Below are 288,358 nucleotides of genomic sequence, written 5' to 3'. Positions count from 1 at the left end.
TGTCCCGGGTCGAGTTTTCTGAGTGTTGTCGGAGCTGCACCCATCCAGGCAAGTGGAGAGTATTCCATCATACTCCTGACTTGTGCCTTGTAGATGGTGGACAGGATTTGGGGAGTCAGGAGGTGTGTTACTTGCCGCAGGATTCCTAGCCTCTGACCTGCTCTTGTAGCCACGGTATTTATATGGCTACTCCAGTTCAGTTTCTGGTCAATGGTAGGCCCCAGGATGTTTATAGTGGGGGATTCAGCGATCGTTATCCCACTGAATGTCAAGGGGAGATGGTTAGATTCTCTCTTGTTGGAGGTGGTCATTGCCTGGCACTTGTGTGGCGCGAATGTTACTTGCCACTTATCAGCCCAAGCCTGGATATTGTCCAGGTCTTGCTGCATTTCTACACGGACTGCTTCAGTATCTGAGGAGTCGCGAATGGTGCTGAACATTGTGCAATCATCAGCGAACATCCCCACTTCTGACCTTATGATTGAAGGAAGGTCATTGATAAAGCAGCTGAAGATGGTTGGGCCCAGAACACTACCCTAAGGAACTCCTGCAGTGATGTCCTGGAGCTCAGATGACTGACCTCCAACAACCACAGCCAACTTCCTTTGCGCTAGGTATGACTCCAACCAGCAGAGAGTTTTCCCCCTGATTCCCATTGACTCAAGTTTTTTAGGGCCCCTTGATGCTATACTTGGTCAAATACTGCTTTGATGTCAAGGGCAGTCACTCTTACCTCACCTCTTGAGTTCAACTCTTTTGTGCATGTTTGAACCAAGGCTGTAATGAGGTCTGAAGCTGAGTGGTCCTGGCGGAACCCAAGCAGAGCATCACTGAGTAGTTTATTACTAAGCAAGTGCCGCTTGATGGCACTGTCAACGACACCTTCCATCACTTTACTGATGATCGAGAGTGGACTGATGGGGCTGGAATTTACATCGGGGGGATGGGAGCTGGCCACCGACGTAAAAGTCGGTGGCGAACCTGCTTCTGCCCGGCCGGGGGATCCATCCCGTATTTTACGGGTCCCTGTGCTTTAATTGTTCTGAGGTGGACCTTCCACCCACTTGAGGGAGCAAGTCCTGCCTAATTGAGCTGCCGGCCAATCATTGGGCCAGCAACTCTTATTCCCTGCAGCGCCACCGGGAGAGGTGGCTACTGCTGGGACTGCAGCCCAGCTGAGGACATGGAGCCAGGACGACAGGTATGTTAGGGTTACCTCACCAGGCTAATCGGTCATGCCCCGGCAAGGCAATGATGATCATTTGGGGGGAAAGGGGGGAGGGGGCGTCTCAGGTTCTTGGGGTGGATGGGGAAGCGAGGGCGGCCCTCAATCGGAGGAGGCTTTTCATGTCTCCCGGACGCTCACTTGCCATGGGTAAAATTCCCGTGGAGGTGGGCGTAGGCCCTTAAGTGGCAGTTAAGTGGCCACTTAAGGGCCTTGATTGGCCTGGGGGGGGCGTTCCATTTCTTGCCCTCCCGGTGAGGATGAGGTCAAGTATATTTTTCTCTCTTATTGGTTCCCTCACCACCTGCCACAGTTTCAGTCTAGCAGCTATGTCTATGTCCCTTAGGACTTGGCCAGCTCGGTCAGTAGTGGGGCTACTGAACCACTCTTGATGATGGACATTGAAGTCCCCCACCCAGAGTACATTCTGCACCCTTGCCACTTGATGCCATGAGACTTCATGGAGTCATTGTGAATTTTGGTGTACAACCATGTACATTTTTATGAGGGAACATTTTCGTGCCTAGATTATGAAGTCACAAAGAAAATAGTAACCAGAATCGTGTTTTTTTCAAAAAAATGTTACTTTTAAGCAACACCCCAACCTTAAAATTCTCATCCTTGTTTTCAGATCCCTCCATGGCCTCACCCCTCCCTATCTCTGTAACTTACTCCAGCCCTACAACCCTCTGAAGTATCAGCAAATCTCCAATTCTGGCCTTTTGCACATCCCCGATGCCTAGGCCCTACGCTCTGGAATTCATCCCCAAAGCTCACCACCTCTCTACGTCTCTCTCCTCCTTTAAAACCCTTCTTAAAACCTTTGTCCAAGCTTTTGGACATCTGCCCTAATAGCTCCTTATGTAGCTCAGTGTCGAAACTTGCTTGATAATCGCTCCCTTGGGACATTTTACCACATTAAAGGTGCTGTATAAATTCCAGTTGTTGTTGTTGTTAGACCATTGAGACGACGCTGGAATTAACTTTAAAGTTACACAAATAAATTGAACAGTTATCATAAACACAGTGCAAGTTTCCAAGTGAAAGACTTGATTTTTCAGGTGAGGTGGTGTTATTTGGTTTTGTTTAAACAGAGAAAATTATATAAACTGATCAAACCTTGACTGTTGGAGTAAAATTAATTGCGTGACGAAGGCTGTGATGAACAATCTGTGCCACTCGCGTTCTCATTCCTTTCTCATGAATAAAGTAGGAATTAGTGTTTTTCAGTTAATCTAAATCAAAAGAATCAACTTGTCACATATTGCACAGATAATGCAATCAAGGGAAGACAGTAACAAAGGCTTTGTGTGTGTGACACTTCCTATAGTGGAACTTTGTTGTCCTTCAAGAACTTACACTCTCACTTTTAGACAACAAATTCTCATTAACACCCTGCATTCCTCTACTCAGAGTTATTCAAAGCACCACTCAAATCCGTAATGAGATTGGAGCTGAATGCCCATGATTGCCTCATAAGGAGTGCAGCAGTGAAACCCCTGGGCCCCTGACTTGCTGCCTATTAAAAGCCGGAGCATTGGAAGAAAGCGAGCTGACAAAGATTGTCAATCTCCACTGCCCCGAAACCCTTGGTTCACAGGGATGACAATGGCAACCCCCCTCCCTCTGAGTACAATACATCAATCTGTCTCTCCTACCAGCAGATCCCCCCCCGCCAACCCCCCACCCCCACCCCTAACCCTTTGTGAAGGATGCAGGTGCCTGTCCTGGTACCCGTGGCAGCTTCCTGCAAACTTAACCATAGGGAAGCAGGATCTGCTGACAATAGAGCACTGTGGGTAGATGGTGGTGGGTGCTGAGGGAATGAAAAGCAGCTGGGGAAAGGGTATGAGGAGGCAGAGGCGATTTTGAAAGGCTTCCATTGAGAGTGCAGCATTTCTCGGCAATAATTAACCTCTTAAACATTGGATTCTGCTCAGGAAACGCAACAACTGAAATAACAGAACGAGCCAAAAGCTTTGCTTTTCAAGTGTGCAAAGAATCCACATCTTTCAGTGCACAACACAGAAAGCATCTTTGTTATTATATACATTAAGCTTTGCGTCTTTATAAGTGAAACTAAACAATATTTTATTTATGTTTTGCATAAGAGTGTCAATAACCCTTTCATCAGCTGTTGGATACTGCACTTGTAACGCTCCTTACTAGACAACAGCAACAAAGATGCAGAAAGCCTCCAATTTTAAGTATTGGTGTCAAACATACAAACATACGAATTAGGAGCAGAAATAGGCCATTCGGCCCCTTGAGCCTGCTCTGCCATTCAATAAGATCATGGCTGATCTGTTTGTGTTTTGAATTCCACACTCCCATCTACCCCCGATAACCCTTTATTCCCTTGCCTAACCAGAATCTACCTACCTCCGCCTTAAAAATAGTCAATGACCCCGCTTCCACCACCTTCTGAGGCAGAAAGTTGCAAAGAAAGACTTGCATTGATATAGCACCTTCTACAACCGCAAGATGCCTCAAAGCACTTTACATTCAATTAAGTAATTTTGAGGTCTCGTCACTGTTGCTATTTAGGAAACACAGCAGCAAATTTATACGCAAAAAAGTTCCAGATCATCTATTTTTTTAGTGAAGCTACTTGAGGGTTAATTATTATTCAGGACAACTTGTCTGCAAAACAGTGGCCATGAGATCTTTTAAGTCCACATGAAAAGATAGATGGGCCTTGGTTTAACATCTCATCCAAAAGGGAGCAGATCCACCAACACAACGCTCCCTCAGCATTGCACTGCTGGCTGAGATTTTGTTCCGAGGTCTACGGAGTGAGACCTAAACTCACAGCCTTGTGACCGAGAGGCAGGAGTGCTACCCACCAAACCACAGCTGACCAGTGAGCTCCTGAAGCACATGCCCTTAACAACTCATGACCTGAAGTACATTTATATGGCCTAAAACAAGAATTTAGCATTGATTCCTGAAAATTACAATGATATTTCTTTTGTTAAACCCTTGAGCTAATATCAGTGAGAGTGAAAACATACATCCTTTTTGTGAGAGTGTAGGATAATTTGTGGTCTGTGGTTATACGTCATTCTTAAACCCACAAGCTGTTAAATGCGTGTGTGTCAGTACATAGTTGTTCATTGATGCTCAGAGTCTTCCTGCATTTTATCGCACCTTGGCTGTAATTTTATTTTCATCGGATAGGAGCCATCCACTGACTGAAAAGTCGGTGGCGATCCCGCCTCTGCCTTGCCTGGGGCATTTTACGGTCCTCAGGCCCTTAATTGGTCAGAGGCGGGACTTCTACCTCATTGAGGCAGGAAGTCTCGCCTAATGGAGCTGCTGGACAATCAGCGGGCTGGCAGCTCTTAGTCCCAGCAGCGTCACCGGGAGCGGTGGCCACTGCTGGGACTGCAACCCAGCTTCAACAAGAAGAGGAAGGACAACCTGGGAAAAGGTAAGTTTTTGTGGCCTCGCCGGAGGTGATCAGTTGGGCCCCAGCGAGGCAAGAGTGGTCGATTGTGGGAATGGGGGGGCATATTGGGCATTGGGGGTGGTTGGGGCATCAGGGGCGGCCCTCCGTCAGGCACAGGGCACCTGATCATGACAGCACCCCCTCACCCCCCCACCCCCCACCAGGCCATCAGAAAGCTGCCTGCTTTTGTCAGGTGGCTTTTCCAAGACTGGGCCGCCCGACTGGCCAAGGGTAAAATCCCCATGGCATCGTGTGGAGGCCCTTAAGTGGAAAAAAATCTACTTTTATACGTCTCAAAAGCAGTTATGTGAAAATCAGGATGTCCCAAAGAGGTTCACAGCCAATGAATTATTTTTGAAGTGCAGTCACTGTCGTAATTTAAGAAAGGTTGCAGCAAATTTGTACACAGCAAACTCACACAAACTATAATGAGATAAATGATCGGGTAATGGTTTTGGTGGTCGAGGGATAAATGACGGCCGGGATGCTAAGAACAGTCCCCTATTCAAATAGTGACCTGGGATCTTTTATATCCCCTTGAGAGAAAGACTTGCATTTATATAGCATCTTTCACAATGTCCCAAAATGCTTTACAGCCAAAAATTGCTTTTGAAGTGAAGCCTTTGTTGTAAAAAGAGGGCAGATGGGGCCTCAGTTTATCAGCCGTCTGAAAGACAGCACCTCTGACAGTGCAGCACTCCTTCAGTATTGTAGTGGGAGCATCAGCCTAGTTTGGGACTTGAACCCAGAACCTTCTGACTCTAAGTTTCAGATTTTATTCCAGCAATGGGGGTCTTGGCAGCTGGACAGAAGGTGGGGGAAGACCCCGCCTCGGCCCTCCGTTGAACCCCAATTGCAATTTCACAGGAGGCAGCCAATTAACGGCTCATTGTTGGGACCACCAGACAAGTTCCTGCCTCTAGAGCTGCCGGTCCATCAAAGGCCACTGCGGGTATTGCAGGAGGCCTGTGCTACCAAAGATGGAGGAGACCCTAGACAGAGGTAAGTGGGGTCATTGGAGCCTGCCAACGGGGTGGGGGGTAGTTGGAGGGTGTAGGGGTCTTGCTGGAGGTGCAGCCATCGCTGCTGGGGGTGGGGGTGTGGCCTTCAGGGGCCATGAATTGCCCCCAAAGGAGGGACTCCCCCCCCCCCCCGAGCTCGGTGGGGGGCATCTCCACACAGCAACATACGCCTCCATCTTCCATAAAATTGAAGTGGGCAGAAGGAGACCCTTACCTGGCCAATAATTAGCCACTTAAGGGCCTCAAGTGGCCTGGGGTGGGAAGACCACCCTCGGCCTTCCCCAGTACAGACAAAATGGCAGGGGGCCTGGGCAAGGTCTCGCACAGCACCCCTTACCATTTTTCTTTTGCCCCTCTGCCTCCATTCCCGTCTCCAAGGGCTGGATAAAACCCTGCCCTAAATGTTGCTTCTGAGCCGAGGCATTTGAGGAAACGATAAAACTTACTTTCCTAACTTGCCCATTGATGCAACTGCCAGGCATTGTGTTTGTGCAGACAGACATTTTAAAGATTGCAGCAGCATAGAATTCTGACCTTGCTCAAAGAAAATTCTTTCGTTTCCAATTAATTAAATTCCACCAGGATTGTCAGTCACTGCGGAAAAATCTATAGCACATATTTTTATTGACCTTGTACCAACATTACCAACATTGATGTTCCAGGTGCTTGGCCTCAATTGTGATGTGGTGCCTTTGCAGTGCAAAGCAGACTTTGTTATATTGCTTAAAGAATGTTGTCCAGAAAGTGAAGCCATTACAAGGTCTTTTAAATCTTTGCTAATGCCATAAATTTCTACGAAAATGTTCAGCTTGTAAGAAAAAAACGATTTACATCCTGAGTCAGTTCCTCACTTGTCAATGGCCATTATTTTTCTTTTCTCCAAAGTGTAGAGCAACATTTTCTTAACAAACGAAAATAAGAAAGCATTGCATTTCTATCACAACTTTCACAACCTCAGGCCATCCCAAACCGTTAGGTTGAGCTCCATACCAAAAACCAATCGGTGATTAAATAGAATCATAGAATGGTTACAGCACAGAAGGAAGCCATTCGCCTCGAGATGTCTGTGCCAGCTCATTGCAAGAGCAGCTCACCTAGTCCCACTCCCCTGCCTTTTCTCTGTAGCCCTGCAATTTTTTTCTCTTCAGATAACAATCCAATTCCCTCTTGAATGCCTTGATTAAATCTGCCTCCAACACACTCTCAGGCAGTGCATTCCAGATCCTAACCGTACGCAGTGTGAAAAAGTTTTTCCTCGTGTCACCATTGCTTCATTTGCCAATTACCTTAAATCCGTGCCCTCTTGTTCTCGATCCTTCCACCACTGGAAACAGTTTTTTCCTATCTCCTCTGTCCAGACCCCTCATGATTTTGAACACCTCTATCAGATCTCATCTCAATCTTCTCTAAGGAAAACAGTCCCAACTTCTGCAATCTATCCTTGCAACTGAAGTTCCTCATCCCTGAAACCATTCTTATTTATTTATTTAGAGATACAACACTAAAACAGGCCCTTCAGCCCACCAAGTCTGTGCCAACCATCAACCACCCATTTATACTAATCCTACATTAATCCCATTACTCTCTCATCCCCACCTTCCCCTACCACATACCTATACCAGGGGCAATTTATAATGGCCAATTTACCTATCAACCTGCAAGTCTTTGGCTGTGGGAGGAAACCGGAGCACCCGGTGAAAACCCACACGGTCACAGGGAAAACTTGCAAACTCCACACAGGCAGTACCCAGAATCGAACCCGGGTCGCTGGAGCTGTGAGGCTGCAGTGCTAACCACTGTGCCACCCCATGAATCATTTCTGCAATCTGTCTAATCTTTCCTAATGTGTGGCACCCAGAACTGGACATAAACCTCCAGCTGAGGCTTAACCAGTGTTTTATACAAGTTTGACAAAACTTCCTTGCTCTTGTACTCTATGCCTCTATTAATGAAGCCGAGGATACTGTATGTTCTAGTAACTGCTCTCTCAACCTGTCCTGCCACCTTCAATGGTTTATGCATATATATACCCAGGTCCTTCCACGCCTGCACCCCCTTTAGAATTGTACCCTTTATTCTATATTATCTCTCCGCGTTCTTCCTACCAAAATGAATCACTTCACATTTCTCTGCATTAAATTTCATTGGCCACTTGTCCGCCCATTCCACCAACTGTCTATGTCCTTTTGAAGTTCTACACTATCCTCCTCACAGTTCATAATGTTTCCAAGTTTCATATCATCCACAAATTTTGAAATTGTGCCCTGCACGCCAAGGTCATTATTATAAATTAGGACAAGCAAGAGTCCGAACACCGACCCTTGGAGAACTCCACTCCAAATCTTCCTCCAGCCTGAAAAATATCCAGTAACCACTACTCTCTGTTTCCTCAGCCAATTTCGTATCCAAGTTGCTACTGTCCTTTTTATTCCATGAGTTATAACTTTGCTCACAAGTCTGTTGTGCGACACTTTATCAAATGCTTTTTGGAAGTCCATGTACACCACATCAACAGCATTAGCCTCATCAACCTTCTCTGTTACCTCTTCAAAAAACTTCAGCAAGTTAGTGATTTTCCCTTCACAAATCCGTGCTGGCTTTTCCTAATTAACCTGCAATTGCCCAAGTGACGATTAATTTTGTCTCAAATTATCATTTCTAGAAGCTTCCCCAGCACTGAGGTTGAGTGACTGGTTTGTAGTTGCTGGGTTTATCTTCACACACTTTTTTGAACAAGGGTGTTACATTTACAATTCTCCAGTCCTCTGGAACCACCCCTGAATTTAAGGAAGACTGGAAAATTATGGCCAGTGCCTCTGCAATTTCCACTCTCACTTTCCTCAGTATCCTTGGATGCATCTCATCTGGTCCTGTGCCTTATCAACTTTAAGTACAGACAATCTTATCCAATACCTCCTCCTCATCAATTTTAAATTTTTCTAGTGCCTGAATTACCTTCTCTTTCACCATGACCTGTGCAACATCTTCTTCCTTGGTAAAGACAGATGCAAAGTATCCATTTAATACCTCAGCCATGCGCCCTGCCTTCATGTGTAAATCCTTTTTTTGGTCTCTAATCAGCCCCACTCTTCCTTTTGCCACCCTTTTAGAATTTATATGCCTATAGAAGACTTTTGAATTCCCTTTAATGTTAGCTGCCAGTCTCTTTTCATACTCTCTCTTTTATTTGCTTCTTCATTTCCCCTCTGAACCTTCTGTAGAAACGGGCCATCGCTTAAATCATGGTCAATATGATCAAATGCCAATTTAATCCTACATTTAAAAGATACCCAGGTGCTAAACTTCATTTCTAATAAACTTTGTACCAGTTCTATCTGATTGTTTTTCCAGTTTCTAGTGGGCAGTGGATGTGATCGTTTTAAATTAAAACAAGGAGCACAAGTGGATTATTGAAGATTCCGTAGGGGACTATTGTGTAAGATTCCAAGCTGCACTATTGCATTCAATTAATCACAAAATGTTATGTGATAGCATCACCTATAGGTACTTTGTTAAAATTATTTTTTTCCTGTAACAAATGGAGCTCATTTTGCACAGCAGATGTGTTTCCAATGTGAAGTAAAGTGTAGACTTCAAGATGTGGAATAAATGAATGGTCGAAACTCCATGGTTGCAATTAACTTTGCTGTCCCATAAATGGCCAACTCAGATTATCTCCAGGCAAGCACAAGCCTGCCATGAGGGGTCTGAGAAGAGCACAGGCAGTATGTTCAACTGATGCCACTCATGCTAGGCTAAGAAAGAGGCCATGAATGCAAAAATGTGTAAAAGTTGATGAGCTTTGCTCACATTATTGAATTACTCCACACAAATAACATCTCATAGGGAGAAGTACAATTGCAGACTCGAATGCCTCGCTTATTTGCCCTCAATATACATAAACACTGAAATGCTATTCCATCTTCTTGGGATACACTGCACTAGGTTTACAGTGTAGAAGGAGGCCTTTCCATTATTAGTGTTCAGCTGTGGCTCAGTGGTAGCACTCTAGCCTTTTACTCAGAAGGCTGTGGGTTTAAGTCCCACCCCTGGGAATTGAGTATAAAATCTAGGCTGATATTCTGATGTGGTACAGAGGAAGTGCTACAGTGTCAGAAGTACTGTCTTTCAGATGCAATGTTAAAATGAGGCTTTGTCTGTCCTCTCAAGTGGATGTAAGAGATCTTATCGTACCAGTTGGAGGAAAATTGGGAGAAATTCTCCACCATGTCCTTCTAACTATTTAGCCCTCAACCAATGTCACTAAACCAGATTATTTGGTCATTATCACATTGCTGTTTGTGGGATCTTGCTGTGTGCAAATTAGCTGTTGTGTTCCTACATTACAACAGTGGCTACAAAAAGTACTTGATTGGCTGTAAATCACTTTGGGACATTCTGAGGTTGTGATAGGTCCTCTTCCGTACATTAAGATAGCCAATCAGTTTCTTCTAGCTGATCTGTCTTTATCAAATATGCCCAATTTCACGGTCCTACTTAAAAACTCGAGAGCAGTGAATAGTTCAAGTTATCCATTTGTGCAGATCAAATTGATTTGGATTTGCTGGCTTAATCTGAATGAGATCTTCCTCAGTATTTACATGGCACTTTTCCCTTTGAGGACTACGTACTTCAAGAGGTACCAAATCCCAGTTCATCCATGTGTTATATTGTACAGTGGGGCAGGAAATTAATGAGGACATGGATCAGGCTTGATTAAATGAACTGATTTTAGTTATTCTGATCTCCAGACAATCTGAAACCTACACAAAGAAGTGAGCACATTTGCTGTATAGTAATAGTGCTGTTACCACCAGGTGAGCAATGTGTCTCGGGGTCTCTTGCTGTCTTCACCTGGTCTTATTGTAATAGGGTTTAATTTTAAACACACTGTGTATTGAGCTCCCCCTTTGTGAATCCTTGTTCACAATTTTCCAATTATAAAGCAAAGAAATGGGCTTTCTTTGGTTTAAAGAAGAAAGATGAAATTTATTAAACCTTAAACTTAAACCCTAATACAGTTCATGCCTACAGATATATGACGTGCTCATGCTAGCATGACATGCAAAATAAACATGCAAAATAGGAACAGAAAAGAGCAGAAGAAAAGATAAGTAGAACAATTTGAGGTAATATCTTGTTACTGTTTCTGAAGCTCATTGTAGTCCTTGATTGAAGACATGGTCTTGCATTTCATTGGGGCCCAGTAGTCTTCTTGAAGCCTTGTTCACGTGGGAAATCTTTCTCTCTTTTAGTTTCATGTGTTTTCACAAGATTCAGTTCCGTGCGAAGAGATGAAGATAGGCAGGAAAGGAGATGTTCTCAGTCTATGAGCACACGGCGTTCTCTTTGTTGGGAGTTTCAAATTCAAAAAGCTCCCAGGGTGCTCAGCAGGTTAATCATGTGACTAGCTCCTTATATGGAACAGTCTCTTCAACAACCTTTGTTGGAAGTTCAAATCCAAAAGCTCCAGCCAGCTAGACATGTGAATAGAACTAGTTTGACCATTTCTGTGTATTGGAGAAACTGCAGAGTCCCCTTTATTTCAACATTGTCTGATACTATGCAAATGTCCTTTCAGTCAGAGATTGCAATTTTTAAGTTTTAATGTTCATGTGGCGAAATAATGTGTGCCTCAATCTTGGCAGGTGGGGTTTGCCTGACAGTGTACTTAGCAACTGTGTACCATTTGAATCATAGCCAACCCACACAGAAGAGTGTCTGCAGAGTCTCATCGACAGGTTTGCGGCTGCCTGCAATGAATTTGGCCTAACCATCAGCCTCAGGAAAACGAACATCATGGGACAGGACGTCAGAAATGCTCCATCCATCAATATTGGCGACCACGCTCTGGAAGTGGTTCAAGAGTTCACCTACCTAGGCTCAACTATCACCAGTAGCCTGTCTCTCGATGCAGAAATCAACAAGCGCATGGGAAAGGCTTCCACTGCTATGTCCAGACTGGCCAAGAGAGTGTGGGAAAATGGCGCACTGACACGGAACACAAAAGTCCAAGTGTATCAAGCCTGTGTCCTCAGTACCTTGCTGTATGGCAGCAAGGCCTGGACAACATATGTCAACCAAGAGCGTCATCTCAACTCATTCCATCTTTGCTGCCTCCGGAGAATCCTTGGCATCAGGTGGCAGGACCGTATCTCCAACGCAGAAGTCCTCGAGGCGGCCAATATCCCCAGCATATCCCTACTGAGCCAATGGCAATTGAGATGGCTTGGCCATGTAAGCCACATGGAAGATTGCAGGATCCCCAAAGACGCATTGTACAGCGAGCTCGTCACTGGTATCAGACCCACCGGCCGTCCATCTCTCCGCTTTAAAGACGTCTGCAAACGTGACATGAAGTCCTGTGACATTGACCACAAGTCATGGGAGTCAGTTGCCAGTGATCGCCAGAGCTGGCGGGCAGCAATAAAGGCATGGCAAGTCGAAGAGACTTAGCAGTTGGCAGGAAAAAAGACAGAAGCACAAGGAGAGAGCCAACTGTGTAACAGCCCCGACAACCAATTTTATCTGCAGTGCCTGTAGAAGAATCTGTCACTCTAGAATTGGCCTTTATAGCCACTCCAGGCGCTGCTTCACAAACCACTGACCACCTCTAGGTGCTTACCCATTGTCTCTCGAGACAAGGAGGCCAAAGAATGTTGTGTCCAAAAGGGGAACACAACATCATATTTATAGTTACGTTTCCAAGTGATTTGAAACATCTGATCTTTTATTTTTTTCATTCTGGAGATATGGGTAGCATTAGCAAGGCCAGCATTTATTGCCCATCCTGAATCCCCCTTGAGAAGGTGGTGGTGAACTGTCTTCTTGAACCGCTGCAGTCCATGTGGTGTAGGTACACCCACAGTACTGTTAGGGAGGGAGTTGCAGGATTTTGACCCAATGACAGTGAAGGAACAGTGATATAGTTCCAAGTCAGGATGGTGTGTGGTTTGGAGGGGAACTTGAAGGTGATGTTGTTCCCAAGTACCTGCAGCTCTTGTCCTTCTAGTTGGTAGAGATTGCAGGTTTGGGAGATGCTGCTGAAGGAGGAGTCTTGCGGAGTAGCTGCAGTGCATCCTGTAAATATTACACAACTGCTACGCTGCTGATCTCCTCAATTGCATTGGAGAATCGGTGTCATGTGGCTGACATCAGTCTGCCTTCTACCCAGGAACACATTATCCACTAACAATCTTTGAAAACTGAACCTCCCCTTTAAGAGCTGTCAACTGTGTTTAAATGACACAGGACGGCCAGACCTCCCGCCCTCTCCCACAGCAAGCTGCCTACACGCAGCATGATTAATGCTGGTAGCTCGGATGTTTTATTTCAATGAGGTCCTAACCCCCTCCACCACCCCCCAAAACCTTCTTGCACTCATATCAAATAAAGGGGATGATTCCCAGTTAATACAGTGGACAGAGGACTCTATATAATCCGTATTGTATACCTGGGAAGTGGTGTTCCACAAGGATCAAACACATGATTTCTAAATTTGCAGATGATACCAAATTGCAGGGGTTGGGGGCGGCGGGGGTGTGTGACGGGGGTTGGGGGGGGTGGGGGGTGGGGTGTGGTGGGGGGGGGGGGCGCGGGGGTGTGACGGGGGTGGTGGGTGAATTGTTAACACTGAGGAGGACGGCAACAAATTACCAGAAGATATTCACAAACTTGCAGAATGGACATACAATTGTCAAATGAATTGCAACAAAAATAAATTTTGGCAAGAAAAATAAGAAAGTTGCATAACTTGGACAATAAGAATCTAAATAGGGTAGAGGAGCAAAGGGATCTGGGAGTACAAATATGCAAATCACTAAAAGCAGCAACACATGGTAACAAAACCGTAAAAAAGCAAACCAAGAACCAAGGTTTTTTTCTATAGATTTAGAATTGCAAAGTATAAAAGTTATGCTAAACTTGAATTAAACCTTGGTCAGACCACACCTGGAGTACTGCGTACAATTCCGGTTGCCACAATATAATAAAGCTATAGAGGCGTTGGAGAGGGTGCAAGTAAGATTTACAAGGATGATGCCAGTAACACAGGGTTACACTAATCAAGAGAGGATGAACGAGCTGGGAAGGTTTCTGAAAGGTTTTGATTGAGTTGACACAGAGAGAATGTTTCCCACTTGTGGGGAAGAGAACAATAAATAGGAGCAGGAGTAGGCCATTCAGCCCTTCGAACCCGCTCCGCCATTCAAAGACATCATGGCTGATCTTCTACTTCAACACCATTTTCCTGCACTATCCCTGTAACCCTTGATGTTATTAATATGTAGAAATCTATCCATCTCTGTCTTGAACGTACTCAACGACTGAGCCTCCACAGCCCTCTAGGACAGAGAATTCCAAAGAGTCACCACCCTCTGAATGAAGAAATTCTTCCTCATCTCAGTCCTAAATGACCCTTATTCTGAGACTGCGTTCCCTGGTTCTGAACTCCCCAGTCAGGGAAACATCTTTCCTGCATCAAACCTGTACCCTATAAGAATTTTATGTGTTTGAATGAAATCATCTCTCATTCTTTTCAACTCCAGAGAATAAAATTTAATCTTTCCCCAAAGAATAATCCCTCCATTCCAGGAAATAGCAAATCTAGAGATCATTAATATACAATCGTCACCAAGAAATCAAATAGGGAATTCAGAAGAAATTTCTTCACCCAAACAGTGACGAGAATGTGGAACTCACTACCACAGGGAGTGGTTGAGGTGAATAGAGTAGATGCATTTAAGCGAAAGCTAGATAAGCATATGAGGGAGAAGGGAATAGTGGATTATACTGATAGAGTTAAATGAGGAAAGATGGAAGGAGGCTCAAGTGGAGTGTAAACACTGGCATGGACTGGTCTGGCTGAATGTGTATTGCTGGTGTCATGCAGGCCCCCACCTGCCAAGAATGAGGCACATTATTATCGCCACATGAACATTAAATTTTTTGTTGCTGGGAAGAAGAGAAGGCCTGTTACAAGGGGTTGCCAGGTTCCTGGCTGGAAAGACATTTTTGTATATTAACAGACAGTGTTTGTAGACAAAGGACCATTCCCTGACCCACCCAATATACAAAGGCAGAAGTGGTTATACTAGTCACATGATTACCCTGCTGGCCAGCTTGGGGAGTTTTAAATTGTACAGACAGTGTTTCAACTGGCAAAAAGCTCTTTGCTCCTGGATTGAAAAGATCTCTCCTGGCTGGCTCGCCGTGGCCTCCCCTGTCTGCTCCCATCTCTTTCTCATAGAACTGAAACCCACTGAAGCCACATGAACCCCAAGAGAGAAAAGTCTCCTACAGTGAACAAGGTTTAAGAAGAATACTGGGCCCCAACAAAAAGCAAGATCTACCGACAATAGGACCCTACAGTGAGCTCGAAGAACCGTAACAACAACACTTCAGATATTGCCTCAACCCTTTCCACTTTAATTTTCTTCTGCTCTTTTCTGTCTATTTGCATGTATGTATCACATATGCATGCTAGCATGGGCGCGTTGTGTATCCATAGGCATCAACCGAATTAGAGTTTAAGCTTAAGTTTAATAAAATTTCACCTTTCTTCTTTAAACCTAAGAAAGCCTGTTCGTGCTCGTTTCTTTACCTTATAATTGGAAAGTGGTCAATAAGGATTCACAAAGGGGGAGCTAAAAACACAGTGTGTTTAAAAATAAAACCCTGTTACAGTAAGACCAGGTGAAGGCTGAAAGGGAACCCTAGACCTCTTTCTCACCTGTTCAAAACACTGTGCATTCTGTGTAATCCTATCCAATATATAAGGTAATTTTCAAGTTTGTAAACAGTGCACATGATTTTAAGAGTACAATCCCATCAAATTCTGTTGAACCTGGAGGGATTTCAACATCATCTACGATGTTTTGTTACTCTTCAATTAATTGAACAACTTTGAAATTTCTGGTTAGTTTCTGTTACTTGAGTCACTTGTTCCTATTCTACAACAGCAATGACACCTGTAAAGTAGTATGATGTTCCAAGAAACTTCATAGGAATGTTTTCAAACAGGATTGGACACTGAGCCACATAATGAGATATAGAATCGTAGAATGGTTATAGCACGGAAGGAGACCATTCGGCCCGTCGTGTCCATGTCAGCTCTCGGCAAGAGCCACTCAGCTAGTCCCACTCTGCCGCTTTTTCCCCATAGCCCTACAAACCTTTTCTCTTCAGGTGCTTATCCAATTCTCTTTGGAAGCCATGATTGAATCTGCCTCCACCAAACTCTTAGGCAGTGCATTCCAGATCCTAACCACTAGCTGCGTAAAAAAGCTTTTCCTCATGTCACCTCTGGTTCTTTTGCCATTCACCTTAAATCAGTATCCTTTGGTTCTGGATCCTACAGCCAATGGAATGGAGACAGTTTATCTCTATCTACTCTGTCCAAACCCCTCATGATTTTGAACACCTCTATCAAAGCTCCTCTCAACCTTCTCTTGTTTAACAAGAACAACCTCAGCTTCTCCAATCTATCCATGTAACTGAAGTCCCTCATCCCTGGAACCATTCCCATAAATCTTTTCTGGACCCTCTCTAGTGCCCGCACACCCTTCCTTAAGTGTGGTGTCTAGAATTGAATATAATATTCCAGTTGAGGCCAAACCAGTGTTTTTATAAAGGATCCTGTATGTCTTTTAACCAGTTTCTCAATCTGCTCTGTCACCTTCAATGATTTTGTGCACATATACCCCCAGGTCTCTGTTTCTGCACACCCTTCAGAATTGTATCCTTTAGTTTATATTGCCTCCCCTTGTTTTTCTGCCAAAACGTAACACTTCACACTTCTCTGCATTAAATTTAATCTGCTACATGTCCACCCATTCCACCAGCCTGTCTATGTCCTCTTGAATCTATCACTATCCTCCTCACAGTTCACAATACTTCCAAGCTTTGTGTCATCATCAAATTTTGAAATTGTGCCCTGTATACCCAAATCAAAGTCATTAATATATATCAAGAAAAGAAGGGGTCCTAACACTGACCCCTGGGGAAGCCCACTATATACCTTCCTCCAGTGTGAGAAACAACTATTTACCATTACTCTCTGTTTCCTGTCACTCAGCCAATTCCGTATCCATGCTGCCACTATCCCTTTTATTCCATGGGCTTCAACTTTGTTGGGAAGCCTGTTTTGTGGCACTTTATCAAAAGCCTTTTGGAAGTCCATGTATACCACATCAACCGCATTACCTTCAACAACCCTCTCTGTTACATCATCAAAAAACTGAATTATACATATAAATATGCATTATGATTTGCCTTTTACAAATCCGAGCTGGCTTTCCTTAAATAATCCACATTTATCCAGTGATCGTTAATCTTGTTCCAGATCATCATTTCTAAAAGCTTTCTCACCGCGAGATTTAACTGACTGGTCATTGCTGGGATTATCCTTACACCTTTTTTGAACAGGGTGCAACTTTTGCATTTCCCCAGTGTTTTGGCACCACCCATGTATCTAAGGAGAATTGGAAGATTATGGCCAATGCCTCTGCAATTTTCACACTTACTTCCCTCAGTATCCTTGGAGGCATCTGGTCCAGTCCTGGTGACTTATAGAGTCATGAAGTCATTTACGGCACAGAAGGAGGTAATTCGATCCATCGAGTCCATGCCATTAAATACAGCCAACCTTTCTAATACCTCCTCTTTATCAATTTTTAATCTATCCAGTATCTCAACTACCTCCTCTTTCACTACGACTTAGGTAGCATCTTCAACCCTTGGTAAAGACAGATGCAAAGTACTCATTTAGTATCTCAGCCATGCCCCCTGTGCATAAATCCTTTTTTGGTCCCTAATTGGTCCCACTCCTCCTTTTACCACCCTTTTACTATTTATATGCCTACAGAAGACTTTTTATATTCAGCCTGGTTCTCAATTGTATCATCAACCTGACATCTGTCAAACACACACTTCTTTTTCTTCATCTTGCTCTGTCTATCTCTTTAATCATCTAGGGTGATCTGGCTTTGGTTGCCCTGTCTTTCCCCCTCATGGGAATGTACCTTGACTATACCCGAACTATTTCATCTTTAAAAGCAGCCCATTGTTCAATTCGTTGCACCACGGTTGGCTCTGCTGCACAGGGAAGGAGTAAAAAGTGTGGGAATGCAATAGTTCTAGGAGATTCAATAGTAAGGGGAATAGATAGGCGTTTCTGTGGCCGCAAAAGAGACTCAAGGATGGTATGTTGCCTTCCTGGTGCTAGGGTCAAGGATGTCTCAGAGCGGTTACAGGACATTCTGAAGGGGGAGGGTGAACAGCCAGTGGTCGTGGTACACATTGGTACAAACAGCATAGGTAAAAAAAAGGATGAAGTCCTAAAAGCAGAATATAGGGAGTTAAGAAGTAAGTTGAAAAGTAGGATCTCAAAGGTAGTGATCTCAGGATTACTACCAGTGCCACGTGCTAGTCAGAGTAGAAATAGCAGGATATATCGATGAATATGTGGCTGAAGAGATGGTGTGAGGGGGAGGGTTTTAGATTCCTGGGCATTGGGACAGGTTCTGGGGGAGGTGGGACCAGTCCAAACTGGACGGGTTACACCTGGGCAGGACCGGGACTGATGTCCTAGGGGGACTATTTGCTAGAATGGTTGGGGAGGATTTAAACTAAAATGGCAGGCGGACGGGAACCTTTGCAAGGAGTCAGAGGAGGGGGGATCAAAGACAAGAACAAAAGACAGTAAGGGGAATAAGAAAAGTGATAGGCAGAGAAATCAAGGACCAGAATCAAACAGGGCCACAGTGAAAAATAGTGGGAAGAGGACAAGTAATGTTAAAAAGCCAAGTCTTAAGGCTTTGTGCCTTAACACGCGGAGCATTTGCAATAAAGTGGATGAATTAATCGTGCAAATAGATGTAAACAGGTATGATATAGTCGGGATTAGGGAGACATGGCTGCAAGGCGAACAGGGACGGGAAATGAACATCCAGGGATATTCAGTATTTAGGAGGACAGACAAAAAGCAAAAGGCGGTGGAGTTGCATTGCTGGTTAAAGAGGAAATCAACGCAATAGTGAGGAAAGATATTAGCTCTGACGATGTGGAATCTGTATGGGTAGAGCTGAGAAACACGAAGGGGCGAAAAATGTTAGAGGGGGTTGTATATAGACCCCCAAACTGTAGTGGTGATGTTGGGAATGGCATTAAACAGGAAATTAGAGATGCATGCGATAAAGGAACATCTGTAATTATGGGTGAATTTAATCTGCATATAGATTGGGCAAATCAAATTAGTCACAATACCATAGAGGAGGAATTCTTGGAGTGTATACAGGATGGTTTTCTGGACCAATACGTTGATGAACCAACTAGAGAACAGGCCATCCTAGACTGGGTATTGTGTAATGAGAGAGGAATAATTGACAATCTAGTGGTGCGAGATCCCTTGGGGATGAGCGACCATAATATGATAGAATTCTTCATCAAGATGGAGAGTGACGTAGTTGATTCTGAGACTAGGGTCCTGAATCTTAGTAAAGGAATCTATGAAGGTATGAGGCGCGAGTTGGCTATGACGGATTGGGAAACGTTACTTAAAGGGATGACGGTGGAAAGGCAATGGGAAACATTTAAACAGCGCATGGATGAACTGCAACAATTGTTTATCCCTGTCTGGTGCAAAAGTAAAACAGGAACGGTAGCCAAGCCATGGCTTACAAGGGAAATTAGAGATAGCATTTGATCCAAGGAAGAAGCATATAAATTTGCCAGGAAAAACAACGGACCTGAGAATTGGTAGCAATTTAGAATTCAGCAAAGGAGGACCAAGGGATTGATTAAGAAGGGGAAAATAGAGTACGAGAGCAAGCTTGCGGGGAACATAAAAACTGACTGTAAACGTTTTTATAGGTATGTGAAGAGAAGAAGATTAGTGAAGACAAATGTAGGTCCCTTACAGCCAGAAACAGGGGCATTTATTATGGGGAATAAAGAAATGGCTGACCAACTAAATGCATACTTTGGTTCTGTCTTCACAAAGGAGGACACAAATATCACACCAGAAATGTTGGGAACACAGGGCTTAGTGAGAAAGAGGAATTGAAAGAAATCAATATTAGTAGAGAAATGGTGTTGGGGAAATTGATGGGATTGAAGGCCGATAGATCCCCAGGGCCTGATGGTCTGCATCCCAGAGTACTTAAGGAAGTGGTCCTAGAAATAGTGGATGCATTGGTGGTCATCTTCCAAGATTCTATAGACTCTGGAACAGTTCCTACAGATTGGAGGGTAGCTAATGTAACCCCACTATTTAAAAAGGGAGGTAGAGAGAAAACAGGGAATTATAGACCAGTCAGCCTGACGTCGGTAGTGGGGAAAATTCTTCAGTCCATTATCAAAGATTTTATAGCAGAGCACTTAGAGAACAGGGGTAGAATCGGATAGAGTCAGCATGGATTTACGAAAGGGAAATCATGCTTGAGAAATCTACTGGAATTCTTCGAGGATGTAACTAGTAGAGTTGATGAGGGGGATCCAGTGGATGTGGTTTAATTGGACTTTCAGAAGGCTTTCGACAAAGTCCCACATAAGAGATTAGCATGTAAAATTAAAGTGCATGGGATCGGGGGTAGTGTATTGCGATGGATAGAAAATTAGTTGGCGGACAGGAAACACAGAGTAGGAATAAATGGGTCTTTTTCCGAATGGCAGGCAGTGACAAGTGGGGTACCGCAGGGATTGGTTCTAGGACCCCAGTTATTCACAATATATATTAATGATTTAGATGATAAATGACAACCATTTGCTGGTTCATTCCTCAGGGCAATGCCTTGACTGATCAGAGTCAAGCTGCCTGGTTTAAATTTCAAACAAGGCTTGGCAGTTAACTGTCAGTCACCATAAACTGGCACATTCTCCATGACAACACCTCTACCAGAGTCCACTTGCCAACTAATTAGTACTCTCTTCTCAAACAGTATAAATTTGTTGCTTCCCTTACATTGTGAATTGTCCTGATGAGTGCAAGACGAAAAGCTTCGACAAAATGTATCTATTTTCAGCAATACTCAATTTTATTTTATAGGTAGGTTAACTTAAGTTAATTCAATCAATTAATAAATTTGGAATAGAAAGCATGAAACTATTGGATCGTCGTAAAAACCCTTCTGGTTCACTAATGTCCTTTAGGGAAGGAAATCTGCCATCCTAACTGGTCTGGCCTATATGTGTCTCCAGATCCACAGCAATGTGGTTGACTCTTAACTGCCCTCTGTAATGGCCTAGCAAGCCACTCAGTTGTATCAAATCTCTACAGAAATGTCAAATAAGAAAAAAAAATGACAGACCACCTGGCATCGACCTTGGCACTGGAAATAACAATGGCACACCCTGCTCAGTTGACCCTACAAAGTCCTCCTCACTAACACCTGGGGACTTGTGCCAAAATTGGGAGAGCTGTCTCACCGACTTGTCAAGCAACAGCCTGACATGGTCATGCTCACCAAATCATACCTAATAGCCAATGTCCCAGACTCCTCCCTCACCATCCCTGGGTCCTCTCCCACCGGCAGGCCAGACCCACCCGAGGTGGCGGCACAGTGGTATACAGTCAGGAGGGAGTAGCTCTAGGAGTCCTCAACATTGATTCCAGACCTCATGAAGTCTCATGGCGTCCGGTCAAATATGGGCAAGGAAACCTTTTGCTGATTACCGCCTACCACCCTCCTTCAGCGGATGAATCAGCACTCTTCCATGTTGAACACCGCTTGGAAGAAGCACTGAGGGTAGCAAGAGAACAGAATGTATTCCGGGTGGGTGATTTCAGTGTCCATCACCAAGAGTGGCTCGGTAGCATCACTACTGGCTGAGTCCTGAAGGAAATAGCTGCCAGTGAGAGAACCAACAAGAGGGAAAAACCTACTCGACCTCGCCCTCACCAATCTATCCATTGCAGATGTATCTATCCATGACCCGTGACCTCTACCACTTAGAAGGACAAGGACAGCAGAGCATGGGAACACCAGCTGCTGCAAGTTCCCCTCCAAGTCACACACATTCCTGACTTGGAACTGTATCGCCATTCCTTCACTCTCACTGGGCCATAATCCTCGAACTCCCTTCCCAATGGCACTGTGGGTGTAACTGCACTCCAAGGACTGCAGTTCACTACTACCTTCTTAAGGGCAATTAGGGATGGACAATACTGCTGGCCTAACTAAATATGCTAAAATCCGATGAACGAACAAAAAAATAGTTTTACCTGTTATCTTTTTATCTATATATCTCAGATGTGAGCTTAATGAAAAATTAGGAACCCTTTTAATGTTACTATCCCCTTTTATTTAATTTTAAATTTATCCTCCAGATCTGATTAATTAAACACTGATTGTAATTATGATAAATCATACAATATACAAGGTATAGAATATGTTAGACTTTATGTATTTCATTAAATTGGCTTACTTTTAGATTTTATACTAATTAATTGATCTAATTTACTTTAAAAGTTGATTAAATTAAATTAAACTAAATATTTACGTGTCGACTACAGTTCCTCACACCCTGTTTCCTACAAGGATTTTATCCCATTCTCCCAGTTTCTCCGTCTCCGACGCATCAGTTCTGATGATGCAACCTTCCACAACAGCTCTTCTGATATGTCTTCCTTTTTCCTCAACCGAGGATGCCCCCTCACTGTAGTTGACAGGGCGCTCAACCGTGTCCAACCCATTTCCCACACTTCTGCCCTCACCCCTTCCCCTCCTTCCCAGAACCGTGACAGGGTTCCCCATGTCCTCACTTTCCACCTCACCAGCCTCCACATCTTCAGCCATTTCCGCCACCTCCAGGGTGAAGCCACCACCAAACACATCTTCCCTTCCCCTCTCCTGTCAGCATTCCGAAGGGATCGTTCCCTCTGCGACACCCTGGTCCACTCCTCCATCACCCCGACACCTTGTCCCCTTTCCACGGCACCTTCCCATGCAATCGCAGGAGGTGTAATACCTGCCCTTTTACGTCCTCTCTCCTCAACATCCAAGGCCCCAAACACTCCTTCCAGGTAAAGCAGCGATTTACTTGTACTTCTTTCAATGTAGTATACTGTATTTGCTGCTCATAATGTGGTCTTCTGTACACTGGGGAGACCAAACGCAGATTTGGTGACCACTTTGCGGAACACCTCTGCTCAGTCTGAAAACATGACCCCGAGCTTCCACTGGCTTGCCATTTCAACACCCCCCACCCCCTGCTCTCATGCCCACATTTCTGTCCTTGGCCTGCTGCAGTGTTCCAGTGAACATCAACGCCAGCTCGAGGAGCAGCACCTGATATTTCAATTAGGAACTCTACAGCCCATTATTCTGCCATTAACATTCTCTCTGAACTAATGCTTTGTCTTTCACCATAAACATTAACACATTCTTTGCCTTTGTCCCATGACCGCTTTGTGATTTAATCTCTCCTGCCCTCTCCCCTATCACACACTCCTTTTGTTCTCTTCCCCACCAACACCATCCCAACCCCCCCCCCTCACTTGCTTAAAACCTAATTCTTTTCTAACCTTTGCTAACTCTGATGAAAGGTCACAGACCTGAAATGTTAACTCTGCTTCTTTCTCCACAGATGCTGCCTGACCTGCTGAGTATTTCCAGCACTTTCTGTTATTGGCTGGAATTCTTCATTGGGTGGGAGGCCCCGTCCACCAGCCGAAAAGTCAGTGGCGAGCCCGCCTCCGCTGGGCCCGGGGAGCCAGACCAGGATTTTTCACTCCCCAGACCTTTAATTGGTCTTGGGCATGACTTACACCTCCTTGAGGCAGGAAGTCCTGCCTAATGGAACTGCCAGCCAATCAGCGGGCAAGCATCTCTTAGTCCCAGCAGCACCACCGGGAGTAGTGGCCACTGCTGGGACTGCACGCAGCCATTGGAAGAAGATGAAGGACTGCCCTGGAGAAAAGGTAGGTTTTTAGGGCCTCTATGGGGACAACCGGTCAGGCCCCGGCGAGGCAAGGGGGGGTCGGTTTGCAGGATGGGGGGAGTGTTGTGTGTTGGGTTGGTTAGGGCTTCAGCGGCTGCACTCAGTGGGGCACAAGGTGCCTGATCAGGAGGCCTCCACCCCAGCCTGCAAGCAGGCCACCTGGTTTCATCGGCTAGCTTTTTGAGGCCTCAGCCGCACACCAGCCAAAGGTAAAATACCCGTGGCGGCGGGTGGAGGCCCTTAAGTGCCAGTTAATTGGCCACTTAAAGGCCTTGATTGGCCTGAGGAGGGCGGGCCATTTCTTGTTGCTGCTGCCCTGCGTAAATTAGCTGTGAAACATGGGCGACTTACAGCTACCAGGAAAAGAAGCTCAATAATTTCCATCTCCGCTGTGTGCAGCGAATTATAGGTTGTTATGAGGGTTTAATTTTTTTTGTTAAAACTTGCGAATTTATATTTTAAAACTGAAAAGAATTTCATAGAAGCTGAACTTTGTGTTTTTTTTTGAAGGAAGGTCACCAGAAGGTTTGGACTGAGAGTAGAACTATAAACAGCTGCTGGAAGACATTCGCTTTCAAATAAAAACCCAGCAGGGTTGTTTTGGTTTGGAGAGATGTTTGAAGAGGAGTGACAGGCCAAGATTTATAGAGATCATGAGAATGGACCTCTGAAAACGTTTCAGTTTCAATTTGAACTGTTAAAAAAAGGCCAGTTGGTTTTGGCCTAAGACAGAGGAAGTTTGCTTTTGACCTGCCAGGAGACTACCAGCACATCTTTCTCTTGAAAAGGAATCCTGCATCAAGAGTGTTCCTATTTCCTCCTGTATTTGAAGAAAGCCTGCATGATTCAAGAACTTGCATGACAAATGTGTGGAACTGAAACCTTTGTTGCTGCATTTCTGCTTTAAGACCTGACTGAAGACTTCTGTAGCTGCATCTCTTGGGAAGCCTACCAAAAATTGATCATCAACATCACCTGGAAAGAATTGGTCCAGGAAGATCCCATTGACAGCTGCATATTCGCCTGTGGGACACCTTCCGGACACAAAGGACATCTTTCCATACCTTCTTTTCAGCCTACGAGTTTTTTTATTCCTTCTATTTTTTGTAACAGCTGTAAACAAAAATCCCTTTTCTTTTTTTCCAGGTTAAGTGGTTGTGTATGTACGTGCGTGTCTGTGTCGGCGAGGATAAATTTTGGGGTTTTAATATTTCAATTTGTGTGTATGTTTTACTTTCTAATTGGTTCAGACTTGGTTTATAATAAATGGATAATTTTGCTGGTTATTAAAGAAACCTGGTTGGTGTGCTTTATTCTAGGGAAAAATAGAATATATGATTGACTGTTTCGGTAAGTGGGAAAATTTAAATATATGTTATGACCTGTGGAGAATTGAGACTGAATTAACAGTGCGCTCCTCCTGCCTCGGAAATAACAGGGTATATCCTGGTAGGACAAAATCACAAATGCGGCAGTCCTCTCAAAGAGAGAGCTCCCCAGTGTGTTGGCACTAATCAAACAGAGGCGGCTTCGGTGGATCTGACACGTCCGCAGGATGGAAGATGGTCACGTACCCAAGGACCTTCTGTATGGTGAGGTAGCTGAGACCAGACAACCATGGGGCACCCAAAGCTCCACTTCAAGGATGCTTGCAAGCGTGACATGAAGGTCCTAAATGTCGACTATCGCACTGGCGAAAGAGGAAAATGGCGACACATCCTGTGGACTGGTGTGCATTACCACGACGACCAGTTGCTACAGCAGCTTGGCAACAGGCGCCAATGTCAAAAACAACAACTCACAGCGTCACTTGGTCGCTTCACGTGCGGCACTTGTGGCAGAACCTGCCTCTCAAGGATTGGCCTTCACAGCCATCAACAAAGGTGCACCAAGGAAAAACACCCCAGTTAAATGGATTGCTTTCTGCGCGTCCATCATCTTTTGTACTTGGAAGGATGCCAAGCAAACCAACCAGTCCGCAAACCAATATAGGTAAATGAGCACAGGGTGAATGGAACTCTAAGCAAATATTTTTATAAGTAGATATAATGTTAAATCTTATAGTGATACAGCACTGAAACAGGTCCTTCAGCCCACCGAGTCTGTGCTGACCAACAACCACCCATTTATACTAATCCTACATTAATTCCATATTCCCAACCACGTCCCCATCATACAAGCTTCTCAGCATCAACTCAAGACATCTGGTTTTGATGCATTTACATTGAAATGAATTGACACTTGCATTTTTGTACATAAATTACAAAATAAAATTATAAATACAGAAAAATATAAAACAATGTTGGAAAAAGCACTTGTGTATACAAAAAACTGACATTATACAGACTAATTGTTGTCAATTTCTTACTGTACAAAAATAAAATTATTCACTAGGGGCAATTTACAATGACTAATTTATCTATCAACCCGCAAGTCTTTGGCTGTGGGAGGAAACTGGAGCACCAGGCAGAAACCCATGCGGTCACAGGAAGAACTTGCAAACTCCTCACAGGCAGCACCTAGAACTGAACCCGGGTCGCTGGAGCTGTGAGGCTGCAGTGCTAACCAATGCACCATTGTGCCGCCCAATAAATCTGTAAAATCAAAAAGCAACAAGCTATTTTGAGAATACGCTAGAAGTCTTTATTGCTGTTAATCTAATAATGCCGGTCGAATATGATTCATTGATGGCTGGTTGGGTTGTCACTCTCAGACATCTCTGCATATTCAGAACAGAATGACCTGTTTCTATGAATCAAAGCTTCCATTTCTGACAGCTGTTTTCATTGCACAAAATAAATATAGCCAGTTTGTGTTTGTCATTAGGTGGATTGATCGTTGTGATCCGATGGATTCTCCAGAGTTGTTGCTAATGTCTGTGCTACCTCCAGCAGTCTTATGCGCAGATGTACTTTGTGCATGCAATTGGGCAAAAAGCCCCATGTTACTACGATGATTCGTTGTCTAATCACCTTTACAGGAAGACTAGTGTCACACCAATGTGCTTTTAACTCTGCTTCCCTGCAGGCTTGTAGGGAAGCATTTTAATGGCCCGCTGTGTGACAAAGATTCTCTCCTGTCCTTTCTTCATGTCCTATAGAGGCTTTGAAAATCAATGTAGCCTGATAGCTTAAGAAAAATTAAGGTGCCAAATTCTACATTACAGAATTTTACAGCACAGAATGAGGCCATTCAGCCCATCATGCCTGTGCTGGTACTTTGCAAGATCTATCCAATTAGTCCCACTCCCACTGATCTTTCCCCAATGCCCTGAAAAATTTCTCTTTGCTGTATGAGAGTGCAGTGGGAAGGAGCAAGAGCGGGTTGGGGCTTAAAGAGCCTAGGAGAGGGCAAGACTTCACTGTGAGAGTGGCGAGAAGGTCAGAGTGGAGAAGGACATAAAGAGCCCAGGAGAGAGCAAGAGTTCACTGCGAGAGCAGCAGGAAATAGTGAGAGCAGAGCAGGTCATAAAGAGCCCAGGAGAGAGTGAGCACTGAGAGCTGCGGGAAGGCGCGAGAGCACAGCAGCACTAGCTGCAGCTGCTGCCACCAGTCTACAGGTTCAGAGCTCACGTTCGGAAAGAAAAATTGAGGTATGACATCACAGGGAAGCAGGTAGGTGATTGGCTGGTGCGTATTTCCTACTATTCTTATCTAAACTAGGGAATTAACTTGTGTGTTTAATGTTTTTTTGAAAAGTAAGGTTTATTATTACCAGTAAGGTGTATTAAGTATCAGTAGGGTTTATCAGTATTAATGTTCATTAGCATTAGTAAGGTTTATTAGCAGTAGTAAGGTTTATTAATAGTAACAAGGTTTATTAGCAGTAGCAATGTTTATTACCCAACAGGTAGAGAAATGACAGAGCTGCTCCAACCTCTGGAGTGCACATCCTGTGCTATGTGGGAACCCCAAGACACTTCTCGTGTCCTGGATAACCATATGTGCATGAAGTGTCATCAGTTGCAGCAGCTTGAGCTTGGGTTTCAGAACTTGAGCAACAGTTGGCATCACTATGGTAGATCAATGAGGTTGAGAGCTTTGTTGATAGCACATTTATAGATGTGGTTACCCCGCAGCTTAAGAGTATACTGGAAGAGAGGGAATGTGTGACCGTCAGACAATCAAGAAGAAACAGGCAGGTAGTGCAGGAGACCCCTGAGTGTATCTCACTCTCCAACCAGTATTCAGTTCTGAATACTGAGGAAAGTGATGGTTCATCTAGGGAGTGCAGCCAGTGCCAAGGCCATGTTACCACAGCTGGCACAGCTGCACAGGGGGCGCAAAGAATAGTGGAAGAGCAGTAGTGATAGGAGATTCAATAGTTAGGGGAACAGACAGGTGTTTCTGCGGCTGCAGACATTTATCCAAGATGGTGTGTTGCCTCCCTGGTGCCAGGGTCAAGGATGTCATGAAGGATTGCAGAGCACCCTGCAGGGGGAGGGTGAACAGCCAGCAGTCGTGGTCCACATTGGTACCAACGACATAGGTAGAAAGAGGGATGTAGTCCTGCAGGAACAGTTTAGTGAGCTAGGTAAGAAATTAGCAAGCAGAACCTCAAAAGTAGTAATCTCTGGATTACTCCCAGCAGCAAGCGCAAGTGAGTATAGAAATAGGAGGATAGTGCAGATGAATACGTGGCTGGAAAGATGGTGCAGGAGGGAGGGCATTAGATTCCTGGGACACTGGGACCAGTTCTGGAGAAGCTGGGATCTGTACAGGCCAGATGGTTTGCACCTGAACAGAGCTGGGACAAATTTCCTTGTTGTGCGATTTTCTCGTGCTATTGGGAAGGGTTTAAATTAACTTGGCAGCAGTGTGGGAAGCAGGAGGAAATGTCAGAGAGAAATATCAAGGTGCACAGAATACTGGGAGAGACAGATAGCACTAGAGTAGGGAATAGTAAGTTAATAGGTGGGGTCAGAGTAAGGGAGAAGTCTAAAAAAGCCTAAATCAGGCATAATGTGCATGTATGTGAATGCATGGAGTGTTGTTAATAAGATTGGTGAGTTACAGGCGCAGATTGACATGTTGAAATATAATGTTGTGTCTATAACAGAGACCTGGCTCAAAGAAGGGCAGGACTGGGTATTAAATATTCCTGGATACAAGGTGTTCAGGAAAGATAAAAAAGGAAGAAAAGGGAGGAGGGGTGGCATTGATTAAGGAGAACATTTCAGTGCTGGAGAGAGAGGATATCCCTGAAGGGTCAAGGACGGAATCTATCTGGCTAGAGCTAAGAAACAAAAAAGGTGCAATTACACTGCAAAGTGTAGTCTATAGGCCACCAACAACTGCAACGGATGAAGAGGAACACATTTTCAAGGAAATTATAGAGACACAAGAATTATAGAGTGGTTATAATGGGGGTCTTTAATTATCCAAATATAGACTGGGATAGTAGTAGTTTAAAGGGCAGAAAGGGGCAGGAGTTCCTAGAGTCTGTTCAAGAAAGTTTTCAACAGCAGTATGTTTCCAATCCAACGAGAAATGAGGCACTGCTAGACCTGGTTCATGGGAATGTGGTGGGCCACGTGGATCAAGTATCAGTAGGGCAACAATTAGGGTACAGTGATCATTGTATCATCAGGTTTAGGTTGGTTATGGGAAAGGACAACGAACAATCTAGAGTAAGAATAATTAACTGGAGGAAAGCCAACTTCAGTGGAGTAAGAATGGATCTGGGCCAAATAAATTGAAATCAAATGTTGGCAGGAAAAACAGTAGATAAACAATGGGCTACCTTCAAAAAAGACATAGTTTGGGCACAGTCAAAGTATATTCCATTGAAGGGCAAAGTTAGGGCAAAAGATATAGAGATGAAGATGAAGAAGAAAAAGTGTGCTTATGACAGATGTCAAGTAGATAATACAATAGAGAACCAGGCTGAATATAGAAGATTCAAAGGCAAAGTGAAAAAGCAAATAAGAGAAGCAAAGAGAGAGTATGAAAAGAGACTGGCAGCTAACATAAAAGGGAATCAATCCCAAAGTCTTCTATAAGCATATATAGTAAAAGGTTGGGAAAAGGTGGTGCAGGGCCAATTAGGGACCAAAAGGGGGAGCATGGAGCAGGGAGAATAGCTGAGGTATTAAATGAATACTTTGCATCTGTCTTTACCAAGGAAGAAGATGCCACCCACACCACAGTGAAAGAGGAGAGAGGGCTTCAGATTCCTGGGACATTGGGACCAGTTCTGGAGAAGGTGGGACCTATACAGTTCAGACAGTTTGCACCTGAACAGAGCTGGGACAAATTTCCTTGTGGGGTGATTTGCTAGTGCTATTGGGGAGGGTTTAAACTAGCTTGGCAGGGTTGCAGGAACCAGGAGGAAATATCAGAGAGGGATATAAAGGTGCATAGAAAACTGCGAGAGATAGCTAGCACTAGAGTAGGGAATAGTAAGTTATTAGGTGGGGTCAGAGTAAGGGAGAAGTCTAATAAAGTCTAAATCAGGCTTACTGTGCATGTACTTGAATGCGTGGAGTGTTGTTAATAAGATTGCTGAGTTACGGTGCAGATTGGCATGTTGAAATATAATGTTGTGTCTATAACCGAGACCTGATCTATAACAAGGACCATTAATACACTAGAAGGATTTAAAATTGATAAGGAGGAGGTATTAGATAGGCTGTCTACACTTAAAGTTAATAAAGCACCAGGGCTGTAAGGAGGATAGTATAGAACTTCAAAAGGATATAGACAAGTTGGTGGAATGGGTGAACAGGTGGCAGATGAAGTTCAGTGTGGAAAAATGTGAAGTGATTCATGTTGGTAGGAAGAACATGGAGAGACAATATAACTTAAAGGATACAACTCTAAAGGGGGTGCAAGAGCAGAGGGACCTGGGGGTATATGTGCATAAATCATTGAAGGTAGCAGGTCGGGTTGAGAGAGAGGTTAACAAAGCATACAGTATCCTAGGCTTTATTAATAGGGGCATAGAGTATAAGTGCAAGGAAGTTATGTTGAACTTGTATAAGACACTAGTTCGGCTTCATTGGAATATTGCGCCCAGTTCTGTGCGCTGCACTTTAGGAAAGATGTGAAGTCATTGAAGAGAGTACAGAAAAGATTCATGAGAATGCTTCCAGGGATGAGGAACTTCAGTTATGAAGATAGATTGGAGAAGTTAGGACCGTTTTCCTTGAAGAGAAGGCTGAGAGGAGATTTGATAGAGGTGTTCAAAATCAGAGTGGATAGGGAGAGACTGTTCCCACTCATGAAAGGATCAAGAATGAGAGGGCACAGATTTAAAGTGATTGGCACACGAGGAAAAGCTTCTTCATGCAGAGAGTGGTTAGGATCTGGAATGCGCTGCCTGAGATTGTGGTGGAGGCAGGTACAAGTAAGGCATTCAAAAGGGAATTAGACTGTTATCTGAAAAGGAAGAATGGGCAGGGCTATGGGGAGAAGGTGGGGGAATGGCATTAGCTGACTTGTTCATTCAGACAGCCAGTCCAGACACGATGGGCCAAATGGCCTCCTTCTGCACTGTAACAATTCTGTGATTCTGTGATATGTATCCAATTCTTTAAATGCTAACATCATGGGCTCATGTCTCAGGTATTTGCAACTTAACAAAAACTGCTCTAAAGCAAGAAAAAACTGTTTACATGGGTATCTGTTTTTTTGTAGAAAAACTAACGTCATTTATGATAATACAGCTTCTATGTTTGATTTTTTAATTTTCTCTTGGGATGTGGGCATTGCTGGCAAGGCCAGTGTTTATTGCCCATCCCTACTTGCCCTGAAATGGTAGTGGTGAATCCTGCCCTAGAACTGCTTGAGTCCCTGTGGTGAAGGTGGTATTACAATTGTACTAGGCTGAGAGCTCCAGGGTACTGCCAATGAAGGAATGGTGATATATGTCCAAGTTGGATAGTGTGTGACTTGGAAAGGAACTGGGCTCCCACTACATTAAGTTTAGTTTTTCCAGGGGTCCTTGGTGCCATACACAATCGAATATTAACTTGACGTTGAGGGTGGCAACTCGTACTTCTCCTTAAGGAAGAGCCCAGCTCGGGGCATATTGGTAACATTCAGATGCAATTCCCATGATTTTTCATCCATTAAAATATATGATGGAGGGCATGTTTAGCGAGGTGGTCACACCGCAGGTAATGGCTGCACAGGCAGAAAAGGGATGGGTGACCACCAGGCGGAGTAGTAGGTGCAGGCAGGTAAGTGCAGGAGTCCCTTGTGGCCATCCCCCTCTCAAACAGATATACTGCTTTGGATACTGTTGGGGGGGATGACCTCCCAGGGGAAAGCAGCAACAGCCAGGTCCATGGCACCAAGGATGTCACTGCTGCACAGCAGGGGAGAAAAAGGAGTGGAAGAGCTATAGTGATAGGGCATTCTATTGTAAGGAGTACAGATAGACGTTTCTGTGGCCGCAAACGTGACTGCAGGATGGTATGTTGCCTCCCTGGTGCTAGGGTCAAGGATGTCTCGGAGCGGCTGCAGGGCATTCTGAAGGGGGAGGGTGAGCAGCCAGAGGTCGTTGTACACATTGGTACCAACGACATAGGTAGAAAAAGGGATGAGGTCCTGCAACAAGAATTTCGGGAGCTAGGTAGCAGATTAAAAAGCAGGACCTCAAAGGTTGTAATCTCTGGATTACTCCCGGTGCCACGTGCTAGTGAGTTTAGAAATACGAGGATAGAGCAGATGAATGCATGGCTGAGGAGATGGTGCAGGAGGGAGGGCTTTAGTTTCCTGGATCACTGGGTCTGTTTCTGGCAAAGGTGGGACCTGTACAAGTTGGACAGGTTGCACCTGAACTGGAATGGGACCAACATGCTTGCTGGGAGATTTGCTAGTTCTGTTGGGGGGTGGTTTAAACTAATTTGGCAGGGGGATGGGATACAGAGTGGAGGTACAGTAGGGGGTAATATATAACAGAAAGTAAATCTGTCTGGAAGGCAGAGCAAATATAGACCTGGTAAGGCACAAGGGAAAAATGCAAGGCTGGATTGCATCTATTTCAATGCAAGGAGTCTTACCAGTAAGGCAGATGAATTGAGGGCTTTGATTAGTACATGGGATTATGATATTATTGCTATGACAGAGACATGGTTGAGGGTGGGGCAGGATTGGCAGCTCAATATTCCAGGGTATAGAATCTTCAGGCGTGATAGGGGAGGGGATAAAAGGGGAGGTGGCATTGCATTGTTGATCAAGGAATCAATTGCTGCAGTAAGGAGGGATGACATCTTAGAAGGTTCCTCAAATGAGGCCATTTAGATAGAACTTAAAAACAAAAAGGGGACAATCGCTTGGCTGGGAGTGTACTACAGGCCTCCAAACAGTCAGGAAGAGTTAGAGGAGCAGATATGTAGGCAAATCTCTGAGAGGTGTGAAAATAATAGGGTAATAATAGTAGGGGATTTCAACTTCCCCAATATTAACTGGGATAGTCTTAGTGCAAAAGGCTTAAAAGGGGCGGAATTCTTAAAATGCATACAGGAGAGCTTTTTGAGCCAGTATGTAGAAAGTCCTGCAAGAGAAGGGGCAGTACTGGACCTAATCCTAGGGAATGAAGCCGGTCAAGTGGTAGAAGTGTCAGTGGGGGAGCATTTCAGGGATAGTGACCATAACTCTGTAAGATTTAAGGTAGTTATGGAAAAGGACAAAGATGGACCAGAAATAAAGGTATTAAATTGGGGGAAGGCCGATTTCAATATGATAAAACAGCACCTGGCCAAAGTGGACTGGGAGCAGCTACTTGTAGGAAAGTCTACATCAGACCAGTGGGAGTCATTCAAAGAGGAAATAGTGAGAGTTCAGAGCCAACATGTACCCATTAAGGTGAAGGGTAGGACCAACAAGTCCAGGGAACACTGGATATCAAGGGATATAGAGGATTGGATCAGGAAAAAAAAGGAGGCTTATGGTGGATTCAGAGGGCTGAAAACAGCAGAGGCACTAGAGGAGTATAGAAAGTGTAGGGTGGCACTTAAAAAAGTAATTAGGAGAGCGAAGAGGGGGCATGCAAAAACACTGGCAGGCAAGATAAAGGAAAATCCCAAGGCGTTTTATAAGTATATTAAGGGTAAGAGGATAACCAGGAAAGAGTAGGGCCCATTAGGGACCAAAGTGGCAATCTTTGTGTGGAGCCGGAAGACATAGGTGAGGTTTTAAATAATTACTTTTCATTGGTGTTCACTATGGAGAAGGACGATGTAAGTGTAGAGATGAGGGAGGGGGATTGTGATATACTTGAACATATTAACATTGAAAGGGAGGAAATATTATCTGTTTTAGTGGGCTTAAAAGTGGATAAATCCTCAGGCCCAGATGAGATGTATTCCAGGCTGTTATGTGAGGCAAGGGAGGAGATAGCAGGGGCTCTGGAGTGAAGTTTTCAGGGTAGGGGGAGCGGGGAAATCTCTTCCTATTGGTTGCGGGGATGGTGGGAAGGGGCTGAGGGTCAAAGGATATAAAGATCGGGGGGGGGGGGGGGGTGACATTCGGGATCTGAATAAACATTATTTTGGACAGAGAGGGCAATTTATATATAGATTACTCAGTGGGGGTGGGGGGGGGGGTGGCGGTGAGAGAGAGGATTTAAAGTTGCATTAAAATTTTATTTTTATTTCCCAGAGATTGGGGGACCTTTAAAAATTTAAATGTAACTGAAGGGCTTGAAGCCCTTTAAAAATGGCAGGGCGCTGGCCGCCGTTGCCAGGGACGGCTTGCCCGCCCCCTCTACATCATTGGGGGTGGGTGGTCCGCCCCCTCTACATCGCAGTGAGCTATCAAAAGTCATCCCACTGTCTCCGTCAAGAAGTTCAGAGTGGTTTCCATTGTTTAGGGTCTCCACACTTCCCATGATGACCTTACGAAACAAACATTGACCACCCTTAGATTTGTAACCACCCGTTACTGGTTTGTTTGCCAGATTCTCAAACCAGGTGTTTTCATTTGTCTTGCATGAAAAAAAGTCCCATATTAAAATTTAACTCTAGAAAATTAATACAAATCATGAATTAGATTATCATAACTGTATGAACAATAGACCCAATGCATATCTGTTTTTTAATGCTTTTCTTATCAGCTGGACACACAGTGGACCCCATGGTACTGTTGGAAGAACAGAGAGCTCTCCTGGTGCCCTGACCAACATTCTCCCTTAAGCAACACCATCAAAGTTAGATTCATTGATTTGTTCGTGGGACCTTGCTGCCTGCAAATTGGCTGCCATGTTTACCCACACATCAGCAGGTAATCCTTATGGGTTTTTTATTCTTTCACTGGATGTGAGCAAGGCCAGCATTTATTGTCTATCCCTAATTGCCCTTGAGAAGCTGGTGGTGAGCCGTCTTCTTGAACTGCTGCAGTCCATGTGGTGTAGGTTCACCTACAGTGATGTTAGGGAGGGTTCCAGGTTTTTGATCCAGTGACAGTGAAGGAATGGTGATAGGGTTACAAGTCAGAATGGTGCGTGACTTGAAGAGGAACTTGCAGGTGGTGGTGTTCCCATGCATCTGCTGCCCTTGTCCTTTTAGGTGGTTGTGGTTACGGGTTTGGAAGGTGCTGTTGAAGGAGACTTGGTGAGTTGCTGCAGTGCATCTAGATGGTACATGTTGTATGATTGCTGTAAGAACTCAAATGAAATATGTACCAGGACGTAGTCATGTGACTAGAAGCCATAGTCGCTCGGCACTGCAACACCCTGGACAAAGGTTCTGTATATAGTTGGCTCTGTATTGTGTGTATTAGTTTTAGCTGTTAATAAACATTCTAGAGATCTTCAAGAAACTGGAATCCACCTACCTTATTGTGTTGCTTAAAATAACACAAAGAAATGCATGACATGGTGGCAGCGGTGGGATACAGCGGTGATTGCTTGACCACAGGTGAAACGGCAAACAAGATTTAAAAACAGTACCAGAAGTTAGAAGTTCCCATAATACAGAAAACAGAAGAAAATAAGACTTACTTCCTCCACAAATTGTGAGTATATTTGAGTTGGGCACGTTCGGGCAAGCAGCCAGCTGAGTCGGGAGCCCGTGCTGAACAAAGAAAAAGTGCGCCAACATTCAAACAAAGAAAAAAAGTGTGAGCTGTAATTGGGAGCAGCGTCACGCCAGTAGAACAAGTTTAAAACCAAGTTTTAAGTCACAAATAGAAAAGTCATAGTAGGTACAGTACTGAAGGCACACACAGAGCTGAACAAAGTGAAATATAAAGCAGGAAACACAGCAGATACACTGCTGGAGGCACATACGGAGTGTCGTTATAGTAACAGGATTACTGGAACATCTTTGCATATCCATAGTGTCACAACCAAGGTGGGAGTAATGCACTGTTAATTCAGTCCCACTACTCCACAGGTCACAGCATATCAAAAAAGTTTCTCACCTACCAAAGAATAGCCAAATTAAACACTTTATTTGTTCCCCAGAATAAAGCACATCAAAGCAGGTTTCTTTAAACAACAACAACATTGACTATTTATTAGAAAAGAAATAATAAGTCTTAACTACTAATGAGATAAATCTATAGACATGAAAAGCTCCTTAGTTCCTTAGCCCTCATGCACACACACATTGAAAAAAACTGGTTAACCGGGGAAAATTGATTTTGGTTTACAGCTGTTTCTTAGGAACAGAGGGAATAATAAAAAAATGATTGAGTTTATCACGTTCTGGTAGGATGCTTTCAGCTCGGTTCGGTGTCCCAGAGTTGAATAGTCAGATGCCACTAGAAGTCTCTTCAGGCGACGTTAATGAACAATCTTTGATGGGTAGGCGTTCAAGGCAATTTGTCTGCAGCAGGCATCACACAGATCTTTCAGTAAAGGGTGTAGCAGCAGGTCTGCCTGTGTTTTTTAAAGCAGCAGACTAGCAGATTTCAGGATCTCCCAAAACACAGGAGGCAACAGGAACCACTCTGGATGCAAGAAATCTTCAGAGACTGGAGGCAATAGGAATGTGCCACATTTCAAATGCAGGGTTTCTTCTCAAGAGATGAGGGTTCCTTTATAGAGAGAGGTAACACTTTTCTGGGTCTCCCTCTCTTGCTCCAGGCAGGTCAAAGCAAAATATCAAAATGCCTGTTCTTTGTCCAACTCACTGGTTTCTAAAAAGTGTCCAAAGTGAAAAAAACTTCCTGATCCCATCACATGACCAGACACAGACAGACTGTCTCTCAAAGGAGGTCAAAACCCCTTGCTGTTTCCTTGAAACTGCTTGCTTCCCCTATTTTTGCAAACAAAGTCAACATCCAAAATTTCCAGCTATTTGCCGGTGTCCAAGTTTACTAAAAAAAAATCCTCTTTTTCAGTTTTTTAAAACACACAGAAGTCTAAGATTTTTAGTACAAAAATAAAACCTTTTGTAACAATAGTGTTCGAAAAGGCAAAAGAACAGCAGAAGGATGGATATCAAATTTCCCAGCATGAACTGGAAGGCCATTATTATCCTATTCGAGTTGAAACTTTTTAAACAAAGAATGCAGTTATGTTTAGTTTAGTTTAGAGGTACAGCACTGAAACAAGCCCTTCGGCCCACCGAGTCTGTGCCAACCATCAACCACCCATTTATACTAATCCTACACTAATCCCACATTCCTATCACATCCCCACCTGTCCCCATATATTCCCCTACCACCTACCTATACTAGGGGCAATTTATAATGGCCAATTAACCTATCAACCTGCAAGTCTTTGGCATGTGAAAGGAAACCGGAGCACCCGGAGGAAACCCACGCAGACACAGGGAGAACTTGCAAACTCCACACAGGCAGTACCCAGAATCGAACCCGGGTCGCTGGAGCTGTGAGGCTGCGGTGCTAACCACTGCGCCACCGTGCCGCCCCTTCATAGACCAAGCTGTTGCAGAACTGGAGAAGCAGGCTGTGAAAATACTGATTGGAAATGAAGGGTTGTACAGAATTAATAACTCTGGCCTATCTGAAGGGAACCAGAAAGATCCCACAAAGATATGGAAAGTGCTAGAAGATCAGGTAAGACTGAATTTGAGAATTCATTGTCTGAAATTGATGTCCGACACGCAACAGCCACAGGAATCAACAAATCAGTTCATTAGTAGATGCCACAGTAAGGTCAACGAATGTGATTTTTCAGAAACTGAGCTGTCGGAGAGAATAGTGGAGCTGGTGATTGTCTCAACACCTACTGAAGCATTTCAAAATGACCTCTTGGAAAAAAGAAAGGTCACAGCATTGATGCACGGCTAGAAGATGGCAGAAAATATGAAGCCATTGTAGGTGGACAACAGCATCTGCAAGCACCAGGTGCAGCCGACAGTATCGGCATTGTAATCAGATCACAAAAAGCAAGCAAGCTGTGTGGTAAGTGTGGCTTGTCCAACTCACCAGAGAGCTGTCCTGCATTTTAAAATCTGTGCAAGGACACAAGGCTCGCCTATGCAAGAAATCTGGTTCAAAAGGCGCAGCCAGATGTCACAATAGGACAGAAACAAAAGGAAGACAAGCACAGCAGCATGGCAACAGCAGAAAGGAAAGCACCAGAGACCTGCATAAGCGCAAGCCGATGCATGAAGTCCACAGAAAAATAGACGTGAGACAAGACTCAGAGTGAAGCGTTCTCAGCCAGAAGACGAGCAGGTGTTTCACATCGTGAACCTGACACATTGGACAGCATTTTATTAGATCTCCGCCATTCTCGGTGGAGAGCTTCAAAAAGTGCACGGCGCATGAGACATGTACTGTGGAGTCACCGTGATATTTCGTGTGGCGGCTCATTAACATGGAGGGGGTGGAGTGCCTGCCCGCAATGACGTAGAGGGGGCAGGCACTTTGTCCCCGGCTATGGTGTCCAGCACCACTGTGCAGGCGCTGGTGCCATTTTTAAAGGGCTTCAAGTCCTTACTGACAATTTTAATGTTTAATGGTACAGGTTTTGCATCAAAATGAAGTGAAATTTTATGTACACTTCCAATTCCCTCTCCCAACCCCCCATTGAATAAACCATTTATTCTTTGTCCTACCACCCCAAGAAAAGTAAGTATTCACTCACAACCTTTCCCCCCCAGGCATTATTCCCTTTGACCCTCAACCCTTTCCCACCATCCCCACAACCAACCCCCCCCCACCCTGAAAAATTTACACCACCCCCTTCCCCACTAGTGCAGCGGGAGTTCCAGCCACCGGCCAGAATATCGGCGTGGGACGTCCGTCGGGAGAAGGTCGGTGCTTTTTCATGTATTTAAATATTTAGATGAAGGCTCTGCTGCCGAGTGGAGGGGGAGCTGCCCTGAGGCCTCTCAGCCGCAGGTAAAATGCGACCGGGCCTTTCCTCCGTCGAGGCTCGTGGCAGGCCTCTCCCGGAAGTACTTTCTGGGCCCTCTGCCACAACCCTCCGACGTCGGAGGGGCCTATAAAATTCAGCCCATTATGTTGATGAAGTCAAACAGCTGGAAGCTTTTTGCTACTATTAATAGCGTGTGCCCAAAGAAAGTTGGCAAACTCACACTCAGGACTAAGATTGACACAGGAGCTTGTGAAAATATCCGACCAATCCGAATCCTGAACGATATGTACCGGGGTCATTGGAAATTAATGATACAACCAACAACTGCAAAGTTAACTGCATAAAATGGGTCACCCATCCCTTGCAGTGGTACACTAACAATGCAATTCAGCTATGGCAGGTCAGCATGGAAACCACAAATATTTTACCTGATAGACACGAGCGGACCAGCAGTGGCAGGACTACCAGCGAGTAAGGACCTCAACATTGTGACTATCCTCGAGATGGCCAAGGTATCCATTACAGCAGAATTGACCAAGGGTACCTGCATTGAGTCAGTCCAGGACCTACAACAAATGCACCCAGACAGGTTCGACATCATAGAAGATTTCAAAGGTGATGCCATACTGCACCTCAGAGAGGATGCAATTCCGTCAATCGACCCTCCCAGAAAGTGCAGCGTGCACATACAAGAAAAGCTTAAGCCTGAGTTAAATGACATGGAACACAATGGCATCATCTGTCATGTGCATCATCACACAGACTGGTGCAGCTCAATTAAGTGCGCACTAAAGAAGGATGGAGAAATCAGCGTATGTCTAGATCTGAGACATCCAAACATCTCCCTAAAGAGATTCAACAAGATTCCAACACTAGAGGAACTGAATCCCAAGTTCACAGGAAGCAAATTCTTCTCCAAGTTGAATGCTAAACATGGATACTGGTTGGTACACCTAGCTAAGGAATCTCAGGAAGTCACCACCTTCAGAAAACCATTTGGAAGATTCTGCTTCCAGAGACTACCCCTCAGCTGATCTGTCAGTCAAGATCTATTTCAGCAACATATGGACGGAATTATACAAAATGTGCCTGGATGTATATGCATTGCCAATGATTTTGTGGTAATGGGCAAAACCAAAGAACAACATGATTGAAATCTTCACTCACTGATGGCAGTAGCTCGTCGCAAAAGGCTCATTTTTAACAGCAAGAAGTGCCAGGTGAATGTAGGTTAGATCAATTTCTTTGGTTCCATCTACTCAGATTGCAGAATCTGTCCTGACCCAGGCAAAGTCGAACATGTAAGACGTAAGTCTACCCCACAAGACAAGGAAGATCTACAGAGATACAGAGACCCTTCCGATGAAGGGTCACTGACCCGAAACGTTAACTCTGCTTCTCTTTCCACAGATGCTGCCAGACCTGCTGACTGGTTCCAGCATTTCTTGTTTTTATTTCAGATCTACAGAGATGTCTTGGATGTTTCAACTTCTTGGCAACCATATATTCCAAATTTTTCTGACATAAGCATCATCATTGAAACAACTCTTAAAGAAAGATGTACTATTTGTGTGGCAGGAGGACCATCAGCATATGTTTGAGTCTCTCAAACAAGCATTGTCAGCAGAAACCTATACCCTGCAGTGCTACAATCCAAGGAAGAAGACAATCCTGGAAGTTGACTCCTTACAGAAAGGGCTAGGAGTGTGCATCCTGCAGGATGGCAAACCAATTGCATTTGATCCAAAATTTTATCCTCAGCACATTCCAATTACGCAAACATAGAGCGTGAAACACTTGCTCTGGTGCTTGGGATCACAAGGTTCCACACCTACCTGTTCGGTAAGCAGTTCACTGTGGAAACGGACCACAAAGCACTGGAGATGATCTGGTGCAAACCATTGACAAACTCACCACCTCGACTACAGCAACTTTTAGTGTTAGTACAGGGGTACGACTTCGACCTCTGCTACAAATCGGGTACCAAAATGGTCGCCTCGGATATGCTGAGCAGATGCCAAACCCGAACCAGAATGAAGAAGTTCCACTGGATCTACAAGTAAACAGCATGGACATCGAGGTGGAAGATGTGCTCAAAATCAATTTATTGCATTTTGGTCAGCACAAATGTGGCCAACTGCAATCAGAAACAGTCAATGACCCACAACTGAAGGCATTGTGTGTTAATCTGTTAATTGTGTGTCAATTTGATTATATGCAGGTGAAGGGTGAAAACTGGGGTCTTAGTTGAGCATTTATAAGCAGACACTCATTCAGACTGGGGGAGGGTTTTGAGTGAGGAGCTACATGTTTGTAAGCCTTTTATTCTGCACAATAAATGTGAAACTGAGTAAATATAGGCTCCAGCCTTCCATAACAAGCTCTCTGGAATTTAACACTGTGGACAGTCATCTTAGAAGGATGACCTGATATGATAAAAGAGGTGACAGAAACCCTCAGATGCTTCTGGCCTTATAGAGATGAACTCGATATCGAGAGGTACAACCTTCAAAGGAAAACAAGTGACTGTGCCCAAAGCTCTCCGACAGGACATCTTGTCGCAATTTCACCAAGGCCATATGGTTATAGAATGAATGAGACGACTGGCACAAGACACTGTTTATTGAGCAGGGATCAATGGTGGGACATCGAAAGGTTAGTGAGGGTGTGTGAGGCATGCCAGAGCCACCAGCCACAACAACGTAAAAAATCCTCTACAACCGCATGAGATTCTGTCAATCCCTTGGTCCAAAATCGCCACTGATCTATTTTCGTTAATGGAGATGGCTTTATCTTAGTCACTGACCATTTCTCCAAATTTCCAATTGTCAGACAGGTAAAAGACTCGTCAAGTGCTGTTGTCGCAGACACATTGAGTACCATATTCAATCTGGTCGGTGCACCTGACGAAATTATTTCTGAAAATGGGCTACAGTGTATGGGCAGACCTTTCAGGGATATGTGCGCCAAATGGGGCGTAAACCATGTGATGTCCTCACCACATTACCCTAGATCTAACGGTCTTGGTGAGCGAATGGCTCACACAGTTAAAATCACTTATCCTGAAGTGTAGAACAACAAAACATCCTTTTGTGTTGCCATGTTACACCTCAGAGCTACGGATATGGGCTTACCATCACCAGTAGAGATTATGTTTGGAATGCAAGTGAGAAGAATTCTGCCAAGCCACTATCTGTCCAATTTCTCCGAGATGCAGAAGACACTGCTTGAAAGACAAGGGAGAATGAAGATGGTGCATGACCGACATGTAGGGGCGGAACCTCCTCAACTACACGTAGGACAAAAGGTCAGGGTCATAAACCCCACAATGAGAACATGGTTACCTGCAAAGGTATCCAATGTATGCAGTGAGCCTAGGTCTTACAAGGTTACAACATCAAATGGAGCAGCGTTGAGGAGGAACCAAAGCCAATAAAGAGAAGTGTGCAATACTCCAACTGCTGACAGCTGACTCAAAAGAACACACTCCGACGATGAGGGTGTGATGGAACAACAGGAAAACAACCAACACATTGACAACACATCTGCAAACCAAGAACAGCCAAGGATGAAATCTACATCCCCAGAAGTTTATACCATAACAAGATCTGGAAGTGTTGACAAACCACCGAAATGATATATGGACTCTTAAGCTTCTGCACGAGTAAATTTCAAATCTCTATCTTTATACTTCTAAATTTTATAATCTCTATCCCTGTACAATTTTAATACTATCCAATTTCATGTTTCTTTTTTTACTTGTAGCATACGAGACTTATCTTTGGAAAAAAAAAGGGGATGTTGTATGATCACTTTAAGAGTGATATCCCTTTAAGAACTCAGTATGCTAATGAGCTAAGTACCAGCATGTAGTCATGTGACTAGAAGTCATGGTCATTCTGCACAGCAACACCCTGGACAAAGGTGCTGTATATAGTTTGCTCTGTATTGTGTGTATTAGTTTTAGCTGCTAATAAACCTTCTAGAGATCTTCAAGAAACTCGAACCCACGTACCTCATTGTGTTGCTTAAGATCACACAAAGAAACACATGACAGTATACACTGCTGCCACTGTGCACTGGTGGTGGAGGGAATGAATGGTTAATGTGTTGGATGTGCTTTGGCATGTCCTAAGAACATGGTTGGGTGCAATATAAATGCAAAATCTTTCCATTCTTTCAGCTAAAACTTTCTTTGTTAACAGTTGAGCTCATTGAGATGAGAGGTGTCACAGCAGCAGAAACAAACACTTTTCCACTTTAATCACTTAGATTCAAACGTTTCTGGATCAGAGATAGCATAAGTTAGTTGCAAACTAAAAGTCCAACTACAAGATACTTTCTTGGTTTCAATGGCATCAGTTGTTCTCTGAAGCATGTTAGTTTAATGGGAGTTGACTCACATTGCCCTTTATCCCCTACTGCAATAATGTAGCCTGAGGTATAACAATGGAACCCTCTTGTGACCTGAACCAGATATCTGTGCCTTTGGCATGTGTAGTTCTTCAACCCTTCCAAAGGCAGATCCAGCAGACACTCAGTGAGACAAGACTCAATATGAGAGGCTAAGCTGCTTCATTTGCCCATCAGATGAATAGACACAACAAGAGTTATGACTGGATTCACTTATTTCCATCAATACGTCCTTGGAGTAATTCTTAATGAAAATAAAATTCAGGACAGGTGTTAAAAGGGCAGAAACTTAAAATTAGAGCGAGGACATTTAGGAGTGAAATCAGGAAGCACTTCTTAAATAAAGGGTTGTGGAAAACTGGAACTTCATCCCCGAAAGGCTTCATTGGAAGGATGGTATCAATTGAAATTTTAAGGACTTGAGACTTTTGTTGTGTAAAGGTTATCAAGAGATATGGAACAAAGGCACAGATCAGCCATGATTGAGCTGAATGGTGGAATAGGTGCAAGGGGCTGAATGGCCTCCTCCTGTCCCCACGTTTCACTTCCCATTGCAGCATCTGTTTGGTTTCTGAGAATGAGATTGCTGATTTACTAACAAATTGGGCTGAATTATGGGTAGTTTCATACTGTTGGTCCAGATCCATGGAGAACCAAATTATGCTTCGAAACTCATTTAATGTGGGACTTGTGGCACAGCGGGAGTACTTTCACTCCATCTGTCTGCACTGGATTCAAATTCAGCATCTTAAAGGTAAAAGAGTCCTGCACCATCCCAGTTTCCCTAATGTGTAACATAGTGCCATGATATTCCAGCACTTTGTATTATGGAGTGTTGTTTTCCCTTCACATGTTTGACTGGAGTAAATACAGCACCTCCTTAGGTGAGCCTGGGTGAAATCAATATGATTGGAACCACTTTAGATTTTGTAGCACTGCATTTGAAGATTTGCACCTTGTGTACAATGTGCTGAGGGAAAAAAAAGTAACATTGGTAGAAAACTTTAAATTGGGCAACTGCTCTCCTCCAGAAAGGAAGCTGTTGAGTCATCATTTCAGATCAAGGGCTCCCTCTGGTGGAATATTCAGTAACCAGTTTCTAAAAGAAAAAAGCCCTGATTGTAGTTGTTGCACGGAATATGTAATACTTTATAGGACATTACAGGTGAAACGTCACCATCATCACACAGAATTGATGCAAATTATAGCTGGTCTCCCCTCCCCCAGTTTATATTCACAGGGTAGAACCCCGATTTTCTGTTCAGAGTCCACGTGTTAGTAGTACCTGAAGTAGTTCCGAAGAAGGGTCACTGACCCGAAACGTTAACTCTGCTTCTCTTTCCACAGATGCTGCCAGACCTGCTGAGTGATTCCAGCATTTCTTGTTTTTGTTTCAGATTTCCAGCATCCGCAGTATTTTGCTTTTATGTTAGTAGTACCTGTCCTTGGAACAAAACGTTAAACAGACACCCATTTTGGCCTCTCAGGTGAATGTAAAAGCTGCCATTGCATTATTCCAAAGAATTATGGTCCTGCTCAATATTTACCCCTCAACCAACATCTTTAAAAGCCTATCACAGACCTTCCCTTTTGCTATTCTTTCACCCCACCTCCTTTCATTTGCTCAAAATCTATTACATTTCTAACCTTTGCCAGTTTCGAAGAAAGGTCATTGACCTGAAATGCTTCTCTCTCCACAGATGCTGCCTGACCTGCTGAGTATTTCCAGCATTTTCTGTTTTTGTCTCTGGTCATTATCACATGGCCGTTTGTGGGAGTTTGCTGTGTGCAAATTGGCTGCTCGTTTCCATCACTACAACAGTGGCTATACTTCAAAAGTCGTTATTGAGCTGTGAAGTGCTTTGGGATGTCCTGAGATCAGGAACGGTGCTTTTAAAGTGTAAGTCTTTACTGTTTAAGTTGAAATTACCCAGTCAGACACTGGGGTAAAAATTTGTCTTGGGCAGTCAATACAAAACAGGATATATTGCCTTGGTCATCTGTTATAGGCTCTGCCTAAGATTCAGATCTATTGCAGTGAAATGGAATTGCAAATCAGGCAGGACATAAATCAGACAGCTGATATGATTCCGCCTGCTCAGATGTGAGCAGTCCCCCAGAGGTATTCTTACCCCATCATGCTCTCCATCTCCACACCACAACATTGGTGTGGTTTTACTTAACTTTACAGAAGTTTACAAGATTATTGCCGTTGGCACATTAACTTGCACATTGGCATACTTAACAGACAAAAGCTTCAGTACCCACATCCCCTCCCTTGAATGAATAGCCCAGAAGGGAAGTAATGGCCACCTGTGCAGGTCAGGGGTGAACTGGAACACTGAGCTCAGTATGTACCCGTGTACGCTGCTGCCTTTAAAGAACAATCTATAAGAGCAATGCTGCCACCTTGCCCAGCTAGTGCACTGAGCTGATAAAGGAACAGCCTCTACAGGAGGTGCTGCTACCTGAGGGTCCTGGCCCAGGTGAGGTCAATCGAGCACAGGGCGGGACTCCGTTGTATCCAGCGCCCTGACGTCACAATGGGGTTGCCTGGAGACTGTGTCCGTGTCCGCAGATGGCAACATTCAGCAGAACGAAAGGCGCCCAGCCGGCAGCACATGTCCCTGTACAGCGACTCCCCATGCTTATCAGGGCTCTTCTCCTCACCTCCTTCCTGCTAGTCACCGCATCTATCCAGCAGAGACCAAATGCAGAAGCAGGTCAAGGCTCCGCCCGAAGCAGTAAGTGATACTTCCCCCCTTCCTCCCGCAATCCCGACTGAAAACAACAAATCAGCGCCAGTTCCAATGTAAAACCAAATCAAAAAATCACCACTGCAAACTAACAGTAGTGTTTTCATTGTTCCCTGCAGGATCCAAATCTTCGCCTGTCTATAATGAGGAGGATCCGCCCGTCGTGGTCATTGAAGATTACCCAGCATTAAGTGGTAAGGCATTGGAGCAGTGAAGTGCAAGCTAAGAAATGAAACCCAGTACCAACAACAAACAGACTTAAGGACTGATTCCAGATTTCCCTGAAATCTGCACATCTCTCTTGACATGAACATTGGGGGTGGAAACATAACTTGGACACAAATGCAAAACAAGCGACATTGCATCTTTGGAATATTGAAGTATTGATGTCAATAGGACTAAATATCAGATGGGGTGTATGAGGGCAGTAGGTGCCTGGTTTCCATCTCTCACCAATTCAGATTTCCCCACTGATTCCCCCTCCCCCAGCCAGGCACACCTCCCTGTGCCCCTTTTCTTAAAAAAGCTAAGGCTCTCTGGCTTTTCAGTGATGGCCCATACTATGATGGTAGCTATTAATCTTCTGTGACGTCGCCAAGAAAACGACTTTATCGAAAGTCTCTTGGCTTGAAAATGCGGGTGGCCAATTTAGCTAGCGAGTGGAAGCTTAACACCATCCTGTAACATTGCTTAATGCCAAAGGGATCGAGGGAGATGGGGAGAAAGCGGGAAAAGGGTACTGAATTAGACAATCAGCCATGATCTTTTTTGAATGGTGGAGCAGGTCCGAAGGGCCGAATGGCCTACTACTGCTCCTATTTTCTCTGTTTCTTTGTTTCTATGCTCTGTCGACTAATTTAAAATAAATGGTTAATGCCTGTATTGAGATAGCGGACAAAGGGGACTGGTGTTTGAATATTCGTCTGCTAATATCTGCAGTAGTAACATCCAGTTTCTTGTCAGATTTAAATTGTTCTTGGCAAACGTTTTTTGTTGACAAATTCAACAAGATGGTAACAAATTGCATCACTCACATATTCCGTTGTAGTGAATGTCTCTCCTTAACCTTCTGGTTCTGCCTCAATTTAAGGGCTGTCAAATGAACCTCTTAGTTTATTAGGATCTCACCACTGTGCAGGTTGTACAACATCATGATTTTACTCCATATTTTAAAACAGAAGGCCATCCTTCTCAGCTCCCACAAGAAAATATGTACATCAGGTGCCAGAGCTATTCCCATTCCTGGCTGAACACTTGAGCTAAGCCCTGAAGGTATGCAAGCACCTGCCTGATGCTGAGCTGAGTTTTGAACCCTACATCTAATTCTGTTGTTTCCATCCGTCTGTCTTGTGACACTTATACAATCACATCCCCCCCCCCCCCCCCCCACCCCCAGCTTAATTTCTCCAACACTGGCCTCCCAAGCTCTAACCAAACCCAAATTTCAACTTGCCTAACTCTGCTAGTGCTAACCTATACCATAGTAACTCCTACACATCTGTCATCGCTGTTCTCAATTAGCTTATTGCACTCCATTGTCAGTTGCGGCTAGCATTCTTACCTTAAGCAAATTCAGTCCAGTGATTTGAGCAAATAATATAGGCCGACATTCCAGTGCAGTTTTGAGGGAGCTCTAACGCTGTTGGAGGTCTTTCGGATGAGACGTTGAACCAAAGCCCTATTTACCGTCTCAAAGGGTTTCATGGCATATTCAAGTTCTCTGCCATGTCCTGACCAACATTTATTCCACAACCAATACTTAAAAAAAAAGATTATCCTGAGTGTTGATCTCATTGCTGTTTGTGGGAACTTGCTGTGTGTAAATTGGCTGCTGCATTTCCTACATTACAACAGTGATTACACATCAGAAGTATTTAATTGGCTTTAAAACACATACAGTCCTGAGGTTGTGAAATTTGTTCCTTTCTTTCCTTTGTCTTCATAGCTTCATGGCATTGTTCCTGTTACGACCAGGTGAGAAAGGGCTCTAGGGTTCCCTCGCAGCCTTCGCCGAGTCTCACTGTAACAGGGTTTAATTTTAACCAAACCGTTCTTTTTAGCTCCCCCTTAGTGAATCCTTGTTCACTAGCTTCCAATTATAAGGCAAAGAAATGAGCCAAACCGGTTTTCTTAGGTTGATAGAAAAAATGTTGAACTTTATTAAACTTAAACTCTAATTCGGTTAACGCTTACGGATACGCGACGCGCCCATGCAAGCATGCATACATGGTACACACATGCAGGTAGAGACAGAAAAGAACAGAAGAAATAAAGGGGAAAAGTTTGAGGCAATATCTGAAGATGGTTTTGTTTACTGTTCTTCGAGCTCGCTGTAGTCCTTGATTGTAGGTAGGTCTTGCTTTTCATTGCACCCCAGTATTCTTCTTAAACCTTGTTCGATGTAGGAGACTTTTCTCTCTTGTGGTTCATGTGTCCTCAGTGGGTCCAGAGGCTTGTGAGAAAGAGATGGGAGCAGACAGGAGAGGTCTTCTCACTCCAGGAGCAAACAGTCTTTCACAGTTCAAACTCTTTGTACAATTCAGGTTGCCAAGCAGGTTAGTCATGTGACTCGCTGGTCTGACCACATCTGTTTGTGGATCCTTTTGTCTTAGCTGACCCTAGAATGTCTCTTCTTACACATAATACCTGGTGTTCAAAGTCCATTGTGGGTTAAATTGGAGCAGAGAATAGCCCCTTTATCCCTCTTATCACTGTCTGTTAGTATGCAAATGTTTTTTTCCAGCCACAGCTGATCTGCTTAACAAGTTATTTCCTTGCTCCAGCAACAGTTTAAAATCAATGTTCATATGACAAAATACATATGCGTCATTCTTGGCAGGTGGGGGGTCTGCATGACACTCCTTTTATCCATACTATTCTCCAACTCGGTACCAACTCTGCTCAAATTACTATTATTTGTTGTGCATTATCCTCCCTCCTCTGTGCTCTGCCAGTGGTGGCAGGGCTTTGCACACTCATGTCCTTCCACTCTGGAATTCTCTAGTGATGTCACTCCTCCTTGCTTTCACAGTCTTGTAAAGCCTTCTCCAAGCCTTTGGATGCTTTCAGCTTTCCCTTACCTTCTCTGGCTCATATCCTTGATTCCCCTGCAAAGTGCCTTCGAACACTTTATTGGGTGAACATAGGAGCAGGAGTAGGCCATTCAGCCCATCGAGCCTGCCCCGCCATTCAATATGATCATGGCTGATTATCCACTTCAATGCCTTTTCCCCACACTATCCTCATATCCCCTTATATCATTTGAATTTAGAAATCTATCAATCTCTGCTTTAAACATACTCAATGACTGAGCTTCCACAGCCCTCTGGGGTGGAGAATTCCAAAGATTCACAACCCTCTGAATAAAGAAATTTCTCTTCATCTCTGTCCTAAGTGGCTTCCCCCTTATTTTGAAATGGTGTCCCCTGGTTCTAGACTCCCCAACCAAGGGAAACATTTTACCTGCACCTGCCCTGTCTATCCCTTTAAGTTTTGTAGGTTTCAATGAGATCAGCTCTCATTCTTCGAAACTCTAGAGAATACAGGCCCAGTTTCCCTAATCTCTCTTCATTGACAGTCCTGCCATCCCGGGAACAAGTCTGGTGAACCTTCGTTGCACTCCCTCTATGGCAATAATATCCTTCCTAAGGTAGGGTGACCAAAACTGCACACAGTACTCCAGGTGCGGTCTAACCAAGGTTCTATACAATTGAAGCAAGACTTCACTACTCCTGTACTCAAATCCTCTTACAATAAAGGCTAACATACCATTAGTCTTCTTAATCGCTTGCTGCACCTGCATGTTAACTTTCAATGACTTATTGACAAGGACACCCAGGTCCCTTTGTACATCGACACTTTCCAATCTCTTACCTTTTAAGAAATACTCTGCACACCTGTTCCTCCTACCAAAGTGGATAACCTCACATTTTTCCTCATTATATTCCATCTGTCACGTTCTTGCCCACTTGCTAAGTCTTTCCAAATCCTCTTGAAGCCGCATTGCATCTTCCTCACAACACACGTTCCCACCTACTTTTGTGTCATTCATGAACTTGGAAATACTACATTTGGTCCCCACATCCAAATCTAGATCCAAATCCAAATATATATTGTGAACAGCTGGGGCCCAAGTACTGATCCCTGCAATACCCCACTAGTCACAGCCTGCCAATGTGAGAATGGCCAGTTTATTTCTACTCCCTGTTTTTTGCCTCTTAACCAATTCTTAATCCATGCCAGAGTATTACCTCCTATCCCATGTGCTTTAATTTTGCTAACCAACATCCTGTGGGGGACTTTATCAAAGGCCCTCTGAAAATCCAAGTATACCACGTTCACCAACTCCCCTTTATTAATTCTGTTAGTAGCATCCTCAAAACCAACAGGTTCATCAAATATGAGTTCCCATTCATAAATCCATGTTGACCATGCCCAATCCCATTATTATCCAAGTGTCCACTTATCACATCCTTTAGAATAGATTCTAGCATTTTCCCAGCAACTGATGTAAGGCTAACAGGTCTATAATTCCTTGTTTTCTCTCTCCCTCCCTTCTTAAATAGTGGGGTGACATTTGCGACCTTCCAATCTGCAGGAACTGCTCCAGAATCTAAAGAATTTTGGAAGTTGATCACCAATGCATCCACTATCTCCATAGCTACCTCCTTCAACACTCTGGAATGTAGAATATCAACTCCTGGGGACTTGTCAACCTTCAGCCCCATTAATTTCTCCAATACAATCTTCTTACTAATACTAATTTCCTTTAATTCCTCATTCCCCCAAATCCCTTGGATCTCTAATTCTGGTAGATTTCCTGTATCTTCCTCAGTGAAGACAGACACAAAGTAATCATTAGCTTCTCTGTTATTTCTCTATTCCCCATTATAAATTCTCCTGACTCTGCCTGTAATGGACTCACATTTGTCTTAGGCAAACATTGCCTTTTTATATACCTGTAAAGCTTTTACAGTCTGCCTTTATTTTTTTTTGCTAGCTTACATTCATATTCTATTCTCCCTTTCTTTATCAGTTTCTTTATCCTCCTTTGCTGTATTCAAAAATCCTCCCAATCCTCAGGTTTACTACTATTTCTGGCAACTTGAAAGGCCTTTTCTTTTTATCTTATACAATCCTTAACCTCCTTTGTTGTCCACAGTTAACTGCCTTTACTTTTGGGAATTTTGTGCCTTGAAGGAATGTATAGCTGCTGTAAACTATGTAATATTTCTTTAAAGACTATCCATTACTTATGTACTGTCATACCTTTTAATGTATTTTCCCAATTCACCTCAGCCAATTTGCCCCTCATACCTTCATAATTTCCTTTGTTCAAATTTAACACCCTGGCTTCAGATTGAACTACCTCACTTTCAAACATAATGTAAAATTTTATCATATTATGGTCACTCATCCCGAATGGTTCTTTTACAACAAGATTATTAATTAGCCCTTTCTTATTAAATAATATTAGATCTAAAATAGCCTGTTCTCTAGTCGGTTCCTCAACATACTGCTCTAGAAAACCATCCCTAAAACACTCCAGAAACTCTTCCTCCACAGCATTAGTGCTCATCAGGTTTACCCAGTCAAAATGTAGATTGAAGTCACCCATGATTACTCTATTATCCACACTACATGCTTCTCTAATCTCCTGATTATTGCCATGCTCCACACTACCAGTACTGTTTGGTAGCCTATAAACAACTCCTACCAATGTTTGCTGTCCCTTGCTATTTCTTAGCTCCACCCAAGCAGATTCCACATTTTGTTCTTCTGATCTGAGATCCTCCCTTACTAATGTACTGATCCCACCCCTTATTATCAGCACAACACCACCTTCTTTTCCTTTTTGCCTGTCCTTCCTAAATATCGAATATCCTTGAATATTCAGTTCCCAGTCTTGGTCACCCTGTAGCCACATTTCTGCTATGGCAATTAGATCATACCCATTTACCTCTATTTGGGCCTTTAAATCATCTACCTTGTTGTGAATGCTGCGTGCATGCAGGTAGAGCGCCCTTAACCTTGTCTTCTTGACATTCTGCATTCTAAGCCTAGTTGATGCTCACCTTTGATTTGCCTGCCTTATAATGTCACTTGCTACTTTTCTGCCTCCTGTTACCAGCTTTACTTCCTTCCAATTTGGGCTACGCCTCAGGTTCCCATTCCCCTCACAAGCTAGTTTAAACCCTCCCCAACTGCACTAGCAAAGCTCCCTGCGAGGATGTTAGTTCCGGTCCTGTTAAGGTGTAGCCCGTCCATCTTGTACAGGTTCCACCTGCCCCAGAACTGGTCCCAATGCCTCAGAGATCTGAGGCTCTCCTTCCTACACCAATTCTCCCAGCCACGTGTTCAATCGATCAATCCTCCTATTCCTATGCTCACTGGCACTTGGCACTGGGAGTAATCCTGAGATTACTGCTTTGGAGGTCCTGCTTTTTAATTTTCTTCCTAACTCTCTAAAATCTGCTTTCAGGACCTCATCCCTCTTCCTATCTATGTCGTTGGTGCCAATGTAGACCTCTGGCTGTTCACCCTCCCCCAGCAGGATGTCTTGCAGCCACTCTGTGACATTCTTGACCCTGGCACCAGGGAGGCAACACACCATCCTGGAGTCATGTTTACTGCCGCAGAAACGCCTGTCTGATCCCCTGACTACTGAATCCCCTATCACTATTGCTCTTCCTCTCTTCTTCCTCCCCTCCTGTGCAGCTGAGCCACCTGTGGTGCCACAGACTTTGCTCTGGCTGCACTCCCCCAAGGAACCATCGTTCTCACCAGTATCCAAAATCAAAAACCGATTAGCAAGCAAGATAGACTCAGGGGACTCCTGCACTGTCTGCCTGGTTCTCCTAGACTGCCTGGCAGTCACCCATTCCCTCTCTGCCTGTATGCTCCTAACCTGCGGTGTGACCATCTCCCTAAACATGCGATCCACGTAGTCCTCTGCCTCGCGGATGCACAACAGTGACTCCAGCTGCCGCTCGAATTCCGGAACACAGAGCTCAAGCTTCTGCAGCTGGTGACACTTCCTGCAGATGTGTTCATCTAGGGCATGTGGTGTGTCCATGACTTCCCACATACTGCAGGATGTACATTCCACTTGGCCGAGCTGACCTGCCGTAATGTAACTTTAAATTTTTTTATTAGAAGTAAAATAACTTATCAGTTACTCACCAATCAACCTCTTCCCCTGTACCGAAGAGAGAGGCAGCTACTGGAGGCTGAAAAAAGGTTAAAGCAAGAAAGGAACCCCCCCACCAGCAAACTCCCACTTTACACTCTGTGCAGTCAAATTTATTTTCTTCTTAATTTACAGTTCCCCTCCTGACCGAACTCCCTCAATTACCAAACTCCCTTCTTCACACTTTGTGCCCTCCAGCAGCACTCAATGCAGAGAAGCAGCACTGAGAGTCCCCTGAATTTATATTCTGAAAACAATGCTGTATCAGCTCTGCTAGAGCTCAGGAACCAGTTTGAGCTAGCTACCTAAGTAACTAGCGACAGCTGTTCTGAGTGTTAGTATACCCTGTTTAAAACTGCTAGTAAACTAACTTATCTCTTAACAGGGAATTTGAATTAATTGCTAGATGTAAACAAAACAAAAACTAGTCTTGAGAGATTAATCCTTATAATTCACTCACTTACCAAACTCCCTTCTTCACACTCATTGCAGACCTTTTTTTGCAATTTACAGTTCTTAGAAGGCACCTATAAAGTTGCAAGTCGTTCCCATTGCTAAATTTAAAACTCAGTTTTACGCATTGCAAAATGTTGTTATGTTCCAGTCTCGTTCAAAGTGAATAGAGTTATAGAGTCATAGAGTCGTACAACTTTGAAACAGGCCCTTCGGCCCACCGCGTCCATGCCGACCATAATGCCTATCTGTAGTAATCCCACCTGCCTACATTTATTCCATATCCCTCTATGCCTTGCTCATTCAAGTACCTGTCCAGATGCCTCTTAAATGTTGCTACTGTTCCTGTCTCCACCACCTCCTCAGGCAGCTCATTCCAGATACCCACTATTCTTTGTGTGAAAAATTTACCCCTTTGTTCCCCTTTAAACCTCCTCTCCCTCACCTTAATTCTATACCCTCTAGTTTTAGTCACCCCTACCATGGGAAACAGACTCTGGCTATCTACCCTATCTATGCCTCTCATAATTTTATATACCTCTATCATGTCCCCTCTCAGCCTCCTTCACTCCAGGGAAAACAGACCCAGCCTATCCAATCTTTCTTTATAACTCAAGCCCTCCAAACCAGGCAACATCCTTGTGAATCTTTTCTGCACCCTCTCTAGCTTAATCACAACTATCCTGTAGTGCGGCGACCAGAACTGCACACAGTACTCCAAATGCGGCCTAACCAACGTTATGTACAACTGTAACATGACGTCCCAACTCTTGCATTCAGTGCCTCGGCCGATGAAGGCAAGCATGCGATATGCCTTCTTCACCACCTTGTCTACCTGTGTTGCCACTTTCAGGGAACTATGTACTTTCACCCCAAGGTCTCTCTGCTCAACAACACTCCCCAGGGTCCTGCCATTCACTGTATATGTCCTGCCCTGGTTTAACTTCCCAAAATACATCACTTCACACTTCATTTATTCAGAGATACAGCACTGAAACAGGCCCTTCGGCCCACTGAGTCTGTGCCGACCATCAACCATTTTTTATGCTAATCCTACATTAATCCCATATTCCCTACCACATCCCCACAATTCTCCTACCACCTACCTACACTAGGGGCAATTTACAATGGCCAATTTACCTATCAACCTGCAAGTCTTTGGCTGTGGGAGGAAACCAGAGCACCTAGCGGAAGCCCACACGGTCACAGGGAGAACTTACAAACTCCACACAGGCAGTACCCAGAATCGAACCCGGGTTGCTGGAGCTGTGAGGCTGTGGTGCTAGCCACTGCGCCACCCAAACTTGTCTGCGTTAAATTCCATTTGCCACTCCCTTGCCCACTTTCCCAGTTGATCTATATCCTGTTATAACCTTAGACAACCTTCTTCACTGTCCACTATACCACCAATTTTGGTGTCATCTGCAAACTTACTAATCATGCCTCTTACATTCACATCCAAGTCATTAATATATATGACAAACGACAGAGGGCCCAGCACCGATTCCTGCGGCACACCACTGGTCACCGGCCTCCAATCTGAAAAACAACCCTCCACTACCACCCTCTGCCTCCTATCACCAAGCCAATTTTGTATCTAATTTGCTAGCTCACCCTGGATCCCATGTGTTCAAACCTTCTGGACCAGCCTACCATGTGGGACCTTGTCAAAGGCCTTGCTAAAGTCCATGTAGACAATGTCCATCGCCCTGCCCTCGTCAATCCTCTTGGTCTTCTCCTCGAAAAACTCAATCAAATTTGTGAGACATGATTTTCCACGCACAAAGCCATGCTGACTATCCCTAATCTGACCATGCCTTTCAGATGCATATAAATCCTGTCTCTCAGAATCCCTTCCAATAACTTTCCCACCACTGATGTAAGGCTCACCAGCTTGTAGTTCCCTGGTTTATCCCTGCCGCCCTTCTTAAATAAAGGCACAACATTAGCTATCCTCCAGTCTTCCGGTACCTCACCCGTGGCTAACGATGATACAAAAGTCACTGCCAGGGCCCCAGCAATCTCCTCCCTTGCTTCCCATAGCATCCTAGGATACACCTGGTCAGGCCCTGGGGATTTATCCACCTTAATGCGCTTCAAAACCTCCAACACCTCCTGCTTTGTAATGTTGATATGCTCCAGGATATCGGTGTTCCTTCTCTTGAACTCACTAGCTTCCATGACCTTCTCCACGGTAAATACGGACAAGAAATATTCATTTAAGACCTCGCCCATTTCCCGTGGCTCCACACATAGATTGCCACACTGATCTTTAAGGGGACCTACTCTCTCCCTAGCTAGCCTTTTACTCTTAATATACTTATAGAATCTTTTAGGATTCTTCTTTATCTTATCTGCCAGGGAAATCTCATGGCCTCTTTTCGTCCTCCTAATTTCCTTCTTAAGTGTACTCCTACATCTCCTATACTCCTTGAAGGACTCGCTCGATCCCAGCTGCCTATACCTGACATATGCCACCTTCTTTGTCCTGACCAGACCCTCAATATCTCTCATCAACCAAGGTTCCCTAAACTTGCCAGCCTTGCCCTTCCATCTACCAGGAACATGCCAGCCCTGAGCTCTTCCTATCTCACTTTTAAAAGCCTCCCACTTGCCAAATGTCCCTTTACCTGTAAACAGCCTCTCCCATTCAACTTTTGAGAGTTCCTGTCTGATGCCATCGAAATTAGCCTTCCCCCAATTTAGGACTTCAACTTGAGGACCAGTCCTATCCTTTTCCATCCTTTCTTTAGGACCCTCCTAAAAGATGAGTCTTTGGCCAAGCTGTTGATCACCCATACTAAAATTTCCTCCGTTGGCTCAAAGTCCTTTTTCTGTAACACCTCTGTGGGACATCTTTCTATGTTAAAGGTGTTATATATGCAAGTTGTATTGTAGAGAGAGAGAGAGAGAAAGGGCTAGAGAGTGTGAGACAATCAAACACAGAGTTACAGAAAGACAGACACTAATTTTTGTATGTGAGCAATATCAGGGAACTTTGCAGGACTCAATAATTGGTGAATGACTTGGTGGAGCAATCTCAATGGCCGATAATGATCGCTTGCCTCCTTCAGTTCGCAGGTAGGTATCAACTGTGGTCTAGTATTAGCAACTCTCACCTCTGACTCAGAAGATCATGAAAATTAGGGTGTGTTTACTCTTTTTGTTACAAACCACATTACAAAATAACACAATCAAATCCTTTGTAAAGCAAGGTGCAATAAAATGCAGGAAGCCCCGAAGCATCAATGCACAACTATGTGCTGCCACACACACATTTAACAGCTTGTGGGTTTAAGTATGATATATAACGACATACCACAAGTTATCCTACAGTCTGCCAAAAAGGATGTGTGTTTTCACTCTCACTGATTTTAGCTCGCGGGTTTTAACAAAAAAAACTAGCACTGTAATTTTCAGGAATGTATGCTAAATTCTTGTTTCAGACTATAGATTTGTACTTCAGGTGAAAAGCTGTTAAAGGAACGTGCTTCAAGGTAACACTGCTCAGCTGTCAGCTGTGTCTCAGTGGGTTACATTCCTGCCTCTGAGGCAGAAGGTTGTGAGTTCAAGCTTCTCCCCATAGGGCACAAAATCTAGGCTGACATGCAGTGCAATGCTGTGGGAGTATTGCACTGATGTAGATGCTTTCTTTTGGGTGAGACGTTAAGTCGAGGTCCCTTTTTGATTATCTATCTTGAAATCTTCTTTGGTTAATTTAGGGCGGCACAGTGGCGCAGTGGTTAACACCGCAGCCTCACAGCTCCAGGGACCCGGGTTCAATTCTGGGTACTGCCTGTGTGGAGTTTGCAAGTTCTCCCTGTGTCTGCGTGGGTTTCCTCCGGGTGCTCCGGTTTTCTCCCATAGCCAAAGACTTGCAGGTGATGGGTAAATTGGCCATTATAAATTACTGCTAGTGTAGGTAGGTGGTAGGGAATATGGGATTACTGTAGGGTTAGTATAAATGGGTGGTTCTTGGTCAGCACAAACTCGGTGGGCCGAAGGGCCGGTTTCAGTGCTGTGTCTCTAAATAAAAAATAAATAATTTGTCTAAACATATCTGTGAAGCGATTTGGGATGCTTTTCTATTTTAAAGGTACTAGATAAGTGCAAACTGTTATTGTAGGGAGGAAGAGATGTATATTAAAGATCCCAAGGCTTTATTCGAAGAAGAGTAGAGAGTTCTTCCTGGTGTCCTGGCTCATATATATCCCTCAACCAGAACCAAAAACAGACTATCTGGTCATTATTACATTGCTGTTTGTAGGGTCTTCCTGTGCACAAATTGCCTGCCATGTTTCCTACATTACAATAGTGACTACACTTCAAATGTCTTTAATTGGCTGTAAAGTGCTTTGGGATGTCCCGAGGTCAGGTGCAAAAGAAATGCATGTCTTTACTCTTGGCCTCAGTTAGGTCACACTTTCCAGTGGCCGTAATGGCGAGATCACAGAACCTCTCAAAGTTTAGTGGCACTTTGAAGTAACCACCCTTTTTTCGGACTGTTACTTCTGTAACGCTGTCCATGTGCTTGGGATTTTCTTCCTGGATTTTTCTTGTAAGTTTTCCTGCTAATGCCCATCAATAAAATCTCATTAACAAAAGGTTTTATAATTCATTGTAGAGAAGTCCATGTAGGGAATTGATTTGTGTTGATGGTTTAGTCAATTTATCCAATGATGTTAGTGATCCAATGATCTCTTGTGCTACTAATTGCAACTTTGCCTCTAAGCAGTCCAATTCTTTGCCTCTTTGTCGTCAGACAATCTACCCAGAATATTCCCTGGGTTTAATGCCTCAATATCATTCAAAAATGCCACCTTAAGCAGAGTTTTTCATATAGACCAGGCCTACCATTTGCTTTGCCTCTTTTGGGGGGATTGTTTTTGAGGTCTCCTTATTAAAAAACCTCTGCCTATTTCTGTACAAACATATGGAACTTCACAGAATTGTTACAGTGCAAAAGGAGGCCATTTGGCCCATCGTGTCTGCACTGGCTGTCCGAAAGAACAATTCCCTCAGTTCCATTCCCCTGCCTTCTCCCCATACCCTGTACATTCTTCCTTTTCATATAACTGTCTAATTCCCTTTTGAATGCTTCAATTGCGCCTTCACCACGTTCTCAGGCAGAGCATTCCAGACCTTAACCACTCGCTGCATGAAAAGTTTTTCCTCATGTCACTTTTGCTTCTCTTACCAAATACTTTAAATCTGTGCCCTCTCATTCTCGATCCTTTCACGAGTGGGAACAGTTGCTCTCTATCTACTCTATCCAGACCCCTCATGATTTTGAATACCTCTATCAAATCACCTCTCAACCTTCTCTTCTCCAAGGAAAACAATCCTAACTTCTCCAATCTATCGTCATAACTGAAATTCCTCATCCCTGGACCCATTCTCGTGAATCTTTTCTGTACTCTCTCCAATGCCCCAAAGTGTAGCACCAAGAACTGGACGCAATACTCCAGCTAAGGCCGAACTAGTGTCAAAGAATAAAGAACAAAGAACAGTACAGCACAGGAACAGGCCATTCGGCCCTCCAAGCCTGTGCCAATCTTGATGCCTGCCTAAACTAAAACCCTCTGCACTTCCGGCGACCGTATCCCTCTATTCCCATCCTATTCATGTATTTGTCAAGATGCCTCTTAAACGTCGCTATCGTACCTGCTTCCACCACCTCCCCCGGCAACAAGTTCCAAGCACTCACCACCCTCTGTGTAAGAAACGTGCCTCGCACATCCCCTCTAAACTTTGCCCCTCTCACGTTAAACCTATGTCCCCTAGTAACTGACTCTTCCACCCTGGGAAAAAGCTTCTGACTATCCACTCTGTCCACTCATAACTTTGTAAACCTCTATCATGTCGCCCCTCCACCTCCGTCGTTCCAGTGAAAACAATCCGAGTTTATCCAACCTCTCCTCATAGCTAATACCCTCCACACCAGGCAACATCCTGGTAAACCTCTTCTATACCCTCTCCAAAGCCTCCACATCCTTCTGGTAGTGTGGCGACCAGAATTATACGCAATATTCCAAGTGTGGCCTAACTAAGGTTCTGTACAGCTGCAGCATGACTTGCCAATTTTTATACTCAATGCCCCGACCGATGAAGGCAAGCTTGCCGTATGCCTTCTTGACTACCTTATCCACCTGCATTGCCACTTTCAGTGATCTGTGGACCTGTACGCCCAGACCTCTCTGCCTGTCAATACTCCGAAGGGTTCTGCCGTTTACTGTATACTTCCCATCTGTATTAGACCTTCCAAAACGCATTACCTCACATTTGTCCGGATTAAACTCCATCTGCCATTTCTCCGCTCAAGTCTCCAACCGATCTATATCCTGCTGTATCCTCTGACAATCCTCATCACTATCCGCAACTCCACCAACCTTTGTGTCGTCCGCAAACTTACTAATCAGTCCAGCTACATTTTCCTCCAAATCATTTATATCTACTACAAACAGCAAAAGTCCCAGCACTGATCCCTGCGGAACACCACTAGGCACAGCCTTCCATTCAGAAAAGCACCCATCCACTGCTACGCTCTGTCTTCTATGACCGAGCCAGTTCTGTATCCATCTTGCCAGCTCACCTCTGATCCCGTGTGACTTCACCTTTTGTACCAGTCTGTCATGCGGGACCTTGTCAAAGGCTTTACTGAAGTCCATGTAGACAACATCCACTGCCCTTCCTTCATCAATCATCTTCGTCACTTCCTCAAAAATCTCAATCAAGTTAGTGAAACACGACCTCCCCTTCACAAAACCATGCTGCCTCTTGCTAATAAGTTCATTTGTTTCCAAATGGAAGTAAATCCTGTCCTGAAGAATCCTCTCTAATAATTTACCTACCACTGACGTAAGACTCACTGGCCTATAATTTCCTGGATCATCCTTGCTACCCTTCTTAAACAAAGGAACAACATTGGCTATTCTCCAGTCCTCTGGGACCTCACCATTAGCCAATGGGGATACAAAGATTTCTGTCAAGGCCCCAGCAATTTCCTCCCTTGCCTCCCTCAGTAATCTGGGGTACATCCCATCAGGCCCTGGGGACTGATCTACCTTAGTTGCCCAACACCTCCTTCTTTTTGATATCGACATGACCCAGACTATCTACACACCCTTCCCTAGACTCATCATCCACCAAGTCCTTCTCTTTGGTGAATACTGATGCAAAGTACTCATTTGGTACCTCGCCCATTTCCTCTGACTCCACGCATAGATTCTTATACAAGTGTCTGATATTGTCTTATGCAAGTTCAACGTAATTTCTTTGCTCTTGTACTCTATGCCCTTATGAATAAAACCCAGGATACTGTATGCTTTATTGACTGCTCTCTCAACCTGTCCTGCCACCTTCAATGACTTATGCACATATACACCCAGGTCCCTCTGCTCCTGCACCCCTTTAGAATTGTACCTTTCATTCTATATTGTCTCTCCATGTTCTTCCTGGCAAAATGAATCATTTCACATTTCTCTTAATTGAATGTCATCTACCACCTGTTTGCCCATTCCACCAACTTGTCTATGTCTTTTTGAAGTTCTACACTATCCTTCTCACAGTTCACAATGTTTCCAAGTTTCGTATCATCTGCAAACTTTGAAATTGTGCCCCGTACACCAAGGTCTAGGTCATTAATATATATATCAGGAAAAGCAAGGGTACCAACACTGATCCCTGGGGAGCCCCACTACAAACCTTCCTAGAGCCTGTAAAACATCCATTAACCACTACTCTTTGTTTCCTGTCACTCAGCCAATTCTGTATCCATGTTGCTACCGTCCCTTTTATTCCATGAGCTACAGGTTTGCTCACAAGTCTGTTGAGTGGCACTGTATCAAATACCCCATCCTTGCCCAAGAACCCTTTTTGAAAGTTTTGTCATAGCACTCATGTACTTTTAGCTTCTGTGTTGTCTGTCTTGTCTGGGACAGTCATCTGATGAATGATTACCTGAGCTCTTTATGTGAGTCAGGTGTTTTACCGTTTAGTCTGTCCTAACATTCCCTTCCCTTGCCCAAGACTTGGATCTTATTACTCACTTACAGTTTTCCCCGATGAATGTGCAAGTCATGGAACTTGAGCTAAATCACCTGAGAAGTTGCAACAAGATGATATGCAAGGCCCTGACAGTGTTGTTTCGGATATAAAACCTAGACACTCAAATTTCTAAACAATGGTTGGCCATGAGGATAGTTCACAGTGGGCCTTCGTGATACATAAGAAATAGGAGCAGGAGTAGACCACTCAGCCCTTCGAGCCCACTCTACCATTCACTGAGATCATGGCTGATCTTCTACTTCAGTACCATTTTTCTGTTTTATTTTAACCTTATTTCTTTTGTTGCCCTTACCCAGAGTTCTCTAGCTTTGAATGTCCCATCTTTCCTCCTTCTGGGAAGATGCTTGGTTTCTCCCTGTGCTATTTCCATCTCATTTACTGCTTTCTTGGCCAATCTTTGTTTCCAGTTCACCTGTGTTCGATCCCACCTCAAATCACTGGAACTGGCTATCCTGCAGTTGTATTCCTTTGTCCTTTTCTGTAAACCCAATTATATTATGATGCCTAGCTTCATTTCCCAGAAATAGATCCAGCACGGTCTTTTTGCTCATTGGGCTAAAAATATATTGATTAACTGAGTTTTTCACACATTTTAAGAATTTTTCACCCTCCTTGCCCTTGACACTGTTTTGTTCCCAGTCTATATTAGGGTAATCGAACCCTCCTACTATTAATGCTCTGTTTAGCAGGGAATATCTCCTCGGTGTCCTGGCCAATATTTATCCCTCAATCAACACCACAAAAACAGATTATCTGGCCATTACCACATTGCTGTTTTGTTGGAGCTTGCTGTGTACAAATTAGCTCCTGTATTTCCTCCATTACAACAATAACTGCATTTCAAGTAGTATTTCATTGACTGTAGAGTGCTTTGAGATGCCCAGTAGTCATGAAAGGCCCTTTTCTTTCTGTTATTTTTACATCTTGCTGAAATTTGCCTGCAAATTTGCTCCTTTATCTACTTCTCACTATTTGGGATCTATAGTAAACGCCCAGCAAGAGAACAGCTCCTTTTCTGTTCCTTAACACTAACCAATAGATTCAGTCTTTGAACACTTTAGTATATCATCCCTCTATAGAACTAGAATATTACACTTGATCAATACTGGCACCTCCATCCCCTTTTCCATTTTCCTTTCCTATTCCACCTGAATATATGTTTATTCCCATTTCTACCTAAGTCTTCATATTAGTCACTATAACATGTGGCAACACTTGTTTGAAGCTCGTCAACCTTATTTGTAACATACCTTATATTAGCACAGATACAGTCCAAATCCATGCTAGTCTGCTTTGGTTTTTGCCTCCATCTAATTTTTGCTCTTACTACACATTTCTTCATTCTATTGTTATTTATCCACCCTACTTTTCTATGCACCATGTCTCCCTCAATCTGCTGCTTCATCCTGATACCCTCCCCCTCCACCATAGCACTAGTTAATCTGTCTGGTTTGTGTACGTTGCTCCTGCCCCAGAACTGCTTCCAATGTCCCAGGAGTCTGAAGCCCTCCCACCTGCATCACTCTTCCAGCCATTCATTCACCTGCATTTACCTTCTGTTTCTGTACTCATTGATACGTGGCACCGGAAGTAATTCTAAGTTTGCTACTTTGGAGGTGCTGTTCCACAATCATTTTTCCTACCTTTTGAAACTCTTGCTGAAGGAAATCAACCTTTTACCTACCAATGTCAATGGTTCCAACATGGATACGACTTCTACCCGCTCCTCCTTCCCTCGCAGCCTTCCAGTTGTTCGAGGAACTGGACTAAGTCCCATTTTGCTTTGGCGATGGGCTGGGTTTTAAGAGCCCGGTGGCAAGTTCAAAAGTGGCGGCCCGCAGGGACGGGCCACATGCCAAAGAGCTGCTGCGATCTCCCACGCGGCGGCTCATTTAAATAGCCGGGGGGGCCGCCCCCCCCAGTTACATGGAAGGGGTGAGCTGTCCGTCACTGGCAATGGCGTCAGCTTCCTATGTACAGGCGCTGATGCCATTTTGAAAGGGCAGCCAGCTCTGCTGACATATTTAAATTTTTAAGGATACACCTCCCCAAAATTTATCAAATAAATTTCTAACTTCCCTTTCCCACCCCCCCCACAATAACAATTACATTAAGTATTTACCCTTTCCCCCCAAAAAACACTTACCTTTTAAATCTGACCTTCCCCACACCCCCAGACTGCACAAAGTTTAAAGTTCACTCTTTCCCACCATCCCCTACACCCATTACATTTATTTGACCCCGTTTCCCACTCTCCGCACTGAAAATCTTAACTCCGCCCCCCCCACCACCAGTGTCACACCAGCTTTCCCCAGACAGGGAATTGAAGGCGTGGGTGTGCCGGCCGTCACACTGAGGATCACGGCGGGCCATGGAAGATTAAAGGTAAGTTTATGCTAATGTATTCATTTTATCGATTTGAATATGTAGATGCAGGTCCTGTCGCCCAGCAGCGGGCGGGCTGCCATGGAGCCTCTCTGTCGCCGGGAGTATCGGGCTGGGCCCTCCCGACATCAGCCTCCGTGGCGGGCCGCTACCGGACCCATCTTCAGGCCCCCCCCCACCATGGAGCCCGCGTTGTAGGCTCGGTAAAATCCAGCCCGTTGTGTGGTTTGAATCCATTTTGAGGATGACAAAAAGATTTTGAAGTTCTCATCTGGCTCTTGAGTTTAAGTTTGTCGGTCTCTAGCAGTCGCTGATACTTCGAACTGAAATAAGATGCTGAAATTATGGAATCGTACTTGCTTTGACAAATCTCCACATAGTTTCACAGAATTCTGGATTTATGTCTGTTAAAGATGCCTTTTCAAAGGAAGGTTAATGCCATAAAAAAAATCAGATAATAGCTTTGAAAAGTGTGAGCTGCCCCTCTGCGAAATAACAATCATGGAAGTACAATAATTTGTACTTCCTTTGTGCAATCCTCATTTTTCACCATTTGTTCTGTGCCCGATGTTGAAAGATGGAGGAAAAGAATTAAAAATGACTGCAGTGAAGAATTAAGTCTTATAGATGCAGTGAAGAATAATCAATTTGCAATTTTTTCCCTTTTTATAAAATTGCCAAAGTTCATTAATCCGGCTGTAGGGTGTACAATTTTAGTGTTAGATATATAATAAAAATTGTCCAATGGAGGAACAAGAATTCTGAAGATAACAGTGATGGATTCTTGTGCCAAATGTTGATGCATTCTGAGGCTAAAACGGGAGCATTTCTAATGGGTGATTTGATGCAATTCTGTGGATAACACCGAATGCATTTTTAATGCATAATTTGATGCATTCTTATGGAAAACGCTCTAGCGTTCTTGTTGACAACAGTGATGTATAATACTGCTGTATTTCCCATCATCAGCTTCAGGCTAACTGGCCTATTGGTTTCTGGGTTTACTCCTCTCCCTTTTTTTTTTGTACTGGGGTGTAACTTTTTCAGTCATCCAGTCCTCTGACACCACCCCCATATCTAAGGAGGATTGGAAGATTGTGGCCAGAACTGCTGCAATTTCCAACCTGACTTCCCTCCATGGTCGACCTCCCACAATCCACCCTCTGTAAACATGAGGTCATCCAAAATTCTGTTGCTCATGTCCTAACTCGCAGCAATTCCTGTTCATTCATTTTCCCTGTGCTCGCTGACCTACATTTGGCTCCTGTGTGAGCAACACCTTGATTGTAAAATTCTTGTCCTTCAAATTCCTCCATGACCTCGCCCCTCCCCACCTTTGTAATCTCCTCCAGCCCCATAGCCCTCTGAGATAAGTTCCTCCAATTCTGGCCTCTTGAGGATCCCCGATTTTAATTGCTCCACCATTGGAGGCTGTGCCTTCAGCTGCCTAGGCCCTAAGACTCTGGAATTCTCTCCCTAAACCTCTCTGCCTCTCTTTCCTCCTTTAAGACACTGCTTAAAACCTACCTTTTTGACAAAGCTTTTGGTCATCTGTCCTAATATCTCCTTCTGTGACTCGGTTCCATACTTTGTTTTATAATGCTCCTGTGAAGCACCTTGGGATGTTTTATTACATTAAAGGCACTATATAAATCTTCTCCTTCTTCTATTTTTATCCTATACAATATTACTTCTAAACTCTGCTTTGCTGCTACATTGGCAGCATCCTCCTCTCTAGTCAAGGGACAGACACAAACCACCCATATAATACCTCAGCCTTACCCTCTGCCTCGACAGGAAGATCTCCTTTTTGGTCCCCAATTAGCCCCACCCTTCCTTTGACTACTCTTTTACTATTTATATGTTTATGAAATACTTTATATTCGCCACTAATCTATTCTCACCCTTTCTCTTTGTATCTGTCATTTCCTTTTTTAGATCTCCTCTGTAATTTCTGCATTTATTTTGGTTCTCTACTGTATTATCAATCTTACAATTATCATAAGCCTCCTTTTTCTGTTTCATTTTTATATCTATGGGGGAAAATTTGTTCACTAAGCAGCCTTGTATTAATTCCCTAGGGGCAGGCAGCACCCTGGGCTACTACCTGCCTGGCCCATGCGCCATTGCTCATTGATACAATTGAGGAACACCGCACATATAGGAGTCCGCAGTGCTGTCTGCCCCCGGGGAATTAACATAGCCAGCTTAACACCACTTGAAATGGTGGTCTGTGAACAAACTTTTCTCATATATCTTTAAAGAGCTCTAGCTATGGGTGCGCTTCCTTTCCCCATTCGTGGGAATGTGCCTACTCTAGCTGAACCATCTCCTCTTTGAAAGTTTCCCATTATTCATGTTTTTCCGACTAGTTTTTGATTCCAATCCATCTGGGCTTAGATCCCTTTTTAACTCAATTAGATTAGCCCTCCTGCAATTAAGTGTTTTTATGCTTGATTGTTCCTTGTCCTTTTACATAACTATTCTAAACCTGATGATATTATGATCACTGTTCCCAAATGTTCCCCAATGAAACAAACTCCACATGCCCCATTTAATTCCCCCAAACTAGATCCAGCACTATTTCCATTTGTTTTAGGGGCACATATCTAGAAAGTTGTCTTGTACACATTTCAAGAATTCCTCCCCAAATTTCCCCTTTACACTATTACTATCCCAATCTATATTAGGATAATTGAAGTCCCCCATGATCACAATAAATCTTGCATCTCTTTGCAATTATCTGCATTTCTGGCCCTCTATTGCCTTCACACTATTTGGTGGCCTGTAGAATACACCCAGTAGCATAATAACTTCTCTGTTATTCCTCAATTCTGACTGAGTAGATTCTGTCTTGACCCCTCTCCAATATCATCTCTCTCCAGTGCAATAAATAGTCTCTGATTATCTTTCCTGAATACCTGGTAGCCAGGGATATTAAGATTCCAACCCACCCCTTCTTTGAGCCAAGTCTCTGTCATCTCATATCGCATGCGGTGACTTAAGCCTGCAGCTCACCGGCCTTACACTAGGTGCATTTACGCACAGGTACCCCAAACCTATAATAGACTGCCTTGCATTTGCCCATTGTCTGATCCCTCCTATTTCTGAACTATTCTTTACTCTAGTTCTATTTGCATATCCTTGTCCTCTGTACACCTTGTTTCTCCTCCCAAATGTTTCATCAAGGTTTCATCCCTCTGCCAGATTAGTTTAACCCCTCCCCCACAGTACTAGATGACCTCCCCTTTGAGGACATTTGTCTTCCCATTCTTTATGTCTTCTTTATGTTTTGCTCAGTCCGCTAGATTTACACTATTCTTCACACTTTTAATATGCTCTTTCCTTCAGTTGTATATTATCTGTCAGCTCCTTTGTCGACCATGGCTGTTTTATATAGTAAGTAGCACTCCTTCTGCTTAGGGGAACATACTGGTCCTTTCTTTTTAATCACCTCCCACTGTTCCTTTGTAGTTTTACTTGATAACAGTTTGACCAGTTTGCTGTTGCCAGTCTCTGTCTCATCCCATTAAAGTCAGCTTCACCAAAATCTAGAATCTTAATAACTGTGTTAAGTTTCTCCTTTTCCGACCTGACACTGAATTCAATCATATTATGATCACTGTTAGATAAATGTTCCCTTGCTGTTAGATTATTAGCTAAGTCTGACTCATTAATCATTACTAAATCTAGAATGGCCTGCATTCTAAAACATATTTTTCCAGAAAACTATCTTAAATGCACTCGAAATTCACTATCTGATTTGAGCTACTCTGCTCTTCCCGATCTATATGAAAATTAAATTCTCCCATTATACAGCACTGCTTTTGTCCCAAGCCTCTCTAATCAATCTATTCTGCCATTTCATTACTGCTATCAGGAAGCATGTAGACAACTCCCAATACAGTTTCAATCCTCAATTCTAACCATAGAGGGTCCCATTTTAACTCTAAGGGGGGAATTTTATGCTTTGTGGGGAGAGCATTTAATCAGGTGGGATGGTGGCATGGGGGACCCAACCACCTTCCTGTCTCCACCCCAGTTAAGTCCTTGGCGGTAAGGCCCATGGACAACCTTCCCGCCCTGCTGCCAATTGAGGCCCTTAAGTGGGCAATTAATGCCCAATCAAGTGCCTCATCCAACTGCCACCAGAATTAACCCAGCGGCGGACTAGCCTGTCACCACAAGGGGAGCACGCCAAATGAACCCGTGTGGGTTGCTTGCTCCAGGGGTGGGGGAGGGGGGGAGGTCCCTCGTTAAAAGGCACAGTGCTTGATCGAGGGACCTGGCATCGGGAACCAGGAGGCCGCTGAGAGCCACCCCACTGCCCTTGCTGCAGACCCCCCTACAACCCCTCCCCGGCGTCCCCTACCCTGCAAAACCCCTCCCGCTCTGATTTATCTGTGGCCTGGATCTCTCGACTCCGGTGGGTGCTATACCGGTGGTGCTGCTGCTCAGTAAAAGAGCAGTCGGCCTCTGATTGGCTGGCAGGTCTCAGCAGGCGGGACTTCCATCGCCAAAGTCCTTAATCCCGGGGAAGGCCTGCTGCTGTCCACTTAAGTGTACCTAATTGGTATATAATGCGGTGGGCCTTCCCCAGAGGAGCTGACACTGAACTCTCGCCACACATCAACCGGTGGCTGAGACCCCCATCGCCAACGTAAAATCCCCCACACAGTGGGTGAATTTTGAATGATTTAAAAGCTCACCCAGAATCTCCGATGATTGCTTTCCCTTACCTATATCCTCTCTTCCTTATCTGAGGAAGGATGTTCTTGCTATAGAGGGAGTACAGCAAAGGTTTACCAGACTGATTCCTGGGATGGCGGGACTGACGTATGAGGAGAGATTGAGTCGGTTAGGATTATATTCGCTGGAGTTCAGAAGAGTGAGCGAGGATCTCATAGAAACCTATAAGATTCTAACAGGACTTGACAGGGTGGATGCAGGAAGGATGTTCCCGATGGTGTGGGAGTCCAGAACCAGGGGTCATAGTCTAAGGATACGGGGGTAAACCTTTCAGGACTGAGATGAGGAGAAATTTCTTCACCCAGCGAGTGGTGGACCTGTGGAATTCGCTACCACAGAAAGCAGTTGAGGCCAAAACATTGTATGTTTTCACGAAGGAGTTAGATATAGCTGTTGGGATTAAAGGGATCAAAGGATATGGGGGGAAAGTGGGAACAGGTTACTGAGTTGGATGATCAGCCATGATCATAATGAATGGCGGAGCAGGCTCGAAGGGCCGAATGACCTACTCCTGCTCCTATTTTCTATGTTTCTTGCTAATGTTATAACAGTTTCTTAATTCAATAAGTCTACCCCTCCTCATTTTCCAGTTTCCCTGTCCAGGAGTCTGTTGGAATAGTCAAGTATAGAGGTAACAAAGTTATGAATGAGTCTTTCAGCAGCAGATGAGTGGAGACAGGGGTGAAGTCAGGCAATGTTACGGAGGTGGAAATAGACGGTCTTAATGTTGGCAAGAATTTGAGGTCGGAAGTTCATCTCGGGGTCAGATGTGACACTAAGTTTGCTGTGAATTGTATATTTTTCATGTATTTATTACTTTGTGAGCCTTATCTCCATGACTGGATCTTTAAGATAGTCAGGAAAACTAATCAGCTGTCTGAATAATTTTCAAAGAACATTATGAGCGATTTTATTAGTTCCTTTTCTCATCTTGGAGAGGGAGCAGAGAAGATATACTGAATGGGAATGAGGCACTTCAGTTACATGGAAAGACTAGAAAAGCTGGGATTATTTCCAAAAAGAAGGAACGATTCAATAGCAAATCTACAATAAAATCATAAACAACTTAAAGAACAAATGTTGTAAGTACAATTTTAAGACAAAATTGACTTCTAGCACACAAAAGTGCTTTCACAATGATTAACTGAGGACAGTGCTCCACAAAGGAAGCATTTTCACCAACACATAAAAAAAAAACTACATGTTTAAAATAAATGACAAGTGACAGCCAGACTACACAACTCGCAATCTGCCTTCAAATTTGGATCTTGAGATGATTCAATATAGTCACATGCACACAAATTTTAATGTTACATTTTCTAATTATTTATACTGGCTCAAGCATTACTGAATTTCTCTACAGGTTCTCCTGCTGTGCCATTGAATATCCAGTGAGGTTACCAAGGCACAACAGGAAGCTTTTACTACTATTAATATCATGTGCCCAAGAAAGTTGGCAAATACACACTCAGGACTAAGATTGACACGGGAGCTAGTGCAAATATCTGACCAATCTGAATCCTGAAGGATATGTACCAGAGTCATTGGAAATCAATGAGACAACCGACAACTGCCAAGTTATCTGCATACCATCACCATGGTCACCATCCCTTGCACTGGGACACTAAACATGCAATGCAGCTATGGCCAGTCGGCATGGAAACTACAAATATTTTGCCTGGTAGACATGAGCGGACCAGCAGTGGCAGGACTACCAGCATGTAAGGACCTCAACATCATAACTATCCTCGAGGTCACCGAAGTACCAATTACAGCAGAAGTGACAAGCGTGCCCACGTTGAGTCACAGTCGCTCCAGGATCTCAGTGGTTCTGGTTCGGAGAGTATCAGCCTCTTCTCAGAGATGCCACACCAAGAGAATGAAGATCCAAATTCAGATGGTGAAAGTTTCTGTCAACAGGCAGTGTTTCTTTGTGCTCCAGTGACTCAGAAGAAGCGACTGACGTCGTAACCACTGAGAAGCAAATGCTGGCCGTTGGAAGCATTGCCACGGGGAAATCTTCAAGGACCAGAACCCGCTCACAGCATTAAACGATGCAGTCTGGAAATCCAGCAACAGCACAACTATGCTGTGCCTTCACTTCTGCTCTCTAGAGAACCGCCCGCACCACAGCAAGCCAGAATGGACAGGTATCTCCATGAGACCAAGTACTCCTCCCCCAACAAGTTCTCGACCTTGAGCCCCACGCCTTCAGACATGGAGGATGAGGAGAGATGAAGAACATGCAAATCTTAAAAGCCAGCTGGTGTCAATTGCACCCCACCCTAAAACATTCCAGAATTGAATATCTTCTTGTGAATCAAAGAAGGTGTGAAGTAGCCACATCCTGGGCCACTGTATGATCATCATGATCAGAACATCTCCTACCAGGAGGAGAGAATAGCTTTACCATAAAAAAAAAGACAGCCTAAAGAGAGAAACCCAGAGACAAAGCGAGAGAAGCAACATCCAGCTGCTTGTTTTCCAGCAAGTACCCTGCTGTAGAATCCTACATCTGCATTAGACAGCAGTGAACCAGAAATGACCCACCGTCTTCAACTGAACTTTCAATCAAGAGAGAAATATACAATCTGCTCAGGCCTGCAGCCATTGAGAACTTGATTCCCAAGAGAATTCAACAAGTTTATCGTGACCTCCCCTCCCTCCACTCCCGCCACTAAAAAAACACTTTCTTCTCTTCCCTCTCTGTCTGTCTCTTGTGTGCGCGTGTGTGCGCGCGCAAGTGCTGTGAGCGGATGCATTTGTGACAATTTCGGGGTAAGGTGTATTGATCAATAAATAATTTATTTTCTTTTTTTTAAAACTACAAGAAAACCTGTTGCTGTCTGTTTATTTGAAAAATAAAACACCGAGGGGTTAAACCTTAATAACAAAACACTTGCTGCAGTCAGGTGGGGATTTGAACAGTGGGAACCAACCACATCACATCAGGTGGTCGTATAGCTATTAATGTCCCAGTCAACATTAAGATAGTTGAAGTTCCCCATAATCACTACTTGATAGTTGTTGCACTTGTCTGTAATTTAATTGCAAATATGCTCCTCTATATCTTTTCCATTAGTTGGTGGCCTATAGGATATACCCAGTAGTGTAATGGCACTTCTGTTTCTTAACTCTGACGAATAGCTTCTGTCCTTTAACCCCTCCAGGACATCCTCTCTCTCCAGCATTCTAATATTCCCCTTAATTAATACAGCCACCCCTTTCCTTCCTTCCCTATCTTTCCCCAACATCTCGAATCCAAGAATATTTAGTGCCTAGTCCTGCCCCTTTTTGAGCCAGGTCTCCATTATCGCCACAACATCATATTCCCATGTGGCTATTTGTGCCTGCAGCTCACCAACTTTAATTATTCCCATGCTTTGTGTGCACTTTAAACCTAATTTAGTGCTTGTATAATAAAAACAGTAAGTGCTGGAAATACTCAGCAGGTCTGTAGCATCTGTGGAGAGAAAAGCAGAGTTAATGTTTCAGGTTGATGACCTTTCATTCATCCTTGTATTGCCTTTTACTCTAACCCCACCTAATAACCTTACTATTTCTGAGTCTGGTGCCATCTTTTTCCCAATCCTTTGTACACCTTATTGCTCCTTTCTAATGCTACATCCTGGCTCCCACCCCCCCCCCCCCCTGGAAAATTAGTTTAAACCCACTCCAACAGCATTAGAAAACTGCTCAGTTGGGACATTGGTCCTGGCTCTGGTTTATCTGTGACCTGGATGTCCTGTTTGGCCCATACAGGTCCCACTTCCCCCAGAACTGGTCCCAGTGTATCAGGAAACTAAAGCCCTCCCCAGCACCATCTCTCCATCCATGCATTCATCTGCTCTATCCTCCTATTTCTATACTCGCTAACACGTGGCACTGGGAGTATTCTGGAGATTACAACCTTTGAGGTCCTGCTTATCCATCACTTTCCTACCTCATTAAACTCTGCCTTTTTCTACCTATGTCGTTGTTTACCCTGCCCCCTCAGAGTGCCCTGGGAGCACTCAGTGACATCCTTGACCTTGGCACCAGCGAGGCAACAGACCATCCTAGGATCATGTCTGCGGTCGCAGAGCTCCTGTCTGTTCCCTTAACAATTGAATCCCCCCTATCATTATTGCTTTCCTGATCTACCTTCTCCTGTCCTGTACAGCTGAGCTACTCATGGTGCTGTGGATTTGGTTCTGGCAGTTTTCTCAACAGAACCATCACCCTCACTAGGATTCAGAACTGAATACTGCCTAGAGAGTGAGATGGGTTCAGTAGACTCCTGTACTACCTGCCTAGTCTTCCTTAAGTGTCTGGCAGTCACCCAGTCCCTCTCTGCCTGCACACCCTTAAGCTGCGGGGTGATCACCTCCAGAAATATGCTGTCCATGTAGCTCTCAGCCTCACGGATGCACAGCAGTGATGCTAGCTGTTGCTAAATTCTGAAAACCAGACTCGAGCTCCTCCAGCTGATGACATTTCCTGTGGCTGTCCAGGACAAGAAGAGAACAGGATGTGCATGCCACGGGACTGAGGTGGCCTGCCATGCCTCTATTTAATAGCACAGAAATCCCTAATCTCATCACTTGTATGGAAATATAAGTTACAACATGGAAACAGGCCATTCAGACCAACCAGTCTGTGTTGGTGTCCACATGAGCAGATGGTCTTAATCACATTCACTTGTCCAATTCCCATATAGTTTCATCCCTTATCCTCCTCCACCGATCTAATCTAATCTTGAGTAATGACAGAATTTTGTCTCAACAACTAACCCCAGGAATTAATTCCACAGCGTGACAACTCTTTGTGTGAAGTATCTCCTGTCCTCTCTTCTAAGGTTCTTACATTTAATCTTGTACCGATGGCCACTCATTCGTGACTCTGCAAAACTGGGAACAGGCTACCCTGCCCCCTCCTTTCACAATTTTAAACACTTCCATCATTTTTCCCCCTTCGGTTCTAAATGAAAAAAGTTGGGTCAGGTTCAGCCCAGTTCCTAGTTAGTATGAGGCTACACCTTAATTAGTTCTCACTAATTTCACTAGGACCACTGCTTTTTTTTTTGCTGTGTATAAATGACATGGATCTTGCAATACAGAGGAGACTTTCTAAATTTGCCAATTATACCAAAATTGGAGGAGTGGTAAACAGTGATGATACGAACCACCTGCAACAGGACATAGGCTAGCAGAATGGGCAAACAGGTGGCAGATGGAATTTAATACAGACAGGTGTGAGGTGATGTGTTTTGGCAGAAGGGATATGGTGAAGTAATACAGACTTAATGGCACATTTCTAAAGAGTGTGCAGAAACAGAGTGACCTGGTGTACATGTGTGTATTGATAGGTGGGAGGACATATTGAGAGAGTAGTTAGCAAAGCATTTGGGATCTTCGGCTTCATAACTAGAGACATAGAGTTCAAAAGCAGGGAAGTTATGCTGAACCTGTATAAAACTCTGGCTAGACCCCAGCTAGAGTATTGCATCCAGTCTGGTCACCACGCTTTAGGAAGGATGTAAGGGTCCTTGAGAGCGGGCAGAGGAGATTTATTAGAATGGTTCCAGGAATGGGGGACTTTAATTAAAAGGTTAGGTTGGGAAAGATGATTTTCTCTCTCTGGAGCAAAGGAAATTGAGGGGAGATTTGATAGAGGTGTACAAGATTATGACAGGCTTAAATAAGTTAGCCAAGTAGATGGTACATGGACTAGGAAACATAGATTGTAGGTTTTGGGAAAGAGATGCAGGGGGAATGTGAGGAAGAACTTTTTTTATGCAACGAATGGTAATGACCTGGAACTCATTGCCCATGAGGAACAATCAATGAGTTCAAAAGGAAATTGGATGGGCACGGGGATTGAGCGAGGGAGTGGGACTGACTGGATTGCTCTGCAGAGAGCCATCATGGACTTGATGGGCCGAATGGCCTCCTTCTATGCCTAATATAAATGACCCCCATGACTTTAAACTGTCAGTCTTGAGACCACAAAGAGAGCTGGTGAAGAGAATGGGAAACTCAAGCAAGTGCAATAGAGGTACTTGTTTTAGGAACGCTGAAATCATGTTGCATTTTGTCCTCATTTATTTGTAGGGCTTGCATGTGTCTGCTTCACTGCTAATGCCAGCAGCTGCTACACTGCAGCGTTCATTTTTTTGTATCGATGCTGTGAACTATTCATGTACTGTTGCAAATTCCTCTTTGCTGTCGGACTGTTCTGTTCTACCAGCAGTGTAAAGAATCTTGTGCCATCTGGAACCCTTAATGGTCAAAATCCTGGAACTCCCTTCCTAACAGCACTGTGGGTGTACCTACCCCACATGGACTGCAGCGGTTCAAGAAGGCAGCTCACCGCCACCTTCTCAAGGGCAATTAGGGATGGGCAATAAATGCTGGCCTGGCCAGCGACGCCCACATCCCATGAATGAATAAAAAAAAAGCTTGGTCTGTCGGGAAATATATGGAGAGAGAGATTATTAAAATTGAAGAAATTAACGTGTTTGTATATGTGTTTCTAATATTGTTGCTAAGTTAACATTGAAGGTGATTTGTGGAATTTTGTGTTGTCAAAGTCTATTTAATATACAACATATTACACTGGTTTAGAACAATTAGTGAAAGCATAGCCACAATCTTTCCCATCCAAGGAGGCTTTGAAGGTGGGGAAACTGGAAAATTGGAACTCTACTTCGAGTCGCCTCCATGACATCTTCTGGTCTCTGAGCACTTTTCCCGGACATGAGCTCCCAGTGGCAGTGGGTAGCCAATTTAAGGCACTCAAAAGGGCAGTTAAGCCCTATTTTTGGACAGACTTGAAGTTCTGCGAGCAGTGCACAGGTCACTCACTGTGATTGCTCCCTGGAAGATGAGAGGTGGCAGCTTCACAGCAGGAGATCAGAGCCTTGTAATTTCTAAAGGAGCTTTCCGGCAGCAACTGGTGAGGCTGCCCTCTGTCTATATTGCAGCTCTACCATTGAGTGATAAAATGGTGAAGACGGATGCTTCTGGTGGCCATATGTATGTAACGTTTTAGCCGCTGCATGGACGTAAATGGCGGATGTAGTACCTCCCTGCTGCTTCACCAGCCCGGCCCTCAGCAACGCTCTCGCTGTTTCACAGTGGGATTGTCGGCCTCCATTGCAGTGGTCTGCGATGTCTTGCGCTCCTGCCTCAGGAACCTGCCTGCTTTCTGTTATTGGATAGCAAATGCGGAAGCAGCCTGCTAATTGGCCGCTTCCCGGATGATCTTCCCTGCTGGTGGACCACTGACCCGAGCAGAGTCGGGACCAGGAAGTGGTCCCTGCATCCAAAAACCTTATAAGTACAAAGGATTCCACTCATTCATTCATTAGCTTGCTTCTTGTCAGCTGATGACGTTGTTGCTAAATAGAAGTGCAGAGAATATTTTCCACATAGATCTGCGTCAATTCATTGAATCTTACATAGAATTTACAGCACAGAAACAGGCCGTTCAGCACAACTGGTCTGTGCTGGTGTTTATACTCCATACAAGCCTCCTCCCACCCCACTTTATCTCAGCCTATCAACATATACCTCTATTCCTTTCTCACTCATGCCTCATTTGCTTATCTAACTTCATCTCAATGTATCTTTGCTATTCACTTCAACCACACCATGTAGTAGCGGGTTCTACATTGTCACCACTCTCTGAATTCCCTAATGGATTTATTAGTGGCAATCTTATACTTATGGTCCCTAGTTTTGAACTCCCCCAGAAGTGAAAACACTTTCTCTATGTCTACTCTATCAAACTCTTTCAGAATTGTAAAGATCTTTATCAGGTCACCCCTCAGCCTTCTGTTTTTTTTTAGAGAAAAGAGCCCCAGCCTGTTCAGTCTTTCCTGATAGGTATAACCTGTCAGTTCTAGTATATGGGGATTTCACTGTCGTCCAAACGTGAGCTAACCAAATTTCTGTTTTCTCTGTTTTTCAATTCTATTTTTCTAGAACCACCTGTCATTTTAATTCTTTGCCCCACTCTCTCTCTAACCTCTGTCATTGGCCTCCTACATTGTTCCAATGAAGCTGAATGCAAGTTCGAGGAATGGCACCTCATCTTTCAATTAGGTACTTTACAGCTCACTGGACTCAACATTGAATTCAACAGTTTCAGGTTATAACCTCTGCCGCTATATTTTTTGTACAGTAGCTGTTGTGATGATTCTACTATTCCCATTTACAACTCCTCTAGACCCGTCTTTTGTTTCTTTTACTTGTCCCATTACCACCCCCTGTTGCCTTGCACCAACATCCCTTTTTGCAACTTAATACCTCCTGTCTTCCACCCTATCACGGATCTTCCCTTTTGTTCTTGCTTCTCCCCCTTTTCCCTGCTTCTGTACTTGCTTAATACCTGTTGCATCTGTAACTTTTTCCAGTTCCAACAAAAGGCCATTGACATGAAACATTGGCTCTGTTTCTCTCTCCACAGACTCCACCTGGCCAGCATTTTCTCTTTTTATTTCTATCCCTCGAGAAGTGAACCCCTTTTTTAATGGCCTTATTAACCTGTGTCACTACCTTTAGTGATTTGTGTCTGCAGATCCTTTTGCTCCACTACTCTATTTTATTTATTTAGAGATACAGCACTGAAACAGGCCCTTCGGCCCACTGAGTCTGTGCCGACCATCAACCACCCATTTATACTAACCCTACACTGATCCCACATTCCTACCACATCCCCACCTTTCCTATATTCCCCTACCACCTACCTATACTAGGGGCAATTTATAATGGCCAATTTACCTATCAACCTGCAAGTCTTTGGCTGTGGGAGGAAACCGGAGCACCCGGAGGAAACCCACGCGGTTCACAGGGAGAACTTGCAAACTCCGCACAGGCAGTACCCAGAATCGAACCCGGGTCGCTGGAGCTGTGAGGCTGCAGTGCTAACCACTGCGCCACTGTGCCGCCCTTACTATCTTGACTTACTATACAGTGTGTGGTTTCCTTATTCCTTCTACTAAAATGCATCACCTCACACTTATCTGTATTGAAATTCCATTTGCTAATTTTCAGTTTGTTGGACTTTGCTGTGCACAAACCAGCTGCTGTAATTGCCGACATAATAACTGAGTGCACTTCCACAGTAATTCATTGGTTGTGAAGTGTTTTTGGGAGTTTTAGAGGACATATTAAGGCACCATATGGATGCAGATACTTTCAGTTAGTCAATGACAGATGCATACTCAGCACAATGGTGGAATGAATGCATTTGATTTAAATCATTGTGGGGTGTGTGTTGTAACATAGTGTGATTTGTGGCTTAGCCCTTCTTGTGCTTTTATTTGCCAGGGACTTATTATGAGAAAAGCACAGTCTATATCTATATTCTGCAGAGAAGCAAAACTTGTATGTTTTGGTCAATTAATTAACAATTTTGTATATGGATTTATCTACGTATTTCACATTTTATAATAATAAACCTGACCGGCAGCTTCAATAATATTATGACACTATTAAATTTAAGTAAGAGCAGAAAATATAATGTAAAATTGTGATTTTGCTTTTGCCTTCATCCAATATGTTACAACCTTTGGGGGTTGAACTTGCTGCTAGCTCACTTTGTATTAAATTAGTTCCCCTTTCTTCTCCCCTTTATAGCATAATCTCAGGAATGCACAAGTTTGCACATTTGGATGAATGATGCAAGCTAAGGCTCCTGGTTTCGGGAATTGGGTGCAGAAGTTAGCAGGACTGATTTCTTGAGTCATTAAAATTAACCTTTCTGATAAGTTCTTCTTTCTTCTTTTTTCTTTCTTTTGGGCCTCCTTATCTCGAGAGACAATGGATACGCGCCTGGAGGTGGTCAGTGGTTTGTGAAGCAGCGCCTGGAGTGGCTATAAAGGCCAATTCTGGAGTGACAGGCTCTTCCACAGGTGCTGCAGAGAAATTTGTTTGTTGGGGCTGTTGCACAGTTGGCTCTCCCCTTGCGCCTCTGTCTTTTTTCCTGCCAACTACTAAGTCTCTTCGACTCGCCACAATTTAGCCCTGTCTTTATGGCTGCCCGCCAGCTCTGGCGAATGCTGGCAACTGACTCCCACGACTTGTGATCAATGTCACACGATTTCATGTCGCGTTTGCAGACGTCTTTATAACGGAGACATGGACGGCCGGTGGGTCTGATACCAGTGGCGAGCTCTCTGTACAATGTGTCTTTGGGGATCCTGCCATCTTCCATGCGGCTCACATGGCCAAGCCATCTCAAGCGCCGCTGACTCAGTAGTGTGTATAAGCTGGGGATGTTGGCCGCTTCAAGGACTTCTGTGTTGGAGATATAGTCCTGCCACCTGATGCCAAGTATTCTCCGAAGGCAGCGAAGATGGAATGAATTGAGACGTCGCTCTTGGCTGATTTCTGATAAGTACTGTTCCCGCATGAACACTTAATGTGTTTGTACTAAATTCCTCACAGGCCAAATTGGTTTAGCATCTGTGCTAAATGAAATAACATACAGATGCATTTAATCCAAATGCATTAAGCCTTCAGTATCAGCAGAATTGGTCATATGTGGTTCTTTTGCTTTTCTCTGTTTTATTTCTGGTGTAAAACAAGACATATTGCTTTCACAATGTCATCAAACATCAACAGTTCATCCTTGTTTTTGAGGAGATGCAAGCTGGATCAACAGCTGTGAAATGAGCATCGACATTAAGGAATGTTTGGGCAAGGAATGGATATCCAGGTTATTACTTCAGTTAAATACCGAACAGTGGGATTTCCTACAGGCACATTAAACTAATATTTGCACAGTGTAATTTTGAGGATTTTATCTTAGAGAACTGTGCAAACTATACTCCACTGTGTGTAAAGCCTAATTCCAGATTGCTTCCTGAATTCTTTGTCTCTCAGTATCACCAGATCTATTTTGTCTTCTATGTCAGCTGTGGCTCAGTCAGTGGCTGTGTCGCCACTGATTCAGAACGGTCATGGGAAAGTCTATTTTAGGGACTTGAACACATAATCCAGAATGACATTTCAGTGCAGTACTGCACTGTCAGGGGGTGAGATGTTAAAATAAGGCCCTGTTGTGCTCTCAGGTTGACATAAAAGATACCACGGAACTACTCAAAGAAGAGCAGAGGAGTTCTCCCAGTTTCCTAGCCATTATTTATCCCTCAACCAACATCAGTCAAATAGATGATCTGGTCATTTATTTCATTGCTGTTTGTGGGAACTTGTGGTTGCTGCTTCCCCTCGTATTAAAACAGTGACTACACTTCAAAAGCACTTCATTGGCTGTAAAGAGCTTTTGGACGTCCTGAGGGTCTGAAAGGCACTGTATAAATGCAAGTTATTGCTTTCTTATTCAGGTATATTTCTTGATCAGTGGAGTTCAGTTACAAACACTTAGCATGCTTGTGTTATATTCCTGTGCATGTTATTTTTGTTATTTTGGGATGAAAATAATACATAAAAGAATGCAATGAGAGTGGTAAGGATTTGTACTTCAATATTGCTGATCGGAAAATATTTTTTTTATTCATTCGTGGGATGTGGGCGTCGCTGGCCAGGCCAGCATTTATTGCCCATCCACAGTTGACCTTGAGAAGGTGGTGGTGAGCTGCCTTCTTGAACCATTGCAGTCCATGTTGGCTAGGTACACCCACAGTGCTGTGAGGAAGGGAGTTCCAGGATTTTGACAGTGAAGGAACAGTGATATCGTTCCAAGTCAGGATGTTGTGTGGCTTGGAGGGGAACTTGCAGGTGGTGGTGTTCCCATGCATCTGCTGCAGTTGTCCTTCTAGGTGTTCGAGATTGCGGATTTGGAAGGTGCTGTCAAAGGAGCCTTGGTGAGTTGCTTGTCGGCAGCATCCTGTTAGTGGCGAACACCACTAACAGGTGAATGCACATTGTGACTGTTCCAGCTAAACAGAATAAGAGACAGCCATTCACTGGTTCATTCTTCGGGGCAGTGCCTTGACCAATCAGAGTCAAGCTGCCTGGTTTAAATTTCAAACAAAGCTTGGCAGTTAACAGTCAGTCACCATAAACTGGTGCATTCTCCATGGCAATGCCTCTACCAATCAGAGTTCACTTGCCAACCAATCAGTACTCTCTTCTCATACAGTATAAATTTGTTGCTTTCCTTTACATTGACATTGTCCTGATGAGTTTAAGATGAAAAACTTTGACAACATGTCTCTATTTTCAGCAAAATAATAGGTGTGAAGTAACACCTATCAGAATGGACCACATTTAGATGCCAATGTCCCATATCCTGGAACATTGTATGAATCACCCCAGGGGAGAGAGCCCTTAGTCACCTGACCGACACCCTAACCTGACAAGTTTCTACCTTAAAAAGTACCTCTCTAGAGAGGGAGGGGAATAACAACCAGAGAAGGTCTTTTCCAGGCAGAACAGCTGTGAGACAGTTTCAGCTAAGAAGGAGCCCTGCTGATAACATCTTTTAACTGCTGCAGTAGAGAAATTGCAAGGTGACTTTGGAACTCACCATCTGCGAAAGTGAACGAGAATTTCCACCATGAATTTTGGATTGAGACTTAACCAGTGGAGCTTGCAATACTTCATCCTTTTCAAAACAAAGAACATTCATGCCTACACCATTGACAGATTTCCTCCCGAAAAGCTTTGAAAGATTTTCTTAAAACAACGAACTCTTCTCCAACAATTGGACTCTAACTGCATGTTGCCACTCTTCTCTCTATCTTTTCTTGTGCGTGTGTGTCTGTATGCATGAGTCGGTGAGTTTCTGAACATTTTTTGGTTATTGTGTAAAATAAATATTTATCTTTCTTTTTTAACCGACGATAAAACTTGTTATTTGTCTATTTAATTGACCTGAATACACTCAGGGACTAAAACAGTGTTTTTAAAAACACTATCTGCAGTCAGTTGAGAAGTGAAAAGTGCAAATTACCCACACTACTCCCACCTGTCCGTAACAGTGGACTTTAATTATTCTAATATAGACTGAGATAGTAACACTGTAAAGAGCAGAGAGGGGCAAGGGTTTCTAGAGTGTGTTCAGGAACATCTTCTACATCAGTGTGCTTCCATTCAATGAGGAAGGAGGCATTGCTGGATCTGGTTTTGGGGAATGAGGTGGGTCAAGTGGATCAAGTGTCAGTATGGAAACATTTAGCGGACAGTGATCATAGTATTATGAGGTTTCGGTTCACTCTGGAAAAAGACAAGGAGCAATCCAAAGCAAAAATAATTAATTGAGGGAGGGCCAACTCCAGTGGGATGAGAACGGAGGCGCAGATAAATTGGAATCAAAGATTGGCAGGCAAAACTGTAACAGAATGATGGGCTGCCTTTAAAGAAACAAGAATTCAGGTACAGTCAAGGTACATTCCCATGAGAGGGAAAGGTAGGACAAACAAATACAGAGCTTCCTGGATGATGAAAGAGATAGAGAGTAAGATGAAACAGAAAAAGGGTGTATATGATAGATGGCAGGTGGATAATACAAGGAAGAACCAGGCTGAATATACATAGTTCAGAGGGGAAGTCAAAAAACAAATAAGAGAAGCATAAAGAGAGTATGAAAAGAGACTAGCAGCTAAGGGATTCCAAGATTCTTCAACAGGCATATAAATAATAGAAGGGTAGTTAAAGGAAGAGTGGGGCTGATTAGGGACTGCAAACGAGATTTACTCATAGAGGTGAGGGAACAGCTAAGGTACTAAATGAGTACTTTGCATCTTTCTTTACCAAGGAAGAAGATGTTGCCCAAGTCATAGTGAAAGAGAAGGTAGTTGAAACACTGGATGGTAAAATTGATAAAGAGGAGGTATTAAGATAGGCTGGCTGTACTTAAAAGTTGATAAGTCACCAGGACCGGATGAAATGCAACCAAAAATTCTGAGGGAAGCAAGGGTGGAAATTGTGGAGGCACTGGCCATAATTTTACAAACCTCCTTAGATTCAGGGGTCATACCAGAGGACTGGAGAATAGCAAATGTTACACCCTTGCTCAAAAAAGGGTATAAGCATGAGCCCACCAACTCCAGATCAGTCAGTTTAACGCAGTGGTGGAAGCACTTTAAGAAACAATAATTCATGACATTATTAACTTGGACAAATGTAGATTAATTAAGGAAAGCCAACACAGATTTGTTAAGGGAAAATCATGTTTAACTAACTTGACTGAGTTTTTTGATGAGATAACAGAGAGGGTTGATGAGGGTAATGTGGTTGATGTGGACTTCCAAAAGCCATTTGATAAAGTGTCATATAATAGGCTTGTCGGCAAAGTTAGAGCTCATGGAATGAAAGGGATGAAATTGGCTGAGTGACAGGAAACAGAGAGTGGTGGTGAACAGTTGTTATTCAGACTGGAGGAAGGTATACAGTGGGGTTTCCCAGGGAATGGTGTTAGGACCCCTGCTTTTCCTGAGATATATTATGTGATAAACTACAACAGGACATAGACAGGCTGGTGAAATGGGCAGACAAATGGCAGATGAAATTTAATGCAGAGAAATGTGAAGTGATTCATTTTGGTAGGAGGAATGAGGAGAGGCAATATAGCATAAAGAGAACAATTCTAAACTGGCTTCAGCAGCAGAGGAACCTGAGGATCTAAGTGCACAAATCATTGAAAGTTGCAGGGCAGATTGAGAAAGCACGGGATCCTGTGCTTTATAAATAGGGGCATAAAATTCAAAATCAAGGAAGTTACGATAAAACTATATAAAGCACTGGTTCAGCCTCAAGTGGAGTATTGAGCCAGTTCTGGGCACCACACTTTAGGAAGGATGTAAAGACATTAGAGTTGATGCCGAAAAGATTCCCGAGAATGATTCCAGGGATGAGGAATTTCGATTATGTGGATAGGTTGGAGAAGCTGAAGCTGTTCTCCTTAAAGAAGAGAATAAGAGAGATTTGATAGAGGTGTTCAAAATCATGAGGGTTCTGGACAGTGTCATGAAGACCCCCACCTGCCAAGAATGAGGCATATTAATTTCGTCATATGAACATTAATTTTAAATTGTTGCTGGAGTGAAGAGATGACTTGTTTAAAGAGATCACCAGACATTTGGCTGGAGGATATTTGCATACTAAGAGACAGTGCTTGGTGAGACAAAAGAATTTCTCACTGATTCAATTAACAGAGACTGGGCTGGGCAATGGTGATCCACATCTTGTCAGGGTAAGAGATAGCAAGACACCCCTCCCCCCCCACCCCACCGAGAGCTTTGGAATCGACAAACGCAGGAGTGATTAAGCCAGCTGGTCACATGACTAACTGGCTGGTCCAGGCTTTTTGAACTAGACACAGGACAGTTTGAAGTTGGACTGCAGTATTGCAATTGATTTGGAACAAGACAGCCTCTCACCTGGCTGACTCTCTCTCACTTTCTGACAAGCCTCCGGACCCACTGAAGACACGGAAACCTCAAGAGAGGAAAGACTCCTAAACTGAAACAAGTTAAAGCATGCACTGGGCTCCAATGAACAGCAAGACTTACCAGCAACCAAAGACTCAACATCAAACTCAAAGGACCATAAAAGATTCTCGTGAATCTTTGCCTCAAATTTTTCTCCTTTATTCCTTTTACCTTTTCTGTCTCTATCTGCATATGTGTTTATTGTGTATGCATGCTAGCGTGGTCGCGTCGCTTTTCGTGGTCGTTAACCGGATTAGAGTTTAAGGTTAATAAACTTCCACCTTTCTTGTTTAAATCTAAGGAAACCTGTCTGATTTCTTTGCCTTACAATTGGAAAGCAGTGAACCACACTTCACTGAGGGGGAGCGAAAACACGGTGTTTTAAAATTAAGTCCTGTTACGGCTAAACCAGGCAAAGGCTGAGAGGGAACCCCTAGACCCCTGTTTCACTTGGTCGTAACAGAAATTTGGGGGCTAACGTCCTGGAATTCACCCACAGACAAACGAGAAATTGGAAGTGGGAAGTCAAATTGATCCCAATGAAAACGAGAAAAGATTTCAATACAGGTTTTCTTGTGGTTGTGTGTGCTAGAATACTAACATATCTGTGACTGAAGCAAGTAGCTCCCCAAGCCAGGGTGAAGTAACTTGGGATAAGTTAAAAGCACTAACTATGGAGAAGTTGAGGAAAATGGCTGAGCAGTGTGGGATCACTGTACATGGCAAGGCTAGGAAGTCGGAATTTCTAAGACTAGTGGCCAGCCATTTTTCCCTTGAATCTGAAGAAGCAGAAGCAGGGTTAGAAGCAGACCCAGACAGGGTACTGCAAGCAAAGATACAATTGGAACAGAGGAAACTTGAATTAGAAGACAGGGAAAGAGAAAGAGAGAAACAGGAGGGAGAGAAAGAAAGAGCCTTCCAGAAGGAACGTGAAAAAAAGAGAGAGAAAGGAAAGAGAAAGAGCCTTCCAGGAAGAATGCGAAGAGAGAGAGCTGAGGCAACTTGAGTTAACTAGGGGGCAACAGAGTAACCCCAGTGAAAGCATGGCCAATAAGGAGGAGCGTAATTCAGGGCTGGGCACAGAGTTGTTAAAACTTTCCCAACTGATCCCAAAATTCAATGAGGGAAACGTGGAAGCGTTTTTTGTATCTTTTGAAAAACTGACAAGGTAGTTAAGGTTAGGCTTGGACTCTGCTGATACAAAGCAAGTTAGTAGGAAAAGCCCAGGAGGTTTATTCCCTGTTGCCAGATGAAAGTTCATCAGATTATGAACTGAAAAAAAAATGCTATTCTTGGGGCATATGATTTAGTACCAGAAGGCTATCACCAAAAGTTTAGGACCCACAAGAAGCAAGCTAATCAAACTTACCTGGAGTTTGAGAGAAATAAGCAGCTGGCTTTTGACCAGTGGCTAAGGGCTCTTAAAGTACAACTCAGCTATGAAAATCTCAGAGGAGTAATTTTGTTAGAGGAATTTAAAAACTCTCTCCCACTCTCCATAAAGACACATCTAGAGGAACAGAAGGTTCATAGAGCCTGGCAAGCCGCAGTGCTGGCTGATGAATTTGCTCTCATTTATAAGTCGGTTCTCCAGGGGAAATCACCCGCACAGATCTGAAAAGGACAAAAGGTGGGAAGGTGATGGAAGCCCAAGCAGTCCTGGGAGGGAAAGAAAAGCAGGAGGGCCCTCCTCCAGCCAAAAACGAAGGTGCTGTAAGTAGAAATGAGACCTGGAGACCTGTGTGCTTCCATTGTAATAAAGCAGGGCATTTAAGGGCCTGGAAACTAAAGGGAAAACCTGCAGGGTTAATCAGGGCACACCCGCTCAGAAGGAGAAGGGACCCGGATGGAAAGCACAACAGAACAAGCTGTGGCTTTAACTGCAGTAAGAGTCAGATCCAGGAAGCCTACCACTGGAAGTGCAGGAAATTTTAATAGGATTCCTGAAGGTTATCAGGGTTTTGTGTCTGAAGGGAGAGTAACCCCATACCCCTTGAGTGGGGCAAGCAAACCCATAGTAATTCTAAGGAACACAGGGGCCACGAGATCCCTTTTACTGGAAAAAGGCCTGACCTTTCCCCCAGAGAGTGCAGTGAACACCAGAATGGTGGTGAATGGTATTGGAGGGCAGTGTATGCCTGTACCCATACACCGGGTGCACCTGGAGTGCGACCTTGTGTTGGGACCAATGACCGTAGGGATTGTCCATAGTTTGCCTGTGGATGGGGTTGACCTGCTCCTAGGTAACGATCTGGCGGGGACGAAGGTGGTAGTTTCCCCAGTAGTGAAAGAGAGACCACAGGAGATCAGAGAGACGACAGTGGCAGGAGACGGACCCCTGCAGTTTCCCTGAATGTGTGGTGGATCAGGCCATGATCAAACCAGCTCCCCAGAGGAAACTGAATTGGCACTGCAGGCAGATGACCATGAGGACTGTCTGTCCGAGACTTTCTTTGGAAAGTTAGAAGACCCAGGGTATGTGTTAAATAGATCTTCCCTAGCTGTGGCTCAGCGAGCTGACCCAGTATTGAGAGAGTTGGCACAAGCTGCCCAGTCTGAAATTGAAGCAGAGGGAGTCCCTGATTGTTACTACTTAAAGAATGAGGTACTGATGACGAAATGGAGTTCTCCTCACAGACCTGTGAGCAAGGAGTGGACAGTGTTTCACCAGTTAGTGGTGCCTCAGATGTACCGGAGAGAAATATTAAAATTGGCCCATGAGATTACAGTGGCTGTACATGTTGGTACACGAAAAAACAAAGCCCGTATAAGACAGCAATTTGACTGGCCAAAACGCCACAAGGATGTGGTGGAGTACTGTAGGAGTTACCACAGGTGCCAGGTTGAGGAGAAACCCAATGTACAGTGAAGACTGCACCCCAAAGTCCTGTACCAGTGTTAGGAGGACCCTCTAGCAGAGGGCTGGTGAACTGTAAGGGACCCCTGCCGAGAGGGACAGGTAGGCACAAGGCATGCAAAAGGTTAGAAAGGAAAGGGGAAAAGTGACCAAGAGGTCAGGTTAAAGGAAGTCCGGGAGTCCCAAATTGAAACCGCTACAGTCCGGTCTGCCAACCCCAACATGTTAGACCCCCAACCTTCTAAGTAAATGCAGACACTAGAAGCACCCCACCAGAGTTGCTAACAGCATTTACAGGAATCTGCAGAGACAAAGAAAGTCCTCAAGAGGGCAGAGAAACCATGAGGGTGAGGCCTCACCTAGTCGAAGTGCCACGGGGGAGTGCAGCAGAATCTGGACAAATACCTGCAAGCAGGAGTGTCCCAGAGCACAAAGGAAAGATTAGCAAGGAATCTCCCACTGTCAGGAGAAAAGGGAACCAACCATCCCCTAAGGTGAAGTAGAGAGGGATCAGAGTAGAACCGTCCACTGCCGACGCCCATGAGCAGAACTCCCACGGAGGGCTAATTAAATCTAACCCTCCCCCTGCAGACCTCAACAAGAACAAGACACACTAGGCAGTCATGGAAATGTGAAAACTGAAAAACTTCCCCAAAAACCACATGTTTATCGGGATGCCAAAAAGGGAAGTTTAAAGCAGCATTGCTACCAAGAAAAGACAGGCAGTAACAACTGTTACGTTTTCTGAATGAATGAGAGAGATGCATGTGTGTTTTCCTGTACTTATCTTCTCTCTAGTCCCTTTTAATGAAATGCTCTTTTAAAAAAAAAATCGCATTTCAAACTGGGCGTGGAGGTGTCATGAAGACCCCCACCTGCCAAAATATTAATTTTGTCAACTGAACATTAATTTTAAACTCTTGCTGGAATGAAGAGATGACTTGTTTAAAGAGATCACCAGACATTTGGCTGGAGGATATTTACATACTAAGAAACTGTGCTTGGTGAGACAAATGAATTGCTCACTGATTCAATTAACAGAGACTGGGCTGGGCAATGGTGATCCACATCTTGTAGGGGTAAGCAACAGCAAGACACCCCCCCCCCTCCCCCATCGAGAGCTTTGGAATCCACAAACACAGGAGTGATTAAGCTAACCGGCTGGTCCAGGCTTTTTGAATTATACACAGGACAGTTTGAATTCAGACTGCAGATTGTAACTGAACCTGGAACAAGAGAGCCTCTCTCCTGGCTGTCTCTTTCTCGCTTTCTCACAAGCCTATGGACCTACTAAAGACACGTAAACCTCAAGAGAGAGAAGATTCCTACATAGAAACAAGTTAAAACATGCCCCAACAAACAGCAAGACTTGCCGGCAACCAAAGACTCAACATCAAACTCAAAAGACCGTAAATAACTTCCATATATTGCCTCAAACTTTTCCCCTTTATTCCTTCTACTTTTTCTGTCTCTATCTGCATGTGTGTTTATCACATATGCATGCTAGCGTGGGCGCGCCACACATCCGTATTCGTTAACCGGATTAGAGTTTAAGATTAATAAACTTCCACCTTTCTTGTTTAAATCTAAGGAAACCCGTCTGATTTCTTTGCCTGACAATTGGAAAGCAATGAACCAGGATTCAATGAAGGGGAGCTAAAACATGACATTTTAAAAATGAAATCCTGTTACGGTTAAACCAGGCAAAGGCTGAGAGGGAATCCCTAGACCCCTTTCTCACCTGGTCGTAACAGCAGAGTAGATAGGGAAACTGTTCCCATTGGCAGAAGTTGAGAACTAGAGGGCACAAATTAAGGTCAATGGCAAAAGAAGTAACAGCAACAAGAAAGAAAGAAAGACTTGTATTTATATAGTGCCTTTCATGACCACCGGACGTCTGAGGAAAACCTTTCTATGCAGCGAGTATTTAGGATCTGGAATGTACTGCCTGAGAGTCTGGTAGAGGCAGATTCAATTGTGGCTTTCAAAACACCATTCGCGACTCCTCAGATACTGAAGCAGTCCGTGTAAAAATGCAGCAAGACCTAGACAATATCCAGTCTTAGGCTGATAAGTGGCAAGTTACATTCGCGCCACACAAGTGCCAGGCAATGACTATCCCATCTCCCTTTGACATTCAATAGCATTACCATCGCTGAATCCCCCACTATCTCAACATTCTGGGGGTCACCATTGACCAGAAACTGAACTGGAGTAGCCATATAAATGCCATGGCTACAAGAGCAGGTCAGAGGCTAAGAATCCTGCAGCGAGTAACTCACCTCCTGACTCCCCAAAGCCTGTCCACCATCTACAAGTCAGGAGTGTGATGGAATACCCTCCACTTGCCTGGATGGGTGCAGCTCCAACAACACACAAGAAGCTCGACACCATCCAGGACAAAGCAGCCCGCTTGATTGGCATCCCATCTACAACATTCGCTCCCTCCACCACCGACGCACAGTGGCAGCAGTGTGTACCATCTACACAAGATGCACTGCAGCAAGCACCAAGGCTCCTTAGATAGCACCTTCCAAGCCCGTGACCTCTTCCACCTAGAAGGACAAGGGCAGCAAATACATGGGAACACCACCACCTGCAAGTTCCCCTCCAAGTCACACACCATCCTGACTTGGAACTATATCGCCGTTCCTTCACTGTCACTGAGTCAAAGTCCTGGAACTCCCTTCCTAACAGCACTGTGGGTATACCTACTTCACATGGACTGCAGCAGTTCAAAAGGTGGTTCACCACCACCTTCTCAAGGGCAATGAGGGATGGGCAATAAATGCTGTCCTCGCCAGCGATGCCCACATCCCATGAATGAGTTAAAAAAAACCAGAATCGGACAATTAGCCAAAAAGACAAACATTGCAGGGCTACGGAGGAAAGGTGGGGGAGTAGAAGTAGGTGAGTTGCTCTTACAGAGAGTGCCACTATAGATATAATGGGCTGAAACGCCTCCTTCTGTGCTGTAACTATTCTATGTCTTTTAAAATGAGTTTCCAATTGACAGAGCCAGACTTAGAGGAATTTTATTGCAATTTGCAACCCACAAAACATTAGTAATTTATAATAAATCATTATAGAAGCAGATGGTTTTCTTAGCTAAGATATTTTTCATTTGTTCATGCAGAAATACAATCTGAAACTGAATTGATTGAGGAGAAGTCAACACCTCAACAACCAGGTAAACATCCAGCTCAACATCGTTGGGTTTGCTAATTCAACATAAGTTGCAGATCTGCTGTGACTGAACACGATTCAAGTGAATCAGGGTGAGAAGGGAAAGGGAATAACTGGACCAAAGTAACGAGAGAGACAGGTAAGGGGGCAGGGAATAGGAGAGAAAAGGAGGAAAGAAGAGAGGGAAACGGAAGATGGACAGGAAGAGAGGACTTGGGGGATCGTTCTGGAAGTTGTGATGAGGAGAGTGGAAAGGAGACATGGAAGGTTGGTGATGGGGAACGGGATGGGTAAAGGGAAATGGGCAGCAAACTCTCGTTGGTGTGGTGGTGGTGTTGTGTTGAGTTATCTTTCCCTCTGTGAAACCTGATTTCTTTTCAATGAAGAATAGTTTCTTGTATTCCGAGGGTCTGACTTCCTGATTAATGTGGGAAGATGGTGATCAGAACATATACCCTACTACACAGCCCTGAAAATCTATCTGCTCAGTGGGAAGTGGGGGTTGTTTTATTCCTAGCTTTACATGTAACTTTATGTAACAGGTGCTTAACCCTGTAAATACCAAGCAGAGTCCCACCTACAGGAACAAACAGCCACTGCAGGTAATCACTTTTAATGAGGTTTTTTTAATTCATTCCTGGGTTGTGGGCATCGCTGGCAAAGCCAGCATTTATTGTCCATCCCTGATTGTCCTTAAGCAGGTGGTTGTGAGCTGCCACCTTGAACTGCTGCAGTCCATGTTGTGTTGGTGCTCCGATGGTGCTTTTAGGAAAGTAGTGCCAGCATTTTGACCCAGCAACAATGAAGGAACAGCGATATATTTCCAAGTAAGGATGGTGGTGATGTTCCACTGCTGCCCTTGTTCTGGCTGAAGATGGTTGCAAATGCTTTCAGCTTTGTCTTTTACACTTACATGCTGGGCTGTGCAATCATTGAGGATGGGGATGTTTGTGAAGCCAATTCCTCTGGTTAGTTGTTTAATTGTCCATCACCATTTACGACTGGATATGGCAGGACTGCAGAGCTTTGATCAGATCCGTTGGTTATGGGACCACTTTGCTGTGTATGTAGCATGCTGCTTCCACTGTTTAGCATGCATGTGGTCCTGTGTTGTAGCTTCACCAGATTGGCACCTTTTTAGGTATGTGTGGTGCTGCTCCTGGTACATGTCCTCCTACACTCCTCATTGAACCAGGGGTTGGCCCCCTGGCTTGTTGGTAATTGTCAAGTGTGGGATATGACAGGCCGTGAGGTTACGAATTGTGGTTGAATACAATTCTGCTGCTGATCGCCCACAGCACCTCATAGGTGCCTAGTTTTGAGTTGCTAGAGCTGTTGTGTGTATATCCCATTTAGCACGGTGATCATATTACACAACGTGATGGAAGGTGCCCTCAGTGCGAAGACAGGACTTTCTTGCCACAAGGACTGTGCGATGGTACCTCCTATCAATACAGTCATAGACAGATACATCTGCAACAGGTAGATAGATGAGGACAAGGTTAAGTAGGTTTATCCCTCGTGTCAGTTCCCTTACCACATGCTACAGGCCCAGTCTGGAGCTATGTCCTTCAGGACTTGGCCAGCTCCGTCAGTAGTGGTGTTACCTAGCCACTCTTGAAGTTCAGAGTACATTTTGTGCCCTTGCTACCCTCTTCCAACTGGTGTTCTACTTGGAGGAGTACTGATTCATCAGCTGAGAGGAGGCGGTAGGTGGTGATCAGCAGGAGGTTTCCTTGCCCATGTTTGACCTGATGCCATGGAACTTCATGAGGTCCAGAGCCAATATTGAGGACTCCCAGGGCCACTCCCTGCTGCCTGTATACCACTGTGCTGACACCTCTGCATTTGATAAGATGCCACCTAAAAGTTTATTGCACAAGATAAGAGCCCATCTTGTTAGGGGTAATATATTAGCATGAATAGAGCATTGGCTAACAAACAGGAAACAGAGAGTTGGGGTAAATGAGTCATTTTCAGGTTGGCAGACTAGCTAGTGGAGTACCACAGGGATCGTGTTGGAGCCTCAACTAGTTATAATCTATTATTAAGGTCTTGGCTGAAGGAGCCGAGTATATTGTAGCCAAATTTGCTGACAATACAAAGATAGGTGAGAAAACAAGTTTTGAGAAGAACACAAAGAGTCTGCAAAGGGATATAGATAGGTTAGGTGAGTGGGAAAAAATAGACAGATGGCATATAATGTGGTAAAATGTGAGGTTATCTACTTGCTAGGAAGAATAGAAGGGGAAAAATATTATTTAATTGGAGAGAAACTACAGAATGCTGCGGTACAGAGGGATCTGGGCATCCTTGTACATGAATCACATGAAAGTACAGCGAGTAATTAGTAAGGGAAATGGAATGTTGGCCTTTATTGTAAGAGGGATGGAGTATAAAAGTAGGGAAGTCTTGCTACAGCTGTGCAGGGCTTTGGTGAGACCGCACCTAGAGTACTGTGTTCTGTTTTGTTCTCTTATTTAAGGAAGGATATACTTGCATTGGAAGCAGTTCAAAGAAGGTTCACTAGGCTGATTCCTGGGATGAATGGGGTGTCTTATGAAAAAAAGGTTGAGCAGGTTGGGCCTACACTAATTGGAATTTAGAAGACTGAGAGGTGATCTTATTGAAACATATCAGATTCTGACGGGATTCGCCAGGGAAGATGCTGAGGGAGCATAGTTTCAGCATACAGGATCATCCATTTAAGACAGAGATGAGGAAGAATTTCTTCTCTTAGAGGGTCGTGAATCTTTGGAATTCCCTACCTGAGAAAGCAGTGGAGGCTGGGTCATTAAGTATACTCAAGGCTGAATTAGACAGATTTTTGTACTTAGGGGAGTCAAGGGTTATGGGAGGGCAAGCAGGAAAGTGGAGTAAAGGCGAAGATCAGATCAGCCATGATCTTATTGAATGGCAGAGCAGGCTCAAGGGGCCGAATGGCCTACTCCTGCTCCTATATCTTATGTCCTCCTGTGGGTCTCTCCTGCCAGTGGGACAGAACATATCCAGAAATAGTGATGGAGGAGTCTCAGACATCGGCTGTAAGGTATTATCCTGTGAGTATGACTGTGTTAGGCTTGACGGTCTGTGGGATAGCTGTCCCAGTTTTGGCATGTGCCCAGATGTTAGTGAGGAGTTTGCAAGGTATGCATTTGTCATATCTGGGTGGTTTATCCAGTTTCATGCTTAATCGATTTTTCCATAGCAGTTTGATACAACTGAGTGACTTGCTAGGCCATTTCAGAGGGCAGTTAAGAGTCAACCTCATTGCTGTGGGTCTGGAGACACATGTAGGCCAGACCAGGTGAGGCCGGCAGATTTCCTTCTTAATGGGGATTCATGAACCAGATGGGTTTTTATGACCATCTGGTAGTTTCATGGTCATCATTACTGGGACCAACTTTTTATTCCAGACTTATTTAATCAATTGAATTTAAATTTCCCCAGCTGCCCTGGTTGAATTTGAACACTTGTCTCCAGGCTGCTGGATTACTTGTCCAGTAACATTACTACAATGCTACTGTTTCCATTGAAAGTACCGGACCAAAGGAGCCAGATTTTTAAATCGGGGTCAGCGCCTCAGCTGTGTCGCCCTATGATGCTGTTTTCAAATGAAAATGCCTTAATTGGTCAGTAGGAGAGCTTGGTGCCCAATCAGTGGCACCGAGCGTTGCCAGGATGCAGGAGCTGCCTGCCTGGCACCAGCGGCAAAGGCAGGCGGCAGCCATATTGGGGGCTGTCGCTACCTTGTCGAAGAGAGCAGGCAGCTCCTTACAGGGCCAGCAGTGTTGACGAGGATGAAAGGGGCCATGCAGGAAAAATGAACCACGAGTGCAAGAAGGACCATTTAAAAAAAGGTGTGAAGACAAAGACAGATAAACTTTATTTGGCCCTGCGGCAAACCCGACAGCTTTGCGCTTGTGTGGACCAGACTGTTCAGGTTGTTACGACCAGGTGAGAAAGGGGTCTAGGGGTTCCCTCTCAGCCTCTTCCTGGTCTGACCGTAACAGGGTTTAATTTTAATAACACCGTGTTTTTAGCTCCCCCTCGGTGAATCCTTGTTCACTGCTCTCCAGTTGTAAGGCAAAGAAATCAACCAAACAGGTTTTCTTAGATTTAAACAAGAAAGTTGGAAGTTTATTAACCTTAAAACTCTAGTTCGGTTAAAACAACTATGAATACGTGATATGACCACCCTAGCATGCATACGTGATAAACATACATGCAGATAGAGACAGAAAAGTAGAAAGAATAAAGGGGAGAAGTTTGAAGCAATAGCTGGGGTTTATTTACTGTCCTTTGAGTCCGATGTAGAGTCTTTGATTGCAGTTAAATCTTGCCATTTCATTGGGGCCCAGTGGACGCTTTCAAACTTGTTTGGCTGTAGGAGTCTTCTCACTTAAGGTTTCAGTGTCTTCAGTGGATCTGGAAATTCATGAGAGAGAGAGAGAGGGAGCCAGGCAGGAGTTCAGTTGCAGTCTGACTCAAACTGTTCTGTGAGCAGTTCAAAACCAAACCTGGGCCAGTAGGTTAGTCATCTGACTAGTTTTTTTTTTACAAACTCCCCTGCATTTTTTGGATTCTTTTCATCTGAGTAGACACCTGCAGCGGGAGGGGTGGGGGGGAAATGGAATGCTGGCTTGTTGCACATTCAGTATCTGGTGATCAAAATCCGTTTGGGTTAATGAGATCAGGGAGCCGTTCTATTGTCTCTCCAGGCAACTGTCTCTTAGAATGCAAATTTTTCCAGCCACTGCTGATCGCTTCAAACAATTAATCTCTTCAGTCCAGCAGCAGTTTAAAATTAATGCTTCATATGATGGAATTAATATGCCTCATTCATGGCAGGTGGGGTCTTCATGACAAGGTTCACCGAAATAAAAATTAAAAATTCCATTCTGCACCAGGCAGGCCCCTTAACAAGCTCCTTAAAGAGCTGTTATTTGGCAGCGAGCGGTTTCCTCTTCCCTCTCCCACCCCAGTAGCCCTTTGAAAATTTCAAACTGTCCCGGAGTCATTGGGATCCAAAGACGACCTCTGGGACTACACTATTGTCATCACCCCCTACCGGATCCTGAACATGTAGCCTTTTGAAAATCCGGCCCAAAGAGATGAAATGCAATTTAAGAATGGAAAATTGAAACCCACACAACATTTGCAATTTGCAATATATTAAAACAACATTAGATGATTTTGTAAACCGAGGTATTTTTCTTATGTCCATACAGAAATACCAATTGAAGCAGCTGAAATAGAATTGATTGAGGAGGAGCCAGCAACTGTACTATCAGGTAAACATCCAGCTCAAAATCGTTGGGTTTGCTAATTAAACATAAGTTGCAGATTTACTGTGACTGAGAACAATTCAGGTGAAGCAGGGTGAGAAAGCAAAGAAGATAATGAGACCCAAGTGAAGGGCGTTTAATGCAATTTAAGATGGAAAATTGAAACCCACACAACATTTGTAATTTATAATAGATTAAAACAACAGTAGATGATTTTGTAAACCAAGGTACTTTTCTTATGTCCATACAGAAATAGAAGTTGAAGCACCTGAAATAGAATTGATTGAGGAGGAGCCAGCAACTGTACTATCAGGTAAATATTCAGCTCAAAGTCGTCGGGTTTGCTAATTAAACATAAGTTGCTGATTTGCTGTAACTGAGAACAATTCAGGTGCAGCAGGGTGAGAAAGCAAAGAGGATAATTAGACCCAAGTGAAGGAGGTTTAATGCAATTTAAGGTGCAAAGCTGCAAACCACACTATGGGCTGGATTTTTTCGAGCCCCTCGACGTTGGGATCAGTGACGGGGAGGGGGGGGGTGGCGTCAAGAAGGTTGCCCCGGATGAGGCCCGCCACGGACCTTGGCACAGTCCAAGTCACACACCATCCTGACTTGGAACTATATCGCCGTTCCTTCACTGTTGCTGGGTCAAAATCCTGGAACTCCCTTCTTAACAGCACTGTGGGTGTACCTACCCCACATGGACTGCAGTGGTTCAAGAAGGCAGCTCACCACCAGCTTCTCAAGGGCAATTAGGGATGGGCAATAAATGCTGGCATAGCCAGTGACGCCCACATCCCGTGAATGAATTAAAAAAAAGTGTTGCTGGCGGCGGCAAGGCCTTGTGGCAGCCACCCCACTGCTTGGTGACAGATCCGCCATTTAAATATTTAAATAACTTAACTGAATAAATGAGTCTCCCGTTGCCTGCTGAAGTTCTGCTGCGATCTTCACCCCAGCGGCCAACACTGCCGTGCCTGAGGATGCCGGTCCGGGGAAACGAGGGGCAACGCTGGTGAGGAGTGGGGAGGAGGTAAGTTTCTCAGTGTGGGGGGTGGGGGTGGGGAACAGAGTCAAATGAATGTCATGGGTGTAGTGGATGGTGGCAAAGGTTATAGTTTAAGGTTTGTGCAGTTTGTGGAGGGGGGGGGGGAAGGTCATATTGTAAAGGTAAGCATTTTGGGAGAAAAGGGCAAATAATTGATTTAATTGATATTGGGGATGGTGGGAGAAGGGGCAAAAGAAATGTATTTATTTATTTTAATTCAACGTCACTTGAAATATTTAAAAGTCCCAGTAGAGCTGACAGCCCTTTAAAAATGACGTCAGCGCCTACGCTCAGGTAGTTGACCCCATTTCCGGGGACAGACAGCCTGCCCCCTCCACGTGATCGGTGGGGGGCAGCCCACCCCAGCTATTTAAATGAGCCGCCATGCTTGGAATCGCGGTGGCACTTTGGCGTGCGTAGGGCACCATTTTTTTGATAATGGCGGCAGGCTGATAAAATTCAGCCCTACATTTGTAATTTATAATATATTACAACAGTAGATGATTTTGTTAACCAAGGTATTCTTCTTGTGTCCATACAGAAATTGAAGTTGAAGCACCTGAAATAGAATTTATTGAGGAGGAGCCAGCAACTGTAATAGCAGGTAAACATCCAGCTCAAAATCATTGGGTTTGCTAATTAAACATAAGTTGCTGATCTCCTGTGACTGTGAACAATTCAGTTGGAGCAAGGTGAGAAGGCAAAGAACCAAGTGAAGGAAGTTCAATGCAAGTATAGATCGAATGTTGCAACCAACAATACATTTGTAATTTGTAATATATTTCAACAGCAAATGACTTTGTTAACCAATGTATTTTTGTAATATCCATGCAGAAATACCCTTTACAACTCCAGAAGGAGAAGTGATTGAGGAGACGCCAATACCAGGTAAACATCAGGCTCAACGTTGAGTTTGCTAAGTTGCAGATCTGCTGTGACTGAACACGATTCATGTGAAGCAGGGTGACAAGGCAAAGAGAATACTTGGACCCAATTGAAGAGGGGATGAGTAAGGGGGCAGGGAATGAGTGGGCAGGACAGGTGAGAGGGCGAGGGAGGGAAGCTGGACAGGAAGAGATGACTTGGGAAGGGATATGGAAGGTGTGACTCGGAGCTTGGAAGGAGGAACGTAAGTGAAGAAAGGGGAACATGGAAGGCTGGCGAAGGGGGAATGTAAAGGGCATGGGTGGTTAGAGGGAAGGAGGCAGCAAACTCTCTTTGGGGTTTGTGTTGCTCCCTTTTCCCACCATGAGACTGGATTTTCTATTCAGTGAGGCACCGTTTCTCGTATTCCCAGGGTCTGACTTCATGCTGAATTGGTGGAAGTGCTGATCGGAATATGTGCCCTACTTGGCACCCTGAATTTCTGCTCAGTGGGAAGTGGGGTTTACTTTATGCCTAGCGGACAAATATCTGTAAAATATGGGAAGGGGAAAAGGGACGTGGGGCTTCTGAGTTGTTACAAGTGCTTCCATTTTTTGTTAAATTTTGAAGATTTGAAAAAGTGTCCATGGATTTTTTTTTACAGGGGTCACTGAGAAGTCTGGATTGTAAACAGTTACTGGAAGGAACCTGTCTTCAAATAATTACCGAGTACGGGTTGTTTTTGACTTGGGGAAAGATGTTTACGAAGAAGTGACAGGTCAAGATTTATAGGGGTCAGGAGGCTTGACTCTTGTGACATTGGTTTTGGTTTTGCTTTGGGCAGTGAATTGGGATATGGACAATGGTTTGAAAAGGCAGGTGGAGAAAACTTTCCAAGGGAGCAACACCCAGCTCAGTCTGTTCCAGCTCTTTGAAAAAGCCTGCCAGTTTTCCATCTCTTGAGAAGCTGAGAAGCAAGTGTCAGAAACTGCCTGAAACCCCGTTACTGCATTTTCCCTGGAAAACCTGCCCAGACTGATCTTTAACGCCGCCTGACCAGAAATGATTTAGGAAGATCCCAGTGACAGTCGTCTGTACATATTTGGGATGCCAAACCATAAAAAGACCTCTGACAATTTTTCATACCTTTTTTCTTCAATAATTAGCAAGTATTTTGGCCAACGTATTTTTTTTTCTTTTCGTTGTACTAGAGCTCTAAAGAGTAAATCCCTTGTGTGTGTGTGTGTGTGTGTGTGTAAGGTAAAAAGGGAACTTCAATATTTCAATCTGTGTGTTTATGCTTTACTTCATTACTGGTTAAGACTTGTTTTATAATAAACAGATCATTTTGCTGTTTATTAAAGAAACCTGGTTGGTGCGTTTTATTCTGGGATAAAAATAGAGTACATGATAGATCATTTCAAAAAGTGGGGAAAAAATTTAAACATATGTTGTGACCTGTGGAGAAGTGGAACTGAAATAAACAGTGCACTCCTCCTGCCTCGGTCGTGACAGAGTTCAGTCTTTGTGCTTAGAGCGGAGAGCGGTGGGAATTCCAGAATTTCTGGGGGGGATGGGATTTTACAGGGCTGGAAAGAGATGACATTTACGGAATTACAGCTTTCATATTATCAGGAATGGTACATCGGTAGTGGATGTCTGAGTTCCAGTAACGGGTAGTTAAAGTGCCGCTTCTCTTTCCAAAATATTGGAGTTAGCTGAAAGAATGGAAGGGAAAAGCACGTCATTATCTAAAATTTAATGTTATTACACTGGAGCCAAATCTATTCCCACAACACTGTACCATTGATGGACTTTACATCAAAAGTTCTGTATCATGCTCTCAACCTTATGTCATGCAAGCCTCCACCTGCCAAGAATGGGGCACATTGGTTTTGTCATATGAACATTGATTTTTAACTGTTGCTGGAGCAGGGAAATGACTTGTTGAACAGATCAGCTGTGGCTGGAATAAGTATTTGCATACTAACAGATGGTGCTTGTGTAGACAAAGGACCGACCATTCCCTGATGCATTCAACCCACAATGGATGTTTATCACTGCACAGTGAGGGGGTGGGGAAGTGCATTCCAGGACCTGCTGGGGTGATGCAATCCACAGGGGTCAGGACAGGTTGGACCAGCTGGTCACATGACTAACTGGCTGATCCGTGGTTTTTGGAACTAGCCGCAGAGAGTTTGAACAGAAAGACTGTTTGCTCCTGGACTAAGAGGATCTCTCTTGTCTGCTCCCATATCTTTCTCACAAGCCTCTGAATCCACTGATGTCACAAGAACCCTAAGAGAGAAAAGAATCCAACAGCGAACAAGGTTTAAGAAGAATACTAGGCCCCAAAAAAAAGCAAGATCTACGTACAATCAAGGACTCTACAGTGAGCTCGAAGGACCGCAACAAAAACTCTTCAGATATTGCCTCAAACGTTTCCACTTTATTTTTTTCTTCTGCTCTTTTCTGTCTCAATTTGCATGTGTGTATCGTGTATGCATGCTAGCATGGGCACGTCGTGTATCCGTAGGCATTAAGCGAATTAGAGTTTAAGTTTAATAAAATTCAACTTTTCTTCCTCAAACCTAAGAAATCCTGTTTGTCCTGGTTTCTTTGCCTTATAACTGGAAAGCGGTGAACAAGGATTCATGAAGGGGGAGTTAAAAACACAGTGTGTTTAAAAGTAAGCCCTGTTATGGTAAGACCAGGTGAAGACTGACAGGGAACCCTAGACACTTTTCTTACCTGGTCGTAACAGAAATTTGGGGCTTATCTGGGATATTACCCACAGACAAATGGGAGAAATTGGAAGTGGGAAGCCAAATTGTTCCCAAGCAGAAAAGAGCAAGATTTCATTACAGGTTTTCTTGTGGTTGTGTGTGCTTGAATACTAACATGTCTGCAACTGAAGCTAGTAGCTCCCCAAGCCAGGGTGAAGTAACTTGGGATAAGTTAAAAGCACTGTCTGTGGAGGAGTTGAGAAAAATGGCTGAGCAGTGTGGGATCACTGTACGTGGCAAGGCTAGGAAGTCGGAATTCCTAAGACTAGTGGTCAACCATTTTTCCCTTGAATCTGAAGAATCAGAAGCAGTGTTAGAAGCAGACCCAGACAGGGTACTGTGAGCAAAGATACAATTGGAACAAAGGAAACTTGAATTAGCAGACAGGGAAAGAGAAAGAGAGAGACAGAAGAGGAAGAAAGAGAGAATCTTCCAGAAGGAACATGAAGAGAAAGAAAGAGAGAGAGTCAGCAGAAGAAACGAGAGAGAGAAAGAACGTTCCAGAAGGAATGCGAAGAAAGAGATCTGAAATAGCTTGTATTAACTGGGGGGGGGCAACAGAGTAATCCCAGTGAAAGCATGACCAATATGGAGGAGCGTAATTCAGGGCTGGGTACAAAATGGGTAAAACTAGCTCAGCTCATCCCAAAATTCAGTGAGGAAGATATAGAAGAATTTTTTGTGTCCTTTGAGAAACTGGCAAGGCAGCTCAAATGGCCAGCTGATACCTGGTCTCTTTTATTGCAAAGCAAGATAACCAGAAAGGTCCATGAGGTTTATTCCCTGTTGCCAGATGAGAGTTCATCAAATTATGAACTGACCAAAAATGCTATCCTCGAGGCATATGAATTAGTATCCGAAGCCTGTCGCCAAAAGTTTAGGACCCTCAAGAAGCAAGCTAATCAAACGTATCTGGAGCTTGAAGGAAGTAAGCAGCTGGCTTTTGACCAGTGGCTGAGGGCTCTTAAAGTACAGCTCAGCTATGAGAATCTCAGAGAAGTAATTCTGTTAGAGGAATTTAAACACTCTCTCCCAGCCTTCATAAAGAGGAGCAATGGGTTCAGAGAGCCTGGCAAGCAACGGTTCTTGCCGATGAGTTTGCTTTAATTTATAAGTCGGTTTCCCCGGGGAGTACATTTCCTAATCACCCCCACAAATAAAAAAGGACAAAGGGTGGGAAGGTGATAGGAGCCCAAGCAGTCCTGGGAGAAAAAGAAAAGCAGGAGATACAGGGGGCCCTCCTCTAGCCAAAAAGGAAGGTGTGGTGAGCAAGAGTGAGACTCGGAGACCTGTGTGCTTCCATTGTAATAAAGCAGGGCATTTAAAAGCTGACTGCTGGAAACTAAAGGGTAAACCAGCGGGTTAATCAGTGAAGAAGGGAACCTGATGGAAACAACGGAAGAACAAGCTGTGGCTTTAACTGCAGTAAGAGTGAGACCCAGGAAAATTACAGCTGCAAGTGCGGGAAAATTTAATAAGATTCCCGAAAGTTATCAGGGTTTTGTGTCTGAGGGAATGTTAACCCCTCGAGTGGGACAAGCAAGCCCATAATAATTCTCAGGGACACAAGGGCAACCAGATCCTTTTTACTGGGAAAAGACCTGACCTTTTCCCCCAGAGAGTGCAGTGAATACCAGAATGGTGGTGAATGGTAATGGAGGGCAGTGTATGCCTGTACCTGGAGTGCGACCTTGTTTCAGGACCGATGACCGTAGGGATTGTCCGTAGTTTGCCTGTGAACGGGGTTGACCTGCTCCTCGGTAATGATCTGGCGGGGGTGAAGGTGGTAGCCCCCCCCCCCAGTGGTGAAAGAAAGACCGCAGGAGGTCAGAGAGACAGGACAGTGGCAGGAGACGGTCCCCTGCTGTTTCCTTAAATGTGTAATGGATCAGGCCATGATCAATCCAGCTCCCCCCAGAGTAGACTGAATTAGCACTGCAGGCAGATGACCAGGACTGTCTGTCTGAGACTTTCTTTGGAAAGTTCGGAGACCCAAGGAATGAATTAAATGGATTTTCCCTAGGTGAGGCTCAGCGAGCCAATCCAGTATTGCGAGAGTTAGCACAGGCTGCCCAGTCTGAAAGTGAAGCAGAGGGAGTCCCTGATTTCTACTATTTAAAGAATGAGGTACTGATGAGGAAATGGAGTTCTCCTCACAGACCTGAGAGCAAGGAGTGGACAGTAGTTCACCAGTTAGTGGTGCCACAGAGGTACCGGGGAGAAATATTAAGAAGGGCTCATGAGACTACAGTGGCTGTACATGCCGGTATATGAAAGACCAAAGTCCGCATAAGACAGCGGTTGGACTGGCCAAAACTCCACAAAGATGTGGTGGAGTACCACAGGAGTTGCCACATATGCCAGGTTGAGGGGAAACCCCAACCTACAATGAAACCTGCAGCCCTAAGTCCTGTACCGATGTTAGGAGAACCCTCCAGCAGAGGGCTTGTGAACTGGAAGGGACCCCCGCCGAGAGCAAAAGGGGACAGGCAGGCACACGGCTGGCAAATGTTTACAAAGGGCAAAAAGTGACCAAGAGGGCAGGGTTAAAGGAGGTCCAGGAGGAAGCCCGGATGAAAACTCTTACTGTCCGGTTAGCTAACCCCGAGAAATGTGAAGCGTTAGACCCCACTTCCTCCTATGTAAATGCAGACACAAGAAACACCCTACCAGAGTTGCTAATAGCAGTTACAGGAACCTGCAGGGACAAAGAAAGACATCTAGGGGGCAGAGAAACTGAGGATGATTCCTCACAGAGTTGACATGCTGCAGGGGAGTGCAGTAGAGTCTGTACAAATACCTGCAGGCAGGAGTGTCCCCGAGGACAAAGGGGAGATTAGCAACAAATCCTCCCCGACAGTCAGAAAAAAAGCGAAACACCCATCCTTTTGAAGTCAAAAGCCTTTGCATGACTCAGCAAAGCACTGAGAGTCGTTTCACAGTGGAACTGCCCACTACTGACTCTCCTGAAAAAAAAATTCAAACTCGGGGCTAATTAAACCTAACCATCTCCAAGACCCGAGGCAGCCATGGAAATGGACAACCTGAAGAAAAACGTCCCGAAAGAACCACATGTTTATTGGGATGCCAAAAAGGGGGCAATTAAAGCAGCAGTGGCACCAAGAAAAAGACAGGCTTGTAATAAGTTTTAGGATTTAGGAATGAAAGGGAATGAATGAGAGAAATGCATGTTTTTTTTCCTGTATCTTATATTTTCTCTCAACCTTTTTAATGAAATGCATTTTTCTCAAATCGCATTTCATTCCGCTGGGTGTGGAGGTGTCATGCAAGCCCCCACCTGCCAAGAATGAGGCGCATTGGTTTTGTCATATTATCATTGATTTTTAATTGTTGTTGGAGTGAGGAAATGACTTGTTGAACAGATCAGCCGTGGATGGAAAAAACATTTGCATACTAACAGACATTGCTTGTGTAGACAAAGGACCATTCCCTGAGACATTCAACCTACAATGTATGTTGATCACTGGACAGTGAGGGGCTGGGGAAGCGCATTCCAGGGCTTGCTGGGTGATGCAATCCACAGGAGTCAGGACTGGTTGGACCAGCTGGTCACATGATTAACTGGCAGTTCCAGGGTTTCTGGAACTAGCCACAGAGAGTTTGAGCAGAAAGTCTGTTTTCTCCTGGACTGAGAAGATCTCTCTCCTGTCTGCTCCCATCTCTTTCTCACAAGCCTCTGAATCCACTGAAGACACATGAACCCACAAGAGAGAAAAGTCTCCTACCGCAAACAAGGTTTAAGAAGAATACTGGGCCCCAATGAAAAGCAAAATCTACCTACAATCAAGGACTCTACAGTGAGCTCGAAGAACCATAACAAAAACTCTCCAAATATTACCTCAAACTTGTTCGTTTTATTTTTTTCTTCTGCTCTTTTCTATCTCTGTTTGCATGTGTGTATCGTGTATACATGCTAGCATGGGTGCGTCGTGTATCTGTAGGCATTAAGCGAATTAGAGTTTAAGTTTAATAAATTTCAACTTTTATACTTTAAAAGTAAGCAACCGAGTTTGTGTTGGTTTCTCTGCCTTATAATTGGAAAGCAGTGAACAAGGATTCATCAAGAGGGAGTTAAAAACACAGTGTGTTTAAAATTAAACCCTGTTATGGTAAGACCAGATGAAGACTGAGAGGGTCCCCTAGACACCTATCTCACCTGGTCGTAACACTGATAAATACCAAACGCAGTGCACCCTATCAAGAAATGGCCGAAGGCGAAGGCTCCGGGCCCTGACAACATTCTGACAATAGTAGTGAAGTCCTGTGCTCCAGACTTAGCCGCGTCACTAGCCGAGCTGTTTCAGTACTGCAACAACACTGGCATATACCCGGCAATGTGGAAAACTGCCCAGGTATGTCCTGTGTAGAAAAAGCAGGAGAAGTCCAACCCGGCCAATTACCGAACTATCAGTCTACTCCCGATCATCAGCAAAGTGAGGGAAGGGATCATGAGCAGTGCTATCAAGTGGCACTTGCTCAGCAATAACCTGCTCACTGATGTTCAGTGTGGGTTCTGCCAGGGCCACTCAGCTCCTGACCTCATTACAGCCTTGGTCCAAGCATGGACAAAAGAGCTGAATTCCAAAGGTGAGGTGAGAGTGACTGCCCTTGAAATCAAGGCAGCATTTGAGTGAGTATGGCATCAAGGAGCCTGAGCAAAACTGAAGTCAATGGGAATCGGGGGGGAAACTCACCGCTGGTTGGAGTCATACCTAGCGCAAAGGAAGATTGTTGTGGTTGCTGGAGGTCAATCATCTCAGTCCCTGGACACCATTGCAGGAGTTCCTCAGGGTAGTGTCCTAGGCCCAACTATCTTAACTGTTTCATCAATGACCTTCCTTCGATCATAAGGCCAGAAGTGGGGAGGTTCCATGATGATTGCACAATGTTCAGCACCATTTGCGACCCCTTAGCTACTGAAGCAGCCCATGTCCAGATGCAGCAAATCCTGGATAACATCCAGACTTGGGCTGAAAAGTGGCAAGTTACATTCGTGCCATACAGTGAGCAGGCAATGACCATCTCCAACAAGAGAGAATCTAACCATCTCCCCTTGATGTTCAATGGCATTGCCATCACGGAATCCTCTACTATCAACATTCTGGGTGTTACCATTGACCAGAAAATGAGCTGGACCAGTCACATACATGTTGTGGCTGCAAGAGCAGGTCAGAGGCTAGGAATTCTGTGGTGAGTAACTCACCACCTGAGTCCCCAAAGCCTGTCCACCATCGACAAAGCACAAGTCAGGAGTGTGATGGAATACTCTCCACTTGCCTGGATGGGTGCAGCTCCAACAGCACTCAAGAAGCTCGACACCATCCAGGACAAAGCAGCCCACTTGATTAGCACCCCATCCTCAAACATTCACTCCCTCCACCACCGACGCACAGTGGCAGCAGTGTGTACCATCGACAAGATGCACTGCAGCAATGCACCAAGGCTCCCCAGACAGCACCTTCCAAACCCGCGACCTCCACCAACTAGAAGGACAAGGGCAGCAAATACACGGTAACACCACCACCTACAAGTTCCCCTCCAAGTCACACACCATCCTGACTTGGAACTATATCGCCGTTCCTTCACTGTCGCTGGGTCAAATTCCTGGAACTCCCTTCCTAACAGCACTGTGGGTGTACCTACCCCACATGGACTGCAGTGGTTCAAGAAGGCAGCTCACCACCACCTTCTCATGGGCAATGAGGGATGGGCAATAAATGCTGGCCTGGCCAGCGTCGCCCACATCCCATGAATGAATGAAAAAAAAAGATAACTGCACAGATATTGGGATATTGTATAGCCTGGGCTTTCTTTCGCAGTGAGGCATAATTTCTCATATTCCCAGGGCCTGATTTCTGCATAATGTGTGAGGTGTTAATTGCCCCGAATTTCGACTCAGTGGAGATTGTTTTATTTCTTGGGTCAATTATCTGATAAGTTGGGATAGGGAAATTAGGGGGTCTTCCCAATCCAGACTTTGTGCTTAGGGTGGAGAGTGGTGGGAGCTGTGCAATTTCTTTTTGAAATAGGATTTACTGGACTGGAGGAAGATGGTATTTCTCTGCCGAAAAATGTTACCTTCAGGGTATCAGGAATAGTATTTTGAAAATTAATGTTTTTTCATTTGCTCATGGGATATGGGCAAGGATGGCATTTATTGCTTATCTCTGATTGCCTTTGAGAAGGTGGTGGTGAGCAGCTGTACTGTGGGAGGACATCTCAGAGGGGTCATGCAGCGAGGCAATATGGGTGGAGCTCAGGAATAGGAAGGGTGCAGTCACGATGTTGGGGGTTTACTACAGGCCTCCCAACAGCCAGCGGGAGGTAGAGGAGCAGATATGTAGGCAGATTTTGGAAAGATGTAAAGGTAACAGGGTTGTGGTGGTGGGTGATTTTAACTTCCCCTATATTGACTGGGACTCACTTAGTGCTAGGGGCTTGGATGGGGCAGAATTTGTGAGCAGCATCCAGTAGGGCTTCTTGAAACAGTATGTAGATAGTCCAACTAGGGATGGGGCCATTCTGGACCTGGTATTGGGAAATGAGCCCGGCCAGGTGGTCGAAGTTTCAGTGGGGGAGCATTTCGGGAGCAGTGACCATAATTCCATAAGTTTTAAGGTACTTGTGGATAAGGATAAGAGTAGTCCTCGGGTGAAGGTGCTAAATTGGGGGAAGGCTAATTATAACAATATTAGGCAGGAACTGAAGAATTTAGATTGGGGGCGGCTGTTTGAGGGTAAATCAACATCTGACATGTGGGAGTCTTTCAAACGTCAGCTGATTAGAATCCAGGACCAGCATGTTCCTGTGAGGAAGAAAGACAAGTTTGGCAAGTTTCAGGAAGCTTGGATAACACGGGATATTGTGAGCCTAGTCAAAAAGAAAAAGGAAACATTTGTCAGGGCTGGAAGGCGAGGAACAGATGAAGCACTTGAAGAATATAAAGACAGTAGGAAGGAACTTAAGCAAGGAGTTAGGAGGGCTAAAAGGGGTCATGAAAAGTCATTGGCAAACAGGATTAAGGAAAATCCCAAGGCTTTTTATACATATATAAAGAGCAACAGGGTAACCAGGGAAAGGGTTGGCCCACTGAAGGACAGAGAAGGGAATCTATGTGTGGAGCCAGAGGAAATGGGCGAGGTGCTAAATGAGTACTTTGCATCAGTATTCACCAAGGAGGAGGACTTGGTGGATGATGAGCCTAGGGAAGGGAGTGCAGATAGTCTCAGTCATCTCATTATCAAAAAGGAGGAGATGTTGGGTGTCTTGCAAAGCATTAAGGTAGATAAGTCCCCAGGGCCTGATGGGATCTACCCCAGAATACTGAGGGAGGCAAGGGAAGAAATTGCTGGGGCCTTGACAGAAATCTTTGCATCCTCATTGGCTACAGGTAAGGTCCCAGAGGACTGGAGAATAGCCAATGTTGTTCCTTTGTTTAAGAAGGGTGGCAAGGATAATCCAGGAAATTATAGGCTGGTGAGCCTTATGTCAGTGGTAGGGAAACTATTAAAGAGGATTCTTCGGGACAGGATTTACTCCCATTTGGAAACAAACGAACTTATTAGCAAGAGACAGCATGGTTTTGTGAAGGGGAGGTCGTGTCTTACGAATTTGATTGAGTTTTTTGAGGAAGTGACGAAGATGATTGATGAGGGAAGGGCGGTGGATGTTGTCTATATGGACTTTAGTAAAGCCTTTGACAAGGTCCCGCATGGCAGACTGGTGCAAAAGGTGAAGTCACACGGGATCAGAGGTGAGCTGGCAAGATGGATACAGAACTGGCTCAGTCACAGAAGACAGAGGGTAACAGTGGATGGGTGTTTTTCTGAATGGAGGGATGTGACTAGTGATATTCCGCAGGGATCAGTGCTGGGATCTTTGCTGTTTGTAGTATATATAAATGACTTGGTGGAAAATGTAGCTGGTCTGATTAGTAAGTTTGCGGACGACACAAAGGTTGGTGGAGTTGCGGATAATGATGAGGATTGTCAGAGGATACAGCAGGATATAGATCGGTTGGAGACTTGGGCGGAGAAATGGCAGATGGAGTTTAATCCGGGAAAATGCGAGGTAATGCATTTTGGAAGGTCTAATGCAGGTGGGAGGTATACAGTAAATGGCAGAACCCTTATGAGTATTGACAGGCAGAGAGATCTGGGCGTACAGGTCCACAGGTCACTGAAAGTGGCAACGTAGGTGGATAAGGTAGTCAAGAATCAAACGGCATGCTTGCCTTCATCGGTCGGGGCTTAGAGTATAAAAATTGGCAAGTCATGTTGCAGCTGTACAGAACTTTAGTTAGGCCACACTTAGAATATTGCGTGCAATTCTGGTCGCCACACTACCAGAAGGACGTGGAGGCTTTGGAGAGGATACAGACGAGGTTTACCAGGATGTTGCCTGGTCTGGAGGGCATTAGCTTTGAGGAGAGGTTGGATAAACTCGGATTGTTTTCACTGGAACGACGGAGGTGGAGGGGCGACATGATAGAGGTTTACAAAGTTATGAGCGGCATGGACAGAGTGGATAGTCAGAAGCTTTTTCCGAGGGTGGAAGAGTCAGTTACTAGGGGACATAGGTTTAAGGTGCGAGGGGCAAAGTTTAGAGGGAATGAGTGAGGCAAGTTTTTTGCACAGAGGGTGGTAAGTGCCTGGAACTTGCTGCCAGGGGAGGTGGTGGAAGCAGATACGATAGCGACGTTTAAGAGGCATCTTGACAAATATATGAAAAGAAAGGGAATAGAGGGATACGGTCCCCGGAAGTGCAGAAGGTTTTAGTTTCGGCAGGCATCAAGATCGGCGCAGGCTTGGAGGGCCGAATGGCCTGTTCCTGTGCTGTACTGTTCTTTGTTTTGTTCCTTGAATCTTTCTAGTTGATGTAGTGCTGTTACACCCACGGTGCTGTTAGGGAGGGTGTACCAGGCTTTTGACTCATGACAATGGAGGAACAGCAGTATATTTTCAACTCAGTTTGGTGTGTGCCATGAAGGAGGAATGTCTTTGCTGTTTCTGATGGCTAGGTTGATGCTGGGTGGTGTGTCCAGTTTTATTCTTATTCATAATAAATAAAAACAAGAAATGCTGGAAATACTCAGCAGATCTGGCAGCATCTGTGGAGAGAGAAGCAGAGTTAACGTTTCAGGTCAGTGGCCTTCTTCAGAACTGGCAAATATTAGAAATGTTAAAGGTTATAAGCAAGTAAAGCGGGGGTGGGGCAAGAGATAACAAAAGAGAAGGTGTTGATAGGACAAGGTCACAGAATAGCTGACCAGAAGGTCATGGAGCAAAGGCAAACAATATGCTAATGGTGTGTTGAAAGACAAAGCATTGGTACAATTAGGATGTTAAAGGACTGAAAATTGAACAGCAGCAAGTGCAAACATGAAAAAAAACAGTGGGTAAGCAAACTGAACAAACTAAGATGAAATAAAATAAACACAAAAAAAAAGAAAAAATAACTAAAAAATAAACATAAAATAGGGAGCGCGTCATGCTCTGAAATTATTGAACTCTGTTCAGTCCGGGGCAGGCTGTAGTGTGCCTAATCGGTAAATGAGATGCTGTTCCTCGAGCTTGCGTTGATGTTCACTGGAACCCTACAGCAAGCCCAGAATAGAGATGTGGGCATGAGAGCAGGGGGGAGTGTTGAAATGGTAAGCAACCAGAAGTTGGGGCTCCTGCTTGCGGACTGAGCTGAGGTGTTCCGCAAAGCGGTCACCCAGTCTGCGTTTGGTCTCCCCAGTGTAGAGGAGACCACATTGTGAGCAGCGAATACAGTATACTACATGGAAAGAAGTACAAGTAAATCACTGCTTCACCTGAAAGGAGTGTTTGGGGCCTGGGATAGTGAGGAGAGAGGAGGTAAATGGGCAGGTATTACACCTCCTGCGATTGCAGGGGAAGGTGCCATGGGGGACGAGGTGGTGGGGGTAATGGAGGAGTGGACCAGGGTGTCATGGAGGGAACGATCCCTTCGGAATGCTGACTGGGGAAGGGAGGGGAAGATGCGTTTGGTAGTGTCATCACGCTGGAGGTGGCGGAAATGGCAGAGGACGATCCTTTGGATATGGAGACTGATGGGGTGGAAAGTGAGGAAAAGGGGAACCCTGTCACGGTTCTGGGAGGGAGGGGAAGGGGTGAGGGTCGAGGTGCGGGAAATATGCCGGACATTATTCTTATTAGACCTATTCATAGCAGTTTGATGCAACTGAGTGGCTTTGTTGGGCCATTTTGAGGGCAGTTAAGTGTCAACAATTTTGCTGTGGGACTGGAGTCACATGTAGGCCAGACTGGGTAAGAGTAGCAGATTTCCTTCCTAAAGGACATTATTGAGCAACATGGTTCGTTATGACAATCCAGTAGTTTCATGGTTGTCAATAGTGATAGCAGCTTTTTATTTAATTAACTGAATTTAAATTCTCCAGCTGGTGTGGTGAGATTTGAACTCATGTCTCTGAATTACTCGTCCAGTAACACAATAATTTTGCTACCATGCACAGTTTCGGGAAGTTAAAATTACTTTTCCGATATTGGAGTTAGCTGAAAGAATGGGATGAAAATCACATCATTATCTAAAATTTAATGTCTTTACGCTGGAGCCAAATCTACTGCACTATTGATGGACTTTACATCGAATGTTATGTATCAAGCACTCAATTTTGTGTTATGGCCAGGTGTTAAATGGTGTGGGTGGTTCCCACTGTTAAACTCCTAAATGACCGCAGAGAATGTTTTTGTTACTAGGGTTTTAACCCCTTGTGTTTTATTTGTCAAATAAATAGACTACGACAGGTTTTCTTGTAGGTTTGAAACAGAAGGTTATCTTTTTATTGATCAATATTCATTTCTGAAATGGTCACAATTGCATCCGCACACACACACATCTACCCACACACACACACACAAGAAGAGATAGGCAGAGAGGAAAAGGGGTAAGTGGTTTGAAGTGAGGTAGGTTTTCGGGGTTTACGGTGAACCTGTTGAATCTTTTCAGAGGTCAATTTCTCTTTTAAAATTGCAGGCCTGTGCTTTGTAGATTTCTCTGTTAGCTCTGCCTTCAATCGAGAGATGGGGGATGACCTTCAGTTCTCTGCTGCACAAGTTGAAGTGTAGGGCACCTTTTTTGGTTTTTACAGGATTTCTTGCAGCTCTCAGCTAGTCAGGCTTTCAAGATGTTTGTCCTGTTTCTCTCTCTCTCTCTAGGGAGCTACTTTTTAAGGTCAAAATCTTTCACATCTTGCCTCTGTTGGGAGATGTAGATCTCTCACCCTGTAGTGACCAACAATGACCCTGGATGCAGCTACATCACACTTCTTTGTTTCAGAAGAGCCCATTCAATTCAAAAATGTCTCTTGATGAGTTCATGATGGGTGAAATTAGCTTGTAATGTATCCTTTTGTCCTTACCAGATAGTAAGACAGTTTGAATTTACAGGTTTGACCTCCAGTGGCCATGTTGCAGCACATTGACCTTTCCTTTAAAACAATTTTTACAACTCTTCAGTTTGGGTTCTTGTATTTTCAATTGCTGCCCTTCACATGAGTGTAAAACTTGCAATTACCAAACACAGTGCCACCTACAGGTACCACAGAGACTACGGGTAAAATATCAATACTTTCTAGCATGAGTGCCCTATTTCATAATAGCAAAATACTGCAGATGTTGGAAATCTGAAACAAAAACAAGAAGTGCTGGAAAAACTCAGCAGGTCAGGCAGCATTTGTAGAGAGAGAAGCAAAGTTAACGTTTCAGATCTGTGACATTTCATCAGAACAGGCAAAGGTTAGAAAAGAATGAGGTTTTATGCAAGTGAAGGGGAGGAGGGGTGGTGAGGAAGCGAACAAAGGGGAAGGTGTTTGATAGGGCAGCGGCTGATTAAATAACAAAGCTGTCCTGGGGCAAAGGCAAAGCATGTGTTAATACTTGTGATGAAAGACAAAGCATTAGTCCAGAGAGAATAATGAGCAGCTCTGACTACATGAAAAGCAGGCACATGGTTAAAAAATAAAATATTAAAAAAAGGTCAGTCTTGCTCTGAAGTTATTGAACTCATTGTTCAGTCCACAAGGCTGGAGAGTGCCTGATAGAAAGATCAGGTGCTGCTCCTCGAGCTTGTGACAGGGTTCTCCTTGTCCTCACCTTCCACCCCACCAGCCTCCACATCCAGAGGATCATCCTCTGCCATTTCCGCCACCTCCACCGTGATGCCATTATCAAGCGCATCTTCCCCACCCCTGTCAGCATTCCGAAGGGATCATTCCCTCCGCGACACCCTGGTCCACTCTCCATTACCCCTGACACCTCATTCCCTTCCCATTGCACCTTCCCATGCAACCGCAGGAGGTGTAATACCTGCCCTTTTACCTCCTCTCTCCTCACTATCCAAGGGCCCAAACACTCCTTCCAGGTGAAGCAGTGATTTACTTGTACTTCCTTCAATTTGGTATACTGTATTCACTGCTCACAATACGGTCTCCTCTACACAGGGGAGACCAAACGCAGTTTGGGTGACCGCTTTGAACACCTTCGCTCAGTCCGAAAACATGACCCCGAGCTTCTGCTTGCTGGCCATTTCAACACTGCCCCCACCTGTCATGCCAACATTTCTGTCTTTGGCCTGCTGCAATGTTCCAATGAACATCAAAGCAAGCTCGAGGAGCACCACCTGATCTTTCTATTAGGCACTCTACAGCCTTGCGGACTGAACATTGAGTTCAATAACGTCAGAGCAAGACTGACCTTTTTTTAATATTTTATTTTTTAACCATGTGCCTGCTTTTCATGTAGTCAGAGCTGCTCATTATTCCGTTATTAACAGTCTATTTCTGGATTAATGTTTTCTTTCACCACAAGTATTAACGCATGCTTTGCCTTTGTCCCAGGGCAGCTTTGTTATTTAATCACCCTCTGCCCTATCAACCACCTTCCCCTTTGTTCTCTTCCCCCACTCCCTCCCCTTCACTTGCTTAAAACCTAATTCTTTTCTAACCTTTGCCAATTCTGATGAAAGGTCACAGACCTGAAACGTTAACTCTGTTTCTCTCTCCACAGATGCTGCCTGACCTGCTGAGTATTTCCAGCACTTTTTAGTTTTGTGCCCTATTTCAGAGCCTGATTTAGGGAGTTTCAATGCATTTAAGATGGACGGATTCTGCACACAAAGCATTTGTAATTTGTAATAGATTCTTACAAAGGCAGATCATTTTGTTAACTGCAGTATTTTTGTAATGTCCATGCAGAAAAACCCTTTACAACGCCTGAACCAGAAGAGATTACGGAGCAGCCAATACCAGGTAAACCTCCAGCTCAATATCATTGGGTTTAATTGTATTGTCATTTCATTAAATGTAAGTAGCAGATCTGCTGTGAATAAGCACGATTGAGGTGAAGCAGGGTGAGAAGGCAAGGAGGCTAATTGGACCACAGTGAAGAGGCGGAGAATGGGGTCAGCGAGAGGAGAGACCAAGGGGGCCAGGGAAAAGGAAAATTGACAGTGTGATAGGACCTGGGGATACAGGAGGTGGATATAACTATGAGAATAGAAGGTGGAGTGTCGGTGAAGAAGAAGCTTAGTGAAGGGAGAAAGGATAGAGGGAAGCACGTGGAAATCTCTCTTTTGGGTGGTTGTGGTTGTATTGAGTTACCTCAGAGAAACAACCTGGATCAATGGCACAAAAGTAGATAGATCAGCACAGATTGTCTTTTATTCATTCGGAGGATGGGGACACTGCTGGCTAGGCCAGCATTTCTTATCCATCCCAAATTGTCCTTGAGCAAGTGGTGGTGAGCCATCTTCTTGAACCGCTGCAATCCGCTACACCCTTTGGGTGTAGGTACATCAACAGTACTATTAGGAAGGGCTTTCGAGCCAATGATAGTGAAGGGATGGCAATATAGTTCAAAGTCAGGATGGTGTGTGGCTTGGAGGGGAGCTTGCAGGTGGTGGTGTTCCCATGCATCCGCTGCCCTTGTCCTTCTAGGTGGTAGAGGTTGCGGGTTTGGAAGGTGCTGTCAAAGGACCCTTGGAGCGTTGGAGAGTGCATCTTGTATATGGTACACACTGCTGCCATTGTGCGTCGGTGTTGGAAGGAGTGGATGTTGAAGGTGGTGGATGGGGTGCCAATCGAACGGAATGCTTTGTCTTGGATGGTGTCGAGCTTTTTGAGTGTTGTTGGAGCTGCACCCATCCAGGCAAGTGGAGAGTATTCCGTCACACTCCTGACTTGTGCCTTGTAGATGGTGGACAGGCTTTGGGGAGTCAGGAGGTGAGTGACTCGCCGCAGAATTCCCAGCCTTTGACCTGCTCTTGTAGCCACGGTATTTATATGGCTACTGCAGTTCAGTTTCTGGTCAATGGTAACCCCCAGGATGTTGGTAGTAGGGATTCAGCGATGGTAATGCCATTGAACATCAAAGGGAGATGGTTAGATTCTCTTTTGTTGGAGATGGTCATTGCCTGGCACTTGTGTGACGCAAATGTTACTTGCCACTTATCAGACCAAGCCTGGATATTGTCCAGGTCTTGCTGCATCTGGATTTGGGCTTCTTCAGTATCTGAGGAGTTGTGAGTGGTGCTGAACATTGTGCAATCATCAGCGAACATTTTCACTTCTGACCTTATGATGGAGGGAAGGTCATTGATGAAGCAGCTGAAGATGTTTGGGCCTAAGACACTACCCTGAGGAACTCCTGCAGTGATGTCCAGGGACTGAGATGATTGACCTCCAACAACCACAACCATCTTCCTTTGTGCTTGGCAGGACTCCAAGCAATGGACAATTTTCCCCCTGATTCCCATTGACTCCAGTTTTCCTAGGGCTCCTTAATGCCACACTCAGTCTAATGCTGCCTTGGTGTCAAGTGCAGTCACTCTCACCTCGCCTCTGGAGTTCAGCTCTTTTGCCCATGTTTGGACCAAGACTGTTATGAGGTCAAGAGCTGAGTGGCCCGGGCAGAACCCAAACTGAGCATCAGTGAGCAGGTTATTGCTGAGCAAGTGCCACTTGATAGCACTGTCGACGACACCTTCCATCACTTTGCTGATGATCGGGAGTAGACTGATAGGGCGGTATTTGGCTGGGTTGGATTGCTCTTTGTGTACAGGGCATTCCTGGGCAATATTTCACATTGCCGGGTAGATGCCAGTGTCGTAGCTATACTGGAACAGCTTGGCTCGGGGCGCAGCTAGTTCTGGAACACAAGTTTTCCGTACTATTGTCGGAATGTTATCAGGGCTTATAGCCTTTGCAGTATCCAGTGCCTTCAGCCATTTCTTGGTATCACTTGGAGTGAATCGAATTGGCTGAAGACTGGCAGCTTTGATGCTGGGGACCTCAAGAGGAGGCCGAGATGGATCATCCACTCGGCACTTATGGCTGAAGATGGATGCTAATGCTGTAGCCTTGTCTTTTGCGCTGATGTGCTGGGCTCCCCCATCATTGAGGATGGGGATATTCGTGAAGTCTCCTCCTCCTGCCAGTTGTTTAATTGTCCACCGCCATTCATGACTGGATGTGGCAGGGCTGCAGAGCTTAGATCTGATCCATTGGTTGTGGGATCGCTTAGCTCTGTCTATCGCATGCTGCTTCCACTGTATACCAAGCAAGTCAACCTGTGTTGTAGGTTCACCAGGCTGGCACCTAATTTTTAGGTATGCCCGGTGCTGCTCTTGACGTGCCCTCCTGCACACTTCATTGAACCAGGGTTGGTCCCCCGGCTTTATGGTAATGATATAATGGGGAATATGCCAGGCTATGAGGTTACAGCTTGTCAGTTGTGCTGCTGCTGGTGGCCCTGGAAATCTATCCCACTTAGCACGGTGGTAATACCACACAACACGATGGTGGGTATCCTCAATGTGAAGATGGGACTTGGTCTCCACAAGGACTATGCGGTGATCACTCCTACCAATACTGTCATGGACAGATGCATCTGCGACAGGTAGATTGGTGAAAACGAGGTCAAGTAGGTTTTTCCCTCTTGTTGGTTCCCTCACCACATTCCGCAGACCCAGTCTCACAGCTATGTCCTTTAGGACTAGGCCAGCTCGGTCAGTAGTGGTGCTACTGAGCCACTCTTGGCGATGAACATTTAAGTGCCTCACCCAGAGTACATTTTGTGCCCTTGCCACCCTCAGTGCTTCTTCCAATTGGTGTTTAACATGGAGGAGTACTGATTCATCAACTGAGGGGGGGGGGGGGGGGTGGGGTGCGTAGGTGGTAATCAGCAGGAGGTTTCCTTGCCCATGTTTGACCTGATGCCATGAGACTTTTGGTGTCAATGTTGAGGACTCCCAGGGCAACTCTTTCCCAACTGTATACCGCTGTGCCACTACTGCTGGTGGGTCTGTCTTGCCGGTGGGACAGGGCACACCCAGGGATGGTGATGGTGGTGTCTGGGACAGTGTCTGCAAGGTATGATTCCATGAGTATGACTATGTCAGGCTGTTGCTTGACTAGTCTGTGGGACTTCTCTCCCAATTTTGGCACAAATCCCCGGATGTTAATAAGGAGGACTTTGCAGGGTCCATTGGGCTGGGTTTGCCATTGTCATTTCTGGTGCCTTGATCGATGCCTGGTGGTCTGTCGAGTTTCATTCCTCTTCTTAGACCTCATAGCGGTTTGATACAACTGAGTGGCTTGCTAGGCCATTTCAATGTGGTCAACCACATTGCTGTGGGTCTGGAGTCACATGTAGGCCAGAAAAGATAAGGACGACAGATTTCCTTCCCTAAAGGACATTAGTGAACCAGATGGGTTTTTACAACAATTGGCAATGGTTTCATGGTCTAGACTAGCTTTTTAATAGGATATTGTGAACTTGTGTTTTCTTTATAGTGAGGAATAATTTCTCGTATTCCCAGAGCCTGAATTTCAGCTTAATGAGGTGGTGATGAGGAATATGTGTGCCTATTTATTTTTTTGCTCGATGGCAATTGTTTTATTCCTTGGGTCAATTATCTAATAGGTTATCGAGAGTGGAAATTAGTGGGTCTTCTCAATCCAGACTTTGTGCTTAGGGTGGAGAGTCGTGGGAACTGTGGAATTTCTTTTAGAGATAGTAGTTACTTGGCTGGAGGAAGATAGAATTTCTCTGCCGTGAAATGCTGCCTTCTGGGTATGGAAATGGCACTTTGAAAATCAATGTCTTTTTCATTTGTTCATGGGTTATGGAAATCGTTGGCATGACTGGCATTTATTGCCCATCTCTAATTGCCTTTGAGAAGGTGGTGGTGAGCTGCCTCCATGAACCGCTGCAGTTGATGTGATGTAGTTACACTCACAATGCCGTTAGGGATGGTGTTGCTGGATTTTGACCCAATGACAATGGAAAAACAGCAATATATTTCCAACTCAGGATGGTGTGTGCCTCGGACGGGGTCTTCCTTTGCGGTTTCCTGTGCCTAGGTCGTGCTGAGTGGTCTGTCCAGTTTTATTCTTAATCGACCAAGTCAAAGCAGTTTGATGCAACTGAGTGGCTTTTTGGGCCATTTCAGAGAGCAGTTAAGAGTCAACAATTTTGCTGTGGGACTGGAGTCACATGTAGGCCAGACTGGGTAAGAATGGCAGATTTCCTTCCTAAAGGACATTGTTGAGCATCATGGTTCATTATGACAATCCAGTAGTTTCATGGTCGCCAATCGTGATAGTATCTTTTTATTAAATTAACTGAATTTAAATTCTCCAGCTGGTGTGGTGAGATTTGAACTCATATTATATCTGGATTACTCGTCCAGTAACACAACAATTATGCTACCATACACTGTTTTTGGAATTTAAAATGACTTTTCCAATATTGGAGTTAGCTGAAAGAATGGAATGCAAATCACATCATTGTCTAAAATTTAATGCCTTTATATTGGAGCCAAATCTATTGCCACAACACTGCACCATCGATGGACTTTACATCAAATGTTATGTATCAGGCACTCAACCTTGTTAATAGCAAACACAGTGCCACTTACAGGTACCACACTTACTACAGGTAAATATCAATACTTTTAATCTGAGTTTTCCTATTGTTAGACCCTGATTTAGGGAGTTTCAATGCATTTCTGTTGGAAAGATGTTACACACAAAGCATTTGTAATTTGTAATAGATTATTGCAATAGCAGATCATATTGTTAACCGCAGTATATTTGTAATGTCCATGCAGAAAAACCCTGTACAATCTCTGAAGTAGAAGTGATTGAGGAGGAGCCAATATCAGGTAAACATGGTTTGTTTTGCTAAAGAAGCGTAAGTCGCAGATCAGCTGTTACTAAGCACAATTCGGGTGAAGCAAGGTGAGAAGGCAAAGAGAATAATTGGACCAAATTGAAGAGGGGGAAGTGTTGGGGGTAGGAAATGTGAGGGCAGGAGGGTGAGGGAAAAAGATCAATAGGGAGATGGGAGTTGGGGATAGGGGAGGAACGTGTCACTAGGAGTGTGAAAGTGGAAGTGTAAATGGATGAGACAGGACATGGGAGGTTGGTAAAGGGGGAATGGGTAGTGGGAACCATGTGACAATCTTTATTAGAAGGATTGTGTTGAGTTACCTTTGCAAGTGTGAAGTCTGGGTTTCCTTTTCGTTAACAAATAATTTCTCATATTCCCAGGGCCTGAATTCCTGCTTAGTTTGTGAGATGGTGATGAGGAATATATGCCCTGAAATTATACTCTGGTCAGTTACCTGATAAATTGGGGAGGGAGGAATTAGGGGGTTTTCTCAATCCAGGGGTGAAGAGTGGTGGGAACTGTGGAAATGTTTTTAGAGCTGGGATTTACTGGTCGATGGAAGATGGAATTTCTGTGCAGGAAATGCAGCCTTCAGGATGTTAGGAGCGGTATTTTGAAAAGTGATGTTTTTACATTTGTTGATGGGTTGTACACATTGTTGCCAAGCCCACTGTTTATTGCCCATCTGTAATAGTCCTTGAGAAGCTGGTAGTGAGCAGCCTTCTTGAGCTGCTGCATCTACCTGACAATGTGGAAAATTTCCCAAGTATGTCCTGTCCACAAAAATCCAACCTGGCCAATTACTGCCCTATCAGTTTACTCTCGACCATCAGCGAAGTGATAGAAGGAGTTGCCAACAGTGCTCTCAAGCAGCACTTGCTTAGCAATAACCTGCACAGTGACGCTCAGTTTGAGTTCCGCCAGGACCACTCAGCTCCTGACCTCATTACAGCCTTGGTTCAAACATGGACAAAAGAATTGAACTCCAGAGGAGAGGTGAGGTGAGAGTGACTGCCCTTGACATCAAGGCACCATTTGACTGAGCATAGGATCAAGGAGCCCTAGCAAAACATGAGTCAATGGAAATCAGAGGGAAAACTGTCCACTGGTTAGAGTCATACCCAGCACAAAGGAAGCTGGTAGTGGTTGTTGGAGGTCAATCATCTCAATCCCAAGACATCATTGTAGGAGTTCCTCAGGGTAGTAGCCTAGGCCTAAACATCTTCAGCTGCTTCATCAATGACCTTCCCTCCATCATAAGGTCGGAAGTGGGGATGTTCACTGATGATTGCACAGCATTCAGCGACTCCTCAGATACTGAAGCCGCCCGTGTCCAGATGCAGCAAGACCTGGGAAGCTGGGAACCTGGGCAGATGGAAAGAGTGACAGTGTGAGAGCATTTTGGCGGTCGTGATCATCATTCAGTCAGTTTTAACATAATTATGGAAAAGGACAAGGATAGAACAGGAGTTAGAGTTCTCAACTGGGGCAAGGCCAATTTTACCAAACTGAGGAATGATTTAGCGAAAGTGGACTGGAAACAGCTACTTGAAGGTAAATCAGTGTCAGGACAGTGGGAGGCATTCAAAGGGGAGATTCAGGGGGTTCAGAGTAAACGTGTTCCCACAAAGGAAAAGGATGGGATGGCCAAATCTAGAGCCCCATGGATGTCAAAGAGCTTACAGGGTAAGATAAGGCAGAAAAGGGAAGCTTATGTCCAACACCGAGAATTCAATACTACAGAAAGCCGAGAAGAGTATAGAAAGTGGAGGGGTGAAATCAAAAAAGAAATGAGGAGAGCTAAGCGAGGGCAGGAAATAATACTGGCAACCACAATCAAAGTGTACCCAAAGATGTTTTATCAATACATTAGAGGTAAGAGGATAACTAAGGAAAGACCAAAAAGGTAATCTATGTGTAGAGGCAGAAGATATTGTTATTGTTCTTAATGAATACTTTGCCTCTGTCTTCACAAAAGAGGGAGACGATGCAGATATTGTAGTTAAGGAAAAGGGGTATGAAATATTGGAAGTGATAAACATAGGGAGGGGGGAAGTATTGGATTAGCATCCTTGAAAGTTGATAAATCACCAAGGCCGGATAAAATGTACCCCAGGCTGTTAAAGAAACCAGAGAGGAAATAGTGGAAGGTCTGACCATCATTTTCCAGTCCTCTTTGGATACAGGTGTGGTGCCGGGGGATTGGAGGCCTGTTAATGTTGTACCTCTGTTTAAAAAGGGAGATAAGGATAGACTGAATCAATACAGGCCAGTCAGTCTAACCACAGTAGTGGGCAAAATATTGGAATCAATTTTGAGAGACAGAATGAGCTGTCACCTAGAAGGGCACGGCTTAATCAAGGATATTCAGCATGGATTTGTTCAGGAAGATCTTGTCTGACCAACCTGATCGAATTTTTTGAAGAAGTAACAAGGAAAATTGATGAAGGTAGTGCATTGATGTTGTCTACAAGGATTTTTGCAAAGCTTTTGGCAAAGTCCCACATGGCAGACTGGTTAAAAAAAAAAGCCCATGGGATCCAGAGAAATGTAGCAAGGTGGATACAAAATTGGCACAGTGGCAAGAAACAAAGGGTAATTGTTGATGGGTGCTTTTGTAACTGGAAGGCTGCTTCCAGTGACGTTCCATAGTACCGTAAAAAAATTACGGCACAGAAGGCCATTCAGCCCATCATGTCTATGCCATCCACTGGGCTCAGTACTAGGTCCCCTGCTTTTTGTGGTATATATTAACGATTTGGATGTAAATGTAGGGGGCATGATCAAGAGGTTTGCCGACGACACAAAAATTGACCATGTGGTAGATAACGAGGAGGATAGCTATAGGCTGCAGGAAAATATTGATGGACTGGCCATGTGGGCAGAAAAGTTGCAAATGGAATTCAACCAAGAGAAGTGTGATGTGATACATTTGGGGAGTCATTGAGTTATACAGCACAGAAACAGGCCCTTCGGCCCATCGTGTCTGTGCTGGCCATCCAGCACCCAACTATTCTAATCCCATATTCCTGCACTTGGCCCATAGCCTTGTATACTGTGGCGTTTCAAGTGCTCATCTAAATACTTCTTAAATGTTGTGAGGGTTCCTGCCTCTACCACTTCAGGGTGTGCGTTCCAGATTCCAACCACCCGCTGGGTGAAAAAAATTTCCCTCAAATCCCCCTAAATCTCCTTCCCCTCACCTTAAATCTATGCCCCCTGGTTCTTGACCCCTCCGCTAATGGAAAAAGTTTCTTCCTATCTAACCTATTAATGCCCCTCATAATCTTGTAGACCTCAATCATGTCCCCCCTCAGCCTTCTCTGCTCCAAGGAAAACAACCCTAGCCTTTTCAGTTTCTCTTCATATCTGAAATGCTCCAGCTCAGGCAACATCCTGGTGAATCTCCTCTGCACCCTCTCCAGTGCAATCACATCTTTCCTATAATGTGGTGACCAGAACTGTACACAGTACTCCAGCTGTGGCCTAACTAGCGTTTTATACAGCTCCATCATAACCTCCTTGCTGTTATATTCTATGCCTCGGCTAATAAAGGCAAGTATCCCATATGCCTTCCTAACCACCTTATCTACCTGTGCTGCTGCCTTCAGTGATCTGTGGGCAAGTAAACCAAGGTCCCTCTGACCTTTTGTACTTCCTAGGGTCCTACCATCCATTGTATATTCCCTTGCCTTGTTCGTCCTCCCAAAATGCATTACCTCACACTTTTCAGGATTAAATTCCATTTGCCACTGCTCCGTCCATCTTACCAGCTCATCTATATCTCTCTGTAATCTAAGGAGTTCCTCCTCACTATTTACAACACCACCAATTTTCGTGTCATCTGCGAACTTACTGATCATACCTCCTATATTCATGTCTAAATCATTAATGTACACTACAAACAACAAGGGTCCCAGCACCGATCTCTGTGGAACACCGCTGGTCACAGGCTTCCAATTGCAAAAACAGCCCTCGACCATTACCCTCTGCCTCCTGTCACTAAGCCAATTTTGGATCCAGTTTTCCAAATTTCCCAGGATCCCATGGGCTCTTACCTTCTTAACCAAGCTTCAATGCAGGACCTTATCAAAAGCCCTACTGAAATCCGTGTATACGACATCTACTGTTTTACCCTCATCGACATATCTAGTCACCTCCTCGAAAAATTCTATCAAGTTAGTTAGACACGATCTCCCCAGGGAGGTCAAACAAGGCAAAGGAATGCACGATTAATGGGAGAAAACAGAGAGGTATAGAGGAAGTGAGAAACCTTGGAGTGAACGTCCACAGATCCCTGAAGGTAACAGGACAGGTCGATAAGGTGGATATGGAATCCTTTCCTTTATCAGCCGAGGTGTAGAATGCAAGAGCAGGGCGGTTATGCCGGAACTGTATAAATCCGGGTTTTCCAACCTTTTCGTGTGGTGGGCCACATTACAACTTTTGTCTTACATAGGGGGCCGGTAAGATAATTTTGGAAAGATAAAGGCATTAAAATTTATCTTACTATTCATCAAAACAACAACAAATGTATATTTTTGTGAAGCAGCTTTAAATGAGACGACTAATTTATTGACTTACTTTCTCTTCACTATGTTGCACGCTGAATTCGTGAGAAGCCTGGCATTTTTTTGCTTGCACAAGTTGTCAATGTTTGCACACACACTTGTAGTGATACACAGTATTCAGATAGATATTATTCTATCAAGGGTGATCTTGATCACTGCATCTCCCTCTCTGTCTGCCCCTCTCTCTCTCTCTGTCCCTCTCTCTCTGCCCTCTCTCTCTGTCTCCCTTTTTCTCTTTTTCTCTCTGTGTCCCTATTTCTCTCTCTCTCTCTCTCTGTTCCCCCCCCTCCCTTTTTCTCTCTCACTGATTGTTGCAGAGAGCAGGAATGCTCAGCAGATAGTTGAGCAGTATTTTTTAAATCTCAAGTGACTTTCACAGCTAACAGCTGCTGACATCCGGAACGGCTGCTTCCCAACTTCACGCAGGTTCTGCATTTTCCGGCAGGCTTTTAAAAAATCCTGAATCTGTCCGAAGTTGGGAAACCGCTGATCCCGATATCAGCAGCTGTCAGCTATGAAACTGACGTGAGATGTTTTTAAAAAGACCCTCTGCAAGAGGGAAAATTTCTCATCTCCAGTCACAGAGCCCTGGCGAGGATGAGGAACAGCCCCGGGTACAGTTTATGCCCGCGGCCAGATGGAAACCTTTGGCGGGCTGGATCCTGGCCTGTGGACCATATGTTGGAGAACCCTGGTATAAATCATTGGTCGGGCTACAACTTGAATAATATGTGCTGTTCTGGACACCTCATTGCAGAAAGGATGAAATTGTAGTCGAGAGGGTACAGAAGAGATTTACGAGGACTTTGCCAGGACTGGAAAAATGCAGCTATGAGGAAAGATTGAATAGGCTGGAATTGTTCTCCTTGGAACTGGGAAAACTGAGAGGAGATTTTATTGAAATGTACAAAATTGTGAGAAGCCTGGATAGAGTGGATGCGAAGGGCCTATTTACCTTAGCAGAGAGGTCAGTGACTAGGGGGCATAAATGAAAGTGATTGGTAGAAAGACTAGAGGGGAGATGAGGAAAAGATTTTTCACCCAGAGGGTGGTGGGGGTCTGGAACTCACTGCCTGAAAGGGCAGTAGAGGCAGAGACCCTCAACTCATTGAAAAGGTGTCTGGATATGTACCTCAAGTGCTGTAATCTGCAGGGCTATGGACCAAATGCTGGAAGGTGGAATTAGGCTGGGTGCCTCTTTTTTTGGATGGCGCAGACATGATGGGCCAAGTGGCCTCTTTTTGTGCCTTAAACGTTCTACGATTTTTATGGACAACACTCAGGCTTGGGAAGCGAAGTGGCAAGTAACATTCGTGCCACACAAGTGCCAGGCAATGACCATCTCAAGGAAGAGAGAATCCAATCATCTCCCCTTGACATTCAATGGCATTAAGATGACTGAATCAACATCCTGGCGGTCACCATTGACCAGAAACTGAGCTGGATTGGACCAGCCACATAAATGCTGTGCTGGAAGAGCAGGTCAGAGGCTACAAATTCTGCAGCGAGTAACTCACCGACTGTTTCCCCAATGCCTGTCCACCATCTACGAGGCACAAGTCAGGAGTGTGATGGAATACACGCCACTTGCCTGGTTGGGTGGAACGCCAACAACATTCAAGGAGCTCGACACCATCCAGGACAAAGCAGCCTTTTTGATTGGCACCCCACCCACCACCTTCAACATTCACTCCTTTCACACTGACGCACAGTGGCAGCAGTGTGTACCATCTATAAGATGCACTGCAGCAAGTCACCAAGGCTCCCTTAACAGCACCTTCCAAACCTGCGACCTCTCTCACCGAGAAGCAGATGCATGGGAACATCACCACCTTCAGGTTCGTGTCCAAGCCGCACATCATACTGTCGTTCCTTCACTGTCACTGGGTCAAATCCTGGAACTCCCTCCCTAACAGCACTGTTGGTGTACCTACCCCACATGGGCTGCCGCAGTTCAAAAAGGCAGCTCACCACCACCTTCTGAAGGGCAATTAGGGATGGGCAATAAATGCTGGCCTGGCCAGCGATGCCCACATACCACAAACAAATAAAAAAAAAACTGAATTTAAATTCCCCAACTGCCATTGTGGGATTTGAACTCATGTCTCTGAATCATTACTCCAGGCCTCTGGATCACTATTCTAGTAACATAGGCCGGAATTTTTCGCTGGGCGGGAGGACCCGTCCACCAGCCGCAAAGTCAGTGGCGAGCCCGCCTCTGCATGACCTGGGGAGCCAGACCGGCATTTACGCTCCATAGGCCCTTAATTGGTCTTGGGTGGGACTTTCACTTCCTTCCCACCTAATAGAGCTGCCAGCCAATCTACGCCCAGCCACCGCAAGGAAGATGAAGGACGGCCCCAGTTTTTAGGTCCTCGCCGGGAACAATGGGCTGGGCCCCAGCGAGGCAAGGGGGTTCGGTTAGGGGGGATGGGGGTGAATGTTGTACATTGGAAGTTGTTGGGGCTTTGGTGGCGGCCCTCCATTGGGCACAGGGTGCACGATCAGGAGGGCCCCCCACCAGCCCACAAGAAGGCCACCTGGTTTCACCACACAGGCGTTTTGAGGTCTCAGCTGCCCGCCAGCCAATGGTAAAATACCTGTGGCGGCAGGCGGAGTCCCTTAAGTGCCAGTTAATTGGCCTCTTAAGGGCCTAGATTGGCCTGGTGCAGGCAGGCCATTCCTCACCCCCACCCCATGTAAACTTGCAATGGGGGTGGGAGGGAGTCAGAAACAGCACCCCCCGCTTCCCACTCAATTTTATGCTCTCCCCAACCCCTCCCCCACTCCCCCAACCGCCACAAGCCTGCTTGTTTGGGGGGAGTAAAAATACGGCGCTAATCATTATGTTACTGTACTCTATTTCGGGAACACAACATAAGAAATAGGAGCAGGAGTAGGCCATTCAGTCCCTCGTGCCTGCTCCACCATTTAAAATTATCATGGATGATCTGATTGTAGCCATAATTCCAATTTCCTGCCTGCCCCCTATAACCCTTGACTCCCTTATAAATTAAAAATCTGTCTAACTCAGCCCTTAATATATTCGAAGACTCAGCCTCCACTGCTCTCTGGGGAAGAGTATTCCAAAGAATAAGACATTCGGAGAGAAGAAATTCCTCCTCATCTCCATCTTAAAATGGCCACTGCTTATTTTGAAACTGTGCCCCCTAGTTCTAGATTCCCCCACGAGGGGAAACATCCTCTCAGCATCCACCCTTTCAAGCCCCCTCAGAAACTTGTAAGTTTCAAAACGATCACCTCTCATTCTTCTAAGCTCCAATGAGAATAGGTTCAACCTGCTCAGCCTTTCCTCATAAGACACCCCCTTCTTCCCAGTAATCTGCCTCATGAACCTTTTCTGAACTGTCTGCAGTCCAAGGATATCCCTCCTTAAGCAGGGAGACCAAACCTTTACACAGTACTCTGGGTGTGGTCACAGCAGTGCCCTATACAGTGTAGGAAGGCATCCCTACTTTTATACTCCATTCCCCCTTGCAATACATGCAACCGTTCCATTTGTCTTCCTAATTATTTGCTGTACCTGCTGCTAACTGTTTTCTGATTCATGTACAAGTGCAGCTTTCTGCAGTCTCTCTCTATCTAAATAATATTCTGCTTTTCTATTCTTCCTGCCAAAGTGGACAACCTCATATTTTCCCACATTATATGGCATCTGCCAAATTTTTGCCCATTCATTTAACCTATCTATATCTCTTTGCAGACACTTTGTGTCCTCCTCACAACTTGCTTTTCTTCCTATCTTTGTATCGTCCATGAATTTGACTGCAATACACTCGGTCCCTTCATCCAAGTCATTAATGTAGATCGTAAATAGTTGAGGTCCCAGCACTGATCCTTTTGGTACTCCACTAGTTTCAGTTTGCCAACCTGAAAATGACTCATTTATCCTGACCCTCTGTTTCCTGTTAGTTAGCCAATCCTCTATCCATGCTAATATATCACCCCCAAGGCCATGAGCTCCTATCTTGTGTAGTAACCTTTTATGTGGCACCTTATCGAATGCCTTTTGGAAATCCAAATACACTACATGTACTGGTTCCACTTTATCCGCCCTGTTTGTTGCTTCCTGAAAGAACTCGAATAAATTTGTCAAACATAATTTCCCTTTCAGAAAACCATGTTGACTCTGCCTGATTGTATTATGATTTTTTAGATGCCCTGCTACTATAGAGCCATAGAAAAACTAAGGCACAGAAGGAGACCATTCAGCGCATTGTGTCTATGCCAGCTGAAAAAAAACTAGCTGCCCAATCTAATCCCACCTTCCAGCACCTGGTCCAAAGCCTTGCAGGTTACAGCACTTCAGGTGCATGTCCAGGTACCTTTTAAAAGAATTGAGGGTTTCTGCCTCCACCACCATTCCTGGCAGTGAATTCCAGACACTCACCACCCTCTGGGTGAAAAAGTTTTTCCTCATGTTCCCTCTAAAACTTCTACCAGTCACCTTAAATCTGTGTCTGGTAATTGACCTCTCCACTAGGGAAACAGGTCCTTCCTGTCTACTCTATCTAGGCCCCTCATAATTTTGTACACCTCAATGAAGTCACCCCTCACCTCCTCTGTTCTAAGCAAAACAACCCTAGCCGATCCAATCTTCCCTCATAGCTGCAACCTTCGAGCCCTGACAACATTCTTGTAAATCTCCTCTGTACTCTCTCCAGAGCAATTATGTCCTTCCTGTAATGTGGTGACCAGAACTGTACGCAATACTCCAGCTGTGGCCTAAACAGCGTTTTATACAGTTCCAGCATCACATCCCTGCTTTTGTATTCTATACCTCGGCCAATAAAGGAAAGTATTCCATATGCCTTCTTCACCACTCTACCTACCTGTCCTGCCACCTTCAGGAACCTGTGGACAAGCACTCCAAGGTCTCTCACTTCTACCATCTACTTCTACCCATCTCAATATCCTCCTGTTTATTGTGTATTCCCTCGCTTTATTTGCCCTCCCCAAAATGCATTACCTCACATTTCTCTGGATTGAATTCCATTTGCCACTTTTCCGCCCACTCAACCAAACCATTGATATCTTTCAGGAGCTTACAACTATCCTCTTCACTAACTACTACACGGCCAATTTTTGTGTCATCAGCAAACTTCCCAATCATGCCTCCCACATTTAAGCCCAAATCATTAATGTATACCACAAACAGCAAGGGACCCAACACTGAGCTCTGTGAAACGCCACTGGAAACAGATTTTCATTCGCAAAAACATCCGTCGACTATTACCCTTTGTTTCCTGTCACTGAGCCAATTCTGGATCCAACCTGCCACATTCCCCTGTATCCCATGGGCTTTCATTTTACTGACCAGTCTGCCATGTGGGACCTTGTCAAATGCCTTACTAAAATCCATGTAGACCACATCCACTGCACTGCCCTCATCAATCCTCCTTGTTACTTCCTCAAAAAACTCAATTAAGTTAATAAAACGTGACCTTCCCTTAATAAATCCATGTTGACTGTCCCTGATTAATCCATGCCTTTTTACTACATTCCTAATAATGGATTGTAGCATTTTCCCAGTGACAGATATTATACTAACTGGCCTCTCCGGCCTATAGTTTCCTGTTTTCTGTCACCACCCCTTACCCTCCCACCACCCCACTTTCTTGAAGAGTTGTTAGATTTGCAGTTTTCCAATCTGCTGGGACCTTTGTGATTTCCACTGTTCATCTCCCAGCTGATTGCAATCGTTTTTTGTTAAAAAGTGGTGTGTTAACGTCTGAGTGTATTTACGGTCAAATAAACAGACAAATGACAGATTTTCTCGGATGTTAAACCACGGATAACTATTTTTATCCTATTCCGGAAATGGTCGCAACCTCACCCCCACACAAATTCATCCACACACACACATACACACACACATACACACACAAGTCTAGATAGATAGAAAGGAAAGGATAGGATACAGTTTAAAGCCCAAAGTGAGGTAAGTGTTTGTGGTTTATAGTAAACCTGATGAATCTTCTCAGGAGGAAAGTAGTTTAAAAGGTGCAGGCCTGGATGTTTGTAGTCTTCAACTTGTTGTGGTGTTGTGGAATTCTGGTGATTACAACCCTGCACAAAGCTGGTGGTGTGGATTTTGTGACACTTACAGATGGAGAGTCTCAAAGTCACTTTGTGATGTCTCTGCTGTAGTGGCTGTTCCAGTTATTGTTCAGCAGGATTCTTCTTGCTTGGCCGGATCACTTGCACAGGCTCTAGTTGGACTGGCCTTTTGTGGTTTTGGCTTGATCTCCCTCTGGGATATCTTTTTAAGATAAAAATCCATCATATTAGAGTTTCCGCTAGGTGACACATGGTCCTCTCCCCTGGTGTGACCACACCAGGAAACCATATGGAAACCATGGCTATCTATTGATGTCTGAATGGGGACCGTTCTGCTATAATCTTGCTACTCCACCCTTATGCATTTTGGTTTGGGGCTTGAGGCAGTCTGTCTCTAGATCCCTTTGTTAGTTCAATCCTATTGGTCGGAGTCATCAGTATGCAATAGTTATCTTTTCAATTTCAAAGGGGTTCTCTGCAGAGCTAATTCAGACAAGGTGAACGAATTCTATCTTTTCAGACAGGTTTGTTGGTTTCCAGTACAGAAGGGGTCAGGTGACCGCTTTAGCATGTTGGCTCTGGTACAAGTGTCCATGTTCTTGTAGTTTTGTTTAACAGTTAACTTTTTAAATTCACAATTCTTCCATTTCATTGTTTATTTCATCACTGCTCCTTCTGAGCATAATACAATATTCAAGTTACCTGAAAGAATGGATCGAAAAAGTACATTAACTAGAACTCACTGTCTTTACATTGGAGTTGAATACCAAATCTGTTGCCAGTACCATTGTTGGGCTATGAATCTCGCATTACATATCAGACACTTAACTCTGCAAATTCCAAGCACAGTGCCACCTACATCTACAACAGGTACTGCAGGTAAACATGGATAATTTTAAAATAAGTTGTCCCACTGACAGATCCTGACTTCACCGAATCATAGAAATGGTTAGAGCACAAAAAGAGGCCATTCAGCCTGTCGTGGCCATGCCAGCTCTCTGCAACAGCAACTCAGCTAGCCTCAGTACTCCAGCTCTCCCCTGTAGCCCTGTAACTTTTTTCTATTCAGATAATTATCCAATCTCTTTCTGAAAGGCATGGTTGAATTTGCTTCCACCACACTCTCAAGCAGTGCATTCCAGATCCTAACTACTCACTATGTAAAAAAAGTTTTTCCTTTGGTTCTTTTGCCATTTCCTTAATTAAGTGTCCTTTGGCTTCTGGCCCTTTGGCAAATTGGGACAATTTCTCCCAATCTGTTTTGTCCAGATACTCATGATGTTCAGCATGTCTATCAAATCGCCTCTCAGTCTTCTATTCCCCAAGGAGAATAGTCCCAGCTTAAGTCCACTTGATGTCTATCACTATCCTCCTCACAGTTCACAATACTTACAGGTTTTGTGTCATTCACAAATTTTGAAATTGTGCCCTGTATACCCAAGTCGAGCTCATTAATATAGATCAAGAAACGTAGTGGTCCTACTACTGACTGCTGGAGAACCCCACTATATACTCTACTTCAGTCTGAGAAACAACCTTTCACCGCTATTCTCTGCTTCCTGTCACTCAGCCAACTTTGTATCAATGCCACCACTGCCCCTTTCATTCCATGGGCTTTAACTTTACTGACAAGCCTGTTATGTGGCGCTTTGTCAAATGTCTTTTGAAGTCCATGTACACAACATCAACTGCATGACCCTCCTCAACTGTCTTTGTTATCTCATAAAAAAAACTCAATCAAGTTAGTTAAACATGATTTTCCCTTAACAAATTCATGCTGGCTTTCCTTAATTAATCTGCATTTGTCCAAGTGACTGTTAATTTTGTCCTGGATTATCATTTCAAAAAGTTTTTCCACTGTCAAGGATAAACTGACTGACCTGTAGTTGTTAGCCTTATCCTTACACTCTTATTTTTTTGAACATTTGCAATTCTTCAGTCCTCTGTCACCATCCCTGTATCTAGATTATGGCCAGTGCCTCCGCAATTTCCACACGTACTTCCCTCGGTATCCTTGGATGCATCTGATCCAGTCCTGGTGGCATCAATTTTAAATACAGCCAGCCTTTCTAATACATCCTCTTTGTCAAATTTTTAGCCCATCCAGTATCTCAACTACCTCCTCTTTCACTATGACTTTGGCAGCATCTTCTTCCTTGGTAAAGACAGATGCAAAGTACTCATTTAGTACCTCAGCCATGCCCTCTACCTCCATGTGGAAATCCCCTTTTTGGTCCTTAATCAGCCCCATTTTTACTTTCACTACCCGTTTACTATTGATGTGTCTGCAGAAGACTTTTGGATTCCCTTTTATGTTGGCTGTCAGTCTCTCCTCAACTCTCTTTTTGCTGCTCTTAAGTTTCACTTCCCCTCTGAATTTTCTATATTCAGCCTGGTTCTCACTTGTATTATCAACCTGGCATCTGTCACAGACACCCTTTTTCTGCTTCATCTTACTCTCTATCTCTTTCATCTTCCAGGGTGCTCTGGCATTGTTTGTCCTACTTATCCCCCCTCATGGGAATGTACTTCAACTGCGCCTGAACCATGAAAAATTCCAAGAGGCGGACCCACCATCCATGGTTAACTAAAAAAGTTAACGATAGTATCAAACTTAAGGAAAAAACATATAATTATTCAAAGATGGGTGGCAGGTCAGAAGATTAAATAGAATATGGGCAGCATAGTGGCGCAGTGGTTAGCACCGCAGCCTCACAGCTCCAGCGACCCAGGTTCAGTTCTGGGTCCTGTCTGTGCGAAGTTTGCAAGTTCTGCCTGTGATTGTGTAGGTTTCCTCCGGGTGCTCCAGTTTCCTCCCGTAGCCAAAGACTTGTGGGTTGACAGGTAAATTGCCCCTAGTGTCGGTAGGTGGTAGGAGAATTAAGGGAAGGTGGGGATGTGAGAGGGAAATGGGATTAATGTAGGGTTAGTCTCAATGGGTGGTTGATGGTTGGTACAGACTTGGTGGGCCAAAGGGCCTGTTTCAGTGCTCTATGACTCTATAATATGAAAAAAAGCTAAATGATTAATAAGGAGGGAAAAATAAGAGTATGAGAGAAAGCTAGGTAGAAATATTAAAACAGGTGGTAAGAAGAAGGAACATAGAAGCAGGATTAGGCCATTCAGCCCATCGGGCCTGCTCTGCCATTCAATACGATCATGGCTGATCATCCACTTCAAAGCCCTATCCCCATATCTGTTTATGTTATTGGTATTTAGAAATCTGTCAATCTCTGCTTCAAACATACTCAATGACGGAGCTTCCACAGCCCTCTGGGGTAGAGAATTCCAAAGATTCACAACCCTCTGAGGAAAGAAATTTCTCCTCATCTCTGTCCTAAGTGGCTTCCCCCTTATTTTAAAATGGTGTCCCCTGGTTCTAGACTCCCCAACCAGAGAAAAGCATCTTACCTGCATCTGCCCTGTCTATCCCTTTTTGGTATTTTGTAGGTTTCAATGAAATCACCTCTCATTCGTTTTATATATATATATATATATATATATTGTTTTGTGTTTAGAGATACAGCACTGAAACAGGCCCTTTGGCCCACCGAGTCTGTGCTGCCCAACAATCACTCATTTATACAAATCCTGCATTAATCCCATATTCCCTACCACATCCTCACCATTCTCCTACCACCTACCTGCACTAGGGGCAATTTACAATGGCCAATTTACCTATCAACCTGCAAGTCTTTGGCTGTGGGAGGAAACTGGAGCACCCGGCGGAAACCCACGCAGTCACAGGGAGAACTTGCAAACTCCACACAGGCAGTACCCAGAACTGAACGCGGGTCGCTGGAGCTGTGAGGCTGCGGTGTTAACCACTGTGCCGCCCGAATATATATATATATATATATATATGTATAAAAAATATATAAATATAGATAGTTACAAAAGGAATGAGTTAACAAAGTGAGAGTTGATCCTATACAAAGTGAGTGTGGTGAGTTAATAATGGAAAATAAGGAGATGGCAGATGAATTGAACATGTATTTTGCATCGGTCTTCACTATAGAGGATACAAGTAACATCCTAGAAATAGCTGTAATTCAGGAAATGGAAGGGAGGGAGGAACTCCAGAAAATTACAGTCACAGGGAAGTGGTGCTGAGCAAATTGTTGGAGCTGTGGGCTGACAGATCCCCGGGTCCTGATGGACTTCATCCTAGGGTCTTAAAAGAAGTGGCTAGTGAGATAGTTGATGCATTGTTTTAATTTTCCAAAATGCCCTAGATTCAGGGAAGGTTCCATTAGATTAGAAAATAGTAAATGTAACTCTTTTATTCAAAAAGGGAAGGAGACAGAGATCAGGAAACTGCAGGCCAGTTAGCTTAACATCTGTCATAGGGAAAATGTTAAAAGCTATTAAAGACGTTATAGCAAGGCACTTAGAAAAATTCAAGGTAATCAGGCAGAGTCAACTTGATTTTGTGAAAAGGAAATCATGTTTAACCAATTTATTGGAGTTTTTTGAAGAAGTAACATGCTATGGATGAAGGAGAACTGGTGGATGTACTGTACGTAGATTTGCAGAAGGCATTTGATAAGGTGCCACATCAAAGGTTACTGTGGAAAATACAAGCTCATGATGTAGGGGGTAACATATTGGCATTGTTACAACCAGGTGAGGTAGGGGTCTCGGGGTTCCCTCTCAGCCATTGCCTGGTCTAACCGTAACAGGGTTTAATTTTAAAAACACTGTGTTTTTAGCTCCCCCTCAGTGAATCTTTGTTCACTGATTTCCAATTGTAAGGCAAAGAAATTAGACAGGTTTGCTTAGATTTAAATAAGAAAGGTGGAAGTTTATTAATCTTAAACTCTAATTCGGTTAACGACTACGAATACGCGATGCGACCACGCTAGCATGCCTACACGATAAACACATACGCAGATAGAGACAGAAAAAGTAGAAAGAATAAAGGGGAAAAGTTTGAGGTAATATCTGGTAATTATTTACGGTCCTTTGAGTTCAGTGTGGAGTCTTTGGTTGCCAGTAAATCTTGCTGTTTGTTGGGGTCCAGTGCGGGCTTTAACTTGTTTCAATGTAGGAGTCTTTTCTCTCTTGAGGTTTAAGTGACTTCAGTGGGTCTGGAGGTTTGTGAGAAAGGGAGAGAGAGCCAACCATGAGAGAAGCTCTCATGTTCCAGGCTCAGTTACAGTCTGCAGTCTGAACTCAAACTGTCTTGTGTCAAGTTCAAAAAGCCTGGACCAGCCGGTTAGTCATGTGACCAGCTGGCTTAATCACTCCTGCATTTGTGGATTCCAAAGCCCTCAATGGGACAGTGGGGGTGGGGGGTGGGGTGCTGTCTCCTACCCTGCTGACAAGATGTGGATCACCATTGCCCAGCCCAATCTCTGTTAATTGAATCAGTGAGCAATTCTTTTGTCACTCCAATCACTGTCTCTTAGTATCCAAATTCCGTGCAGCCAAATGTCTGCTGATCTCTTTAAACAAGTCATCTCTTCACTCCAGCAACAGTTTAAAATTAATGTTCATATGATGAAATTACTATGCCTCATTTTTGGCAGGTGGGGGTCTTCATGACAGCATGGATAGAAGGAAAAAGAGAATAGGCATAAATGGGTCATTTTCTGGTTGGCAAGATGTAATGAATGAGTGGTGTGCCGTAGGGATCAGTGCTGGGGCCTCAACTTTTTACGATTTATTTAAATGACTTGGATGAAGGGACCGAAGGTATTGTTGCTAAATTTACTGATGACACAAAGATAGGTAGGAAAGTAAATTGTGAAGAGGACATAAGGAGGCTACAAAGGGATATAGATAGGTTGAGTGAGTGGGCAAAGATCTGGCAAATGGAGTATAATGTGGGAAAATGTGAAATTGCCCATTTTGGCAGGAAGAATAAAAAAGAAGCGTATTATCTAAATGGTGAGAGATTGCAGAGCTCTGAGATGCAGAGGGATCTGAGTGTCCTAGTGCATGAATCGCAAAAGGTTAGTTTGTAGGTGCAGCACATAATTAGGAAAGCTAATAGAATGTTATCATTTATTGTGAGTGGAATTGAATACAAAAGTAGGGGGTTATGCTACAGTTATACAGGGCATTGGTGAGACCACATCTGGAGTACTGTGTACAGTACTGGTCTCCTTATTTAAGGAAGGATGTAAATGCGTTGGAAGTAGTTCAGAGAAGGTTTACTCGACTAATATCCGGAAATTGCGGGTCGTCTAATGAGGAAAGGTTGGACAGGCTAGGCTTGTATCTGCTGTAGTTTAGAAGAGCTACAGGCGACTTAATTGAAACACATAAGATCCTGAGGGGTCTTGAGAGGGTGGATGTGGAAAGGATGTTTCCTCTTGTGGGAGAATCTACAATTAGCGGTCACTATTTAAAAATAAAGGGTTCTCCACTTAAGACAGAGACGAGGAGAATTTTTTTCTCTTAAAGATTTGTGAGGCTTTGGAACTCTCTTCTTCAAAAGGTGGTAGAATCAATATTTTTAAGGCAGACATAGATAGATTCTTGATAAGCAAAGGGGTGAAAAGTAATTGGGGGTAGACGGGAATGTGGAGTTGAGGTTACTACCAAATCGGTCATTGTCTTGTTGAATGGTGGAGCAGGCTTGAGTGGCCTACTGCTGCTCCTAATTCATATGTTCGTATGTCCTTTTCAAAGGCAGCCCATTATTTTGTTACAGTTTTGCCTGCCTATCTTTGATTCCAATTTATTTGAACAAAATCCGTTGTCACCCCTCTGAAATTGGCCCTCCTACAATGAATTATTTTTATTCTTCATTGCTCCTTGTCCTTTTCCATATCTAAATGAAGCCTTATGATACAATGATCAGTGCCCCCAAAAGGTTCCCCGACTGACATTTGGTCCACCTTATTCCCCAGAATGTGTTGGACTGGAAGCATGCTGATCTAGAAAATTCTCCTGAACGCACTTCAGAAAGAAGTGTGGACTTAGAGCACTTAGATGAGTTTCAATGCAATTTGAGATGAAAAGTTGCTATTCTAATTTGTAATTTAGAATATATTTTTACAACAGTAGATGATTTTGTTAACTGAGGTATTTTGTAATGTCCATGCAGAACGTTTTGCAATAGAATTGATTGAGGAGAAGCCAACAGCTACAACACAAGGTACACAACCAGCTCAACGTCGTTCTGTTTGCTGTGACTGAGCACAATTCAGGTGAAGCAGGGTGAAAAAGCAACTCGAATAATTGGAATCAAGTAAAGGGGCGGAAAGAGTAAAGTGGCAGGGAATGGGAGGGCAGGGAGGGGGAACTTGAGGAAGGGTTATGGAAGTTGTGACTGGTGGAATAGGGATGGTTGTTGAAGGGGGAATGGAAGGGCATCGGGGTGGTACAGGGAAGAACACAGCAAACTCTCTTTTTGGGGGGTTGTCTTGAGTTTGCTTTCTGTCTTTCAACCCAGGGTTTTCATTTCAGTGAGGAATTGTTTCTTGTATTTCCAGGGTTGGACTTCCCGCTAAGTGGGAGGACATGGTGATCGGAATCTGTACCCTACTCCACAGCCCTGAATTTCTGTTCAGTGTTTTATTCCTAGTGGTCAAATATCGTATTGGCAGGGAGTGGTGGTGGAAGGTGTGGCGGGAAATAGGGGTGGGTTGGCCTGTCAGTCCTAATTTTGTGCTATGTTATGACCGCTCAGGACAAAGCCCCCAGTCAAAATATATGATTCTGATTGTGATGGGAGCAATGCACTGTCAATTCAGTCCCGCTGCTCCACAGGTCGCATCATATTTCTTTAAGCTTTCCACATCAAAGAAAGCAGCAGCCGAAATGAAACAATCTAGTAACCCCCGAATGAAGTGAACCAAACCAGATATCTTTAGATATCAACAAATTAACTATTTATTTTTTAAAAACTAAAATCTTAAACACTACTCAGATAAACCAATATCTAAAGACCTTATAATTCATTTAAAGAATCTAACTCCCGCATTTGCATATATATATATACTCAAATTAACAGTATTTTAGTGTTTAATTAGCTGCCCGAAAAAATAGAAATAACAATAAAGTCTTTGCAGATTACGCTTCCTGATGAATGGTCGTCTGATACAACACAGTCAAAGTCCACTTGCAGTCTTCCAAGGTCCGGTAAATCCTACGATAGAAATTCGGCAGTTCAATTCAGCAGTGAAGTGTTAAACTCTCCTGTCTTTCAGCAATGAACACAGCAGATCAATAATTGGTTATTTTCTTCAAGGAATTAATTTGCCTTGAAGTTTTTAGAACTTTGAGAGAGAAGCTACACAAATTGTCTTAGACAGCTCTCCTTTCTCCCTTCAGTACATGCTGGCACAGTGTGTCTGTCTAACTCGGAACAAAACCAGTTAGTCAGTTTTCAGAATCAAAATGGATACATTGCATGTCCTGTTCTCCCTCTCTGTATGGTTGTAGCTAAGCAACCAGAATGCACTTTTGCTTATAGTCCCTGGAGCTGGCTGCATTAAAGAGGTACTGATCTTTTTCAGCCTTAAAAGCGCACCACAACATTTTCCGAGGAGGTGGTGAGAAATATGGTGGGATTGTTTTTGGGATGAGATTTACTGGGCTGAGTAAGATTGAATTTCTGTCCATGCCAGAAATTACAGCTTTCAGAATATCAGGGAAGGAATTTATGAAGTTGATGTCTGAGTTCCTGTTTTGGTCAGTAAAAATGACATTGTTTTTGTCCAAGATTGGAGAAACCTGAAAGAATGGATTGAAAAAGCACTTTGTTATCTAAAATTTACACTGAAGCTGAATGCCACATTTCACTGGCACAACAAGATTTCACTTTACACTAACTATTATGTATCAGGCACTTAACCCTGTAAATGCCAGATCAATGCAATCAACAGATACAACATACACCGCACTTATAATAAGCATTTTCCCATTGACAGAGCCTGACTTGGGGAGTATCAATACAATTTGAGATGTAAAGTTGCCAACTGCAAAAAATTTGCAATTTATAATAGGTTATTTCAACAAAAGATGAATTTGTTCACTGAGGTATTTTTGTTTTGTCCATGCAGCAATGAACTTTGTAAAATCGAAAAAAAAACCTGTTAAGAAGAAGCCAACACGTAAATCAACACCAGGTAAACATCCAGCTCAACATCGTTGGGTTTGCTAATTGAGGAGAAGGTACAGATCTGCTGTGACTGAGCACAATTTAGGTGAAGCAGAGTGAGAAAGCAAATGGGGATAACACACCCAAGTAAAGAGAGGGAAGGGTGAGGGGAGAGGGAATGGAAGAGCAGGAGTGAAGAGCGAAAAGGGGGAAAAGAAAAATGAAGATGGACAGGGAGTGAGGATTTGAGGTATGGAAGGTGTGACAAGGAGCATGGGAGGATGGAGGGTAGGTGGAAAAGGGGGAACAGGAAAGATGGGGGAAAGGTGAATGGCAAGAACATTGGAGGGTGTGGAAAATCTCTTGGGGGTGGGGATTGTGTTGAGTTACCTTTCCCTTCCTGAAGCTTGCCTGTTCTTTTCAGTGAGGAATAATTTCTCATACTAGCAGGGCTCAGCCTCCTGCTTAATGGGGAGGTGAGGGTGAGGAACATGTGCCTTACTGTGCAGCCTGGAATTTCTCCATGATGGGGGATTGTTATACTCTAGTGGTCAATTATCTGATTTCGGGGGGTAGGTGGGGGGCGATGGTGCAGCTGGTGTTTTTCATTCCAGATTTTGATTTAGGATGGAGTGTGATGGGAATTGTGGAATATTTTTAGGGATAGGATTTACTGGGCTGGAGGAAGATGGTGTTTCTCTGCTGCGAAATGCTGCCTTCGGGGTATCAGGAACAGTAATTTGAAAATTGATGTTGTTTTTCATTTGTTTAAGGTGTATTGGCAATGCTGGGAAAGTCAGCATTTATTGCTGATCTAATTTCCTTTGAGTGAGTAGGTGGTGGTGAGCTGTCTCCTTGAATCTCTCTAGTCCATGTGGTGTTGTTACACCCACAGTGCTGTTAGGGAGGGTGTTCCAGGATTTTGACCCAATGACAATGAAGGAGCAGCAACTCAGGATGGTGTGTACCTTGGAGGGGAAGTGTCTCTTTTGTTCACGGTGCCTAGTTCGATGCTGGGTGGTCTGTCCACTTTGATTCTATTAAACTTATTCATAGCAGTTTGATGCAACTGAATAGCTTGTTGGGCCATTTCAGAGGGCAGTTAAGAATCAACAATTTTGCTATGGAAGTCACATGTAGGCCAGACTGGGTAAGAATGGCAGATTTCCTTCCTAAAGCACATTGTTGAGCAACATGGTTCATTATGACAATCCAGTTGTTTCATGGTCACCAATAGTGATATTAGCTTTTTATTAAATTAACTGAATTTAAATTCTCCAGCTGGTGTGGTGAGATTTGAACTCATATTATATCTGGATTCCGTGTACAGTAACACAACAATTATGCTACCATACACTGTTTTTGGAATTTAAAATGACTTTTCCAATATTGGAGTTAGCTGAAAGAATGGAATGCAAATCACATCATTATCTAAAATTTAATGCCTTTATATTGGAGCCAAATCTATTGCCACAACACTGCACCATCGATGGACTTTACATCAAATGTTATGTATCAGGCACTCAACCTTGTTAATAGCAAACACAGTGTCACCTACAGGTACCACACTTACTACAGGTAAATATCAATACTTTTCATAAGAGTTTTCCCATTGTCACCGAGTCTGATTGAGAGTGTTTGAGTGGATTTAAGATGGAAAGATGCTACAGCCAAAGCATTTGTAATTTGCAATAGGTTATTACTGCGGTAGATCATATTGTTAACCGCAGTATATTTGTAATGTCCATGCAGAAAAATCTTTACAACCTATAATGTAGAAGTGATTGAGGAGAAGTTAATACTAGGTAAACCTCCAGCTCAATATCATTGGCTTTGGTAATTAAACATAAGTCGCAGATCTGCTGTGACTGAGCTTGATTGAGGTGAAGCAGGGTTTTTTTATTAATTCGTTGGATGTGGGTGTCGCTGGCTAGGCCAACAATTATTGCCTATTTCAAATTGCCCTTAAGAAGGTGGTGGTGAGCTGTCTTCTTGAACCGCTGCAGTCCTTGGGGTGTAGGTACACCCACAGTGCTATTAGGGAGTTCCAGGATTTTGACCCAGCGACAGTGAAGTTACAGCGATGTAGTTCCAGATCAGGATGGTGTGTGACTTGGAGGAGAACTTGGAGGTGGTGTTCCCACACATCTGTTGCCCTTGTCCATCTAGGTGGTAGAGGTCATGGGTTTGGAAGGTGCTTTCGAAGGAGCCTTGGTAAGTTGCTGCAGTGCATCTTGTAGATGGTACACACTGCTGCCAATGTGCATCGGTGATGAAGGAAGTGATTGTTGAAGGTGGTGGATGGGATGCCAGTCAAGCAGGCTGCTTTGTCCTGGATGGTGTCAAAGTTCTTGATTGTTGTCGGAGCTGCACTCATCCAGGCAAGTGGAGAGTATTCCATTACATTCCTGACTTGTGCCTTGTAAATGGTGGACAGACATTGGGAGACAGGATTTGAGTTACTTGCTGCAGAATTCCTAGCCCTGATCTGCTCTTGTAGCAGAAGCATTTATGTGGCTGGTCCAGTTCAGTTTCTGGTCAACGGTAACTCCCAGGATGTTGATAGTGGGGGATTCAGCGATGGTAATGCCATTGTACATCAAGGGGAGATGGTTAGATTCTCTCTTGTTGGAGATGGTCATTGCCTGGCACTCGTGTGGCACAAATGTAACTTGCCACTTACCAGCCCAAGCCTGTATGTTGTCCAGGTCTTGCTGCATCTAGACACAGACTGCTTCAGTATCTGAGGAGTCACGAGTGTTGCTGAACATTGTGAAATTATGGGCAAACATCCTCACTTCTGACCTTATGATGAAGGGAAGGTCATTGATGAAGAAGTTGAAGATGGTTGGGACGAGGACTCTACCCTGAGGAACTTCTGCAATGATGTCCTGGAGCTCAGATGATTGATCTCCAACAACCACAACCATCTTCCTTTGTGCTAGATATGACTCCAACCAATGGAAACTTTTCCCCTGATTCCCATTGACTCCAGTTTTGCGAGAGCTCCTTGATGCCATACTCGGTCAAATGCAGCCTTAATGTCAAGAGCAGTCACTCTCACCTCTGGGGTTCAGCTCTTTTATCCAATTTGGACCAAGGCTGTAATGAGGTCTCGGGCTGTGTGGCCCTGGTGGAACCCAAACTGAGCATCAGTGAGCAGGTTATTGCTGAGCAAGTGCCGGTTGATAGCACTGTTGACGATACCTTCCACCACTTTGCTGATGATTGAGAGTAGACTGATAGGGCAGTAATTGGCCGAGTTGGATTTGTCCTGCTTTTTGCATACAGTGCATAACTGGGCAATTTTCCACATTGCCGGATAGATGCCAGTGTTGTAGCTGTACTGGAACAGCTTGGCTAGGGGCGCGGCTAGTTCTGGAGCACAGGTCTTCAGCACTATTGTCGGAATGTTGTCAGGCCCCATAGCCTTTGCAGTATCCAGTGCCTTCAGCCATTTCTTGCTATCATACGGAGTGAATCCAATTGGCTGAAGACTGGCATCTGTGATGCGGGGGAACTAAGGAGGAGGCCGAGATGGATCATCCACTCGGCACTTCTGGATGAACATTATTGCAAGTGATTCAGCCTTATCTCTTGCTGTGATGTGCTGGGCTCCCCCATCAGTGAGGATGGGGATATTTGTGGAGCCTCCTCCTCCTGTCAGTTGTTTAATTGTCCACCACCATTCACGACTGGATGTGGCAGGACTGCAGAGTTTGGATCTGATCTGCTGGTTGTGGGATCGCTTAGCCCTGTCTATCACATGTTGCTTCCGCTGTTTGGCATGCAAGCAGTCCTGTGTTGTAGCTTCACCAGGCTGACACGTCATGGATGCCCAGTTTTCATTTGCTAGATCTGTTTGAAGTCTGTCCCATTTAGCACAGTGGTAGTGCCACACAACACAATGGTGGGTCTCCTCAATGTGAAGAGAGGATTTGGTCTCCACAAGGACCGTGCGGTGGTCACTCCTACCATGCATAGTGCATCTGCGACAGGCAGATTGGTGAGGATGAGGTAAAGTAGGTTCTTCCCTCTTGATGGTTCCCTCACAACCTGCCGCAGGCCGAGTCTAGCAGATATGTCTTTTGGGACTCGACCAACAGTGATGCTCCCGCGTCAGTCTTGGTGATGGAGGAGATTACTGTATTTAGTCAGCATTTAATATTTATAGTAGGAATCTAGCACTAGGGACCATATCGTTAATTATAACAATTTAGTCAGGATTTAATAAGTATTTATTTTTATTTATTAAATAGTGCTAGAAATGACAGTTAGAGGGGTGAAGTGCTTCACCTGTGAGATGTGGGAAGTCCGTGACGCTTCCAGCGTTCCGGACAACTACATCTGCAGGAAGTGTACCCAGTTGCAGCTCCTCACAGACCACATGGATCGGTTGGAGCAACAACTGGATGCACTTAGGAGCATGCAGATGGCAGAAAGTGTCATAGACAGGAGTTTTAGAGAAATGGTTACACCCAAGGTGCAGGCAGATAGATGGGTGACCGCTAGAAGGGGCAGGCAGTCAGTGCAGGAATCCCCTGTGGCTATCCCCCTCTCTAACAAGTATACCGTTTTGGATACTGTTGGGGGGGGATGGGCCTATCAGGGGAAAACAGGAGCAGTCAGAGCAGTGGCACCACGTCTGGCACTGTTGTTCAGCTGGGAGGGACAAAGCGCAGAAGTTACAGGGGACTCTATAGTCAGGGGCACAGATAGGCGCTTCTGTGGACGTGAAAGAGACTCCAGGATGGTATGTTGCCTCCCTGGTGCCAGGGTCAAGGATGTCTCTGAATGGACAGGGGGCATTCTGAAGGGGGAGGGTGAACAGCCAGAGGTTGTGGTACACATCGGTACCAACGACATAGGCAGGAGGAGTGACGAGGTCCTGCAGGAGAGTTTAGAGAGTTAGGTAGAAAGTTAAAAGACAGGACCTCTAGGGTTGTAATCTCGGCATTACTCCCTGTGCCACGTGCCAGTGAGGCTAGAAATAGGAAGATAGTGCAGCTAAACACGTGGCTAAACAGCTGGTGTAGGAGGGAGGGTTTCAGATAGCTGGACCATTGGGCTCTCTTCAGGGACAGATGGGACCTGTACAAGAAGGACAGGTTGCATCTAAACTGGAGGGGCACAAATATCCTGGCTGCAAGGTTTGCTAGCGTCACTCGGGAGGGTTTAAACTAGTGTGGCAGGAGGGTGGGAACCAGAGCAGTACGACAGCTAGTGAAGTAAATGAGGAGGACATAGTAAATAAGGCCAGTAAGACTAAGAGGACGAGCAGGCAGGGAGATGTTGCGGAGAACAGCGGGGACTGGTGGTCTGAAGTGCATTTGTTTCAATGCGAGACGTATAACAGGTAAGGCAGATAAACTGAGAGCTTGGATTAGTACTTGGAACTATGATGTTGTTGCTATTGCAGACACTTGGTTGAGGGAAGGACAGGATTGGCAGCTAAATGTTCCAGGATTTAGAAGCTTCAGGCGGGATAGAGAGGGATGTAAAAGGGGTGGGGGAGTTGCATTACTGGTTAAGGGGAATATCACAGCTGTACTGCGGGAGCACACCTCGGAGGGGTCATGCAGCGAGGTAATATGGGTGGAGCTCAGGAATAGGAAGGGTGCAGTTACGATGTTGGGGGTTTACTACAGGCCTCCCACAGCCAGCGGGAGGTAGAGGAGCAGATATGTAGACAGATTTTGGAAAGATGTAACGGTAACAGGGTTGTAGTGGTGGGGGATTTTAACTTCCCCTATATTGACTGGGACTCACTTAGTGCTAGGGGCTTGGATGGGGCAAAATTTGTAAGGAGCATCCAGGAGGGCTTCTTGAAACAATACGTAGATAGTCCAACTCGGAATGGGGCCGTACTGGACCTGGTATTGGGAAATGAGCCCGGCCAGGTGGTCGAAGTTTCAGCATTTCGGGAACAGTGACCATAATTCCATAAGTTTTAAGGTACTTGTGGATAAGGATAAGAGTAGTCCTCGGGTGAAGGTGCTAAATTGGGGGGTCTAATTATAACAATATTAGGCAGGAACTGAAGAATTTAGATTGGGGGCGGCTGTTTGAGGGTCAATCAACATCTGACATGTGGGAGTCTTTCAAACGTCAGTTAATTAGAATCCAGGACCAGCATGTTCCTGTGAGGAAGAAGGATAAGTTTGGCAAGTTTCGGGAACCTTGGTTAAAGCGGGATATTGTGAGCCTCGTCAAAAAGAAAAAGGAAGCATTTGTCAGGGCTGGAAGGCTAGGAACCAGACGAATCCCTTGAGGAATATAAAGACAGTAGGAAGGAACTTAAGCAAGGAGTCAGGAGGGCCAAAAGGGGTCATGAAAAGTCATTGGCAAACAGGATTAAGGAGAATCCCAAGGCTTTTTATACATATATAAAGAGCAAGAGGGTAACCAGGGAAATGGTTGGCCCACTCAAGGACAGAGGAGGGAATCTATGCGTGGAGCCAGAGGAAATGGGCGAGGTACTAAATGAGTACTTTGCATCAGTATTCACCAAGGAGAAGGACTTGGTGGATGATGAGCCTAGGGAAGGGAGTGTCGATAGTCATCTCATTATCAAAAAGGAGGAGGTGTTGGGTGTCTTGCAAAGCATTAAGGTAGATAAGTCCCCAGGGCCTGATGGGATCTACCCCAGAATACTGAGGGAGGCAAGGGAAGAAATTGCTGGGACCTTGACAGAAATCTTTGCATCCTCATTGGCTACAGGTGAGGTCCCAGAAGACTGGAGAATAGCCAGTGTTGTTCCTTTGTTTAAGAAGGGTAGCAAGGATAATCCAGAAAATTATAGGCTGGTGAGCCTTACGTCAGTGGTAGGGAAATTGTTAGAGAGGATTCTGCAGGACAGGATTTACTCCCATTTGGAAACAAATGGACTTATTAGCGAGAGGCAGCATGGTTTTGTGAAGGGGAGGTCATGTCTCACTAATTTGATTGAGTTTTTTGAGGAAGTGACGAAGATGATTGATGAGGGAGGGGCGGTGGATGTTGTCTATATGGACTTCAGTAAAGCCTTTGACAAGGTCCCTCATGGCAGACTGATACAAAAGGTGAAGTCACAGGGGATCAGAGGTGAGCTGGCAAGATGGATACAGAACTGGCTCGGTCATAGAAGACAGAGGGTAGCAGTGGAAGGGTGCTTTTCTGAATGGAGGGATGTGACTCGTGGTGTTCCGCAGGGATCAGTGCTGGGACCTTTGCTGTTTGTATTATATATAAATGATTTGGAAGAAAATGTAGCTGGTCTGATTAGTAAGTTTGCGGACGACACAAAGGTTGGTGGAGTTGCGGGTAGTGATGAGGATTGTCAGAGGATACAGCAGGATATAGATTGGGCGGAGAAATGGCAGATGGAGTTTAATCCAGAAAAATGTGAGGTAATGCATTTTGAAAGGTCTAACGCAGTTGGGAGGTATACAGTAAATGGCAGAACCCTTAGGAGTATTGACAGGCAGAGAGATCTGGGCGTACAGGTCCACAGGTCACTGAAAGTGGCAACGCAGGTGGATAAGGTAGTCAAGAAGGCATACGGCATGCTTGCCTTCATCGGTCGGGGCATGGAGTATAAAAATTGGCAAGTCATGCTGCAGCTGTACAAAACTTTAGTTAGGCCACACTTAGAATATTGCGTGCAATTCTGGTCGCCACACTACCAGAAGGACGTGGAGGCTTTGGAGAGGGTACAGAGGAGGTTTACCAGGATGTTGCCTGGTCTGGAGGGCATTAGCTATGAGGAGAGGTTGGATAAACTCGGATTGTTTTCACTGGAACGACGGAGGTGGAGGGGCGACATGATAGAGGTTTACAAAGTTATGAGCGGCGTGGACAGTGGATAGTCAGAAGCTTTTTCCCAGGGTGGAAGAGTCAGTTACTAGGGGACATAGGTTTAAGGTGAGAGGGGCAAAGTTTAGAGGGGATGTGCGAGGCAAGTTCTTTACACATAGGGTGGTGAGTGCCTGGAACTTGTTGCCGGGGGAGGTGGTGGAAGCAGGTACCATCGAGACGTTTAAGAGGCATCTTGACAAATACATGAATAGGATGAGAATAGAGGGATATGGACCCCGGAAGTGCAGAAGGTTTTAGTTTAGGCAGGCATCAAGATCGGCGCAGGCATGGAGGGCCGAATGGCCTGTTCCTGTGCCATACTGTTCTTTGTTCTTTGTTCTTTGTTGAACAACCTGCCACCTGATCTTGTGTGGAGGAAAATTCCTTCTTCTGAAGACTTGAACTTACGTGAGAGCAGCAGGGAGAAGAAGATCCCAAACAGTGTAGGTGCGGGAACACAGCCCTGTTTCATGCCACTTAGGATAGGAAACGGGTCTGATGAGGCACCGCTATGCTGAATTGTGCCTTTCGTATTGTCATGGCATGAGGTGATGATACTTAGTAGCTTTGGTCGACATCCAATCTTTGCTAGTAGTCTGAAGAGACCACGTCAGCTGACAAGGTCAAAGGCTTTGATGAGATGAACGAAAGCAACGTAGAGGGGCATCTGTTGTTCGCGGCATTTCTCCTGTAGCTGACGAAGGGAGAACAGCATGTCAATGGTGGATCTCTCTGTTCGAAAGCCACATTGTGCCTCAGGGTAGAAACGCTCAGCCAGCTTCTGGAGCCTGTTTAAAGCGACTCGAGCAAAGACTTTCCCCACTATGCTGAGCAGGGAGATTCCACGGTAGTTGTTGCAGTCACCGCGGTCACCCTTGTTCTTACAGAGGGTGATGATATTGGCATCGCGCATGTCCTGTTGTACTGCTCCCTCGTCCCAGCACAGGCAAAGCAGTTCGTAGAGTGCTGAGAGTATAGCAGGCTTGGCATTCTTGATTATTTCAGGGGTAATGCTGTCCTTCCCAGGGGCTTTTCCGCTGGCTAGAGAATCAATGGCATCACTGAGTTCCGATTTTGTTGGCTGTACGTCTAGCTCATCCATGACTGGCAGAGACTGGGCTGCATTGAGGGCGGTCTCAGTGACAACATTTTCCCTGGAGTACAGTTCTAGGTAGTGCTCCACCCAGCAGTCCATTTTCTTGCGTTGGTCAGTGATTGTGTCCCCTGATTTAGATTTGAGGGGGGCGATCTTCTTGCTGGTTGGCCCAAAATCTCTCTTAATGCCATCATACATTCCTCTGATGTTTCCGGTGTCAGAGGCCAGCTGAATATGACTGCATAGGTGTTGCCAGTAGTCATTTGCGCAGCGCCTGGCTGTTCTTTGTGCAGCGCTTCTGGCTGCTTTAAGTCCTTTGGATGTTAACTCACTGGGGGCTTTCTTGTAGTTCAGCAGTGCAATGCGCTTAGCGGCTTTGACAGGTTCCAGTTCTTCAAAGTGAGATTGAAACCAGTCTGCATTTCGCTTCACATGTTTGCCATAGGTGGTCATTGCTGAGTCATAGATGGCGTCTCTGATGTGGGCCCACTTGGTCTCTGCATCCCCTGTGGGAGTGTTTTGCAGTGCTTTTTCAAGTGAATTTAGAAACTTATGTCACAACTGTGGATAAGAAATTCTGCTAGTGTTGATGCGCGGGCGGCCCTTATGCTTTGGTAACTAGGTAAACATTTAAATATATGTTGTGACCTGTGGAGAAGTTGTTCTTCTTTCTTTGGCCTCCTTGTCTCAAGAGACAATGGGTAAGTGCCTGGAGGTGGTCAGTGGTTTGTGAAGCAGCACCTGGAGTGGCTATAAAGGCCAATTCTAGAGTGACAGACTCTTCCACAGGTGCTGCAAAGAAAATTGGTTGTCGGGGCTGTTACACAGTTGGCTCTCCCCTTGCGCTTCTGTCTTTTTTCCTGCCAACTGCTAAGTCTCTTCGACTCGCCACACTTTAGCCCTGCCTTTATGGTTGCCCGCCAGCTCTGGCGATCACTGGCAACTGACTCCCATGACTTGTGATCAATATCACAGGACTTCATGTCGCGTTTGCAGACGTCTTTAAAGCGGAGACATGGATGGCTGGTGGGTCCGGTGTGGAGAGGTAGAACTAGAGAAAAGAGTGCACACTTTTCACCTCGGTTGTAACACTTATTAACCACTTTCTCAACCTGTCCTGCCACCTCTTCAATGATTTGTGCAATAATACCCCAGGTGCCTCTGCTCCTGCACTCCCTGTAGAATTGTATCTTTTTTTGTACTTTCTCTTTCTTCCTACCAAAATGTATCACTTCACGCTTCTCTGCATCGAATTTCACCTACCACGTGTCCTTCCATTCCAGCAGCCGACCTGTGTCCTCCTGAGGTTTATCACTATCCTCCTTACAGTTCACAATATTTACAAGTTTTGTGTCATTCACAAATTTGACATTGTGTCCTGAATACCCAAGCCAAGGTCATTAATATAGATGAAGAAAAGTAGTGGTCTTACGGCGGACTCCTGGGAAACCCCACTATATACTCTCCTCTAGTCTGAAAAACAACTGTTCACCATTACTGTGTTTCCTATCATTCAGCAATCTTTGTATCGGTGCCATCTCTGTCTCTTTCATTCCATGGGCTTTAACTTTGCTGACAAGCCTGTTATGTGGCACTTTAACAAATGCCTTTTGGAATTCCATGTACACCACATCAACTGCATTACCCTCCTCAACCCTTTCTGTTACCTCATCAAAAAATTCAAGCTAGTTAGTTAAACATGATTCGCCCTTAACAAATTTATACTGGTTTTCCTTAATTAATCTGCATTTGTCCAAGTGACTGTTAATTTTGTCCTGGATTATTGTGTCAAAAATGTTTCCCACCACTGAGGTTAAACTGACTGGCCTGTATTTACTAGGCTGATCCTTACACTTTTTTTTTGGACATTTGCAATTCTCCAGTCCTCTGGCACCATCCCTTTATCTAGATTTTGGCCAGTGCCTCCACAATGTCCACACTTACTTCCCTCAGAATCCTTAGATGTATCTGATCTAGTCCTGGTAACTTATCAATTTTAAGTATGGCCAGCCTTTCTAATACGCCCTCTTTATCAAATTTTAGCTCATCCAGCATCTCAACTACCTCCTCTTTCACTATGACTTTGGCAGCATCTTCTTCCTTGGTAAAGACGGATGCAAAGTACTCATTTAGTACCTCAGCCATGCCCTCTACCTTCATGCATAGATCCCCTTTATGGTCCCTAATCAGCCCCACTGCCGTTCACTACCCGTTTACTATTCATGTGTATATAGAAGACTTTTGGATTCCCTTTCATGTTCGCTGCCAGTCTCTTCTCATACTCTCTCTTTGCTGCTCATTTCTTTTTCACTTCCTCTCTGAATTTTCTATATTCAGCCTGCTTCTCACTTGTCTTATCAACCTGACGTGTTATATGCACCGTTTTCCTGCTTCATCTTATTCTCTGTCTCTTTCATCATCTGGGGAGCTCTGGCGTAGTTTGTCCTACCTTTCCTCCTCAACCACACCCGAACCATCCCTCTTTCAAAAGCAGCCCATTATTTTGTTATAGTTTGCCTGACAATCTTTTGATTCTAAGTTATTTGGGCCAGATCTGTTCTCACCCCACTGAAATTGGCCCTCCCCCAGTGAATTATTTTTACTCTGGGTTGCTCCTTGTCCTTTTCCATAGCTAACCTAAACCTTATGATGCTATGATCAGTGCCTCTGAAATGTTCCCCGACTGACAATTGATCCACCTTATTCCCCAGAACGTGTTGCATTGGAAGCATTCTGATCTAGAAAATTCTCCTGAACACACCAGAAAGAAGTATGGAATGTGGACTTAGAGGAGTTTTAATACAATTTGAGATGAAAAGTTGTAACTCTCAAATTTGCAATTTATAATAGCTTTTTAAAACAGCAGATGATATTGTTAACTGAGGTATTTTGTAATGTCTATGCAGAAACCCCTAAAACAGAATTGATGGAGGAGAAGTCAACAAATGCAACACCAGGTAAACAACCAGCTCAATATTGTTGGGTTTGTTGTGGCTGAGCACAATTCAGATGAAACAGGGTGAGAAGACAAATGTTATAATTGGAACCAAGTGAAGGTGTTGGGGGTGGGGGGGAGTGGTGGGAGACGGAAAGAGTAAAATGGCAGTGACTGGGAGGGAGGTGGAGAGGGAAAAGGAAGATGGACAGGGAGAGGGAACTTGAGGAAGGAGTAAATGGAATGGAAATGGATGTTGTCGTTTATTGCAAAGGGAATGGAATATAAAAGTAGGGATGTTTTGCTGCGATTGTATAGGGTATTGGTGAGACCACATCTGGAGTACTGTGTACAGTTTTCATCACCTTATTTAGGAAAAGATATAAATACATTTCAAGTTTCAGTCAACTAATAACTGGGATGGGGGTGGGTGCAGAAGTTATCTTATGAGGAAAGGTTGGACAGGGGGATCTGAATCCATCGGAGTTTAGAAGAATGAGAGGTGATCTTATTAAAACATCTAAGATCGTGGGGGACTTGACAGGGTGGATGCTGAAAGGATGTTTCCCCTTGGGGGAGAGACTAGAACTAGGGACACTGTTTAAAAATAAGGGTTGCCATTTAAGATAGAGATGAGGAGAAATATTTTTCTCTCATAGGGTTGTGAGTCTTTGGAACTCTCTTCGCCAGAGAGCAGTGGAGGCAGGGTCGTTGAATATTTTTAAGGCAGAGGTAGATAAGTTCTTGACTAACAAGGGAGTCAAAGGGTATCGGGGAGGGGGGGTGGTGGGGTGGGGGGTGTGGGTGTAGGCAGGAAAGTGGAGTTGAGGCCGCAATCAGATCAGTCATGATCTTATTAAATGGCGGAGCAGGCACTAATGGGCCGAATGGCCTACTCCTGCTCCTAATTCTGATGTTGGCATGGTCGTCTGGATGTTGTGACTGGTGGAACAGGGAAAGTTGTTTAAGGGGGAATGGGAAGGGCATGGGCTGGGACAGGGAAACAGACAGCAAACTCTCTTTGTGGCAGCTTGTGTTAAGTTTGCTTTCCATCGATCAAACCAGGGTTGTCATTTCAGTGAGGAATTGTTTCTTGTCGTTCCAGGGCCGGACTTCCTGCTATATAGGAGGGCATGGTGATTGGAATATGTACCGTCCTCCACAGCCTTGAATTTCTGCTCAGTGTTTTATTCCGAGTGGTCAAATATCCTATTCATAAGGGAGGGTGAGAGGGGAATTGGGGCAGGAGTTGTCAGTCCTAATTTTGTGCTTGGATTGGAGAGTGGGGGAAGATATGCTGAGATAATTTTTCGGATGAGATTTACTGCGCTGGAGTAAGATGGAATTTCTGTCTATGCCTGGAATTACAGTTTTGCGAATATCAGGAATGGTATTTATGAAATTGATGTCTGAGTTTCTGTTTTGGGGGGTTAAATGTTTGTTGTTCTCATCCAATATTGGAGTAACCTGAAAAAATGAATTGACAAAGTGCATTGTTATCTAAAAGTTACACTGGAGCTTAATGCCAAGTCTCGCTGGCACAACACAATACCACTCATGGGCTTTACATTTAATATTATGTATCAGGCATTTAACCCTGTAAATGCCCAGAACAGTGCGATCAACAGATACAACTGATACTGCAGGTTGACCCTTTTCATATGAATTTTTCCATTGGCAGAGCCTGACTTGGGGAGTAACGATACAATTTGAGATGTGAAGTTGCCACTCGCACAACATTTGTAATTTATAATAGGTTATTACATCAACAGATGAATTTGTTAACCAAGGTATGTTTGTGTTGTCCATGCAGCAATACGCTTTGTCACCTCTAAAAAAAAGAAGCCAACACGTGCATCAATTCCAGGTAAACATCCAACTCAACATCGTTGGGTTTACTCATTAAGGATAAGGTACAGATCTGCTACGACTGGACACAATTTAGGTGAAGCAGAGTGAGAAAGCAAATGGGAATAATGGATCCAAGTGAAGAGAGGAAAGGGTGAGGGGAGAGGGAATGTGAGAGCAGGCGAGAAGTGGTGAAAAGGGGAAAAGTAAAAGGAAGATAGATGGAGTCAGGACTTGAAGAACGGGCATGGAAGATGTGACAAGATGCGTAGAAGAGTGGAGGATAGGTGGAAAAAGGGAAACAGGGAAGATAGGTGAAAGGTGAATGGAACGTGGAAGTGTGTAGAAAATCTCTTGGGGGTGGCGATTGTGCTGAGTTACGTTTCCCTTCCTGAAGCTTGCCTTTTCTTCTCAGTGAGGAATAATTTCTCATAATCCAGGGACCAGCCTCCTGCTTAATGGGGAGGTGCGTTGAGGAACATGTGACGTAGTCTGCCGCCTGGAATTTCTCCTTAATAGGGATTGTTTTATTCCTAGGGGCCAGTTATCTGATTGAGGATGGGGTTGGGGTGCCGTCGTGCTTCGCAGTTCAGACTTTGGGCTCAGTGGTGGGAACTGTGGAATTTCTTTTAGGGATAGGATTTACTGGGCTGGAGGAAGATGGAGTTTTTCTGCTGTGAAATGCTGGCTTCGGGGTATCGGGAACAGTATCTTGAAAATTGATGTCTTTTTTCATTCGTTCTTGGTATATGGGCATTATTGGCAAAGTTGGCATTTCTTGCTCATCTGTATTTTCCGTTGAGAATGTGGTGGTGAGCTGCCTCCTTGAAATCTGTATTCGATGTGGTGTTGTTACACCCACAGTGCTGTTAGGGAGCGTGTTTCAGAATTTCGACCCAACGACAATGGAGGAAAAGCAATATATTTCCAACTCAGTATGGTGTGTGTCTTGGATAGGGGAATGTTTCTGGTGGCTACATTGACACTGGGTGGTCTGTCCTGTTTTATTCTTATTAGAGTTATTCATAGCAATTTGATGCAACTGAGTTGCTTACTGGGCCATTTCGAGGGCAGTTAAGTGTCAACAACTTTGCTGTGGGACTGGAGTCACATGTAGGCTAGTCTGGGTAAGAGTGGCAGATTTCCTTCCTAAAGGACATTATTGAGCAACATGGTTCGTTATGACAATCCAGTAGTTTCATGGTCACCAATAGTGATAGTAGTTTTTTATTAAATTGACTGAATTTAAATTCTCCGGTTGGTGTGTTGAGATTTGAATTCGTATATCTGGATTAACATAGAAACATGGGAAATAGGAGCAGGAGTAGGCCATTCAGCCCTTCAGGCCTGCTTCGCCATTCAAAAAAGAATCGTGGCTGATCGTCTAATTCAGTACCCTGTTCCCACTTTCTCCCATATCCCTTGATCCCTTTGGCATTAAGAAACATATCTATCTCCTTCTTGAATATATTTACTGACTTGGCCTCCACTGCCTTCTGCAGTAGAGAATTTCACAGGTTCACCACCCTCTGAATGAAGAAATTTCTCCTCATCTTAGTTCTAAATGGCATACCCCATATCCTGAGACTGTGACCCCTGGTTCTGGACTCCCCAGCCATCGGGAACATCCTCCCTGCATCTGGCCTGTCTAGTCCAGTTAGAATTTTATAGTTTTCTAGGAGATCCCCTCTCATTCTTCTAAACTCTAGTGAATAAAGGCCTAGTCGACCCAATCTCTCCTCATACGTCAATCCTGCCATCCCAGGAATCAGCCTAATAAATCTTCTTTGCACTCCCTCCATGGCAAGAACATCCTTCCTCACATAAGGAGACCAAAACTTCACACAATACTCCAGATGTGGTCTCACCAAGGCCCTGTATAACTGCAGTAAGACATCCTTCCTCCTGTACTCAAATCCTTTTGCAATGAAGGCCAACATACCATTCGCCTTCCTAACTGCTTGCTGCACCTGAATGCTTGCTTTCAGCGACCGGTGTACAAGGACACCCAGGTCTCGTTCCACCTCCCCCTTTCCCAATCTATCGCCATTCAGATAATAATCTGCCTTTCTGTTTTTACAACCAAAATGGATAACTTCACATTTATCCACGTTATACTGCATCTGCCATGCATTTGCCCACTCACCCAACTTGTCCAAATCACATTGGAGTCTCTTTGCATCCTCCTCACAGTTCACATTACCCCCCAGCTTTGTGTCGTCTGCAAACTTGGAAATGTTACAGTTAGTTCCCTCACCCAAGTCATTAATATATATTGTGAATAGCTGGGGCCCAAGCACTGATCCCTGCAGTACCCCACTAGTCACTGCCTGCCACCCGGAAAAAGACCCATTTATTCCTAGTCCAGTAACTAGTTACTAGTCCAGTAACAAAACAATTATGCTACCATACTCGGGAATTTAAAATTACTTTTCCAAAATTGGAGTTAGTTGGAAGAATGGAATGAAAATGTATGTCATAAACTAAAATTTAATGTCTTTATTTTGGAGCCAAATCTATTGCCACAACACTGCACCATTGATGGATTTGATATCAAATGTTATGTATCAGGCACTCAACTTTGTAAATACCAAACACAGTGTCACTTACAGGTACCAGAGGTGCTACAGGTAAATATCAATACTTTTAAAATGAGTTTCCCATTGTCACCGAGTCTGATTTAGGATTTAAGATGGAAAGATGCTACACATAAAGCATTTGTAATTTGTAATAGATTATTACTGTGGCAGATCATTTTGTTAACTGCAATATATTTGTAATGTCCATGCAGTAAAACCCTTTACAACCCCTAAAGTAGAATTGATTGAGGAGAAGCTAATACTAGGCAAAAAATCTCCAGCTCAATATTATTGGGTTTGCTAATTAAATGGAAGTTCGCAGTTCTGCTGTGACTAAACATGGTTAAGGTGAAGTAGGGTTTATTTATTGATTCATGGGATGTGGGCATCGCTGGTGAGGCCAGCATTTATTTCCTAAGCCTAATTGTCCTGGAGAAGGTGGTGGTGAGCTACCTTCTTGAACCACTGCAGTCCTTGGTGTGCAGATACACCAACAGTGCTGTTAGGAAGGGAGTTTCAGGATTTTGATCCAGCGACAGTGAAGGAATGGTGATATAGTTCCAAGTCAGAATAGTATGTGGCTTGGAGGGGAACTTGCAGGTGGTGGGGTTCCCATGCATCTGCTGCCCTTGTCCTTCTCAGTGGTAGAGGTCGCGGGTTTGTAAGATGCTGTCTAAGGAGCCTTGGTGAGTTGCTGCAGTGCATCTTGTAGATACTGCCACTGTGCGTTGGTGGTGAAAGGAGTGAATGTTGAATGTGATGGATGGGGTGCCAATCAAGCTGGCTGCTTTGTCCTTGATGATGTCGAGCTTCTTGAGCATTGTTGGAGCTGCACCCATCCTGACAAGTGGATAATATTCCATCAGACTCCTGACTTGTGCCCTGCAGATGGTGGACAGGCTTTGGAGCGACAGGAAGTGAGTTACTTGCCGCAGAATTTCGAGCCTCTGATCTGCTCTTGTAGCCACAGCATTTATGTGGCTGGTCCAGTTCAATTTCTGGTCAATGGTAACCCCCAGGATGTTAATGGTGGGGGATTCAGCAATGATAATGCTACATATGCGAATATTACTTGTCACTTATCAGCCCAAGCCGGGACGTTGTCCAGGTCTTGCTGCATCTAGACACAAACAACTTCAGTATCTGAGGAGTCATGAATGGTGCTGAACATTGTACAGCGAACATCTGCACTTCTGACCTTATGATGGAGGGAAGTACATTGATGAAGCAGCTGAAGGTGGTTGGGCCTAGGACACTACCCTGAGGAACTCCTGCAGTGATATCATAGTACTGAGGTGATAGACCCCCAAACAACTACAACCATCTTCTTTTGTGCTAGGTATGACTGCAAACAGTAGAGACTTTTCCCCCTGATTCCCACTGACTCTAGGGCTCCTTGATGCCATACATGGTCAAATGCTGCCTTGATATCAAGGGCAGTCACTCTCACCTCACCTCTGGAGTTCAGATCTTTTGTCCAATTTGGACCGAGGCTGTAATGAGGTCTGGGGCTGAGTGGCCCTGGTGGAACCCAAACTGAGCATCAGTGAGCAGGTTGTTGCTGAGCAAGTGCAGCTTGATAGCACTATTGACGACATCTTCCATAACTTAGCTGATGATTGAGAGTAGACTGATAGGGTGATAATTGGCCAGGTTGGATTTGTCCTGCTTCTTGTGGACAGGACATACCTGGGCAATTTGCCACATTGCCGGGTAGATGCCAGTGTTATAGCTGTACTGGAACAGCTTGGTTAGGGGCACAGTTAGTTCTGGAGCACTAGTCTTCAATGTCAGAATGTTGTCAGGGCCCATCGCCTTTGCAGTATCCAGTGCCTTCAGGGTGAGAAGGCAAAGAGGATAATTAGACCAAAGTGAAGAGGGGGAACCCGTACAGAGGCAGAGAATGGGTTCGGAGGTTGAGAAACCAAGGGGGTGATGCGAATGGAAACTTGTTCAGGAGACAGGACTTGGGGATACGGGACGTAGGTGTAACTAGGTGGAGTGTAGATGAAAGAGGTGGGATGTTGGTGAAGGGGTCAAGGATAGAGGGAAGCATGTGGAAGTCTCTCTTTGGGGGGTTGGGGAGGGGTGGTTCGTTGTTTTGAGTTACCTCACAGAGAAACGCCCTGGAACAATGGTGCACAAATAGATAACTCAACTTATGTAATGGGATATTGTGAGAGTGAGGAATAATTTCTCCTGTTCCCAGGGCTCGAATTCCAGATTAATGAGGTGATGATGAGGAATATCTGCCCTTCATTTCTGCTCAGTGTCAATTGTTTTATTCCTCAGGTCAATTATCTGACAAATTAGGGAGGGGGCAAAATTAGGGGTTCTTCTCAATCCAGACTTTGACATAGGGTGGAGAGTGGTGGGAACTCTGGCATTTCGTTGAGAGATAGGATTTGCTGGGCTGGAGGACAATGGAATTTCTCTGCCATGAAATGCTGCCTTCAGGGTATCGGGAAGGATATTTTGAAAATTGATGTCTTTTTTTCATTTGTTTATGGGTTGTGGGCATCGTGAGCAAGGCTGGCATTTGTTGCTCATCTTTAATTATTCTTGAGGTGGTGGTGGTGAGCTGCCTCCTTGAATCTCTGACATCCATGTGGTGTAGACCCATCATCAATGCTGTTAGGAAGGAGTTCTAAGATTTTGATACAGCGATGATGATGGAATGGTGATATAGATCCAACTCAGGATGGTGTGTGACTTGGAGGGCAACAGCCTTTACCATTTACAGTGCCTCGGTTGGTGCTGGTTGGTCTGACCCGTTTTATTCTGACTTGACTTTTTCATAGCAGTTTGCAACAACTGACTGGCTTGCCCGGCCATTTCAGAGGGCAGTTAAATGTCAACCACACTGCTGTGGGACTGGAGTCACATATAGACCAAACCAGGTAAGGACGGAAAATTTCCTTCCTAAAGTCAGCCATGAGTGAACTAGATGGGTTTTTATGGCAATGCAATACTTTCTTTGTCTCCAGTAGGGATATTAGTATTTTATTTAATTAACTGAATTTAAATTCCCCAGCTGCCATGGTGGGTTTTGAGCTCATGTCTCTAGATCATTAGTGCAGGTCTCTAGATTACTAGTTCATTATGTCAGGCAAACCCCACCTGCCAAGACTGAGGCACACATTATTTCGCCACATGAACATTAAAACTTAAAATTGCAAGCCCTGACCGGAAAGACATTTCCAATGTTGAAACAATGGGGATCCAGCAACTGCTTCTGTAAGAATGCAATAGTTCTTGGGGATTCAATAGTAAAGGGAATAGATAGGCGTTTCTGTGGCTGCAAACTAGACTCCAGGATGGTATGTTGTCTCCCTGGTGCTAGGGTCTAGGATGTCTCAGAGTGGTTACAGGACATTCTGAAGGGGGTGGGTGAACAGCCAGTGGTCGTGGTACACATTGGTACAAACGACATAGGTAAAAAGAAGGATGAGGTCCTAAAAGCAGAATATAGGGAGTTAGGAAGTAAATTGAAAAGTAGGACCTCAAAGGATCTCAGGATTACCACCAGTGCCACGTGCTAGTCAGAGTAGAAATAGCAGGATATATCGGATGAACATATGGCTTAAGAGATGGTGTGAGGGGGAGGGATTTAGATTCCTGGGACATTGGGACCGGTTCTGGGGAGGTGGGACCAGTACAAACTGGATGGGTTACACTTAGGCAGGACCGGGACTGATGTCCGAGGGGGAGTATTTGCTATAGTGGTTGGGGAGGGTTTAAACTAAAATGACAGGCGGACGGGAACATTTGCAAGGAGTCAGAGGAGGGGGGATCAAAGACAAGAACAAAAGACAGTAAGGGGAATAAGAAAAGTGATAGGCAGAGAAATCAAGGGCCAGAATCAAACAGGGCCACAATGAAAAATAGTGGGAAGGGGACAAGTAATGCTAAAAAGACAAGCCTTAAGGCTTTGTGCCTTAACGCGCAGAGCATTCGCAATAAAGTGGATGAATTAATCGCGCAAATAGATGTAAACGGGAATGATATAGTCGGGATTAGGGAGACATGGCTGCAAGGTGACTAGGGATGGGGAATGAACATCCAGGGGTAATCAGTATTTAGGAAGGACAGACAAAATGTAAAAGGCGGTGGAGTTGCATTGCTGGTTAAAGAGGAAATTAACGCAATAGTGAGGAAGGATATTAGCTCTGACGATGTGGAATCTGTGTGGGTAGAGCTGAGAAACACTAAGGGGCAAAAAACGTTGGTGGGGGTTGTATATAGACCCCCAAACTGCACTGGTGATGTTGGGAATGCCATTAAACAGGAAATTAGAGATGCATGCGATAAAGGAACATCTGTAATTATGGGTGAATTTAATCTGCATATAGATTGGGCAAATCAAATTAGTCACAATACTGTAGAGGAGGAATTCATGGAGTGTATACGGGATGGTTTTCTGGACAATACGCTGAGGAACCAACCAGAGAACAGGTCATCCTAGACTGGGTATTGTGTAATGAAAGAGGAATAATTGACAATCTAGTTATGCGAAACCCCTTGGGGATGAGTGACCATAATATGATCGAATTCTTCATCAAGATGGAGAGTGACATTGTTGATTCTGAGACTAGGGACCTGAATCTTAATAAAGGAAACTACGAAGGTATGAGGCACGAGTTGGCTATGATGGATTGGGGAACGTTACTTAAAGGGATGACGATGGATAGGCAATGGCAAGCATTCAAAGAGTGCATGGATGAACTGCAACAATTGTTTATTCCTGACTGGTGCAAAAGTAAAACAGGAAAGGTTTACATGGCTTACAAGGGAAATTAGAGATAGCATTAGATCCAAGGAAGAGGCATACAAATTTGCAAGGAAAAACAACAGACCTGAGGATTGGGAGCAGTTTAGAATTCAGCAAAGGAGGACCAAGGGATTGATTAAGAAGGGGAAAATAGGGTATGGAAGTAAGCTTGTGGGGAACATAAAAACTGACTGTAAAAGTTTCTATTGGTATGCGAAGAGAAAAAGATTGGTGAAGACAAATGTAGGTCCCTTACAGTCAGAAACAGGGGAATTTATTATGGGGAACAAAGAAACGGCTGACCAACTAAATGCATACTTTGGTTCTGTCTTCACAAAGGAGGACACAAATATCATACCAGAAATGTTGGGAACACAGGGTTTAGTGAGAGAGAGGAACTGAAAGAAATCAATATTAGTAGAAAAATGGTGTTGGGGAAATTGATAGGATTGAAGGCCGATAAATACCCAGGGCCTGATAATCTACATCCCAGAGTACTTAAGGAAGTGGCCCTAGAAATCGTGGATGCATTGGTGGTCATCTTCCAAGATTCTATAGTCTGTAAAAGTTCCTATGGATTGGAGGGTAGCTATTGTAACCACACTATTTAAAAAGGGAGGTAGAGAGAAAACAGGGAATTATAGACCAGTCAGCCTGACGTCAGTAGTGGGGAAAAGTCTAGAGTCCATTATCAAAGATTTTATAGCAGAGCAATTAGAGAACAGTGGTAGAATCAGACAGAGTCAGCATGGGTTTACGTAAGGGAAATCATGCTTGACAAATCTACTGGATTTCTTCGAGGATGTAACTAGTAGAATTGATGAGGGGGAGCCAGTGGATGTGGTTTATTTGGACTTTCAGAAGGCTTTCGACAAAGTCCCACATAAGAGATTAGCGTGTAAAATTAAAGCACATGGGATTGGGGATAGTGTATTACGAAGGATAGAAAATTGGGTGGCAGACAGCAAACAAAGAGTTGGAATAAAGGGGTCTTTTTCCGAATGGCAGGCAGTGACTAGTGGGGTTCAACATATATTAATGATTTATTTGAGGGAACTAAATGTAATATCTCCAGATTTGCAGATGACACAAAACTGGATGGGAGGGTGAGTTGTGAGGAGGATGCAGAGAGGCTTCAGGGTGATTTGGACAAGTTAAGTGAGTGGGCAAATGCATGGCAGATGCAATATAATGTGGATAAATGTGAAGTTATCCACTTTGGTAGCAAAAACAGGAAGGCAGATTATTATCTGAATGGCTATAAACTGAGAGAGGGGAATATGCAACGAGACCTGGGTGTTCTCGTACACCAGTCGCTGAAGGTAAGCATGCAGGTGCAACAGGCGGTAAAAAAGGCAAATGGTATGTTGGTCTTCATAGCGAGAGGATTTGAGTACAGGAGCAGGGATGTCTTGCTGCAATTATACAGGGCCTTGGTGAGGCCACACCTGGAATATTGTGTGCAGTTTTGGCCTCTTTATCACAAAAGTCCAAGTGTATCAAGCCTGTGTCCTCAGTACCTGGCTCTACGGCAGCGAGGTCTGGACAACGTACGTCAGCCAAGAGCAACGTCTCAATTCATTCCATCTTCGCTGCCTCCAGAGAATCCTTGGCATCAGGTGGCAGGACCATATCTCCAACACAGAAGTCCTCGAGGCGGCCAACATCCCCAGCATGTACACCCTACTAAGCCAGCGGTGCCTGAGATGGCTTGGCCATGTGAGCCGCATGGAAGATGGCAGGATCCCCAAGGACACATTGTACATCGAGCTCATCACTGGTACCAGACCCACCGGCCGTCCACGACTCCGCTTTAAAGACATCTGCAAACGCGACATAAAGTCCTGTGATATTGATCACAAATCATGGGAGTCAGTTGCCAGCGATCGCCAGAGCTGGCGGGCAACCATAAAGGTGGGGCTAAAGCGTGGCGAGTCGAAGAGACTTAGCAGTTGGCAGGAAAAAAGACAGAAGCGCAAGGAGAGAGCCAACTGTGTAACAGCCCCGACAACCAATTTTTCTGCAGCACCTGTGGAAGAGTCTGTCACTCTAGAATTGGCCTTTATAGCCACTCCAGGCGCTGCTTCACAAACCACTGACCACCTCCAGGCGCTTACCCATTGTCTCTCGAGACAAGGAGGCCAAAGAAGAAGATCTGAGGAAGGATGTTCTTGCTATAGAGGGAGTGCAGCGAAGGTTTACCACACTGATTCCTGGGATGGCGGGACTGACGTAAGAGGAGAGATTGAGTCAGTTAGGATTATTTTCGCTGGAGTTCAGAAGAGTGAGGCGGGATCTCATAGAAACTTATAAAAATCTAACAGGACTTGACAGGGTAGATGTTCCCAATGGTGGGGAGTTCCGAGGAAGGGTCACTGACCCGAAACGTTAACTCTGCTTCTCTTTTCACAGATGCTGCCAGACCTGCTGAGTGGTTCCAGCATTTCTTGTTTTTATTATAGTTAGATATAGCTGTTGGGGCGAAAGGGATCAAAGGATATGAGGGTAAACGGGAACAGGTTACTGAGTTGGATGATCAGCCATGATCATAATGAATGGTGGAGCAGGCTCGAAGGGCTGAATGTCCTGCTCTTCCTATTTTCTGTGTTTCTATGCTTCTACAATACACAGAAGTGGTCAGACCGGTTTTGGACACATGACTGGCTGACTGGAGTTTTTGAATTTTAACTTCTAATCAAGGAAGTTGAGGAGACTGTTCCATACAAGGAACTAGTCACATGACTAACCTGCAGGGCAACCTGGGAGGTTTTTTGAATTTGAACTCCCAAACAAAGGAATTGTCTGAGAGAATGCTGTGTGCTCCTGGAACTGAAGCAAGAACATCTCCTCTCCTGCCTGTCTGCCTGCTCATCTCTCAGGGAACTGAAACCATTGAAGACACGTGAAACTCAAAGAGAGAAAGGTTTGCCATGTGAACAAAAATTTAAGAAGATTACTGGGCCCCAATGAAATGCAAGAATATAACTCCAATCAAGGACTACAGCGAGCTCGAGAAAGAGGAACAAGATATTGCCTCAAACTGTTCTACTTATCTTTTCTTCTGATCTTTTCTATCCCTATTTTGCATGTTTATATCGCTGGTGCATACTAGCATGTGTGTGTCGTATATCCGTAGGCGTGAACCGTATTAGAGTTTAAGTTTTGTTTTAATAAATTTCCTCTTTCTGCTTTAAACCAAAGAAAGCCTGTTTGTGCTCAGTTATTTGCCTGATAATTGGAAACTGTGAACAAGGATTCACAAAAAGGGGAGCTCAAAAGGCAGTGTATTTAAAAATAAAACCCTGTTACAGTAAGGCCAGGTAAAGACAGCCAAAGGCTCCTAGACATTGCTCACCTGGTTGTAACAAGTAACATAATCATTATGCTGCTGTACCTTATTTTGGGAAGTTTAAATGACCTTTACAATATTGGAGTTACCTCAAGAGTGGATTGAAAAAGTACATTATCTAAAAATCTGTCTTTGCATTGGAAATTAATATCAAATCTGTTGCCACAACACAGTACCTTTGTTGGGCTTTGCATCTTGCTTTATATAATCTCAAAGATTTTTGATAAGATAAGGGTGTTTTAAACTCCCTTCTAAAGTGGGAACAGACTTGGCAGCAAACAGCTTGTTGTGCATTGACTTTATTGAGATACAGGTAAGGACAAGTTTGTTAAATTCACAGATAAACCATAGTCACAAACTCTGTAATTAACAGTCTCATCCATATTAAAGACTGGACAACGGACCGCACAACTCTTTCTTGCAGCTTGTGGTCTTCAAGCTTTTGGCTCTCTCTCTCGTAGCTTCTTCTTGTTGTTCAAATTCTCTGCCACATAGTGGCAAAGTCAGGATTCAATTTATCCTTCACAGTTAACCCTCCCCTCATACCAACCAGTGATCAGTGTTGTACTAAAGGATGTCTTTCTTAACCAACCAGGATCGTTTTGTGATGGTTGCTAACCTTCTGCATGTACGCAGTTAATACATCGAAAGAGTCTCATCTTATCTCAATGCTTGTACTTTTCCGAGGATGCCTTATCTCACTCCGAGTGTGGCCTTGGAAACTATTGTCACCTGCTTAAAAAAAAACACAAAGAATCCATTGTGGCTCTGCCTCTGAGTGCAATGGGTTAATTTGTCCCATTATATCTGTCAATTTAGAAGTTTAAAATTTGATAATGTCCAATATATATTCTTTTTTACTCTCAGCAAATCAAAAATTGTGTGGTGAATTAAATGGAAAAAACAACAGCTGCAGCAGGGTTAATTTCTTTGCTTGTCTCCAAGGGGGCGGAGCCAAACGTTCTCAGATGCGTCACTTTACGTAACTTTTTAGAAAAAATTTTCCCAATTGAAAAAGAACGAAACTCCATTTTAAATTTTTTTCCCCAATTCTTTTGGTATCCTTAGGGGTTTAAAACAACAAAATCATTAGTAACATTATCAACTTCGAAGGAAAGCATCTCCATTAGCAAAGACAGCATTTTAGATTAAACTCCAATTGTTTCCAAACTTTTAGCATCTTTTGTAAGAGGTTTCTAACTCAAGGATTTTTTTTTGATACAACAAAGATGATTCCAAATTCCAATTCATGGCAATAAACATTTAAAATTCAAAACTGCCAATATTATATCAGCGAGACTTATGTCCGGAATTAAAGACTCCTTCAAAGCTTGACATAATGAACTTGAAAGTTCATTGTGGCTACCAACGAAATTCCAGTTTTTCTCAACTTCACAGGTTAGTTAACCTTAATAGTACAAACTTAATTTAGACTTATCAACTAATAATTCGTATGAACTACACACAGAACAGAATAGCATGTGCTTTTTTTTAAAGAAAAGGTACATTATGTTATTTTTTTCTTGTTCTTTCTTCAGGCACCTTTTCAAATGACTGTAATAAAACTAAAAACTGAAAAAAAAAATTTTAACATTCCTAAAACAAAAGTTTTAACACCAGCTTCTTGAACAAATTTGAAACATTCGAATCTTTCCCATATCTCCTTTGTTCATCCTTCTCTCCCTTAAACCAATATCCAATTCCTGACATTTGCTACTTAAAAACAGTAAGACTTCAATTTAAACTGCAAAAAAAAACAAGAACAGATTTTAAACTGGAACTCCAATTAAAGCAGTGTATTATACTTCAAATTGGATTCTGCCAGACATCTTCAGACGTTCAAGGCTGAAGTTTATCTCTTACAGAATTATTCATTGCCTTTTCACAGTTGCAAAACCAACTTTTAAAATAAAAACTTTAATTGAAAATATAATTCAATTTTATATCCCATTTCTGGGTGCACAATCTTAAATTGAAATGAACATACTCATCACTTTCACACTTACTCAATTCCAAACAACTTAGAAACATTGATTCCTGTAGTGGGTTATGAATTCAAAGTACCAGAACAAAATCTGTCTGAAACTTCCTGTCCCAATCCCAAGGAACACACACAGGTTCAACTAGTTCACACCCAAAACATGACTCAAGGTTCCCATAGAAATATCCACGTATAAAAAAAAGAACAAGTAACAGACTTATGCTTTCAACGTTAAAGCCAGACTACAAAGGGTTAATGACAGTTAGCTCTGCAGAACACAAGCTGCACATCCCAAGGACATTCATTTCATTCATGGAAGCTTCCAACATTCACACAGACTCGAACAATGACACAGGCCGGGATGTCAAGTTGGGCGGACGGGTACCAGCTCACGGTGGCACTGCTGGGACTAAGAGCTGCCGACCCGCTGATTGGCCAGCAGCTCAATGAGGCGGGACTTCCTCCTTCAAGCAGGTGGAAGTTCCTACTCGGAACAATTAAAGCTTATGCTTTCAACGTTAAAGCCAGACTACAAAGGGTTAGCTCTGCTAACGGTGGCACTGCTGGGACTGCAGTCCAGCTGAAGACAAGGAGGCAGGAGTCCAGGTAAGTTTTGGTTTGCCTCACCGAGGGTAATCGATCAGGCCCCAGCGAGGCAAGGGTGTGCTCAATTATCAGGGCCCACCCCCCAGGGCAATCGGCAGCCGCCTAGTACTTCCAGGCGGCTTTTCTGGGTCCTCGGTCGTCTGATTTCATATCATCATAGCGTGGTTCGAACACAGAAGGAGGCTATTCAGCCCATTGTGTCTGTGCCAGCTCTCTGCAGGGGCAACTCAGCTAGCCCCAATACCCCGTCTTTTCCCTATAGCCCTGCAACTTTGTTCTGTTCAAATAATTAACCAATTCCCTTTTGAAAGGTACAATTAAATCTGCCTCCACCATACTCTCGAGCAGTGCATTCCAGATCCTAACCACTCACTGCATAAAATAAGTTTTTCCTCACGTTGCCTTTGATTCATTTGCCATTTACCATAACTCAGTGTACTCTGCTTCGTGGCCCTTCTGCCAATTGGAAGAGCTTCTCCCTATCTATGCTGTTCAGACCCCTCATGATTTTGAACACTTCTATCAAATCTCCTTTCAGCCTTCTATTCTCCAAGAAAAACATAGAAAATAGGAGCAGGAGTAGGCTATTCAGCCCTTCAGGCCTGCTTCGCCATTCAAAAAAGATCATGGCTGATCGTCTAATTCAGTACCCTGTTCTCGCTTTCTCCCATATCCCTTGATCCCTTTGGCATTAAGAAACATATCTATCTCCTTCTTGAATATATTTACTGACTTGGCCTCCACTGCGTTCTGCAGTAGAGAATTCCACAGGTTCACCACCCTCTGAGTGAAGAAATTTCTCCTCATCTTAGTTCTAAATGGCATACCCCATATCCTGAGACTGTGACCCCTGGTTCTGGACTCCCCAACCATTGGGAACATCCTCCCTGCATCTGGCCTGTCTAGTCCAGTTAGAATTTTATAGGTTTCCGTGAGATCCCCTCTCATTCTTCTAAACTCTAGTGAATATAGGCCTAGTCAATCCTGCCATCCCAGGAATTAGCCTAGTAAATCTTCTTTGCAGTCCTTCCATGGCAAGAACATCCTTCCTCAGATAAGGAGGCCAAAACTGCACGCAATACTCCAGATGTGGTCTCTCCAAGGCCCTGTATAACTGCAGTAAGGCATCCTGGCTCCTGTACTCAAATCCTTTTGCAATGAAGGCCAACATATCATTCGCCTTCCTAACTGCTTGCTGCACCTGAATGCTTGCATTCAGCAACTGGTGTACAAGGACACCCAGGTCTCGTTGCACCTCCCCTTTTCCCAATCTATCACCATTCAGATAATCTACCTTTTTGTTTTTACAACCAAAGTGGACAACCTCACATTTATCCACGTTATACTGCATCTGCCATGTATTTTCCCACTCACCCAACGTCCAAATCACATTGGAGCCTCTTTGCATCCTCCCGCTCCCCCAGCTTTGTAAATAGAGGCATAGATTACAACAGCCCCAGCTTCTCCAATCTATCTGCATAACTGAAGTCCCTAATCCCTCGCACCAAAGTCCTAATTCTTTTCTGCACCCCCTCAAATGCCATCACATTTTTGTAAAATTTGTTGCCCAAAATTGGACTCAGTTCTCTAGTTCAGGCCAAACCAGTGTTTTATAAAGGTTCGGTATAACTTCCTTGCTTTTGTACTCTATGCCTCTATTTATAAAGCCCAGGATTCCCTATGCGTTTTGAACCTGTTCTGCCACCTTCAACGATTGGTGCACAAATATCCTCAGTTGCCTCTGCTCCCGCACCCCCGATAGAATTGTATCTCTTTTTGCATTTCCCCTTTCTTCCTACCAAACTACATCATTTCAGACTTATCTGCATCAAATTTCATCTGCCACATGTCCTTCCATTCCTCCAGCCGACCTGTGTCCTCCTGAGGTCTTTCACTATCCTCCTCACAGTTCACAATATTTACAAGTTTTGTGTCATTCACAAATTTGAAATTGTGCCCTGCATACCCAAGCCAAGGTCATTAATATAGATGAAGAAAAGTAGTGGTCTTACGGCGGACTCCTGGGGAACCCCACTATATACTCTCCTCCAGTCTGAAAAACAACTGTTCACCATTACTGTGTTTCCTATCATTCAGCAATCTTTGTATCGGTGCCGTCACTGTCTCTTTCATTCCATGGGCTTTAACTTTGCTGACAAGCCTGTTATGTGGCACTTTAACAAATGCCTTTTGGAATTCCATGTACACCACATCAACTGCATTACCCTCCTTAAACCTTTCTGTTACCTCATCAAAAAACTCAAGCTAGTTAGTTAAACATGATTTGCCCTTAACAAATTCATGCTGGTTTTCCTTAATTAATCCGCATTTGTCCAAGTGACTGTTAATTTTGTCCTGGATTATTGTTTCAAAAATGTTTCCCACCACTGAGGTTAAACTGACTGGCCTGTATTTACTAGGCTGATCCTTACACTTTTTTTTTGGACATTTGCAATTCTCCAGTCCTCTGGCACCATCCCTGTATCTAGATTTTGGCCAGTGCCTCCACAATGTCCACACTTACTTCCCTCAGTATCCTCAGATGTCTCTGATCCAGTCCTGGTAACTTATCAATTTTAAGTATGGCCAGCCTTTCTAATACGTCCTCTTTATCAAATTTTGGCCCATCCAGCATCTCAACTACCTCCTCTTTCACTATGACTTTGGCAGCATCTTCTTCCTTGGTTAGGACAGATGCAAAGTACTCATTTAGTACCTCAGTCATGCCCTCTGCCTCCATGCTTAGACTCCCTTTTTGGTTCCTAAACAGCCCCAATTCTTCTTTCATTACCTGTTTACTATTCATGTGTCTATAGAAGACTTTTGGATTCCCTTTTATGTTAGCTGCCAGTCTCTTTTCATACTCTCTCTTCGTTGCTCTCATTTCTTTTTTACTTCCTCTTTGAATTTTCTATATTCAGCCTGGTTCTCACTTGTATCATCAACCTGACATGTATCATTAGATTTTTTTTTTTTAGATTTAGAGATACAGCACTGAAACAGGCCCTTCGGCCCACCGGCTCTGTGCCGACCATTAACCACCCATATTATGCTAATCCTACACTAATCCCATATTCCTACCACATCCTCACCTGTCCCTATATTCCCCTATCACCTACCTATACTAGTGGCAATTTATAATGGCCAATTCACCTATCAACTTGCAAGTCTTTTGGCTGTGGGAGGAAACCGGAGCACCCGGAGGAAACCCACGCAGACACAGGGAGAACTTGCAAACTCCACACAGGCAGTACCCAGAATTGAACCCAGGTCGCTGGAGCTGTGAGGCTGCGGTGCTAACCACTGCGCCACTGTGCCGCCCTTTTTCTGTTTCATCTTATTTTCTATCTCTTTCATCACCTGGGGAGCTCTGGCGTAGTTTGTCCTACCTTTCCCCCTCAACCATACCCGAACCATCTCTTTTTCAAAAGCAGCCCATTATTTTGTTACAGTTTGCCTGACAATCTTTTGATTCTAAGTTATTTGGGCCAGATCTGTTCTCACCCCACTGAAATTGGGCCTCCCCTAATGAATTATTTTTAACTCTGGATTGCTCCTTGTCCTTTTCCATAGCTAACCTAAACCTTATGATGCTATGATTAGCGCCCCTGAAATGTTCCCCTACAGACACTTAACCCACCTTATTCCCCAGAACATATTGGACTGGAAGCAGACTGATCTAGAAAATTGTCCTGAACACACTTCAGAAAGAAGGGTGGACTTCGAGCACTTCGAGGAGTTTTAATGCAATTTGAGATGAAAAGTTATAACCCTCAAATTTGTAATTTATAATAAATTTTAACAACAGCAGATGATTTTGTTAACTGAGGTATTTTGTAATGTCCATGCAGAAACAACAACAACAACAAAAAAATTGATGAAGAAGACAACATATACAACAAAAGGTAAACAACCAGCTCAACATTGTTGGGTTTGCTGTGACGGAGCACAAATCAGGTGAACCAGGGTGAGAAAGTAATTGGAATAATTGGAACCAAGTGAAGTGAGGTTGGGGGCTGAAAAAGTAAAGTGGCAGGGAATGGGAGTAGGAGGAAGGTGGAGAGGGAAAAGAAAGATCAACAGGCAGAGGGAATTTGAGGAAGAGTTATGGAAGTTGTGACTGGTGGAACAGGGAATGAAGTTGAAGGAGGAATGTAAGGGCATGGGGTGGGACAGGGAAGCACACAGCTAACTCTCTTCATGGGGGGTTGTCTTGAGTTTGCTTTCCACCGATCAAACCGGGGTTTTCATTTCAGTGAGGAATTGTTTCTTGTATTTCCAGGGTTGGACTTTCTGTTAAGTGGGAGGGCATGCTGACTGGAAACTGTACCCTACTCCATGGCCCTGAATTTCTGCACAGTGTTTTACTGCTTGGGGTCAAATATCTTATTAGCGAGTGGAGGGAATGGGGATGGGGGGTTGTGGTGTTTTCAGTCCTGATTTTTTGCTTAGGGTGGAGACTGTTGGGAGATATGATGGGTTTATTTTATGGATGAGATTTGATGCGCTGGAATAAAATGGAATTTCTGCCTGTGCCGGGAATAGCAGCTTTCGAAATATCAGGAATGAAATTGATGTCTGAGTTCCAGTTTTGGGAGATTAAAATGACATTGCTCTCATCCAATATTGGAGTAACCTGAAAGAATGGATTGAAAAAGCACATTGTCATCTAAATGTTACACTGTAGCTGTCTCACTGGCACAACACAATACCACTGATGGGCTTTACACTAAATATTATGTATCAGACATTTAACCCTGTAAATGCCCAGAACAGTGTGATCAACAGATACTGCAGGTTGACCCTTTTCATATGAATTTTTCCATTGGCAGAGCCTGACTTGGGGAGTAACGATACAATTTGAGATGTGAAGTTGCCACTCGCACAACATTTGTAATTTATAATAGGTTATTACAACAACAGATGAATTGTTAACTGAGGTATTTTTGTTTTGTCCATGCAGCAATACATTTTGTAAGCTTTAAAAACAGTCCATTTAAGAAGAAGCCAACACGTGCATCAACTACAGGTAAACATCCAGCTCAATATCGTTGTGTTTGCTAATTAAGGATAAGGTACGGATCTGCTACGACTGGGCACAGTTATGGTGAAGCAGAGTGAGAAAGCAAATGGGAAGAATGGACCCAAGTAAAGAGAGGGAAGGGTAAGGGGAGAGCATATGGAAGAGCAGGAGAGAAGAGGGGAAAAAGAAGATGGACAGGGAGTCCGGATTTGAGGAACGAGTGTGGAAGGTATGACAGGGAGCGGGCAGGGTGGACAGTAGGTGGAAAAGGGGAAACAGCAAAGTTTGGTGAAAGGTGAATGGAATGTCTAAGTGTGTAGAAAATCTCTTGTGGGGGTGGGTGCATGGATTGTGTTGTGAGAGTGGATTGTGATGGAGAGTGGTTGTAACTGGAATTTTTTTTTAGGGATAGGATTTAGAGGGCTGGAGGAAGATGGTGTTTCTCTGCTGCGAAATGCTTCCTTCAGGGTATCAAGAATAGTATTTTGAAAATTGATCTCTTTTTTTCATTGGCATATGGGCATTGTTGGCATGGTCAGCATTTATTGCTTATATGTAACTTCCTTTGAGAAGGTGGTGGTGAGCTGCCTCCTTGAATCTCTCTAATCCATGTGGTGTTGTTACACCCACAGTGTTATTAGTGAGGGTGTTTCAGAATTTTGATCCTAGGACAATGGAGGAACAGCAATATATTTCCAACTCAGTTTGGTGTGTGCCTTGGAAGCTGAATGTCTTTGCTGTTTCTGGTGGCTAGGTCAATGCTGGGTGGTTTGTCCAGTTTTATTAGAGTCATTCATAGCAGTTTGATGCAACTGAGTGGCTTGTTGGGCCATTTCAAGGGCAGTTAAGTGTCAACAATTTTGCTGTGGGACTGGAGTCACATGTAGGCCAGACTGGGTAAGAATGGCAGATTTCCTTCCTAAAGGACATTGTTGAGCAACATGGTTCGTTATGACAATCCAGTTGTTTCATGGTCACCAATAGTGATAGTATCTTTTTATTAAATTAACTGAATTTAAATTCTCCAGCTGGTGTGGTGAGATTTGAACTCATATTATATCTGGATTACTCGTCCAGTAACACAACAATTATGCTACCATACACTGTTTTTGGGAAATTAAAATGACTTTTCCAATATTGGAGTTAGCTGAAAGAATGGAATGCAAATCACATCATTGTCTAAAATTTAATGCCTTTATATTGGAGCCAAATCTATTGCCACAACACTGCACCATCGATGGACTTTACATCAAATGTTATGTATCAGGCACTCAACTTTGTTAATAGCAAACACAGTGTCACCTACAGGTACCACACTTACTACAGGTAAATATCAATACTTTTAATCTGAGTTTTCTCATTCAAAGCCTGATTTAGAGGGTTTCAATGCATTTAAGATGGAAAAATGCTACACACAAAGCATTTGTAATTTGTGATAGATTATTACTACAGCAGATCATATTGTTAACTGCAGTATATTTGTAATTTCCATGCAGAAAAATCCTTTACAACCCCTGAAATAGAAGTGATTGAGGAGGAGCTAATACCAGGTAAACCTCCAGCTCAATATTATTGGGTTTAATTGTATTGTCATTTAATTAAATGTAAATCACAGATCTGCTGTGACTAAGCACGATTCAGGTGAAGCAGAGTGAGAAGGCAAGGAGGATAACTGGACCACAGTGAAGAGGGGAAATCATACAGAGGTGGAGAAGGGGGTCAGAGAAAGGAGGGACCAGTGGGGCAAGGGAAAAGGAAAATTAATATGCAGACGGACTTGGGGATAGGAGAGGTAGGTGTAACTAGGAGAATAGAAGGTGGAGTAGAGATGGAAGGGTGGTGAAGGGGGAAAGGATAGAGGGAAGCACGTGTGAATCTCTCTTTAGTGGACGGTGGTTGTGTTGAGTTACCTCACAGAGTACACCCTGGAATAATGATGCACAAATAGACAACTCAGCACAGATAATGGATATTATGAAGGCTGGGTTTTCTTTATAGTGAGGCATAATTTCTTGCATTCCCAGGGCCAGAATTCCAGATTAATGAGGTGATGTTGATGAACATATGCCCTGAACATCTCGGTGGCAATTGTTTTATTCCTTGGGTCAATTATCTATTAAGTTAGGGAGGGGGAAATTATGGGGTTTTCTCAGTCCAGACTTTGACATAGGGTGGAGAGTGGCGGGAACTGTGGCATTTCTTTTTACTGGGTTGGAGGACGATGAAATTTCTCTGCCGTGATATGCTGCCCTCGGGGTATCAGAAGTGGCATTTTGAAAATGGATTCTTTTTTCATTTGTTTATGGGTTATGGGCATCGTTGGCAAGGCTGACATTTATTGCTCATCTCTAGTTGTTCTTGAGAAGGTGGTGGTCAGCTGTCTCCTTGAATTTCTCTAATCTATGTGGTGTTGTTAGCCCACAGTGCTGTTAGGGAGGGTGTTTCAGAATTTTGATCCAACGACAATGGAGTTGTTGGGCCATTTCGAGGGCAGTTAAGTGTCAACAATTTTGCTGTGGGACTGGAGTCACATGTAGGCCAGACTGGGTAAGAGTGGCAGATTTCCTTCCTAAAGCACATTGTTGAGCAACATGGTTCATTATGACAATCCAGTAGTTTCATGGTCACCAATAGTGATATTAGCTTTTTATTAAATTAACTGAATTTAAATTCTCCAGCTGGTGTGGTGAGATTTGAACTCATATTATATCTGGATTACTCGTCCAGTAACACAACAATTATGCTACCATACACTGTTTTGGGAAATTAAAATGACTTTTCCAATATTGGAATTTGCTGAAAGAATGGAATGCAAATCACATCATTGTCTAAAATTTAATGCCTTTATATTGGAGCCAAATCTATTGCCACAACACTGCACCATCGATGGACTTTACATCAAATGTTATGTATCAGGCACTCAACCTTGTTAATAGCAAACACAGTGCCACCTACAGGTACCACACTTACTGCAGGTAAATATCAATACTTTTAATCTGAGTTTTCTCATTCAAAGCCTGATTTAGAGGGTTTCAGTGCATTAAGATGGAAAAATGCTACACACAAAGCATTTGTAATTTGTGATAGATTATTACTACAGCAGATCATATTGTTAACTGCAGTATTTTTGTAATGTCCATGCAGAAAAACCCTGTGTAACCCCTAAAGTAGAAGTGATTGAGGAGGAGCTAATACCAGGTAAACCTCCAGCTCAATATCATTGGGTTTAATTGTATTGTCATTTAATTAAATGTAAGTCACAGATCTGCTGTGACTAAGCACAATTGAGGTGAAGCAGGGTGAGAATGCAAGGAGGATAATTGGACCACAGTGAAGAGAGGAAATCATACAGACGTGGTGAAGGGGGTCAGAGAGAGGTGAGGCCAAGGGGGAGAGGGAAAAGGAAAATTAATATGGAGACAGGACTCGGAGATAGGGGAGGTAGGTGTAAGTAGGAGAATGGAAGGTGGAGTGCAGATGGAAGAGGCAGAAGGTTGGTGAAGGGGGAAAGGATAGAGGGAAGCACATGAGAATCTCTCTATAGTGGAGGGGAGCTGGTGTGGTTGCGTTGAATTACCTCACAGAGAAACACCCTGGAACAATGGTGTATAAATAGATAACTCAACACAGATAATGGATATTGTGAAGGCTGGGTTTTCTTTATAGTGAGGCATAATTTCTTGTATTCCCAGGGCCGGAATTCCAGATTAATTAGGTGATGATGAGGAATATGAGTCCTGAACGTCTGCTCAGTGGCAATTCCTTTATTCCTTGGGCCAATTATCTATTAAGTTAGGGGGGGGGAAATTAACGAGTCTTCTCAATCCAGACTTTGACTTAGAGTGGAGAGTGGTGGGAACTCTGGCATTTCTTTGAGAGATAGAATTTACTGGGCTGGAGCAAGATGGAAATTCTCTGCCGTGAAATGCTGCCTTCGGAGTATCGGGAATGGTATTTTGAAAATTGGTCTTTTTTCATCTGTTTATGGGTTATGGGCATCGTTGGCAAGGCTGGCATTTATTGCTCATCTCTAATTGTCCTTGAAAGGTGGTGGTGAGCTTCCTCTTTGAATCTCTCTAATCCATGTGGTGTTGTTACACCCACAGTGTTGTTAGGGAGGCTGTTTCAGGATTTTGATCCTAGGACAATGGAGGAACAGAAATGCATTTCCAACTCAGTTTGGTGTGTGCCTTGGAAGCTTTGCTGTTTCTGGTGGCTACGTCAATGCTGGGTGGTTTGTCCAGTTTTATTAGAGTCATTCATAGCGGTTGGTTGCAACTGAGTGGCTTGTTGGGCCATTTCAAAGGGTAGTTAAGTGTCAACAATTTTGCTGTGGGACTGGAGTCACATGTAGGCCAGACTGGGTAAGAATGGCAGATTTCCTTCCTAAAGGACATTATTGAGCAACATGGTTCGTTATGACAATCCAGTTGTTTCATGGTCACCAATAGTGATATTAGCTTTTTATTAAACTAACTGAATTTAAATTCTCCAGCTGGTGTGGTGAGATTTGAACTCATATTATATCTGGATTACTCGTCCAGTAACACAACAATTATGCTACCATACACTGTTTTGGGAATTTAAAATGACTTTTCCAATATTGGAGTTAGCTGAAAGAACGGACTGAAAAATCACATCATTGTCTAAAATTTAATGCCTTTATATTGGAGCCAAATCTATTGCCACAACACTGCACCATCGATGGACTTTACATCAAATGTTATGTATCAGGCACTCAACCTTGTTAATAGCAAACACAGTGCCACCTACAGGTACCACACTTACTACAGGTAAATATCAATACTTTTAATCTGAGTTTTCTCATTCAAAGCCTGATTTAGAGGGTTTCAATGCATTTAAGATGGAAAAATGCTACATACAAAGCATTTGTAATTTGTGATAGATTATTACTACAGCAGATCATATTGCTAACTGCAGTATTTTTGTAATGTCCATGCAGAAAAATCCTTTAAAAAACCTAAAGTAGAAGTGATTGAGGAGGAGCTAATACCAGGTAAACCTCCAGCTCAATATTATTGGGTTTAATTGTATTGTCATTTAATTAAATGTAAGTCACAGATCTGCTGTGACTAAGCACGATTGAGGTGAAGCAGGGTGAGAATGCAAGGAGGATAATTGGACCACAGTGAAGAGGGGAAACCATACAGAGGTGGTGAAGGGGGTCAGAGAGAGGTGAGGCCAAGGGGGAGAGGGAAAAGGAAAACTAATATGGAGACGGGACTCAGGGATAGGGGAGGTAGGTGTAAGTAGGAGAATGGAAGGTGGAGTGCAGATGGAAGAGGCAGAAGGTTGGTGAAGGGGGAAAAGGATAGAGGGAAGCATGTGAGAATCTCTATAGTGGAGGGGTGCTGGAGTGGTTGTGTTGAGTTACCTCACAGAGAAACACCCTGGAACAGTGGTGTACCAATAGATAACTCAACACACATAATGGATATTGTGAAGGCTGGGTTTTCTTCATAGTGAGGCATAATTTCTTGTATTCCCAGCGCCAGAATTCCAGATTAATTAGGTGATGATGAGGAATATGTGCCCTGAACATCTGCTCAGTGGCAATTGTTTTATTCCTTGGGTCAATTATCTATTAAGTTAGAAAGGAGGGTAATTAGCGAGTTTTCTCAATCCAGACTTTGATTTAGAGTGGAGAGTGGTGGGATCTCTGGCATTTCTTTTAGAGATAGAATTTACTGGGCTGGAGGAAGATGGAATTTCTCTGCCGTGAAATGCTGCCAATGGAATGGTATTTTGAAAATTGGACTTTTTCCATTTGTTTATGGGTATGGGCATCGTTGGCAAAGCTGGTATTTATTGCGAATCTCTGATTGTCCGTGAGAAAGTGGTGGTGAGCTGCCTCCTTGAATCTCTCTGATCCATGTGGTGTTGTTACACCCACAGTGCTGTTGGGGAGGCTGTTTCAGGATTTTGATCCGACCACAAAAGAGCAATATCAATATATTTCCAACTCAGTTTGGTGTGTGCCTTGGAGGGGGAATGCCTTTGCTGTTTCTGGTGGCTAAGTCAATGCCGGGTGGTTTGTCCAGTTTTATTCTTATTCGAGTTATTCATAGCAGTTGGTTGCAACTGAATGGCTTGTTGGGCCATTCCGAGGGCAGTTAAGTGTCAACAATTTTGCTGTGGGACTGGAGTCACATGTAGGCCAGACTGGGTAAGAGTGGCAGATTTCCTTCCTAAAGGACATTATTGAGCAACATGGTACATTTCTTGGTTGTCAATAGTGATAGTATCTTTTTATTAAATTAACTGAATTTAAATTCTCCAGCTGGTGTGGTGAGATTTGAACTCATATTATATCTGGATTACTCGTCCAGTAACACAACAATTATGCTACCATACACTGTTTTGGGAAATTAAAATGACTTTTCCAATATTGGAATTTGCTGAAAGAATGGAATGCAAATCACATCATTATCTAAAATTTAATGCCTTTATATTGGAGCCAAATCTATTGCCACAACACTGCACCATCGATGGACTTTACATCAAATGTTATGTATCAGGCACTCAACCTTGTTAATAGCAAACACAGTGCCACCTACAGGTACCACACTTACTACAGGTAAATATCAATACTTTTAATCTGAGTTTTCTCATTCAAAGCCTGATTTAGAGGGTTTCAATGCATTTAAGATGGAAAAATGCTACACACAAAGCATTTGTAATTTGTGATAGATTATTACTACAGCAGATCATATTGCTAACTGCAGTATATTTGTAATGTCCATGCAGAAAAATCCTTTAAAAACCCTAAAGTAGAAGTGATTGAGGAGGAGCTAATACCAGGTAAACCTCCAGCTCAATATTATTGGGTTTAATTGTATTGTCATTTAATTAAATGTAAATCACAGATCTGCTGTGACTAAGCACAATTGAGGTGAAGCAGGGTGAGAATGCAAGGAGGATAATTGGACCACAGTGAAGAGGGGAAATCATACAGAGGTGGAGAAGGGGTTCAGAGAGAGGTGAGACCAAGGGGGAGAGGGAAAAGGAAAATTAATATGGAGACGGGACTCGGAGATAGGGGAGGTAGGTGTAAGTAGGAGAATAGAAGGTGGAGTGCAGATGGAAGAGGCAGAAGGTTGGTGAAGGGGGAAAGGATAGAGGGAAGCACATGAGAATCTCTCTTTAGTGGAGGGGGGTGGGTGGTGTGGTTGTGTTAAGTTACCTCACAGAGAAACACCCTGGAACAGTGGTGCATAAATAGTTAAATCAACACAGATATTGGATATTGTGAAGGCTGGGTTTTAGTGAGGCATAATTTCTTGTATTCCCAGGGCCAGAATTCCAGATTAATGAGGTGATGATGAGGAATATGTGCCCTGAACCTCTGCTCAGTGGCAATTGTTTTACTCCTTGGGTCAATTATTCAGTTAGAAAGGGGGGAAATTAGTGGGTCTTCTCAATCCAGACTTTGACATAGGGTGGAGAGTGGTGGGAATTCTAGCTTTTCTTTGAGGGATCGAATTTACTGGGCTGGAGGAAGATGGAATTTCTCTGCTGTGAAATGCCCCCTTTGGGGCATCAGAAATGGTATTTTGAAAATTGATGTATTTTTTCATTTGTTCATGGGTTATGGGCATCGTTGACAAGGCTGACATTTATTGCTCATCTTTAATAGTTCTTGGGAAGGTGATGGTGAGCTGCCCTCTCGAATCTCTGACATCAATGTGGGGTAGACCCATCAACAATGCTGTTAGGAAGGAGTTCTAAGATTTTGTCCCAGCGATGATGATGGAATGGTGATATAGATCCAGCTCAGGATGGTGTGTGACTTGGAGGGCAACAGCCTTTGCCATTTCCAGTGCCTAGTGTGGTGCTGGTTGGTCTGACCCGTTTTATTCTTAGCACACTTTTCTTTATAGCTTGCTCGGCCATTTCAGAGGGCAGGTAAGAGTCAACCACATTGCTGTGGGACTGGAGTCACATATCGACCAGACTAGGTATGGATGGCAAATTGCCTTCCTAAAGGTCATTAGCCATTTTTATGGCAATGCAGTAGTTTCTTCATCTCCAATAGGGATACCAGCCTTTTACTTAATTAACTGAATATAAATTCCCCAGCTGCCATGGTGGGTTTTGAACTCATGTCTTTAGAGCATTAGTGTAGGTCTCTGGATTACTAGTTCAGTAACATAATCATTATGCTACTGTACCTTATTTTGGGAAGTTTAAATGACTTTTGCAATATTTCAGTCACTTTATCTAAAACTCAGTGACTTTACTTTGGAATTTCATATCAAATCTACTGCCAAGCCGAGTGCCACCTACAACTACAACAGGTACTGTGGGTAAAAATGGATACTTTTAAATTGAGTTATCCCATTGACAGAGCCTGACCATAGAATCATAGAATGGTTAGAGCATAGAAGGAGACCATTCAGCCCATCGTGTCTGTGTCAGCTCTCTGAAGGGGAAACTCAGCCAGCCCCAATACCCCGTCTTTTCCCTGTAGCCCTGCAACTTTTTTTCTGCTCAAATAATTATCCAATACCCTTTTGAAAGACATGATTAAATCTGCCTCTACCACACTCTCGAGCAGTGCATTCCAGATCCCAACCACTTGCTTTGTAAAAAAAAGTTTTTCCTCGTGTCGCCTTTGAATCTTTTGCCATTCACCACAAATCAGTGTGCTGTGGTTCTCAGCCCTTCTGCAAGTTGCAACAACTTCCTCCTATCTACTCTGTTCAGACCCCTCATGATTTTGAACACTTCTATCAAATCTCCTCTCAGCCTTCTATTCTCCAAGGACAACAGCCACAGCTTCTCCAATCTATCCTCGTAACTGAAGATCCCTGGAATCATTTTTATAACTCTTTTCTGCACCCTCTCTAATGCCATCACATGTTTCCTAAAGTGTGGTGCCCGGAATTGGACCCAGTTCTCCAGTTGAAGCCGAACCAGTGTTTCATAAAGGTTTGCTATAACTTCACAGAATCACAGAATAATACAGTGCAGAAGAGGCCCTTCGGCCCATCGAGTCTGCACCGATGTCTACCTAAACGTCCTTGCTTTTAGAATTATAGAATCATAGAAAGTTTAAACCACAGAAAGAGGTCACTTGGCCCATCGTGTCTGTGCCGGCCGAAAATGATCCACCTATTCTAATACCACCTTCCAGCATTTGGTCCATAGCCCTGGAGATTACAGGACTTGAGGTACATATCCAGACTCCTTTTGAATGAGTTGGGGGTCTCTGCCTCAAATACCCTTTCAGGCAGTGAGTTCCAGACACACACCACCCTCTGGGTGAAAATGTTTTTTCTCATCTCCCCTCTAACCTTTCTACCAATCACTTTAAATCTGTGCCCCCTCGTCACTGACCTCTCTGCTCAGGTGATTAGACCCTTCACCTCCACTCTATCTAGGCCCCTCAAAATTTTGTACATTTCAATCGGATTGCCCCTCAGCCTTCTCTGTTCCAAGGAAAACAAACCCAGCCTATCCAATCTTTCTTCATAGCTGCATTTTTCCAGTCCTGGCAACATCCTTGTAAATCTCCTCTGTATCATCTCTAGTGTAATCACATCCTTTCTGTAATGAGGTGACCAGAACTGCACACAGGACTCAAGTTGTGGCCGAACCAATGAGTTACACAGTTCCAGCATTACCTCCCTGCTCTTGTATTCCAGACCTTGACTAATAAAGGAAAGGATTAAATATGGCTTTTTAACCACCTTATCGACCTGTCCTGCTACCTTCAGGGATCTGTGGACATTCACTCCAAGGTCCCTCACTTCCTCTACACTTCTCAATATTTTCCCATTAATCATGTATTCCTTTGCCTTGTTTGATCTCCCCAAATGCATCACCTCATACTTCTCTGGGTTGACTTCCATTTGCCACTTTTTTGCCCATCTGACCAGACCATCAATATCTTCTTGCAGCCGACAGCCGACTCCTCGCGATCTATCACATGGCCAATCTTTGTGTTGTCCGCAATCTTCTTGATCATGCCCCCTACATTTACGTCCAAATCGTTAATATATACCACAAAAAGCAGGGGACCCAGTACTGAGCCCTGCGGAACGCCACTGGGAACAGCCCTCCAGTTGCTAAAACACCCATCAACAATTACCCTTTGTTTCCTGCCACTGAGCCAATTTTGTATCCACCTTGCTACATTTCCCTGGATCCCATGGGATTTTATTTTTTTAACCGTCTGCCATGTGGGACCTTGTCAAAAGCCTTGCTAAAATCCATGTAGACCACATCTGCCCTCATCTATCTTGCTTGTTACTTCATCAAAAAATTCGATCAAATTCGTCAAACAAGATCTTCCCTTAACAAATCCATGCAGACTATCCTTGATTAACCTGTGCCTTTCTAAGTGACAATTTATCCTGTCTCTCAGAATAGATTCCAATAATTTTCCCACTACTGAGGTTAGACTGGCTGGCCTGTAATTATTCGGTCTATCCTTGGTTCCCTTTTTAAACAAAGGTACAATGTTAGCAATTCTCCATCCTCCGGCACCACACCTGTATCCAATGAGGACTGGAAAATGATGGTCAGACCCGCTGCTATTTCCTTTCTTGCTTCTTTTAACAGCCTAGGATACATTTCATCTGGCCCTGGTGATTTATCAACTTTCAAGGATGCTTGTCCCATTAATACTTCCTCTATCCCTCTGTTTATCACATCCAATACTTCACACTCTACCTCATTAACTACAATATCTGCATCGTCCCCCTCTTTTGTGAAGACAGAAGCAAAGTATTCATTGAGAGCTATACTAATATCTTCCCCTCCTACACATAGGGTACCTCTTTGGTCTTTTATGAGCCCTGTTCTCTCCTTAGCTTTCCTCTTAATGTATTGATAAAACATCTTTGGGTTCACCTTGATTTTGCTTGCCAATATTCTTTAAATCCCTCGCTTTGCTTTCTCAATTTTCTTTTTGATTTCACCCCTCCACTTTCTGTATTCCTCTTTGCTTTCTGTAGTATCGAGTTCTCGGTGTCAAATATAAGCTTTCCTTTTCTGCCTTATTTTCACAGAATCACAGAATAATACAGTTCAGAAGGGGCCCTTCGGCCCATCGAGTCTGCACTGATGCATTAAAGACACCTGACCTGTCTACCTAATCCCATTTGCCAGCACTTAGCCCATAGCCTTGAATGTTATGACATGTCAAATGCTCATCCAGGTACTTTTTAAAGGATGTGAGGCAACCCGCCTCTACCACCCTCCCAGGCAGGGCATTCCAGACCGTCACCACCCTCTGGGTAGAAATGTTCTTCCTCAAATCTCCCTTAAACCTCCTGCCCCTCACCTTAAACTTGTGTCCCCTTGTAACTGACCCTTCAACTAAGGGGACAGCTGCTCCCTATCCGCCCTGTCCATGCCCCTCATAATCTTGTACACCTCGATCAAGTCACCCCTCAGTCTTCTCTGCTCCAGCGAAAACAACCCAAGCCTATCCAACCTCTCTTTAGAACATTACAGCGCAGTACAGGCCCTTCGGCCCTTGATGTTGCGCCGACCTGTGAAACCATCTGACCTACACTATTCCATTTTCATCCATATGTCTATCCAATGACCACTTAAATGCCCTTAAAGTTGGCGAGTCTGCTACTGCTGCAGGCAGGGCGTTCCACACCCCTACTACTCTCTGAGTAAAGAAACTACCTCTGACATCTGTCCTATATCTATCACCCCTCAACTTAAAGCTATGTCCCCTCGTGTTTGCCATCACCATCCGAGGAAAAAGACGCTCACTATCCACCCTATCTAACCCTCTGATTATCTTATATGTCTCTATTAAGTCACCTCTCCTCCTCCTTCTCTCCAACGAAAACAACCTCAAGTCCCTCAGCCTTTCCTCGTAAGACCTTCCCTCCATACCAGGCAACATCCCAGTAAATCTCCTCTGCACCCTTTCCATAGCTTCCACATCCTTCCTATAATGCGGTGACCAGAACTGCACGCAATACTCCAGGTGTGGCCTCACCAGAGTTTTGTACAGCTGCAGCATGACCTCGTGGCTCCGAAACTCGATCCCCCTACTAATAAAAGCTAACACACCATATGCCTTCTTAACAGCCCTATTAACCTGGGTAGCAACTTTCAGGGATTTATGTACCTGGACACCAAGATCTCTCTGTTCATCTACACTACCAAGAATGTTCCCATTAGCCCAGTACTCTGCAGTCCTGTTACTCCTTCCAAAGTGAATCACCTCGCACTTTTCCGCATTAAACTCCATTTGCCATCTCTCAGCCCAGCTCTGCAGCCTATCTATGTCCCTCTGTACCCTACAACATCCTTCGGCACTATCCACAACTCCACCGACCTTAGTGTCATCCGCAAATTTACTAACCCACCCTTCTACACCCTCTTCCAGATCATTTATAAAAATGACAAACAGCAGTGGCCCCAAAACAGATCCTTGCGGTACACCACTAGTAACTAAACTCCAGGATGAACATTTGCCATCAACCACCACCCTCTGTCTTCTTTCAGCTAGCCAATTTCTGATCCAAAGCTCTAAATCACCTTCAACCCCATACTTCTGTATTTTCTGCAATAGCCTACCGTGGGGAACCTTATCAAACGCCTTACTGAAATCCATATACACCACATCCACTGCTTTACCCTCATCCACCTGTTTGGTCACCTTCTTGAAAAACTCAATAAGGTTTGTGAGGCACGAGCTACCCTTCACAAAACCGTGCTGACTATCGCTAATGAACTTATTCTTTTCAAGATGATTATAAATCCTGTCTCTTATAACCTTTTCCAACATTTTACCCACAACCGAAGTAAGGCTCACAGGTCTATAATTACCAGGGCTGTCTCTACTCCCCTTCTTGAACAAGGGGACAACATTTGCTATCTTCCAGTCTTCCGGCACTATTCCTGTCGACAATGACGACATAAAGATCAAGGACAAAGGCTCTGCAATCTCCTCCCTGGCTTCCCAGAGAATCCTAGGATAAATCCCATCTGGCCCAGGGGACTTATCTATTTTCACACTTTCCAAAATTGCTAACACCTCCTCCTTGTGAACCTCAATCCCATCTAGCCTAGTAGTCTGAATCTCAGTATTCTCCTCGACAACATTTTCTTTCTCTACTGTAAATACTGACGCAAAATATTCATTTAACACTTCCCCTATCTCCTTTGATTCCACACACAACTTCCCACTACTATCCTTGATTGGCCCTAATCTAACTCTAGTCATTCTTTTATTCCTGATATACCTATAGAAAGCCTTTGGGTTTTCCTTGATCCTATCCGCCAATGACTTCTCGTGTCCTCTCCTTGCTCTTCTTAGCTCTCCCTTTTGATCCTTCCTGGCTAGCTTGTAACTCTCAAGCGCCCTAACTGAGCCTTCACGTCTCATCCGAACATAAGCCTTCTTCTTCCTCTTGACAAGCGCTTCAACTTCTTTTGTAAACCACGGCTCCCTCGCTCGACAACTTCCTCCCTGCCTCACAGGTACATACTTATCAAGGACACGCAGTAGCTGCTCCTTGAATAAGCTCCACATTTCGATTGTTCCCATCCCCTGCAGTTTCCTTCCCCATCCTACGCATCCTAAATCTTGCCTAATCGCATCATAATTTCCTTTCCCCCAGCTATAATTTTTGCCCTGCGGTATATACCTGTCCCTGCCCATCGCTAAGGTAAACCTAACCGAATTGTGATCACTATCACCAAAGTGCTCACCTTCATCTAAATCTAACACCTGGCCGGGTTCATTACCCAGTACCAAATCCAATGTGGCATCGCCCCTGGTTGGCCTGTCTACATACTGTGTCAGAAAACCCTCCTGCACACACTGGACAAAAACTGACCCATCTAAAGTACTCGAACTATAGTATTTCCAGTCGATATTTGGAAAGTTAAAGTCCCCCATAACAACTACCCTGTTACTCTCGCCCCTGTCGAGAATCATCTTCGCTATCCTTTCCTCTACATCTCTGGAACTATTTGGAGGTCTATAAAAGACTCCCAACAGGGTGACCTCACCTCTCCTGTTTCTAACCTCGGCCCATACTACCTCAGTAGATGAGTCCTCAAACGTCCTTTCTGTCGCTGTAATACTCTCCTTGATTAACAATGCCACACCCCCCCCCTCTTTTACCATCTTCTCTGTTCTTACTGAAACATCTAAATCCCGGAACCTGCAACATCCATTCATAGCTTAAATATTCCATCCCAGGCAACATCCTGGTGAATCGCCTCTGCACCCTCTCCAATGCAATCACATCCTTCCTATAATATGGCGACCAGAATTGCACACGGTACTCCAGCTGTGGCCTCATCAAAGTTCTGTACAACTCCAACATGACCTCCCTGCTTTTGTAATCTATGCCTTCATTGATAAAGGCAAGTGTCCCATATGCCTTTTTCACCACCCTATTAACCTGCCCTTCTGCCTTCAGAGATCTATGGACAAACACGCCAAGGTCCCTTTGTTCCTCGGGACTTCCCAGTGTCAGGCCATTCATTAAATACTTCCGTGTCACATTACTCCTTCCAAAGTGTATCACCTCACACTTTTCAGGATTAAATTCCATCTGCCACTTTTCTGCCCATTTGACCATCCCGTCTATATCTTCCTGTAACCCAAGACACTCAACCTCACTGTTAACCACTCAGCCAATCTTTGTGTCATCCGCGAACTTACTGATCCTACCCCCCACATCGTCATCTATGTCGTTTATATAAATCACAAACAATCGGGGACCCAGCACAGATCCCTGTGGTACGCCACTGGACACTGGCTTCCAGTCACTAAAACAGCCGTCTGTCATCACTTTCTGTCTCTTACAACTAAGCCAATTTTGAATCCACCTTATCAAGTTACCTTGTATCCCATGTGCATTTGCTTTCTTGATAAGTCTCCCATGTGAGACCTTGCCAAAGGCTTTGCTGAAAACCATGTAAACTACATCAACTGCACTACCCTCAATTACAGGTCACATGCTCAAAAAATTCAATCAAATTTGTTAGGCATGACCTCCCTCTGACAAAGCCATACTGACTATTCCTAATCAAATGTTGCCTCTCCAAGTGGAGATAGATTCTCTCCTTCAGAATTTTCTCCAATAGTTTCCTTACCACTGACGTGAGACTCACTGGTCTGTAGTTCCCTGGCTTATCTCTACAACCTTTCTTAAATAGTGGGACCACATTAGCTGTTCTCCAGTCCTCTGGCACCTCCCCCATGACCAGAGAGGAATTAAAAATTAGGGTCAGAGCCCCTGCAATCTCCATCCTCGCCTCCCACAGCATCCTAGGACACAAATCGTCCGGACCTGGAGATTTGTCTACTTTTAAGCCTGCCAAAACCTCCAATACCTTGTCACTCCCTCTGACAATTTGCTCAAGAACATCACAGTCTCTCTCTCTGAGTTCCATATCTACATCCTCATTCTCTTGGATGAAGACAGATGTGAAGTATTCGTTCAACACCCTACCAATGTCCTCCGTACCCTGTATGCTCCCTTGGCATCCATGGGGCTCTAGATTTGGCCGTCTCACCTTTTTTCTTTGTGGGAACATGAGCCTCTCGAATCTCCCCTTTGAATGCCTCCCACTGTTTTGACACTGATTTTTCTTCAAGTAGCTGTTTCCAGTCCACTTTGGCTAAATCACTCCTCAGTTTAGTAAAATTGACCTTGCCCCAATTGAGAATTCTAACTCCTGTTCTATCTCTGTCCTTTTCCATAATTATGTTAAAACTGACTGAATTATGATCACTACCACCAAAAGTCTCGCCCACTGCCACTCCTTCCACCTTCATTTCCCAAAACTAAGTCTAAAACTGCACCCTCTCCTGTGGACTTGCTGCATACTGGGCAAAAAAGTTCTCTTGAATGCACTTGAAGAATTTTGCTCCCTCAAATACTTTCACACTAAAACAATCCAAGTTAATAGTTGGGTTGTTAAAATCCCCTACTATTACTACCCTGATTTGCCTACATATCTGCTCTTCTATCTCCCTCTGTTTGGGGGTCCATAGTACACTCCCAGCAGTGTAACTGCCCCTTTTTTGCACCTTAGCTCAATCCATATGGCCTCATTTGATGAACCTTCCAACATATCATCCCTCCTCGCTGCTGTAATAGTTTCCTTGACCAAAATTGCCACTCCCTCTCCTTTCTTATCCTCTACGCCTCTGCTTATAAAGCCCAGGATCCCCTATGCCTTATTAACCACGTTTTCAACCTGTCCTGCCACCTTCATCAATTTGTGCATAAATACCCCCAGGTGCCTCTGCTCCCGCACCCACTGAAGAATTGTATCTTTTTTTGCATTTTCTCTTTTTGCCTGCCAAAATGTATCACTTCACGCTTCTCTGCATTGACTTTCTTCTGCCACGTGTCTGTCCATTCCACCAGCCTGAATATGTCCTGTTGAGGTCTATCACAATCCTCCTTACAGTTCACAATGCTTCGAAGTTTTGAGTATTTCACAAATTTGAAATTATGCCCTACATACCCAAGAAAAGGTCATTAATATAAATGAAGAAAAATAGTGGTCTTATTATTGATCCCTGGGAACCCCACTGTGTACTCTCCTGCAGTCTGAGAAATAACTGTTCACCACTATTCTCTGTTTCGTGGCACTCAGCAATCTTTGTATCGGTGCCGCCCTTTAATTCCATGGGCTTTAACTTGGCTGACAAGCCTGTTATGTGGCACTTTCTCAAATGCTTTATGGAGGTCCATGTACACCACATCAACTGTGTTACCCTCCTCAACCCTCTCTGTTACCTCATCAATAAACTCAATCTAGTTAATTCAGCATGATTTGCCCTTAACAGATTTGTGTTGGCTTTCCTTAATTGATCTGCATTTGTCCTGGATTATCGTTTTGAAAAGTTTTCCCACCACTGAGGTTAAACTGACTGGCCTGTTGTTGCGAGGCTTACCCTTACACTCTGTTTTTGAGCTTTTGCAATTCTCCATCCCTGTATCTAGATGATGGCCAGTGCCTCCGCAATTTCCACACTTACTCCCTCAGTATCCTCGGTTGCATCTGATCCAGTCCTGGAAACTTATCTATTTTAAGTACAGCCAATCTTTCTAATACGCCCTCTTTATCAAATTTTAGCCCATCCAGTATCTCAAATACCTCCTCTTTCACTATGACTTTGGCAGCATCTTCTTCCTTGGTAAAGACGAATGCAAAGTATGCATATAGGTCCTCAGCCATGCCCTCTGCCTCAATACAGAAGTCTCCTTTTTGGTCCATAATCAGCCCCACTTCTCCTTTCACTACCTGTTTACTGTTCATGTGCCTATAAAAGACGTTTGGATTCCCTTTTATGTTAGCTGCCAGTCTCTTCTCATACTCTCTCTTTGCTGCTCTTATTTCTTTTTCACTTCTGCTCTGAATTTTCTATGTTCAGCCTGGTTCTCTCTTGTATTATCAACCTGACATGTGTCATATTCACCCTTTTCTGCTTCATCTTATTCTCGATCTCTTCCCCCATCCACAGATCTCTGGCGTTATTTGTCCTACCTTTTCCCCTCTTTGGAATGTACCTCAACTGCACCCAACCATATCCTCTTTAAAGGCAGCCTATTATTCTGTTACAGTTTTGCCTGCCGATCTTTGATTCTATGTTATTTGGGACGTTCTCACCCTACTGAAATTGCCTGCCTACCCCCACCCCAGTGAATTATTTTTCTCTGGATTGTTCCTTCTCCTTTCCACAGCTAACTTAAACCATATGATACTATGATCAGTGCCCCCAAAATGTTCCCCTACTGACACTTTGACCCACCTTATTCCCCAGAACATGTTGGGCTGGAAGCATACTGATCTAGAAAATGTTCTTGAACGCACTTACATAAGAACATAAGAACTAGGAGCAGGAGTAGGCAATTCAGCCCCTCGAGCCTGCTCCGCCATTCAATACCAGCATGGCTAATCTCATCTTGGCCTCAACTCTACTTTCCTGCCTGTTCTCCATAACCCTTCAACCCATTTCTAATTAAAAATCTGTCTATCTCCTCCTTAGATTTACCCAATGTCCCGGCATCCACCGCTCTCTGGGGGAGTGAATTCCACAGATTCACGACCCTTTGAGAGAAGTAATTTCTCCTCATCTCTGTTTTAAATCTGCTACCGGTTATCCTAAAACTATGACCCTCTCCAGAAGAGGAAACATCCTCTCTATGTCTACTTTGTCAATCCCCTTAATCATCTTATATACCTCAATTAGATCTCCTCTCATTCTTCTAAACTCTAGAGAGTAAAGGCCTAAACTGCTCAGTCTCTCTTCATAAGACAAGCCCCCCCATCTCTGGAATCAATCTAGTGAACCTCCTCTGAACTGCCTCCAATGCAACTACATCCTTTCTCGAGTAAGGGGACCAAAACTGTACGCAATACTCCAGGGGTGGTCTCCCTAATGCCTTGTACAGTTGTAGCAACACTTCCCTACTTTTATACTCTATTCCTTTAGCAATAAATGCCAAAATTCCATTTGCCTTCCTTATCATCTGCTGTACCTGCAAACTAGTTTTCTGCGATTCATGCACGAGGACACCCAGATCCCTCTGTACCGAAGCACTCTGAAGTTTCTCTCCATTTAGATAATTTGCCTTTCTATTCTTCCGACCAAAATGGATAACCTCACACTTATCCACATTAAAATCCATCTGCCAAATTTTGGCCCATTTATCTAATCTATCCATATCCATTTGTAGATTTCTTATTTCTTTATTGCGACTTACTTTCCCACCTATTTTAGTGTCATCTGCAAATTTGGCTGTAGTACCTTCTATCCCTGCATCCAAGTCATTACTATAGATTGTAAATAGTTGGGGCCCAAGGACCGAACCCTGTGGCACCCCAATAGTTACATCTTGCCAACTTCAAAAAGAAGTGTGGACTTCGAGCACTTAGAGGAGTTTCAATGCAATTTGAGATGAAAAGTTGCAACTCTCAAATTTGTAATTTAGAATAGATTTTTACAACAGCAGGCGGTTTTGTTAAACTGAGGTATTTTGTAATGTCCATGCAGAATCCGCTAAAACAGAACTGATGGAGGAGAAGACAACACATACAACAAAAGGTAAACAACGAGCTCAACATCGTTGGGTTTGCTGTGACTGAGCACAATTCAGGTGCAACAGGGTGAGAAAGCAATTGGAATAATTGGAACCAAGTGAAGTGGCGGTGGGGCGGAAAGAGTAAAGTGTCAGGGAATGGGAGGGCAGGGACAGGCAGAGGGAAGCTGAGGAAGGGGTATGGAAGTTGTGACTGGTGGAGTAGGGATGGTTGTTGAAGGGGGAATGGAAGGGCATGGGGGTGGGACAGGGAAACACACAGCAAACTCTCATTGGGGAGTTGTCTTGAGTTTGCTTTCCATCTATCAAACCAGGGTTTTCATTTCAGTGAGGAATTGTATCTTGCATTTGCAGGGCTGGACGTCCTGCTAAATTGGAGGTGGTGATCGGAATATGTACCCTAATCCCCAGCCCTGAATTTCTGCTCAGTATTTGAGTATTTGGAGTAAGATAGAATTTCTGTGTATGCTGAGAATTACAGCTTTCGGAATATCAGGAATGGTATTCATGAAATTGATGTCTGAGTTTCTGTTTTGGGAGGTTAAATGACATTGTTCTCGTCCAATATTGGAGTAACCTGAAAAGATGAATTGACAAAGCGCATTGTTATCTAAAAGTTACACTGGAGCTTAATGCGAAGTCTCACTGGCACAACACAATACCACTGATGGGCTTTGCAGTAAATATTATGTATCAGACACTTAACCCAGTAAATGCCCAGAACAGTGCGATCAACAGATACTGCAGGTTGACCCTTTTCATATGAATTTTTCCATTGGCAGAGCCTGACTTGGGGAGTAACGATACAATTTGAGATGTGAAGTTGCCACTCGCACACATTTGTAATTTATAATAGGTTATTACATCAACAGATGAATTTGTTAACCGAGGTATTTTTGTTTTGTCCATGCAGCAATACGCTTTGTCACCTCTAAAAAAAATCCGGTTAAGAAGAAGCCAACACGTGAATCAATACCAGGTAAACATCCAGCTCAATATGGTTGGGTTTGCTAATTAAGGAGAAGGATCTGCTACAACTGGACATAATTTAGGTGAAGCAGAGTGAGAAAGCAAATGGGAAGAATAGACCCAAGTGAAGAAAGGGACAGGTGAGGCGAGAGGGAATGGAAGAGCAGGAGAGAAAAGGGGAAAGGGGGAAAAGGAAAATGAAGATGGACAGGGAGTCAGGATTTGAGGAACGGGTATGGAAGTTGTGACAAGGAGCATGGGAGGATGGAGGGTATTTGGAAAAGGGCAAACAGGGAAGATTGTTGAAAGGGGAATGGCAACAACATGGAAATGTGTGGAAAATCTCTTGGGGTTGGGAGTCGGGGTGGGGATTGCGTTGAGTTACCTTTCCCTTCCTGAAGCTTGCCTTTTCTTTTCAGTGAGGAATAATCTCCCATACTCCCAGGGTGAGCCTCCTGCTAAATGGGGAGGTGGGGATGAAGAACACGTGCCTTACTCTGCAGCCTGGAATGTCTCCTTAATGGGGATTGTTTTATACCGAGGGTTCAGTTATTTGCTTCAGGATTGTGGCGGGGAGGGGAGGGGGTGGAAGGGTGTTGGCGGTGGTGCTTTTCAAACTTTGTGTTTAGGGTGGAGAGTGCTGGAAAATGTGGAATTTCCTTTAGAGATAGGATTTACTGGGCTGGAGGAAGATGGAATTTTGCTGCTGAAAAATGCTGGCTTCAGGCTATCGGCAATAAGAATAATACAGGATTTCAACTTACCCAATATTAACTGGGATAGTCTTAGTGCAAAAGGCTTAAAGGGGGCGAAATTCTTAAAGTGCAGCCCAGGAGAGCTTTTTGAACCAGTGCGTAGAAAGTCCTACAAGAGAAGGGGCAGTACTGGACCTAATCCTTGGGAATGAAGCCGGACAAGTGGTAGAAGTGTCAGTGGGGGAGCATTTCGCGAATAGTGACCATAACTCTGTAAGATTTAAGGTAGTTATGGAAAAGGACAAAGATGGACCAGAAATAAAGTTAGTGAATTGGGGGAAGGCCGATTTCAATACAAGAAAACAGGATCTGGCCAAAGTGGACTGGGAGCAGTTACTTGTAGGAAAGTCTACATCAGACCATTGGGAGTTATTCTAAAAGGAAATAGTGGGAGTTCAGGGCCAACGTGTTCCTGTAAAGGTGAAGGGTAGGACTAACAAGTCCAGGATACCCTGGTTGTCAAGGGATATAGAGGATCGGATAAGGAAAAAAAGGAGGCATATGGCAGATTCAGAGGGCTGAAAACAGCTGAGACCCTAGAGGAGTATAGAAAGTGTGTGTGGGGAGTGGGGGGGTACTTAAAAAAGTAATTAGGAGAGCGAAGAGGGGGCGTGATAAAACACTGGCGGGCAAGATAAAGGAAAATCCCAAGGGGTTTTATAAGTATATTAAGGGCAAGAGGATAACGAGGGAAAGAGTAGGGCCCATTAGGGACCAAAATGGCAATCTGTGTGTGGAGCCGGAGGACATTGGTGAGGTTTTAAATGATTACTTTTCATCTGTGTTTACTATGGAGAAGGACCATGTAGGTGTAGAGATCAGGGAGGGGGATTGTGATATACTTGAACAAATTAGCATTGAAAGGGAGGAGGGATTAGTGGTTTTAGAGGCCTTAAAAATGGATAAATCCTCAGGCCCGGATGAGATGTATCCCAGGCTGCTTTGTGAGGCAAGGGAGGAGATAGCAGGGGCTCTGACACAAATTTTTAAATCCTCTCTGGTCACAGGAGAGGTACCAGAGGACTGGAGGACAGCAAATGTGCTATCATTATTCAAGAAGGGTAGTAGGGATAAACCAGGAAATTACAGGCCAGTGAGTCTAACATCAGTGGTAGGGAAACCATTGGAAAAAATTCTGAGGGAGAGGATTAATCTCCACTTGGAGAGGCAGTGATTAATCAAGGATAGTCAGCACGGCTTTGTCAGGGGAAGATCATGTCTAACAAATTTGATTGCATTTTTCGAGGAGGTGACTAGGTGTGTAGATGAGGGTAAAGCAGTTGATGTAGTCTACATGGACTTCAGTAAGGCTTTTGATAAGGTCCCGCTTGGGAGATTGGTCAAGAAGGTAAGAGCCCATGGGATCCAGGGCAATTTGGCAAATTTGATCCAAAATTGGCTTAGTGGCAGGAGGCAGAGGGTGATGGTCGAGGGCTGTTTTTGCGAATGGAAGCCTGTGACCAGTGGTTCGGTGGTTGGAACCCTTGCTGTTTGTAGTGTACCTTAATGATTTAGATATGAATTTGGAGGTCTGAACAGTAAGTTCGCAGATGACAGGAAAATTGGTGGTGTCGTAAATAGTGAGGAGGAAAGCCTTAGATTACAGGATGATATAGATGGGCTGGTAAGATGGGCGGAACAGTGGCAAATAGAATTTACTCCTGAGGAGTGTGAGGTGATGCATTTGGGGAGGACGAACAAGGCAAGGGAATATACAATGGATGGTAGGACCCTAGGAAGCACAGAGGGTCAGAGGGACCTTGGTGTTCTTGTCCATAGATCACTGAAGGCAGCAGCACAGGTAGATAAGGTGGTTAGGAAGGCATATGGGATACTTAGATTTATTAGTCGAGGCATAGAATATAAGAGTAGGGAGATTATGATGGAGCTGTATAAAATGCTGGTAAGGCCACAGCTGGAGTACTGTGTACAGTTCTGGTTGCCATACTATAGGAAGGATGTGATTGCACTGGAGAGGGTGCAGAGGAGATTCACCAGGATGTTGCCTGGGCTGGAGCATTTCAGCTTTGAAGGGAGACTGGATAGGCTAGGGTTGTTTTCCTCCAAGTAGAGAAGGCTGAGGGGGGACCTGATTGAGGTATACAAAGTTATAAGGGGCATAGATAGGGTAGATAGGAAGAAACCTTTTCCCTTAGCGGAGGTGACAATAGCCAGGGGACATAGATTTAAGGTAAGGGGCAGGAGGTTTAGTGGGGATTTGAGGAAAAATCTTTTCACCCAGAGGGTGGTTGGAATCTGGAACGCACTGCCTGAAGGGGTGGTAGAGGCAGGAACCCGCACAACATTTAAGAAGTATTTAGATGAGCACTTGAAATGCCATAGCATACAAGGCTACGGGCCAAGTGCTGGAAAATGGGATTAGAATAGTTAGGTGCTTGATGGCTGGCACAGACATGATGGGCCGAAGGGCCTGTTTCTCTGCTGTATAACTCTATGTCTATTACTCTACGGCAATAGTATTTTGAAAATTGATGCCTTTTTTCATTTGTTCATGGGATATGGGCATCGTTGACAAGGCTGGCATTTATTGCTCATCTCTGATTGCCCTTGAGAAGGTGGTGTTCAGCTGCTTTCTTGAATCTGTGTGATCGACCTGGTGTAGTTACACCCACAGTGTGGTTAGGGAGGGTATTCCAGGATTTTGACCCAATGACAATGGAGGAACAGCAATCTATTTCCAACTCAGTTTGGTGTGTGCCATGGAGGGGGGATTGCCTTTGCTATTTCTGGTGCCCAGGTTGATGTTGGGTGGCCTGACCAGATTTATACATATTAGAATTATTCATAGCAGTTTGATGCAACTGAGTGGCTTGCTGGGCCATTTCAGAGGGCAATTAAGAGTCAACAATTTTGCTGTGGGAATAAAGTCATATGTAGGCCAGACTGGGTAGGAATGCCATATTTCTTTCCTAAAGGACATTATTGAACTAGATGGTTCATTATGACAATCTAGTAGTTTAGTAATCACCAATAGTGACAGTAGCTTTCTAATTAATTAATTGGATTTAAATGCTCCAGCTGGTGTGGTGAGTTTTGAACTCATATCTCTGGATTACTCGTCTAGTATGTCATGGTCCTGTAGTTTTTTTTTCCAGGAAGATGCGGTTTGCCTTTCAGGTTTGCAAAGGATCAGTATTGCTTTAAGAACCGGCAAGCCTCAGGAGTTATAGAAAGGTGCATTTTCAGTCACTGTTAGAAACAGCCATTTGGAGACTGCGATTCAAAGCGTGCATTCTCGTTACCATAGAAACAGCCACTGGGAGTGGTTCTCATGCGATACATTTGTTACAATTCAGTTTTGAACTGGCTTTGAGTTGAAGACAGTTTGTTCTAACAGATACAGACAGACACAGAGGACACAGCTGTGTTTAGCACACTTGAAAAAGAGCTCTCAACCATTTAAACTGAAGGAATAAGATTTTAGTCTGTTTTATTATTGGCTGCGTTTGCTGACAGCGCTACCACTAGGTGGTGCTGCAGTGACACATGCGCAAATGCAGCATGTGCCACTAATAAGTCACAGTCTGCGACTTCAGGCAGCTGCCAGGACTAAAGATGGCGCTGCTCAAATAATCACACAAAGGCAACCTGACCTAAACACATGGCAGCATACAATGGCGGGAGGGAGAAAGCGAACGAGCGGGCCTGGGACGGGGATGTGGGGGCAGCGGAGCGGGCCGGGCCCGAGGACGGGGGTGAGCAGAGCGGACAGGGCCGGGGGCAGGGGGGTGGGTGGGGGAGCAAGACGTGAACGGAGTGGGGGGGAGGAGCGGAGCGGGCCGGTGAAAGAGGGGGGGAGCAGAGGGGGCGAGCAGAGCGGGCCGGGGAGAGGGCGAGCGAGTGGGCCGGGGACGGCGGGGAGTGGAGTGGCCGAAAGAGCGGAGCAGCGAGGGGGGGAGCGGCTGGAGAGAGCAGCGGGTGGGGGGGGCGGAGGAGCGGAGCAGCCGGCGAGAGCAGTGAGTGCGGGGGGGAGCGGAGCAGCCGGAGAGAACAGCGGGGGGGGGAAGCGGAGCGGCTGACGAGAGCAGTGAGGGCGGGGGGGGGAAGCGGAGTGGCCGGCGAGAGCAGTGGCGGGGAGAGCGGAGGTTGACGCATGGGTGAATACGTTAGCGTTGCATTGCTGTACGCGTAAAGTGCAAGCGCAGAGGCTGACCAGGCGCGTTGCCCGAAGATGCACACGTCACACGATGATGTCATTGGCGCATGCGCTAACCACTCCTGGCAAGTCGGAACACAGCGCACCCGCAGAGAGCAGGAGCCCGTCTGCGCATGTGCACACCTTGGCGCAGCCTGATGACGTCAGGGGCCGGCAGCGTTGTCAGGAATCACTTTGTTTATTATCTCTCAAAATTCTAAGAAAACGTCAAGCCAAAACAGAGATCTCTGGTAATATATATTGAAGAAAGGGAGGTTAGATTGTGACAATCTTCTTTCCCTCAAAAACTCTAAAGTCAGCTTGATTCCATTGAAAGTACTTGCAAGTCGTAATTGTTGAAATTCGCTGGAGAGGGAAAGCAACATTCTGTGAGGATCTCGAGCAACATTCTGTGAGGACTTCAAGCAACATTGGACTGTAAATTTGCAAGGACTCTAATTTTTTCTATTTTAAATGTTGTTTATATCTTCATAGTGATTAAGAATTTAGTTCTTCTAATTAAAGAGTTAACATGTTGATTTAAAGACACCTGGTTTGGTTAGCCTCATTTGGGGGATAATAGATAGTACAATTTGGCTGGGTCTTTAATTTGGAAAGTATTAAATGATATGTTAGCCAATCTGTGGAGCGACAGGATTGAATTAACAGTGCGTTGGTCCCACCACAATCAGAATCGTACATTTTGATTGGGGGCTTTGAGTGGAGCAGTCGGTTGTAACAAGTAATGAAACCATTATGCTACCATATCCTGTTTTGGGAAGTTAAAATGACTTTTCCAATATTGGAGTTAGCTGAAAGAATGGAATGAGAAAGCACATCATTATGTTAAATTTAATGCCTTTATATTGGAGCCAAATCTATTGCCACAACATTGCACCATTGATGGACTTTACATCAAATAGGGTCATAGAGTTATACAGCACAGAAACAGGCCCTTCGGCCCATCGTGTCCATGCTGGCCATCAAGCACCTAACTATTCTAATCCCATTTTCCAGCACTTGGTCCGTAGCCTTGTATGCTATGGCGTTTCAAGTGCTCATCTAAATACTTCTTAAATGTTGTGAGGGTTCCTGCCTCTACCACTTCTTCAGGCAGTGCGTTCCAGATTCCAACCACCCTCTAGGTGAAAAAATCTTTCCTCAAATCCCCTCTAAACCTCCTGCCCTTTACCTTAAATCTATGCCCCCGGTCATTGACCCCTCCGCTAAGGGAAAAAGTTTCATCCTACCTAACCTATCAATGCCCCTCATCATTTTATATACCTCAATCATGTCCCCCCTCAGCCTTTCGCTGCTCGAAGGAAAACAATCCTAGCCTATCCAGTCTCTCTTCATAGCTGAAATGCTCCAGCCCAGGCAACATCCTGGTGAATCTCCTCTGCACCCTCTCCAGTGCAATCACACCCTTCCTATAGTGGGGTGACCAGAACTGTACACAGTACTCCAGCTGTGGCCTCACTAGCATTTTATACAGCTCCATCATTAGCTCCTTGCTCTTATATTCTATGCCTCGGCTGATGAAGGCAAGTATCCCATATGCCTTCTTAACCACCTTATCTACCTGTGCTGTGCCTTCAGTGATCTATGGACAAGTACACCAAGGTCCCTCTGACCTTCTATACTTCCTAGGATCCTACCATCCATTGTACATTCCCTTGCCTTGTTAGTCCTCCCAAAATGCATCACCTCACACTTCTCAGGATTAAATTCCATTTGCCACTGTTCTGCCCATTTTACCAGCCCATCTATATCGTCCTGCAATCTAAGTCTCCTCACTATTTATGACACCATCAATTTTCATTTCATCTGCGAACTTACTGCTGATCATACCTCCTATATTCACGTCGAAATCATTAATGTGCACTACAAACAGCAAGGGTCCCAGCACCGATCCCTGCGGTACACCACTGGTCACAGGCTTCCACTCGCAAAAACAACCCTCGATCATGACCCTCTGCCTCCTGCCACTAAGCCAATTTTGGATCCAATTTGCCAAAATGCCCTGGAACCCATGGGCTCTTACCTTCTTAACCAAAGTCCAAATGTTTTGTATCAGGCACTCAACCTCCTTAATAGCAAACGCAGTGCCACCTACAGGTACCAAATATACTACAGGTCAATATCAATACTTTTTGTCTGAGTTTTCCCATTGTCAGAGCCTGAATGAGGGAGTTTCAATACATTTAAGTTAGAAAGATGCTACACACAAAGCATTTGTCATTTATAATAGATTATTACAATGGCAGATCATTTTGTTAACTGCAGTACTTTTTTAATGTCCATGCAGAAATTCCCTGTAGAATCCCTGAAATAGATGTGATTGAGGAGAAGCCAGTATCAGGTAAACATCCAGCTCAACATGGTTTGGTTTGCTGATTAAATTTAAGTCGCAGATCTGCTGTGACTGAGCACGATTTAGGTAAAGCAGGGTGCGACGTCAAAGGGAATAATTGGACCACATTGAAGAGGGGGAAGTTTTAGTGGGTAGGGCATGAGAGGGTGTGAGAGGAAGAGGGAGAGGGGAAAAGATCAATAAGGAGATGGGACTTGGGGATGTGGGAGGAATTTGTGACTAGGAGTGTGAAAGTTGGGGTGTAAATGGATGAGGTTGGTGAAGGGGGAATGGGTAGTGGGCACCACGTGACAATCTTTATTGGAGGGATTGTGTTGAGTTACCTTTGCCAGTGTGAAGCCTGGGTTTCCTTTTCATTGAGGATAAATTTCTCATATTCCCACGGCCAGAATTCCTGTTTAGAGCGTGAGGTAGTGATGAGGAATATGTGCTCCTCATTTCTGCTCAGGTCAGTGATCTGATAAGTTGGAGAGAGGGGAATTAGGGGGTCTTCTCAATCCAGACTTTGTGCTAAGGGTGAAGAGTGATGGGAAATGTGGAACTCTTTTTGGAGCTGGGATTTACTGGGCTGGAGGACGATAGAATTTCTATGCAGGAAATGCAGCCTTCAGGGTTTTGGGAATGGTATTTTGAAAAGTGATGTCTTTTTTGCATTCATTGATTGGGCGTTTGCACCATTGACAAACCCAGCGATTATTGCTCCTCTGTAATGTACCCTGAAAAGCTAGTGGTGAGCAGCCTTCTTGAACTGCTATAGTGCAGGTTCACACACAGTGCTGTTAGGAAAGAGTTGCAGGATTTTGACCCAGCGATGCTGAAGGAACAGTGATATCGTCACCACATTGCAGAAAGGACATTATTGCTTTGGAGAGAGTACAGAGGAGATTTACAAGAATGTTACCAGGGCTTGAAGGTTGCAGCTATGAGGAAAGATTGGATTGGCTAGGGTTGTTTTCCCTGGAACTGAGGAGGCTGAGGGGAGACTTAATTGAAATGTACAAAATTATGAGGGGCCTAAGTAGAGTAGACAGAAAGGACCTGTTTCCCCTGGTGGGGAGGTCAGTTACCAGGGGACGCAGATTTAAGGTGATTGGTAGAAGGATTAGAGGGGAAACCTTTTCACTCAGAGGGTGGTGGATGTCTGGAGTTCACTGCCAGGAATGGTGGTGGAGGCAGAAACCCTCAATTCTTTTAAAAGGTACCTGGACATGTACCTGAAGAACTGTAACCGGCAAGGTTATGGACCAGGTGCTGTAAGGTGGGAATAGATTGGGCGGCTAGTTTTTTCAGCCAGCACAGACTCGATGGGCTAAGTGGCCTCCTTCTGTGCTGTAATTGTTCTCCAGTTCTATAGTTCCAATTCAGCATGGTGTGTGACTTGGAGGGCAACTGCCTTTGCCATTTCCAGTGCCTAGGTTCATATTGGTTGGTCTGTCCAGTTTTATTCTTACTCGACTTTTTCATAGCAGTTTGCTACAACTGAATGGCTTGCTCGGCCATTTCAGAGAGCAGATAAGAGTCAACTACATTGGAATGGGAGTCACATATGGAACAGACCAGGTAAAGATGGCAGCTTTACTTCCTAAAGGCCATTAGTGAACCAGATGGCATTTTATGGCAATTTTCTTGGTTCCCCAGTAGTGATATTAGTCTTTTTTTAATTAACTGAATTTAAATTTCCCCGCTGCCGTGGTCAGATTCGAACTCGTGTCTCTAGATCGTAGGAACATAGGAGCAGGAGTAGGCCAATCAGCCCATCACGCCTGCTCCACCATTCAATATGATCATGGCTGATTATCCACTTCAATGTCTTTTTCCCACACTATTCTCATATCCCCTTATGTCATTTGTATTTAGAAATCTGTCAATCTCTGCTTTAAACATACTCTGACTGAGCTTCCACAGCCCTCTAGGGTAGAGAATTGCAAAGATTCACAACCCTCTGAGTAAGGAAATTTCTCCTCATCTGTGTCCTAAGTGGCTTCCCCCTTATTTTGAAACTGTGCCCCCTGGTTCTAGACTCTCCAACCAGGGGAAACACCTTACCTGCATCTACCCTGTCTATCCCTTTAAGTATTTTGTAGGTTTCAATGAGATCACGTCTCATTATTCGAAACTGTAGAAAATACAGGCCCAGTTTCCCCAATCTCTCTTCATAGGACAGTCCCGCACCCCAGGAACAAGTCTGGTGAACCTTCTTTGCACTCCCTCAATGGCAATAATATCCTTCCTAAGGTAAGGGGACCAAAACTGCACACAGTACTCCAAGTGCGGTCTAACCAAGGTTCTATACAATTGAAGCAAGACTTCACTACTCCTGTGCTCAAATCCTCTTGTGATAAAGGCTAACATACCATTAGCCTTCTTAATTGCTTGCTGCACCAGCGTGTTAGCTTTCAGTGACTTATTGACAAAGACACCCAGATCCCTTTGTACATCTACACTTTCTAATCTCTTACCATTTAAGAAATACTCTGCACATCTGTTCCTCCTAACAAAGTGGATAACCTCACATTTTTCCACATTATATTCCATCTGCCACATTCTTGCCCACTCACTAAGTCTGTCCAAATCCCCTTGAAGCAGCTTTGCATCTTCCTCACAACACACATTCCCACCTAGTTTTGTGTCATCCATGAACTTGGAAATATTACATTTGGTCCCCACATCCAAACCATTGATATATATTGTGAACAGCTGGGGTCCAAGCACTGATCCCTGCGTTAGTCCAGGCTTCTTGATTACTACTGCAGTAACATATCATTATGCTACTGTATCTTACTTAGAGACGTTTAAGTGACCTTTACAATCTTGGAGTTACCTGAAAGAACAGATTGAAAAAGTACATTGTCTAAAACTCAGTGCCTTTACACTGGAGTTTCATACCACATCTGTTACCATTGTTGTGATTTGCATCTTGCATTACAAGTCAGACACTTAACTCTGCAAATTTTTTTTTTTATTCGTTTCATGGGATGTGAGAGTTGCTGGCTAGGCCAGCATTTATTGCCCATCCCTAATTGCCCAGGAGAAGGCGGTGGTGAGCTGCCTTCTTGAACTGCTGCAGTCCATGTGGGGTAGGTACACCCCAGGATTTTGACCCAGCGACAGTGAAGGAACGGCGATATAGTTCCAAGTCAGGATGGTGTGTGGCTTCGAGGGGAACTTGCAGGTGGTGGTGTTCCCATGCATCTGCTGCCCTTGTCCTTCTAGGTGGTAGAGGTCGCGAGTTTGGAAGGTGCTGTCTTGACTTAGTGCAATGCTGCAATGCAACTTCTATACTGTACATACTGCTGCCACCGTGCATTGGTTGAAAATGGTGAATGGGCTGCCAACCTAGCTCACTGCTTTGTCCTGGATGATATTGAGCTTCTTGAGTTTAGTTGGAGCTGCACTCATCCAGTCATGTGGAGAGTATGCCATCACATTCTTGACTTGTGCCTTGCAGATGATGGACAGGCATAGGGGAGACAGGAGGTGAGTTACTCGCCACAGAAATCCCAGTCTCTCACCTGCTTTTGCAGCCACAGCTTTTATGTAGCTGGTCCAGTTCAGTTTCTGGTCAATGGTGACCACCAGGATGTTGATAGTGGGGGATTCAGTGATGGTAACGCCATTGAATGTCAAAGGGAGATGGTTAGATTCTCTCTTGGTTGAGATGGTCATGGCTGAGCACTTGTGTGGCGCGAATGTTACTTGCCACATATTAGCCCAAACCTGGATATTGTCCAGCTCTTGCTGCATCTGGACAGGGCTGCTTCAGTATCTAAGGAGTCGTGAATGGTGCTGAACATTTTGCAATCATAAGTGAACATCCCCACTTCTGACCTTCTGATGGAGGGAAGGTCATTGATGAAGCAGTTGAAGATGTTTTGGCCTAGGACACTACCCTGAGGAACTCCTGCAGTGATGCGCTGGGAGTGAGATGAAAAACCTCCAACTACAACCATCTTCCTTAGTGCCTGCATATGACTCAAGTTTTCCCCCTGATTCCCACTGACTCGAGTTTTGCTAGGCCTCCTTGATGCCATACTCGGTCAAATGCTGCCTTGATAGCAAGGGCAGTCACTCTCACCTCACCTCTTTTGTCCATGTTTGGACCAAGGCTGTAGTGAGGTCAGGAGCTGAGTGGCCCTGGCAGAACCCAAACTGCGTGTCAGTGCATGTGGGGGAAGATTAAAGTGGCAGGAAATGGAAGGGCAGTGGAGATGAGGATGGAGAGGGAAAAGGAAGATGGGCAGGCAGAGCAAAATTGAGGAAGGGGTAAGGAAGTTGTGAATGGTGCAATAGGGAATGTAGTTGAAGAGGGAATGGAAGAGCATGGGGTGGGACAGGGAAGCACACAGCTAACTCTCTTAGTGGGGGGTTGTCTTGAGTTTGTTTTCTGTCTTTCAAGCCAGGCTTTTTATTTCAGAGAGGGGAGGCAGTGGCGTCGTGTTAATGTCATTTGTCTAGTTATCCAGAGCCCTAGGCTAATGCTCTGGGGACATGGGTGCGAATCCCACCATGGCAGATGGTGGAATTTGAATTCAATTAATAAATCTGGAATTAAAAGCAAGTCTAGTGGTGACAATGAAACCATTGCCAATTGTTGTAAAAACGCACCTGGTTCACTAATGTCCTTTTAGGGAAGGAAATCTGCTGTCCTGACCCGGTCTGGCCTACATGTGACTCCAGACCCACAGCACTGTGGTTGACTCTTAAATGCCCTCTGAAATGGCCTAGCAAGCCACTCAGTTTTATCAAACCACTACAAAGCCTAAGAAAGAGAATGGAACTGGACCACCCAGCATCAACCGAGGCACCAGAAAACCGGCAAACCCAGCCCGTCGACCCTGCAAGGTCCTCCTTACCAACATCTGGGGGCTTGTTGCAAAATTGGGAAAGCTATCTAACAGGCTAGTCAAGCAACAGCCTAACATAGTCATACTCATCAAATAATACCTTGCAAACAATTCCCCTGACACCACCATCACCCATCCCTGGGAAGGTCCTTCCCCAGCGGCAGGACGGACCTACAAGAGGTGGCGGCACAGTGGTATACAATCGGGAGGGAGTTGCGCTGGGTGTCCTCAGCATTGACTCTGGACCCCATGAAGTCTCATGGCATCAGATCAGATTACCACATACCGTCCCCCCCCCGTCGGCTGCTGAATCTGTGTGTCTCCATTTTGAACACCAATTGGAAGATGCACTGAGAGTAGCAAGTGCACAATATATACTCTGGGTGGGATACTTCAATGTCCATCATCAAGAGTGGCTCGGTAGCACCACTACTGACCAAGCTGGCCAAGTCCTAAAGGACATAGTTGCTACACTGGTTTGCAGCAGGTGGTGAGGGAACCAACAAGAGGGAAAAACTTACTTGACCTCGTCTTCACCAGTCTACCTGTCCCACAGTCCATGTGGAGACAATGTCCTGTCTTAACATTGAGGGTACCCACCATCGTGTTATATGGCACTACCACTGTGCTAAATGGGATAGATTTCAAACAGATCGAGCAATACAAAACTGGGCATCCATTAGGCGCTGTGGTTCATCAGCAGCAGCAGAAGCGTATTCAACCATAATCTGCAAACTCATATCCCCCACTCTACCATTACCATCAAGCCGGGGGACCCACCCTGGTTCAATGAAGAGTGTATGATGGATGTATTGTACTTAGATTTCCAGAAGGCATTTGATAAGGTGCCATATCAAAGGTTATTGCAGAAAATAAAAGCTCATGGTGTAGGGGGTAACATATTGGCATGGATAGAGGATTGGCTAGATAACGGAAACAGAGAGTAGGCATAAATGGGTCATTTTCTGGTTGGCAAGATGTAATGAGTGGTGTGCCACAGGGATCTGTTCTGGGGCCTCAACGTTTTACAATTTATATAAATAACTTAGATGAAGGGACCGAAGGTATGGTTGCTAAATTTGCTGATGACACAAAAATAGGTAGGAAAGTAACGTGAAGAGGACATAAGGGGACTACAAAGGGATGAGATCAGCCGTGATCATATTGAATGGCGGAGCAGGCTCGAGGGGCTGAATTGCCGACTCCTGCTCCTAGTTCTTATGTTCTTAAGAGATATAGATAAGTGAGTAAAGACCTGGCAAATGGAGTATTATGTGGGAAAGTGGGAAATTGTCCATTTTGGCAGGAAGAATAAAAAAGAAGCATATTATCTAAATGGTGAGAGATTGCAGAGCTCTGAGATGCAGAGGGATCTGGGTGTCCTGGTGTATGAATCGGAAAAGGTTAGTATGCAGGTACAGCATGTAATTAGGAAAACTAATAGCATGTTATCGTTTATCGCGAGGGGAATTGAATATAAAAGTAGGGAGGTTATGCTTCAGCTATACCGGGCCATTGGTGAGACCACATCTGGAGTACTGTGTACAGTATTGGTCTCCTTATTTAAGGAAGGAATTTTATCAATTTTATCTGCAGCACCTGTGGAAGAGTCTGTCACTCTAGAATTGGCCTTTATAGCCACTCCAGGCGCTGCTTCACAAACCACTGACCACCTCCAGGCGCGTATCCATTGTCTTTCGAGACAAGGAGGCCAAAGAAGATTTAAGGAAGGATGTAAATGGATTGGCGGCAGTACAGAGCAGGTTTACTAGACTAATACCTGGAATGGGTGAGCTGTCTTACGAGGAAAGATTGGACAGGCTAGGCTTGTTTCTGCTGGAATTTAGAAGAGTAAGAGGGGTCCTGATTGAAACATATAAGATCCTGAGGGGTTTTGACAGGGTGGATGTGGAAAGGTTGTTTCCCCTTGTGGGAGAATCTCGAACTGGGGTTCACTGTTTAAAAATAAGAGGTCGCCCATTTAAGACAGAGATGAGGAGAAAGTTTTATCTCAGAGGATCGTGAGTCTTTGGAATTCTCTTCCTCGAAAGGTGGCAGAAGCAGAGTCTTTGAATATTTTTAAGACAGAGATAGATAGATTCTTGATAAGCAAGCGGGTGAAAGGTTATCGGGGGTAGGTGGAAATGTGGAGTAATCAGTTCAGCCATGAACTGAATGAATGGTGGAGCAGGCTCGAAGGACTGAGCGGCCTACTCTGCCTCCTAATTCGCATGTTCATATCTTTGTATGTACCTTAGCCCCTCACACACACAAATACACACATATACCGGCTAACCGAGAAAATAACGAGACTCTTAAGAGCTCTATTATGAGAAAACAGACAAAAAGTATACTTTGGCCAGAAATTCTCGATCGTCAGTAAAGTGATGGAAGGTGTCATCGACAATGTTATCAAGCAGCACTTGTTTAGCAATAAGCTGTGAACTGATGCTCAGTTTGGGTTCGGCCAGGGCCACTCAGCTCCTGACCTCATTACAGCCTTGGTCCAAACATGGACACGAGCTGAACTCCAGAGGTGAGGTGAGAGTGACTGCCCTTGACATCAAGGCAGCATTTGACCCAATATGGCATCAAAGAGCCCTTGCAAAACTGGAGTCAATGGGAATCAGGGGGAAAACTGTCTGCTAGTTAGAGTCATACCTAGCACAAAGGAAGATGGTTGGGGTTGGAAGTTTTTCATCTCAGTCCCAGGGCATCACTGCAGGAGTTCCTCAGGGTAGTTTCCTAGGCCAGAACATCTTCAACTGCTTCATCAATGACTTTCCCTCCATCATAAGATCAGAAGTGGGAATGTTCGCTGATGATTGCACAATGTTCAGCACCACTCATGACTCCGCAGATACTGAAGCAGTCCAAGTGAAAATGCAGCAAGACCTGGACAATATCCAGGCTTGGGCTGATCAATGGCAAGTAACATTCGCGCCACACAAGCGCCAGGCAATGACCATCTCAAACAAGAGAGAATCTAACCATCTCCCCTTGACGTTCAATGGTATTACCATCGCTGAATCCCCCACTATCAACATCCTGGGGTCACCATTGACCAGAAACTGAACTGGACCAGCTACATAAATGCTGTGGCTGCAAGAACAGATCAGAGGCACGGAGGTCTGCGGCGTGTAACTCGCCTCCTGTCTCCCCATTGCCTGTCCACCATCTACAAGACCAAGTCAGGAGTGTGATGGAATACTCTCCACTTGCTTGGATGGGTGCAGCCCGCTTGATTAGCACCCCATCCACAAACATTCACTCCCTCCACGACCGACGCACAGTGGAAGCAGTGTGTACCATCTACAAGATGCACAGCAGCAATGCACCAAGGCTCCTTTGACAGCACCTTCCAAACCCACGATCTCTACTAACTCGAAGGACAAGGGCAGCAGATTCATGGGAACAGCACCACCTGCAAGTTCCCCTCCAAGCCACATACCATCCTGACTTGGAACTATATCGCTGTTCCCTCACTGCCGCTGGGTCAAAATCCTGGAATGTCCTTTCTAACAGCATGTACCTACCCCACATGGACTGCAGCGGTTCAAGAAGGCAGCTCCCCACCACCTTCTCAAGGGCAATAAGGGATGGGCAATAAATGCTGGCCTAGCCAGCGACGCCCACATCCAATGAACGAATAAAAAAAAACTTACATCTATCTTATGCACCCTTTTTCTGCTTCATCTTATTTTCTATCTCTTTTGCCTTCCACAGATGTCTGGTATTGTTTCTCTTACCTTTCCCCTCATCGGAATGTTTCTCTTACAGTTTTACCTGTTAGTCTTTTATTCCAATTTATTTGGGCCAGATCCATTCGGTCCCCACCGAAATTTCACCCCACCCACACCCGCCACCTCGCTCAATGAATTAAATTTACTCTGGATTGCCCTTCTCCTTTTCCATAGCTAACTTAAAACTTATGATACTATGATCAGTGCCCCCAAAATGTTCCCCTACAGACACTTGACCCACCTTATTCCCCAGAACATATTGGGCTGGAAGCATACTGATCTAGAAAATTCTCCTGAGCACAATTCCGAAAGAGCACTTAGAGGCGTTTCAGTGCAATTTAGGTGACAAGTTGCAGCTTTTAAATTTGTAATTTATAACATTTTTACAACAGCAGGTGATTTTGTTAACGGAAGTATTTTGTACTGTCTATGCAGAAACCCGTAAAACAGAACTGACTGAGAAGAAGCCAACACGTGCGACAAAAGGTAAACAGCTCAACACGTTTGGGTTTGCTAATTACACGTGAGTTATAGATCTTCCATGACTGAGCATGATTTAGGGGAAGCAGGGTGAGAAGGCAAATGGAATAATTGGCCCAAGTGTCGGGGGTGGGGGAGGGGGAAGGGGGGAGTGCGGGGTGTGGTTTAAATCATTCAGGGAATGTGAATGTCGCTGGCTAGGTTAGCATTTATTGCTCTTGACAAGGTGGTGGTGAGCTGCCTTCTTGAACTGCTGCAGTCCTTGGGGTGCAGGTACACCAACAGTGCTGTTCAGAAGGGAGTTCCAGGATTTTGACCCAGCGACAGTGAAGGAACAGTGATACAGTTCCAAGTCAAGGTGATGTGTGGCTTTGAGGGGAACTTGCAGGTGGTGGTGTTCATATGCATTTTCTGCCCTCGTTCTTCTAGGTGGTAGAGGTCGCGGGTTTGAAGGTGCTGTCGAAAGAACCTCGGTGAGTTGCTGCAAGGTATCTTGTAGATGGTACACACTGCTGGCACTGTGTTTCGGTGGTGGAGGAATGAATGTTGAAGGTGGTGGATGGGGTGCCAATCAAGTGGGCAGCTTTGCCCTGGATGGTGTCGAGCTTTTTGAGTGTAGTTGGAGTTTCACTCATTCAGGCAAGTGGAGAGTATTCCATCACACTCCTGACTTGTGCCTTGTAGATGGTGGACAGGCATCGGGCAGACATGAGGTGAGTTACTTGCTGCAGAATTCCCAGTCTCTCACCTGCTCTTGTAGCCACGGTACTTATGTAGCTGATCCAGTTCAATTTCTGGTCAATAGTGACCACCAGGATGCTGACAGTGGGGGATTCAGCGATGGTAATGCCTTTGAACACTGAGGGGAGATGGTTAGATTCTCTCTCGTTTGAGATGGTCATTTCCTGGCACTTGGATGGCGCGAATGTTACTTGCCACTTATCAGTCCAAGCCTGGATGTTGTCCAGCTCTTGCTGCGTCTGGACAGGGCTGCTTCAGTATCTGAGGAGTCACGAATGGTGCTGAACATTTTGCCAACAGAAGTGAATATCCCCACTTCTGACCTTCTGATGGAGGGAAGGTCATTGATGAAGCAGCTGAAGATGGTTGGGCCTAGGACACTACCCTGAGGAACTCCTGCAGTGATGCCCTGGGACTGAGATGGTAGACCTCCAATAACCACAGCCTTTTGCATCCACATGCAAACCACATCCTTTGTGCTGTGTATGACTCCAACCAGGGGAGAATTTTCCCCCCGATTCCCATTGAGTCCAGTTTTGCTAGGCTACCTTTATGCCATAATAATAAAAGCAAAATACTGCAGATGATGGAAATCTGAAATAAAAACAAAAAATGTTGGAAATACTTAGCAGGTCTGGCAGCATTTGTGGAGAGAGAAGGAGAGTTATCTTTTCAGGTCAGTGACCTTTATGCCACGCTCAGTCATATGCTGTCTTGATGTCAAGGGCAGTCACTCTCACCTCAGGAGCTGAGTGACCCTGGTGGAACCCAAACTGAGCGTCTGTGTGTGTGGGGAGAAGAGTAAAGTGGCAAGGAGTGGGACGGCAGTGAAGATGGGGAGGAAGACGGAGAGAGAAAAGGAAGATGGACAGGCAGAGGGAAATTGATGAGGGGTATGGAAGTTGTGACTGGTCAAGCAGGGAATGTAGTTGAAGGGGGAATGAAAGGACATAGTGGGGAGTTGTCTTGAGTTTATTTTCAGTCTTTCAAACCTGGCGTTTTATTTCAGTGAGGGGAAGCGGGTGGCATAGTGGTAATGTCACGAGACTAGTAACCTAGAGTCCCAGGCTAATGCTCTGGGGACATGGGTTCAAATTCCACCAGGGCAGATGGTGGAATTTGAATTCAGTTAAGAAATCTGGAATTAAAAGGCTCATCTAGTGGTGACCATGAAACCATTGTTGATTGTTGTAAAAATGCATCTGGTTCACTAATGTCCTTTGGGGAAAGAAATCTGCCGTCCTTACCTGGTCTGGCCTACATGTGACTCCAGACCTACAGCAATGTGGTTGACTCTTAAATGCCCTCTGAAGTGGTCAAGCAAGCCATTCAGTTGTATCAAACTGCTACAAAGTCTAAGAAACAGAATTAAACCGGACGGACCACCCAGCATCGACCTAGGCACCGGAAACGACAACAGCAAACCCAGCCCTGTCGACCCTGCAAAGCCTCCTAACTAAAATTTAGGGGCTTGTGCCAAAATTGAGAGAGTTGTCCCACAGACTAGTCAAGCAACACCCTGACATAGTCATAGTCACAGACTTATACCTTGCAGACAATGTTCCAGACACCACCATCACCATCTCTGGATACATCCTGTCCCACCGGCAGGACAAACCCCCCAGAGGTGGTGGCACAGTGGTATAGAGTCGGGAGGGATTTGCACTTGGTGTCCTTATCATTGACTCTGGACTCCATGAAATCTCATGGCATGAGCTCAAACACGGGCAAGGAAACCACCTGCTGATTATGAGCTGCCACACCTCCGTTGGCTGGTGAATCAGTGCTACTCCATGTTGAACACCAATTTGAAGAAGCACTGAGGGTAGCAAGTGCACAGTATATACTCTGGGTGAGGGACTTCAATGTCCATCATCAAGAGTGGCTCGGTAGCACCAGTGCTGACAGAGCTGGCTGAGTCCAAAAGGACATAGCTGCTACGCTGGGTCTGCAGCAGGTGGTGAGGGAACAAACAAGAGAGAAAAACCTACTTGACCTCATCCTCACCAATCTACCTGTCAAAATGCATCTGTCCATACCAATATTGGTAGGAGTGACCACCGCACAGTCCTTGTGGAGACCAAGCCCTGTTTTAACATTGAGGATAGCCACCATCGTGTTGTGTGGCACTACCACCGTGCTAAATGGGATAGATTTCAAACAGATCTAGCAACTCAAAACTGGGCATCCATCAGCAGCAGCAGAATTGTATCCAACCACAATCTGTAAACTCATGGCCCAACATATCTTCCACTCATTACCATCAAGCTGGGTTGACCAAGCCTGGTTCAATAAAGAGTGTAGGAGGGCAGGTCAGAAGCAGCACCAGGCATACCTCAAAAATGAAGTGTCAGCCTGATGAAGCTACAACACAGGACTACTTGCATGCCAAACAGCGGAAGCAGCATGTAATAGATTGGGCTAAGTGATCCGGATCAGATCTAAGCTCTGCAGTCCTACCACATCCAGTTGTGAATGATGGTGGACAATTAAACAACTGACACGAGGAGGAGGCTCCACAAATATCCCCATCTTCAATGAATGGGGAGCCCAGCATACCAGTGCAAAAGACAAGGCTGAAGTATTTGCATCCATCTCGGCCTCCTCAGCATCGCAGATGCTAGTCTTCAGCCAATCCAATTCACTCCATGTGATATCAAGAAACATCTGAAGGAACTGGATACTGCAAAGGCCCTGACAACATTTACTTTAGAGATACAGCACTGAAACAGGCCCTTCGGCCCACCGAGTCTGTGCCGACCATCAACCACCCATTTATACTAATCCTACACTAATCCCATATTCTCTACCACATCCCCACCTGTCCCTATATTTCCCTACCACTTACCTATACTAGGGATAATTTATAATGGCCAATTTACCTACCAACCTGCAAGTCTTTTGGCTTGTGGGAGGAAACCGGAGCACCCGGAGAAAACCCACGCAGACACAGGGAGAACTTGCAAACTCCACACAGGCAGTACCCAGAATTGAACCCGGGTCGCTGGAGCTGTGAGGCTGCGGTGCTCACCACTGCGCCACTGTGCCGCCTGACAATATTCTGACAATAGTACTTGTTACAACCGAGGCGGGCTCAGTGCACTGTTTTTCTAATCCACTTCTCCGCAGGTCACAACATATATTTACATTTTTTCCCAGTTACTGATTATGGTCAATCATAGACTCTATTTTTATCCCAGAATTTTTTTTTTTATCTTCATTCATTGGATGTGGGCGTCGCTGGCTAGGCCAGCATTTATTGCCCATCCCTAATTGCCCTTGAGAAGGTGGTGGCCTTCTTGAACCACTGCAGTCCATGGGAGGTGGGTACACCTACAGTGCTGTTAGGAAGTTCCAGGATTTTGACCCAGCGACAGTGAAGGAACGGCGATATAGTTCCAAGTCAGGATGATGTGTGACTTGGAGGGGAACTTGCAGGTGATGGTGTCCCCATGCAATTGCTGCCCTTGTCCTTCTAGTTGGTAGAGGTTTTGGGTTTGGAAGGTGCTGTCGAAGGAGCCTTGGTGCATTGCTGCAGTGCATCTTGTAGATGGTCCACACTGCTGCCACTGTGTGTTGGTGGTGGAGGGAGTGAATGTTTGTAGATGGTGTGCCAATCAAGTGGGCTGCTTTGTCCTGGATGGTGTGAAGCTTCTTGAGTGTTGTTGGAGCTGCATCCATCCAGGCAAGTGGAGAGTATTCCATCACACTCCTGACTTGTGCCTTGTAGATGGTGGACAGGCTTTGGGGAGTCAGGAGATGAGTTACTCGTCACAGGATTCCTAGCCTCTGACCTGCTCTTGTAGCCACGGTATTTATATGGCGACTCCAGTTCAGTTTCTGGTCAATGGTAGCCTCCAGGATGTTGATAGTGTGGGATTCAGCAATGGTAAATCCATTGACTGTCAAAGGGAGATGGTTAGATTCTCTCTTGTTGGAGTTGGTCATTGCCTGGCACTTGTGTAGCGCGAATGTTACTTGCCACTTATCAGCCCAAGCCTGGATATTATCCAGGTCTTGCTGCATTTCTGCACAGACTGCTTCAGTATTTGAGGAGTCACGAATGGTGCTGAACACTGCAATCATCAGCGATCATCCCCACTTCTGACCTTATGATTGAAGGAAGGTCATTGATGAAGCAGCTAAAGATGGTTGGGCTCAGGACACTACCCTGAGGAACTCCTGCAGTGATGTCCTGGAGCTCAGATGATTGACCTCCAACAACCACAACCATCCTCCTTTGTGCTAGGTATGACTCCAACCAGCGGAGAATATTCCCCCTGATTCCCATTGAGCTCAGTTTGGCATCCAGATAGTCCTGTGTTGTAGCTTCACCAGGTTGACACTTCATTTTGAGGTATGCCTGGTGCTGCTCCTGGCATTCCCTCCTACACTCCAGGGTTGGTCTCTTGGCTTGATAGTATGGTAGAGTGGGGGATATGCCGGGCCATGAGGTTACAGATTGTGGTTGAGTACAATTCTGCTGCTGCTGATGGCCCACAGCGCCTCATGGATGCCTAGTTTTGCATTGCTAGAAATCTATCCCATTTAGCATGGTGATAGTGCCACACAACACAATGGAGGGTTTCCTTAATGTGTAGGCGGGACTTCGTCTCCACAACAACTGTGGTCACTCCTACCAATACTGTCATGGACAGATGCATCTGTGGCAGGCAGATTGGTGAGGATGAGGTCAAGTATGTTTTTCCCTCTTGTTGGTTCCCTCACCACCTGCTGCATACCCGCCTAGCAGCTATGTCCTTTAGGACTCAGTCAGTTCGGTCAGTAGTGGTGCTACCGAGCCACTCTTGGTGATGGACATTGAAGTCCCCCACCCAGAGTACATTCTGTGCCCTTGCCACCCTCAGTTCTTCCTCCAAATGGTGTTCAACATGGAGGAGTACTGACCTATTAGCTGAGGGAGGTGGTAATCAGCAGGAGGTTTCCTTGTCCATGATGCCATGAGACTTCATGGGGTCCAGAGTCGATGTTGAGGACTCCCAGGGCAACTCCCTCCCGACTGTATACCACTGTGCCGCCACCTCTGCAGGGTCTGTCCTGCCGGTGGGACAGGATATACCCAGGGATGGTGATGGCAGTGTCTGGGACATTGTCAGGTATGATTCCTTGAGTATGACTATGTCAGGCTGTTGCTTGACTAGTCTGTGGGACAGCTCTCCCAACTTTGGCACAAGCCCCCAGATGTTAGTAAGGAGGACTTTGCAGGGTGGACAGGGCTGGGTTTGCCATTGTCGTTTCCGGTGCCTAGGTAGATGCTGGGTGGTCCGTCCGGTTTCATTCTTTTTCATTGACTTCATAGCGGTTAGATACAACTGAGTGGCTTGCTAGGCCCTTTCATTCTTCATAAAATAAAATACACCAGCCAGCTTTCTTCAATAAACAACAAAATTATCAGTTTATTATAAAACAAGTCTTAACCAGTAATGATGCAAAGCATGAACACACTGATTGAAATACAAATGTTCCCTTTTTACCTTAGCCACACACACACACAAACACACAGATCACCAAAAAAATAAAGAGACTTACTCTTAAGGGCTCTATTACAAAAAAAACAGACAAAAAGAATATTTAGGCCAGATACTTGCTAATTTTTGAAGAAAAAAGAGAAGGCATGGAAAGATAGCAGATGTCTTTTGTTTTGGTTTGGTGTCCCAAGTATGCGTAGTCAGTTGGATCTTCCTAGTTCATGTCTGGCAACGTTGAAGATCAGTTTGGGTAGGCTTTCCAGAAAAAGTGCAGTAACAGGGGTTTCAGACAGTTCCTTGCACTTGCTTCTCAGAGCCTTTCAAAGAGATGGAAAACTGACAGGCTTTTCAAAGAGCTGGAAAAGACTCAATTGGGGTTTGCTCCCTCGGCAAGTTTTCTCCAACTGTCTATTTAACACTGTCCGTATCCCAACTCACTGTCCAGAATGAAACCAAATACATCTCAGGAGTCAGGCCTCCTGACCCCTATAAATCGTGACTTGTCACTTCTTTGTAGCCATCTTTCCCCAAGTCATAAAAGCCCCCTGCTGGGTATTTATCTGAAAACAGGTGCCTTCAAGTAACTTAAATAAAAGCAAATTACTGTGGATGCTGGAAATCTGAAATAAAAACAAGAAACGCTGGAAATACTCAGCAGGTCTGGCAGCATCTGTGGAGTGAGAAGCAGAGTTAATGTTTCAGGTCAGTGACCCTTCTTCAGAACTGATAAATATTAGAAATGTAAAAGGTTATAAGCAAGTAAAGCGGGGGTAGGGCAAGAGATAACAAAGGAGAAGGTATAGATAGGACAAGGTCACAGAATAACTGACCAGAAGGTGGTGGAGCAAAGGCAAATAATATGTTAATGGTGTGTTGTTAGACAAAGCATTAGTACAGATAGGGTGTTAATGAACTGAAAACTGATCAGCCACAAGCACAAACATGAAAAAAGTGGGTAAGCAAACTGAACAAACTAAGATGAAATAAAATAAAATAAACACAAAAAAATATAAAAAAAGGAAAAAGAAAAAATAACTAAAAATAAAAGTAAAATGGGGGGCCTGTCATGCTCTGAAATTATTGAACTCAATGTTCAGTCCGGCAGGCTGTAGTGTGCCTAATCGGTAAATGAGATGCTGTTCCTTGAGTTTGCGTTCATGTTCACTCGAACACTGCAGCAATCACAGGACAGAGATGTGAGCATGAGAGCAGGGGGGAGTGTTGAAATGGCAAGCAACTGGAAGCTCAGGGTCCTGCTTGTGGACTGAACGGAGGTGTTCCGCAAAGCAGTCACCCAGTCTGCATTTGGTCTCCCCAGTGTAGAGGAGAACACATTGTGAGCAGCGAATACAGTATACTACATTGAAAGAAGTACAAGTAAATCACTGCTTCACCTGAAAGGAGTATTTGGGGCCTGGGATAGTGAGGAGAGAGGAGGTAAATGGGCAGGTATTACACCTCCTGCGATTGCAGGGGAGGGTGCCATGGGAAGGGGACGAGGTGGTGGGGGTAATGGAGGAGTGGACCAGGGTGTCACAGAGGGAACGATCCCTTCGGAATGCTGACAGGGGAAGGGAGGGGAAGATGCGTTTGGTAGTGGCATCACGCTGGAGGTGGCGGAAATGGCGGAGGATGATCCTTTGGATATGGAGGCTGATGGGGTGGAAAGTGAGGACAAGGGGAACCCTGTCGCGGTTTTGGGAGGGAGGGGAAAGGGTGAGGGTAGAGGTGCGGGAAATGGGCCAGACATGGTTGAGGGCCCTGTCAACCACAGTGGGGGGGATTCCTCGGTTGAGGAAAAAGGAAGACGTATCAGAAGCGCTGTCATGGAAGGTAGCATCATCACAGCAGATGCTTCGGAGACGGAGAAACTGGGAGAATTTATGCCTTCAAGTAACTGTTGTTTACAAGCTCCATCCAAAAGATCTTCTGATGGCTTCATTTAAACTAAAAAACATAGTTCCAGCATCTGTGGAATCTTTTTTCAATTTTAAAATACAAATCCTCATAATTTAACAAAAAACAATGGAAGAAATCGTAACATACCGAAGACTTGTGCTCCAGAACTAGCCGCACCCCAAGCTGTTCCAGTACAGGTACAACACTGGCATCTACTCGGCATTGTGGAAAAATGCCCAGGTCTGTCCTGTGCACAAAAACCAGGACAAATCCAACCCGGCCAATTACCGCTCTATCAGTCTACTCCTGATCTTCATCAAAGTGATGGATGGTGCCGTCGATAGTGCTATCAAGTGGCACTTGCTCAGGAATAACCTGCTCATTGACGCCAGGGCCATTCAGCTCCTGACCTCATTACAGCCTTGGTCCAAACATGGACAAAAAAGCTGAACTCTAGAAGTGAGGTGAGAGTGACTGCCCTTGACATCAAGGCAGTATTTGACCGAGTATGGCATCAAGGAGCCCGAGCGAAACTGAAATCAATGGGAATCGGGGGGGAAAACTCTCCTCTGGTTGGAGCCATACCTTAGCAGAAAGGAAGATGATTGTGGTTGTTGGAGGTCAATCATCTCAGTCCCAGGACATCACTGCAGGAGTTCCGTAGGCTAGTGTCCTAGGCCCAACCATCTTCAGCTGCTTCATCAATGACCTTCCCTACATCATAAGGTCAGAAGTGGGGATGTTCGCTGATGATTGCGCAATGTTCAGCACCATTTGCAACTCCTCAGATACTGAAGCAGCTCATGTCCATATGCAGAAAGACCTGTACAATATCCAGGCTTGGACTGATAAGTGGTAAGTAACATTCACGCCACAAATGTGTCAGGCAATGACCATCTCAAACAAGAGAAAATCTAACAATCTCCCCTTGCTGTTCAATGGCATTACCATCGCTGAATCCCCCACTATCAACATCCTGGGGGGGTCACCATTAACCAGAAACTGAACTGGACCAGCCACATAAATGCTGTAGCTACAAGAGCAGGTCAGAGGCAGGGAATTCTGTGGCGAGTAACTCACCTCCTGTCTCCCCAAAGCCTGTCCACCATCTACAAGGCACAAGTCGAAAGTGTGATGGAATACTCTCCACTTGCCTGGATGGGTGCAGTTCCAACGACGCTCAAGAAGCTTGACACCATCCAGGACAAAGCAGCCTGCTAGATTGGCACCCCATCTACAAACATTCACTCCCTGCACCACCGACGCACAGTGGCAGCAGTATATACCATATACAAGATGCAACTCCCAAGGCTCCTTCGACAGCACCTTCCAAACCCACGACCTCTACCACTTAGAAGGACAGGGGCAGCAGATGCATGGTAACACCATCACCTGCAAGTTCCCCTCCAAGCCACACACTGTCCTGACTTGGTACTATATCACCGTTCCTTCACTGTCGCTGGGTCAAAATCCTGGAACTCCCTTCCTAACAGCAATGTTGGTGTACCTACACCCCAAGGACTGCAGTGGTTCAAGAAGGCAACTCACCACCACCTTCTCAAGGGCAAATAGGGATGGGCAATAAATGCTTGCCTCGTCACTGATGCCTACATCCCACAAACGAATAAAAGAAAAGTTGTTTCTTGTATTTGTATTTCCAGGGCCGGACTTCCTGTTAAATGGGAGGAGGTAGTGATCTGAATATGCACCCTGAAATAAAAGCAAAATACTGCCGATGCTGGAAATCTGAAATAAAAATAAGAAATTCTGGAAATACTCAGCAGGTGTGGCAGCATCTGTGGAGAGAGAAGCAGAGTTAACGTCTCAGGTCAGTGACCCTTCATCAGAACCCTTCTTCAGTTCTGATGAAGGGTCACTGACTAGAAACGTTAACTCTGCTCCTCTCACCACAGATGCTGCCAGACCTGCTGAGTATTTCCAGCATTTCTTGTGAATATGTACCCTACTCCATCGCCCTGATTTCTGCTCAGGGTTTTTTCCCTTGGGGCCAAATATTTTATTAGCAGGGGTGGGGTGGGAATGAGGGTGGGTGGTTGTCAGCCCTAATCTTGTGCTTCAGGTGGAGAGTGGTGGGAGATATGATGGTATTATTTTTTGGATGAGATTTACTGGGTTGGAATAAGATGGAATTTCTGTCTTTGCCAGAAATTACAGCTTTCACAATTTCAGGAATGGTATTTATAAAATTGATGTCTGAGTTCCTGTTTTGGGAGGTTAAAATGACATTTTTCTCATCCAATTTTTGAGTTACCAGAAAGAATGGATTGAAAAAGCACATTGATATCTGAAATTTACACTGGAGCTTAATTCCACGTCGCACTGGCACAACACAATACCATTGATGGGTTTTACATTAAGTGTTATGTATCAGACATGTAACCCTGTAAATGCCCCAAACAGTTGATCAACAGATACTGCAGGTAAATGATGACACTTTTAACATGAAATTTCCCACTGGCAGAGCCTGACTTGGGGACTATCAATGCAATTTGAGATGCAAAGTTGCCACCCGCAAATTTCTAATAGTCTTTTAACAACAGATGAATTTGTTAACCGAGGTATTTTTATGTCCATGCAGCAAAACACCCTGCAACCACAAAAAAAAAACGAGTTAAGAAGAAGCCAACACGTGAGTCAATACCAGGTAAACATCCAGCTCAACATGGTTGATATTGGGGATATTGGAGCCAAGCGAAGAAAGGGAAGGGTGAAGGGAGAGGCAATGGGAGGACAGGAGAGAAAAGACAAAAGGGGGAAAAGGAAAAGGAAGATCAACAGGGAGTCAGGATTTGAGGAACAGGTATGGAAGGTGTGATTGGGAGCATGGAAGGGTGGATGGTAGATGGAAAAGGTGGAACAGGGAAGATGGTGAAAGGTGAATGGAACATGGAAGTGTCTGGAAAATCTCTTGGGGGTGGGGATTGTGTTGAGTTACCTTTCCCTTCCTGAAGCTTGCCTTGTCTTTTCATTGAGGAATAATTTTTCATACTCCCAGAGCACAGGGGAGGTGAGGATGAGGAACATGTGCCTTACTCTGCAGCCTGGAATTTCTCCTTGAAAGGGATTGTTTTATACCTAGGAGTTATCTGCTTCGGGATTGGTGAGGGGAGATGGGTTGGTGGTGTTTCTCATCCCACACTTTGTGCTAAGGGTGGCGAGTGGCGGGAACTGTACTGGAATTATTTTTAGGATGAGACTTACTGGGCTGAAGTGAGATGGAATTTCTGTCTATTCTGAGAATTACAGCTTTCAGTGTATCATGAATAGTTATAGAGTTATACAGCACAGAAACAGGCCCTTCAGCCCATTGTGTCTGTGCCAGCCATCAAACCCCTACTGATTCGAAACCCATTTTCCTGTACTTGGCCCATAGCCTTGTATGCTATGGCATTTCAAGTGCTCATCTAAATACTTCTTAAATGTTGTGAGGGTTCCTGACTCTACCACCTCTTCAGGCAGTGTTCCAGATTTCAACTACCCTCTGAGTGAAAAGATTATTCCTCAAATCCCTCTAAACCTCCTGCTCCTTACCTGAAATCTATGCCCCCTGGTTATTGATCCCTCCACTAAAGGAAAATGTTTCTTCCTATCTACCCTATCATAGCCCCTCATAATTTTGTATACCTCAATCAGATCCCTCTCAGCCTTCTCTGCTCGAAGGAAAACAACCCTAGCCTTTCCAGTCTCTCTTCATAGCTGAAATGCTCCAGCCCAGGCAACATCCTGGTGAATCTCCTCTGCACCCTCTCCAGTGCAATCACATCCTTCCTATAGTGTGGTGCCCAGAACTGTACACAGTACTCCAGCTGTGGCCTAACTAGCGTTTTATACAGCTCCATCATAACCTCCCTGCTCATATATTCTATGCCTCGACTAATAAAGGCAAGTGTCCCATATGCCTTCCTAACCACCTTATCTGCCTGTGCTGCTGCCTTCAGTGATCTATGGACAAGTACACCAAGGTCCCTCTGACTCTCTGTACTTCCTAGGGTCCTACCATCCATTGTATATTCCCTTGCCTTGTTAGTCCTCCCAAAAAGCATCACCTCACACTTCTCAGGATTAAATTCCATTTGCCACTGCTCCGCCCATCTTAACAGCCCATCTATATCGCCCTGTAATCTAAGGCTTTCCTGCTCTCCATTTACGACATCACCAATTTTTGTGTCATCTGCAAACTTACAGATCATACTTCCTATATTCACGTTTAAATCATTAATGTACACTACAAACAGCAAGGGTCCCAGCACCGATCCCTGCAGTACACCACTGGTCACAGGCTTCCACTCGTAAAAACATCTCTCGACCATCACCGTCTGCCTCCTGTCACTAAGCCAATTTTGGATCCAATTTGCCAAATTGCCCCGGATCCCATGGGCTTTTACCTTCTTGACCAATCTCCCATGCGGGACCTTATCAAAAGCCTTACTGAAGTCCATGTAGACTGCATCAACTGCTTTACCCTCATCTACACATCTAGTCACCCAAAAATTCAATCAAGTTTGTTAGACACGATCTCCCCCGACAAAGCCATGCTGACTATCCCTGATTAATCCCTGCCTCTCCAAATGGAGATAAATCCTGTCCCTCAGAGGTTTTTCCAATAGTTTCCCTACCACTGATGTTAGACTCACTGGCCTGTAATTACCTGGTTTATTCCTGCGACCCTTCTTGAATAATGGTACCACATTCGCTGTCCTCCAGTCCTCTGGTACCTCTCCTGTGGCCAGAGAGGATTTGAAAATTTGTGTCTGAGCCCCTGCTATCTCCTCCCTTGCCTCACATAACAGCCTGGGATACATCTCATCTGGGCCTGGGGATTTATCCACTTAATTTGGAAGTTGATGTTTGAGTTTCTGCTTTGGAAAGTTGTTCTTCTATTGAAGTTATTTGAAAAAATACATCCATGTCTTTACCCTGGAGCTTAATGCTGAGTCTCCCTTCCACAACACTGTACCAGTTTTACACCTAATGTAATGCATCAGACACTTAACCCTATAAATACCAAGCACAGTGCCACCAACAGATAGTGCAGGTAAATATTGACACTTTTAAAAGGAGTTTTCTGATTGGCAGAGCCTGACATAGGGGAGTTTCAATGCAGTTTGAGATGGAAAGTTGCAACCTACACAGCTGGCTGCATTTTGTGCAGGCGGCAAGGCTCCTGGTGCGGGCCGAAAAAGCGGGGAGATCCCTGCCTCTGCATTTTTTCGCCGCCCCCGCCCCAGAGCGATCCTCCAGTCTTTTGGGGTTTTGGGGTCAACGTTTTAGGAGGCGGGATCCCCTTCCCTTCAAAGACTTTATAGGGATGTGGATCCTGCCTCCAAGAGCTGCCACTGGCCAATCATAGGGCCAGCAGCCCAGCAGTTTCGGCAGCGGCACTAGGAACGGTGGCTACTGCCGGTACTGCAGAGGCCTTGGACCCAGGCCCAGCGGTGGAACCCTGAACACAGGTTGGTGAGTCTGGAAGGCCCTGGCGACGAGGGGTTGGGGGGTGTTTGTTCATTCCACGGGGAGGGGTGCCCGGGGGGTACATTCGTACCCGGGGGGTGTCCTCCGTGGACCACAAATTGCCTTCGAAGGAGGGACACCACCAAGCCCACAGGGAGGGCAGCTCGTTTTACAAGGCGCTGTAAGATCATAGCGGTAGCGGGAAGAGGACCTTAATTGGCCATTAATAGGCCACTTAAGGGCCTCATTTGGCCTCTGGGTGGGAAGGTCGTCTTCGGCCTATCCTGCCCCGGAAAGATCAGAACCCGGAACCCCAGCGCGAGTTCCATGGCAGGTGGTTAGAAACATAGAAAATAGGAGCAGGAAGAGGCCATTCGGCCCTTCGGGCCTGCTCCACCATTCAAAAGAAGATCATGGCTGATTGTCTAATTCAGTACCCTGTTCCCGCTTTCTCCCAATATCCCTTGATCCCTTTGGCATTCAGAAATATATCTATCTTCTTCTTGAATATATTTAATGACTTGGCCACTGCCCTCTGCGGTAGAGAATTCCACAGGTTCACCACCCTCTGAGTGAAGAAATTTCTCCTCATCTTGGTTCTAAATGGCATGACCCCTGGTTCTGGACTCCCCAGCCATAGGGAACATCCTGCCTGCATCTAGCCTGTCTAGTGCTGTGAGAATTTTATAGGTTTCTATGAGACCTCCTCTCATTCTTCTAAACTCTAGTGAATATAAGCCTAGTCGACCCAATTGCTCCTCATACGTCAATCCTACCATCCCAGGAATCAGCCTAGTAAACCTTCTTTGCAACTTCCATGGCAAGAACATCTTTCCTCAGCCAAGGAGAACAAAACTGCACACAATACTCCAGATGTGGTCTCACCAAGGCCCTGTATAACTGCAGTAAGACATCCTTGCTCCTGTACTCAAATCCTCTTGCAATTAAGGCCAACATACCATTCGCCTTCCTAACTGCTTGCTGCACCTGAATGCTTGCTTTCAGCGACTGGTGTACAAGGACACCCACGTCTCGTTCCACCTCCCCTTGTCCCAATCTATCACCATTCAGATAATAATCTTCCTTTCTGTTTCTACAACCAAAGTGGATAACCTCACATTTATCCACATTATACTGCATCTGCCATGCATTTGCCCACTCACCCAACCTGTCCAAATTACATTGGAGCCTCTTTGCATCCTCCTCACAGCTCACATTCCCCCTGAGCTTTGTGTCATCTGCAAACTTGGAAATGTTACATTTAGTTCACTCACCTAAGTCATTAATATATATTGTGAATAGCTGGGGCCCAAGCACTGATCCCTGCGGTACCCCACTAGTCACTGCCTGCCGCGCAGAAAAAGACCTGTTTATTCCTACTCTTTGTTTCCTGTCTGTCAACCAGTTCTCAATCCATGCCAGTATATTACCCCCAATCCCATGTGCTTTAATTTTGCACACTAACCTCTTACGTGGGACCTTATCAAAAGCTTTCTGAAAGTCCAAATACATCACATCCACTGGTTCTCCCTTATCCTACTAGTTACATCCTCGTTCTGCTCTGATTCTCCGGTTCCACCTCCCACCACAAAACCCGCTTTCCGGATGAGCATAAGATCTGGCCCAGGATTTGTAATTTTTAATGGATTATTACAACAGCAGAAAAAAGAAGAAAGATTTGCATTTATATAGCACCTTTCATGACCAAAGTGATTTATAGCCAATGAGTTACAATGAAGATGGTTTTGTTAACAGATACTTTTATGTCCATGCAGATATGGGCTTTGTAAGCCCTGAAATGGAATTAACTAATATTAAGTCAGAAGGCTCCACGATTGCCCCAATACCAGGTAAACATCCAGCTCATCATCATCTTTGGGTTTGCTGACCTGCTGATGTAAAACCAAGATACAAAACAGCTGCTTTTGATTCATTTTCTTTCACTGTTAACACTAAAGGCAACTTGAAAAGAATGAAGAGTAATGTGCAGAGCTGGGGCTGGATTTAATGGAACCCTGGAGACAGGCTGAGAGGTGCCCATAGAATTGCAATGGGCGGGGGGGGGAAGGGGGGGTGTGGTGGTGGTTGGAGGGCCCATCGCCTTCCCATCACATTCTCATTAATTTGAAGTGTTAAGTTTTTGTTTAAAACATGAAAACTTGTGGGGTAATTGAGGCGCTTAAGTGGCCAAATATTAGCCACTTAAGGGGCTCTTCCCACCGTCACTGGAATTAAGCCAGTTGGGGGGGGGTCTCCCCTATGCGGGGAGGTCACCCGGGGAAATGAGGCGACCTCCCTGCAGGCTTGGTGGTGGGTGGCCCTCCTCTGTAGGCACTCTGTGGCCCACGGAGGGGCCCTGGCGGAAAAGGCTGCCCGTCTGTTAACCCCCCACCCTCCCTACGCTTATTGCCCACCCTCTCCCCCTCCCCCCCATCACCGTGGCCTGCCTCATTTATCTCCTCTCTGAGTGTTCAGCGGGGCCTGCTTCCAGACCTCCAGTGGCCACGGCTCCCGGTGGCACTGCCAATACTACTGAGCTGCTGGCCCTCTAATTGGCCTGCTGCTCCTGGAGATGGGATCCCCATTCTAAAAGGGACGGGAATCCGGCGCCAGGCAACTAAGTGCCTAAGCGACATTGAATCACACCGGCGGGGGGCTCCAAAAGGCCAAGGCAGGATTCCCCTCACCTTTTCAGCCCGAAGCCAGGAGCCCTGTTGGTGTGACTAAGTCTAGCCCCTGCTGTGCATTGCTCTGTTGAAGCAGGATGAAAGTGCAAAGGGTGTGATTGGAGCCAGGTGAGGAAGGGGAGGGTGAGGATGCTAACAGTATTAAGCTCTACCTTACCAGCACCTCTCTGGACCATTCCATTGTTTCTAAATTGTGACACTGCTTTCTGACATCCAGTACTGGATGAGCAGAAATTTCCTCCAATTAAATCTTGGGAAGACTAAAGCCATTGACTTTGGTTCCTGCCACAATCTCCATTCCCTAGCCACTGATTCCATCTTTTTCCCTGGCAACTGTCTGAGGCTGAAGCAGACTGCTTGCAACCTTTCTGTCATATTTGACCCCGAGACAAGTTTCTGAGTACATATCCACGTCATCACTAAGACCACCTATTTACCTATTTCCACCCCCGTAACATCCCCCGACTCCATCCTGTCTCAGCTCATCTGCTGATGAAGCCCTCACCTATGCCTTTGTCACCTCTCGACTTCATTATTCAAATGCACTCCTGGCATTCTACACATTCTACCCACCATAAACTTGAGGTCATCCTTAACTCTGCTGCATGTGTCTTAACTCACACCAGGTCCCGTTCACTTATCACCCCTGTGTTTGCTGACCTACATTGACTCCCATGGAAACAACAGCTTAACTTTAATGTTCTCATTCTTGTTTTGAAATCCCTCCAGAGCCTCACCCTCCCTATCTCTGTATTTTCCTCCATCCCTGCAGCTATCTGAAATCTCTGTGGTCCACCAATTCTGGCCTCTTGCACATCCCTGATTTTAATTTGTTACGATCCTGTTAAGGACCATTAACCTTTAAAAAGAGAAAGTCGATTTCCCAGTTATTACTGAAAGAATTACCCCACAAGTTTTCATGTTTTAAACAAAAACTTTACACTTCAAGAGTTAAACAAAGCAAAACATGACTAACTTAACACTACAATTTGGAAATACATATTTTAAACTTAAAATCTTAACAGAACATGAAGATGAATACTTTAAACTCTAAATCTCAACAGAACACCCTCATTTGACTGTTACTTCCACCCTGAGTCCCCTATACTTTACAGGATCTTGGTGGTTTGTTCACTTCTCCTGGGACCAATCCAAAGTGTATCACAGCTCTTAGGAATTCACTTCGATTTCTGTAATTTCTCAGCTGTCTTCTAAGGTTTGAGATTTCCTGGGAATTCTCCCTTTTGCTTCAGTTATCGGCAAATCCTCCAGTTCGCCATCAACACGTCGCAAATCTGGAGCCTTTCCAAAAGCCAATGTGTTTTTCCAAAAGTCAACTGACTGCTTGTCTGAAAGCCAACAGCTTTCCAAAAGACACTGCTTGTCCCAAAGCCAACTGACTGACTGACTGTGTCAGCAAACACATGTATCAAAGTGCACCTCTGACCCATCTCCCCTTTCACTTGCCCGCAGCCTATTACATTTCTAACCTTTGCCAGTTCTGATGAAAGGTCACTGACCTGAAACATTAACTCCGCTTCTCTCTCCACAGATGCTGCCAGACCTGCTGAGTATTTCCAGCACTTTCTGTTTTTCTTTCAGATTTCCAGCATCTGCAGTATTTTGCTTTCGTTCCTGAGTAACATCTATTTCCATAGCAATGTGGTACTCGTGGGATGCCCACATAGTAATTTAAGCTAATTACCACAACATTCAATATTCTCTTTGTTCTGGGAAATTACATGAAGAGCTTAAACCTTTGATGAGGCAGCTGCAGGCACACCATCTCCATACTTCGCATTATGACCTTACTAATAAATATACATAGGCTACCCTTCGATTTGTAACCACCCCAGGTTTATTTGTCAGCTTCTGTTTTCATGTGTCTTGCATTAAAACAAAAATGCAATTTCCAAATTAAAAGTTACCGCTAGTAAATTAATACAAACCATGAACCAGGTGATCATAACAAATTGCTTCACCACTGGTGGCCATGCTTTCAGCTGCTGAGGCCCCGAGCTATAGAGTTCCCTTTCTAAACCTCTCCACCTCCTTCTCTCTGCTCCTTAAAACCTACCTCTATGACCAAGCTTTCTGTCATCTACCCGACTACTTCATGTGGTTCAGTGTCAAATTTTGTTTGATAATCTTTCTGTAAAGTGCCTTGGGATGTTTTACTATATTATAAGCACAAGTTGTTCTTATTGTTGTCATGGCTATTCTTCTCCCTTAGTTCCACTTTCCTGCCCATATCCCTTGATTCCATTAATCTCCAAAAAAAGGGAGCAGCAAACTCTCTAAGGTGTTGTGTCGCACGAGCTTTGCCTCCACCAAACCTGGATTTTTTTTTACTGAAGGTGAAATAGTAGTTCTTATTCTGAGGGTCTGACTTCTTCAATGGAGGAGTGGGTGATGGGGAAAACAAGTGCTACACCCATGTTTTGCAGCCTTAAATTTATGTTTTTTTGGGAAGGGCATGGATTGCTGTATTCCAAGGGTCAGCGAGTGGATTTGTCTCCTTAGGGTGGAGAGCAGTGGTATTTTTAGGGATGTGATTCACTGGGCTGGAGGGATCCTGAGTTTCCATCAATGCCAGGAGTTACAGCTTTCCGTGTATTGGGAATGATCATGTGATAGTTGATATAATGGTTCTTGTTCAGTGAGGTTAAAATTACATTTTCCTTCATTATTTTTGGAGTTACTTGCAAAAATGATTGCAAAAACACATCTAAATTCAATGGGTTGAAATTGAGCCAGTGAGCGCCCACTTTTCAGGCACTAAGCCACCTACTAAATCCTCAAAATGAACAGGTACAGGTAAAACAGGCAGGATACTCACACAAACCTCTGGCTAGAAGTTTGCCACCTAGCCTATTGGTAGAGGATGTAGCACTAGTGTCAGGAGCACACGCCCGCTAAATTCAAAGATTTTTATTTTGGAACACCCCACGCTTCACCAGCTAGGTGCTGCCCTCACTCAGTCCAACATGATGTTATGTGGCAATGCTATTTACAGAGATCACAGAGTACTCATAAGTTAGTTGCTGGACTTGTATTTCTGTCCACTGTTTGATTTCTGGGCAGCTTTTGCTTTGCTGCAATGCTTTGAAAGTTGACTTTGTCTGCACAGTGAGAGGTTTTGCTGCTTTTTCCACTATTGTTGCTGTTTGCCTCACAAATAGTCCGTGAGTGGTTTGGTACGGCTGCCTTTGTGAATAGAGGACGAGTGGGGAGCAGCAAGGAAGCTGCCAGAAGAGGGAGGAGGAGGGCCACAACTGGAGGCCATATCTACATAGGGTCCTCCAGAAGCACCTCTCCTCCCTCAGCTTGACTGAGGAGTAATGTATGAGGTGCCCACCTTACCAAGCAGGCTGCCCCTGAGCTATGCCACCTGCTGCAGCCAGATTTACAATCTTCAACCAAGGCATGGACAACACTGCCAGTGGCTATTGAGCTCAGAATTACCCTCAACCTTTATGTATCGGGCTTCTTTCTGACTTCCACAGGTGACATCAGTGACATCTCACAGTTAGCAGTACATTAATGTCTCAGAGAGGTCACTGAGGCTGTCTGTACCAGGAAAAACACGTACATCTTATTCCCTCTGGACAGAATGAAGCAGGATGAGAGAGCACTCGGCATGGCTCACTTGGCAGGCTTTCCCAGGGTGCAAGGAGCCAGACTGCACCCATATTGCTCTGCATGCTCCCCATAATCAACCTGGCATCCTTACCAATGGTTGTTGGGAAATAAGGATGGCCCCTGTGTTCATGGCTCATGATTCCAGTCAAGAACCTGTACACAGCTGGAGAGCTACCTACAATGAAAGCCAGTGCATCAAACATTTCCTAGTAGCAGCACGTGTGGTGTTCACCACTAACAGGAAGATGCCGTCAAGCCAAAAAGACGTCCTGTCTATCACACAAATGAGTAATGTGATATATGAATTTCAATGCCAGTGTGATTCTAGGTATATAGGCCGTACGTCCCAAAGACTGGCGGACCATATCAAACAACATGTCCCTTCCACTGTTCGCAACAGGCAAGGTACGGGCCGTACCCAACCAGCCCGTGTTTGCAAAACTCAAAACACAGTGTCCAACATTAGATGTGATTCCGTGTTTGGACAACATTTGGACAACAGCTTCAGAATGTTGATCGAATCGCGATGAAGGAATGGTGATATATATCCAAGTCATGGTGAGTGACTTGGAAGAGAACTTTCAGGTGGTGGTGTTCCAAAACACTTACTATCCTTGTTCTTCTAGGTGGTCATGTCCATGAACTTTCTTCGGCAACTTACATCATTGAATCTGAGTCCTCTGCAGTTAATATGCAACCTAGTCCTCTTGTATACTGGCACTTGTGGTGTCCTATCTCCTGCACTGGCTCCTGCACGCTTGTGCCTGATGAAAGACCACATGCAGATTCCCCCTCGAACAAATCCCCAAAGTCTCCGTGGGGCCAGTATCTGAGCTGGTGTTTGCAAGGATTGGAACGAGTGAGAGTGCATCTTTAGCAACTCTGCGCTGCTGTTCCTCCAGTGGCTGAGGTGATTCAACATTCTCAGCAGCTGAAATGCCAGAAAGGGACAAGGGTGAACTTGTGTGAGGAGAGTAAAAACAAAGAAGTGGGTTTTGAAAGCATCTGCAGCTTGTATTGCAGAGTGGGTGGGGTGAGGAAGAAGGTGAGAAGACACAAAGATTAGGGGGAAAGAAACCCTGCACAGGTTCTCCTCCAGTTACACCAGCGGCCACGGCCTTTATTCTGCCCCTTCCCACTATAGTCAGGGTGTTTTTTCAAGAGGGTAGGGGCTGCACAGATGGACTCTTCCTCCTGCAGTGGCAGCTTGTTGCCTGGTCCTGTGTGTGGCCATCTCCTGCAAGAAAGAGTAAAGTGTGTAGTAAGAGTCGTGTTAGGTATTTAGAGAATGTGGACATGGTGGTGAAATATCTGACTGTGTATGTGATGTGAGTTGTGGGTAAGTGATTTGAATGATGCAAGATTGCAATGCACACAACATTTGTAATTGAAAATGGCTTATTACAACAGCAGATAGTTTTATTGAGATATTTTTGTCATGTCCATGCAGATTTGGGCTTTGTGAGCCATGACATGATTATGAATCAGAAGGCGTACAAGAAAGGAGAGACAACAAGTGTACCAACACAAGGTAAACAGCACCATTAGGTTTACCAACCTGTCGATGCAAAATCAGGAATCAAAATGGATTCTTTTGATTCAATTTCTTTCTTTTGCAAAGCTAAATGCAAAATATGCTCAGAAAAAAAAAAATCAAGTCTACAGCACAGAAACAAGCAATGCGGCCTAACAGATCTATGCTGGTGTTTATGCTCAATATGCGGCTGCTCCACCCCTTCTCATCTTATCCGATCAACATTTATTTTATTCTTTTACTCCTATTCTTTAACTAGTCTCTCCTTAAATGCATGTATGCTAATTGTCACTACTACTCATGGTAGTGCATTCCACATTCTTAGCACATTTTATAGAATCACAGAATCATTATGGCACAGAAGGAGGCTATTCGGCCCATTGAGTCCATGCCAGCTCCCTATAGAGCAATCCAATCAGTCCCATTACCCTGTTATATCCCCGTAGCCCTGCAAGTTTATTTCCCTCAAGTGCCCATCCAATTTTCTTTCAAAATCATTCATCGTCTCTGCTTCCACCACCCTCGTAGGCAGCGAGTCCAGGTCATTACCACATCCCCACTGTATCTCTTTCCCAAAACTTTAAGTCTGTGTCCCCTAGTCCTTGTAACATCAGCCAATGGGAACACTTTTCTTTGTCTACCTGATCTAAACCTTACCATAATTTTATATACCTCTGTCAAATCTCCTCTCAATCTCCTTTGCTCCAAGGAGATCATAATTTAGTTAGTTTCAATTAGTTTTAACATAATTATGGAAAAGCACAAGCTTATGTCCAACACCGAAAACCCAATACTGCAGAAAGCGAAGAGTATAGAAAGTGGAGGGGTGAAATCAAAAAGGAAATTAGGAAAGCAAAGAGAAGGATTGAAAGAATATTGACAAGCAAAATCAAGGTGAACCCAAAGATGTTTTATCAGGGCGGCACAGTGGCGCAGTGGTTAGCACCGCAGCCTCACAGCTCCAGCGACCCGGATTCAATTCTGGGTACTGCCTGTGTGGAGTTTGCAAGTTCTCCCTGTGTCTGCGTGGGTTTCCTCCAGGTGCTCCGGTTTCCTCCCACATGCCAAAGACTTGCAGGTTGATAGGTAAATTGGCCATTAGCAATTGCCCCCAGTATAGGTAGGTGGCAGGGAAATATAGGGACAGGTGGGGATGTGGTAGGAATATGGAATTAGTGTAGGATTAGTATGAATGAGTGGTTGCTGGTCGGCACAGACTCGGTGGGCTGAAGGGCCTGTTTCAGTGCTGTATCTCTAAACTAAAAAACTAAACTAATACATTAAGAGTAAGAGGGTAACTAAGGAGCGAGTAGAGCCCATAAAAGACCAAAAAGATAACTGTTGTGTAGGAGCGGAAGATATTGGTATGGTTCTTAATTAATACTTTGCGTCTGTCTTCCCAAAAGAGGGGGACAATGCAGATATTGTCATTAAGGAGGAGGAATGTGAAGTATTGGATGTGATAAACATAGGGAGAGAGGAAGTATTAATGGGACTAGCATCCTTGAAAGTAGAGATATCACCAGGCTGTTATAAGAAGCTAGGGAGGAAATAGCGAAAGATCTGACCAGCATTTTTCAGTCCTCACTGGAGACAGGCGTGGTGCCGGAGGATTGGAGGACTGTTAACATTGTCCTTTATTTAAAAAGGGAGCAAGGGATAAACCAAATTACTACAAGGCAGTCAGTCTAATCTCGGTAGTGGGCAAATTATTGGAATCCATGATAACAGACAGGATAAACTGTTACTGAGAAAGGCATAGATGAAACAAGGATAGTCAGCATGGATTTGTTAAGGGAAGATCATGCTTGACTTAATTTTTTGAGGAGTTAACAAGCAGGATTGATGAGGGTAGTGCAGTTGATGTGGTCTACTTGGATTTTAGTAATGCTTTTGACAAGGTCCAACATGGCACACTGGTTAAAAAATAAAAGCTCATGGGATCCAGGGGAATGTAGCAAGCTGGATAAAAATTGGCTCAGTGGCAGAAAACAATGAGTAATTATTGACTGGTGTTTTGCAACAGGAAGACTGTTTCCACTAGGGTTCTGTAGGGCTTAGAACTGGGTCCCCTGCTTTTAGTGCTGGTTATTAACGGTTTGGACATAAACGTAGGGGGCATGATCAAGAAGTTGACAGACGACACAAAGATTGGTCGTGTGGTAGATAGCGAGGAGGATAGCTGTATACTACAGGAAGACATCAATGGACTGGTCAGGTGGCAGAAAAGTGTCAATGGAATTCAACCTGGAGAAGTGTGAGCTGATGCATTTGGGGAGGTCAAACAAGGCAAAGGAATACACGATTAATGGGAGGTTTTTTTTATTCATTCATGGGATGTGGGCATTGCTGGCCAAGCCAGCATTTATTGCCCATCCCGAATTGCCCTTGAAAAGGTGGTGGTGAGCTGTCTTCTTGAACCGCTGCGGTCCATCTGGGATAGGTACACCCACAGTGCTGTTAGGAAGGGAGTTCCAGGATTTTGACCCAGCGACAGTGAAGGAACAGCGATATAGTTCCAAGTCAGGATGGTGTGTTACTTGGAGGGGAACTTACAGGTGGTGGTGTTCCCATGCATTTGCTGTCCTTGTCCTTCAAGTTGGTAGAGGTCGTGGGTTTGGAAGGTGCTGTTTAAGGAGCCTTGGTGCATTGCTGCAGTGCATCTTGTAGATGCCACTGTGCGTCGGTGGTGGAGGGAGTGAACGTTTGTAGATGGGGTGTTAATCAAGTGGGCTGCTTTGTCCTGGATGGTGTCAAGCTTCTTGAGTGTTGTTGGAGCGGCATCCATCCAGGCAAGTGGAGAGTATTCCATCACACTCCTGACTTGTGCCTTGGAGACGGTGGATAGGCTTTAGGGAGTCCGGAGGTGAGTTATTCGCCGCAGGATCCTAGCCTCTGACCTGCTCTTGTAGCACGGTATTTATATGGCTAATCCAGTTCAGTTTCTGGTCAATGGTAGCCCCTAGGATGTTGATAGTGGGGGTTCAGCGATGGTAATGCCATTGAATGTCAAGGGGAGATGGTTAGATTCTCTCTTGTTGGAGATGGTCATTGCCTGGCACTTGTGTTGCGCGAATGTTACTTGCCACTTATCAGCCCAAGCCTGGATATTGTCCCAGTCTTGCTGCATTTCTACACCGATTGCTTCAGTATCTGAGGAGTCACGAATGGTGCTGAACATTGTGCAATCATCAGTGAACATCCCCACATCTGACCTTGTGTCTGAAGAAAGGTCATTGATGAAACAGCTGAAGATGGTTGGGCCTAGGACACAACCCTGAGGAACTCGTGCAATGATGTCCTTGGAGCTCAGATGATTGACCTCCAACAACCACAACCATCTTCCTTTGCGCTAGATATGACTGCAGCCAGCGGAGGGTTTTCCCCCTGATTCCCATTGGTCTTAGTTTTGCTAGGGCTCCTTGATGCCATACTCCGTCAAATGCTGCCTTGATTTTAAGGGCAGTTACTGTCACCTCACCTCTTGAGTTCAGCTCTTTTGTCCATGTTTGAACCAAGGCTGTAATGAGGTCAGGAGCTGAGTGGCCCTGGCGGAACCCAAACTGAGCGTCACTGAATAGGTTATTGTTAAGCAAGTGCCGCTTGATGGCACTGTTGATTACACCTTCTATCACTTTACTGATGATTGGGAGTAGACTGATGGGGCGGTAATTGGCCGGGTTGGACTTGTCCTGCTTTTTTGTGTACAGGACATACCTGGGCAATTTTCCACATTGCCGGGTAGACGCCAGTGTTGTAGCTGTACTGGAACATCTTGGCTAGGGGCGCGGCAAGTTCTGGAGCACAGGTCTTCAGTACTATTGCCGGAATATTGTCAGGGCCCATAGCCTTTGCAGTATCCAGTGCCTTCAGTCGTTTCTTGATATCACGCAGAGTGCATCGAATTGGCTGAAGTCTGGCATCTGTGATACTGGGGACTTCAGGAGGAGGCCGAGATAGATCATCAACTCGGCACTTCTGGCTGAAGATTGTTGCAAATGCTTCAGCCTTATCTTTCGCACTGATGTGCTGGGCTCCCCCATCATTGAGAATGGGGATAGTTGTGAAGCCACCTCCTCCAGTTAGTTGTTTCATTGTCCACCACCATTCATGGCTGGATGTGGCAGGACTGCAGAGCTTAGATAAGATCTGTTGGTTATGGGATCGCTTAGCTCTGTCTATCGCACGCTGCCTCCGCAGTTTGGCACACAGATAGTCCTGTGTTGTAGCTTCACCAGGTTGACACCTCATTTTGAGGTATGCCTGGTGCTGGTCCTGGCATGCCCTCTTGCACTCTTCATTGAACCAGGGTTGGTCTCCTGGCTTGATGGTAATGGTAGAGTGGGGGATATGCTGGGCCATGAGGTTACAGATTGTGGTTGAGTACAATTCTGCTGCTGCTGATGGCCCACAGCGCCTCATGGATGCCCAGTTTTGCATTGCTAGATCTGTTCAAAATCTATCCCATTTAGCACAGTGGTCGTGCCACACAACACGAAAGAGGGTATCCTCAATGTGAAGGCAGGACTTCGTCTCCACAACAACTGTGCGGTGGTCACTCCTACCAAAATGTCATGGACAGATGCATCTGCGGCAGGCAGATTGGTGAGGATGAGGTCAAGTATGTTTTCCCCTCTTGTTGGTTCCCTCCCCACCTGCCGCATACCCAGTCTAGCAGATATGTCCTCGAGGGCTCAGCCAGCTCGGTCAGTAGTGGTGCTACTGAGCCACTCTTGGTGATGGACATTGAAGTCCCCCACCCAGAGTACATTCTGTGCCCTTGCCACCCTCAGTGCTTCCTCCAAGTGCTGTTCAACATGGTGGAGTACTGAGTCATCAGCTGAGGGATGGCAGTAGGTGGTAATCAGCAGGAGTTTCCCTTGCCCATGTTTGACCTGATACCATGAGACTTCATGTGATCCAGAGTTGATGTTGAGGACTCCCAGGGCAACTCCCTCCCGACTGTATACCACTGTGCCGTCACCTCTGCTGGGTCTGTCCTGCCGGTGGGACAGGACATACCCAGGCATGGTGATGGCATTGTCTGGGACATTGTCTGTAAGGTATGATTCTGTGAGTATGACTATGTCAGGCTGTTGCTTGACTAGACTGTGGGACAGCTCTCCCAACTTTGGCACAAGCCCCCAGATGTTAGTAAGGAGGACTTTGCAGGGTTGACAGGGCTGGGTTTGCCGTTGTCATTTCCGGGGCCGAGGTCAATGCTGGGTGGTCCATCTGGTTTCATTCCTTTTTATTGACTTTGCAGCGGTTAGATACAACTGAGTGGCTTGCTAGGCCATTTCAGAGGGCATGTAAGAGTCAACCACATTGCTGTGGGTCTGCAGTCACATGTAGGCCAGACCAGGTAAGGACAGCAGATTTCCTTCCCTAAACGACATTAGTGATCCAGATGGGTTTTTACAACAATCAACAATGGTTTCATGGCCATCATTAGACTAGCTTTTAATTCTAGATTGCTGAGGTGTAGAGGAGTTGAGGGACCTTGGAGTGAATGTCCACAGATCCCTGAATGTAGCAGGACAGGTTGATAAGATGCTTAAGAAGACATATGGAATCCTTTCCTTTATTAGCCGAGGTTAGAATATAAGAGCAGGGAGGTTATGCTGGAACTGTATAACTCATTGGTTCGGCCACAACTTGAGTCCTGTGTGCAGTTCTGGTCACCTCATTACAGAAAGGATGTAATTGCACTTGAGAGGGTACAGAGGATGTTGCCAGGACTGGAAAATTGCAGCTATGTGGAAAGATTGGATAGACTGGGGTTGTTCTCCTTGGAACAGAGGAGGCTGGGGGGTCAATTGATTGAGATGTGTAAAATTATGAGGGGCCTGGATAGAGTGGATGGGAAGGGCCTATTTACCTTAGCAGAGAAGTCAGTGACGAGGGGCATGAATTTAAAGTGATTGGTAGAAGGATTAGAGTGGAGATGAGGAGGTTTTTTCACCCAGAGGATGGTGGGGGTCTGGAACTCACTGCCTGAAAGGGTGGTAGAGGCAGAAAACCTCAACTCATTGAAAAGGTGTCCGGATGTGCACCTGAAGTGTCATAACCTGCAGGGCTATGGACTAAATACTGAAAGTGGGATTAGGCTAGGTGGCTCGTTTTTGGCTGGCACAGACCCAATGGGCCAAGTGGACTCTTTCTGTGCCATAAACTTTCTTTGTTTCTATGAGAATAACCCCAGCTTCTCCAACCTAACCTTGTAGCTAAAATCCCTCATCCTTGGAACCATTCTGGTAAATCTCTGCTGCAGCCTCTCAAGGACCCTCACATCCTTCCTATCCATTTTGGGGAAAGACATTTTTCCTGAATTCGCTATTGGATTTATTAGCAACTATCTAATATTTATGGCCTCTAGTTTTGAACACCCCCACAAATGAAAACATTGGCTGGGATTTTACAGCACCTCTGGAGCTGGCTAGGAGGCAGGTGGGACCGTAAAATCGAGTGGGAGGCAGGAGGTGCTGGGTGCCCACGCCTACATGATCCTGCTGCTATTTCAGTCGCAATGGGAGAGGTGGCAAGTGGCCAACCCATCCCAGGCCAATTGAGGCCCTTAAGTGGTAAATTAATGGTCACTTAAGAGACTCTTCGCACCACCACTGGTATTTAACCAGCCGTGGACAGCCACCACCACCTGAGAAGGCCATTCAGTAATAACTGGTGGCCTCCTTGCAGGCTGTGGTGGGGGGGCCATCCTGAACGGGCATCCTGTGGCCCATGGACGCCAACCACCCAGCAGCACGGGCCGTCCTCGCTAAAACTAACCTCCTTCCCTGCTCTGCGCCCACGTGCCGCACCCCCACCACCCACTTCTCGCCAGGGCCCAGCCCATTGTCTCCAGCGAGGCCGACCTCCACTTGCATGTTTGAAGGGCGATGTCGATCTTTCCTTTTGTTGCTGGGTGCAGTCCCAGAAGTGGCCACTGCTCCCAGTGGCGCTGCTGGTCCTCTTATTGGCCAGCAGCTCTTGGAGGCAGGACTTCCTCTATGTCAGAAGGTCACGGGTTCAAATCCCACTCCAGAGACCCAAGCACAAATCTAGGCTGATGTTTCCGATACTGTACTGCTTTAGCGGAAGCACTGTCTTTCAAATGGGATGTTAAATAGAGGCCACTGTATCTTAATGCCAAATCTCATTGCCCCAACAATGAATAATGATGGGTTTAGCACCTAATGTTATGTAACAGGCATACAACAACAAATTATATTTATATAGTGCCTTTAATGTAATAAAATGCCCCAAAATGCTTCACAGGAGCATTATAAAACAAAGTACGAGCATCATAATGTCAGATGACCAAAAGCTTGGTCAAAGAGGTAGGTTTTAAGGAGTGTCTTAAAGGAGGGAAGTGAGGTGGAGAGGCAGAGAGGTTTAGGGAGGGAATTCCAGAGCTTAGGGCCTAGGCAGCTGAAGGCACGGCCACCAATGGTGGAGCGATTAAAATCGTGGATTAATCGGAGCCAGAATTAGAGGAGCACAGATATCTGGCATGGTGTGGGGCTGTAGGAGATTACAGAGATAGGGAAGGGCGAGGCCATGGAGGGATTTGAAAACAAGGATGTGAATTTTAAAATCAAGACATTGCTTGGCCTGGAGCCAATGTAGGTCAGCAAGCACAGGGGTGATGAGTGAATACAACAATGTGAGTTAAGACATGGCAGAGTTTTGGATGGCTTCAAGTTTACAGAGGCTAGAATGTGGGAGACCAGCCAGCAGTGTGTTGGAATAGTCAAGTCTAGAGGTAACAAAGGTTTCAGCAGCAAATTAGCTGAGGCAGGGTGGTGAAGTTGGGTGATGTTTTGGAGATGCAAATAAGCAGTCTTAGTGATGGCACGAATATGTGGTCAGAAGCTCATCTTGGGGTCAAATATGAAACCAAGGTTGCGTACACTCATTTAGTCTCAGACATTTGCCAGGGAGAGGCATGGAATCAGTATGGAATGGAGTTTGGAGTGGGAACCAAAAAGCAATGGTTTCAGTTTTTCCATTTTAATTGGAGGAAATTTCTGCTCATCCAGTACTGGATGTCAGACAAGGAGTCTGATAATTTAGCAACAGTGGAGGAGTTGAGATAGTTGGTGGTGCAGTATTGCTGGATGTCATCAGTGTACATGCGAAAAGTAATGCTATTCTTTGGGATGATATACATGAGAAATAGGAGAGGGACAAGGATAGATCCCTGGGGGACACCAGAGGTAACAATATGGGAGCAGCAAGAGAAGCCATTGCAAGATTAAACAGATAAGGATGGAATAGAATTAAGGAGAGGGGTGATGATGTCAGATTTAATGGAGAGAGGGACAACACCTGAAGAGGGAACTGTTAACAATATCAGCTAACATGGAGACCAGGAGGGGAAGTTAGGTGGTCAGCAGTTTACTGGGAACAAGGTTGAGGGAACAGGAGGTGGATCTCATGGGCAAGATGAGCTCAGAGAGTGAATGAGGGAAGATGGGAGAGAAACTAGAAAAAGATGTGAGTTCAGGGCTAGGGCAGGGGGGAGCTTCAGAGGAAGTTTGGCCCAGTGGGCTAGTGGAAGGGAGGGAGGGACACGGCAGAGGCTGGTCTCAACCTTAGTGACGAAGACGTCCGAGAAACTCCTCGCGCTTGTTAGAGGTGATTGTGGAGAGGACAAGGGACAGGGGTTTAACAGAAGTTTGCAATAGAGAAAAGAAGCTGGGGGGTATCTGTGCATTCCAGGATGATCCTAGAATAGTGAGCAATTTTAGCAGACAAGAGCAGGACCTGAGACTGGTTAATGTGGTCCAGCTGTATCCTTTCACGTCTGCAACTCTTGGACTGATGGGAGTAGAAATGAGGGCCGTACCAGAGGAACAGCCAGTATGAGAGAGAGCAATGGTTTTATTGGGAACTAGGACATCAAAGGTGAGAGTGTGGTTGAACATTATCAGTAGCTACAGAAAGGCCAATACCTAGAGAGTTGGGATTTTGACAGTGCAGTTGTAAGTGAATTGAGAGATTTTTTTTATGGGGATGGATACAGAAGGATGTAGGATTGGGGTGTGGAAGAGAGATGTGGGTGGAGAGTGATACAAGGAAGTGATCAGAGATGGCCGTAGCTGTGATTGATAGAATGGAACTAGTAAGACCACATGAGATGGCAAGGTCAACGGGGTGGCCACGAATATGGGTTGGGGCATTTACATGGATGGAGAGATTTAGTGAGGGTAAGCAGGCAGTAAACTCAGAGGAGAGAGAGCATGATGAGTTGAGATGGAGGTTGAAATCACAAAGGATGAGAAGTTGGTCGGTGCAGAGGCTGAGGGAGAAAAGCAGTAAAGATATCTCAGTGAGAACATTTTTATTATACTTTGGAGAGCATTAGAGAATAATGATTTTGAATGAGAAGTGAGAGAGGAGGAACTAGGTGAGGTGCTCAAAGGAGGAGAATGTGCCAGAGGAGTCAGAGTAACCCTGTAAATGCCAAGCACAGGTACTGCACATTGACAGAGCCTGACTTGTACGCAACTTTGGTGTCATATTTGACCCCAAAATGAGCTTCTGACCACATATTCGTGCCATCACTAAGACTGCTTATTTGCAGCTCCAAATGCAATTTGTAAATGGAAAATTGCAACCCACATAACATTTGTAATTTGTAACAGATTGTTTTAACAACAGATGATTTTCTCATGTTCACAGCTACTGTAAAGCCGAAAAAGGTCACGAAGGAGGTGGCAATCCAGAAAGAAGAGACAACAGTTTCAATAGTAGAAGGTAAATGTCACCAATGGCTTTGTGTAACTGATGCAAAACCAGAAAACAACTGATGGCTTTTCATTCACTTCTTTCATTTTCAAAGTTAAATGCATAATACATTGAGAAAAAGTTAAGTTACAGAGTCCACAGCACAGAAACAGGCTGTCTGATCCGACTGATCTAAACCAACATTTATGCTCAACGTGAGCCTCTTTGCACACCTCTTCACCTCTCCCGAGCAACATGCCCATTCATTCCTTCCTCCCTCGTGTTTATCTAACCTTTTAAATGCATCTGTGCTAATTGCCCCAACTATTCCTTGCGTTAACTTACCACACTGCGAGTAAAGAAGTTTCTCCTGAATTTCCTCCTGGATTTATTAATGACTATCTTATATTTATGACTCCTAGTTTTAAAGTCTCCCACAAAAACTTCCCGACATCTACCCTATCAAACTCTTTCATTATCTTAAAGACCTCTTTCAGAAAACTCCTCAGCCTTCTTTTGAGGAACTTAAAAGAAATTAGTTCTAGTAAAGAAATAATACTGGAGAACATAATGGGACTAAAAGGTGACAAATCCCCAGATGTGATGGTCTGCATCCTAGAGTTTTAAAAGAAGTGGCTACAGAGACAGTGCGTGCATTGATTTTGATCTTCCATAATTCCTTAGATTCTCGAACAGTCCTCATAGTAGCAAACATAACCCCACGATTTCAGAAAGGAGAGAGAGAAAACAGGAAACTAATAGGTCAGTTAGCCTGGCAGCTGCAGTAGGGAAAATGCTGGAATGTATTATTAGGGGTGTGGTAACAGGGCACTTAGAAAATGATAATATGATTAAGCAAAGTCAACATGGATTTATGAAAGTCAAATTATGTTCATAAAATCTGTTAGAGCTTTTTGAGGTTGTAACTAGAAGGTTAGATAAGGGAGAACGAGTGAATATTGTTATGATTCCCAAGGACCACCAACAAATGAAAAGAATCAAATCCACTGAATGACCCCAATTTAGGAAACTAAAACCAAATGGACAAGATTTCAAAATTTTACTTTAACACTCAAACCAAAACCAACATAAATTAAACATGAAAGAGTAGGACCCATTAGGGACCAAGGGGAAAATCTGTGGGTGGAGCCAGAGGACATTGGTAGGGTGTTGAACGAATACTTCACATCTGTCTTCACCCAAGAGAATGAGGATGTAGATATGGAACTCAGAGAGAGAGACTGTGAGGTTCTTGAGCAAATTGTCATAGGGAGTGACAAGGTATTGGAGGTTTTGGCAGGCTTAAAAGTGGACAAATCTCCAGGTCCGGACGATTTGTGTCCCAGGATGCTGTGGGAGGCGAGGGTGGCCCAAATCTTTAATTCCTCTCTGGTCATGGGGGAGGTGCCAGAGGACTGGAGAACAGCTAATGTGGTCCCACTATTTAAGAAAGGTTGTAGAGATAAGCCAGGGAACTACAGACCAGTGAGTCTCACGTTAGTAGTAGGGAAACTATTGGAGAAAATTCTGAAGGAGAGAATCTATCTCCACTTGGAGAGGCAAAATTTGATTAGGAATAGTCAGCATGGCTTTGTCAGAGGGAGGTCATGCCTAACAAATTTGATTGAATTTTTTGAGCATGTGACCAGGTGTGTAGATGAGGGTAGTGCAGTTGATGTAGTTTACATGGATTTCAGCAAAGCCTTTGACAAGGTCCCACATGGGAGACTTATCAAGAAAACAAATGCACATGGGATACAGGGTAACTTGAGAAGGTGGATTCAAAATTGGCTTAGCTGTAGGAGACAGAGAGTGATGACAGACGGCTGTTTTAGTGACTGGAAGCCAGTGTCCAGTGGCGTACCACAGGGATCTGTACTGGGTCCCCTATTGTTCGTCATTTATATAAACGACATAGATGACTATGTGGGGGGGTTGGATCAGTAAGTTTGCGGATGGCACAAAGATTGGCCGAGTGGTTTACAGTGAGGTTGAGTGTCTTGGGTTACAGGAAGATATAGATGGGATGGTCAAATGGGCAGAAAAGTGGCAGATGGAATTTAACCCTGAAAAGTGTGAGGTGATATACTTTGGAAGGAGTAATGTGACGTGGAAGTATTCAATGAATGGCCTGACACTGGGAAGTTCCGAGGAAGAAAGGGACCTTGGCGTGTTCGTCCATACATCCCTGAATGCAGAAGGGCAGGTTAATAGGCTGGTGAAAAAGGCATATGGGACACTTGCCTTTATCAATCGAGGCATAGATTACAAAAGCAGGGAGGTCATGTTGGAGTTGTATAGAACTTTGGTAAGGCCACAGCTGGAGTACTGTGTACAATTCTGGTTGCCACATTATAGGAAGGATGTGATTGCACTGGAGGGGGTGCAGAGGCGATTCACCAGGATGTTGCCTGGGATGGAATATTTAAGCAATGAAGAGAGGTTGGATAGGCTTGGGTTGTTTTCGCTGGAGCAGAGCAGACTGAGGGGCAACCTGATCGAGGTGTACAAGATTATGAGGGGCATGGACGGGGTGGATAGGGAGCAGCTGTTCCCCTTAGTTGAAGGGTCAGTTACGAGGGGTCACAAGTTTAAGGTGAGGGGCAGGAGGTTTAAGGGGGATTTGAGGAAGAACTTTTTTACCCAGAGGGTGGTGACGGTCTGGAATGCCCTGCCTGGGAGGGTGGTAGAGGCGGGTTGCCTCACATCCTTTAAAAAGTACCTGGATGAGCATTTGACATGTCATAACATTCAAGGCTATGGGCCAAGTGCTGGCAAATGGGATTAGGTAGACAGGTCAAGTGTCTTTAATGCATCAGTGCAGACATGATGGGCCGAAGGGCCTCTTCTGCACTGTATTATTCTGTGATTCTGTGATGAACTAACAGTTAAATCACAATTGATGTATATATCTTAAAGGTAACACGTTAAATTAGCAGATGCACCAAGGGAAGCCCTTACAGTCTCACAGCACAACAAAACCAGGATCTTCCTCAGGTAGCCTCCAGGATGCAGAAATGGAAGGAATGATGTCCTGTCGATAGTGAGTGATGTAATCTTTCCTTTAACAGTATGGTCTTGTCGCCATTCGACCCATGCGGCCTTCCCCATTACCATCCTGATGGCGTGGCTCTACTGATAACTTTTCAGTTGTCGAAGAGAACGATAGCAACTCTTATTCTCCAAAGGTCATCTACCAGGAAACAGGTTCCAATTCAAAGAGCCTGTCCCTTTACAAATCAACAGCTCCCAGCTATCTCCAGTTCAGTAGCCCTGGGAGACTCTTTTAAAACCAATACAGCCAGCTCTGCCACTGGTTTCTTGTGAAAACCGCACAGTCTTTTTCTAGTTTCACACACACTCCAGTGTTTTCTTGAAAAACTCACACAGCTTTTCCTTTGCTGCTGGCTTAACACCTTGTAGAAACTTCTTGACAAACTGAAACTAAAAACTGCCAGTCACATGAATCCTCAGTCACAAGACTGCCTGTTTATCTAACCTGGATTTAACTTGGAAATCCCCAGCTCCAAATTAGGAACTATCTCTTAAACACAAACACAAGCGGTGTGAACTCAGTTTGCACATGAAGACTCCATAACAATATAGTGTATTTGGATTTTCAAAAAGCGTTCAATAAGGTGCCACACAAAAGGTTATTACACAAAATTAGGACTCAGGGGATTCAGGGTAATATATTAGTATGGATTGAGGATTGGTTAATGGACAAAAAACAGAGTGGAAATAAATGTGACATTTTTGGGTTGGCTAACCCTAACCCTAACGTGCTGTCTGTAACTAGCAGGCTACCCCAAGGATCAGTACTTGGGCCTCAGCTATTTACAATCTATATCAATGACTTAAATGAGGAGACTGAGTATAATGTATCCAAGTTTGCTAATGATACAAAGTTAGATGGGAAAGTAAACTGTGAGGAGGAAAACGAAGAGACTGGAAAGGGTACATCAACAGGTTGAGTGAGTGGGGAAGAAGGTAGCAGATTGAATATAATGTAGGGAATTGTGGAGTTATCCACTTTCAGAGCAAAAATAGAATATAAGATTATTTTTTAACTGGTGAAAGACTGGGAAACGTTGGTAATTCAGAGGGACCTGGGTGTCCTGGTACATGAATCGCAGTAAGTTAACATGCAGACACAGTAAACAATTAGGAAGGCAATTAGTATGTTCGCCTTTATTACAAAGGGTTGGACTATAAGAGTAAAGAAATCTTGCTATTGTTGTATAGGGCATTGGTGAGACCACAACTTGGAGTACTGTGTCCAGTTTTGGTCTCCTTACCTAAGGAAGGATATATTTGCATTCGAGGGAGTGCAGCAAAGATTCTGGTACTGTGGGTAAATGTTGACAGCTGTAAAAGCAGTTTTCCCATTGACAGAATCTGGCTTGAATTGGTAATGGCAATCCACACAGCGGAGTGAATTTAATGCAGCGTTGAAGCCTGGTATGGTGGCGTAGGTGAAAGGAGAACCTCATTGGAACTGTCTGCCCAGAAATCCGGCACTGTGATGCCTCGGTTCCGGATTTTCTCAGTGGCGGGAAAGCACCATGGTGGCATTGCTGCCCCGATGCAACAGACAGCTATTTTAAATTTCTGAACCGTTGTTTTAAAATGCATTTAAATATAATTAATTCTGATTTAATGATTGGCCTTCAATTTTGTGACTGGCAAGTGGCACTCATGTGCCTTCGGGTTCACAACCGTTAAACTCTGGCGGCACTGAGGTGAGAGGCCACATTGCTGCAACAGGGAGGCAGCCTTGAGCGCTGCTACATTGGGGTAGAGGAGGGATCGAAGGCCTTTGTGGGACTGTGTTGCTGTATGCTCTGCAAGGGGTCCGGGGTCTCAGGAGCTCTGCAAGGGGTCCGGGGTCTCAGGAGCTCTGCAAGGGGTCTGGGGTCTCAGGAGCTCTGCAAGGGGTCTGGGGTCTCAGGAACTCTGCAAGGGGTCCAGGGTCTCAGCTCTGCAAGGGGTCCGGGGTCTCAGGAGCTCTGCAAGGGGTCTGGGGTCTCAGGGGCTCTGCAAGGGGTCTGGGGTCTCAGCTCTGCAAGGGGTCCGGGGTCTCAGGAGCTCTGCAAGGGGTCCAGGGTCTCAGGAGCTCTGCAAGGGGTCCGGGGTCTCAGGAGCTCTGCAAGGGGTCTGGAGTCTCAGGAGCTCTGCAAGGGGTCTGGGGTCTCAGGAGCACTGCAAGGGATCCGGGTCTCAGGAGCTCTGCAAGGGGTCCAGGGTCTCAGCTCTGCAAGGGGTCCGGGGTCTCAGGAGCTCTGCAAGGGGTCCGGGGTCTCAGGAGCTCTGCAAGGGGTCCAGGGTCTCAGGAGCTCTGCAAGGGGTCCGGGGTCTCAGGAGCTCTGCAAGGAGTCAGGGGTCTCAGGAGCTCTGCAACTGGATCCGGGGTCTCAGGAGGTCTGCAAGTGGATCCGGGGTCTCAGGAGCTCTGCAAGGGGTCCAGGGTCTCAGGAGCTCTGCAAGGGGTCTAGGGTCTCAGGAGCTCTGCAAGGGGTCCGGGGTCTCAGCAGCTCTGCAAGGGGTCCGGGTTCTCGGGAGCTCTGCAAGGAGTCCGGGGTCTCAGGAGCTCAGCAAGGGATCCGGGGTCTCAGGAGCTGTGCAAGGGATCCGGAGTCTCAGGAGCTCTGCAAGGGGTCCAGAGTCTCAGGAGCTCTGCAAGTGGATCCGGGGTCTCAGGAGCTCTGCAAGGAGTCCGGGTCTCAGGAGTTCTGCAAGGGGTCCAGGGTCTCAGGAGCTCTGCAAGGAGTCCGGGGTCTCAGGAGCTCTGCAAGGGATCCGGTGTCTCAGGAGCTCTGCAAGTGGATCTGGGGTCTCAGGAGCTCTGCAAGGGGTCCGGGGTCTCAGGAGCTCTGCAAGGGATCCGGGTCTCAGGAGCTCTGTAAGGGACTCGGGGTCTCAGGAGCTCTGCAAGGGATCCGGGGTCTCAGGAGCTGTGCAAGGGGTCCGGGGTCTCAGGAGCTCTGCAAGTGGATCTGGGGTTTCAGGAGCTCTGCAAGGTGTCCGGGGTCTCAAGAACTCTGCAAAGGGTCCAGGGACTCAGGAGCTCTGCAAAGGATCCGGGGTCTCAGGAGCTCTGCAAGGGGTCCGGGGTCTCAGGAGCTCTGCAAGGGGTCCAGGTGTCAGGAGCTCTGCAAGGGAGCAGTGTAGGTTTGCGGGGGTGCTGTATTGGGTTACCAAACTGCTGTAAGATTTGTTTGGTCACTTACACTGCTGGAACAGAGGATGGACATCAGTAAGGCTGGGCTCTATGGTCCATCAGCGACTCCACCAAGAAAATTATGAAAACCTGGGTTGTCAAGGCAGGGTCATCTTTGCATCAACAGTGCTCTGCAGGCCCACAGGTCATGTGGCATGGGTCTCATACACCGTGTATTTCTGGATCCCTGTGGCGTGAAGTGGCACCTCTGACGGGGACATGTGTGGGGTCTGCCAGGCAGAAGAGGTGACCAATAACCTGTTCAAGAGGGGCAGCAACTATATGTGCTACAGGACCGACCCTGACAGCCACATGGAGAGGGCCATTGGGTCTGGGGCCATCGCTAGATTGCCCTGAGTGCAAGGTGTGACAGATTATACACATATCACCATCAAGGCTCCAATGGACCAGCCAGCTGCCTTCATCAACAGGAAGGGCTTCTATTCAATCAACGTTCAACTGGTCTGCGACCACCGAAAGCATTTCCTGCAGGTGTGTGCCCACTTCCCGGGAAGCAGCCACGACGCCGACACACTTCAGTCCCAGGTGTGACAGTTTTTCAGGCCGCCCGCTCGCCTTCAGGGATGGATTCTGAAGGAGAAGGGAGATACCCATTGAAGACAAGGCTACTGACACCTGTGAGGAACCCTCGCAATGCAGTGGAGGAGAGGTACAACAATTGCCACAACAACCATCGAGCAGGCCATTGGGCTCCTGAAGATGAGATTCTTGATCGATCCGGTGGAGCTCTGCAGTATGCCTCAGCAAGGGTCTCACGTATGGTGGTCTGCTGTGCTCTACACAATCTAGTGCTGCAGAAGGGGACAATGAGATGCCTGAGTGATGCTCATCCACCGATGAGGACAACACAGAGGAGGGAGAGGGGCAAGCAGCAATGAGTGGTGAAGACCCTGCGCAGGAAGCCAGACATGTTGAGCGACACACAAAGGAGGCAAAAGTCAACCTCATCATTACCCATTTCCAGCCACCCTGATGTCCACCAACAGACAGTCAAATAAAGGCTCACCTTAATGCATGAACTCTGTCGCCTCCTTTCCATTTGTGTTTTCTGTCTTGCAACCAGCTGCAATGTGTACTCGTGACCAGGGGAGAACATATGTTCATGAAGGATCTCATCACACTTGCATGTTACTGAGGGCTGTGGTCACATTGGCATAGTTCTAAGGGGGAAGTCAGCAACTTACAATTAAGGCATGATAGAATAACCACTTTAACACAATGAGTGTTAATGGTTTGAACAAAAGAACTTTTAATTAATCACTACATTGCATATTTGCTATACCCATGATAACCAAAGTATGGTGAGGTGGTCTTCTTAACATGTTTGCGAGTGCTTCTACACAGGGTGATCCTTGTGACAGCAGCTGGGCTGGAGGCAGGCTGCTGATCAGGCTGCTCCTTGGCCTGTGATGACTTCGATGGGCATCTTCTCACTGCCTGAGGCCTGGAAGGCCCCGGCTGCCTGAGGTTGTCCTGCACTGGTGCTGGACTCTCCTCAGGTGTTGCGGCTACTGGAACTGGGCTCACTGGCGGAGGGGCTGAGGAGCCAGTGTCCACACTTGGAGCGTCCTGATGCGAGCCCCTAAATACAGATGGCACCCTCCCCTCCTCCCTCTGAAGGCTCACTTGAACCTGTCTGCTCACCAGAGAAAGACAAGGAGCGGGAGAATTCTCCAGGCACCTGTTCCTTCTCTCACCTTGCCACTGCTGCCAAGGCAATGGCGTGCACATCTATCTGCATCTGTGGTTTCTGGCTCTACATGAGGGTCGGCAACACTCAATGGAGGAAGCCATGCGCTCAGATGCCTGAAATATGGCATCCATCATGGCATGGATGGACTCTTCCATTGCCAGCTCAAGTGTGCATGGCCTCCGGCATCTCCAACAGATGTTGCCTTAACTCTCTCTGCAACTCCAGCATGCCCAGTGCTGTCAGCACCAGAGGCTCATCGACATCCTGGGGCTCAACGTGGGCCTGGCCACCCACCGTCCTCCGACTGTCAGAGACCTCGGCTGTCTCAGCCTCACCCAGCTGCTCGAGCGTGTGTGTGGTGCTCTCACCAGCTTGTGACCCTGATTCTAATGCCGAGCACAAACCCACTGAGGTGAACACGTCTGCGCTGGTGGAGGGTGCAGGAGAGTCATGGGACGGTGCAAGCTGTGAGTGGTCCTCCTCCTCAGAGGTTGGCGGCTGTCCCCCTGTGGCTGCAGTCTCCTGTGCACACCGACCTGCAGGAGAGAAAACAAAATGTGTGGGCTAGGCTGTGAAAATCTCATGCCAGCCATGCGTGATGTGAGTCTCCAGCATTAATGAGTATGGTGAGCCTAACGTCAGTGGTAGGGAAGCTGCTGGAGAAGATACTGAGGGATAGGATCTATTCCCATTTGGAAGAAAATGGGCTTATCAGTGACAGGCAACATGGTTTTGTGCAGGGAAGGTCATGTCTTACCAACAATAGAATTATTTGAGGAAGTGACAAAGTTGATTGATGAGGGAAGGGCTGTAGATGTCATATACATGGACTTCAGTAAGGCGTTTGATAAGGTTCCCCATGGTAGGTTAATGGAGAAAGTGAAGTCGCATGGGGTCCAAGGTGTACTAGCTAGATGGATAAAGAACTGGCTGGGCAACAGGAGACAGAGAGTAGCAGTGGAAGGGAGTTTCTCAAAATGGAGACGTGTGACCAGTGGTGTTCCACAGGGATCCGTGCTGGGACCACTGTTGTTTGTGATATACGTAATTGATTTGGAGGAAAGTGTAGGTGGTCTGATTAGCAAGTTTGCAGACGACACTAAGATTGGTGGAGTAGCAGATACTGAAGGGGACTGTCAGAGAATACAGCAGAATATAGATAGACTGGAGAGTTGGGCAGAGAAATGGCAGATGAGTTCAATCAGGGCAAATGCGAGGTGATGCATTTTGGAAGATCCAATTCAAGAGTGAACTATACAATAAATGGAGAAGTCCTGGGGAAAATTGATGTACAGAGAGATTTGGGTGTTCAGGTCCATTGTTCCCTGAAGGTGGCAACGCAGGTCAATAGAGTGGTCAAGAAGACATACGGCATGCTTTCCTTCATCGGACAGGGTATTGAGTACAAGAGTTGGCAGGTCATGTTACAGTTGTATAAGACTTTGGTTCGGCCACATTTGGAATACTGCGTGCAGTTCTGGTCGCCACATTACCAAAAGGCTGTAGATGCTTTGGAGAGGGTGCGGAGGAGGTTCACTAGGATGTTGCCTGGTATGGAGGGTGCTAGCTATGAAGAGAGGTTGAGTAGATTAGGATTATTTTCATTAGAAAGACGGAGGTTGAGGGGGGACCTGATTGAGAGGTATAGACAGGGTGGATAGCAAGAAGCTTTTTCCCAGAGTGGGGGATTCAATTACTGGGGGTCACGAGTTCAAAGTGAGAGGGGAAAAGTTTAGGGGGGATATGCGTGGAAAGTTCTTTACGCAGAGGGTGGTGGGTGCCTGGAACGCGTTGCCAGCGGAGGTGGTAGACGCGGGCACGATAGCATCTTTTAAGATGTATCTAGACAGATACATGAATGGGCAGGAAGCAAAGAGATACAGACCCTTAGAAAATCAACAGGTTTAGATAAAGGATCTGGATCGGCGCAGGCTTGGAGGGCCAAAGGGCCTGTTCCTGTGCTGTAATTTTCTTTGTTCTTTGATGGAGGCCAATCCTCACTCTCTTGCGCAGGGACTCCAGTCTCACCATCCGGAATTGCACGCCAGCTCCCAGGCCTCTTCCTCGGCTGGGGTGAGAGGACACAGATAGGAATTCTTCTGCCAGTCCGGGCGATCTCCCTCCCATTGTGGGCCCTCTTGTCCTGCAAGAGGAAGGACTGAGAAAGTAGAGAGTGGCAGAGAGATTAACATGACAGTTCTGCTAGAGTCAGCCCCTCACCTCTACTGGGGGGGGGGGTCTGATAACCTCACGCTGTCACATGCTGTCAGGGGAGTTAAGGAGATTAGCTTTGAAGGAAGGTGGCTTGTGTCCAAGATACAGCCATGTATCTGACAGAATGAGGTAATACCCTCGCCCCTCTGCCATTGCTGTCATAGTGGTACCCTCCCCAAGTCTCACACCCTCCTACGTAATCACATCCACTCCCCAAAAATGAGAGTGGTATGGAGCACACGCCTTTGGCACTAGACCCAGTTCCAGTGGGTGACCCCATGGCTGCTGACCTGCTCTGCGATCTCCACCCAGGCTTGGTCAGGCAGGGGGACCTCTTCTCGCCAACACAGGGAAAGAGAACCTCCTGCCTTTCCCTTGCAGCCTGGAGAAGAAGCTGCAGGGAGGCATCACTGAACCATGGGGCCACCCTATATCTCGCCTCGGCCATCCTGTGGTATCCTCCTTGGGGGGGGGGGAGGGGGGGGTGCTGGGGGTTCCAAGAATCAGTTCAGCAACTTTTCCTCCAGTCAAATGAAACCTGCCAGTGACTCGAAAGCAGAAGTGAATGTAGAGCTGACAGGCCTTTAAATATGGCGCTATCACCTGCTCCGGAGTCATCTGATGCCATTATCAGCGACTCGCCTCCCGCTCCTCGCAATGCCACGTGATTGGGGGAACCAGCACCTCCACTATGCAAAATGGTTGCCTGTCACATGATCTTGGTGGGACGGACGCCCACGTGACAGACGAGAACACTGCCCATTTCGGGGCCCGCCACCAGGACCAGTGGCAATGTCATTAAATTCAGCCCAACATTGGCAATTTCTATAAAAGCAAAAAACTGCAGATGCTGGAAGTCTGAAATAAAAACAAGAAATGCTGAAAATACTCAGCAGATCTGGCAGCATCAGTGGAGAGAGAAGCAGAGTTAACATTTCAGGTCAGTGGCCCTTCTTCAGAACTGGCAAATATTAGAAATGTGAAAGGTTATAAGCAAGTAAAGCGGGGGTGGGGCAAGAGATAACAAAAGAGAAGGTGTTGATAGGACAAGGTCACAGAGAATAACTGACCAGAAGCACATGGAGCAAAGACAAACAATATGTTAATGGTGTGGTGAAAGACAAAGCATTAGTACAGATAGGGTGTTAATGGACAGAAAAATGAACAGCCCTGGCCCCTAGCACAAACATGAAAAAAACAGTGGATAGGGACAGTAGAAACAAACTAAAAAAACTAAAATAAAATAAAAAATATAAAAAAGAAAAAATAACAAAATAAAAATATGAAGGGGGGCCCGTCATGCTCTGAAATTATTGAACTCAATGTTCAGTCTGGCAGGCTGTAGCGTGCTTAATTGGTAAATGAGATGCTGTTCCTCGAGCTTGTGTTGATGTTCACTGGAACACTGCAGCAATCCCAGGACAGAGACGTGAGCATGAGAGTGTGGGGGGTGTTGAAATGGCCAGCAACCGGAAGCTCGGGGTCATGCTTGCAGATTGAGCGGAGGTGTTCCACAAAGCGGTCATCCAATCTGCATTTGGTCTTCCCATATTGTGTGCAGCGAATACAGTGTGCTACATTGAAAGAAGTACAAGTAAATGGCTGCTTCACCTGAAAGGAGTGTTTGGGGCCTGGGATAGTGTGGAGAGAGGAGGTAAATGGGCAGGTATTACACCTCCTGTGATTGCAGGGGAAGATGCAATGGGAAGGAGACGAGGTGTTGGGTTAATGGAGAAGTGGACCAGGGTATCACAGAACGAATAATCCTTTCGGAATGCCAACAGGGGAGGGGAGGGGAAGATGAGTTTGGTACAACAGAGGATGATTTTGTTGAGATGATTTTGCCACGTTCCTGCAGATTTAGTTTTACTAATGGTCACAAAATAGGTGGAGTTCCAGATTGAAGAGACAAGTATACTAATACAGAGTAAACAACACCATTGGGTTTGCTAACTTTATGGCGTAAAACCAAGAAACAAAATGACTTTTTTTGATTCACTTTCTTTCATTTTCAAAGCTAAGCACAAAATATGCTCAGAAAAAAATCAACTGTGTCTACAACACAGAAACAGCCTATTCAGTCCAACAGGTCGATGCCAAAGTTTATGCTCCACATGCGCCTCCTCCAACCATGTAACTCTTTTGTTCAAAAAGGGAGGGAGTCAGAAAGCAGGAAACTACAAACCAGTTAGCTTAACATCTGTCAAAGGGAAAATGTTAGAAGCTATTATTAAAGACGTTATTGCAGGGCACTTAGAAAAATTCAAGGTAATCAGACAAAGTCAACATGGTTTTGTAAAAGGGAACTCACGTCTAACCAATTTATTGGAATTCTTTCAAGAAGTAACATGTGCTGTGGATAAAGGGTTACTGGTGGATTTACGGAGATTTCCAGAAGGCATTTGATAAGGGGACACATCAAAGGTTATTGTGGAAAATAAAAAAATCTCATGGTGTATTGGCATGGACAGAACATTGGCTAGTTAACTGGAAACAGGGAGTAGGCATAAATGGGTCATTTTCTAGTTGGCATGAGTGGCATGCCACAGGGACCAGTGCTGTGGCCTCAACTTTTTACAGTTTGTAATAAGGATAAGGATGAAGTGACTGAAGGTATTGTTGCTAAATTTGCTGATGACACAAAGATAGGTAGGAAGTAAGTTGAAGAGGACAATAGGAGGCTACAAAGGGATATAGGTAGGTTAATTGAGTGGGCAAAGATCTGGCAAATGGAGTATAATGTGGGAAAATGTGAAATTGTCCATTTGGGCAGGAGAAATAAAAAAGAAGCATATTATCTAAATGGTTAGAGATTGTAGAACTCTGAAATGCAGAGAGATCTGGGTGTCCTAGTGCATGAATCGCAAAAGATTAGTATGCAGGTACAGCAAGTAATTAGGAAAGCCGGGATGGCGGGACTGTTCTATGAAGAGAGATTGGGGAAACTGGGCCTGTATTCTCTAGAGTTTTGAAGAATGAGAAGTGATCTCATTGAAACTGACAAAATACTTAAAGTGATAGGGTAGATGCAGGTGTTTCCCTTGGTTGGGGAGTCTAGAATGAGGGGACACAATTTCAAAATAAGGAGGAAGCCACTTAGGACAGAGATGAGAAGACGTTTCTTAATCAGAGGGTTGTGAATCTTTGGAATTGTCTACGCCAGAGGGCTGTGGAAGCTCAGTTATTGAGTATGTTTAAAGCAGAGATTGACAAATTTCTAAATACCAATGACATAAAGGGAGATGGGGATAGTGTGGGAATAAGGCATTGAAGTGGATGATCAGCCATGATCGTATTGAATGGCGGAGCAGGCTCGATGGGCTGAATGGCCTATTCCTGTTCCTATGAATGTTGTCGTTTATTTCAAGAGCAATTGAATACAAAAGTAGGGAGATTACGCTTCAGTTATACGGGGCATTGGTGAGACCGCATCTGGAGTACTGTGTACAGTATTGGTCTCCTTATTGAAGGAAGGCTGTAAATGCATTGGAGCAGTTCAGAGTGGGTTTCCTAGATTAATACCTGGAATGGGCGTGTTGTTTTATGAGGAAAGGTAGGAGAGGCTAGGCTGTATATGCTGGAGTTTAGAAGATTAAGAGGCGACTTGATTGAAATATATAAGATCATGAGGGGTCTTGACAAGGTGGATGTGGATAGGATGTTTCCACTTATGGGACAATCTAGAATTAGGGGTCACTGTTTAAAAAATAAGGGGTCGTCCATTTGACATGGAGATGAGGAGAATTTTTCTCTCTCAGTGGGTCGTGAGTCTTTGGAACTCTGTGCCTCAAAAGGTGGTGGAAGCAGAGTCTCTGAATATTTTTAAGGCTGCGGTAGATAGATTCTTGATAAGCAAGGGGGTGAAAGTTTATCGGGAGTAGGTGGAAATGTGGAGTGAAGTATACCATGATCTGTTGAATGGTGGAGCAGAGTCAAGGTGCTGAGTGGCCTACTCCTCCTCCTAATTCATATGTTCGGATGTTCACCCATCCTCATCTCACCCTATCAATTGCCAAAATTGTGTGGGTTCCATTCGAGTCAGGTTCTGTCAATAGGAAAACACCTTTCTTCCTCATGTGTTTATCTACCTTCCCCTGAAATGCATCTGTGCTATTTGTCTCAACTGATCCTGTGGAGTGCATTCCACATTCTTAACGCACTTTGGGTACAGAGGTTTTTCCTGAATTCTCAATTGGATTCATAGGTGACCAATTTTTTTTGACGGCCTTGAATTTAGAACTCTCCCACAACTGAAAACATTTTCTCCATGTCTACCCGATCAAACCCTATCAATATCTTAAAGACCTCTTTCAGGTCAGTTCTCAGCTTTCCCTTTTCGAAAAGAGCCCCAGCCCGTTCCTTGCGGTTCCAGTATCATCATCATGGACGATTTCTGCAGCTTCTCCAAGGAATTTGAAGATGCACTGTTGCAGTCAGGCTGTCAGATATGACTCTGGGGGAGGAGGGGTGGGGAGGGGGGGTGGGGAGGCGGCTCCCGCCTCCACCAAAATTTAGTCAGGGCGTGAAAGCCGGTGAATGGCCATCCTGCCCCGCCGCAAATTGAGGACCTTAACTGGTCAATTAATCCCTAATTAAGGACCTCATCCAGCCGCCGCCGCAATCAGCTGTGTGGCAGGCAGCCCTGTCGCCGCACGGCATGAAAAATCGTGTAGGCTGCTTCCCAACTCCAGAGTGGGGGTCCCTCAGTAAAAGGCACTTAGTGCCTGAACGAGCGACATGGCATTGGAAAGGGGGGGGCGGTGCTGAGAGCTAACCCCTGCCCTTGCTAGAGATCCCCCGACACTACATCACTCCACACTACCGCCACCCCGTGAGACCCCTCCTGCCCTGACCTACCTGTGGCCTTGGTCCAACTCCGCTCCTGGGCCCCAGTTGGTGCTCCACTGGCAGCTACCACTGCCTCCATGGTGTCACTGCTCAGTGGAAGAGCTGCTGGCCTCTGATTGGCTCTCAGCTATCTGAGGGCGGGACTTCCGACAACAGGGCCCTTGATCCTGTGGAAGGCCTGCTGCTGTTCATTTAAGTGTCGGATTGGCAGTAGATTCGGCAGACCTTCTGGAGATGAGGGGATCTCAGGTTTGCTTTCTCCGGACATTGAGACCCCCTGTCGCTTGCATAAAATGCCGGCCAGTGTGTCACAAGGTCATGGGTTCAAGTCCCACTCCAGAGACCCGAGCACTAAATCCAGACTGAGGGATTGCTATAGTATTGAAGGTGCTGTCTTTCCGATGAGATGTTAAATAGAGGCCCTGTCTTTGCACTGGAGCTTTAGGCCAAGTTTAATTGCCATAACAATGTATCATTGATGAGTTTTGCACCTAATGTCATGTTACAGGTGTTTAATCCTGTAAATGCCAATCATGCTGCCACTTACAAGTACGACAGGTAGATGTTGGGACTTCCAAAGTGGGTTTTCCCATCGACACAGCCTGTCTTGGGGGGGTTTCAATGCAATTTGAGATGGAAAGTTACAACCCACACAACATTTGTAATTTGTAACAGATTATTGCACCACCACTTCTCTCAACTCTTCCACTGTTGTTAAATTATCAGACGGCTTCTCCAATATCCAGTATCAGCTGAGCAGAAATTTCCTCCATTTAAATATTGGGAAGACTGAAGCCATTCTTTTCGGTTCCTGAAAATTTTATAATTGACAACAGCAGATGATATTGTTGAGATGTTTTTGTAATTTTTCTGCATATTTAGTTTTAGTCAACCCGGAAACCGTCACAAAAGAGGTGAAATCACAGACTGAAAAGACAACAAGTGCACCAATAAAAGGTAAACAACACCATTGGGGTTGCTAACTTTATGGTGTAAAACCAGGAAGCAAAATGACTTAATTGATTCATTTTCTTTCATTTTCAAACTAAGCACAAAATATGCTCAGAAAAAGATCAAATGTGTCTACAATACAGAAACAGCCGATTCAGTCCAACAGGTCGATGCCAATGTTTATGCTCCACATGCGCCTCCTCTCACCTCTCCTCATCTCACCTTATCAATTGCCAATATTGTGTGGGTTCCATCCAAGTCAGGTTCTGTCAATAGGAATACATCATTATTCCTCATGTTTTTATCTAGCTTCCCCTTAAATGCATCTCTGCTATTTGCCTCAACTGCTCCTGTGGTAGCGCATTCCACATTCTTACCACACCTTGGGTCAGAGATTTTCCTGAATTCTCTATTGGATTTATCGTGACCAACTTTTATTTCGGGACTCTAGTTTTGAACTCTCCCACAACTGAAAACATTTTCTCCACGTCTACCCGATCAAACCCTGTCATTATCTTAAAGACCTCTTTCAGGTCAGTTCTGACCTTTCGCTTGTCGAAAAGAGCCCCAGCCTGTTGTCTGTCCTGATAAGTTATAACCTCTCAGTTCCAGTATCATCATCATCAATGTTTTTTGCAGCTTCCCCAAGGAAATTGAAGATCCACTGTTGCTATCAGGGCTGCACAGTGGCGCAGTGGTTAGCACCGCAGCCTCACAGCTCCAGCGACCCGGGTTCAATTCTGGGTACTGCCTGCGTGGAGTTTGCAAGTTCTCCCTGTGTCTGCGTGGGTTTCCTCCGGGTGCACCGGTTTCCTCCCACAGCCAAAAGACTAGCAGGTTGATAGGTGAATTGGCCATTATAAATTGTCACTAGTATAGGTAGGTGGTAGGGGAATATAGGGACAGGTGAGGATGTGGTAAGAATATGGGATTAGTGTAGGATTAGTATGAATGGGTGGTTAATGGTCGGCACAGACTCAGTGGGCCGAACGGCCTGTTTCAGTGCTGTATCTCTAAAAAAAAAATCTAAAATCTATCATACTGTCAGTTGTGACTGTAGGGGGGATCTTTATGCTATTCCTCAGGGCAGGTTTGGAGGCAGAGAGAGCATAAAATTGGGTGGGAAGGTGGCTGGGGGAGGGAGGCGGGTCCCGCTATCATCCTGCCTCCGACAAAATTTAGTCTGGAACCGGAAGGCCTGTGATCGGCCTTCCTGCCCTGCCACTGATTGAGGCCCTTAACTGGGCAATTAATCCCCCATTAAGGGTATCATCCTGCTGCCGCTGCAATTGGCCGTGTGGCAGGCAGCCCTGTTGTCGCACAGGAAGCACAGAACGAAAAACCGTGTGGGCTGCATCCCAGTTCCAGAGTGGGGGTCCCTCACTAAAAAACACTTAGTGCCTAATTGAGCGACACAGCATTGGAAAAGCAGGGGTGGGGGACGCTGAGAGCTCACCCCTTGCCCTTGGAAGAGATCCGCCTACAGATCCCTCCCCACTACCCACACCCTGTGGGACCCCTCCTGCCCTGACCTATCTGTGGCCTGGGTCCAACTCCACTCCTGGGCCTCCAGTAGGTGCTCCACCAGCAGCAACTACTGCTTCAGCGATGGCATTGCTCAATCGAAGAGCTGCTGGCAGCTGATTGGCTCTCAGCTCTCTGAGGGCGGGACTTCCGACAATAGGGCCCTTGATCCTGTGGAAGGCCCGCTGCTGTTCACTTAAGTGCCTGATTGGCAGTAGATTTGGTGGACCTTCCGGAGATGAGGCGATGCGGGAATCTCAGTATCGCCTTTTCCGTACATTGAGACCCCCTGTCGCTAGCATAAAATCCCGGCCAGTATGTCACAAGGTCAAGGGTTCAAGTCCCACTCCAGAGACTCGAGCACATAATCTGGGCTGAGGGATTGCTACAGTATTGGAGGTGCTGTCTTTCCGATGAGATGTTAAATAGAGGCCCTGTCTTTGCACTGGAGCTTTAGGCCAAGTTTAATTGCCATAACAATGTATCATTGATGAGTTTTGCACCTAATGTCATGTTACAGGTATTTAATCCTGTAAATGCCAATCATACTGCCACTTACAAGTACGACAGGTAGATGTTGGGACTTCCAAAGTGGGTTTTCCCATCGACACAGCCTGTCTTGGGGGGGTTTCAATGCAATTTGAGATGGAAAGTTACAACCCACACAACATTTGTAATTTGTAACAGATTATTGCACCACTACTTCTCTCGATTCCTCCATTGTTAAATTATCAGACTGCTTTATTTTTATTTATAGATACAGCACTGAAATAGGCCCGTCAGCCCACCATGTCTGTGCCGACCATCAACCACCCATTTATACTAATCCTACATTAATCCCATATTCCTACCATATCCCCACAATTCCCCTACCACCTACCTATAATAGGGGCAATTTATAATGGCCAATTTACCTATCAACTTGCAAGTCTTTGGCTGTGGGAGGAAACCGGAGCACCCAGCGAAAACCCACGCAGTCACAGGGAGAACTTGAAAATTCCGCACAGGCAGTACCCAGAATCGAATCCGGGTCGCTGGAGCTGTGAGGCTGCAGTGCTAACCACTGCACCACTGTGCCACTCTTCTCCGATATCTAGTATCGGCTGAGCAGAAATTTCTTCCAATTAAATATTGAGAAGACCGAAGCCATTCTTTTCGGTTCCTGAAAATTTTATAATTTTATTTACAAAAGCGGATTTTGTGGAGATGTTTTTGTAATCATTTTATAATTAATTATAAAGTATTATAATTATATGTTTATAATTCACTTTGTAATAATTTTGCATATTTTGTGTTAGCAAAAACGGAAACCGTCACAAAAGAGGTGAAGTCACAGACTGAAGCGACAACAAGTGCATCAATACAAGGTAAACAACACCATTGGGGTTGCTAACTTTATGGTGTAAAACCAGGAAACAAAATGACTTAATTGATTCATTTTCTTTCATTTTCAAACTAAGCACAAAATATGCTCAGAAAAAGATCAAATGTGTCTACAATACAGAAACAGCCTATTCAGTCCAACAGGTCAATGCCAAAGTTTATGCTCCACATGCGCCTCCTCTCACCTCTCCCCATCTCACCTTATCAATTGCCAATATTGTGCGGGTTCCATCCAGAATGAAGAACAGTACAGCACAGGAACAGGCCATTCGGCCCTCCAAGCCTGCGCCGATCTTGATGCCTGCCTAAACTAACACCTTCTGCACTTCTGGGGCCCATATCCCTCTATTCCTTTCCTAGTCAGGTTCTGTCAATAGGAATACATCATTATTCCTCATGTTTTTATCTAGCTTCCCCTTAAATGCATCTCTGCTATTCGCCTCAACTGCTCCTGTGGTAGCGCATTCCACATTCTTACCACACCTTGGGTAAGAGATTTTCCTGAATTCTCTATTGGATTTATTGTGACCAACATTTATTTCGGGCCTCTAGTTTTGAACTCTCCCACAACTGAAAACATTTTCTCCATGTCTACCCGATCAAACCCTGTCATTATCTTAAAGACCTCTTTCAGGTCAGTTCTGACTTTTCGAAAAGAGCCCCAGCCTGTTGTCTGTCCTGATAAGTTATAACCTCTCAGTTCCAGTATCATCATCATGGATGTTTTTTGCAGCTTCCCCAAGGAAATTGAAGATCCACTGTTGCTATCATACTGTCAGTTGTGACTGTAGGGGGGAACTGTATGCTCTTCCTCAGGGCAGGTTTGGAGGCAGGGAGAGCATAAAATTGGGTGGGATGGTGGCTGGGGGAGGGAGGCGGGTCCCGCTATCAACCTGCCTCCGACAAAATTTAGTCTGGAGTGGAAGGCCTGTGATCGGCCTACCTGCCCTGCCACCGATTGAGGCCCTTAACTGGGCAATTAATCCCCCATTAAGGGTCTCATCCTGCCACCGCTGCAATTGGCCGTGTAGCAGGCAGCCCTGTCGCCGTATGGGAAGCACGGCAGGAGAAACCGTGTGGGCTGCTTCCCATCTCCAGAGTAGGGGTCTCTCATTAAAAGGCATTTAGCGCCTATACGAGCGACACAGCATTGGAAGAGGGCGGGGGTTCTGAGAGCTAACCCCTGCCCTTGCCAGAGGTCCCCCGACACATCACTCCCCACTGTCCCCAGCCCGTGAGACACCTCCTGCCCTGACCTACCTGTGGCCTGGATCCAAATCTGCTCCTGGGCCTCCAGTGGGTGCTCCACCGGCAGCACTGCCTCCACAGTGGCACTGCTCAGTGGAAGAGCTGCTGGCCTCTGATTGGCTCTCAGCTCTCTGAGGGCGGTACTTCCGACAATAGGGTCCTTGATCCTGTGGAAGGCCCGCTGCTGTTCACTTAAGTGCCTCATTGGCAGTAGATTCGGTGGGCCTTCCGGAGATGAGGCGATGCGGGAATCTCAGTATCGCTTTCTCCGGACATTGAGACCCCCTGTCGCTAGCATAAAATCCCGGCCAGTACGTCACAAGGTTATGGGTTCAAGTCCCACTCCAGAGACACGAGCACATAATCTAGGCTGAGGGATTGCTACAGTATTGAAGGTGCTGTCTTTCCGATGAGATGTTAAATAGATGTCTTTGCACTGGAGCTTTAGGCCAAGTTTAATTGCCATAACAATGTATCATTGATGAGTTTTGCACCTAATGTCATGTTGCAGGTGTTTAATCCTGTAAATGCCAATCATGCTGCCACACAAGTACGACAGGTAGATGTTGGGACTTCCAAAGTGGGTTTTCCCATCGACACAGCCTGTCTTGGGGGGGTTTCAATGCAATTTGAGATGGAAAGTTACAACCCACACAACATTTGTAATTTGTAACAGATTATTGCACCACCACTTCTCTCGATTCTTCCACTGTTGCTAAATTATCAGACGGCTTCTCCGATATCTAGTACCGGCTGAGCAGAAATTTCCTCCAATTAAATATTGGGAAGACTGAAGCCATTGTTTTCAGTCCCTGAAAAATTTATAATTTTATTTACAACAGCAGATGATTTTGTTGATATTTGTGTTATATTTCTGAATATATAGTTTTAGTAATCCCAGAATTCGTCACAAAAGAGGTGGAGATACAGTTTGAAGAGACAACAAGTGTACCAATAAAAGGTAAACAACACCATTGGGGTTGCTAACTTTATGGTGTAAAACCAGGAAACAAAATGACTTCTTTTGATTCATTTTTTTTCATTTTCAAAACTAAGCACAAAATATGCTGAGAAAAAGATCAAATGTGTCTACAATACAGAAACAGCCGATTCAGTCCAACAGGTCGATGCCAAGGTTTATGCTCCACATGCGCCTCCTCTCACCTCTCCTCATCTCACCTTATCAATTGCCAATATTGTGTGGGTTCCATCCAAGTCAGGTTCAGTCAATAGGAATACATCATTATTCCTCATGTTTTTATCTAGCTTCCCCTTAAATGCATCTCTGCTATTCGCCTCAACTGCTCCTGTGGTAGCGCATTCCACATTCTTACCACACCTTGGGTCAGAGATTTTCCTGAATTCTCTATTGGATTTATCGTTCCCAACTTTTATTTCGGGCCTCTAGTTTTGAACTCTCCCACAACTGAAAACATTTTCTCCATGTCTACCCGATCAAACCCTGTCATTATCTTAAAGACCTCTTTCAGGTCAGTTCTGACCTTTCGCTTTTCGAAAAGAGCCCCAGCCTGTTGTCTGTCCTGATAAGTTATAACCTCTCAGTTCCAGTATCATCATCATTTTTTGCAGCTTCCCCAAGGAAATTGAAGATCCACTGTTGCTATCATACTGTCAGTTGTGACTGTAGGGGGGAATTTTATGCTATTCCTCAGGGCGGGTTTGGAGGCAGGGAGAGCATAAAATTGGGTGGGATGGTGGCTGGGGGAGGGAGGCGGATCCCGCTATCAACCTGCCTCCGACAAAATTTAGTCTGGAGCCGGAAGGACTGTGATCGGCCTTCCTGCCCTGCCACCGATTGAGGCCCTTAACTGGGCAATTAATCCCCCATTAAGGGTCTCATCCTGCCACCACTGCAATTGGCCGTGTGGCAGGCAGCCCTGTCGCCGTATGGGAAGCACGGCAGGAGAAACCGTGTGGGCTGCTTCCCATCTCCAGAGTAGGGGTCTCTCATTAAAAGGCACTTATTGCCTGTACGAGCAACACAGCATTGGAAAAGTGGGGGGGGGGGACCCTGAGAGCTAACCCCTGCCCTTGCCAGAGGTCCCCCGACACATCACTCCCCACTGTCCCCAGTCCGTGAGACGCCTCCTGCCCTGACCTACCCGTGGCCTGGATCCAAATCTGCTCCTGGGCCTCCAGTGGGTGCTCCACCGGCAGCACTGCCTCCACAGTGCATTGCTGAATGGAAGAGCTGCTGGCCTCTGATATGCTCTCAGCTTTCTGAGGGCGGGACTTCCGACAACAGGGCCCTTGATCCTGTGGAAGGCCCGCTGCTGTTCACTTAAGTGCCTCATTGGCAGTAGATTCGGTGGACCTTCTGGAGATGAGGCGATGCGGGGATCTCAGTATCGCTTTCTCCGGACATTGAGACCCCCGTCGCTTGCATAAAATGCCGGCCAGTATGTCACAAGGTTATGGGTTCAAGTCCCACTCCAGAGACACGAGCACATAATCTAGGCTGAGGGATTGCTACAGTATTGAAGGTGCTGTCTTTCCGATGAGATGTTAAATAGAGGCCCTGTCTTTGCACTGGAGCTTTAGGCCAAGTTTAATTGCCATAACAATGTATCATTGATGAGTTTTGCACCTAATGTCATGTTACAGGTGTTTAATCCTGTAAATGCCAATCATACTGCCACTTACAAGTACGACAGGTAGATGTTGGGACTTCCAAAGTGGGTTTTCCCATCGGCACAGCCTGTCTTGGGGGGGTTTCAATGCAATTTGAGATGGAAAGTTACAACCCACACAACATTTGTAATTCGTAATACATTATCGCACCACCACTTCTCTCGATTCCTCCGTTGTTGTTAAATTATCAGACTGCTTCTCCGATATCTAGTACCGGCTGAGCAGAAATTTCCTCCGATTAAATATTGGGAAGACTGAAGCCATTGTTTTCAGTCCCTGAAAATTTTATAATTTTATTTCAACAGCAGATGATTTTGTTGAGATGTTTTTGTTATAATTTTATAATTAATTATAAATTAATATAATTATAAATAATATGTAATTATAATTAAGTTTGTAATACGTCTGAATATTTTGTTTTAGCAAACCCGGATCTCGTCACAAAAGAGGCGGCGTCAAAGATTAAAGGGACAACAACTGCACCAGTGCCAGGTAAACCCAGGCCATGGGGTTTGTGAACTTTATGGTTCAGGAAACAAAACATTTCTTTTGATTCATTTTCTTTCATTTTCAAAGCTAAGCACAAAATATGCTCAGAAAAAGATCAAATGTATCTATAATACAGAAACAGCCGATTCAGTCCAACAGGTCGATGCCAAAGTTAATGCTCCACATGTGCGAGAGGCCTGCTACCCGACCCGAACCCGACAGGACCCGACAACATGTGTCGGGTTGGGCCCATCTCCAGAGTACGGCTTTCGGGCTCGGGTCTGGTCGGGTCGGGTCGGGCCGAGTCCAGGTCGAGTCGGGTCGGGCCACACACACACAGTAAGTGCTCTGCTGGTAAGTATTGAAGTTTAAAAAAACTTTCCTGAGCTGGGAGTTTGGGACGAAACTGAGTAGCGCAGTGAGCGAGTGATGTCACAATGACATCATCGTGCATGCGCTGGAGCTTCCCAGTCAGAAGGTAAGTAAAGGGATGGTGGGGCTCGAGTCGGGGCAGGTTCGGTTCGGGTCGGGCTCGGGGAAAAATCGGAGGGACTCGGGCCGATTCGGGCTCGGGTCCGCTGTGATTCGGTTGGGTTCAGGTCAGGTTCTTTTTTCCCGACCTGAGCAGGCCCCTAACATGCGCCTCCTCCCACCTCTCCTCATCTCACCTTATCAATTGCCAATATTGTGTGGGTTCCATCCAAGTCAGGTTCTGTCAATAGGAATACATCATTATTCCTCATGTTTTTATCTAGCTTCCCCTTAAATGCATCTCTGCTATTCGCCTCAACTGCTCCTGTGGTAGCGCATTCCACATTCTTACCACACCTTGGGTCAGAGATTTTCCTGAATTCTCTATTGGATTTAACGTGACCAACTTTTATTTCGGGCCTCTAGTTTTGAACTCTCCCACAACTTAAAACATTTTCTCCATGTCTACCCGATCAAACCCTGTCATTATCTTAAAGACCTCTTTCAGGTCAGTTCTGACCTTTCACTTTTCGAAAAGAGCCCCAGCCTGTTGTCTGTCCTGATAAGTTATAACCTCTCAGTTCCAGTATCATCATCATTTTTTGCAGCTTCCCCAAGGAAATTGAAGATCCACTGTTGCTATCATACTGTCAGTTGTGACTGTAGGGGGGAATTTTATGCTATTCCTCAGGGCGGGTTTGGAGGCAGGGAGAGCATAAAATTGGGTGGGATGGTGGCTGGGGGAGGGAGGCGGGTCCCGCTATCAACCTGCCTCCGACAAAATTTAGTCTGGAGCCGGAAGGACTGTGATCGGCCTTCCTGCCCTGCCACCGATTGAGGCCCTTAACTGGGCAATTAATCCCCCATTAAGGGTCTCATCCTGCTGCCGCTGCAATTGGCCGTGTGGCAGGCAGCCCTGTCGCCGTATGGGAAGCACAACACAAAAAACCATGTGGGCTGCTACCCGGCTGCAGAGTGGGGGTCCTTCATTAAAAGACACTTAGTGCCTGAACGAGTGACACAGCACTGCGAAAGGTGGAGCCCGCTGAGTGCTACCCCCTTGCCCTTGCTTGCAACCCATCTACACATCACTCCCCATTACCCTGACCCCGTGAGACCCCTCCTGCACTCCTACCTGTGGCCTGGGTCCAACTCCGCTCCTGGGCCTCCGGGTGGTGCTTCACCAGCAGCAAGCACTGCTTCCGCGGTGTCGCTGTTCAATGGCGGAGCTGCTGGCTTCTGATTGGCTCTCAGCTCTCTGAGGGCGGGACTTCCGACAACACGGTCCTTGATCCTGTGGAAGGCCCGCTGCTGTTCGCTTAAGTGTCTGATTGGCAGTAGATTCGGCGGACTTCCGGAGATGAGGCGATGCGGGGATCTCAGGTTTGCTTTCTCCGGACATTGAGACCCCTGTCACTGGCATAAAATCTCGGCCAGTATGTCACAAGGTCATGGGTTCAAGTCCCACTCCAGAGACACGAGCACATAATCTAGGCTGAGGGATTGCTACAGTATTGAAGGTGCTGTCTTGCAGATGAGATGTTAAATAGAGGCCCTGTCTTTGCACTGGAGCTTTAGGCCAAGTTTAATTGCCATAACAATGTATCATTGATGAGTTTTGCACCTAATGTCATGTTACAGGTATTTAATCCTGTAAATGCCAATCATACTGCCACTTACAAGTACGACAGGTAGATGTTGGGACTTCCAAAGTGGGTTTTCCCATCGGCACAGCCTGTCTTGGGGGGGTTTCAATGCAATTTGAGATGGAAAGTTACAACCCACACAACATTTGTAATTCGTAATACATTATTGCACCACCACTTCTCTCGATTCCTCTATTGTTGTTAAATTATCAGACTGCTTCTCCAATATCTAGTACCGGCTGAGCAGAAATTTCCTCCAATTAAATATTGGGAAGACTGAAGCCATTGTTTTGGTCCCCGTTCCAAACTCTGTTCCCTAGCTACCAACGTCATCCATATCACTGGCAACTGTCTGAGATTAAGCCAGTCTGTTTGCAACCTTAGCGTCACTTTTGACCCTGAGATGATTTTCCAGTCACATATCCATGCCATCACTAATATCACCTATTTCCACCTCCGTAACCGCCCGATTTTGCCATTGTCTCTTCATCTGCCACTGAAACCCTCATTCATGCCTTTGTTACCTCTAGACTTGACTGTTCCAACTCACTCCTGGCTGGCCTCCCACATTCTACTCTCTGTAAACTTGAGGTCATCCAAAACTCTGCTGCTCATTTCTTAACTTGCATCCAGTCCCGTTCCCCTATCACCCCTGTGCTCGCTGACTGACATTGGCTCCTGATCAAGCAATATCTTGATTTTAAAATTCTCATCCTTGTTTTCAAGTCCCTCCATGGCCTCGCCCCTCCCTATCTTTGTAATCTCCTCAACCCTCCAAGATATCTGCGCTCCTCTAATTCTGACCTCTTGTGCATCCTTGATTTTAATCGCTCAACAATTGGTGGCTGCACCTTCAGTTTCCCAGGCCCAAGCTCTGAAATTCCCTCCCTACACCTCTCCACCTGGCATTCCTCCTTCAAGACACTGCTTAAAACCTACCTCTTTGACCAAATTTTGGTCATCTGACCTAATATCTCCACCTGTGGCTCAGTGTTATATTTTGTTTTATAATGCTCCTGTGAAGCGGCTTGGGACCTTTTTTATGTTAAAGGTGCGAGATAAATATAAGGTGTTTTTGTTGTATTATAAGAGCAGATGATTTTGTTAACCAAGATATTTTTCTTATGTCCATGCAGAATTAAAGGAGAATAAAAAGCCAAAATATGAAGCAAGATCAGGTAAACATCCAGCACAGTAATGTTGATTTTGCAAATCCACTGATTGAGAATGTATAAAGATCTCTTTTGATGCATTTGCTTTTCATTTTAAATGTCTTCGCCCCTGCCTCTGTTCATCTGCCGCTGAAACCCTCATTCATGCCTTTGTTACCACTGGACTTGACTATTCCAACGCACAATGGTCTCTCACATTCTAATCTCCGTATACTTGTGGTCATCCAAAACTCTGCTGAATGTGGCTCTGCAAATCTTTTTTCTTCAGATAATTATCCAATTCTCTTTTGGAGGCCTCGATCACTCCACACCGTCAGGCAGTGCATTCCAGATCCTAATCACTCGCTACTTAAACAGTTTTTCCTCATGTTGATGTAGCTTCTTTTTCCCATCACCGTAAATCAGTGTCGCCTGCTTCTTGATCCTTCAGCCAATGGGAACTTCCTCCCTATCTACTCTATCCAGGCCCCTCATCATTTTGAGCACCTCTATCAAATCTCCTCTTAATCTTTTCTCCAAGGAAAACAGGCCCATCTTCTCCAACCAATCCACATAACTGAAGTTCCTCATCCCTGGAACTGTTCTTTTCTGCACCCTCTCTAATGCCTTAACATCCTTCTGAAAGTGTGGTACCCAGAACTAGAAAGAATGCTCCAGTTGAGGCCGAACCAATGTTTTATACAGGCTAATGATAACTTCCTTGTTTTTGTACTCTATGCCCCTAGTTATAAAGTAGGAAAAAGAGTAGTTATGAACAGTTGTTTTTTCGGACTGGAGGAAGGTATTTATTTATTTTTATTTAGAGATACAGCACTGAAACAGGCCCTTCAGCCCACCGAGTCTGTGCCGACCATCAACCACCCATTTAAACAAATCCTACACTAATCCCATATTCCTACCACATCCCCACCTGTCCTTATATTCTCCTACCACCTACCTATACTAGGGGCAATTTATAATGGCCAATTTACCTATCAATCTGCAAGTCTTTTGATGGTGGGAGGAAACCGGAGTACCCGGCGAAAACCCACGCAGACACAGGGAGAACTTGCAAACTCCACACAGGCAGTACCCAGAATTGAACCTGGGTTGCTGGAGCTGTGAGGCTGTGGTGCTAACCACTGCACCACTGTGCCGCCCGTATATGGTAGGGTTCCCCGGAAGTCAGTTTTGGAACCCCCGCTTTTCTTGATATTTATTAATGACTGAGACTTGGATGTTCAGGGCACAATTTCAGTATTTGCGGATGACACAAAACTTGTAAGTATTGTAAACTGTGAGGAGGATAGACAGGCCTTCAAGAGGATGTAGACAGACTGGTGGAATGGGCAGACAAAGGATGTAGACAGACTGGTGGAATGGGCAGACAAAGGATGTAGACAGGCCGGTAGAATGGGCAGAAAAGAGGATGTAGACAGGCTGGTGGAATGGGCAGACAAAGGATGTAGACAGGCTGGTAGAATGGGCAGAAAAGAGGATGTAGACAGGCTGGTGAAATGGGCAGACAAAGGATGTAGACAGGCTGGTAGAATGGGCAGAAAAGAGGATGTAGACAGGCTGGTGAAATGGGCAGACAAAGGATGTAGACAGACTGGTAGAATGGGCAGAAAAGAGGATGTAGACAGACTGGTGAAATGGGCAGACAAAGGATGTAGACAGACTGGTGGAATGGGCAGACAAAGGATGTAGACAGGCTGGTAGAATGGGCAGAAAAGAGGATGTAGACAGGCTGGTGAAATGGACAGACAAAGGATGTAGACAGACTGGTGAAATGGGCAGACAAAGGATGTCGACAGACTGGTGGAATGGGCAGACAAGAGGATGTAGACAGGCTGGTGAAATGGACAGACAAAGGATGTAGACAGACTGGTGAAATGGGCAGACAAGAGGATGTAGACAGGCTGGTGGAATGGGCAGACAAGAGGCAGATGAAATTTAATGCAGAAAAGTGTGAAGTGATTCGTTATGGAAGGAAAAACAAGTAGAGGCAATATAAATTAAAGGGTATAATTCTAAAGTGGATGCAGGAGCCGAGAGATACGGGGGTGTATGTGCCCAAATCAATGCAGGGCAGGTTGGGGAAATGGTTAATAAGGCATATAGAATCCTGGGATTTATAAATAGGGGCATAGAGTACCAAAAGAAAGAAGTTATGATAAACCTGTATAAATCGCTGGTTCAGCCTCAACTGGAGTATTGTGTGCAGTTCTGGGCACCGCACTTTAGGAAAGATGTTAAGGCATTAGAGAGAGTGCAGAAAAGATTCTTGTGAATGGTTCCAGGGATGGGAAACTTCAGTAATGTGGACAGGTTGGAGAAGCTGGGTCTGTTCTCCTTGGAGAAGAGAAGATTAAGAGGAGATTTGATAGAGGTGTTCAAAAGCATGAGAGGTCTGGATAGAGTAGATGGGGAGAAACTGTTCCCATTGGCTGAAGCATCCAGAACCAGAGGGCACAGATTTAAGGCAATGGGCAAAAGAAGCAACGGCGACACGAGGAAAAACTTTTTACGCAGCGAGTGGTTAGGATCTGGAATGCACTGCCTGAGAGTGTGGTGGAGGCAGATTCAATCATGGCTTTCAAAAGAGAACTGGATAATTATATGAAGAGAAAAGACTTGCAGGGCTGCAGGGAAAAGGCAGTGGAGTGGGACGAGGTGAGTTTCTCTTAGAGAGAGCCAGCACAGACACAAGCCAAATGGCCTCTTTCTGTGCTCTAATCATTCGATGATTCTTTGTCATGCCATTTTCCCTCTCCCTGTAGATCAGACACTCTTCTCAGCAGCTTTCCTGTACCTGCTGCAATCAGAATGCGCATTGCATTGAAGAAATGCAGGCAGGGTTTAAATAGTGCAGGGTACCTCACATGAATGTAGGGTTGCTTGCTGAGACTGCTCAAAAGTACAGTTCTGGGCACCACACTATAGGAAGGATGTGATTGCACTGGAGAGGCTGCAGAGGAGATTCACCAGGATGTTGCCTGGGCTGGAGCATTTCAGCTATGAAGAGAGACTGAAAAAGCTAGGGTTTTTTTCCTTAGAGCAGAGTAGGTTGAGGGGGGACATGATTGAGATTATGAGGGGTATTGATAGGGTAGATAGGAAGAAACTTTTTCCCTTGGTGGAGGGGTCAATAACCAGGGGACATAGATTTAAGGTAAGGGGTAGGAGGTTTAGGTGGGATTTGAGGAAAAAAATTTTCACCCAGCGGGTGGTTGGAATGTGGAACGCACTGCCTGAAGGGGTGGTAGAGGCAGGAACCCTCACAACATTTAAGAAGTACTTAGATGAGCACTTGAAAGACCATAGCATACAAGACTACGGGCCAAGTGCAAGAACATGGGATTAGAATAGTTGAGTGCTGGATGGCTGGCACAGACACAATGGGCCGAAGGGCCTATTTCTGTGCTGTATAACTCTATGACTCTATGACTTTAGCCAGTGTGCGAGAGCCCCCCTCACTCAGATAAAATCCCGACCTACATGTGTAATTTATAACATTACTACAACAGCAGCTGACTTGGTTAACCAAGGTATTTTTGTAATGACCATGCAGAAAAACACCCTGTAACTCCTGAAACAGAAGTGATTGAGGTGAAGCCAATACCAGGTAAACGTTCAGCTTATCATTGGGTTTGCTATTTGAATGTAAATTGCAGATCTGCTGCGACTGAGCACGATTCAGGTGAAACAGGATGGGAAGACAAAGGGAATAACTGGGTCCAAATGAAGAGAGGGATGAGTGAGGGGGCAGGAAATTAGAGGGCACGAGAGAAGAGAGAGAAAGGGGGAGAAGGGAAAAAAAGGGACAAGGAGAGGTGACTTGGGTAGAAGTATGGAAGGTGTGAATAAAAGAGTGTAAATGGGGAGAGAGAACATGGAAGGTTGGTGAAGGGGAAATAGAAGAGCATGGGATAGATAGAGGGACGCGGGCAGAAAACTCTTAGTGGGGGTTACGTTGAGTTACCTTTCCCTTTGTGAAGCTTGTATTTTCTTTTCGGTGAGGAACATGTGCCCTACTCCACAGCCCTGAATTGCTGCTCGGTGGGAACTGTTTAATTCCTAGGGGTCAGTTACCTGATTGGAGGAAGAGGGGAGGGCTTCTCAGTCCAGACTTTGTGTTTAGGGTGGAGGGTGGTGAGAACTCAGATTATTTTTGGGATGAAATTTACTGGACTGGAGTGAGATGGAATTTCTGTCTCTGCCGGGAATTACAGCTTTTAGAGTAGCAGGAATGGTATTTTAGAAGTTGATGTCTCTGAGTTTCTATTTCCTGAAGGTAAAGTTGGATTGTTTTTCTGCTTTTATTAAAGTTACCTGAAAGAACGGGTTGAAAAAGCACATCATTTTTTAAAACTTAATGGGGTAGAAATTCGTTTTGGGCATTGGCACAAAACGGGCAATAACAAATCGGCAGCTCAGTTACACAGGACTTGATCTTCCATTTCATTGACTGAAATGGAACTGAATATCAGACGCTCATGTAATGGGCAATCGACCCTATACTGCCTGTTCGGTGCCACCACCTGAAATGAATTTCTACACTGTACCATTGATGGGCTTTGCATCTAGCATTATGTATCGGGCACTTAACCTGTAAATACCAATCACAGCCCAATCTACAGATATAACAGGTACTGCAAGCAAATTTTGAGACTTTTAAAAGGACTTTTCCCATTGACAGAGCCTGACATAGGAGAGTTTCAATTCAACCCACAAAACAGTTGTAATTTGCAATGGTTTATTTGAACAGCTGATAGTTTTGTAAACCAAGATTTTTTTGTCATGACCGTGCAGAAATAATAATTGGAGGCATAATCGATAAGGAGATGATTAAAGTGCCAACAGTTCCAGTAATTCCCATACAAGGTAAACACCCAGTTTATCATTGTTGATTTTCTTATCCAGCTGATTCAAAACGAAAATGCATTTTGGCGTCTTTTGATATTCTCTATTTTTAATGCTAAACACAACTGCGGTAGGAAAAAAATTAATCGTAAGATGCAGACCTGCACTGACTGTTCAGTGTTCAGGTGAAGCAAGATGAGAAGGCAAAGAGGATATTTGGATCCAAGGGAGGAGGAGGTTTAGGGAAGAAGAGGCCAGAGAAAGAGGAGAGGAGAGAGGAAGGGATTTATGGATGATGGACAAGGCGATCGAGATTTTTTTTATTCACTTATGGAATGTGAGCATCGTTGGCTAGGCCAGCATTTATTGCCCATCCCAAATTGCCTTGAGAAGGTGGTGGTGAGCTGCCTTATTGAACCACTGAGGTGCTGTGGGAGCAGGAGTTCCAAGATTTTGATCCAGCGACAGTGAAGGAATTGAGATATCGTTCCAAGTCAGGATGGTGTGTGGCTTGGAGGGGAACTTGCAGGTGGTGGTGTTCCTATACATCACTGCCCTTGTTCTAGGTGGTAGAAGTCACAGGTTTGGAAGGTGCTGTCGCAGGACCCTTGACGAGTTGCTGCAGTGCATCTTGTAGATGGTACACACTGCTGCCACTGTGTACTGGTGGAGGAGCGAGTGAATGTTTCAGATGGTGCATGGGGTGCTGATCAAACGGGCTGCTTTGTCCTGGATCTTATTGAGCTTCTTGAGTGTTGTTGGAGTGGCGCTCATCCAGGTAAGCGGAAAGCTTTCCATCACACTCCTGGCTTGTGCTTTGTGGAACAGGTTTTTGGGAGTCAGGATACAGGGTTTGGGTATGGGGATTGGAAAACTGTGGAGAGGTGCAGAGAACGGGAGTGTGGGAGGAAAAGGGGGAATGAAAGGGGGGGAATGCTTATGATACAAAGGTAGGTGGAAAGATTAGCTGTGGGGAGGGCACAGAGAGGCTGAAAAGAGATATAGGCAGGTTAAGTGAGTGGACAACAAGATGTTGTATAATGTAGGGAAGTGTGAAGTTATTCACTTTGGTCGTAAGAATAGAAAAGCAGAATATTTTTTAAAAGGTGTGAAACTTGTAAGTGTTGATGTTCAAAGAGATTTGGATGTGCTTGTACTAGGAATAAAGAAAGTTAGCATGCAAGCACAGCAAGCAATTAGGAAGGCAAATGCCATGTTGGCCTTCATTGCAAGAGGATTGGAGTATAGGAAAAAAAGTCTTGCTATAATTATACAGGGGATTGGTGAGACCACATCTGGAATACTGTGTGCAGTTTTGGTCTCCACATTTAAGAAAGGATGTACTTGCATTGAAGGCAGTACAACAAAGGTTCACTAAATTGGTCCCTGGAATGAGGGGATTGTCCTATGATGAGAGGCTGAGTAAATTGGGCCTATATTCTCTGGAGTTTAGAAGAATGAGAGGCATTCTAATTGAGACATACAAGATTCCGAAGGGGCTGGATAAGATAGAAGCTGAGAGATTGTTTCCACTGGTCGAGGAATCTAAGACATGGGGACACGGTCTCAAGATAAGGGGCCAATCATTTAGGACTGAGATGAGGCGAAATTACTTAAGTCAAAGGGTTGTGAATCTTTGGAATTCTCTACCCCAGAGTGTTGTGGATGCTCCATCATTGAATACATTTAATCCTGGGATAGACAGATTTTTGGTCACTCAGGGAATCAAGGGTTGGTGAGAAAGTGGAGTTGAGGCCTTAAATCAGCCATGATCGTACTGAATGGCGGAGCAGGCTCGATGGGCCGTATGGCCCATTTCTGCTCCTATTTCTTGTGTTCTTGGAAAGGGGAAAAGGCAGATCGAGGAAAGGGGGCCATCAAATTCTCTTAGTGGGGGTTGTATTGAGTGACCTGATAAGGAGGAATAGTCAGGGGAAAGGGGTGGGGAGAAAAAAAGTTTTGTGATCTGGTGGAGAACTGGAGGTAATGGAGTGATAATGGTGTATGAAAAGATGCCAATGGAAGAAACTACACAAATTAAAAGTTATATCTGTGACCAAGAGAATGCGTAAATGAAAGATACATCCAAGACCCAGAGGACATGTAAATGTTTCCACTAGAAAAGCTTGTAATTGACTGGAGAAAGACACATCAATTGCATTTTGTGGACTTAAAGGGGGACACTAAGTGGCACACAGCTACATCTTTGTGGCAAAGTAGCAGATTGTATGTTCCATGATCTACTTCTGCTTATAAAACTGGACAACCTTAACATGAGCATTGTCACTGAAATGCTGATAACCTGTTGTGCATTAAAAGCAGTTTAGAACTGCATCAGAAGTTGGCACTGTGAGAGTAGCATGTTGTGACTGGATGTTATGCTACCTGACAATGTGTGACTGGCCTACCATTTTCAGGAGAATTAAATTCAGGTGGTTCTTGATAATTGAGATACAAAAACTGAGATAGATCCTGAAGTAACAACTGAAAAGTACAATCTAAGTGTGTATTCTGACAGACTATTATACCATTTAGAAGGGAACTGGATATGTATTTGAAAAGGAAGAATATAAAAGCATATGGGGGAAGAACAAGGAAATAGGATTAAATGACTAGTTATCTATATGATTGCTGCTAGTCGAGGGAGTAATGATGGCCAGGGCATCAGGAGAACTCCAAGACTAATCTACAAATAGTGCTCTTAGATTTTGATGTCTGTTTGAGCAGGTAATGGGCCCTCCTTTTAACATCTGATCCAAAATCCATAATTAAAAGTGTTGATATGTAACAAAAGTATTTAGAAGTGAATCTGCTCCTTAGCATTCTGTAACAAATTCACAAACTTCTTTTGTCATCGAATAGAATATGATGAAATACATTTTCAAGACCCTGATGAGAAGAAGATACACGAGGTCCTACTAAACTTCCAGCGGGCAACACGAGAAGGTTAGGACAGGAGTCATCTCTGTTTACGTTACATAGGAATATAGGAGCAGGAGTAGGCCATTCAGCCCGTCGAGCCTACTCCGCCATTCAGTTAGATCATGGCTCATCGTCTACCTGAATGCCACGTTTCTGTGTTTTCCCCATATCCCTTGATGTCATTAATATCCAGATATCTACTGATTTCTGTCTTGAACATGCTTAATGATTGAGCTTCCACAGCCCTGTGGGTTAGAGAATTCCACAGATTCACCACCTTCTGATGAAATTCCTCCTCATCTCAGTCTTAAATGGCCTACATCTTATTCTGAGATTATGGCCCTAGTTCTAGACTCGCCAGCCGGGGAAACATCCTGTTCACAACCACCTTCTCATGCCCTGTAAGAATTTGGTAAGTTTCAATGAGATCACCTCTCACCCTTGGAAACTCTAGAGAATACAGGCCCAGTTTCCCCAATCTCTCTTCATAAGACAATCACACCATTCCACAGATTAGTCTGGCGAACCTCTGTTGTACTCCCAGTATGGCAAGTATATCCTTCCTTTGGTGAGGAGACCAAAACTGTACATAATACTCCAGGTGCGACATCACCAAGGCTCTATACAATTGCAGCAAGACTTCTTTACTACTGTACTCAAAACCCCTTGCAATGAAGGCCAACATACCATTTGCCTTCCTAATTGCTTGCTGCACTTGCATGCGAGCTTTGAGTGAACAAGGACACCCAGGTCCCTTTGGACATGAACACCTCCCAACCTCTCACATTTCAAGAAATAATCTGCCTTTCTGTTTTTTTTGACCAAAGTGGATCACTTCACACTTATTCACATTATATTCCATCAGCCATTTTCTTGCCCATTCACTTATCCATTCCAGATCCCCTTGACGCCTCCTTGCATCCTCCTCACAATTTACATTCCCACCTAGTTTTGTGTCATCAAATTTGGAAATATTATATTCGGTCCCCACATCCAAATCATTTATATAGATTGTGAACAGCTGTGGCCCAAGCACTGATCCTTGCGGTACCCCACTAGTAACAGCCTGCCATCCTGAGAATAAGTTCTGTTTTCTATCTGTTAACCAATTCTCAATCCATACCAGTATATTACCCCCAATCCCATGTGCTCTAATTTTGTTTACTAACCTTTTGTGTGGGTATTTATCAAAAGCCTTCTGAAAAGCCAAATACACCACATCCACCAGTTCTCCCTTATCTGTGCTAAAAGTAACATCCCCATAAAACTTCAACAGGTTTGTCAAACATGATTTCCCTTTCATAAATCCATGTTGATTCTGCCCAATCATATTATTTTCTAAGTGTCTAGTTATCACATCCCTTATAATAGATTCTAGCATTTTCCCTACTACTGACGCCAAACTAACAGGTCTGTGGTGCCCCGTTTTTCTCCGCCTCCTTTCTTAAATAGTGGGGTTGCATTTGCTACTTTCCAGTCTACAGGAACCTTCCCAGAATCTATAGAATTTCGAAAGATAACCACCAATGCATCCCCACTATCTCTATAGCCACCTCCTTCAACACTCTGGGATGTAGCTCATCTGGTCCAGGGGATTTATCAACCTTCAATCCTGTTCATTTTTCAAGTAATACCTCGTTATTAATACTAATTTCTTTCAGTTCCTTATTTTCAGGAATCTCTAGGTGCCCTCATATAGTTGAGAAACAAGGATGTAATATAATGTTATGATACGAACACTCAGGACAAAGTCCTTAATCAAAATATATGATTCTGATTGCGGTGGGAGCAATGCACTGTCAATTCAGTCCCGCTGCTCCACAGGTCGCATCATACATATCTTTAAGCTTTCCACATCAAAGAAAGCAACAGCTGAATTGAAACAATCTAGTAATCCCCGAATGAAGCGAACCAAACCAGGTATCTTTAAATATCAATAAATTAACGATCTATTAAAAAAACCTAAAATCTTAAACACTACTAAGATTAACCAATATCTAAAGACCTTACAACTTATTTAAAAATTCTAACTCCCGCATTCACATACATATAGCCAAACTAACAATAGTTTTATCTTTAATTAGCTGCCCGAAAATATAGAAATAACAATAAAGTCTTTACAGATTACGTTTCCGATGAATGGTCTTCAAATTCCACACAGTCCAAGTTCACGTGCAGTCTTTAGAGGTCCGATGAATCCGAAGATCTTTCCACAGATGGGAATTCAGCAGTTCTACGATGAAACTTGTTTTTTTCAGCGATGAACACAATGGATCAATAATTTGTTATTTTTTCAGAAATTAATCTGGCTTGAAGCTTCTTAAGAATTTTGAGAGAATGTAATAAATAGGGTTTAAATAGACTGAGAGAGAGCTCTCCTATTTCCTTTATGGGCCACAACAGTCTGTTAACTGTCTGTGTCTGCCAGCCAGTTTCAAAGTCCAACGCCAACATTGTATCTCATCTCTTCTCAATTTGTATGGTTGTAGCTAGGCAATTAGAATTCACTTTCACTTACAGTCCCTGGAGCTTGCTGCCTTAAAGAAGTACTGATCTTTTATAGCCTTAAAGGCACACCGCTTATTTTGCGAGGAGAAAAAAACAGGATCGTGACAATTGAGATCCTGAAAATCTACTTTGCAACAGATTTAATGGCTAGATTTAATCAATGTGCACTCAGGCCAGGATTTTGTGCTAAATATTCCTGGATACAAGGAAAAATAGGAAAGGAAGGAAAGGGGAAGAGGTGGCAGTTTTGATTAAGGAGAACATTGTACTGCTGGAGAGAGAGGATGTCCCAGAGGAGTCAAGGACAGAATTTATTTGGCTGGAGCTGCGGAACCAAAAAGGTACAATTACATTGCTCAGTGTTGTCTGTCGGCCACCAACCAGAGGAAAGATGTAGAGGAACAAATTTTCAAGGAAATTAAAGAGTGCTGTTACAGAGTAGTTATAATGGGGGCCTTTAACTATCCGAATATAGACTGACATAGTAGTATCGTAAAGGGCAGAGAGGGACAAGAGTTCCTAGAGTGTGTTCAGGGGAATTTTCTACAGCAGGATGTTTCCAATCCAATGAGAAATGAGGCACTGCTAGTTCTCGGGAATGAGGTGGACCATGTGAATCAAGTGTCAGTAGGGGAACATTTAGGGGACAGTGATCGGTGTATCATAAGGTTTAGGTTGGCTATGGTAAACGACAAGGAAGAATCCAGAGTAAGAATAATGAACTGGGGGAAAATCAACTTCAATGGGGTAAGAATGGATCTGGTCCAGATTAATTGGAATCAAAGGTCGGCAGGCAAAAGGGTAACTGAACAATGGGCTGCCTTTAAAGAAGAGACAGTTCGGGCACAGTCACGGTATATTTCCACGAAGGGGAAAGGTAGGGCAAACAAATCCAGAGCTCCCTGGATGACGAAAGAGATAGAGATTAAGATGAAGAAGAAAAAAAGTGCTTATGACATTTGCCAGAATACAACCAAGAATCAGGTTGAAAATAGAAGGTTTAGGGCGGCACAGTGGCACAGTGGTTAGCACCGCAGCCTCACAGCTCCAGCCACCCGGGTTCAATTCCGGGTACTGCCTGTGTGGAGTTTGCAAGTTCTCCCTGTGTCTGCATGGGTTTTCTCCGGGTGCTCCGGTTTCCTCCCACAAGCCAAAAGACTTGCAGGTTGGTAGGTAAATTGGCCATTATAAATTACTCCTAGTATAGGTAGGTGGTAGGGAAATATAGAGACAGGTGGGGATGTGGTAGGAATATGGGATTAGTGTAGGATTAGTATATATGGGTGGTTGATGGTCGGCACAGACTCGGTGGGCCGAAGGGCCTGTTTCAGTGCTGTATCTCTAAACTAAACTAAAATAAAAAAGTAAATAAGAGAAGCAAAGAGAGTGTATGAAAAGAGACTGGAAGCTAATATAAAAGGGAATCCAAGCATCTTCTGTAGGCATATTGATCATAAAAAGGGTGTTAAAGAAGGAGTGGGGCCAATTAGGGCCAAAAACGGCATTTATGCATGAAGGCAGGGGGCAGGCTGAGATATTAAATGAATACTTTGCGTCTGTCTTTACCAAGGAAGAAGATGCTGCACGGGTCATGGTGAAAGAGAAGGTAATTCAGACACTTGAAGGGTTTAAAATTGATGAGGGGGAAGCATTGGATAGGCTATCTGTACTTAAAGTTGATAAGGCACCAGGACCGAATGGGATGCATCCAAGGATACTGAGGGAAGTGAGAGTGGAAATTGCAGAGGCACCGGCCATAATTTTCCAGTCTTCCTTACATTCGGGGGTGGTGCCAGAGGACTGGGGAATTGCAAATGTTACAGCCTTATTCAAAAAAGGGTATAAAGATCAGCCCAGCAACTACAGGCCAGTCAGTTTAACCTCTGTGATGGCGAAGCTTCTAGCAACAATAATTTGGGACAAAATTAATAGTCACTTGGACAAATCCAGATTAATTAGGGAAAGCAAGCATGGATTTGTGAAGGGAAAATCATGTTCAACTAACCTGCTGGAGTATTTTGATGAGATAACAGAGAAGGTTGATCAGGGTAATGCTGTTGATGTGGTGTACATGGACTTCCAAAAAGCATTTTGTGAAGTGCCATGCAACAGACTTGTGAGCAGACTATTAGCTCATGGAATAAAAGGAACAGCAGCAGCTTGAATACGAAATTGGCTGAGTGATAGGAAACAGAGAGTAGTGTTCAATGGATCTTTTTCAGGCTGGAGGGAGGTTTGTAGTGGAGTTCTCCATGGTTTTGTGTTAGGGGAGGCGGTGGCATAGTGGTATTGTCACTGGACCCAGGGTATTGCTCTGGGGACATGGGTTCAAATCCCACCATAGCAGAAAGTGGAATTTGAATTCAATTAATAAATGTGGAATTCAAAGCTAATCTAATTTTTTTTTTTGTAAAAACCCATCTGGTTCACTGATGTCCTTCAGGGCAGCAAATCTGCTGTCCTTACCTGGTCTGGCCTACATGTGACTGCAGACCCACAGCAATGTGGTTGACTCTTACATGCCCTCTGAAAAGGCCTAGCAAGACACTCAGTTGTATCTAACCGCTGCAAAGTCAATAAAAAGGAATGAAACCGGACGGACCACCAGGCATCGACCTAGGCACCGGAAACGACAACGGCAAACCCAGCCCTGTCGACCCTGCAAAGTCCTCCTTACTAACATCTAGGGGCTTGTGCCAAAGTTGGGAGAGCTGTCCCACAGACTAGTCAAGCAACAGCCTGAAATAGTCATACTCACGGAATCATACCTTACAGACAATGTCCCAGACACTGCCATCACCATCCCCGGGTATGTCCTGTCCCACCGGCAGGACAGACCCAGCAGAGGTGGTGGCACAGTGGTGTACAGTAGGGAGGGAGTTGCCCTGGGAGTCCTCAACATCGACTCCGGACCCCATGAAGTCTCATGGCATCAGATCAAACACGGACAAGGAAACTTCCTGCTGATTACCACCTACTGCCCTCCCTCAGCTGATGAGTCAGAACTCCTCCATGTTGAACAGCACTTGGAGGAAGCACTGAGGGTGGCGAGGCCACAAAATGTACTCTGGGTGGGGGACTGTCCATCACCAAGAGTGGCTTGGTAGCAGCACTACTGACCGAGCTGGCCGAGTCCTAAAGGACATATCTGCTAGACTGGGTATGCGGCAGGTGGTGAGGGAACCAACAAGAGGGGAAAACATACTTGATCTCGTCCTCACCAATCTGCCTGCTGCAGATGCATCTGTCCATGATAGTATTGGTAGGAGTGACCACTGCACAGTCCTTGCGGAGACGAAGTCCTGCCTTCACATTGAGGATACCCTCCATCATGTTGTGTGCCACTACCACCGTGCTAAATGGGATAGATTTCGAACAGATCTAGCAATGCAAAACTGGGCAGCCATGAGGCGCTGTGGGCCATCAGCAGCAGCAGAATTGTACTCAGTCAATTATACAGTCTATAACCTCATAGCCCGGCATATCCCCCACTCTACCATTACCATCAAGCCAGGAGACCAACCCTGGTTCAATGAAGAGTGCAGGAGGGCATGCCAGGAGCACCACCAGGCATACCTCAAAATGAGGTGTCAACCTGGTGAAGCTACAACACAGGACTATCTGCGTGCCAAACTGCGTAAGCAGCATGCGATAGACAGAGCTAAGCGATCCTATAACCAACGGATCAGATCTAAGCTCTGCAGTCCTGCCACATCCAGCTGTGAATGGTGGTGGACAAAAACAACTAACTGGAGGAGGTGGCTTCACAAATATCCCCATCCTCAATGATGAGGGAGCCCAGCATACCAGTGCGAAAGATAAGGTTGCAGCAATCTTCAGCCAGAAGTGCTGAGTTGAAGATCCATCTCGGCCTACTCCTGAAGTCCCTAGCATCACAGATACCAGACTTCAGCTAATTCGATTCACTCAGCGTGATATCAAGAAACAACTGAAGTCACTGGATACTGCAAAGGCTATGGGCCCTGATAATATTCCGGCAATAGTACTGAAGACCTGTGTTCCAGAACTTGCCACGCCCCTAGCCAAGCTGTTCCAGTACCGCTACAACACTGGCATCTACCCTGCAATGTGGAAAATTGCCCAGGTTTGTCCTGTACACAAAAAGCAGGGCATGTCCAACTCGCCAATTACCGCCCCATCAGCCTACTCTCAATCATCAATAAAGTGATGGAAGGTGTCATCAACAGTGCCATCAAGCGGCACTGGCTTAGCAATAACCTGCTCAGTGATGGTCAGTTTGGGTTCCGCCAGAGCTACTCAGCTCCTGACCTCATTACAGCCTTGGTTCAAACATGGACAAAAGAGCTGAACTCAAGAGGTGAGGTGAGAGTGACTGCCCTTGACATCAAGGCAGCATTTGACCGAGTATGGCATCAAGGAGCCCTAGCAAAACTGAGGTCAATGGGAATCAGGGGGAAAACCCACTGCTGGCTGGAGTCATACCTAGCACAAAGGAAGATGGTTGTGGTTGTTGGAGGTCAATCATCTGAGCTCCAGGACATCACTGCAGGAGTTCCTCAGGGTAGTGTCCTAGGCCCAACCATCTTCAGCTGCTTCATCAATGACCTTCCTTCAATCATAAGGTCAGAAGTGGGGATATTCGCTGATGATTGCACAATGTTCAGCACCATTCACAACTCCTCAGATACTGAAGCAGTCCGTATTGAAATGCAGCAAGACCTGGACAATATCCAGGCTTGCGCTGATAAGTGGCAGGTAACATTGTGCCACACAAGCGCCAGGCAATGACCATCTCCAACAAGAGAGAATCTAACCATCTCCCCTTGACATTCAACAGCATGACCATTGCTGAATCCCCCACTAATCAACATCCTAGGGGCTACCATTGACCAGAAACTGAACTGGACTAGCCATATAAATAAAAGCAAAATACTGCAGATGCTGGAAATCTGAAACAAAAACAAGAAATGCTGGAATCACTCAGCAGGTCTGGCAGCATCTGTGGAAAGAGAAGCAGAGTTAACGTTTCGGGTCAGTGACCCTTCTTCGGAACTGACAATTTGTCAGTTCCGAAAAAGGGTCACTGACCTGAAACGTTAACTCTGCTTCTCTTTCCACAGATGCTGCCAGACCTGCTGAGTGATTCCAGCATTAGCCATATAAATACCTTGTCTACAAGAGCAGATCAGAGGCTAGGAATCCTGAGGCGAGTAACTCACCTCCTGACTCCCCAAAGCCAGTCCACCATCTACAAGGCACAAGTCAGGAGTGTGATGGAATACTCTCCACTTGCCTGGATGGGTGCAGCTCCAACAACACTCAAGAAGCTTGCACCATCCAGGACAAAGCAGCCCGCTTGATTGGCACCCCATCTGCAAACATTCACTCCCTGCACCACCGACGCACAGTGGCAGCAGTGTGTACCATCTATAAGATGCACTGCAGCAATGCACCAAGGCTCCTTAGACAGCACCTTCCAAACCTGCAACCTCTACCAACTAAAAGGACAAGGGCAGCAAATACATGGGAACACTACCACCCACAATGTTCCCTTCCAAGTCACACACCATCCTGACTTGGAACTATATCGCCGTTCCTTCACTGTCGCTGGGTCGAAATCCTGGAACTCCCTTCCTAACAGCACTGTGGGTATACCTACCCAAAATGGACTGCAGAGGTTCAAGAAGGCAGCTCACCACCACCTTCTCAAGGGAAATTAGGGATGGGCAATAAATGCTGGCCTGGCCAGCGTCGCCCACATCCCATGAATGAATAAAAAAAGGACCCTTGCTGATATATAATAATGACCAAGATGTTGGTGTGCAGGGCATAATTTCAAAATTTGTAGATAATTTGAAACTTGGAAACATTGTGAACTGTGAGGAGGTTAGTGTAGAACTTCAAAAGGACGTAGTCAAGTTGCTGGAATGGGTGGACAAGTGGCCAATGAAATTTAATGCAGAGAAATGTGAAGTGATTCATTTTGGTAGAAAGAACGTGGAGAGACACTATAAAATAAAGGGTACAATTCAAAAGGGGGTGCAGTAGCCGAGAGACCTGGGTGTATATGTGCATAAATTATTGAAGGTGGCAGGACAGGCTGAGAGAGTAGTTCATGGAGCATTCAGCATCCTAGGCTTCATTCATAGGGGTAGAGAGTACAAAAGTAAGGAAGTTGTGTTAAACTTGTATCGAACACTGTTTCGGCCTCAACTGGAGTATTGCATCCAGTTCTGGGCACCACATTTTAGGAAAGATGTGAAGGCATTCAAGAGAGAAGAGATTCACGGGAATGGTTTCAGGGATGAGGAACTTCAGTTACGTGGATAGATTGGAGAAGTTGGGACTGTTTTCCTTGGAGAGGAGAAGGTTGAGAAGAGATTTGATAGAGGTGTTCAAAATCATGAGGGGTTTGGACAGAGTAGATAGGGAAAAACTGTTCCCATTCGTGAAAGGATCGAGAACAAGAGGGCACAGATTTTGGTAATTGGCAAAAGAAGCAATGGTGATATGAGGAAAAACATTTTACGCAGCGAGTAGTTAGGATCTGGAATGCACTGCCTGAGAGTGTGGTGGAGGCAGATTCAATCGAGGCTGTTATGATCAGGTGAGAAAGAGGTCTCGGGTTCCCTTTCAGCCTTCACTTGGTCTTACTATAACAGGGTTAATTTTTAAACACACCGTATTTTCAGCTTCCCCTTGGTGAATCCTTGTTCACCGCTTTCGAATTGTAAGGCAAAGAAACCAGCAGAAACAGGCTTACTCAGGTTTAAAGAAGAAAAGTGAAATTTTCTTAAACTTAACCTCTAATTCGGTTAACGCCGATGGATACATGACGCACCCATGCTAGCATGTACACGTGATACATGCAGATAGAGACAGAAAGAAAACAGAAGAAATAAAGTGGAAAAGCTTGAGGCAATACCTGAAGAGTTTTTGTTACGGTTCTTCGAGCTCACTGTCGAGTCCTTGATTGCAGGTAGATCTGGCTTTTCATTGGGGCCCAGTATTCTTCTTAAACCTTGTTCGCTGTAGGAGACTTTTCTCTCTGGGGTTCATGTGTCTTCAGTGGATTCAGAGGCTTGTGAGAAAGAGATGGGAGCAGACAGGAGAGATCATCTCAGTCCAGGAGTAAACAGACACTCTGCCTTCAAACTCTATGTGGCTAGTTCAAAAGAAAACCCTGGAACAGACAGTTAGTCATGTGACTAGCTGATCTAACCAGTCCTGGCCCTTGTGGATTGTATCCTCCTTAGCAGGTCCTGGAATGCGCTTCCTCACCTTCGATGTCTGTCTTATGTAAATGTTTTCTTCCAGCCACAGCTGATCTGTTTAACAAGTTATTTCCTCGCTCCAACAACAGTTAAAAATCAATGTTCATGACAAAATTATGCCTCATTCTTGGCAGGTGGGGACCTAGCATGACAGAGGCATTCAAGAGGGAATTGGATTTTTATCTGACAAGGAAGAATGTGCAGGGCTTTAGGGAGAAGGTGGGGCGTGGCACTAGGCAATTTGCTCTTTCGGAGAGCCAGCACATATACAACTGGTTGGATGGCTTCCTTCTATGCTGTAACAATTGTGTGATTCTGTGAACAGCCCCTGATTTTCATGTCCATTTAAAATGTCCATTAAATGACTGGAAAACACTTGCCACTATCTTTTCGCATGATTTGAAATTACTACTGTTGCAGCATTATTTTTTGTTTACTATTTGACCAATTAAATTGGATCACACCCCTTTTGTGAGCATATTAAAATGTCAGACTGTAAAAGACCAGCAGATCCATCCAGCCTGTTCCATATAATTGTGATGTCTTATGGGTCACGATGTGAATCACTCTCCAGTCCACCCAGAGACATTGAATCTCTAGTGAGAGATAGAAATCGAGGCCAATTAGGGAAAAGAATCTGCAAAATTTCTCTCCCGCTCTTTTAGGCAATGAAAACTAGTGCGAGATTATATTAATCATGATTTGTGTTACAGGGGATGGAAATTATTGCATCATTTCAATCCTGCAATGTTCATGATACGTTTTCCTTGCTACTTGCAAAAGCTTGATAATAGCATGACATGAGGGGATCTTAGGAATGAATTCTAGGATCCAATAATCCCAGCAAAGAGTTGCATTTTCAGGAAGCCGCAGGGAGAGGCAGCTTGTGTTATTCGTTAACTCATTTAATGGAGAGAAAAATCACAAGTTATGCACCAATGATTTCCTGAGATACTCTGCCTGAGAGCACTGCATCCCGCTGGAAGGAATAGACTGTGGATTCACTCATATTTTTACTTGCAAATAGCTGTGTCAGTAACATGTTGCTCTCTGACATGGTTCTGTAATGTTCCTCAGAATTGCTGTACCATGTTGCTAGAAGTCACGACAGAAATGTGGAGGTTGTTTAGGGAACACTTGCTGCGACTGCTGGATAGGTTTGTCCCGATGAGGCAAAGAAGGGATGGTAGGGTGAAGGAACCTTGGATGACAAGAGATGTGGAACAGCTAGTCAAGAGGAGGGAGGAAGCTTACTTAAGGTTGAGGAAGCAAGGATCAGACAGGGCTCTAGAGGGTTACAAGGTAGCCAGGAAAGAACTGAAGAATGGACTTAGGAGAGCTAGAAGGGGACATGAAAAAGTCTTGGCGGGTAGGATTAAGGAAAATCCCAAAACGTTCTACACTTATGTGAGGAACAAGAGGATGGCCAGAGTGAGGGTAGGGCCGATCAGGGATAGTGGAGGGAACTTGTGCCTGGAGTCGGAAGAGGTAGGGGAGGTCCTAAATGAATACTTTGCTTCAGTATTCACAAGTGAGAGGGACCTGGTCGTTTGTGAGGACAGCATGAAACAGGCTGATATGCTCGAACAGGTTGATGTTAAGAGGGAGGATGTGCTGGAAATTTTGAAAGACATGAGGACAGATAAGTCCCCGGGGCCAGACGGGATATACCCAAGGATATTACGGGAAGCGAGGGAAGAGATTGCCACGCCTTTGGCGATGATCTTTGCATCCTCACTGTCCACTGGAGCAGTACCAGATGATTGGAGGGTGGCAAATGTTTTTCCCTTGTTCAAGAAAGGGAATAGGGATAACCCTGGGAATTATAGACCAGTCAGTCTTACGTCGGTAGTGGGCAAATTATTGGAGAGGATTCTGAGAGACAGGATTTATGATTATTTGGAAAAGCATAGTTTGATTAGAGACAGTCAGCATGGCTTTGTGAGGGGCAGGTCATGCCTCACAAGCCTTATTGAATTCTTTGAAGAGGTGACAAAACACATTGATGAAGGAAGAGCAGTGGACGTGGTGTATATGGATTTTGGCAAGGCATTTGATAAGGTTCCCCATGGTAGGCTCATTCAGAAAGTAAGGAGGCATGGGATACAGGGAAATTTGGCTTTCTGGATACAGAATTGGCTGGCCCATAGAAGACAGAGGGTGGTAGTAGATGGAAAGTATTCAGCCTGGAGCTCGGTGACCAGTGGTGTTCCACAAGGATCTGTTCTGGGACCTCTGCTCTTTGTGATTTTTATAAATGTCTTGGATGAGGAAGTGGAAGGCTGGGTTAGCAAGTTTGCCGATGACACGAAGGTTGCTGGAGTTGTGGATAGTGTGGAAGGCTGTTGTAGGTTGCAATGGGACATTGACAGGATGCAGAGCTGGGCTGAGAAGTGGCAGATGGAGTTCAACCTGGAAAAATGTGAAGTGATTCATTTTGGAAGGTCGAATTTGAATGCAGAATACAGGCTTAAAGACAGGATTCTTGGTAGTGTGGACGAGCAGAGGGATCTTGGGGTCCATGTCCATAGATCGCTCAAAGTTGCCACCCAAGTTGATAGGGTTATTAAGAAGGCGTATGATGTGTTGGCTTTCATTAACAGGGGGATTGAGTTTAAGAGCCGCGAGGTTATGCTGCAGCTCTATAAAGCCCTGGTTAGACCACACTTGGAATATTGTGTTCAGTTCTGGTCGCCTCATTATAGGAAGGATGTGGAAGCTTTAGAGAGGGTGCAGAGGAGATTTACCAGGATGCTGCCTGGACTGGAGAGCATGTCTTACGAAGAAAGGTTGAGGGTGCTCGAGCTTTTCTCATTGGAACGAAGAAGGATGAGAGGTGACTTGATAGAGGGGTACAAGATGATGAGAGGCATAGATAGAGTGGATAGCCAGAGACTTTTTCCCAGGGCGGAAAGGGCTATCACCAGGGGGCATAATTTTAAGGTGATTGGAGGAAGGTTTCGGGGAGATGTCAGAGGTAGGTTCTTTACACAGAGAGTGGTGGGTGCGTGGAATGCACTGCCAGCGGTGGTAGTAGAAGCAGATACATTAGGGACATTTACGCAACTCTTGGATAGGTACATGGATGATAGTAGAATGAAGGGTATGTAGGTAGTTTGATCTTAGAGTAGGTTAAAGGTTCGGCACAACATCGTGGGCCGAAGGGCCTGTACTATGCTGTACTGTTCTATGTTCTATGTTCTGATTACCAACTGCAGCAGATTTCATTGGACACCAAAATCACTTGCAGTACTTTTCAGCACTACTTTCGCAGGGGTCTGAACCTATTTGCTGGGAATCAACTTCACAAAAATAGCTGAGAGAGGAATTTCAACAAAACGTGCTAAGCTTTCATATGTTGGTATCCTATGTGTAATTTCAGGAACATTATCAATTCCCGCAGTTTGCTATTTTCTTTAAAATAACATTTAAATGCAGTATTCTTCTTCTTTGGCCTCCTTATCTCGAGAGACAATGGGTAAGCGCTTGGAGGTGGTCAGTGGTGTGTGTCGCAGCGCCTGGAGTGGCTATAAAGGCCAATTCTAGAGTGACAGGCTCTTCCACAGGTGCTGCAGAAAAATTTGTTTTTCGGGGCTGTTACACAGTTGGCTCTCCCCTTGCGCTTTTGTCTTTTTTTCCTGCCAACTGCCAAGTCTCTTCGACTCGCCACACTTTAGCCCCGCCTTTATGGCTGCCCGCCAGCTCTGGCGAACGCTGGCAACTGACTCCCACAACTTGTGATCAATGTCACAGGACTTCATGTTGCGTTTGCAGACGACTTTAAAGCGGAGACATGGACGGCCGGTGGGTCTGATATCAGTGGCGAGCTCGCTGTACAATGTGTCTTTGGGGATCCTGCCATCTTCCATGCGGCTCACATTACATCTGTATTATGTGATTCACAATGAAACACAAAGAAATATTTCTACAATTAGGCATTTGTGATGAAGTTATATGTCTTTTAACTTGCCAATTATACATTATAGATCAGCTGAAACATGCTAAGAAAAAGCGAAAAGGAAAAAGAATATTGAGGAGGAATGAACCTTCTGATGGTTTCAGAGAAGGTGCTTGGCCACAAATACAAAGGGGTGAGACTGATATTCAATTCAATTTTTCTTATACTTTAATTACCAAGATACAACATATTGGAGTGAATTATCGATTGGGTCGGTGGGGGTTGGGGGGCATTGTTCTGATCATCCGTGGTAACTTTGGTAGATAAGTCTTGGAAAAGTCAGCAACAGTGTTGGCGTCATATCTGGGCTTTCTGTTGCTTGTCCCGTGTGTCACAGCGGACAATCAGCAGAAGGAGAGAAAAACGTTGCATTTCTATAGCATCTTTCAAGCCCTGATGACGTCCTAAAGCACTTTACAGCCAACTAAGTACTTTTGAAGTGTAGTCACTGTTCTAATATGTAGGAATTGTGGAAGCCAATTTGCACACAGCACATTCCACAGTCAATAATGAGTAAAAACCCAGATCATCTGTTTTAGTTCTTCTCTTTTCCTTTCTGGATGCTATTTTCTTCTCCCCTTGTCCAGTCTCTTCCCACCTACATTGAAGCCCAGAACTCATGATGATAGGTCATCGACCCGATGCTACCAGCACTGATGAGTATTTCCAGCAATTTCTGTTTTAATTTCAGATTTCCAGCCTCCACAGTATTTTGATTTTGGATCCACTGTAAGCCCACTCACCACCACAGCTCCCTCAACTACACTTCCTCACACTCCACATCCTGTAAGGACTTCATTCCATTCTCCCAGTTTCTCCACCTTTGTTGCATCCCTGCTCATGATGCTATCTTCAATACCAGCTCTTCTGATATCTCTTCCTTTTTCTACAAGCAAGGATTAACCTTCACCGTGGTTGACAGAGCCCTCGATCGTGTCCATTCCATTTCCAGCACTTCTGCTCTCACCCTTTCCCCTCCCTCCCAGGACCACAATAAGGTTCTCCTGTCTTCACCTTCCACCTCATCAGCCTCCACATTCAACACATCATTCTCTGCCACTGCTGCCACGTCCAGCATGATGCCAGCACCAAGCACATCTTTCCCGCCCCTCCTCTCTGCATTCTGAAAGGATTATTCCCTCCACTACACCCTTGTGTTAAACTCCTGAAAGCTTGTTATGGAAGGATAATTCTAGAGCCTATCTTGACTCAGTTTCCAATTAATTGTACAGAATAAAAGGATTACTAACATGTAACTCCTCACTCAAAACTCTCCACAAGTCTCAATAAGAGTCTCAAGTGCTCAAGTAAGACCCCAGTTAATACCCTCCACCTGCATATAATTAAACAATTGATGCACAATTAACAGATTTACTTCTTTCTTTTATAATAAAACTTAGATTAATATGCTCAAACAACATTTCAAAATAAATTCCATGTTATGTACAAATTATAACATTGTGAGACACCCATCCTCTCGCACCCCTAGCAATTTCTTTGTGTCACAATAAAAATGCTAGTACAATCGGATAGCTGATAACTTGCATCTACCCATTTAAGTTTGGAGATTTCCTTTCTCTCCAGCATTTGTTTCAATCCAGCAAGGGCAATACATAGTCTTTTCTCACTCACACTTTTTGTAAAGTGTGCATTGTCCCAAAAAGAACGATTATCCACACAACATTCAGTGGGTATCCTATCTTCAAAAGGTCTCTTGTGCAGAATTTCACCTAAAATATCTGACAATTAGAACCCTATTTCCAGAAGATCCAGTGTTTCCGCAGCTAAAGTGTTTTTAATGGCCCTTTTTATTTTCTTAGCCTCCTGAGCTAAAGGACAACATTTTCCATTTACACCCATCAGAAATATTATGAAACCAGCTGCACTCAAATACCCCTCAACAAGATTAGCATGTGAAGCATCACTAAACGTGACTAGCTTCATTGACTTTCGGTCACCTAAGGATGGAAACGTCAGTACACATTTCGCCAGATTTAATTTTTTTAGTGTTTTATTCGTCCTTAAAATATTCTCAACTTTCGGGTCATTATACTTAGCTCCAGCACGTCTAAACTAGCATCAGGTCTAGTCTGAGTGCAAAACCAATTTAATTGACCAATCAAACTTCACAATTGCTCAATCTCTGCTTTAGATATATCATCTTTCTGCGATGACCTAGCATGATTAATCGGGATAGAAGTAACACTGTCAAAATAGGATTGTTGAGTTAAAGTTAATCGTCTACTTAATATCTAAACCAATATATTTAAAGGCCCCACAAGCCTGACTCCCAATCTTAAATTCTGCCCTAATCTTATTAATAACGTATTTCTCAAAATCCACCTAAGAAATCATCCATGTGCATCGTGAAGGTGCCTGTAAGTTTCCCTTTATGATACCAATAAAACTCGTCAGGATCTGTTTTGAGTTGAACAAAACCAATTTTCAACAAAACAGATCTCACCGAGAAATACCCCAC

General features: G+C 44.8%; 1 protein-coding gene across 1 annotated transcript; it reads left to right on the top strand.

Annotated features, from left to right (window-relative positions):
- The first annotated feature begins 86,376 nt into the window (after positions 1 to 86,376).
- Positions 86,377 to 273,888, top strand: LOC137377390 (neurofilament heavy polypeptide-like). Its single transcript, XM_068046968.1, has 31 exons — positions 86,377 to 86,515; positions 90,266 to 90,319; positions 95,547 to 95,609; positions 95,854 to 95,916; positions 97,193 to 97,255; positions 97,486 to 97,539; positions 113,560 to 113,613; positions 118,476 to 118,529; positions 136,247 to 136,297; positions 138,207 to 138,272; positions 150,083 to 150,133; positions 151,925 to 151,978; positions 169,097 to 169,150; positions 170,209 to 170,274; positions 171,765 to 171,818; positions 173,413 to 173,466; positions 175,232 to 175,285; positions 177,037 to 177,090; positions 189,296 to 189,346; positions 190,255 to 190,320; positions 197,530 to 197,583; positions 206,618 to 206,668; positions 217,391 to 217,456; positions 228,043 to 228,123; positions 237,814 to 237,888; positions 253,737 to 253,811; positions 256,628 to 256,696; positions 261,036 to 261,104; positions 264,355 to 264,396; positions 272,098 to 272,181; positions 273,833 to 273,888. The coding sequence occupies exons 1-31, from the start codon at positions 86,377 to 86,379 to the stop codon at positions 273,886 to 273,888; spliced, it is 1,941 nt and encodes a 646-aa protein (XP_067903069.1).
- Positions 273,889 to 288,358: the final 14,470 nt, after the last annotated feature.

Source organism: Heterodontus francisci, chromosome 15 (genome assembly GCF_036365525.1).
Source record: "Heterodontus francisci isolate sHetFra1 chromosome 15, sHetFra1.hap1, whole genome shotgun sequence".
Classification (NCBI taxonomy): Eukaryota; Metazoa; Chordata; class Chondrichthyes; order Heterodontiformes; family Heterodontidae; genus Heterodontus; species Heterodontus francisci.
Note: the sequence above shows the minus strand (reverse complement) of the source record. Positions and strands in the feature narration are given on the sequence as shown.

Excerpts from the sequence above, each read along its gene's own strand:
- LOC137377390 (XM_068046968.1), top strand. The coding sequence starts at position 86,377 with ATGGTGGTGAATGGTATTGGAGGGCAGTGTATGCCTGTACCCATACAC. Across the intron at positions 136,298-138,206 it reads GCCAACAGCTACAACACAAG|CAATGAACTTTGTAAAATCG; the intron begins GTACACAACCAG and ends TTGTCCATGCAG. Across the intron at positions 228,124-237,813 it reads AACAAGTGTACCAACACAAG|CTACTGTAAAGCCGAAAAAG; the intron begins GTAAACAGCACC and ends TCATGTTCACAG.